The sequence below is a fragment of the Drosophila rhopaloa genome, unplaced genomic scaffold (genome assembly GCF_018152115.1).
Source record: "Drosophila rhopaloa isolate 14029-0021.01 unplaced genomic scaffold, ASM1815211v1 contig_3, whole genome shotgun sequence".
Classification (NCBI taxonomy): Eukaryota; Metazoa; Arthropoda; class Insecta; order Diptera; family Drosophilidae; genus Drosophila; species Drosophila rhopaloa.
In genome coordinates this window covers 14,658,748-14,942,260 of record NW_025335123.1, presented here as the reverse complement: position 1 = coordinate 14,942,260, position 283,513 = coordinate 14,658,748, and the positions used below count along the sequence as shown (strand labels likewise).

The 283,513-nt window shown below is 40.8% G+C and overlaps 32 protein-coding genes across 36 annotated transcripts; 16 read left to right on the top strand and 16 right to left on the bottom strand.

The window, feature by feature from the left end:
• Positions 1-11,032: 11,032 nt before the first annotated feature.
• Positions 11,033-25,529, bottom strand: LOC108047942. The gene is given in 5 exon segments (XM_017128373.2): positions 11,033-13,896; positions 14,575-16,770; positions 20,206-20,414; positions 22,801-24,552; positions 25,207-25,529. Coding segments are annotated over 4 exon segments (5,403 nt in total). The 5' UTR covers positions 24,427-24,552; positions 25,207-25,529; the 3' UTR covers positions 11,033-12,524.
• A 20,356-nt stretch (positions 25,530-45,885) lies between these two features.
• LOC108047968 lies at positions 45,886-46,674 on the top strand. The gene has a single exon (XM_017128411.2). It carries the CDS (start codon positions 45,904-45,906, stop codon positions 46,573-46,575), a length of 672 nt encoding a protein of 223 aa, XP_016983900.1. The 5' UTR covers positions 45,886-45,903; the 3' UTR covers positions 46,576-46,674.
• A 1,303-nt stretch (positions 46,675-47,977) lies between these two features.
• On the bottom strand, positions 47,978-50,441 carry LOC108047997. The gene is made up of 2 exons (XM_017128444.2): positions 49,160-50,441; positions 47,978-48,581 (listed from the first exon to the last, which is right to left on the bottom strand). The coding sequence occupies exons 1-2, from the start codon at positions 50,238-50,240 to the stop codon at positions 48,490-48,492; spliced, it is 1,173 nt and encodes a 390-aa protein (XP_016983933.1). The 5' UTR covers positions 50,241-50,441; the 3' UTR covers positions 47,978-48,489.
• A 319-nt stretch (positions 50,442-50,760) lies between these two features.
• On the top strand, positions 50,761-52,559 carry LOC108048013 (chitinase-3-like protein 1). Its single transcript, XM_017128468.2, has 2 exons — positions 50,761-51,772; positions 51,838-52,559. Exons 1-2 carry the CDS (start codon positions 50,850-50,852, stop codon positions 52,214-52,216), a joined length of 1,302 nt encoding a protein of 433 aa, XP_016983957.1. The 5' UTR covers positions 50,761-50,849; the 3' UTR covers positions 52,217-52,559.
• Positions 52,560-52,847: 288 nt separating this feature from the next.
• LOC108047950 (zinc finger protein 853) lies at positions 52,848-54,929 on the top strand. The gene has a single exon (XM_017128386.2). It carries the CDS (start codon positions 52,945-52,947, stop codon positions 54,694-54,696), a length of 1,752 nt encoding a protein of 583 aa, XP_016983875.1. The 5' UTR covers positions 52,848-52,944; the 3' UTR covers positions 54,697-54,929.
• Positions 54,930-55,710: 781 nt separating this feature from the next.
• LOC108047960 (dnaJ homolog subfamily C member 25 homolog) lies at positions 55,711-57,299 on the bottom strand. The gene has a single exon (XM_017128399.2). It carries the CDS (start codon positions 57,090-57,092, stop codon positions 56,091-56,093), a length of 1,002 nt encoding a protein of 333 aa, XP_016983888.1. The 5' UTR covers positions 57,093-57,299; the 3' UTR covers positions 55,711-56,090.
• Positions 57,300-57,561: 262 nt separating this feature from the next.
• On the top strand, positions 57,562-58,780 carry LOC108047936 (E3 SUMO-protein ligase NSE2-like). The gene is made up of 2 exons (XM_017128362.2): positions 57,562-57,732; positions 57,790-58,780. The coding sequence occupies exons 1-2, from the start codon at positions 57,654-57,656 to the stop codon at positions 58,419-58,421; spliced, it is 711 nt and encodes a 236-aa protein (XP_016983851.1). The 5' UTR covers positions 57,562-57,653; the 3' UTR covers positions 58,422-58,780.
• Positions 58,781-59,019: 239 nt separating this feature from the next.
• On the top strand, positions 59,020-61,361 carry LOC108048004 (CWF19-like protein 2 homolog). The gene is made up of 3 exons (XM_017128454.2): positions 59,020-60,298; positions 60,358-61,080; positions 61,138-61,361. The coding sequence occupies exons 1-3, from the start codon at positions 59,081-59,083 to the stop codon at positions 61,264-61,266; spliced, it is 2,070 nt and encodes a 689-aa protein (XP_016983943.1). The 5' UTR covers positions 59,020-59,080; the 3' UTR covers positions 61,267-61,361.
• A 1,398-nt stretch (positions 61,362-62,759) lies between these two features.
• Positions 62,760-64,313, top strand: LOC108040533 (SREBP regulating gene protein-like). The gene is made up of 2 exons (XM_017118034.2): positions 62,760-63,163; positions 63,370-64,313. The coding sequence occupies exons 1-2, from the start codon at positions 63,062-63,064 to the stop codon at positions 63,919-63,921; spliced, it is 654 nt and encodes a 217-aa protein (XP_016973523.1). The 5' UTR covers positions 62,760-63,061; the 3' UTR covers positions 63,922-64,313.
• A 240-nt stretch (positions 64,314-64,553) lies between these two features.
• On the bottom strand, positions 64,554-65,882 carry LOC108040534 (probable isoaspartyl peptidase/L-asparaginase CG7860). Its single transcript, XM_017118035.2, has one exon. The coding sequence runs from the start codon at positions 65,787-65,789 to the stop codon at positions 64,788-64,790; it is 1,002 nt and encodes a 333-aa protein (XP_016973524.2). The 5' UTR covers positions 65,790-65,882; the 3' UTR covers positions 64,554-64,787.
• A 3,447-nt stretch (positions 65,883-69,329) lies between these two features.
• On the top strand, positions 69,330-70,596 carry LOC108047987 (SREBP regulating gene protein-like). Its single transcript, XM_017128435.2, has 2 exons — positions 69,330-69,446; positions 69,653-70,596. The coding sequence occupies exons 1-2, from the start codon at positions 69,345-69,347 to the stop codon at positions 70,202-70,204; spliced, it is 654 nt and encodes a 217-aa protein (XP_016983924.2). The 5' UTR covers positions 69,330-69,344; the 3' UTR covers positions 70,205-70,596.
• A 240-nt stretch (positions 70,597-70,836) lies between these two features.
• Positions 70,837-72,168, bottom strand: LOC108047977 (probable isoaspartyl peptidase/L-asparaginase CG7860). The gene has a single exon (XM_017128422.2). It carries the CDS (start codon positions 72,070-72,072, stop codon positions 71,071-71,073), a length of 1,002 nt encoding a protein of 333 aa, XP_016983911.2. The 5' UTR covers positions 72,073-72,168; the 3' UTR covers positions 70,837-71,070.
• Positions 72,169-104,839: 32,671 nt separating this feature from the next.
• LOC108040495 (adenylate cyclase type 9) lies at positions 104,840-139,828 on the top strand. 2 transcript variants are annotated; one of them, XM_017117981.2, is made up of 5 exons: positions 104,840-105,252; positions 129,584-129,861; positions 133,058-134,251; positions 134,324-134,424; positions 134,489-139,828. In XM_017117981.2, exons 1-5 carry the CDS (start codon positions 105,244-105,246, stop codon positions 137,977-137,979), a joined length of 5,073 nt encoding a protein of 1,690 aa, XP_016973470.1. In that variant the 5' UTR covers positions 104,840-105,243; the 3' UTR covers positions 137,980-139,828. The 2 variants fall into 2 exon arrangements, with proteins under 2 accessions (XP_016973470.1, XP_016973471.1); XM_017117982.2 differs by lacking the exon at positions 104,840-105,252 and adding an exon at positions 125,094-125,432.
• Positions 139,829-139,916: 88 nt separating this feature from the next.
• LOC108040496 (trichohyalin) lies at positions 139,917-166,672 on the bottom strand. Of its 3 annotated transcripts, none has more exons than XM_017117983.2 (7): positions 166,285-166,672; positions 166,133-166,219; positions 144,723-147,625; positions 143,577-143,740; positions 143,314-143,517; positions 140,704-140,979; positions 139,917-140,644 (listed from the first exon to the last, which is right to left on the bottom strand). In XM_017117983.2, exons 1-7 carry the CDS (start codon positions 166,498-166,500, stop codon positions 140,301-140,303), a joined length of 4,194 nt encoding a protein of 1,397 aa, XP_016973472.1. In that variant the 5' UTR covers positions 166,501-166,672; the 3' UTR covers positions 139,917-140,300. The 3 variants fall into 3 exon arrangements, with proteins under 3 accessions (XP_016973472.1, XP_016973474.1, XP_016973475.1); XM_017117985.2 differs by having other exon boundaries at positions 144,723-147,622; XM_017117986.2 differs by lacking the exons at positions 166,133-166,219; positions 166,285-166,672 and adding exons at positions 163,197-163,261; positions 163,331-163,346.
• Positions 166,174-167,865, top strand: LOC108040498. Its single transcript, XM_017117989.1, has 2 exons — positions 166,174-166,244; positions 167,230-167,865. The coding sequence occupies exon 2, from the start codon at positions 167,265-167,267 to the stop codon at positions 167,781-167,783; it is 519 nt and encodes a 172-aa protein (XP_016973478.1). The 5' UTR covers positions 166,174-166,244; positions 167,230-167,264; the 3' UTR covers positions 167,784-167,865.
• A 75-nt stretch (positions 167,866-167,940) lies between these two features.
• Positions 167,941-172,746, bottom strand: LOC108040497 (arginine/serine-rich coiled-coil protein 2). 2 transcript variants are annotated; one of them, XM_017117987.2, is made up of 4 exons: positions 172,613-172,746; positions 172,037-172,294; positions 170,045-170,251; positions 167,941-169,233 (listed from the first exon to the last, which is right to left on the bottom strand). In XM_017117987.2, exons 1-4 carry the CDS (start codon positions 172,673-172,675, stop codon positions 168,091-168,093), a joined length of 1,671 nt encoding a protein of 556 aa, XP_016973476.1. In that variant the 5' UTR covers positions 172,676-172,746; the 3' UTR covers positions 167,941-168,090. The 2 variants fall into 2 exon arrangements, with proteins under 2 accessions (XP_016973476.1, XP_016973477.1); XM_017117988.2 differs by lacking the exons at positions 172,037-172,294; positions 172,613-172,746 and adding an exon at positions 170,469-170,734.
• A 577-nt stretch (positions 172,747-173,323) lies between these two features.
• LOC108040486 (accessory gland protein Acp29AB-like) lies at positions 173,324-174,076 on the bottom strand. Its single transcript, XM_017117972.1, has one exon. It carries the CDS (start codon positions 174,074-174,076, stop codon positions 173,324-173,326), a length of 753 nt encoding a protein of 250 aa, XP_016973461.1.
• Positions 174,077-175,008: 932 nt separating this feature from the next.
• Positions 175,009-177,185, bottom strand: LOC108040487. Its single transcript, XM_017117974.2, has 3 exons — positions 176,166-177,185; positions 175,825-175,921; positions 175,009-175,190 (listed from the first exon to the last, which is right to left on the bottom strand). The coding sequence occupies exons 1-3, from the start codon at positions 177,183-177,185 to the stop codon at positions 175,123-175,125; spliced, it is 1,185 nt and encodes a 394-aa protein (XP_016973463.2). The 3' UTR covers positions 175,009-175,122.
• Positions 177,186-177,315: 130 nt separating this feature from the next.
• LOC123037950 (bromodomain testis-specific protein-like) lies at positions 177,316-178,933 on the bottom strand. The gene is made up of 4 exons (XM_044460841.1): positions 178,734-178,933; positions 178,608-178,653; positions 177,436-177,636; positions 177,316-177,386 (listed from the first exon to the last, which is right to left on the bottom strand). Exons 1-4 carry the CDS (start codon positions 178,884-178,886, stop codon positions 177,316-177,318), a joined length of 471 nt encoding a protein of 156 aa, XP_044316776.1. The 5' UTR covers positions 178,887-178,933.
• Positions 178,934-180,457: 1,524 nt separating this feature from the next.
• On the top strand, positions 180,458-183,378 carry LOC108040531. The gene is made up of 4 exons (XM_017118032.1): positions 180,458-180,671; positions 180,724-180,864; positions 180,939-181,277; positions 181,602-183,378. Exons 1-4 carry the CDS (start codon positions 180,573-180,575, stop codon positions 183,258-183,260), a joined length of 2,238 nt encoding a protein of 745 aa, XP_016973521.1. The 5' UTR covers positions 180,458-180,572; the 3' UTR covers positions 183,261-183,378.
• On the bottom strand, positions 183,293-184,015 carry LOC108040532 (UDP-N-acetylglucosamine transferase subunit ALG14 homolog). The gene has a single exon (XM_017118033.2). The coding sequence runs from the start codon at positions 183,942-183,944 to the stop codon at positions 183,369-183,371; it is 576 nt and encodes a 191-aa protein (XP_016973522.1). The 5' UTR covers positions 183,945-184,015; the 3' UTR covers positions 183,293-183,368.
• Positions 184,016-184,098: 83 nt separating this feature from the next.
• Positions 184,099-188,085, top strand: LOC108040523. Its single transcript, XM_017118024.1, has 6 exons — positions 184,099-184,309; positions 184,378-184,863; positions 185,184-185,807; positions 185,862-186,358; positions 186,415-187,928; positions 187,990-188,085. The coding sequence occupies exons 1-6, from the start codon at positions 184,190-184,192 to the stop codon at positions 188,031-188,033; spliced, it is 3,285 nt and encodes a 1,094-aa protein (XP_016973513.1). The 5' UTR covers positions 184,099-184,189; the 3' UTR covers positions 188,034-188,085.
• A 70-nt stretch (positions 188,086-188,155) lies between these two features.
• LOC108040524 lies at positions 188,156-188,951 on the bottom strand. The gene has a single exon (XM_017118025.2). The coding sequence runs from the start codon at positions 188,510-188,512 to the stop codon at positions 188,156-188,158; it is 357 nt and encodes a 118-aa protein (XP_016973514.1). The 5' UTR covers positions 188,513-188,951.
• Positions 188,952-189,029: 78 nt separating this feature from the next.
• LOC108040529 (transmembrane protein 17B) lies at positions 189,030-189,797 on the top strand. Its single transcript, XM_017118029.2, has 2 exons — positions 189,030-189,301; positions 189,369-189,797. Exons 1-2 carry the CDS (start codon positions 189,185-189,187, stop codon positions 189,789-189,791), a joined length of 540 nt encoding a protein of 179 aa, XP_016973518.1. The 5' UTR covers positions 189,030-189,184; the 3' UTR covers positions 189,792-189,797.
• Positions 189,798-189,799: 2 nt separating this feature from the next.
• LOC108040528 (glycolipid transfer protein) lies at positions 189,800-191,387 on the bottom strand. Its single transcript, XM_017118028.2, has 4 exons — positions 191,258-191,387; positions 191,142-191,197; positions 190,172-190,429; positions 189,800-190,091 (listed from the first exon to the last, which is right to left on the bottom strand). The coding sequence occupies exons 1-4, from the start codon at positions 191,385-191,387 to the stop codon at positions 189,924-189,926; spliced, it is 612 nt and encodes a 203-aa protein (XP_016973517.1). The 3' UTR covers positions 189,800-189,923.
• A 1,872-nt stretch (positions 191,388-193,259) lies between these two features.
• LOC108040526 lies at positions 193,260-194,949 on the bottom strand. Its single transcript, XM_017118027.2, has one exon. It carries the CDS (start codon positions 194,826-194,828, stop codon positions 193,260-193,262), a length of 1,569 nt encoding a protein of 522 aa, XP_016973516.1. The 5' UTR covers positions 194,829-194,949.
• A 2,176-nt stretch (positions 194,950-197,125) lies between these two features.
• On the top strand, positions 197,126-203,793 carry LOC108040505 (anaphase-promoting complex subunit 1). Its single transcript, XM_017117999.1, has 8 exons — positions 197,126-198,283; positions 198,341-198,464; positions 198,522-198,683; positions 198,735-199,938; positions 199,998-202,042; positions 202,102-202,536; positions 202,596-203,178; positions 203,236-203,793. Exons 1-8 carry the CDS (start codon positions 197,218-197,220, stop codon positions 203,710-203,712), a joined length of 6,096 nt encoding a protein of 2,031 aa, XP_016973488.1. The 5' UTR covers positions 197,126-197,217; the 3' UTR covers positions 203,713-203,793.
• A 264-nt stretch (positions 203,794-204,057) lies between these two features.
• LOC108040506 (P3 protein) lies at positions 204,058-205,984 on the bottom strand. Its single transcript, XM_017118000.2, has 2 exons — positions 204,840-205,984; positions 204,058-204,572 (listed from the first exon to the last, which is right to left on the bottom strand). Exons 1-2 carry the CDS (start codon positions 205,875-205,877, stop codon positions 204,264-204,266), a joined length of 1,347 nt encoding a protein of 448 aa, XP_016973489.1. The 5' UTR covers positions 205,878-205,984; the 3' UTR covers positions 204,058-204,263.
• Positions 205,985-206,959: 975 nt separating this feature from the next.
• On the bottom strand, positions 206,960-209,624 carry LOC108040511 (adenosylhomocysteinase). Its single transcript, XM_017118009.2, has 3 exons — positions 209,466-209,624; positions 209,046-209,236; positions 206,960-208,202 (listed from the first exon to the last, which is right to left on the bottom strand). The coding sequence occupies exons 1-3, from the start codon at positions 209,488-209,490 to the stop codon at positions 207,120-207,122; spliced, it is 1,299 nt and encodes a 432-aa protein (XP_016973498.1). The 5' UTR covers positions 209,491-209,624; the 3' UTR covers positions 206,960-207,119.
• Positions 209,625-209,955: 331 nt separating this feature from the next.
• Positions 209,956-213,837, top strand: LOC108040512 (secretory carrier-associated membrane protein 5). Its single transcript, XM_017118011.2, has 5 exons — positions 209,956-210,169; positions 210,330-210,557; positions 211,320-211,524; positions 212,053-212,182; positions 212,259-213,837. The coding sequence occupies exons 1-5, from the start codon at positions 210,107-210,109 to the stop codon at positions 212,665-212,667; spliced, it is 1,035 nt and encodes a 344-aa protein (XP_016973500.1). The 5' UTR covers positions 209,956-210,106; the 3' UTR covers positions 212,668-213,837.
• A 5,595-nt stretch (positions 213,838-219,432) lies between these two features.
• Positions 219,433-273,257, top strand: LOC108040502 (pneumococcal serine-rich repeat protein). Its single transcript, XM_017117992.2, has 20 exons — positions 219,433-220,006; positions 239,064-240,956; positions 245,615-245,889; positions 253,263-253,307; positions 255,992-256,127; positions 256,405-256,608; positions 257,696-257,803; positions 257,867-258,007; positions 258,067-258,219; positions 258,631-258,761; positions 259,035-259,118; positions 259,874-260,027; positions 260,096-260,496; positions 261,057-261,419; positions 261,819-262,038; positions 263,380-263,502; positions 264,175-265,586; positions 265,647-266,266; positions 267,819-268,177; positions 268,548-273,257. Exons 2-20 carry the CDS (start codon positions 240,804-240,806, stop codon positions 269,421-269,423), a joined length of 5,958 nt encoding a protein of 1,985 aa, XP_016973481.1. The 5' UTR covers positions 219,433-220,006; positions 239,064-240,803; the 3' UTR covers positions 269,424-273,257.
• A 1,007-nt stretch (positions 273,258-274,264) lies between these two features.
• Positions 274,265-280,820, top strand: LOC108040488 (WSCD family member CG9164). Its single transcript, XM_017117975.2, has 5 exons — positions 274,265-274,716; positions 277,972-278,124; positions 278,773-278,899; positions 278,981-279,349; positions 279,841-280,820. The coding sequence occupies exons 2-5, from the start codon at positions 277,990-277,992 to the stop codon at positions 280,161-280,163; spliced, it is 954 nt and encodes a 317-aa protein (XP_016973464.1). The 5' UTR covers positions 274,265-274,716; positions 277,972-277,989; the 3' UTR covers positions 280,164-280,820.
• The last annotated feature ends 2,693 nt before the right edge of the window (positions 280,821-283,513 follow it).

Genomic DNA, 283,513 nt, shown 5'->3' with positions numbered 1-283,513 from the left:
AATTGTATATAGTTGCTATGGAATATTTAAACAAATGATTATCTGTAATTTAATCATGCTAGAAACAAATATGTAACGCTTGAAAACAGCTTTAAAATATTATAAACATTTTGTAAGTTTCCCAAAAAATAAAATGATGAGTGTTTAAAATATTAAAACAACCATTTTTCGTTTTCTGTGTAAAAATTAAAGCATATAAGAGATTGGGTACACTTGGTCTGTTCTTCGTTTGCTGACAAGTGTCTGGGGGTTAGAGCCACCCAGCATTCCACCCACTTCCACCCACTGTCAACCACTTTCACCCCCTGTCCTCGCTCTTTTGGCTGGGAAAACTAATGTCATAGTCACGCCGCATGACGTTGACAACAATAATGTTGATGATGCTGGGTGCCAACCTTTGAAAACCCCTTTCCAAAAAACTATTCCAAAACCCTTCCTGCACCCTTTGTTTTATGACACTGTTGCTGCTTTCGCATTTGCATCGCTTTGTGGTGTCTCTTAGTTTTTATTGTTCTCGGCTCTCGCACCTGCTGCAAAAATGTTGGCCCATAGTTTTTTTTTGCTGGTATGAGTGGACGACTTTTATTTATTTTCTCGACTACAAAACAGTTCATTAAATAGGAAAATTCTGCACATAATTGGTCGAAATCAAAACAAAAAGGGTTCCAGTTGCAGAAACACGAAGGGAAAGAGGTTAAAGGAAATGGGCTTATATTTTTGTTTAAATTAATGGGTGTTGGGTGGAAAAAAAGGTAGGTTGAGAACTGCAACTTTCACCGGCTAATGGCAACACACTTTGCGGCCTACAATTTCGTTTCATTTTCTTTAGCATGCAGTGAAAATCATGAAAGGATGGTCTATTTCAGGACGGCAAAATGGCATAAATGCACTGGTAAAAAATGTGGCAAATAAAAGTCAAGTGTGCTAGCAATTGGTCATGTGAAATTTAAAACTTCAGCTTATAATAAAAAATAACAAAATGGTATATATATAAGCTCTTATTTTTAAAACAATAATTTATTTTATGATAAAAGAGATATTTTATTTTCGGTGGACCTTTTATTTTAAGTGTACCGAATGGCCCTGCATGTGGCACATTTTCTGCGACTGCAACTCGGACACAAATGAAGTGAGTTTGTGTGGAAAAATGGAAAGGCAATGCATTTGTATCCACTTTTCAGTTCGCAGCGGAAATGTGGAGTGAAATTTTGGCCAGAAACCAATGATGAACTCTGTGTCAATTGCAAATGGTCAAAATGCCAGCCAATTTTCAGAGCAGCTTGCATTTCGCTGCCCATCCCTTTGAATTTCTGGTGGCCAGCTCAGAAATGGACCAAGAATTTGGTTGGGTAATGTGGCCGCCTACTTTTGGCCCATCCAATTGTATTGCCCGCCAAGATTAATCCGCTGCAAAGGGAACCACATGGCGTATACGTGATACGAGTGAATCCTTGAAAACTACGTTGATTTTACACAACTGCCGGTCCATAGATTATAGATTCCTTCGGTGGACGAAGTGAAACGGCTCACACACAGACACACACACACATGGTCGTTACTTTGTGCATAATTATGTAATAAATCTGATTTCCATGGAGAGCAGACGATGATGGAGCCGTAAAAGTTTCACTGGCAAAGCGTCGACAAAATGCCACGGGTCAATGGCAACACGCTCGTCAGAACTCCGGTTACACAAACACCATCCTCCATTATATATAATTTATTATTTAAAGGGCTTAATGACAAAACTTTGGCATTTTATACCAACATACAAATAACGGCAATATATGCAAGCCAAAACGAGGGTAGAAAAAAGTCAGTGGAGAAAATGTTGCCAAAATTCTCCAAAATCTGACAAATGAGCAGAATAAATTCATGGCCCAGTTTAATGAAAAACTTTTTAAAAGCTTTTTTTGTAAAGAAGTTTTCAAATATTTATTTTTAATTTTAACTGATAATGGTGCTTGACCTTATTTTGCGACTTTATTTACACGTTTGTGGCTTAAATTTTGATTAAAACATAAGCATTCGAATTATGAATTTTAATGTTTGTAGCGATTTTGGGCAATTTAAATGATATACGAAAAATATTTATTGTTAAACCCTAACTTTTCTATTCATAAACAATTTAAACACGATTTTAAAAGGCATTTAACGATGTCTAAATTAAGTGATTGATTTTTTTCTTATAACAATGTTGAGTAGATCTGACTTTTTAGCTGTGCAACAAATTATGAAAGTGCTTTGGGAAATCAAAGCACTTGAAAGCTAACTCCTTTCACAGAAGTTGTGCTCATTGAGACCAAAATTGAAAATCCCAAGCCGTTTAGATGGCGACAGTGAGCAGCGAAATTATGCAAACAAATGCGAAAATTTCAATGAGCTGAGGCGGCAGGCGTCAACGAGTATTTTTGGCTGCTGGCTGTGCGCAATTAGCGACAAAACTTCAAGTGCAAATGTTTTCCACTGGGGTTTTTTGGGAACTCTTGAGATTTCAGATTGCTGCGTGGCATAACAATTACGGGTGCTTTCTCTGTCGCCATTTGGTTGCGCTTTATCTCCACGATTATGGTTATTATTTCAGCTGCGAACGCAGGAAGCGGAAATCGCACTTATAAAACTAGGAGCAAACTTAATGGGCCGAGCCACGCCCACAAGATAAAAATTGTGTAGTAATGGTGTTGCTAATTTTGTTCATTAATATGCATATTACATTATGCCAGTTATGGTCACTGCTCACCAAACTTGATCTTAATAAACATCCTAAAATTTATTTTAATGACTAAAACCTCACTTTAAACTTGAAGTAGATCTTAATTTGTTTTTACTTAGTACATTTATCGTAATGTCTTAAGATAACTAAACCATCCTGGGTTTTATTGCCTCTTAAGACTTTTGGTTTGATTTTGAAGTTGAATTTCTAGGTTTGTGAACAACAATTGGACTTCCAGAGTCCATAACTTTACCAAATTTAATCCGATTTCAAAGTGGCATACCTCTTAAGACTTGTGACTTGATTCTCTAAAAAACTGCATTCAAAATTTTCATTTTAACGATGATCAAATTTTGGACCCATTTTCATGTCAGTTTTTTCCATGTTTCCCATGACTTGTAAAAAGGTGACCTATAATTGGACTTCCGGAGTCCATAACTTTACCAAATTTAATCTGATTTCAAAGTGGCATACCTCTTAAGACTTGTGACTTGATTCTCTAAAAAACTGCATTCAAAATTTTCAGTTTAACGATGATCAAATTTTTGACCCATTTTCATGTCAGTTTTTTCCATGTTTCCCATGACTTGTAAAAAGGTGACCTACAATTGGACTTCCGGAGTCCATAACTTTACCAAATTCAATCCGATTTCAAAGTGGCATACCTCTTAAAACTTGTGGATTTATTCTCTAAAAAACTGCATTCAAAATTTTCAGTTTAACCATGATCAAATTTTTGACCCATTTTCATGTCATTTTTTTCCATGTTTCCCATGACTTGTAAAAAGGTGACCTACAATTGGACTTCCAGAGTCCATAACTTTACCAAATTTAATCTGATTTCAAAGTGGCATACCTCTTAAGACTTGTGACTTGATTCTCTAAAAAACTGCATTCAAAATTTTCAGTTTAACGATGATCAAATTTTTGACCCATTTTCATGTCAGTTTTTTCCATGTTTCCCATGACTTGTAAAAAGGTGACCTACAATTGGACTTCCGGAGTCCATAACTTTACCAAATTCAATCCGATTTCAAAGTGGCATACCTCTTAAGACTTGTGACTTGATTCTCTAAAAAACTGCATTCAAAATTTTCATTTTAACGATGATCAAATTTTGGACCCATTTTCATGTCATTTTTTTCCATGTTTCCCATGACTTGTAAAAAGGTGACCTACAATTGAACTTCCGGAGTCTATAACTTTACCAAATTTTATCCGATTTCAAAGTGGCATACCTCTTAAGACTTGTGACTTGATTCTCTAAAAAACTGCATTCAAAATTTTCATTTTAACGATGATCAAATTTTGGACCCATTTTCATGTCATTTTTTTCCATGTTTTCCATGTCTTGTAAAAAGGTGACCTACAATTGGACTTCCAGAGTCCATAACTTTACCAAATTTAATCCGATTTCAAAGTGGCATACCTCTTAAAACTTGTGGGTTTATTCTCTAAAAAACTGCATTCAAAATTTTTATTTTAACGATGATAAAATTTTTGAATTATTTTCATGTCATTTTTTGCCATGTTTCCCATGACTTGTAAAACGGTGACCTACAATTGGACTTCCAGAGTCCATAACTTTACCAAATTTAATCGGATTTCAAAGTGGCATACCTCTTAAGACTTGTGACTTGGTTCTCTAAAAAACTGCATTCAAAATTTTCATTTTAACGATGATCAAATTTTTGACCCATTTTCATGTCATTTTTTTCCATGTTTCCCATGACTTGTAAAAAGGTGACCTACAATTGGACTTCCAGAGTCCATAACTTTACCAAATTTAATCGGATTTCAAAGTGGCATACCTCTTAAGACTTGTGACTTGATTCTCTAAAAAACTGCATTCAAAATTTTCATTTTAACGATGATCAAATTTTGGACCCATTTTCTTGTCATTTTTTTCCATGTCTTGTAAAAAGGTGACCTACAATTGGACTTCCAGAGTCCATAACTTTACCAAATTTAATCCGATTTCAAAGTGGCATACCTCTTAAAACTTGTGGGTTTATTCTCTAAAAAACTGCATTCAAAATTTTTATTTTAACGATGATAAAATTTTTGACCCATTTTCAGGTTAGTTAAAAGTTTCCGATTTTATAACCTGTAAATTGTCGTGTGTTTATAAAACCATAAGAGCTCTGAATAATGCCTCGTTTGTTGGAATTTTTGCTGTTTTCCCATTTGTTGTTCATGTCTTTGAACTTTTCATAAGTATTTTTCCCCCACCGAAGTCCTTTTTCATTCGACTCTTCTCCAATCCAGAACGAAATGGGACTGGTTGGGGTGTCCTGTCATCTTATAGTTTCAGGTATGAATTACTGCAAATTGTAATAATTTATGCAATTATTTGTGTACGAAACTGAGAAAAGTTTCTTGTGGTCGTTGCAGCGATATAAAAAGCAAACTTGTACTTCAAAGTTTCAGCATTGTTTTGCTCTTCGGCGGGGGAACTTCTGCCACGAAGGGCAAATCGGTGAGGAGTGTGGCTTTAACGATAATGTCACATGGCAGCCGCATATTAACTTGGCAAGCAAACCGCAGGGACAAGAAAGAAATTTGCAGCTAACTAGTTGCTAACTAATTACGAAAAAAGCGTTGCCGTTGCCCCAAAAACACCTTAGAGAACGGAAAAATAAGACGGCAAAGCGACGTTAGGACCAAACCGAAAAACCCCATAAAAATATATGGGTGGAGGAGGAAGAAAAAGTAAACTTTTTGGCAAGTGAGAAAGAAAATAGTTGCCACAACTCCGACTCGAGAAAGCAATGAACTGGGAAAACGGCCAGCGATCCCCGACTTTGGCCAAGACAAAGTGTAAACATTTTGGGCCACATCTTGGGGGCCCAAAGACACGAAAAAACACACAACTTCTGCCCACTCACCTAGGATGCAGACAATTGTAAAATGTTTTTTAATTTGACCAAAAATACTTTGGAATAGTCCGAATGAAGCCAAAGGCAAAAACTTTCCGGACAAACATTTCCCACGCCTTGCCACATATGAGTTCGTGGGTGTTTCACTTGTCCGTTTGTCCGTTTGTCCGTTTGTCCGTTTGTGCATTTTGTCCGTAAGTCCAAATGTCGTTTTGTCCACTTTGCAATGTCCAAGTGCCGGACAAAAGTTCTGCGTACAAGTTGGAATGCATGAAGAAAAGGTGCAAAAAGAGGATAGTCTCTTTAAGAATACCCAGTAATATTTAAGCTCGTATAATTTAAAATAATTTAGGTGCCGTTTTGATATATATTTATTCTTTTAAGCAATTTTAAATATAAATAATCTTAGAATATTTTTCTATTCTTTCAATTCAATATTAATTAATCGAAGGTGAAAACATTTTTAATATCCAAATATTTATTTTTGCCACTAAAAAAAATAATTAGAATATCGACCAAAGTCAAAGAAACGAGGTGGGGGAATAAAATCTATAAATCCTTGGTCTTATCTTAGTGGTTTCCTTTAAAAATTGCACAACAAGAAAAGTGAAAATTTTAAAAGCTTAACTGAATGGAAGGATAAAGATTTCAATTTTACAAATTAAGTTATAATAATGGACAAAAAATGTGCTAGTCGTCGAAATCGAAGGCAGACATTTTGAGGAATCTTTGTGGGGGCGTGTGGAATATCCCCGTTTTTGGTGGCCAGCAAAAGTTAACAACAGTGTCTAGGCAGCCTGACATGTAGCAAGTTCCTGGCTATAATAATAAAAATTGCACGTTACGCTTGGCTCCCAGTTTTCTTGGGGGGAGGTGGAAAATGGAACACAGCTGGACAGGGCATATCAAAAAATATTGTTCGCCGGCTAATGTTTATGTATGAAGTAGGGCTCTTCGCACTCCGTTGCTCCACTTTTCCAAAGGAGGAGAGCCTGCTGGAAAAGCCCCACTGTAGCATGAGATCCGGTTTCGGTTGCACAACTTTCGGTTGTTATTTTAAGTTAATGAAAATGTAAAACGCAACAGTGTGAGAACGGGAACGAAGAGAGTAAAATCCGAGTGGTCATTGTGGTAATGCAATGTTATGCGTACACATTGGAACGAAACAACAATATAGTAGTGGGGTGAGTTGGGGGTGGAGCACTTAAGGAAACAGTTGGCATAATGCAAGTTTCGGCAATTGTCGGGGGAAGTAAGTTAACTTTAAGCCAGAAGCGAATTCTAAAGATAAAAGTCTCGGCCAGTGTTGCCAGCATCTCACATTTTTTTGCAGCATTGTCAAGTGGAAGTTAAAAGCGTATTTCGCAGCATTGCCAACTGGGTAAAATTTCATCTTGAGTCACTATCAGTTTAAAATTTCTTTAAACAAATCTACGACTACGCTACAATTTACGACTATATTCACTTTTTAAAACGAGTCATTTAACCCAACTGGTTTTACCAAATATATCGCTCTGTCCGCTCTAAATTTATTTAATCTTTAAAACGAAAGCGCCACTAAAATCGATCCATCCGAGCAGTAAATGTATCCAATAAATTGCCGAGCTTGGCGTCTAAAATTTTTAAATAAATAAATCTGAAAGTTATCTAAGCGTGTCCAAATTCGATTTACAGCTACAAAAACTGAGCAACAACAACAGAGGCGAGGAAAAAAACAAAGGATAGACAGAACAAAATGGAGCGAGAGTGAGAAGTTTGAATTGGAAACAAAAGCAATGAAAAATGGGTAGGTAAACACGGACGATGGATAAAAAACTTTGGAAGTGCCAAATAGAATGAAAACACTTTCAACTGCCAAATTTTTTGAAACACATATAGATAAAGGTATATTTTATTTATTTAAATATTCCCCGCCATACCCCACGTAATAGATGTATAATTTTGTCAAAAAAATATTTTATAAATAAACAAATTGATTGAGTTCTAGGATTCATTTATAAGATTTTATTTTTAGCATGAAAATGTTTGTTTATTATTATTATTTTTTGTATTTCTGCTAATGTAAAACAGAGATTTGTATTGCTTTACAAAAAACATTAGGCATTGCCAGCATAAACGGTAATTTTTGCAGCATTGCCAAAATATTATATAAATAAAAGCAAATAATATCTTATTTTAGTATTTATATCCTTAATTTATATTACAATAAATAAAAAAATACCATACGATGTGGTCGACAGCAGGACTTCCCTACGACTAATGGTTTTCTTTGCTGCCGACCGCTGAACTCACCTCGCTGTGTGGTGGATAGCGGGTCGTGGTGGGTGGTGGGTTGAGGGTGCTCGGTGGTGTCCTTTTTGTGTGGGGAGTGGTGCGGTGGTGCTTCGGTTGGTGATTGTTTGTCTATTTATATGCTCATTATGTTTTCGCGCTTGTTTTACCAGCGAGCGAAGCGAAGCGGATCGCATTTGCCAGTGGGTCCTTTGAATAATGCCCGGCCATACATTGTGGTCAGCGGGTGGTTTTTTGGGGTGATGCGGTGGGCGGAGAACGGTGGTTCAGGGACAAAGGATAGGCGGGCACAAAGTTTGCCGGCGATGCAAAAACAAGGAGAGCAATTTGCTGGCTTCTTTTTTTGTCGTGACTGACTCCACTGAATGGAGAAGTGTCCGGGCATTGTCCTTACAATGAAACGGCTTGTCAATCACTTGTGTCCTTCGTTTTTTCGTTTCCAAGGGCCCACTCATCAATTAGTCAGCCTCTAATTAGACACCGAAAAAGAGAACAAAATCGAAGGGATTCTGTGGCTGAAGGTATGACTTTTTATTATAGCGCTCTTAAAGGGGAAGTTGAAAAGTTTTTTCCTATTTATTAAACGTACAGAAAATGTAAGGTTTTTGTGAATTAACAAGTGCATTATAAGATGACAAATATAATATGTGTATGTACTAATATAATAAATTAATGAAAAGATTCAAAGTAATTAAGTACTTAGTCTTCATTTCGTAATAAGTTGCGTATACGTAATTTGTAGTATTTCGATTCTGAAAAATTACGTATACGCACGGTGTACATGATTTATTTATTTTTTCACGCGTACTGAAAAGTGTTAGATATATTACTTTCCCATATTCTTAAGACGTCCATTAGACTAAGAAAAAGACTTGAGACTATGGGCCGTACCCGTATGAGCATCCTGTAATCTTAATTTCGTAATAAGTTGCGTATACGTAATTACAAGTATTCCGATTCTGAAAAATTACGTATACGCACTGTGTACATAATTTATTTATTTTTAACGCGTACTGAAAAGTGTTAGATATATTACTTTCCCATATGCTTAAGACTTCCATTAGACTTGGAAAAAGACTTGAGACTATGGCCAAATAGAACTCTAAAGGCATTTCTGCAATGATGGCCTTTGGTCATATCTGCTGACCACAAATACCAGTCCGTTTTGTCCCAAAGGAGGTGGACAGATCGGATTTCGGGGTTTCCCAGGGGTCCTGACCTGCCAACAAAATAAAACGTTTGCGGTTTTACTTCATAAACAATTTGTGTATATTTCATAAATATTTTTAAACAAATTTCTGTGCGCGATTTCTTTTTTGTAATATTTTGTTTTGCAGTTGTTTCTGTTGGTTCGCTGCTTTGTTTGCATGGCGGTTACCATGTTTTATTTGCGGGAATTACACTTTTCGCTTTTGGCAATGGGACAGGATCGGGGGAAGCAGACGAAGGCAAGCGAAAGGATCAACTTTTTTCCCCAATGCAACGAATATGGCGGAAAGTCAACTGTACATGTGTGTGTCTGTGTGTGTAAGGGGGCGGTAGAAGGGGGAGTGGCATGGGGGGCTAGGTAGATTCGAATAAATGACGTCGAGCGGGGCGTTAAAGTTACATTTTTATACTACCTGGATGGCGACCACTAGGATCCACTAGGGTCCTCAAAAAACAATGCAAGGAGCCAAAATAATCAAGATATATTTACCGAATTTGTCAAAGACCCAAAAGCATCTGTTCCTAAAATAAATATTATTTAGATATTATTATGTAGATAATTTAAAAGAAATACATTTCTAATATTTTAATGATTATGATTTTTAGACGTTGCTAATTAAGTAACTTTAAAGCATTTCTAAGACAATAAACACAAATAGCTTTAAGAACTTTCATTAGAAAACAAGTTGCAGTTAAAAATGCACTAAATATCTGTATAATTATAGGAAGGTATCCTTAATTCGGGACACCTATCAATTATTGTAGTACATCCTGTTCGGCCTGTACAGTTGTCCCTTTGCCTGGCAGCCATGTGCGTTTGTTTACTCGCACAGGACTCGCAGGACACACGCGGCACAGACTGGCGAATGGGGGAAACGGTGGGGCACAGTTGCACTGTCCACCACCCATCACCCACTTTTCCACCCAAGGGTCATGTTTATCTTGCGCTTACAGTGGAAATTCCCTTAAACTTCATTCGTGTCCGTGTTGTTGCCATTGTTTTGGTCTGTTGCAGTTTTTCCGCACAGTTTGGTCCCCAAAGTATTTTATTGCTCATGCACGCGTACACAGTTTTCATGCAATTTGTCCTGAATTTTCCCCAGGAAAGATGGAAAACTTCTCTGCCCCCACAAAATGTTGCACTTCATTTGACAACGACATCGCCGTGGGCAGATGCCTCCCATTTTAATATAACACGGCATATCTTTTGTGACGCCCTTTTTTTTACATAGATTGAAACATTTTGCTGCTTGTGTTTTTATGAATTTAATGTCCTCTTAGATTCTCAGGTTTAACGGAAATTGAATTTAAGATTTGAAAACGCTTTAAGCTCTTCATTTTTAGAGTCCTGTTAAACACAAAGCTTAAGCTGTTAAGTTATGAACCACAACACTGCATTCGTTGCCTACAAAATAGGTATATAATGTCTAAACTAAGAAGCTGCATTTAAAACAATTTAATGCTCGTATTAAAAAACAATAAATACAATTTGATTTATTTTCAAATATAAGTAAACAAATATAAATATAAGTAAAAAAAAAAATAAAAATAGTACAATCAGACTATTCAAAAGAGAAAATCGTTAAACTCTTATGAAAGCTTTTTCAGTCCATTAACATTTCAAATTGTACGATTCGCGATATGAAGTTATGTTTTGAAATAATATTTTTTAAAAACCATATGATTAGTACAAATAAAAAAGCTATCTTCATAACAAATTATAAAACCATTTTAAAAGGAATTGTGTTTATTTTAAAAGCAACACATATCCTTAAAAGCTTTTACAGTGTTTTATAACAGTGCGCTGAAAAAGCTCAGGACGAAACTTTCTGTTTGGTTAACAGTCCAAAAGTTTGGCGCCTTTTTGGTCCATCTTTTAAATCCAGTGGATCTCATTCCCCAAGTAACCGCATATAACAATAAAAACACATTTTCGAAATTGATTTTGTTTAGTTTTGCTTCATTTCTTTATTTTCCGTTATGCTTTTAGTTTCTTGCTGCACTGTCAAAAATGAAAACACACATTGATAAATACTTTGCGGCTTTTAAACCTAACAATAATAAAGATAATAATTGTAATTTTACTTAGTTTTCTCTCTGTCTGTCTGTGTCTCTGTGTGTGTGTGTGTGTGTGTTTGTATTATATTATAAATTCCTTTAAACAATTGCCCATGCTAATTTAATAACAGCACTAAACTATAATGAATTACAATGAGTGGTATGAGCGAAGGAAAAGAAATTTGTAATTTGTAGTGCAACATAAGCAACATAAAATTAAATAAATATTGTTTCCCAATACAAAAAAAAAAAAAAACTATGAATATATAAAAAAATGTTTGCTTAAATCCATAAAACGGATATTCAAGTATTTCATACACATACATATATATTTCGATATACATACACTGTATATAACATAATGATTTCTTTTCCTTTTTGTATTTATATTAATATAATCCTTTTTTGTATGTTTTTAACATAGTTTTATGGTTTTTTGTTGTTTTTGTGTGTTTCTTCCTCAGCTTATCATTTTGTTTCGTTTTTTTTTTGCTTTTTTAGTTGTAGCTTTTTATGTTATTTGTAAGATTTGGAAATTCTTCAATTATACAGTTGTCTAGGATTTATGCTTTGCTGTTCGAATGGGACACTTTTCATGATAATGTTTGACAATGATGAGACGATAATGAATATTAAATGGAATTTCTCACGATCTACGGATCTCTTCTTCTAGCTTACAAAATTGTTTGACTCACTTCTTGAATAGTTGCTTTCGTTTAGTTCTTTGCTTTTAGTTTTTAATGGTAGTTGGTAGTTTTTTTTTTGCATAGTTTTGGAACGCAAGAAATTTAATTTCTTGCTTACAATATGACGAGTTTATTGGCTCATTACTTATATATTACATATGTATAGCATATAACATGTATATCTGTTAATGTTTTTTTTTAATATTGCTAGAAAAAGGCTTGAAAACCACGAAAATATAGAAATCCGAACGAGAATAAAAACGAAAAAGAATTGTTCTCTCTGTGTGTGTTTTTAGGTTTTTTGATAATAAAATGTAATCAGTTCTTTGAGTTCTCATTTGAAAATGTTTGTTTTATGTTTGCTGTTGTTGTTTGACCAAACGAAATTCCAGCAGCTCTAGTAATCCATATATCATCGAAAAGGTTTCCCTCGACTATTGGTTAGTTGACATATAATGTCCAGAAATTTTTTTATTTAGCCTACTTACAAACTAATCATCTCCTCCAGACACGCGCGCAAAAAAAAATGTTTGGGGGCTTCCTCAATCTCTCTCTATGTTTTTCAATTTTGTTTTTTTCTTTTTGTCGTTTTAATAAATAGCTTAACTAGAAACTCGAATGTACAATGTGGGGCTTGAGTTGGTTGCCCCTTGGGATCTGATCGTTCTAGGATCTGGGATCTCTCGCTCAAAAGGCCGCATCGCCGGCATACCAGGGATGCACCCAGGGTGCCGATGGCGGCGGAGTGGGTGGATAAATGGTCGGCGACGGCTGGCCGTGTGTGTGATGGGCCGCCGCTGCTGCGGCCGCTGCCGCTGCTGCTGCTGCCGCATGATGGTGGGCCGCTGCAGCCGCCGCTGCTGCATGATGATGATGATGATGCTGATATGGTGCCGTAAATGCCGCCGCCGCCGCTGCCGCTGCACTGCCATAATAGGAGGCGGCGGCCAAGGCAGCAGCCGCCGCCGTTGTGGGCGAGGCCGTCGATGAGGAGTGCGTCGAGGAGGCGGGCGACAGGCTGGCCAGTCCTGCGGCACAAACACTATGCCTGCGATGCATTATGTGACGCTGGGGTGGCGCCACCGTCGCCTGTTTCTGCTGCTGCGGCTGCTGCTGATGATGTTGCTGCTGCTGTTGCTGCAAGTGGTGGGGCGGTGGCGCTGGTGCTGGTGGCGCCGCTGCTGCTGCTGCTGCTGCTGCTGCTGCTGCTGCTACTGCCGCCGCCTGTGTCCTTCGCTGCCTCTGCTGCTCCCAGTCGGGCAGCACATTGCTCAGAGGTGGACTCAACATGCTGGCCGCTGCCTTGCCATACAAATTGGACAAGTAGGCATGCTCGGCCTCGGCCATTTTCTGAGCAGCTGCCGCAGCCGTTCGTGGATTTTTGGCAGCGGTCTGCTCGGCATGTTGCCGCTTCTTCAGCAGACGCTGCTGCTCGTGCTGCGAATGGTGGCTCTGCGGATGGTGGTGCTGGGCTGCTTGGTGGAGCGGGTGTGGGTTGTGGGAGTACAACATTTCGTATGTGTTGCTGGTGGTGTGTGCAGGTGTTGCCGATGATGTTGCAGGTGTACCAGGAGGTGTGGCAGGAACTGGTGGAGCTGGCGGTGGTGCCAGAGCCCTCCGTCTGGTCACCACTTCACCGCCGCTCACATTTGCTGGCGGTGTGAATGCCCTCCTTCTCATCGAATGGGCTGCCACCGAAGTTGCTGATGTTGCCGCTGCTGCTGATGATGTTGCTGTTATTGCTGTTGATCTTGTGTGAACTGTTGCTGTGGTGTTGTTGCTTGTTGTGGCTGTTGTGCTTAATGGTGTTGTTGTCGGTGTGCTTGTTGTTGTGGCTGCTACTGCTGTTATTGTTGTTGTGTTTGTTGTTGATGGTGGCAAATGTTGTGCTCCCCAACTTAATTCCTAGCTCGTGCGCGTCCTTTTGGCCGGCGGCTGCTCCGGCTGGCGCGTCATAAAGGTCAGCTGCGTCATGTACTTGATGATGTCGCGCACCTGCACCAGCGGCATGTTCTCGTTGTAGCTGCGGTCGTAGTCCATCAGGATCTGCACCTGTCGCCTGCGAATAATCAAAGAGATTGCCATCAGTTGGGGTTCGCTGATACATATATGTATATCAGTAAGTACATATGTCGGATGTAATCCATCAAAATGCATTTCAAGTGACACTTTTTGGCAGTTCATTTTCGAATTTTTAACTGAACCAAATAAATTAATAATTGTTTAAAAAAAGATCAACTAAGTGTATACGCACGACATCATGTTTATTTACATGGAACATTTTTATTAAAAAGTCCTTTTAATTCAGCACTTTATTAACTTCTTTCAATTCATATGATATTTTCTTGACATTTTTGCCTGCTTTTGGTTGACGGCATTCAATAATATTTTTCCCTTTGACATATTTTTAATAAATCCCTCTCGTTATTGCAATATTAATTTTGCCCATGCAATGCAGCTCGTGTATATTACAAAAATAAAGTAAAGCAAAAACAAGTTGATAACACAACTTGTTTATTGAATAAAAAAGCATTATCTAAAATATCTTGAAGCTGCTAAATGAGGTTAATCAAATTCGCATTTGTGAATAAATATGTTGGCCATTTCTGTTTTTAAAATATTAATATTTTAAAATTTATTTTGTTCCGATCACAAAACGGTCAACTTTTTGGGCTATCGATGGCCAATGTAAAGTGTTTTTTCTGCCAAAATATGATATATTGTATATATAACTCACCGATTCGCCTTGTAGAGCTCGACGCCGAGTGCCTCAATCAATCGCTTGCAGTGATCCAGTGGCACCGAGGGGAAGAAGTTCTTCTGGAACTCGATGAGGGTCATCAGCTGCTCGGAATCGTTGTAGGCCTTCATGTTGATGCAGGGCACCAGATGCTTGTCGACGCACACCTTTTGCACCTTGTAGGGATTCAGGTTCATGTTGTTTGTGGGTATTTCGGGTATGACGCACAACCGCTGGGCACTGTCCGCCGCAGCGGCATGTGCGAGTGCCGCATGCCGTTGCAGGTGCATGGATGCGCTATTGGATGAGGCACTGCCATTGCCGGTTGATCCGTTTCCGGCGGAGCCCGAGTTACTGGTACCATTGTTGTTTCCCGAAGAATTCGCCGAATTGCCCGAGTTTCCAGAATTGGACGAACTGCGTCCATTTTGCTGGGCATGCTGGGCATGATGGGCGGCGGCGGCGGCCAAACGTTGATGCTGGGCCACCGCTGCGGCAGCCACTTGTTGCTGTTGTTGGGCGACCGCCGATGAATGTTGCTGCAAATAGGCCGCCGATGCAGCAAGTGACCTTCGGGAGGAGGACAGATCGATTACGTCAGTGGGTGTTGTTGGTGGTTGTTGTAGTTGTTGTTGTTGTGTGGTTTGTGTATTGCTGTGGTTACTACTATTTTGGCTGTGTGTCTGACGCCCATAATTACTATTGTTATTATTAGTGTTATTTATAATATTACTATTATTGTTATTATTATTATTCCGTCGTCCCCCCGAATTTGAACTAACCCCTCCTGAATTATTGCTAGCTAGCGTAAGTATGGCCATTGGTAGGTTATTGCTTTTGGTCGAACAAATCACGCTCTTCTGCCGACCACCAGTTGCCCCACCAGATGTTGCCCCACTTGCTCCACCCGCCCCCGCCCCACTTGCCCCATTTGCCCCGCCGCCACTGCTCAATGGTGATGCCGCCGTATTCGAGGCACTCGAACTGGAACACGAACTGGACGGCGAATGCAGAAAGTGTCCCGGCAACTGTGGCGTTATCGTCACATTCGGATTGGATGCCAATGTCAGGGTGGCCACATTTCCCAGGGCCATGCCCATATTTAGACCACCCACCGATGGCGACATGGGCGGCGATATATACGATGGCACCAAATGATTTTGATTTGCACCATTATTGCCACTGGAATTCGTCTGTATAAATGTGGAGAGATCCGGATTGGCCAGAACCTTTTGTATAACAGCCCGCATTTCGTCCGACATTACGGTGCACTTCTTTTCAAAATCCTCGAGAGCTTGTGTGGAGTTAAGCGGTATGGTAGTGCCACTTCCGGTCGTCGGTGGCACTCCTCCTCCTCCGCCTCCGCCCTCGCCTCCCCTTCTGCTCTTGGTCAGACTTATTTCGGCTGCCGAACCATCTGGTATCAATGGTGGCACAATCGGTTTGGTGAATGTAACACCTCCAGATTTTAGATTTTTATTTGCCTTATTGGGATTATTGTAGTCCAGCATGGTTATCAGATCCGTATCCAATGGCAGGGAGGGTAGTGCGGGAAAGTTCTGCTTTCCCGCTGGATGACTGGATGCAGTATTGCTGGGAAGACCAGCAACCGAACCACCTGGATTAGCACCTTTTAGCTGCTGACTAAAGAGCAAACGTTGGGCGGGCGTTAGTTGATTCCACAGTGCTAGATTCGTATAATCCGCTCGTGTCGAAGGCAGGTTGTAGTTGAAGGCATTGCTGTTGGCGCCAGCGCCACCAGCCACGCCCCCAGTACCGCCGCCGCCCCCTAAAAGAGCTTGCACATATCCAGCGGCAGCAGCGGCCACAGCAGCCGCCGAATTGGAGTTGTTGCTATTACTGCTATTGGTGCCATTCATGTTGCTGCTACTGCTGTTGCTGCTGTTGTTGTTATTTCTCATGTTGCTGCTGTTCATGTTGTTGCTGCTCATGTTGCTGCTGCTGTGCAAGTTGCTGCTGAGACTTTTGGCTAAGGCATGTTGTTGATGATGATGATGGTGGTGGTGGCTACTATTGTTCTGGTTGTTTGGTGAAGAGTGTTGCTGTGGTGCACGGTTGCTGTTGTTGTTGTTGTTGTTGTTAAATGTGCTGTTCTGGTGTCGTTGTTGTTGTTGCGGTTGTTGTTGTGTCTGTTGCTGTTGTTGTTGCACCAGTGACTGCTCGACATTCGACCTAGAAACATTATATACAATACATAAGTCGAGGTAACCGCCCCTTTTTTTTTTTGTTTTTTTTTTGTTATTTTGTTTTTATTTACAATTGTCATTTTGTTTATTATTAGCTCTGTTTTTAAGTACTAATATTTTATTGCATTTTTCAATCGATTTTGTTGTAATTGTCATTCCTCATCAACTAACTAAGACTTAAAAAACACTGGGCATTTCTTTGTTTGATCTTTTTGGTATGTATTTGAATTTTTGAATCTCGTTGGCGGGCGTACGCTTCTCTTTCTTCTTCTTCTCCTGCATCCGCACTTGCACTGCTTTGCCGACTTAAACATATCGGAGACATCGATATCCCGATTGCCTTGGCCTTTCCGCTCGACCGCTGCCGATGAAAACAAATGAGAAAACCAGGTGGCGATAGTCAATTATCGTTGGTTTTTATATACCCGATTTTTATTTTCTTTGGTTTAATGGAGGCATTAATGATTTTTTTTGTGCTTTACTCTCTGCTCTTTCTTTAAAAAAAAAAAGTTTGAAAATAAATTTAATAGATGTTTTTGAATTAGTTTTTAAAACGACAGTATTTTATGTTTGTACCTAAGATATTTTGTTGATTTCTCATTGCTCTTTCAAAATATATTCCTTTTCTTACTTTTTAAATAAAATAAAGAAAATGTTTCTTGCTTCAATTGTGTTGAAGAATCTCCCAAAATATATATTACTATTCATTCTCTGGAATTTAAATATTAAAAGCTTTTTTAATTTTTTAATATTTTGTGTTTTTGTTTGTCTTTTATGTAAATGTGTGCGATCATATAAATTGGCTAAGAAGAAGCTCTTTTTGCTCTTTTTTGTTTTTATTTCATTTCATTTTTTTTTTAGCCAAGTTTAAAAACTACTAATCGATTGTCATACGTTTTTCATTGATTATTATTACTTCAACTTTTGTACACGCATTATATATAATGTATCTAGGATCTTTCACTGTATTTTGTACTTTGTATCTGTATCTTTTTGTTTTAGTAGTGTGTGTGTGTGTGTGAGTGAGGGAAGGAAGGGGGTGGGTGGGGCCAAACGGGGTTAAAAAAACCTGCCACCACCAATAAAAGCTTGTTCTCGTTGTTGTTGTCGCTGCTGCTTCGTTTTTTTCCCCTTTTTTTATATAGGTATATATCTTTTTTTTAACTTTTTCGTTCGTCACAAGTCGTGAGTCATACAACGTGTATGTGTGTGTGTAGTGTTTTAATGTATGTGTGAGAGAGTTTGAGATGTTTGTGTGTGTGTGTGATAACATTAGGGGTAGTCAGTACACACAGCCATTAAATAAATGTAGATATGTTTTTTTTGTTGCATTTATATATATATAATATATATTTAATCATATTTTAAAGATAAATCATTTCGGTTTTTTCTCTTTTATTATGCGAATTTATGTTTTTCAAAAGATGTTGTAGTTCCTCTTTAACATTAAATTAATATTATATCATACAAAGAATAAAAAAAAAGGTTTTAGAGAAAAACAAGGAAAAGGTATTATTACAATAATATACAAAGTACGGTTATAACGAAATCATCATCATTCCATTGAAAAAAGAAACAAATACATGTAAGTTTTCATATAAATATACGATTATAAAGATTTTTATTCTACTTTTAATTTGTTTTAACTTAATCAAGTATGGGGAGGTCATGCAATTGCTAGGGATACCCTCAAATATGTTTTTTTATATATGCTCTGTATATAGGAGAATTCTATAACATGATGTATGTACAGATGCGTGTGTAGGTGTGTGTGTGGGCGTGTTCGTGTGTGTGTATGTGTGTTTTGGGTTTAGTTCTACTGGACTTATATATGGAGTAGTAGGTGGTAGTGGTGTGAATCGGGTAGAACCGCGAATTCCCAATGCGAGCAATAATCATATTTTCCACCTTAGTCGCGCCTCCGATACCGATAGCTTATTTATTTCACTATACTTTTTAGATAGCCTCTCATGAGCCACCCTAATGCATGCCGTAAGAGGTTAGGAATCTGGAGACCCGAAAATAAAAAAAGAGAGAACAAAAGCTCGTCAAGTATTTGCAAAAAAAGTTGTCGTTTCGAATCGGTTAGTAAGGTTTAAATTTTGTATATTTGTTTTTTTGTGGTCTTTTTGGAAATTGTTATGAGGGGGACTGGGATTTTTGTGGTATGGTTGGTTGGTGTTTGGTAATTATTTGAAAAACATAAAATCAAGTTCTGTGTGGACGCCGGCGTCCCCTGTATTGATTGTGGATCAATTACAAACACACTGAATAAAGCTGGCAAACCATTGATATTAAGCGATAGTTTTATATCAAAAAACGATACTATCGATATTACCGTCCAATATAAATTGATCAATAAGTTTAACCAATAGAACAAAAAATAATTTAGATTTAGGACCAAAATTAACAAAGATATTTGAGAACAAAGTATCAATAAGAAATCAAAGAAACAATCAATGTTTTGTCAGTTTAGCCAGAAATGTTGATAAATATACCAAGTTTATTTTTTTTGGCGTTCGGCTACAACAACGAAAATAAGAATATATTTACTTTGTCGTTTGATTTAAAATTATTTTTTTTTTAAAGAAATGACGTTCAAAACAAAGAGCAGAGAGAAGTTATGCGAGAAACGAGTATTATTTTGTATATTTATAGTATAAAAACACAGATAAAAAATTCAAATTAAGTGCGTGCACAAACGCCGATTTTGGTATGGCTCATTATTATATATCTATGTAACATTGAGAATTCGAAAAAACAATCGGTGCATTACATTTTTTTTTTGGTTTTTAAAGAGCATAAAGAAAGATCAACAAAATTATATATATTGACTGTCCTGAAGATATACAAATAAATCATGTGGCACCCTAATGGCTTTGCAATTTTGACTTAAGCAGCGATTTCTCAATGTCTAGCCTGCAATTCCCCCCACTACACCCAGCATTTTACTCAATTACTGACTACTAAGCAATATTTCAAACATTTATTATACCGCTAATTAAGCTCGCCACATCCTTCAACTTATCGATTTTCGGGGGCATCGAATTTTACATTAGTTGCATATTAGCCTAGACATTGAGAACTCAACCCTTAGAGCAACTTTGTAAATGTGTGTATTATATATGTATAATATAAACAACAACAGCGAAAAAATAGAGTATAAAGATTTTGTTTTTTTTTTTGATATTGGCAAAAACGAATTACAACAAAATTTGAAAAACACAATTTCTGCGCATTTGTATCCGAGATTTTAAATAAAATCAACGTACTAAATGTAAATAGTCATAAGGAAAGGCAAAATCAAATATAGAATCAACAAGTTCTTCTTTTTTTTTTTTTTTTTTTTTTTAAGACAGTAGTGGGGGGAAAGTTTTAAACAATCGATAGAAGGAGGGCTATAGACTGTCGTTCGACTTACATGTGGTTGGCATTTTGACCTGCCGCCGAGCGGACGAGGGGAGGTGGGGCATTGCCGCCACCCCCGCTGTGGCTGTTCACCGAGGACATGGAGATCGCGGGATTGTTGTAGGAATACGGCTGCCGGCTGCTGCCGCCCATCATCAAGCTGTTCATGTGGTCCCGGTAGCTGCCCACGCGATTCGCGTTCGCATGCGTTTGCTGGGCCTGCTAAAAAGAAATGCAACAAAAAGGTTGAGAAAAATTAGAAATTAATCATAAAAAAATAAATTATTAATTATAAAATTAAATTAAATTTTTTGTTTATAATTTAAAAGCAGTCCTACCCAACTAAAAGTTTTAAAATGATTTTTAAAACGCGTTAAAAAAATATCACTTTACCCAATAAAATAAGATAAGAAAATATGTTAAAACTTTTATCAATATAATAAGTGTTTCCAATTATTTGTGTAATATCACAAATATTTAACTCCCCATTTACACATTACATCGAAGGCAGACAAAATAAAAGCATTGAACAAAAATTAAAGTATTAGACAGCTTTTTGCTATTTATTTGATAATTAAATATAACCAATTAGATAATCGTTTGTGTGACCTACTTTTCAAGTTATGTGCAACCAAGGCAGATTGTTGTGCATAATTAACAATTATGAATTCAGATTGCAATTAGCAATGGAAAGAAGGCGGAAGCGCTTTTGCCAACACAAATTAGCTCAACAAAAAAATCGATTAATAGCCTCTATTAAACGTTTAAAGGCTTTTTGTGCTATTTTTACGATTTTATACACGATTAGAATTACGTTTTCTAAGTTTGAGATTTGATAAGATTACCATTACTCATATCAAGTAACTAGACGGCTGGTATTCTTTTGCGTGAGTCGAGGTTTTTGTGTTTACAGTTTAATTTTTGGGGGTCGAATTTGATTCTCGAGGTCGAAACAAGCTAATTGTCTTTTAATTGTATTTAAGATTTGATTAATAATTTAATGGCAATTGTATCTTTTGTTACAGCTTGTTAAGTTGTTAAGTTCTTGAGTATCTAAATCACTTAAAAAGTATTTCAATCATATACACCGTATGTAAATGCCAGAACTGATTAAATAACAAAATTGTACTGTATATTTTTAGTATTTTGTTACTTTTCTTTCTCGCGTTCTAAAAAAAAACTCTGCTAAAAAATAAACAAAAACTAAATTCCTACGATTTTATAATCATACTAAACCTAACCTTCACGATACATACATTTCAAACCCAGCTTAAACTTATAAAAATAATAATAATCGGTTTACTTTATAGAAGCTCGACTGTAGTGACAACTACAACAGCAGCAACATCAACAGGTTGTGGCTAACACACTCACTCACACACACACACAAGCAGTCACAACCAAAGAGGGAAAGAGATGGAGCCCGGGGGAAAGAGATGGGGATGGGCAAAGAGGGAGATGGAGCCACTCTCCTATGCACAATATACTCTGGCTGATGACCTAGTTTTTGATGCCGTCGAACGCTGCTGCTGCGCTGTTGCCAAACTGTGAAAAAATCTGCTAGAAAAAAAAAAACACGCTAACACAAACACCGATTTATATATATATAGTTTATGTATGTATGTATATATGGCCCAGCATATAAGTTTGTGTGTCATTACATGCGAGGCCAACTAAACATGGCCATGCACTCTCTAGAGAAAACCCTCTGTACACCAACATCTAACCCCCCAGCCCCCTTCCATTGCTGATCTTTTCCAATTCCCAAATTCTTACCGTGGCAAAAGTCGGGCTTAGCATTTCTTCATCAATGATAGCACAAAAAACTTGTTTTAAATGGGGGTTCTAAGCTGTGACCTAATTTTAAAAATACACAGTGAGCATACACCGAATAGCGAAATTGATCTTAAAGTATCATTACAGAACCTTACTTTTTTTGGTTTGGATTTGAATTGCCTACATAATAAAGAACTCTGCCAATTAACCAGCCCTTTTATGTAAATACCATTAACAAGTAAATTGTTGTATCTTTAATTTATTTTTGATTAATATAACTTGAAGAGTGTTGAAAAAATTTTTTTTCCATTGTATATTGAGGCAGTGTTAAAAAAATGTGTAACGCCTAAAAATCTTTGAGTAAGGTTGCCACCTCATAAAAAAAACCTAATGACAGTAACAAGATGTCTAGTTTGTAAGTGACAATCAAAACTTTTTACCGAATTCTATATTATTTTAACTTTTCCTCGGTAAATTTCTAAAGTGTAAAGGTACTGTGTAAATGCAAAATTACTGTAGTTCTTTTTAAAAAGCTATTTGTATATGATGCGAAAGACTTTTAATAGGAACAAGTAAGTAAATTGTTTAATTCCAAGTTGTTGGTAGATGGTCGAAATTGCACTAGATATACAAAAAAAATAATGGTTCCTAAGAAATTGATACCTTTTAGCCTTAACTAGCATAAAATGAAGATAATAGATAAATTCCAACCCATTTAAGGGATATTGATTTGTATATACAAAAACAAAACAATGAAAAACTTTGCAAAGTTACAAGTTATTCTCTTGATATTGCAGTCCCAACAAGCCGCAGGACATTCTAGAACACTCACCATCATCTGGGCGTGGAGCTGCAGATTGCTCTGGCCGGACATCCAACCGCTGCTGGCCAGCGCCTGGACGGTGGCCTGCGAGAGCATCCTGTTGTTGCCCTGCGACTGCTGGAGCATCGCCGCCGCTGCCGCCGTTTGGGAGTTGAAGGCCGCCACCGCCGCTGCCGCCCCAAAACTGTTGGCCGCATTCGCCACCCCATTGGCGCCGGCGGCTGCTGCTGCTGCGGCGGCGCGTTGTTTCATTAGATGCTGTTGCTGCGCTGTAGCAGCTGCCGCCGCCGCCGAGGCATGTTGTTGTTGTGCTTTCGAGGTCACCTGTTGGCCGCCGCCGCCTCCGCCGCCCGCCGAGTTCGAGGATGCGGATGAGTTTTGGCCCATGCCACTGCCACTACCTCCGCCACCGCCACCAGTGGAGGATGAAGATCCGGAAGATCCAGTGCCAGTTGTCGTTACTTTCGGCGGGGGCGCCGAGGGTTGACGGGTCCAATTGACCGAATTGTTGACATTCGCCCGATTGCCCATCAGCAGATTGGAGTCCACCACCTTGCTGGGCCAGTAATCCTCGAATTCGGTGCCATTGGGGAAGTAGCTCTTGATGTCCGTGAGCGATATCACCGCCACACTTTCGCTGGAGAAAAGCTCGTTGCGGATGCCCTGGACCTTGCAGCAGAACTTCAGGTAAGCCAGATCCCAGCCATTGAGCATCTCCGCCTTGGTCTTCAGATTCTCCGTCTCGCCTTCGAAGTAGAAGAGCGGCACAACCTGTTGGTTATTTCGCACAGTGTACGGCACCACAGACTCCTTGTTGATGCGAATGAAGCCGCACTTCTCCGATGGCGTTTTGCTACCCGATACCAGTTTTCTATAGCAAATGTCCAGGAACTGATAGAACTTGGAGGCGTCACTTAGTCGCACCACCAGATCCTTTTGGTTGAAGATATCACGGCCGAACTCCCCGTCGCAGTGCTTGTGATTGATCTCGATAAAGAGGCGCGCCTCGGCATCGGTGATATAGTAGCTGCGCACGCAGGTGCAACTGGAGTAGATATCCGGATGCAGGCAGTTGAGGTATTTTCCCAGCAGTTTGAGCTCTATCATCCGAACGGAGCAGTATTTCTCCGACTGCCGGAAGATGTAGGGTATGGACACCTTGCCGAACTGGGCCCAACCAAAGTGTCCATTGATTGACTCCTCGTCACAGGGTCCCGAAGAGGACTTCTTGTCCGAACCGGAATCGCTGATGGCTCCATTTGATCTACCATTGGAGGCCAAGGCGGGCACCACCTGCATAGTGCCATTGGGTAGTTTTTGATGACGGGATAGGTAGCTCATGATGTTCGTCTGGCCATTACCATTTGTTATCGGCGGTTGCATGTTGCCACCGGCTGTGGCAGGAGTATTGCCGCCTCCATTCGAGTGTTGCATGACCTGACGGGATGCCTGCTGGGCGGCATGTTGCTTCTGTTGCTCCTTCATCTTGGCGGCCAGTTCACGGATTTCGGCGTCATCGGGACGCTCCTGTTTGACGGGCGGGCCAAGTGGGCCACCCAAGCTGGTGCCGTGGAGCGGTAGAATCTGGCCATTGGCATCGATGACGCTCGTGATTTGCACATCCTCGCTGGCCATCGCTCCTCTTCTCTCTTTCCCTTGAATGCTTTCGCTCTAGGTCTCTCTCTATTTATCCTCTTTTGTATATCCTTGCTTATTTCCAGGGTATCGTTTTTCACAGTTGATTTGGGTTCATTTCAGGGGCTGTATTTACACAGAATAAAAAATAGATTTGACATGAGGACGACTAGATACCCAGCATCTTAAAAGCATATATACTTTAGGCCGCTATACACAAACCGAGCTGCCATTTGAAATTAAGTGATATTCTATAACATTATAAATATTTATATTTAGTATAGTGAGGCAAAATAGGAGAGATGAAAGCTCAGTTCTGTAAGCTGGCCTAAGGCTATCAAATTAAAAAAAAAGTCATTTGCCAGTTGTGGGTTTTGAGCCCGGTCGTTTGTTTGGGTCTAATTAAGATATTTAACTTTGTTATCACGATTTAACATTATTTTATTTGAAATGTACAAGTGCTGGGGTTTTCTGTGTGTGTTACTTATTTTTTGTCTTTAATGACTTTTGTATATTTAACCATAATTTAAAAGAACTAAAAAAAATAATAAACCGGCTCGCTTTTCTTTCTTTTTCCGACCACAAACGGTCACACTGGCCGGCACACACCCACACACACGCACGTGCTACTCGCTTTTTTGTTAGCTGTTTTCCTTTTGCTTGTATGCGTGCGCCAATGCGCGCACTTTAATTTGTTGTTGTTGTTCTAGCACATTACATATTAATTACACATATTGCACACTTAGTGTTGTTGGTTTTTTGTATTTATTATACACTTACACAAACAAACGCTGACTGCATTTTTGCAGTGTGCAAAAAAAACAAAACTATTTTATGCATTTGTTATTAGGTTTAGTTGCTGCTTTTCTCTCGCTCTCTCTTATTTTTTGGTTAATTATATTCCTTTTTGTTGTTGTCTCGCCACGACACGACGGTTGGATAGAAAAAAAAACAAGTTGTTGCTGCCTTTGGCTCTCTTTAATTTTGTATATTCGCACTTTTTCGCTTTTTCTCTTTATCGCTTTTTCCGCTTTCGACGCCGACCTGACGTACGTCCGCCCGTCTTCGCAATACACAAACGAGTGTGATCGTTGTTACGAAAATTATTTCAACGGAGTCAACTGAAAAATGTGTGCGGTACACACATACACACACTCACACATATATATATACTAGCACGGGCAGCGACGTCGGCAGAGGCAGCGGATGCAGAGCGCAAAAGAAAAACGGAAAACACGAAATACGACGAACGGAAAACACAACAAAAAAATACACATAGGCAGCGCAGTCAGCGTCGCTGCAATTCTGCCACGAAGATTTTGCCGAATTGTTGTTGTTGCTGCTCATTCCCTTTTGGCCCCCCGCGCCTTGTGCATTTTCTTCCTCCTCTCCTCGCACTCTCCTTGTCCTACTCTCTCTGTCTCTCTCCTTCCTCTCATCGACTAGCTCTAAGCTGCGACGCCGACGTCGACGTCGCTGCCACGTTACAACTTACTGTGGTACAAAATTATGCAATGCACTTCTAATGTTCGGGATCAATTTTATCTGATAAAAATATATGTATATCTTTAAAATATGTTTATTCACGGTTTAACAAACATTAAACATTTTTCAGATATTTGACCTACATTTAATCTCTAGCTATCAGGAAGTATTGGATTACAACCTCGATTACATTTCTATAGGCATGAACGGCTTGTTATGTAGGGCGCCTTGTTACAATCTGCATTGAGAATTATAGTGGCAGTGGCTTACGTAAAAATAGACTACGCTTCTAGGGTCTTTATTTTGACTGGGTGGGCTTCCTTACCAATTTAACAACGCTTTATTTTCAAAGTTTTAAAGCGTAAATGTTCTAAGGAGAGAAAAACATGGTCAAATGCAATTCCGCTGATTGCTCCAGAAAACTCTTATAACCGAACAAGCCGTTCAAATCTAACTGGTAATTAATGTAGTATTTAAAAAAGATCTACATTTCAATAATTAATTAGTTTAGAATTTTCATTTTTTAAAACTTACCCTCTGCCTTTTATAATTTTTACTTGCTACTTGAACCACGGTGCAAGGAAAGCTTAAGCTATGCTATGTACAAGGCCCACACACACTCATACAGATTCACACAGAGCTGGCTGGGTCACAGTATTGGTATTGGTATTGGTGGTGTGATGATGATGTTGTTGCTTTTGCGTGGGTGTGGGTGGGTGGTTGCTCTTTGAAGGCGGAGGCGTGGCGGGGGCGTCTCTATTTTTGGCAGGCAGCAAAAGCCCCTGCTTAGCATTCCCCTTCCCCTCTCACTCGCTACCGCTATCACTCCTCCCGTCCCTTTCGCTCCATCGTGTGCAAGAAGTTTTCGGTATTCGCGCGCTCTGCTCTGCGGCTTTTAAGACAGGCCCCGCTCCAGAAGGCAGAGAAAACCGGGAACGAACGAATACGAGCGAACACGAAGTGCCAGCTGCGCAGCTCCGAAAGGTCGGCCCCCAACTCTAAACATTTACCCAAAAATTTAATTAGCCAGGGTCTAAGAGTCCACGTCGAATTCCATTGTGCCGCTACCACACGAGACTTAACTTAACTGGCAGTTAAGTCCTGAAAAGTACAGTCAGATCAAAATCAAAACAGGTGTTTTGTGATCTTTATATTAATACCATAATTATGATCCAAAAGTACAGTTGTTTCAGAACATTTATAAACTAGATAGATAAACTAGAATGCTTATATACACAAAGCAAGTTAATCTTTTTACCGAATATTTCGAATCATAACATTATTTATTTAACTGAAATATTTATAAAATTTTTATTGTTTTTTATAAAGTTAACAAGCATGTAACAACAGTGATCACGCAACATAATTCATGATATTTAATTAAAAATAAAAACAATTTTTATTATTAAATTCTTTAAATTTATATGACTGTACCAAAACTGACTAAAACCTAAATGATATATGTACATATGTAAGGAAAGACTATAGTATATACATAAATAGTTTATTTGGAACTTACAAGTTTTATACCCTTTCAAATTAGTATTATTATATGGTCAAATCTAAACTTTATACACATAGGAACACCAAAAAAAAAAATTATTTACAATAAACTTAATTCATTATCTTATCTTTTAACCTTAATTTTATGGAAAGGTACTAGATGTTTTTTTATATACCATTTAATTTTAAAGGGTATACAAATGTCAACTCTGAATTATTTATTGCTGGGAATACAGTTTATGGCCTTTTTTTAGCTTTGGTTTTTAGGTGTCTCCCGGGCATTTTTTGTATGACCAACTCCCTAGTGCGTGTCTTTCTTACCTTCTTTCGTTCTCTGCGCTCCATACTTCGTAGCATCTCTCAATTTTGAGTGGGGGTTTTGATTTTGGGTGTTTTGCTTTGCTAATTAGTCAGTTGTGTGCATGAGTGTGTGTGGGCCTTTCCCGCATTTGGTGAGGAAGTTATTTTTGTCGATTTTGTTTTGTTTTTATTTCCTAATATGTATATGTACATATGTATGTATGTATGTAAGTAGCTTATGTAAGCCCCCGTCTAATAATGGCGTATACATACCCATATGGTACAGGTATGTACATATCTTTGCATATATGTACATATAAATCTGTATGTATTGGCTATACATATGCATCGGTTTGAGTGTGCAAAATGTGCATTTGTAGTGGTGGGCATACGCATTTAACGTCGTCATCGATGCGAACGAAGAGAGTGGGTGAGAGGGGAGGGGTGAAGAGGGGGAAAAGAGGGAGACAGCGTGAGAAGCGAGCGTTACGAGAGGCCCCGTTTCGTGCGCGCTTTGCTATGTAAACACGACTAAACATGTGCCTGCATGTGTGCGTCTGTCTGTATGTAAACCGTTCGCTTAACCAAGGCAAAATGGAGGTTGGTGTGGTGGGTGGTTCAGTAAAGGGGCGTTGGGCGTGTGTAGTGGGCGGTAGGGCAGCCCTGCCAATTGCTTTGATTTTGGCAAGCTTCACGATTGCGCAGGGAAAGGGATGGCGATATTGGTAGAGAGAAGAGAGAAAAGAGGAACTAGGACCAGAGCAAGGGATAAAAGGGGTTTTTTTAATCAGTCTTGCATTTGAAAGAATTAAGAAAAATAGATCATCTGTTGAAAAACAAAAAAGGTTTACACGATCTGGGTTTTCATCGGAGTCTCTAATTTTAAAAATTGGTAAATGGTTCCTCTCTTTTTCTAATGTTTCTGATAGTTGTACATTAACATTAACTATTTGCTTTCCCTTGCACAATCGCACATAAACCTTTACAATTAAATTGCTTAGTGCTTTTTTGCCTTTAAACGTTCAAACAACTGCTGTTATTTCCATGTTTTCTAAACTCGAATTTAAAATTATGTTAATTTTCTTCACATCTCTTTGATTCTATTAACCCCCCTTTCACGTGGGGTGTCTGGCCAATCAATGGGAACCGGACATCCGTTCGACCTAGGACCCCCCCCCCCCATTACACTCCCCTTCTCCAATCCCTTTTAAACCACCCGCAGCTCTTTTTACCGCAATCATCCCATTCACCTCGCTTTTCTTCTCCTCTCTGTTTTCCTCTCCCCTTTTCACCCTGCGTTGCACTTTGCTTTCTGCTTTGGGCTAATGCGCCCGCAGCACCTGAGTGTGTCAGTGTTTGTGTGCCGGTGTCGATGTAAGTGACTTCCCCCTACCCCAACTCCCCCGCCCTATTACCACCTTTAACCCTCTGTGTGTCAATTACAACACTTTATTTGTTAGTTTGTACTTTTTTGATGGAAAACCAATATTTATCTTGGAATGTTTGGCCGTATTATTTTTCGGCTAGAAGATCGCTAAGACTTGTTTGAAAGCTGCCGATCTGATGTTCTCGTGTTGGAAGATCAAAAATAATGAAAACATTTTCTTCCTACATATACATACATACATATGTATTTATGGAAATGTAATTTATATAAAGTGGAATGTAGGTTAAGAAAAGGTTAAAGCAAAGCATTAATATTAATAAACGACAATATGAACTCTACTGTGATAATCTATTCAACACGAAGTCTTTACCGTATAGTTACGCCTGTAGTAAGTAAGTAGTAAGTAAGGGTTTTTGAAGCCAGAACTCTGAGATGAATCACAGGTGTCATTTTAAAACTTCGATGTCTCTTCAGCTTTACTAAAACTTACCCAAAAAGGTTTTAGTTCAAAAACATGGTACCAAAAATAAAAAAAAATGTACATATTCTAATGGCTAAAACCCGTTTTGTATTTTAAAATTAAATGCTGATAAAAATAGATTTCGTATATTTTTAAGTGTTTACCACAAGTGTCGCACGAGTAAAGAGTGGGTTAAGCGTTGATTTAGTACAACTTTTCTCCAGCAAGTTTTTTGCGGTTGTTTTTTGTGGCATTTCGTTATTGCTTTTATTCGGTGGGGGGGGGGGCCTTCTGTTCCTGCATTCATTATCAGTATCCGCATCTTTTGCTTATCATTTTCTGGTTTCCTCTGTTTGACTGTTGTGGTTGTAGCTGCAGTTGCAATCTATGCAAATACAAAAAATGGCAAAAGGAGAAGAAAAGAGCTTACCAAGTTTTGCACAAAATCATACATACATACATACACATGCATTTACAATAATACAAACACCGATGCACAATTTAGTTGGCTGCCTTTTATGCACTTTCATTCGCCTGCTGCAGCTGCTGATGCTCTCTCTTTTCCTCCAGCTTTCTCTCTTTCTCCCACTGACTTCGTTTTTCAGCCCTTGGGAACTTCCCCAACCCCTCCTCTTTTCTCCTCCCTACTCCACTTTTCTTTTCCGTCGCATTTTCCCTTGCACATGTGTGTGTGTGTGTGTTATGGATTGCCATTTCTTTGTTGTAAGTTTTCATTGGATCTGTCACTTAACGAAAAAAGTGCTTTGAAGAACGCATCATACAAATTTATATGTATAATTTTGAACCTCTTCTGTACTTTATCTTTTATCCTCCTCCTTTTTCATCCTCCCGCACTTATCTCGTTCTTCGGTGACAGTTGGCAACTCTAAACGCAGGACCACCTGGTGGCCTGTTGTAACTGATATTTCTCTATGGGTCTTCATCATTATTATCATCAGTTTCCCTTCTTTTACGTTCTCTCCACATCTCGATTAAATTTAAACATACATACCTTATGTTACATGCCTACAGATGTTAGATGAAGTAAATTAAATAAAAAATTTAAATATATGTATATGTATGTATATTATACAAAAAATTGTAATAATCCATCCAATATTTTAAACTATGCACATAGTGGAAACTTTTGGAGTATTTATACAAGCATCTTGGGAATAATAATTTCTAATTTAGTAAACAATTTTGATTTGTAACATACGCACATTGATGGTATCTGTTAGATACAAATTATATTTGCCTGGGTTTAATAAAGTTGACTCAAAAACATCGTATTTTTTATTTATGGATAAAATTTTGATTAACATTTGCTCTGGAAGGAAATTCGCGTTTTTCGTTTTGCATGTGCTTTCCCAATATCACGTTGTACTCTACATTGATTACCTAAGGGCATATGATTCTCTACGCTTAAAAAAATTTGATTGGGTTAATCACAATTTAATGGTCTGAAATTTTTAAAATGTAGTTTATCCAAATAAAGAATTAAAGAAATAATTCAGGAGTTCATTTTGATCTGTTCCTAACTTGTTGAAGAGCGCAAATGATCATTACATTCTATTGTAGTGTAGTTGTAAAGTTGTAGCTAATTTTTATGAAGAAAAGCATATCTAACTTTTTTTATGTTTAATGTAGGGGATGTTGCGGGTCGGTTAGGCCGGTTCCGCGAACTTCTGACCCAAACAACAAGAACAACACAAGTACAGGCAGCACTCATCGATAAAAAGACGCGAAAAATGACAAGAAGAAAAATGCAAAGGTGGTTGGGTGGTGGGGAGAGGGAGGGCTGGAAATGTGAAGAGGGGGTGGCCAGTCTATACATGTATATATGTGTGTGTGTGCTACGAACAGTTAGACTTTGGCGGGCGACGTCATCAAACTCTGCTCAGCTGCTGCTTCTTGCTTTTGCCCCCGCTTCTTCTTCGTCTTCTTGCCGTCATCTGCTTCTTCTTCCAAATTACTTGCATTTGTGTGTGTGTGTTGGGTATTTTTTTTCCGTTTCTGTACTCCCTTCCTTTTCGTTCGGCATTCGTGTTGTTGTTCGTCGCTCGTCGGTTCGGTTGCGCATATTTAAACGTGTTGCATAGTCTCTTGCCGGGTACTCGTCCGCAGCAGCGCAGGCAAGTCCGTCAGTCTTTTTGTCTCTCCGTCTCTTTCGTCTCTCCGCCGCTGCGTCACTCATTCAAGCACGCTGCTAGACACACACACACATTACACACACACTCGCACACTTTGCCTCACACAAATTCAATTGGCCTCAATAATGAATTAACAAAAAAAAAAAGAAAACAAAAACAACAACCGAGTAGCGTGCGAAAAGCAGCGAGTGAGTAAGAGGGAGAGAAAAGAAGAGAGAGAGACCGAGATAAGCAGCCCGTGTAAAGTTGCGTTATTATGCTTGTTATATGTAAAATTAACATTTACATATTTTGGTTTATCAGAAACTTCTTAATTACCAAAAAAAAAACAGCAAAATTGGAATATCCATTGTTCTTAAAACAATTGCGATTATACATTTAGGGGGTTGGTTCTATCCGAATCGCATACAAAAGGAACGATACCACGTGGCACATAAAATAAATTGATGGATTTTCCACATGACGAAACAGAAAAATTGCTACACTGAATTATGTAACCACAATTTTTATTTATTCATAAGAACTTAAATATCACATTATGTATGTATGTACATGTATGTACAAGATTGAAATAAATAAATTATATTTTATTTATATTCATAATTTATTATTAAAAAGAGCGATTAACCGCAATAAATGCCGGAAAAGGGGAATTTTACTGAGATCGTAGGCAATCCCCTGCCCTGTTCCAATCCGTTAAATGTTTCCAATCCAAACAAAAATAACTTAAAATCAAGTCAGATAGTTCATTTTAGCCCTGATCTTATGGGTTAAGGCAACAGATTTCAGCATAGTATAGATGACTAATGTGTTATTAACCCCTTGCTATAAATAGTACCAGGGGATGATGTAAGTTTCGGAAGAACCCTGGATCGCCGATCCCACGAACGAGCCTTAACAGTGGTGGCGATCGCTTTTATCCATCGGGGATCTAGGCAAAATTTAGTCGTTTCTATTAGTTTTTTTTTGAGGGCAACCCGCAGAGACCTTAATGGGTTAACGGTTAGATATTTGTAAGTGTGTGTGTGCATTGGCATTATTTTTTGGTACGTCCATCTCGCTCTCACCTCTTCGGTTGAAAAACTTGTTGTGCTGCAAACGAAACGAAATGAAACGAAACAAAACGACGCGATGCGAAGCAGGGCCTTTTTCGTTCGCGACCGCTCGACAGTGTCTCTTTCTCTTCCCCTCTCCCTCTCTCTTCGTAAACTCTGGAGATTAAAGAGCACAGTGTGTGTGTGTGCGTGCGTGATTGTGTGTGTGTGAGCAAGCGAGCGCGTTGCGCAAGGCCAGCCCGTTTAGTGGTGCGGGTGCAAGCGGGATAGCAGCTGGCCCAGTATTTTATTTTGTGTGTTTTTTCGCTCGACCCCCGAAAGACGCCTCCTTTCCACCCCAACCCCCCTCTACCACCACGCCCCACCGCCTTTATCCAGCAGTCATATTAAATGTATGTACATATTTAACTGTTTAAATATTGACATCAAAATATATTTACCCATAGATGTTGCGAATATAATACGCTATATTAAGTATTCAAATATAACTCAAAATAAATATACTCTTCTTTATTAGAATATTTGTTTCTATATATACATATGTATATGTACAGTGGCTCACAGCTTATTTCAACCAGTGCTCAAGTAAAACTTTAAGTCGCTGTATTTGCCAAATTAAGAGAGATATTGGAACACTTTAAACGCAGATTTATAGCTCTGTATTTTAACTTTTATTTCATGAATTCCTAAATTTTTAAATATTTTTGTAATATTTATTTTGATTTTAAGACTCAAATAACAGGTAAAATGAATGCCACAGCTTATTTCAACCAGCCCTTAAAAGTATATATTTTTTAAAGATTAAGAACTAAAAATGATAAAATAATATTTTGTATGACCAGCCTTCGTGTAAACAATCATTTTAAGTCTTTTTGCGATTGATTCGACCAATTTTTAAGTCACTTGGGGACTCATTTTGGCCCCTTCTTCGAGTAATGCGTTTTTTAGGTCCGTTTGACGCTTTCGAATTTTTCTGTCCAATATAGCCCATCAATTATCAATAATATTATTATCTGGAGACCAGGCTGATGGTTTCATGATATGCGGGCAATTTTAAATGAGCCATATCGGCAGAGTTCCCGATGTGTGCTTGGGATGATTGTCCTGATAAAATCGGAATTTATCACGAATTCCCAGATTTTCTCCACTTTGCACCAAAATGGACTTCAATATGCTTAAATTAAGAGTTTTTTCATTGTTGTGTCCACCAAATCCAAAATCCCGGCTCAAGCTGCCGACATACAGGCCCAAACCATGACGATCCCACCACCATGCTTGCGGTTCAAATGCACATAGTATCAAAAGTGAAGCTTTAAGTCGCTTTGGAGCATTTGAATAAGGATTCCAGCTTCTGGAACACTGTAATACTTTCCGACGAGTCAAAATTTAATATTTTTGGATCTGATGGGGCTTCTTATGCTTGGCGAAAACCAAAGATAGAGCTGCATACAAAATATTTAAAGGCAATGGTCAAGCCTGGTGGTGGGTTTGGGCCTGTATGTCGGCAGCTTGAGCCGGGATTTTGGATTTGGTGGACACAACAATGAAAAAAACTCTTAATTTAAGCATATTGAAGTCCATTTTGGTGCAAAGTGGAGAAAATCTGGGAATTCGTGATAAATTCCGATTTTATCAGGACAATCATCCCAAGCACACATCGGGAACTCTGCCGATATGGCTCATTTAAAATTGCCCGCATATCATGAAACCATCAGCCTGGTCTCCAGATAATAATATTATTGATAATTGATGGGCTATATTGGACAGAAAAATTCGAAAGCGTCAAACGGACCTAAAAAACGCATTACTCGAAGAAGGGGCCAAAATGAGTCCCCAAGTGACTTAAAAATTGGTCGAATCAATCGCAAAAAGACTTAAAATGATTGTTTACACGAAGGCTGGTCATACAAAATATTATTTTATCATTTTTAGTTCTTAATCTTTAAAAAATATATACTTTTAAGGGCTGGTTGAAATAAGCTGTGGCATTCATTTTACCTGTTATTTGAGTCTTAAAATCAAAATAAATATTACAAAAATATTTAAAAATTTAGGAATTCATGAAATAAAAGTTAAAATACAGAGCTATAAATCTGCGTTTAAAGTGTTCCAATATCTCTCTTAATTTGGCAAATACAGCGACTTAAAGTTTTACTTGAGCACTGGTTGAAATAAGCTGTGAGCCACTGTATGTACTATTACAGAACACAAGTACTGCAGATCTGTTTACTCGTATTATTACAATTGTTTTGCATTACTTCTCGTAACGTTAAGTTCATAATTATTGGAATTAAAAACATTTCTTGATCATTTCGAAAATAAAGTTCAGGTCATTGAAGAAACCCAAATTATTAATTAATTATTCGCCGTCTTAATTTATGATCATGTTATTAGTTTTAGTCGTGTTTAAGAGTATTTCGCAACTTAAAGATGTTAAAAAAAACTAAGCTTTCTTCAGTATGAAGTGTTTTTAGTTTAGTCGACTATCTATGATCCTAACCGGTTTTTAGTAAACATCTTATAAATTCCCAAACAAAACCAAAATGTGAGTTTTCGGCATACTTAGAAAGGGCGGGGTGAAACCGACCTCCCCTCGTGTGAAACCGGCCGCTCATTTTAGCTTGGAAATTACTGTTTTTAATTTATAAATAATGTACATTCTAAAAAATTATATACATACATAGCTAGGTAGAAAACTATGAATTGATATTTAATTATTTATGATTAAATAGCAAAGCTCAAAGGGTTTTATACTTTAAGTATAAGCATTCGTGTATTTTACATTTACACATGAAAATATTTATAAACATATAATACATTTCTTATAATTTTTAGAAATCCCAGAAAAAAGGGAAAAACCGAGCGGTGTACACTTACAACATCCAAGCAAAACAGCGATTTGTCGGTTGATTGATAACTTTATCCGGGAAAAGTTCGGATTGCCCCCACTCGCTTCCTCTTTTGACCTCTCTCTTTCTCTCCATGTTCTTGGCGTAAATTTAACTCGTTTTTAGCTTTGCTTCATTGCCGCCGCTTTTCGTTTGCTTTTGCGTTCTTATTTGCTTGCGATTTCATTTTCTTTGCGTGCTCTTCCGCTCTTCTTCTTCCCCAACCGCCTCCTCCGCGCATTCATCCCCTTTCTCATTGCCATCTTCTATTTGTTTGTTTTTGCTTTTGGTTCGGTTTGATTTTTGTTTCTTCTTTTCTTGTGTTTGCTTTTTGCTAACCAACAAAAACAAAAACGGCAACAAGAACAACAACCCGTTATGACTATGACTTTCAGGTGTGCTTCCCCTCCTCCCTTTCGTCTCACCCCCCTTCTGCCAATCGCTTTCTCTTCGTCTCCTCCTCTGCTACTCGTCTCCCACTTTTTGGCTCACTCTTCGTTCATTGGCGTCGACGTTTTTGTCATCTGCTCCTTGCGTTTCTCATTCGCCTCTCTCGTTGTTGTTGTGGCATTTGTTTTTGTTTTATTATTGTTATCAATATTATAGCATTTCTAAAGTGAAGCTAATACCCTTCCAGTGAATCGGACCGCATATTGTTTTGTTAGATCTTCAGGGCCTTGTTCGTAACAATAATACTTAAATACCTTTCTAAATTTTAAAATAAGTTGTCTTTTTCAACAATACAATTGCTGACTTTAAATTTGTAAAGGTTTTCCCAAAAAAATCGATGTAGAATAAAAGTAAATATTATTTTAAGGGGTTTTCGAATTTCCATAAGACATTAAACCGTAGAGATGTACATGCATACGCATGTACATACATACATATATTAACATAATTTTCTGTAAGATGTTGACTTCAAATTAATTTTGCAGAATGTTGAATAAACATCAAATAATAAAAACTTTGGTTTATTGCTTCAAACTACAAAGTAATTTCAGTTCGAGTTACAAAGAGAGAATTATAGATTGAAGTTACTGTCATAAAGTTTCCTTCTTTTTCGAATTTATTTTTCCTTCGATGACCTTGGGATGCAGGTCAATAACGTTTCTGCCTGGCCGGCACCAAAATGCCTCCCCTTCCGCCAAGCCAAGACTAAAAGTCTAAGAGGCCCCGAGTTCCGAGAGCCGAGCTGTCTGTCGTTGCTTTTTGGTCGTCATCGTTGTCATCGCAAATGCTTTGATTCTAGCAGCATAAACAATTTCAAAATTTCAAGCATCTTTTGTAGTTGTGGTTGTATCTAATGTTTTTGTTTTGCAATTTTTCCCATTCAGACAATAATAACAAAACGAAAAAAAACCAAACACTTCCGCATGCTACGAGAACACCGTTAAATACACGACGAATGCATATGTGAGAGAACTGATAACACAAAAACATACGCATACTCCCGAAAAGACAGGTGTCAATTGATAGCGGAAAAGAGAGCTTCACAGATCTTTTAGTTGCAATTCGACCTGGCAGGGGAACACCCTGCATACGTATGTATGTATTTGAAAGATATCACCCACAAATTTTAGTAAAGTATTCCATCTAAAGCTAAAAAAAATAAATAACAATTTTGTATTTCAATTTATTAAAAATATTACAAAACTTTGTTTGTGATTCATTATGTAAATTTTTGATATCTAATGAGGGAATTTAATCATTAAAAAAATGTACAATACACTCTTTTCACAAATATGTTGTAATGTTTAAATTCTATCAAAATAATAAATTACCAAAGAATATAAAAAAAGTTATTTCTAATGTAATTATGTAAGTAATTAATGAATTACCATTTTTAATTACATACTATATGTATAAACATAACGAAATCAGACAGAATTCATATGTACATATGTATGTACATACATAGATTTAGAAAAGGATACAGTAATTAGTGATATCCCTACGAAACGGGAGGATTGGATTTCTTGGGAGATTTGCACACCAGCTGAAGTGAAAATCTCTGGAGATTTCGGCAACACACCGTTATATGTATGTACATACTTAGTTATAAATAAATCCATTTTGGTGGTGTGCGTGTGGGTGGGAGATTAGCGAAATCGGCAGAGGTAAATTCCACAGTTAAACTGTTGGCAGCGACGTCGACGCAGGCTTTTTTTCTTCATTTTTTTACATACCAATTTGATCGGTTTTGCTTTGTTTTCTGTTTCGTTGGCTTTGCGGTTTGTCTTTTTTGGTGTTTTCCTTTGCTATTTTTTCTTTCCTATTTTCTTTTACTCTTCTTTCTTTTTTGCCATTTCCCGTTGTTAATCTAGCAGGAGAAAAGGGGGGGCGATAAAAAAGGGCGGTCATATTAAAACCGAAGAATGGAAGCCGAAAAAAAGAGAAATATAAGAAAAAATGGGGTGAAGTACAGTTAGTCAGCAATTTCATAGTTTTTTTGATCAGGGTTGCCATATTATGACGTGGCAACACTGTTTTCGCTTCTCACATTTCGCAATTAAAATGGTTGATTACTTTTGCAATCCGTTTTGCTTAAATTCCACGAATACTTATAGTACTTTACATGGATTGTATAGGAATTTTTTCAATGTATGTTTGTCTGTATATTTTTGTGCTTTGTTGACACGCCATATATGTATGTATGTAAGTATATACATATTTATATATGTACTTACATTCGTCTGTACATACATATTCATTGTTGTTGGCTGGCGTGAATCATGAATTTGGAAATTTACAAACATATGTACATACATATGTATGTATGTACGTGACGACATTTCCAGATAATACAAAGCTAACATTCGCTGTCATCAGTTGCTCATGATTTCCTTTAGCTTTTGGCTCTTCTATTTTTTTTTGTGTGAATAATGCCTAGAATCGTACATAATATATACTATATCATAAAACGGAAGTGAAACTCTAAAAAAATTACAAAAAGATTAAAATAAACAACAACAAATTAATCTTTAAAACATTTTTAAGATATGAACTTTAAAGACCAAATTTTAAATTAAACACTGCATAAAATAAGTTTAATCACAGAAAATTAGAAGAAGTTTTCTATGATTCACTTTTTTTCCAGAATTTCGGCAAAATTTATTAAAATACTGGACTCTCAAGCCAAAAATTCAAATTTAAAAGATGAATAAGTTTTAGTAATTAAAAAATTAAACTAAAGACTGATAATATCTAATTAAATATTTAAATTAAAATGTAAACACTTACACATAAACAGAAAAATTACGCGCTTAAGTACTAATTCCTACTCCGAATTTTTTTGATTGTCCATCCCCTTCATCCTTTTACAATATCATTTAGCATCCTTGTCATGTGAGACTACCTGATTGAATAACAGATATATTGAGCTCGGATCCAAAGCTAGTCAAAATTCCTTTTCACCTGAGGAAGATCCTGAAAAGTTTCCAGGTAGGCGCAATTTCTCACTAATAATTAGACATGAAAATGAAGATACATACATTCATACATATAAACGTAATAATAGTTCCTGGTAATTGTTAATATAACATTTACATGTACAATTTGAATAAAGTATTTTACATTAGAAAGCATTTCATACAATTGATTACATCTATTTCAAAGATTCTTTATCCTGTTAAAAAGGAAAATATCTTGAAATTTCAATACTATTTGAAATATTTTATTAATAAATATCCCCCTTTTTCGTACTTTTCCACCCATTTTCCGACCACTTTCTCGCTCGCACTTGTCGTTTTTCGCTATCATCGAATATCGCATAAAGAAATCGAAGCGTAATAGAAAATTGGATTTTCATACGTTCGTATGTTTAAGTTGATATGTATGTAAGTATGGATGTACATATGTTTGCATGTATTGAGCTTTGGCTTTCGCCGTTCCGCTTTGTGCTGATTCGTCTTTGCTTTGGTTATATGCGTGGGCTACATATTATATACAAAGCTATGTATAATATTTTTTCTTCTTTTTATGTTGACTCATAAATAAATATGAAATATCCAACAGATATGTATGTATATCAACCTATATGCACAATCTATACATATATCTTCATCTATCAATATACATATATGTTCATATCTGTATCTGTGTGTGTGGATAGAGACATTTATAATTTATTTATTTGCACTGCAATAGCGAAGAAAGGCGAAAAAGCGAAATTGCAAATAAAAGACGAAGGTGATACAAGTACGAAAGAGACAGCAATGGCGGGCGGTGGGCGCAGAGGGTGGTGAAAGAAAAGCGAGGGAAAAATGAAGAAATAGCAGCTAATTTTTCTTTTGTATTATTATTTTTCCCCATTTATTTTTCCCCTTTCAAGTCTCACAAAACTTAGGGTATATCAGCTATAAGCACATAAAGCTTATATAAAATATGTATGTATGTTAATACATATAAAAATATTAAAACTTTTTTTTTAAATTTTACTTTTAGTTTTAATTTAAAACAATTTGCTTAGCTGATTTATACTGAAAGTATTCCGTTATTATACAGAGTATTACAAATTCTCGACCCCCCAAGGATTTTCCATTTGGTGCACTGCCAAAAGAAAAACTTAAGAAACAAACATAATAAAAGGAATAGCAGAAAGTCGAAGTTAATATACTCTATCAGTGAGTGGTATATTTAAACTCTTTTAATAAGACACACATCTTATGGCTAAATACTAACATATTAAATAAAAAAAAAGTGAAGCATGCTTTGTGATGCTCATAAGTTTATATATGCTTATAACAAACAAACTAAAATATTTATGTGAGAATTCATTAATAAATTAAATATAAATCGCTAAGGATTTTTAAGATATATGAATTTTTAAACAGGAATTCCCATTTGTCACCTCATACATTTGTACAAAATATTAAGTGACTAAGTTTTAAACTTAAACAAATCAATTACATGAATTACTCCGACAAAAGGATCGGAAGGCCAGATTCTATTTTCCCCGTTTCGCAAAAGGTAGGGTATGCCGAAAAGGCAGAGTCCATTGAACCGCAGAGGGGGTTGGCGAGCTGGGAATTTTCGGGTGAGTTCATAAAGGGGGTCTCTATAATGGTGCAAAGGGTTGGATGCGGGGGCGGTTCAATGGAGGGATACACCCAGATACATACGGCCACATGCAGATTTTTGGCTTCCACTTGTTGTATGGTTCTTTCCCCTCTCGTTCTCCACAATCGATTCCATTGAAAAATGTTGGGTGCCTAGGAACAAAGCGAAAACAATATGTATCTTATAGATACACAAGCAAAATTGGGAAAAAATTAAAAAAGAAAAAGCTTTTGCGATAAAATGAAGTCATAAAAGCCGGGAAAAAAGGATATACATAAAAATACAACCAAAAAAGCGAATAAGAGAGAATTAATATTAAGCAAATGGACAACAAAAAAAGAACACCGAAAAAAGCCGAGATACAAATCTGTGTATTCGTCAGATACATTTTTTTGTTATTGCTGTATGTGTGTGTATTTAATCTGCAATGATCTCCAGCTCACAGACTTCTTGATGGGAAAAAAAGGTCAAAGTATCTCTCTCTCGAACGACAAAAAAAAAAACATAAAATAAGCACACACACAGATAGAAAGAGCAAAAGAGACAGGGCAACAACAACAACAACTGTAAAGTTAAAGTCGCAGCTGGTTATGTTAAAAAAGAGATGGCAATATCGGGCGGCGATTGAGTGGGAGGGAGAACGGTAGATGATAGGTGGTAAACAGTTACAATCGCATAAGCCAGATACATACACAAAAGAGTCTTTCTTTATATAAAACGCCCGCAAAACATACATTCACTTCATACATATTTATGCATTTAATAGACACACTTGAATAAAATACCAGGTTTACCGGTATGAAGTGAGCGTCAAGATACAAATGTCTCGATAGGGAACAGCCTTTATTTATTTTTTTATTTTTTTGTGTTTGCTATGACATCTGTGAAACATACATATTTAGTATGCATCAAGTCATTGAACAGACATCATATTTTTCATCGTATTAAAAATGTCGAATTTTGTACCAGAAAGTGATGATTTGCGGAAAGCATTAATTTTTTGTTTTCATTTAAAGAAAAGTGCTGCAGAGTCGCATCGAATGCTTGCCGAGGCATATGGTGATCTTGCTCTATCAGTAGCAACATGCAAAAGATGGTTTCAACGGTTCAGAAATAATGATTTTGATGTGAGAAATGAAGAACGTGGAAGACCACCAAAAAAGTTTGAAGACGCCGAATTGCAAACGATATTGGATGGAGATGACACTTTGAGTCAAAAGCAAATGGCAGAAATCTTAAATGTTGCACAGCAAACAATTTCTGACCGTTTAAAAGCTATGGGAATGATCCAAAAGTGTGGAAAATGGGTGCCACATGAATTGAATGAAAGACAGATGGAAAACCGAAAAAACACTTGTGAGATTTTGCTTCAAAGACACGGAAGAAAATCGGTTTTGCATCGGATTGTTACTGGCGATGAAAAATGGATTTATTTTAAGAATCCTAAACGGAAAAAATCATGGGATAATCCAGGACAACCATCAACATTGACTGCAAAACCAGATCGATTCGGCAATAAGACAATGCTGTGTGTTTGGTAGGACCAGAAAGGTTTGGTGTACTACGAGCTCCTAAAACCTGGTGAAACCGTTAATACCGATCGCTACCGACAACAAATGATCAATTTGAACCATGCATTGATCGAGAAACGACCAGAATGGGCCAGACGACACGGCAAGGTAATTTTGCTCCATGACAATGCACCTGCACACAAAGAAAAACTGATTCAGGATACAATCAAAACACTTGGGTGGGAGGTGCTACCCCACCCGCCGTATTCACCAGACTTGGATCCTTCCGACTACCATTTGTTTTCATCGATGGGACACGCATTGGCTGAGCAGCTCTTTGATTCCTACGAGGAGGTCGAAAATTGGGTGTCTGATTGGTTTGCTTTAAAAGACGAACATTTTTATTGGCGTGGTATCCAAAAATTGCCAGAAATATGGTCAAAATGTGTAGAAAACAATGGCCAATACTTGGAATAAAATGTTTTTTACTTTCCCATTAATAATTAGTGTTTTATGTTCACAAAAAAACGTTTATTTCATACCGGTATACCTGGTATGTTTATGTATCTCAACCCATTGCGAAGTCGTAATAAAACAAACTATTGGGTTTTTAAAAAAGATTTTAGAGGTTTAAAAAAAAATTACAAAAATTGCCCTTTTTCACCGATTTAGCCTACTCTCCTTTTAATAAAAATATATCATCTACATATGTATGTAAATATTAAATTTTTCTCGGTGTATGGGTGTTTATTGGGTGTCTGAGTTTGTACATGGCCAATATACAATTTTGTGCCATCGGCCACCAAAAACTGAGGGCCACAGCAACAACAACAAAAGGCAAGAAAACACAACAACCACAACAAAAGCGACAACTACAACAACAAAAACGGTTGCAGTAGCGAAGGTCGTCGCCGTCATTTTATATTGCTGCCTCTGCCGCAGTCGCAGTCGGCGTCGCAGTCGACGTCGAGCATCGCAGAATTCCACATAGAAAATTGAGAAAACTGCATTAAATTTTGGTCTACCTCTCCCCGTCCCCTTCAGTTTTCTACCATGCATCAGCCCGTTTCTTTCTCCCTCCCACTTTTCCGCCCCACCCCCCCATTTTCCCAATCCCCCCTTTCCTCTTTTCACTCCATTTTCGCCCGCTTCTTGTTTTGGCTACGATTTTGTTGCTTTCCCATTCACTATGGCTAAAGTTTCATACATACATACATATGTACATACATACGTACATATTCAAGCCAACAATCACGGTCAACAAGATGGAAATGCATATTAGTAGGTTTTTCAAAAATGTTTTAAATTCGGTGCACTTATGGTAACTTTTTTTTTCGATTTTATTAGATAAAATGATTTTGATAATTTTATCAAAAACACACTACTCTCAGAATTTTCGTTAACAGTAACATTCTGGTTATATAAAATTTGTTTTGGTTTTATTATTTTAAGAATGTTTGATACTTTTGTTTGAATTAATTTGTATTACTTTTCTACACAGATGTGTTCAAAATTTTTTTGAATGGGATTAAAGACTTACATTATACTGTATAAAATAACTCAGACTAGTACTTTGACCTCAGCTGTGCATGTGTGTGTATGTATTTTATATCTGCAGCTATTATAGCTGTATATATATGTATGTACAAACATAGATAATAATTCCATGTTATAAGATATACATTTCCCATTTTATAAGTTTCCATGATGAATAAACGATGATAACGAAAGAAAATATATGTACATACAATATAGAGTTTCACTGGGTACAAAATATACATACATACATATGTATGCTGAAAGAAAGAGATAGCGCTCTTTCAAGTATGATCTAGTATATAAAAGTCCATAGACAGTATCAGACTTTATTTAATTTTTCTACTTCATAAAAAATGTTTAAACGGAACCGGGGAAATCAATCAAGTAAAAGAAGATGAAGAAACGACAAACAAACATGGCTAACAAATTAAAAATACATTTAAGCAGCTTCAAGCCAAAAAATGTAATAAATCATAGCAAAAGAAAAATGGGAGGGAGAAAAAAATAATGGCTGCGAAAAAAAGGGAGAAGAAAATTATAAATATCAAAAACCGCTTTCAAAAAGTGTAAAGACAATGATAAAAAAAGCTAGAAAATGATCAGAACATGAAATTGAGGGAAAGAAGAATCGCTTACAATATGTGTTTTGAAAATAATAACAAAAAAATACTAATAGAAAACCAAGATCAAGAAAAAAGTAATGAGAGAAAAATTAGAAAGGAAAAACAAATGAGAAAAGAGTAAGGGAATTAATAGATAAAAGTGATCAGGGTAAAAATAAGAAGTTGTTGGGAAGTAGAAGAAAAGGTTCATGTAGTTCAACAAAACAACTTAAAAATAAACTTGATATTAAAAGGAAAATAGAAAACATTGAGAAAAGCCCAAAATATAAAATGAAGCGATGGCGACAGAAGAAACGGAAAGAAGAAAACAAAAGACTACTCCAAGCGGTTTTGAATTTCTATTGTTCTTGTTCTTTTTCCCTCGCTTTTCTTTTCTCTTTTCTTCCTGTCTTCTTCCTTTGTCCCACTTCTCCTATCCTCATTTTTTTCTTACCCCTAGCAAAGTCTACTCGGTGGAACAGAGCAACAACAACCCCTGGGAACCCCGCCCACGCCCACTTTTTCCCGCCCTTTTCGCCACCACCCTGCACTCACACATATACAGAAGCGATATATACGGAAATAAGTACATACATACATATATATTAGTTTATGTATATACATACATATATACATAAATATATGGGTTCGTTGTGAGGCATCGTCTGTCCACCTCCTCTTCTGTTTTCCCTCCTCCCCTTTTCGTTCTCCTCCTCCTCCTCTTCTCCTCTTTATTGCTGTTCACGAAACGGGGCCTCGACAAGAGACTATTCAAGTTGTATGTTGCACGCTCACTGAATATATATGTATGTATGACATATATATGTATATACATATTTAATACATACAGACAATTTCGTAATTGACTCTTTTTTTATAATTTATATATTGTTGTTGGACTTTCTTTGTTCAAAATGAACAAAGCTATGTGCGTACATAAATACACATGTACATATGTATGTATAAGCTTATACCCTGCAATACCGTAATATGTTCCCAATTCCATCACTCATCTAACAGTCAAAGGATAATGGATAATTGTTAGCAAATATAAAAATTTGTTTTCATATATAATATTTAAAAGGAAATACCAAAATGCTTACATCATAACATCAAAAATAAACTACTAGAATTAGCCTTTCTATCCATTAATATCACACAATACCTAGCAAATTTAAGTGCACAATTTGAATTTCCCGCCTAGCAGGGAAACAATCAGCATTTTAAATTGAGCGCCAACCCGATACAGATTTTTCAGCGTTCTCAATTATCGATTTTTGTTATCCCTTTTCAAAATGACACAAAATGCTGTGTTTCAGCTGTCGTTTTTTGGAGGAGGTTTTTGGTGTATAAAAACAGGGGTGTTCTGTGCGATGATCTTCTTTTGATTTGGGGCTTATCTTGATTTTGGCCAATTCCATAGAGATTTTATCTTTAAAAAATAGCAAACTTAAATAAAATTCTGCAATTAATTTTTCTTTCGTGTTCGATAGGTTTCAAGTTATCTAAAGTTGGTCAGTGAGAACGGCGGCACTTATGTTCCTCTATAGCAAGTATCTTGTGCGGAATTCTATCGGTTATCGCCGCTATTTTGGCAAAAACAAAAGCTTACATTTACCTTTTGCAAACATGTGCGAAGCGGTTTCTCCGGCGGATCAGCGGAATGTGGAGGTGAAGGCACGCATTCCGGGCGGAGCCGAGGGCTTCGCGCAACTCCTAATCCGGGCTAGAAAACTAAGCGGCGGCCAGGATGCGCAGATAATTGAGCAGCACGATGTTTTCTTTGAATCTCCGTTGGGCGGACGCCTCAAGTTGCGCTATTTACAGGCTCCATTGCGATCCCAATTGGTCTACTACGATCGCCCGGATGTCGCCGGTCCCAAGCTCTCCAAGTTCAACAAGACGGAGGTGGACGAACCGGAGGTGCTGGAGAAGATCCTACGCCAGTCGAACGGAGTACTTGGAGTACTCGCCAAGCGGCGGCATTTATTCCTGCACGGACAAACTCGCATCCATCTGGACGAGGTGAAGGATCTGGGCCACTTCATGGAGCTGGAGGTGTGTCTAAGGCCGGAGCAAACGCTGGAGCAGGGACAAACCATCGCCGAGGAGCTGTCCAAGGAGCTGGGCATCCAGGAGGAGGACCTCATGACCGGCTCCTACTTCGATGCCCTGCGGAAGGGACAGAAAAATGTAGACAAACCGTAGTATTAATCTCTTTACCAATCATTTCCCAATATGGATTACTTGGTTGCTTCATTTTTGTAAAAAAAAAACGTGTAAAATAATAAATTTTAAAACTAAAAACTGTTTTTTTTTAAATCATTAGGGTGTCACAAAAAAAAAACTTTAAATAAAGAATCTTGCTCATTATACCCTTGCAGAGGGTATTATAATTTTGGTCAAAAGTGTGCAACGCAGTGAAGGAGACATCTCCGACCCTATAAAGTATATATATTCTTGATCAGGATCACCTCCTGAGTTGATATAGCCATGTCCGTCTGTCCGTCTGTCCGTCTGTCTGTCCGTCTGTCTGTCCGTCTGTCTGTTTCTACGCAAACTAGTCTCTCAGTTTTAAAGCTATCGAACTGAAACTTTGCACACACCCTTCTTTCCTTTGCACGCAGTATATAAGTCGGAACGGACGGGATCGGCCGACTATATCCTATAGCTGCCATATAACTGATTGATCGGAAATGCCATAACTTTGGTGTTTGTAAAGTAAGGAAGCTGGGACTTCCTATGGGTTTTATATTTGGCCAATCAATCCGACCTACCAAATTTCATAAGGATCGGCCGACTATATCCTATAGCTGCCATATAACTGAACGATTGGAAATGACATAACTTTGGTGTTTGCAAAGCTAGGAAGCTGGGACTTCCTATGGGTTTTATATTTGACCAATTAATCCGACCTACCAAATTTCATAAGGATCGGCCGACTATATCCTTTAGCTGCCATATAACTGATTGATCGGAAATGTCATAACTTTGGAGTTTGTTAAGTTAGGAAGTTGGGATTTTCTATGGGCTTTATTTTTGGCCAATCAATCCGACCTATCAAATTTCATAAGGATCGGCCGACTATATCCTATAGCTGCCATATAACTGAACGATTGGAAATGCCATAACTTAGGTGTTTTTAAAGTAAGAAAGTTGTGATTTTTTATGAGTATTAAGAATGCATCATATGAATAATTTTGGAGAATATAATTTACAGAGTACTCTGCAAGGGTATATCAACTTCGGCTTCGCCCGAAGTTAGCTTTCCTTTCTTGTTATTTCTTGTTTTTTAAATGAAATAATGTTTGGGAAAAAAAAAGTTTGGTTAATTTACACTTTATGAACCATTAAATAAATAATTTTAAAAATTTCCAAATCTTTTCTTATGGAAAACGTATATAACTAAATTTTGTGACAATAAACTAAATACGAAAATCGATTTTTGAAGTAGACTATTGATTCTGTTCAGTTAATAATAAACTGGAATCCTTGATTCACCAAATATCTAAATTGATTTTGTCATTTTTTAAAAATGTTTCTGTTAAATCGGTTCTCAGATTTAAAAGTAAAAACCTCATTTGAGAATGGAAAATTAATGCGTGTACGCTTAGTGTAATATTAGGTATCTTTTTATTTCGTGAGTTGTTGCAAAAACACAAAGTCAAACTCAAGTCTGGCATTGGTATTTACAAAATAGTTTTTCGTTTGCTACGCTAGTTGGTGTGAACGGAACTTAGAGTCGAGTTGTAAATGCAAAATGGTTAAAACGACGAACACAAGGATGAAGCGCGGCGGCCAGGAGCTTGTTAACTGTTAAACTAAACTAGGATTACGATCTAGTGCTTGAGGATTACACAGGGCGACGAATTGAGCCGGTGGCCTTAAAGTTTTAAAACTGATAGCGAAGGCAGCTTCTAGCTTCCTTCCTTTGGGGTTTATCCCTCCTTTCTTCCTTCTTTCATTTCGTTTTTGTTTTGCTTGCTTATCCAATGGAGCGGCAAAATTCGTAATTTAATTTTGGCTTGGTTAAAGTCGTGGTTGTGTGTGTGTGTATATATATGGCGCTTAAAGCTAGGAGCGAGGAAGTGGGAACAGGATCAGGATCTAAATCTGGATCCTCTAGCAGTAGGAGCCAATTTGGCTGATGGACAGCGATTCCGAGATGGGATCCGGTGCAGAGATCGGTTTCCAGTACAACCAATTGTAGCTGACTGTAAAAAAGGATGATTAGCAAGAAATTGAGCAAGTTTAACGACACACATTGGAAGGTTCTATATGCCATATATCATTTACTAAAAAAACATCATTATCAAAACTGGCGTATCACTTTATCAGAGCATATTGATAATTGCAGAATAATTTCCACTCTGGGGCAAACATTTCTTTGCAATTATCACATATTTATATTTTCAGAATAACACATATTGTTTATTATGAGCTTATCATGATTGTTATCTGGCAATCATCACGTAGATTTAACCACTTAGTTTAGAAGCTATCCACCGGAATCAATCGCTATCTACTTCTTTTTCATGCAAACGCGCATATGGATTTTAAAAGACCATAGAACTTATACAGATGGGGCCATACCTTGGTTGTTTTATAACAATCTAGCAAAGGCATTGAGATGTTCTTTGTTCAAGACTGACGAAATAAGCTAGCTTTCCATCCTATTTAGGGAATCCTAAAAATAAACTCAATACTCTTATAGTTCCCATAAATGTCCATTAAAGAGAGCCTTTCCATGTGAGGTATCACCCGAAATATGAAGGATATGGACGATACTCACGCACAAAGGACTGGGTGAGTCGCAAGGACAAGGTGCGACAGCGGTGCCGGCACTCACTGGTGGGTCGCAGGATGATGAACCGCGTGCCAACCGCCTGGTGGACGTACACATTGGGGCATTCCGTCTCTGGCAGAGTGTAGGCTGGCGCCTGGGCAGTATCGATGGCCACATAACGCTCCAATGCTACGCCCATGCTGGGCAGACGCGTTGGCCGGGCGAAAATGGGACGCAGAAGTCTGGCGGGCAGCATCCGATTGCAGCGCCAAAGATTATGCGCCTGCTGTGTCCAGCTGCTGTTGAACTGCCCGAAGAGATCCTCGAGATTGTGCACATCCTGGTTGGTGGACTGCACGCGGTATGCATCGCGCTGGAAGATCTGATGATTGCTGGCATAAATGTTGTAGAAGTGGCTCAACTCAATGGTCTCCAGCTGCTGGCTGCGAAAGGCAAAGGGCAAGCCCTCGGGCTGATGGCACTTCTGGTGGTGCTGCTCCGACGGGTGGGCACCATCTCCACACTCCTCGTTCTCCAGCCAAACACTCTCGACATCGGCGCACGGTCCACAGCTGAGATCCTCCAGCTGGAAGAACGGATTGCCCATCAGGCAGGACTCGTCGTAGAGCTCGGTGAGCTGTGGGAAGCGTTGGATCAGCGGCATGGTCATCCGCCGCCACATGCGCATCCCCGGATATACCATGGCCTGGACCACGCGCTCCTGTTGGCCACCGGTGGTGCTGGTCGTCTCATATCGGTAGGCGGCCACGCAGAGCGACACCAGCGTCAGGTAGAACAGCCAGCAGAGGATCTGGCGCCGCCGGTCCAGCAGATGATGCAGTACCTCCAATTTGAGGTACGCCATCAGGGGGGCGGTTGGCATGAGGGGCGTGATGCCCATCTGCCAGTTGCGCTGCCGGAAATACTGGAACAGCACATAGTTGTCAAAGCTCAGGGATCGCACCGCATACCGCTGTTCCGCCAAGCGGCGCAGCTGACGCACTGCACCCGAATACCGCTGCAGCACCTGCTGGCGACTCAGTTGCACAAAGTTCAGGTCATAGTCCTCCGGATCGTAGTCCTCCATGGTGCTCCTTGGATCGCATAAACAACTGGGATTTGGGATTGGGGATTCCCCTGTCTTTCTCGGGTTTATTTGTGGGAAAATAATAGTAAATCCCTGTTCTACTTCCTATTTGAACGTTGATTTTCAGCACAAAACAACATTATATTCCTTTTTTTTTGTTCAATTCAAGTAAAACAAAAAGAAAACAATAGCAATAGACGGGCTTCGATAACAATCGATATATTTGGGGGATTTAAAAATACCAGAAAAGGCTAGACAACAAAATGCATAAGTTCCGCCTCCACAAAGTGCATTTAAAAAACCTTGGATGGAATGGCAGAAAATATCATATATATATTAAAAATATTCTACATTTTGGAAACACTTTGTTTACTTTGGCAAAAGCATAATTTTAAAAATTCGGCCGTACAGGGAATACAAACTTATTACGTTTCCACTGATTACTGATTCTAAAATATATAAAAAAAATACCACACCATACCAATTATCGAAATATACTAAATCCAACAAAGGATGGCAGGCCTGTTATTGTTTTCGTTTTTTGTGGCGTGATAAGAAAACAGATTTTTTAAATTTAATGGATAATTCACCAGAAGAACAATAGAAAAGATGAGGAGCAACTATAAGCAACTGGAGGACAATGTCCAGGGGCGGATCATAAATGAGTTGTCCACCCAAGGACAACGGAAATCGGGCCTGCGAACTTTGATCTGCTGGAGTGTTTTATTGTCGCTTTTGTTGTGCCTTTCCTTGGGTTTCATTTGCCTTGGATTACTGGGTCTCCAGTCTCAAAGATTTGTGCAAGTGGGCCAGCGATTGGTGTGCTATTATGCCAGCGATGGATCACACAGTCTCAGCCTGCTGGATATTCCCGGCGATCTGTGCACCCACATCAATATCGGGCCCGCCAGCTTGGACAATGCCACCATAGTTCTGCCTGATTCCCTGATCCAGGTGCTGCAGAACGACAGCCGATCCTTTCGTGCTGCCCATCCGCAGGTGCACCTGCTCCTGTGGATCGGAGGAGCCGACAGCGGTGTGCAATTCGCCCACATGGTGGCGAATCATGCGATGCGAAAGGTGTTCCTGCGTTCCCTCCGGGAAGTACTGCGCACCTATCCCAGCTTGGATGGCATCGATCTGGACTGGGAGTTCCCGAGTGCCTACGACCGTGAGCGAATGCATCTCTCCCAGTTGCTCTACGAGATCAGGACGGAGTGGCAGCGCGAGAAGCGGTCCAACAATATACTCTCGCTGGCGGTGGCTGCTCCCGAGGGAATCGCCCTCTATGCCTACGACATCAGGGAGCTGAATCTGTACGCAGACCATGTCAACCTGATGGCCTACGATTTCCACTTTTACCGCGGGGACACGCCATTTACGGGCTTGAACGCCCCGCTCTACGCTCGTGCCCAGGAACGTTCCCTGATGGCCACGTTTAACATCAACTACACGGTTCAATGGTGGCTTAAAAGCGGTCTGGAGCCTCAGCGACTGGTGGTGGGTCTGCCCACCTACGGACACTCTTTCACGTTAGTAGCTATGATCTTTCATCAATGCAGCTCCCTTTAATTCAACTCTTAACCCAATCAAACAGCTTGGTGAATCCCTTAAATCAAAGGATAGGAGCGCCAGCCTCGGGTTTTGGCAAATGTGGCCAACTTGGGTTCACCACACTGTCGGAAACCTGCGAGTGTGCCTCCAAATACTTAAAACCCAATTTCCACTACGATGCCGAGACTTGTTCGCCCTACTTGGGCGCCCTGCAAGAGTGGATATCTTATGAAAACCAAACGAGCATTGCCTGCAAGGCGAACTATGTCAAGTCCCTCAATCTCGGTGGCGTCATGGTCTTCTCCCTGAACACCGATGACCTCAAAAATGCGTGCGGCTATTTGCCAAACTCAAAATACAACGAGAAACCAGTATTTCCTCTAACCCAGGCCATTAAAGAAATTCTAAGGGAATCACTGTGATTATTCTGTATTAAATGATATTTTATTTGTTTAGTAAAAGGCTGTTGGCCTGACGATAGCTTTATATACTTAAGTATACCTTAATTTATCACAATCGATTGATTTATAAATTAATTAGAAAATGTCAACATTGGCGAAGCTTTTTGAAAAATGGGGATGTGGATTTCCTTTAGTATAAGCCTTTATAAAAATTACCTAATATTACTAGAAATATACATGGCGTTTACAAATTGGCTTGTGCTTTATTTATTGATAATAATCTCTATTAGAATATTAAACAGAAAAACGAGGTGTCTTAAAACATTTTATCAATTCAGACTTTAATAAAAATATAAGCAACTTGTATATGTGTAATTCATTGTTATAAAAAACCCTTTACTAATTTACCTTTTTAAACTTTTTTGGGTAATTGTCCACAACTCTTACTTCACAGTTAATTTGAAAAATAAAAGAACCTGATATTTACAAAAGTCCGAAATTAAAATAACAATTGAATGCTGGTCAGTAAATTGTAATAAAATCAATTTTGAAAATTGACAACCAAACCATACCGATAGTTGTGTGACCTTCGTGAGCGTCGTGAGTGAGTATAAGGTACCAAAAAACAAGCGAGTGTCATCCCTAACGTGAATTAGCAACAGAAGTGTTTTTTTTTTGGCCGCGCGTGTGGATATTTGGCCCCAGCTTGAGGAACAGCTAGAGCCCAGCTTCTGTCCGAGATCCTAGTAATGCCCAACAACCTGGAGTCGCGGGTGGTGGACCTGGGCGTGGCCTGCCTGGTCTGCCTGATGGAAGAGCCCGAGGCGAGCTCGATCTATGGCCCCGATCCAGAGCCGCCGCACATGCTCATCCTGGAGAAGATCCGCCACTGCACCGGCCTGCAACTGGACGGCGGCCCTGAGCAGCAGCAGCGCTGGCCGGACAAGATCTGCAAGCAGTGCCAACTGGAGTTGTCCGTGTCATATCGCTTCCACGAGAAGTGCGCCGCCGTCCAGAAGCTCTTCCACTCGGCCAGCGGCGCCTCCGCCTCCTCTTCCCCCTCCGCATCCCCATCCCCATCCTCGCTGCTTGTCGACCAGCAGCAGGAGCAGCTCAAGCTGGACCTGAAACACGCCCAACTGCGGCTGCCCGCCACACTGAAGATCAAGCGGCTGGACATGGAGCCCAGCTTTTCCAACTTTGTTCGAAGTGAAATGACAACGGTAACCGAGCCGTCCTACTACCAGGATGTGGAGGAGGAGGAGGCAGACGCCCTTACCCTGCTGCCAGATGGAGCCATGGTTCTATCCCTGAACGGTTTGCAGGTGCAAGATCCCATTAAGGAGCAGCCAGGGGATGAGGACTCCGACGAGCAGCAGGAGGTAGAAGAGGAGGAGGTGGAGGAGGAGGAGGAGGAGGGAGAAGAAGAAGATGACAAGATGGTGGGCCTGGATCCCTGGGATGCCGACCACACCCCGGATCATATGTACGAGATTGAGACGCCGCTGATGGAGGAATCCGTGGTGGACAGCCCGCCGTTGCTACCGCCACCGCCACAGCCCACCAGCCAGTTGAGAAAGCGCACCTACCGACGGGTTTCACCGATTGTCAAGCGGGAAAGGCTGCCGGGTCCGGACCGAGATGAGGATTACAAGCCGGCTTCGGCGACCAAGCGCCGTCACTCCGAGCGCTCGCCAAAGATCTGCGATGTGTGCGGAAATACGTACAAGTACCAGCACGCCCTCAATGCTCACATGCGGCGGCACAACAACGAACGTCCGTATCCCTGCGAGGTGTGCCAGAAGGCATTCATATCGAACGTGGAGTTGCGCCGTCACATGCGTGTACACACCGGCCAGAAGCCGTACGGCTGTCGCTTCTGCGAGCGCCGTTTCTCGGACTTCGGGAGCAGCAAGAAGCACGAGAGGATCCACACCGGCGAGCGGCCGTATGTGTGCGAGGTGTGCCACAAGGGATTCGCCTACGCCCACGTACTGTCTGTCCATCGGCGTACGCACACCGGCAAGAAACAGTTCCAGTGCACACAGTGCGACAAGGGATTCACCAAGAAGAGCTATCTGTCGGCGCACATGGACCAGCACCGTGGCGGAGCGGGCTGCGGCGATACGGCGGGCTCATCGTCGTCCGCTGGAGGATCCGCTCGCAGCCTGCGTCTGCCCACCAGAAGGGAGCCAGTGCGCAGGGAGCCGGTGCGCAAGCAAGTCCCCGAGGCTTTTCCGATGGATTCCGTGGTACTCAAGCAGACCAAAGTTCTGGAGGAATGCATTGTCGCGAATGACTTTATGTTCAACGAGGAGGATAATGTAGAGGAGGAGCAGGTGGTCGGAGGCGACGAGGAGCTGGAGCAAGACGAGCCGTACCCGGAGCCGGACTTCGACGACGTCGATGGCTATCAGAGTGTACGCTCGGTCAAGGAGCTGGTCGGCGATCTACTCGACACCGAGCAGTTTGTCGACGAATCCAAATACATGATTGACTAGTATTTGTCCTTGGACAATACTGCACTCTACTAAGGGGCTCTTCCCCCGACATGTAATCAATTGTGCACACAAAACAATTGGTCCACAGGAGTAATCATCCCCCCATAACGATTACTAAATATATGTGGGACCCCCAAACATCCCCACCCAGTAGTTTTTAGTCCACAAAACTTAGAAACATAATTCTAAGCCCCGCAAAATCGGTGTAAATAAAATGAAAAGGTATTAAAACATACAAAATATGTTGTCGATTTAAATGGCCCAGTGCAAATTACAGTTTGCAAAAATAATATTACAATTATTATGCTAAGATCCTAGGGGGATTCCATGGAAAATATTTGATAAACTAAGTTTACAATAAATGTTATATGGATTTTATTTAAGGGAGCTAAATCAAAATATTTCCTTATGAAGGATCTCAAATTTACAACTATTCAATATAATTCGAAATAATACAAAGCCCTTCCTTATTTATTTCGAAAAGTTACATTTTTAAATCTAAAGATCCCAACTTTGAATTTGGTTTTCAAGGATGTTTACTGTTTATTAGATAAATAAAGAAATAATTTTAAGTAACTTACTAAAAACCGTATTATTATTTTGATATTTTACTAAAGTTTTAAAACGGAAATGTTTGTCTCAAGATGCTGGTTAAATCAAAAATATGATGTGTCATTATTTAAATCGCAAATCTTTTATTATTTCGAAATCAGACTGATACTGTCACATAAACACATTGCCTATTTGAAGGCTATGCCCAAAATTCAGACGTGTTTTCTTTTATATTTCACCTGTATTTGAGGCACGTACTTAAGGTTAGCTATATGTTTTGATCCCCAACCCCGCTATCCGAAAAAAATGAAATTATTTCTAAGCAAACTGTGCAAACAAAAGCGCGATAAGATGCTGTTTAGGGGGAAAGAAGTTTTAGTTTTGTGCCACGAAATCGAATTTTTGGCTACCCAGAACAACTGTGCAAACTGGACACAGTGAATACCCAGTAAGAGAAACGGATAAATTCTATCTAGTTTATTACATTACTCGGGTTAGTCAAGTTAGTTGGAAACACGCGTACGACGTGGATTTTGTGACCGACAGGGGGGTAATTGTTCTAAGGTGGTTCGTCCACGCTAGCCAGCGGCCACTGTGGCGACGAGAACCGAACTTGGCCACGTTCTTGAACCGGTTTTGGCAGATCACTCCGGCGGGGGTCAACGTTTCGCCCTTCGGCGGACGCCGGGGCATTAACATAATTCATATTTTAGTCGGTGTACAAAAAATATACATATATATATATATCAAATTTTAGATGGTAGGGATTGGCGAGGGCGAGGAATATGGATCGGTTTTACACACACAACATACTCCAGATGGAACAATAAAACTTGAACCGGCTAATCCTCAAAGGTGATGCGACCGGGTCCGTGGTTCTTCATGTACCGCCTGTAGGCCTTGTAGCGCGGATTCTCCGCCAGCTTCTTCTTCATCTCCTCATCCTGTTCCGCCTTCCAGGCGACGAAATTGTCCCGCTCCCACAGCTCCAGATGCAAATACTCCTCGATCAGCTTGTCCTCCTGCGCCTCGAACTGATGTTGACCCATGCCCAGGTGGCGGCGGATCAGGTGCAGCTTCTGCTCCCGACCGTACGGCTGCTTCATCACCGTGTAGCGCCAGAACCACTGGGCATGCCACACGATGAACGACAGTATCGTGTACGGGCAGATGATAAGCTGCACCCACAGCACATCCCACAGGGTCGGCTTCGCATAGCCGCCCTTCACGTCCATTTTCTCCTCGATCACCCGCCGGATGATCCGCTCCAGCTCCTCGCGCTGGTCGTTTTTCGACATTTTGTTTTTGCCCTTTTTCTGAATCCTCTCCTGGATCTCGTCGCGGGCTATGTCCAGGGCCTGGTTCCTATACTTGGGCACCGTGGCGAAGTACTTAATGGCCGAGTCGTAGCGCTGCCAGCCGGAATAGTACTGAATGACGGAGACAATGGTCAACACGACCACGATCACCACGCGCACATCCACCTTGGGCGCCACGCGTCGCCGGTAGTAGCGATAGTAATGCGCATAGTATGCATCCGGGTTGTCCAGCATGTAGTCGTAGTCCGTGCGCGATTCCTCGTCGCGCAGGATCTCGTAGGCGGTGGCCACCAGCTTGAATTGTGTCTCCGCCGCCGCCTTGGCCTCCGCGCCGCGATGCAGATCCGGATGATAGCGCCTGGCCAGCTGGCGGTAGGCCTTGCCGATCTCCGACTTGGACGACTCCCTGTTGACACCCAGCACATCGTAGCAGTCCTCCTTGCCGCAGTAGAGGCCCTCCAGCAGTCCGAGGGCCAGTGTGGGCAGGAGGGCCAGGAGCACCAGGTGCAATCCCTGCGCCTGCATCACCGTTATCGCTTTCTCCCGGACACGTGGAGCTGGGGGAATAGGTGGAGCACAGCTGGCACTGGTTGGGTGGGATTGGATTGGAGCAACTGGTGGCGGTCGCGTTGGCGCTGCTCGTCCGTCTGCTCGGCGTCTGTCCCGCTGCAAAGTTGGCCGCCGCTTAACCAGGTTAGCTTCAGCCGATAACGCCGATAACACTCAGGTGTTCCGGTTCTTTCGCCGGCCAGTGTGACCTTAGGGGCAGTGCAGCGGGCACACTAAATCACTATATTACTTGTACTGTTATTTTGTGTTTTTAGTTTATACTTCACAATTTTAAAACCAATGCTTACCTTTATTTTATATATTCGAATTAAATATATACTTATTAAGTGTTTTAAAAACGTGACTTGTGGCAGTAATCACTTTTTTAAAGTCGCGGTTCACTGAAACCAGTTAGTTCTTCAACTTCTGCCCATCTCTAGCTCAGCCTGCCTATCGAACAATCGATTTACGTCGTTCTCAAACATATGGCTCAAATTGTAATTCAGTTCAGGAGATCATTTATAATTTCGCTTAACAATGGAATTTAATCAGCATGTGGATGCCGCGCTCGCAACGTTTGTGGAGAATACTAAATTCTTTAGAGAAATGGCCGATGGTGAGTTTATAAATGACCCGAAGAAACACTTTTTAAGAAAATTCGATCCGCCGACAGCCATGTCCGAGTTCGATGATGGCGGGGAGATACAAAAACTGCTGGAGGAAGGCGCCAAGCGGCGCGTGGAGCACGCCGAGAATCTCATCCGTCTAAAAAGCAAGCACCAATCCCTCAATCAAGCGATGCAGCAAGTCCAAAGCGAGAGCGCCACCATCGAGGAGTTCGAGGGGACTTGGAAGGAGCGTCGCGAGGCGTTGGATAAAAAGCGCATCAATGTCAAGAACATAGGCGAGTTCAAGAACTTCACGCGAGCTGTGCAAGCTGCAGCTTCGCAGGGATCCGCACAGGATACCCAAGCCAATAGCACAAACCAAGATGACGACCTCATCATCGAGGGAGTCGAGGAGACAGGCGGCGAGATCTACTCGCTTTACGATCCCTGGTCCAAGGAGTTGATGAAGAATCCCGTGCGCAACACTAAATGCGGTCACATCTACGACCGCGACTCGGTGATGCTGATCATCAAGGACAACATCGGCATCCGGTGTCCGGTTCTCGGCTGTGCCAACAAGACTTATATCCAACCAGTGCACCTGGTCGAGGATGCCAAGGTCCGGCAGAAGGTGCGCCAGCAGATGGCCGAGGAGGCGGAGGAGGATGCCACCTCCTCGGAAGAAGAGGAGCACTAAGTTGTGGTCTGAGCAGGAGTCTGTGATTATAAATCCCTTAGCCTAAACTTGATATAAGTACTTATAAAGGAAACCACTTTTTTTTTGTTAGAATTTCCTTACAATTTATATATGAAATCATAACAATAATCTTAAAAAAAACCATTTAGATTAAGCCATATGAATTTCTAACATTATTTAATGCACGAAATCTCCTACTATTTTTTTCATGTTTACCAGCTTGCATTTGAAATTTTTTAATTATACAAATGCTAAATATGAAAAATAATGAAATATCGTTCGTATATGTTCCTTTTCTACTTGAACGATTCATTTAAAGACACAAAGAAAATAAAACTTTAGATTTGCATGATTTTGAATTTAATTCGTTTTCAATCTGTCATTATGAATTACACTTTTTTTCAACATTTTAAGAACAATAAAGAAAATTATTTCTGCAATAAAAAAAGTGACATTATGATTTTTATAAATAACTATAAGTACAAAGTGTTAGGGAAGCTTACAAATTTGAACATAGCTATGAAGTATATTTAGTTTAAAAAAATTGTATTATAATAAATCGATAATGATCGAGTATCGATATGTTTAGTTGTTATGAAGTCAACCACCTCTAATTTGAAATCATTGTTTTGGTAAAGGAGTAAACAACTAATTTAAACATGAGCTATATACAATTCGAAAGTGCCAGGGAGAAGGACAAGGCGCGGCAGGAGTTGCGGGAGGCCCGCTCCGAGATGCTGCGGCAGGCCAAGGATCGCGCGGAGCTCCGTGACCAGCGGGAACGGCAAAAGGAGCTGCGCGGCGAATCCGACTGGATGCTGCCGGCAGTGGCCAAGAAACTGGAAAAGCCCGCCAAAAAGGCCAAAAAGAAGAGCTCCAAGCACAAGTCCAGGTCGAAGTCCAAGTCCTCCAAGAAGAGCAGGAAGCACCACAGCAGCAGCGACAGCAATAGTTCCAGCTCATCCACCTCGTCTGCCTCCTCTAGTGAGGATGAAAAGGAGCGCAAGCGGCGCAAAAAGAAGTCCAAGAGGAGCCGCAAGGAGAGCGCCAGCGGGGACGAGTGGGAAGAGGCTCCACCTCCTCCCGTGGCGGAGAAGGTGACCGAAAAGGAGTCCCTGCAGCGCGACTCTTGGATGACCAGCGAGGCACTGCTGCTGAAGACCTTCTCCAAGGAACGCAAGGAACCGGCCAAGCCCAACGAGAAGGCGCAACAAATCGATGCCTACGATCCGGCCAAAAGCGGCCGGGAGCTTAATCCCTACTGGAAGAGCAATGGCACGGGTTTGCCTGGCTTTCAGAAGCCACAGGACGACGATGACCACCAGACCAGGCCGCAATCCATCAGCTCCGGGCAGGGATCCTCGCGCGGTTGGCGAAAACCTGGTGCCAAGGTTCCCAGTCCGGAAAGGAGGGGCAGATCTCGCTCTAGGAGTGCCTCCTCTCCTGAAGAAGAAGAGGAGGAGGAGGCGGAGGAGCATCCCAAGCCCACCACCTCCTGCCTCACAGACGAACAGATCAATGACCTGGCCGGCAAGGCCATCAAGGCGGAGCTTAAAGGCAAAAAGGAACTGGCGGCGGAACTAAATCAGCAGCTGGAAGCAGCACGTAAGGAACGAGCAGATTTCATTGCCTCCGGCAAGTCGGTACCAAAGTCAGCAGCCAAACCAGCCAAGTCCAAGGCCGCGGCAGAGCATGTGCTGCTCACCAAGATAGACCAGAGCGGCAACGTGCGTCCCCTGGTGCACTCCGCCGATCCCAACGAACTGTACGGCGGAAGAAGAGCACAGAAACGCAGCAGCAAGAAGGTGGACACCCACGTGGATGGTCAGCGCGTAAGATACTTTGCTGATGACGACCGCTATGATATCAAGCAAATGGTAAGCAAAGCAACATACTTACAGCAAAAGATTTATAGTAATTCTCCTTCATTCACCAGTTTGAGCGGGAGAAGCATGCCACGGCCGCAGAAGCCAACCTGCAGTATGCTGACATTGTGTCCAAACACAAGAACCCCAACGATGATTTGGAGGACATATTCGCAGACAAAGTGCGCAAGCAAATCTCTGCAGGAGATGCCGAGAGGCGGGAGATGCAGAGCGCAATACGGGAGCATGAGAAGCTGACGTCCAGTTTGGAGAACTGTGAACGTTGCTTTGACTCCGCCAAGTTAGACAAACAGCTGCTGGTGTCGCTAGGCGAGAAAATTTACCTCAGCCTGCCGTGGCACATGGGGCTACAGAGTGGGCACTGCATCCTGACGACGCTGCAACATGTGCCCTGCTGCACGCAGCTTGACGAGGATGCCTGGGAAGAGCTGGGCAACTTCCGTAAGGCCCTCACCCGCATGTTTGCCGCCCGACGCCAGGACGTGGTCTTCTACGAGATCGCCAACAAGTTGCACCGTCGTCCGCATTTTAGCGTACACTGCATCCCCATTCCCGCCAGCCAGGGCGAGATGGCACCCTTCTATTTCAAGAAGGCCATCGAAGAGTCGGAGCAGGAGTGGTGCATCAACAAGCAGCTGGTCTCGCTGCGCCAGAAGTCCCTACGGGCGGCCATTCCCAAGGGACTGCCCTACGTGTGGGTGCACTTCGGCATGGACTCCGGATTCGCTCACGTCATCGAGGATGAGAACCGCTTTCCAGCCAACTTTGCCCAGGTTTGTGGGCTATGATCGCATTGCATGATGCAAATTAAAACTGCTTCTTCATTTCAGGAAATCATTGGCGGAATGCTGGAGCTTAATCCGAACACTTGGCGCAAGCCACGAAAAGAGCCAAACTCCATCGGAAAGGTCAAATCCTTTGCCGAAAATTGGAAGAAGTTTGATTGTACACAACACTGATCCAGTTAGTTATACATATAAATAGACATCAGAAAATGTTCTAGCTAATTTATAATTTTGTTAATTAAAATCAATTTCACACTTAAAGAAAATTATATATAATTTGTATTATAATTGCTGTCGAACATTTGTACACAGTGAAGGCATATGTATTCTTGACTACGCATCACCAGGCAAGTCGATTTAATCATGACCGTCCGTCCATCTGTGTTTATGCAAATTTGTGTATCTTCTAAAAATGGCCTTGCAGAAAAGTGACCTAAAACCTGCACTTCTAAGCCCATAACTTTTCGTACAGACATCCGATTTCAAAGTGGCATATCTCTAAATGATTCTGGTTTAATTCTCTAAAAAACTGCGTTCTCAGTTTATTTTTTATTTTTTGGTCGATTTTTCGTCATTTTCAACGCTGTTTCCAAATTTTTGAAAATTGGCTTTGCTGAAAAGTTACCTAAAACCTGCACTTCTAAGCCCATAACTTTTCTTACAGACATCCGATTTCAAAGTGGCATATCTCTAAATGATTCTGGTTTAATTCTCTAAAAAACTGCGTTCTCAGTTTATTTTTTATTTTTTGGTCGATTTTTCGTCATTTTCAACGATGTTACCCCTTTCCAAATTTTCGAAAAATGGCTTTGCTGAAAAGTTACCTAAAACCTGCACTTCTAAGCCCATAACTTTTCGTACAGACATCCGATTTCAAAGTGGCATATCTCTAAATGATTCTGGTTTAATTCTCTAAAAAACTGCGTTCTCAGTTTATTTTTTATTTTTTGGTCGATTTTTCGTCATTTTCAACGATGTTTCCAAATTTTCGAAAATTGGCTTTGCTGAAAAGTTACCTAAAACCTGCACTTCTAAGCCCATAACTTTTCTTACAGACATCCGATTTCAAAGTGGCATATCTCTAAATGATTCTGGTTTAATTCTCTAAAAAACTGTGTTCTCAGTTTATTTTTTATTTTTTAGTCGATTTTTCGTAATTTTCAAATTTTTGAAAAATGGCTTTGCTGAAAAGTTACCTAAAACCTGCACTTCTAAGCCCATAACTTTTCTTACAGACATCCGATTTTAAAGTGGTATACTTCTAAATGATTGTGGTTTAATTTTTAAAAAAACTGTGTTCTCAGCTTGGTTTGTATTTTTGGGTTGATTTTACGTAATTTTTATGATGTATACCCTTTTAAAATTTTCAAAAAATGCCCTTGCATAAAAGTGACCTAAAACCTGCACTTCTAAGACCATAACTTTTCTTACAGACATCCGATTTCAAAATGGCATACTTCTAAATGATTGTGGCTAAATTCTCTAAAAACCTGGGGTTTCAACTTGTTTTGTATTTTCGGGTAGATTTTTCGTAATTTTTCTGATGAAGATAAATGAAGATTTTTAGCCTAAATAAATATATTTTAAATATTTATTTGGCATTTATTTAAACATGGAGGTGTTAATTGTCATCAACATGGAAACAAAGAAGTAATCGATAACATCGATAACAGAGTGTCACCTCTATGACCTGCAGCAAAACAAAAAGAGCAATATATTATTTTGGGAATCTGAAGATTGTTGGGACTGCGAGGGGATAAGGCGATTGGGAGAAGCAACAGGAACCACCCAAGGAGCAACTGCATCCGATGCACCAGGCACATTTGGCCCAAGGAAGTGCTGGTAGCGAGCAGCAAGTGTCCCCTTCCCGATTGAGATTCCGGTCCAGATCCAGATCCATCGCCATGCTCGCTTTTTGGAGAGATTCCAGCCGCCGGTGGCTGTGATGAAGCGCTAGGTTGTGGCCAGGATGTGGCCAGCTGTTTTGCCCCGCCTGCTGAGACGTCGCATTGTCTACATAGTGCTTGTGCTGCTGGTGCTCGTCTACGGATTCGGACACCTCTTCGATGGGGTGAGTGCAGGTGCTCCAGCGGTCAGGATCCAGGCACTAAGTTTTCCAGGAGCGGGAGCTGGGTGCCCGTCATTTTTCGACCCATTTTTACCTAACCAGGTGCCATTAAAGTCCCATAAATCTTATCTCTTCTCAGTGAATCACAAATTATTTATGAAATTTTACCCTTTATTATGCAATTCGCTGATTTACTCTTCACCACACAGGACTCCTTTTCCGGTCTACACTATGACGAGTATGTGGTGCAGCGCACCCGACCGCTGCTGTGGACGCAGCAGCTACTGGCGCCGGAGGAGCAGCTCAATCGGACGCGTGGCGATCCGGAGGCGCGTTGCCGGAACTCCGTGCAGGGTCGCCGGCTGCTGGCCGACGAGCGTGGATTCGTGTGCCGGCGCGAGGAGGTGCTGATCAGTGGTTGCTGCAATCCAGAGCTTCCCGGCATTGGCTACTACAGCTGCCGCACCTGCAACACCACTACCCATTGCTGCGGCGTGTACGAGTACTGCGTCTCCTGCTGCCTGCATCCCGGCCAGCAACCGCTGCTGGAGCGCGTCCTACAGGCGCCCAACACGCCCAAGTACATATTCGCAAGCGTGTCGGACCACTTCGAGCTGTGTCTGGTCAAGTGCCGGACGAACTCGCACTCCGTGGAGCACGAGAACAAGTACCGCGATCCGGCGGCCAAGCATTGCTACGGTCTCACCGAAGCGCACGAGTCCCAGCGGAATGTGGCGCCCCAGGGCGCAAGTCGCAGCTGACCACTGGTCACTGTCGCTCCTTCTCCGCCCCATACAATGCGATTTATTCTGTGCAAAGTTCTTAGCCGGAAAGATTGACGTTGAACGGATGAGCTTTACCTCGAACTAGAAATTAGGCAGTTATAAGTTACCATTAAGCTGGTTTGTTGGCAATATCGTAAGTAAGTCAGGGATCGCTTTAGGCTAGGAAGAAAGCGTGTTTTGTATGCTAAGATAAAAAACATTTTCTGCAATATACATCTATAGTATAGTCTAATTTTCATAGAATCAGCCAATTTTTTGTATTTAGCTACGATAAATTAAAGTTCGCAAAATGTGTATCGAATTTAGTTTGTAATTTTGTATCGTTAAAAAACCTGTTTTAAAATATTGTAAATGGTCAAAAAAATTAACGAACAGCTCTCTTTAACTGCATATTTGGCCGATATTAATGGGTTAGACTTAGTTTATTATTTAGCAACATTGTAAATATTTAAAAGCTTGCTAAAAGCATTAGAAGAAGTGCAATCTTTTGAATTTTAGTTTAGGCTCATTGATATACGTAACATTATTTATTAATGTTAAGCTGTGTAAATAAATGGGCAATGTTTTTTTTTATATAAAGAGGAACAAATTATGTGAACAAAAATCTATCTCTCTTTACTATTATTTATTGCCTATTTAATTTTGAAGCTGGTGTTTCAGACATTTTGATGTACAAAGTATAATAATTTTGTAGGTCCCTAAAATAGTTGTAAATGAACCCAAAATAGTTATAAAAGTAAATATGTAATTTTAATAGATTGCTTCATATTTGAAAAGACATTTTGTGAGACAGTTTGTGAGACATTTCCTGTAATTTAGGTATATATATTTTGTTATACACCCTAAGTGGGAACTGTGAACGGCTCCTGGTGCACGACCTGACCCTCGATGCCGTAGAAGATGGTGCCATCCTGCACGTATCCCCAGGCCATGCGGTGCGAGGTGAAACTGATGCCCAGGTCACCGGAGTGGCCAACGACGATGGCGCCGCCAGTGCCGCCCAGCCGCTTGGTCATTCCGCGACACTCCTTGTCGGCGGCGGCCTGAGCAGACAGTCCCTGGTACTCCATGGCGGCCAGGATGCGCTGCGCCAGGTTGTATCGCATGATGGTCTCGCCATGCCCGGTGGTGGAGACCCCACCGCGGCAGTTATCCGCATAGGTGCCGCTGCCCAGTATCGGTGAGTCCCCGATGCGACCCGGCCACTTGCCGGTGATGCCGCCGGTGGAAGTGCCCGCCACAATCTGACCAGCAGCATCCATGGCCACGGCGCCCACGGTCTCACCACTGGGATCCGTCTTCGGTGTGACCTTCTCCTTGTCCTCGGCCAGTTCCGTGCGCGCAAAGAAGGGATCCTTGCCCTGGGCCACCTGCTCCTGGAACTCTTTCAGCGTGTAGCGTGCACCCTCGGTGATGAGTGCTCCCGGCGGCAGCCTCTCGCTTCCGGTGGCCAGGGCCAGCTCCTGGACAGCCTCGCCGCCGAGAAAGGTGTGCCGTTGCTTCTCCATCAGCCGGCGGGCCACCGTTATCGGATGCATCACGTCCCGCAGCAGGGTTATGCAGCCGGCCCCCAGATCCCGACCCTCCATCAGGCTGGCCTCCATCTCCACCTGGCCGCTGGTGTTCAGGCAGGAGCCGTAGCCGGCGTTAAAGTTCTCGTCCAGCTCCATGCTCCGCACGGCCGCCTCCACGGCGTCCAGGGCACTCCCTTCGCTGCCATTTTCCGGACTCAGCAGTCCCCAGGCGGAGCGGAGCGCCTGCTTGATGCCCACGAACTTTCCCACGATTCTGGAGTCGGAAATATCGCCGGCTCCGCCGTGAATTAGCAGTACTGGGCGTGGCATTACGGAGTTATTACTGAAGAGAAACGAAGAAAAAAAAGACGATGTATTTGAAGGCACGAGCAGCTGAGGTCTGGAGCTCCGATTGCTGGGGACTTCTTTTATACTCCCCTTGTCTTTGTGGCTCCTTTGTTGACAGCGATAATACCCTGCGGAAAAAGTCACTTAGCTGTGGCGAAGGTCAGTATTACGTGACATGTTCGGAAATAGTATTTTAATTTTGAATTTTAAGGGCAACTTTAAATTTTGTACATATAAAGAAGTTTATCTATATCTTAAATAAGTAATTTAATGGGTATTATATGCGATATTTTAAATGTCTGATTTGTTTTGAAAACTCCCTAATTAACTTCCATTAATTAATAAAATAAAATGTTATTCATATTTGTTTGTTGAATACATTGTATTTTCGTGGCGATTGTTTTTATACCCTTGAAGAAGGTATTATAATTTTGGTCAGAAGATTGTAACGCAGTGAAGGAGACGATTCCGACCCTATAAAGTATATATATTCTTGATCAGGATCAACAGGGGAGTCGATATAGCCATGTCCGTCTGTCCGTCTGTCCTTCTGTCCGTCTGTTTCAATACCGTTTGCGAGCTCAGTTTAAAAGCTAGCGATCTGAAACTTTCACACTCGTCCTAAAACATGTGTACGCAGATCAAGTTTGAAAATCGCCCCGATCGGATGTCTATATCCTATAGCTCCCATAGGAACAATCGGATATATCTTGCAAGAATTGATGATATTTCGCGCAGTGTAAAAGCTATTGACATGAATCTTTCCAAATCGTATTTTTTTATGCATACCTTGATCAGGGTAAAAGCGCGTGCCGATCGGACGTCTATATCCTATAGCTCCCATAGGAACAATAGGGTGAAATCGGTCCAAAGTTGATGATTATCAGAATATTTCGCGCAGTGTGTAAGCTACTAACATAAATTTTTCTAATTCTTATTTATTTACGCATATGTTGATTAGGGTAAAAGCGCTTGCCGCTCGGAAGTCTATATCTTAAAGGAGATAGGAAAAATTGTTAAAGGCTGCGAAAGTATCCCTTTTTTCTATTTGTATATGACATTTTTGCAGTATAAAAGCAGTTGACTTGAAATGATGCAAATCTAGTTTACTTATGTATACCTTATTCCTTTCGCTACTTTTTCACTTTTAGCAATTTCGGCAAAGTCTGCAAGGGTATTAAAACTTCGGCTTGCCGAAGTTACCTTCCGTCCTCGTTTATTTTATTTCTAAACTTGTTTTTGTTTATGTGTGGTTTTTGTGGTTCTCTTATCTTGAAAGTGCATTTAAGAAATAAACGTTATAACAAAAAAACTAATTTCAGATATAAAGTTGCTGTCATAATTGTGTCAATCAAATTTTTGTTAATTATATTTTATTTCTGTTAATATATTTAAGTGCAATGTCTTAAAAATATCAAAGTGCAAAACCTTATTTTTTAATTATTAATTTAAGGGTACTCTTCCGTCGACCTAATTTATTTCTGTTATCGTTTTAAAAAACACAGCATGCACTTTGATAAGGCGAATAATCAGCTTGTTCGTGTGCTAGTTGTGTACTTGAATATTATAATGGGCGTGTGAACCAGAAGATATTGGTGTAGATGTGAAATAGGGATCGGATCGTGAGTCCAGGTATTTATTTTGCTGAATTCGACTCTCTCGGATCTCATTCAAAAACAGGCTTAACTTGTTGTTGGAATTGAAGAGAGTGGGTTAAACAAATATATAATAGACTGTACACTTAACGGATACACTCTAAATCTTTTCCTTATATTTATTCCTAATAGATAATTATATTTAAATGTACTATAACTTGCATTTCATTTAATGGTAAAATATGTTTTTAGTAAAATTTAAATATTTTACAATTTGTATCATTTATTTAAATAATTAAATTAATTTATTATAAAAACCAATAAAATGTAAAAGAGGTCTTAAAAAATTAATATTTAAAATATTTCATATAAGTTTTTATTAATCGTTTTAAATACGAATATTTTCTTTATTTGCCTTCCAAAATCAATCAAACACGAAAGGCTAATTTTGTGGCTAATAGTGGTCATGTCATATTCATAGCCTTCGTCATCTATTCCCATTTGCACGGCAAAGTTCAATGGTCTTTGCCCGTACGCATCACTTCACCAGCGAACCACACTCGAGCACGCACATAAAATGCACCACCGTGCGGGGCATGGCTCCAATCCACCACCCCACCACCCCACCACCCACAAAGCACCACCCACCACCGCAATGATGATGGAGCAATTAAAGCGAAACGTTTAATCAAAACACTCGACGGTTGGCTGGCACTACCAATTGCGGCTTGATTGAGTGGCGGCGCCATCTACATTCCGCCACTGGTGGTGATAGTGGCGCCTTCTAGTGGCGGTGCCATAAACAATGAAAAATGAACTCATTTCCCAAAACGAGAAAACTTATAAACGGATGTAAGTACATCTTTATTTATTATTTGCTCAAGTGTGGTAGTTAAATTATAATAAATTAATAATATAGATATATTTCTTATAAACATTTTGTTGAATATTTCTGAAAGATAATATCTAATTAGTTGGTATTAACAATAAAACGACTTGATTATTTACTATTAAAAAATTATCATTTTCTTGAGCATTTTTCAAAACCAAAAATACGTTTTCCGGCAAATTAACAGAAGAATATATATATTAAACGATTCCTAAACGTACAATTTACAAGGTATTAATTGCTAAAAAATTAAGAAATAATAAAGGAAGATTAATCTAAAATATATTTAAAGAAATCCTGTGTCCGTTTTAATAGACATTTTTTTACAAAGAAATCTTTAAAAAAGATTTACGGCAGTTATGCCATTTCCAGATTCGTTAGTAAATATTAATAGTTTTTTTCAAATAGTGAAAAAGTAAACAATGAACAAAGTGTATATTTAAAAGCAATGAGCACACATCTCAGATTGCGATTTGATTGTTTGAGATTTCAGGGATATTTGATCGGGGTTCTGGTGAACTGGTTTATTTGGATGGGGACTCCCCCGCACCAGAACATCCGAATATTCGCTTACACACTCGAGTGTATAATAACATTTTATGGCATCGAACCGAGAGCAGAGCGTTGCTTGAACCCTGGCCCATCGCGTTCCCATTTTCCCAATCTCTGGGACCTGATGGAGCAATTTTGCCAGTCTTCTCCTGCCACTTTTTTTTTGGCCAATTTCCCACCTCCAAACTCACTGTTTGGGGATCAAACGTAAATTTCACTTTGTGAAGAGGAGCTCGCAAAAAGGCGGAGAACAACAGGAGCCAGAATAGAATAGGAGGTGGACTTGGTGGGGAATTTATAAATCAAAATGTCAGAACCACCCAAGGAGCAACTGCATCCGATGCACCAGGCACATTTGGCCCAAGGAAGTGCTGGTAGCGAGCAGCAAGTGTCCCGTTCCCGATTGAGATTCCGGTCCAGATCCAGATCCATCGCCATGCTCGCTTCTCGGAGAGATTCCAGCCGCCGGTGGCTGTGATGAAGCGCTAGGTTGTGGCCAGGATGTGGCCAGCTGTTTTGCCCCGCCTGCTGAGACGTCGCATTGTCTACATTGTGCTGGTGCTGCTGCTCCTCGTCTACGGATTCGGACACCTCTTCGATGGGGTGAGTGCAGGTGCTCCAGCGGTCAGGATCCAGGCACTAAGTTTTCCAGGAGCGGGAGCTGGGTGCCCGTCATTTTTCGACCCATTTTTACCTAACCAGGTGCCATTAAAGTCCCATAAATCTTATCTCTTCTCAGTGAATCACAAATTATTTATGAAATTTTACCCTTTATTATGCAATTCGCTGATTTACTCTTCACCACACAGGACTCCTTTTCCGGTCTACACTATGACGAGTATGTGGTGCAGCGCACCCGACCGCTGCTGTGGACGCAGCAGCTACTGGCGCCGGAGGAGCAGCTCAATCGGACGCGTGGCGATCCGGAGGCGCGTTGCCGGAACTCCGTGCAGGGTCGCCGGCTGCTGGCCGACGAGCGTGGATTCGTGTGCCGGCGCGAGGAGGTGCTGATCAGTGGTTGCTGCAATCCAGAGCTTCCCGGCATTGGCTACTACAGCTGCCGCACCTGCAACACCACTACCCATTGCTGCGGCGTGTACGAGTACTGCGTCTCCTGCTGCCTGCATCCCGGCCAGCAACCGCTGCTGGAGCGCGTCCTACAGGCGCCCAACACGCCCAAGTACATATTCGCAAGCGTGTCGGACCACTTCGAGCTGTGTCTGGTCAAGTGCCGGACGAACTCGCACTCCGTGGAGCACGAGAACAAGTACCGCGATCCGGCGGCCAAGCATTGCTACGGTCTCACCGAAGCGCACGAGTCCCAGCGGAATGTGGCGCCCCAGGGCGCAAGTCGCAGCTGACCACTGGTCACTGTCGCTCCTTCTCCGCCCCATACAATGCGATTTATTCTGTGCAAAGTTCTTAGCCGGAAAGATTGACGTTGAACGGATGAGCTTTACCTCGAACTAGAAATTAGGCAGTTATAAGTTACCATTAAGCTGGTTTGTTGGCAATATCGTAAGTAAGTCAGGGATCGCTTTAGGCTAGGAAGAAAGCGTGTTTTGTATGCTAAGATAAAAAACATTTTCTGCAATATACATCTATAGTATAGTCTAATTTTCATAGAATCAGCCAATTTTTTGTATTTAGCTACGATAAATTAAAGTTCGCAAAATGTGTATCGAATTTAGTTTGTAATTTTGTATCGTTAAAAAACCTGTTTTAAAATATTGTAAATGGTCAAAAAAATTAACGAACAGCTCTCTTTAACTGCATATTTGACCGATATTAATGGGTTAGACTTAGTTTATTATTTAGCAACATTGTAAATATTTAAAAGCTTGCTAAAAGCATTAGATGAAGTGCAATCTTTTGAATTTTAGTTTAGGCTCATTGATATACGTAACATTATTTATTAATGTTAAGCTGTGTAAATAAATGGGCAATGTTTTTTTTTATATAAAGAGGAACAAATTATGTGAACAAAAATCTATCTCTCTTTACTATTATTTATTGCCTATTTAATTTTGAAGCTGGTGTTTCAGACATTTTGATGTACAAAGTATAATAATTTTGTAGGTCCGTAAAATAGTTGTAAATAAACCCAAAATAGTTATAAAAGTAAATATGTAATTTTAATAGATTGCTTCATATTTGAAAAGACATTTTGTGAGACAGTTTGTGAGACATTTCCTGTAATTTAGGTATATATATTTTGTTATACACCCTAAGTGGGAACTGTGAACGGCTCCTGGTGCACGACCTGACCCTCGATGCCGTAGAAGATGGTGCCATCCTGCACGTATCCCCAGGCCATGCGGTGCGAGGTGAAACTGATGCCCAGGTCACCGGAGTGGCCAACGACGATGGCGCCGCCAGTGCCGCCCAGCCGCTTGGTCATTCCGCGACACTCCTTGTCGGCGGCGGCCTGAGCAGACAGTCCCTGGTACTCCATGGCGGCCAGGATGCGCTGCGCCAGGTTGTATCGCATGATGGTCTCGCCATGCCCGGTGGTGGAGACCCCACCGCGGCAGTTATCCGCATAGGTGCCGCTGCCCAGTATCGGTGAGTCCCCGATGCGACCCGGCCACTTGCCGGTGATGCCGCCGGTGGAAGTGCCCGCCACAATCTGACCAGCAGCATCCATGGCCACGGCGCCCACGGTCTCACCACTGGGATCCGTCTTCGGTGGGACCTTCTCCTTGTCCTCGGCCAGTTCCGTGCGCGCAAAGAAGGGATCCTTGCCCTGGGCCACCTGCTCCTGGAACTCTTTCAGCGTGTAGCGTGCACCCTCGGTGATGAGTGCTCCCGGCGGCAGCCTCTCGCTTCCGGTGGCCAGGGCCAGCTCCTGGACAGCCTCGCCGCCGAGAAAGGTATGCCGTTGCTTCTCCATCAGCCGGCGGGCCACCGTTATCGGATGCATCACGTCCCGCAGCAGGGTTATGCAGCCGGCCTGCAGATCCCGACCCTCCATCAGGCTGGCCTCCATCTCCACCTGGCCGCTGGTGTTCAGGCAGGACCCGTAGCCGGCGTTGAAGTTCTCGTCCAGCTCCATGCTCCGCACGGCCGCCTCCACGGCGTCCAGGGCACTCCCTTCGCTGCCATTTTCCGGACTCAGCAATCCCCAGGCGGAGCGGAGCGCCTGCTTGATGCCCACGAACTTTCCCACGATTCTGGAGTCGGAAATATCGCCGGCTCCGCCGTGAATTAGCAGTACTGGGCGTGGCATTACGGAGTTATTACTGAAGAGAAACGAAGAAAAAAAAGACGATGTATTTGAAGGCACGAGCAGCTGAGGTCTGGAGCTCCGATTGCTGGGGACTTCTTTTATACTCCCCTTGTCTTTGTGGCTCCTTTGTTGACAGCGATAATACCCTGCGGAAAAAGTCACTTAGCTGTGGCGAAGGTCAGTATTACGTGACATGTTCGGAAATAGTATTTTAATTTTGAATTTTAAGGGCAACTTTAAATTTTGTACATATAAAGAAGTTTATCTATATCTTTAATAAGTAATTTAATGGGTATTATAAGCGATATTTTAAATGTCTGATTTGTTTTGAAAACTCCCTAATTAACTTCCATTAATTAATAAAATAAAATGTTATTCATATTTGTTTGTTGAATACATTGTATTTTCGTGGCGATTGTTTTTATACCCTTGAAGAGGGTGTTATAATTTTGGTCATAAGTTTGTAACGCAGTGAAGGAGACGATTCCGACCCTATAAAGTATATATATTCTTGATCAGGATCAACAGGGGAGTCGATATAGCCATGTCCGTCTGTCCGTCTGTCCTTCTGTCCGTCTGTCCGTCTGTCCTTCTGTCCGTCTGTCCGTCTGTTTCAATACCGTTTGCGAGCTCAGTTTAAAAGCTAGCGATCTGAAACTTTCACACTCGTCCTAAAACATGTGTACGCAGATCAAGTTTGAAAATCGCCCCGATCGGATGTCTATATCCTATAGCTCCCATAGGAACAATCGGATATATCTTGCAAGAATTGATGATATTTCGCGCAGTGTAAAAGCTATTGACATGAATCTTTCCAAATCGTATTTTTTTATGCATACCTTGATCAGGGTAAAAGCGCGTGCCGATCGGACGTCTATATCCTATAGCTCCCATAGGAACAATAGGGTGAAATCGGTCCAAAGTTGATGATTATCAGAATATTTCGCGCAGTGTGTAAGCTACTAACATAAATTTTTCTAATTCTTATTTATTTACGCATATCTTGATTAGGGTAAAAGCGCTTGCCGCTCGGAAGTCTATATCTTAAAGGAGATAGGAAAAATTGTTAAAGGCTGCGAAAGTATCCCTTTTTTTCTATTTGTATATGACATTTTTGCAGTATAAAAGCAATTGACTTGAAATGATGCAAATCTAGTTTACTTATGTATTCCTTATTCCTTTCGCTACTTTTTCACTTTTAGCAATTTCGGCAAAGTCTGCAAGGGTATTAAAACTTCGGCTTGCCGAAGTTACCTTCCGTCCTCGTTTATTTTATTTCTAAACTTGTTTTTGTTTATGTGTGGTTTTTGTGGTTCTCTTATCTTGAAAGTGCATTTAAGAAATAAACGTTATAACAAAAAACTAATTTCAGATATAAAGTTGCTGTCATAATTGTGTCAATCAAATTTTTGTTAATTATATTTTATTTCTGTTAATATATTTAAGTGCAATGTCTTAAAAATATCAAAGTGCAAAACCTTATTTTTTCATTATTAATTTAGAGTACTCTTCCGTCCACCTAATTTATTTCTGTTATCGTTTTAAAAAACACAGCATGCACTTTGATAAGGCGAATAATCAGCTTGTTCGTGTGCTAGTTGTGTACTTGAATATTATAATGGGCGTGTGAACCAGAAGATATTGGTGTAGATGTGAAATAGGGATCGGATCGTGAGTCCAGGTATTTATTTTGCTGAATTCGACTCTCTCGGATCTCATTCAAAAACAGGCTTAACTTGTTGTTGGAATTGAAGAGAGTGGGTTAAACAAATATATAATAGACTGTACACTTAACGGATACACTCTAAATCTTTTCCTTATATTTATTCCTAATAGATAATTATATTTAAATGTACTATAACTTGCATTTCATTTAATGGTAAAATATGTTTTTAGTAAAATTTAACTATTTTACAATTTGTATTATTTATTTGAATAATTAAATTCATTTATTATAAAAACCAATAAAATGTAAAAGAGGTCTTAAAAAATTAATATTTAAAATATTTCATATAAGTTTTTATTAATCGTTTTAAATACGAATATTTTCTTTATTTGCCTTCCAAAATCAATCAAACACGAAAGGCTAATTTTGTGGCTAATAGTGGTCATGTCATATTCATAGCCTTCGTCATCTATTCCCATTTGCACGGCAAAGTTCAATGGTCTTTGCCCGTACGCATCACTTCACCAGCGAAGCACACTCGAGCACGCACATAAAATGCACCACCGTGCGGGGCATGGCTCCAATCCACCACCCCACCACCCCACCACCCACAAAGCACCACCCACCACCGCAATGATGATGGAGCAATTAAAGCGAAACGTTTAATCAAAACACTCGACGGTTGGCTGGCACTACCAATTGCGGCTTGATTGAGTGGCGGCGCCATCTACATTCCGCCACTGGTGGTGATAGTGGCGCCTTCTAGTGGCGGTGCCATAAACAATGAAAAATGAACTCATTTCCCAAAACGAGAAAACTTATAAACGGATGTAAGTACATCTTTATTTATTATTTGCTCAAGTGTGGTAGTTAAATTATAATAAATTAATAATATAGATATATTTCTTATAAACATTTTGTTGAATATTTCTGAAAGATAATATCTAATTAGTTGGTATTAACAATAAAACGACTTGATTATTTACTATTAAAAAATTATCATTTTCTTGAGCAATTTTAAAAAAGATTTACGGCAGTTATGCCATTTCCAGATTCGTTAGTAAATATTAATAGTTTTTTCAAATAGTGAAAGAGTAAACAAAGAACAAAGTGTATATTTAAAAGCAATGAACACACATCTCAGATTGCGATTTGATTGTTTGAGATTTCAGGGATATTTGATCGGGGTTCTGGTGAACTGGTTTATTTGGATGGGGACTCCCCCGCACAAGAACATCCGAATATTCGCTACACACTCGAGTGTATAATAACATTTAATGGCATCGAACCGAGAGCAGAGCGTTGCTTGAACCCTGGCCCATCGCGTTCCCATTTTCCCATTCTCTGGGACCTGATGGAGCAATTTTGCCAGTCTTCTCCAGCCATTTTTTTTTGGCCAATTTCCCACCTCCAAACTCACTGTTTGGGGATCAAACGTAAATTTCACTTTGTGAAGAGGAGCTCGCAAAAAGGCGGAGAACAACAGGAGCCAGAATAGACGCGAATAAAATAGGAGGTGGACTTGGTGGAGAATTTATAAATCAAAATGTCAGAAATTGTTAACGATTCTAGCGACGGGAGCCGTCATTCGTTTGGCATCGTCCTCACATGACCCCCATCATCGTAATCATAGTTATTATCATCGCCATTATTACCCCCAGTGAACTCTTCTCGTCGAATGGGTTGCGATTTAATCGGTGGTGAAAGGGGGGGAGGTTGGTGAGGGGACAAGGACGAGGACGAGGACCCAGGCTAATAGTTCACGTACCTTCTGGCCTTATCAATCTAATTGGATGCGAAATGCTCATAACATAAAGGCTGCATGCACAGGTGTGCGGCATTATAGAGTGCCACTTAGGACACATATGACGAACAAAAAATGTAGTTCTAAATTTTAAACAAAAAACAAAGTAATATATATAAATTAAAATTGTGCAACCCAATCAAATTAATTACATTTAATAAGGAATTTATTGCCCACAACAAAAATATGCAAGAATGTTCATGTAAAATCAAATATTTAAATTAAAGTTTATTACAAATGAATGGAAGCCGGATACTCTGAAATTCCCATTCCTCTTTTGTTAATTGACTTTAATGAATACTTTATTGCCCACATATGTGTAACATTTGCCCGAAATTAATTTAGGTATAAATAAACCCAAGAATCGCAGATAAAAATTGTGGCTTATATTTCAATTAGAAATGGTAATCTTTATGGTCTTTAATGTTTAACACTTTGCCTATTTAGAGCCTATTTAAGTTATATGATTGTAAATAAAATATTTTTTAGCCAATTAAATATAATTAAATTTTAAAACCTTTTTTTTTGCCATCTACTTTTTTAAACTTTTTTTTCAGCAGTAATACATAAAGGAAAAGCAATTGGTTTGATAACTCTTAATGTTTCTAGTAAGGATTTCCACTTAAATCCCTATTATTGGCTTAATATTTCTTACTTATTCTTTGATCAAGTTCCGAAGAAGAACTATTTCCTGGAATTGGAGCAGCTGAATAGTATGGTACTATAATGATTGAGGTGATTGGGTGGGGGTAGGATTTAGTGCATGTAATCAGTGGATTAGGCAGGAGGTATGGACTTTGCCTTAAAACACCATTACTTCCCGCATTTTTTCCCACAAGTAAAAAATAAAAGAAAAAGGATGTTAAACAAAATTTGTATCTAAAACTCTCCACTACCAAATCCAAATCCAAATCCAACCATGTAATTACTCTGCCTGATTGAACGCCCTTCATCCGAAAGAGTATCCATCGTTTAAAAGGCGGATAATGGGGAAATTCAGGATGCGGATTCCCATCAGGGATCAAGGTCACAGCACCTGAGACCCACCTGTCGATTCCTTGGGGCAACTGCTGTGGAAATGCGCTTCGACATCAGACAAATGACAATGACAATGAACACTGAGACACCGACACAATGATGACAAAGAGGCCGGAGAACAGCTTTTGTTGCGGCTTACGGATGCCATTCATTGGGGTCCATTTCCTCACTCCGTTTTTCCCCCGCCCTTTTCCGGCTCAGTTTACCCATCAGCGGGAAACCGGATAATTTGCCGTCACCCCAAGCCGGTGGCAAGTGAATGGTGGCATCCACTTTCCCGAGGTGTCTCTCTGTTTGAAACACCTCGTCCATTTACCTTCCGGGCTCAAGTCATTTTCCAATTAAGCCCTTCTTCGACTTCGACAGGCGCAGAGCACAATGCAAAAATTGGTGTTATTTTGGTCAGTTTTCTATCTCTATATTTTCCTGAACAAAATTCACCCAGATGTTTCCCAATCAGAATTCTTTGAAAGGGGGTAAAATGTTGTGTTTTTAACATGACAAAAAATAATAAAATAAATTTTATTAATTTACAGTGTTTTACTAAAATATTGATATTGATACTCCCTTGCTTGTTATGAAGAATGTTTAACACCTAAACTTTATTTTCGGTGATTATACTTAATTCATTTTTATTTATTGCAGACGCAATAACTAATGTTATGATTTTACTGATTAATTCTAGAAGACAAATTTAATTTTTTACAATAAAAGTTCAAAATAAAATGGGAAATAAATTTTAGGGCAAACTACATTTCAGAGATTTATATTTTTTTAATATTTGCTTTTCTTGTGAGTTATGATTTTTCCCTGTGTGGCCTCAAGCAATTTCCCAATTAAACTCTTTATTGCTTGGCTTACTTTCGGCATGTTTGTGGACTCGTTGAAGGCGATCTGATTCTGGTTGGCTTTGGTTTCTAATGGATTGGGAGGGGGATTGGGAGGGGGATTGGGAAAGGGAAAGGGGAGGGACGGGCTAAGTCACCGTATCGGTTACAGCCGGACACTTGGCGAGGTCATTGTCCTGCGTCCTTTAAACACGCCCGGTTCGCAAATTAAATTGTCAGCTTCTTTTTGGCTTTCTATTTTTGTTTGTTTTTTCTACCAAAAAGTTTGTCTCCATCTCTCTTAATTTGAAATCCCCCAGCAAACTTGACTTTGATTTTCGTTGGCGTTTTTTGTCTTTCGGTCGATTTTCGTTCAAGGGGCGGCCACTTGAAAATTAATTTAGAATAAACCGCAGGCAATAGCCAACATCTAACCGCAGTGGATATATATATCTGTTTATCCACTGCCAGATAATTGAATTTATCGACGTCTCATCCTCGCTTGTTTGAGCCAAATTGCGTGTTATAATTTAATTTCCTTGCCATTGGCAAGCAACTTTCCCTTCTCACAACTTCTGCCATTTGAATACATATATTTGAATATATACATAGTTTCTGTTTAGCCAACTTGTATCGATTGTTGTGAATTGTCCTCATCTATCTGTTTATTTTGGCCAAGACGTTGCAAAATTCAATTATAGCTGGCCTACAGACCAAAAATAGTTAATGTTTTTTTTTTTAATTGAATAAATAATATTGCAAATATGTTGGGAGCTTAGTTTGTAATATAATTTTAGTTTGTAGCAAAACTAACTTAAAACATGTTAGCCTTTTTTAAATAGAAAAACAATATCTTAAAATGTATGTTTAATACCCAGTAAATGATGTAATAAACTAATGTATTTTTTAAATATTAATTTTTCATATATTTTTTTGTTATAAAACTATATTGTAGGTTCACTCTAATAAACATTATTGAACTTTTGTCCCTTTAATGGGAAACTTTTGGGCTCGACAGCAGATGGAATCTGAGACCAGTGGCTGTATTGCCAGTAATTCATATACATATAGTTAACTCGCTTCCAATTTCACTAACTAATTCAATTTAAATGTACTTAAGGGCTTGAGCTTTTGGCTAATAGAGTATGTGTATAACTCTATGGCCACAAATCGCAGGACACCCTTAGCCCCAGTACCTTTACTTTAATATTTGGGTGAGGATAGTTGTAGAAGTGACTTTAAGCCTTGAAATAGATTGTTAGCTATATTTATTTGTTGGGGATTTTGTTCAAAATCAAATATTCAAATTAAAATGTAACTTTGAGAGTTTGCAGAGCATGGGAAATGCATAAAACGTATTATCATAATTAATCCCATTTTTTATTCCCAATGATTCCATCCTTGCCCCCTTCGGTTTTTTCGTATGCAACATTTTTTAGAAAAAACTTTTCATAAAATTGAGCGGCAAATTGTTGTTTATATGTGCAAATAACATATTTCTACACAGAAAATAAAAAAATTGTAGTCACTTGATATAAATGTGCATAATCTGCAATTATATATTTACCGAATTATTTACCGTTTTTAATCAAATTCTTTGGTCCTTTTTTCACTTCTTCAACATAGAAATATTTTCAGATTAAATGAATAAGCTTATAAAACGGTTTGATATGAACATTTTTTCTGTGCACTCGTTTAATTCAAACCACACAAAGTTGTTTTCACTCAAAAATTCTGTGTTGGCTTTATATTCCCCTGTGGATTCCTCCGTAAATTGCAGGGGGTAACAAATAACTTTTGCCATTGCGATTAATTTACGTGTTACTTTGCCCGCCGGTTGTCCTTTTTTTCCGTTTCCCTTGTTATTGCAGTTGCCCTGTTTTGCCTTCTGTTTCGGACTTCATTATGGCAATGAAGAAATATGAAGCAGCAAATGACAAGCAACAGGGGCGTCGAAAGGGGGGCCTGGATGTTCAGGGGTTTTGGGATGGGGATTTTGGGATGGGAGGATGGAGGATGGGGCATGAGTTCTGGGCGGCAATGAACTCTCTCTGCCGCTGTTTACATGGTTTTCTCAGCAGGCCAAGGGGGAAAAAAAGTTGATGGAACTGTGGAAAAATGGGCGGGGAAGCTTAAATGGCAGGGGGTAATATAGTATTTTGCGACGCACACAAGCTGGACTTCGGGCTCTCTAGGCATACGTGTCCAGTTGCTCTGACCATCGTCCTTAATGAGGTTTATGCAACATAATATCCCTGAAAAAAGGGTAACCCTTCTTATTTATAGCCTCTTGATATTAGATATATTTTTTAAACTAATTAAACCAATAATAAATAATTTAAGTTACCTAATATAAATATGTAAGCAAAGGCAACATGGCGTATGATAAATAAACATTTTAAAGCTTTTATTTTGTTAAAGATGTTTTCTTAAAAATTTTGTTATGTTATAATTAATTGATGAGTGTAGTGTTATATGAATTCTTTTCAAGCAAAACCTATTGATTATGTCTTATTTCAATAGATAGTTTAATTTTCTCCTCCGCATAAACGCTACATTTTTGTGAAACTTTTTTGCTGGACTCGTTACGTTGGGTTTGGCACCCTACCTTCGCCGAAAAATAATTCAGTGAACAGGACCAACGTTCGACAAAGGACATCAAACACTTGGCTTTTTATGTGTTATGTTGCCTTGGTGGAAATTTGATTGCCCACGTCCTTGGGTCACTCCTCCTTTGTCCAGTCCCCCAAATCCCTGGATCCCCGATCCCCGATCCCTGATCCCCTGTTTTCTGTCCCTCAATTGTCCTGTCTGTTTTCGCTGTGGCTCACTCTCGTACACCGAAAGAAATAGGTTGCATTAATTCCAAACCTTTTATTAAACCAAATAAATTAAATACAAATAGGTAATAAAATGAAAACAATTTGTGGTATGTTATAAGTAATTTATAATATTGTTATTTACTTTCATATACTGATCTTAAGTATATTGATGTTATCAGGGTAAAATAATAATTTTTTTCTATGTGTACATATTTATTGGTCCCATTTCTTAAATTTGTTGCGGCTTTCTGTATCTGTGCGCGTGAATGTTTGTGTTTGTTTCAGTGTGCACACACATCGGCCCCGCCCACCATCCACCGCCCACTTTCGTGCACATTTCACTTGATTGTCAGTTTCAGTTTTTGGGCTTTTGAGTCGAGAGTTTGTGTTTCATTATCGCGGCTGTCCGCTTCACACCCCCTTCCCTTCCTTTTACATTTTTTCAGTTTACAGGGGAATATCCGTTCAGGGTATCAAATTTAGTTAAGCAGTATTGGAACAAGCAAATAATAAATAAAAGTGGACTACGCTTTCTTAAACAAATATAATCTATTATATGCTATTACTTGTTTGCAGTGGAAAAAGCGTATGTTTTGTAGTTCTTGATAGTTGAGTTTCATTTGTCACAAAAAGGAATTAATATTAACAAAAATTCTACCCTTTGTTTTATGTATATTTATATATACAGACTGCAAACTGAGATCGGTAGTATTGTATAGTAGTACAATATACAATATTTTTATAAAGTGCCATGTTATCGTTTACGTATTATTGTGTACTACTTTAAATATAAATAAAAGGTCAATATAATAAGAAAAACGTTTTAAAAGAACTTTATAAATCTTGGTTTATAATAATAATAGAATTCGGTCCCGAAACGATTTGCATTGATTTTCATATGGTGCCTTATGGTCGTTTGGGTCATGTGCATCCATCATCTGGCTGAGTGATGAGGATTAAGCAGTCGACCTTCCCTGTGGCTCCTTGCTCCCCCCTCCCTCCCCTCTCCCCCTCCCTTCATTTGCCACCCCCCCTTAGGATACATAGTCCGCCGATCCAGCACCACCCCCTGCAGTTTTGCTGCTGCTGTTGCAATAACGTGTCTGGCCGCCCTACGGCGTTGACCTTGAACTTGCAGCATGCGGCATGCGGCAGTTCCCTCCTCCTTCCCCAATCTCCAGTCCCCTCCCAAGGGGAGAAAGTTTCGCTTTCTCCTTTCTCCGATTGTAACACCCTTTTATCTACCCCCTCTTGATTTGATTCGCTTTGTTTTGTTTCGTTACGTTTCGGTTCTGTGGCGAATGTTTGTGTTTTTTTTTATGTGCGTGCACTGCGTTCCGATTGGATTTCAGAATTAATTTTTTTTCCAACCCCATCTTAATTCCCACCAAAACCCTTTACCACTTCAACCACTTCAAAAATGTACTAAAAATCTCTGTTTGGGGTTCTTGGGGAATTTTGAATTCAATCAAAAACATTAAAAGATTTTTTGTCAAAATTTGAGTGACAAGATAATGTGTTTTTCATGCTTTAGCTAATCGCTTCATGTATGATTTTAATTTAATAAAAAATCGAAGTTCGTGAAGTCCATCATAAAGAAATTTCGATTTACAAGGTAAATGACTTTTTCTGCTTTGATTGAGTGTTCCAAATTGGACTTTAATTTTTAAACCCAATTAGTTCATGACAGTGCACTGAAAAAAGCTGGTGAAGATTTTATATGAACTCAAATTTTGTTATTTATAAAAGCTAAAAGTTAATTTTTGGATGAAAAATATCAGATTTTTGCTTAAAACCTACCCTTAGCTCATTATTATATTTTTATGACTCAAATTTGTCCCCGTAAAGACCATTTATTGTGTTAGGCGGCATATTTCTCTTCAGTTCACAAATAAGCTTGATCCGCTTTCTTTATTTGCATACGAACAATCAAATGCTCAATCATTCAACAATAAGGCATTTGGAAAAATTGAGTTGCAGGCGAAAACAAAGGCCCAAGGAGTTGGGTAAATGGCGAGTTACAATAAAGAGAACTGTCCATAATAAATGTTAAGCCAACGTTTGTGGCCACGCACGCATTACGGTGCCTTCGATGGCCTTCAACCCCCCACCCCCACCCACTACTCGACGCCCCCTTTCCACCACCCCCACTATGTTTTCACCCATTGTGGTACGTGCCAGGACCTATTCAACGGCATTGTCATTGAGGGACCACAAATGGCGCCGGACTGCGACTTGGAATCCTGCGCCTATACACTTTTCCTCCATCCTTTTCGCCCTGTTTCAGTTTATTTGTTGCACTGTAAAAAAAAAATAATTGGACTATTTATTTTATTTAATTTTTTCATTTGAAAAAGGCGGAAATCCGGATGAAATACGACGTTATTTTGTATTGCATACTTTTAGACATTTTTATAAGTGATTTCAAGTCCTTGAAATTTCGTTGGTTTCTCCTTTAGTCATTTAATTAAAAAAAAAACCTTTTAAAACTATTTTGTTCACTTTTCTTAATTCAAAATTTAAATTTACCTCATTCAGTAAAGGTATCACTAAATGGTAGCAATAAATTAAATAGATTAATAGTAACATAAATAGTTACTTTTGAACTGCCAATAGTAACAAAACCTATTTTTCGCCTAGTGTAACTATGTATTTTTGTGGACCGCTTGTAGGTTAATTTTTCATGCTAATGAAGGGGCCACGTTAATTGTTTTTGTTGCATTTGCTGCCCACCAGGTGGCTAAACAAACCCAAAAAGGACCCCATGCAAGGAACAGGATACCGAGGATAATTGCCAGGCCATCAGGTGGGTTCTTATTTCCCGAGCTGTGTGGGTCAAATTTTTTGGGTTGCGCCAAACAAATCATTGGCATTAATTTCGAAGCAGGAAATTAAGAAGCGTTTTGCGTTTCGCCTTTTGACTACGCACTCAAACACACACACACAGGCACTCTCAGGGGGTCGGGGGTCAGGGGTCAAGGGGCAGGGAGTTCATGGCTGAACAGCCTTGACCCTAATGCCTTCGCCTTTGTCTTTGCCCTTGGCTTTTGGCCATCCGAATTCAGAACTTTAAGTGATTTTGGCTGTGGCCTTCGCAAAGGGAAAACAATAAAATCATTGAAAACTTATTCCGAAATTATATGTAATATAGATAGTGGCGTCAACATTCCCCCTTAATAAGTACCTACTTTTTTGAGTAAAGCTTTAATTGTGCAAAGCTATTTTCAAGAATAAGTCTGGCAATAATAAAAAATCACCTCTAATGAAAAATAAACGGGCGCCTCTGCATTTGTATATATGTATTCAATAAGTGCTTTGCCATATGAATCCTTATCTGTTTACATATGCAGCTGTAATAAAACTCTCATGGAAAGGACGATAAAATATGAATATTGTCGAGTGGAATGCAAAAACTTTCTGAATGACTGGAAAATAAAAATAAAATAAAATTTTTATGGTGAAAATGATTTCAAAACTTAAAATACAAATATTTCAATAAACACTGAAATATCTGTGTGATATTTGAACTCAGTTATTTAAATATTTTAAAGCAGTCCAAAATATATAGATTTTCAAAACATAATCTCTCTTTAAGAAGTCCAGTAATAAAACGAATATTTTGAAAGCAACCAACATTCAATAACCATTTCAAATTGCTGAGGTGAAACATGCAACAATATCAATATCTGATGATAATATATATTTATGTCCGCATAAAAAAGGCAGTCTCGTGGGAAATGTTTCGACAATCTGTTGAATATTCACTTTAATGTCTTTGTCTATTGATTTAATGTCGCCCAGAGAGTTGGGCAGCGAAATGCGGTCACATTTCTCCGTCACGCAGAGAAAAACAAGAGAAACAAGAGAGCGAGGGTGAGAGAGGGGGTGTGGGGCGGGGGGTGGGTTGTTGGGGATATAGCATATTTGCATACTGGGCTACGTGTGTGCGGATGAAAATGGAATTTAACTCATTTTGATCAAAACGATAGCTGCCACGCCCATTGTGCCACGCCCCCGTGATTTTGTTGTGCCTGCGAGCTGTGGCAGTGGGCGTACGCAAAAGGGGCGTGGCCCATAATTACTGCGAAAGGGGGTGGGGGGGGTGTATGTGCATGGGTGCTGGTGAATTTTCAAAATTTATAGCATACTTTTCGGCGCAATACGTATACGCAACGTGGCCAGAAAATTGAAGATGCCTGCTTGTGTGCTCGTGTGCGAGTGTAAGTGGCAAGTAAGTTGAATTTTTATTGAGCAAATTCACGAGTCCCTTAAATATTTGAACACGAGCCAGCGCGAGAAATTGTCAAAGGAAGAAAACCGAAGGAGAAGGCATCCTGCATCCGCGTCGCTTTATGACATACCCAATGCCGTCGTAAAAATCCAACATGCACTGCCAAGCACCTTGGGGCACCAGTCTTCCGCTTCAACCGCGCCCAAGCCAACCCATCAAGGCCAGGTGGCACCCCATCCCTAATTCCGGATATCTTTCGTCGATTTTTGGAACCGCATTAAAGCAAAGTTATGGGCCAGCACATAAATGGGGGACAGTAAAGGAAGACAGGCCACTGGATCGCTGGAAAGGGGAAAACCCCGGCCAATGCAATGGAAGTGATACAAATTTCTTGTGACCATGTTGCATGAACGGGTTTGATTTAATCCGATTAAACAAACTGCTAGTATCAACGACAAAACACTTTAAATTTCCATGGAAACCTAAAATAGAATATTTAAATAAAGGAAATTGAAATCTTTTTTTAAGCCGTCTAAATAAACTGTCTTAAAATATTTTTCACAACAAAACTTAAATACTTTTTAATTCTGTAAAGAAAACTCTTCTTCGAAAATATTTAAAACGCAAAATGTTTTTAACATAAATATTTTTTTCTTAAATGCAAAATATATATCCTATTTGATTTTATAAAGCATTACAACTTTAACATTTTTTTTTATTATATCAACATTTCAACTTATATCAAAATTTATAATTTAATAAAACTTTAACAAATAAACTCAAAGTAAGCATAAACAAATAATTGAGTGCCAAAATACACAAATAAATTTAAAGTATATAAATTTTTTTCTTAAATTTTTCGATTTTTCTATGACAGCTATATGATATAGATGTCCTATTTCAATATAATTAATACCGTAATTCTATACATTTTAAAAATGAGTAATTTCCAAAAAAACAAACAAACAAAATTAAAAACAACAAAGTTATATTTAAAAAAATTTTATTTTTCTACCTGCAATAGAAAGACAACTTTGAGCTTTCAAGCTGAGGGACTAGTTTGCGTAGAAACGGACGGACAGACGGACATGGATAGATCGACTCCCCTGGTGATGCTGATCAAGAATATATACTTTATAGGGTCGGAAATTATAATACCATCTGCAAGGGCATAATAACATACACTTTAAAGGATTTAAATTCGAATTCAGCCGCTGTTGATGCACCTGACTTTTATGGCACTCAGATAGTTAGATGCATAGTTCGTAGCATCTGCAAATGGCCGCTGCTGAGGACACTGCCACCTGAAGTGGAGTGCTGCAAGTGCGTCGTAAATAAATAAGCTGCATGATGCCAATTGATGGGGAGTGGTGCTGAGTGGCACGGTGGCTCGATGGCTCAATGGCTCGGTGGCTCGGTGGCTTGGTGGCTTGGTGGCTCAGCGAGTGGGCCAAGGACATCCGGACCGTAATTAGAATACATTTTGTTTACCAGAAGCTCCAGCTGCGAGTGCACAAGTCAGCTCCACAAAATATCAATGGGCGTGGTTGGGGAATGGGGGTGTGTAGGCGGATGGTCAGCGAGGGGGCGTGGCATAGGGCAAATTTAATTACCCATAGCACTGCTCTAGGACTCGGAAGTCAACAGGTGGGCCACCTTAGAAGTCGCAATTTTTTTTGCAATTTCAACGACCAAGAGGCTAACGATTTTAAATGGGCACACGCACGCTTTATTTTTAAATGCATGGCTTAACTGAATTAAAAGTAGTGTGCCTTCTTTTTTAAAAGTAAAAAATTGTATATTTATTTTGATTAACAGGATTATCTATATATTTAGATTTTTGTTTAGACAAACGAAACTTTTAAAACAATACTGCCTTAAATTGTTTACCACTGTTTAAAAAGTCAAAAACAAATCAAGTTTAATGCGTTTATTTAGAACAAAAAGTAACTACTGCAAACATTAAAGTAATAAATACAAATTTAATCACAGAATCTAATCGATAATTTGTTTTGCAATTCAATCCATCTTGATTACGTTAACTGGAAAATCAAGGGGAATATTCATAAAGAGATCCCGAAACGCATGTGCAACCAGCGGGAACTTGGCTTCGTATTTCGCTTTTCTAATAGGACCGGTTCCCTCTATTTATGATCTTCCGTTTCGATTTCTGCTCTTTGAAATGCTACACTCGTAAAAAAAAAGTAACAAATCTAGAAAGTCATAATAAAATTGACAATCGTTAATTCAGTTGATGTTTTCATGTAATTGTTATACATATTAATATAACACATTATTCAGTATCACTGTCACTTTTGTAAGTTAATATCTCTTTATTAGAGTTTTATAATTTTTTGTATCTTAAAATTAAATAAAATGAAACTAGAAAGGTAGTTAATTGAAAATTTTGTAACAACCTGTTGAAACTTTTTTTTCGCTGCCAAATTGTTTTTGTAGCTACCATTTTATAAGTGAAATATAGGAAAACTAGACTTGGGCGTTTCTCTCAGTGAGTAGATGCGCCGCAAATCGCCGGAAATCGAATACCGTGGTCCAAGGCCAGGGAAAACCTTCGACTGCTGCTGCTGCTCCCCCATTCGCCACTTCAGAGTCTCAATTTTCCGCATTTACCCCTTCTTTGGGCCCGTTAACATGCAGCAATTTGTCCACGCCCGCGCTGCACCCGTTTGAAATGCCAGATGCAACAGGTGTCCTTTCCACCCGCTTTTCCGGGCCACCCCCCCCGCTATTCCGAGCCACCCCACCTCCGCTTGTCCACACCTTCTGGGCTCAGGTGCCTGGGCCTGAAAGTGAAAACGGATGCCAAAACCTGTTGACGGCAAGTGGAGAGTTTTTCCCGGGATGACTGAGATTGCGGAGCAGTAATTAAGTCCACTGCATTTGTCATTTGTCAGGGGGGCTCCACAAGGACATGGCTAAAATGTCCTGGGTGTCCTTTTTGCCGCTCGTACTTCAGCTGTTGCCTGCCGTTGTTTTCTGTTTTCTGAATTATTTATGCCAGTAAGTAAGGAATATTTACACAGGGCCGTGCACACAGACGGACGGATTTTGTCTGCTCGAACTTTATATTCCTCTGAAAGTTATTTTAAATTTAACATTTTAGGTTCATAAACATATTAATTTTTATTTTATGCTGAAAATTGTTAAAACTTTTTGTTTTTAAGCTGTGCCGTTTGGTAAACGTATATTAAGTTTAATATCAAAATATAATGGTCTTAATATAACACATTTTTTAATATTCATTTTTATTCTTTCATGAACATGCCTTCCTGTTTATAATGATGTTGTTTCTGAAAATAAATAATAAACATATAAAGTGCAATTATTTTGCCTATTCAATATACTAAAGTATAAATATATGCAAATAAAATTTAAGTAAATAAAATTTTTATTTTGTGTTTTTCAGAGAGTATAAAGTGAAAAAAATGTAAATAAATTACGGAATGGTAATTAAATAACGTGATCATTATATTTGTTTATATGAGAGAGAGAAAGAGCCAAAGTCTAGCCTTTGAATGTCCTTCGATTTGACCCGATTCTCCCCTCATTTTCCTCGTTTCCCATGCACATGCAACTGCCACCGCTAAGAGTGTCCTTTAATTTACTGTGAAATGAGTTTGCCCAGTGTCAGGAAAAATGGGAGGTGGGTGGTTAACAAAAAGTGGGAGGAACAGGCGCGACATTGCGAACAAGCAGTGGCTACCGAGGGCCAGGGATAACTGCAATTGTTAACTTCTTCTAATTGACAGGATGGCAAAGTTTCCAGGAATTATGGCCAACAATATCGGTGCGAAAGGGGCAAGTCCTTAATTCGACAGCCTCGGAGATTTATAACCGACAGAGAACGCCGACGAAAGGGGTTTTTCGAAGCGAGGCAAACTCTGATGGATGAAAATCGGGGATCCAAGGTCCTTTGAATTCAGAGTCCTTGGATATTATTACATCGTTTGCAAAGAGAAAAAAATATCAAAAAACCTGAGTATATTTGAAAAGTAAAAAAAATATTATTACAAGCCAAACTTTAGCAAAATAAATATGAAAGAAAGAAAAATTATATTCCAACAACTGCTGTGAAAAATGTGATAAATAACCTTCATTTTTCAATTTTAAATTATTCGTTATAATGGAAGATTTGTCTCAAAGTGTATCTAGCCATGCAGATGGATTCGAAAATTCATCATCATTCTTATGCTAAAATCACCGAGCAGGGCTTAATAAATCATACATTTATACAAAATTAAGGACAGAGCCTTAAACCAGCGCTCAAAAGTTACGCACTCACTTTGCTACCCTTTCGCCATAATTCAATTTGCATCCATTGGGGTTTTTGCATAATGCCGGATTCTTGGATCCTGGGAACTGCTGAACAGGCAGCTAATTGGCAGTTGATTAAAATTCTCTGCTCTTTTCGAGTTCCAAATTGGATCATAACCATAATCCCAATCAACGTCGAGGGTCACGTCCTGTTGTCAGTTGATTCGGTTTGGGCCGCTAATAAGTTTGGGTTTTTGTATCACGCATTTCGCGTGGTGTGAAGTCAACAGTCAGGCGAAAATCAAGTTATATTTCGAAAATAATTAAATCGGCTTTTTGCCATTGCGTTTTCCCAGCTCTCGCATTCGATAGGATATACGTTCACCTGACAGCCACCTTACAATAGTCTATTTAAAATTTCTTTTTTTTTTTATTGTTTCAAAAAATTTTAAAGTCGGTTGTCAACAACGATGTAAAGATTACTTACGACTCTTACGATTAATCTTAAAAAAATTTTTAAAATGAAAAACAGAAATATGTTTTATATTTCAGCCAAAAGTTACAATTATAGTATAGCACATTTCGTTTTTTTAAATAAATGTATAATTAATTGAAATTAGTAAGTGTTGATTTGCTAAAATCAAAAGTATTGAGCTACGAGTAGAAACTAAAAGAGAATTTTAAACAAAAAAAGATTAGATGTTAGCATAGATCTTTTGGATTCCAAAATCATAAAAAAAATATTTTTCAAACTTAAGAGTTTTCTTAAAATATTTAAAAAACAGCATGTTGCAACTTCACTCGTCTCGAACATTTCGGTTCGAGGGCACTGCAGCGATTCAACCTACGAACTAAGTTCAAATCGCCACATCGAACCAAACTTGCTTTCGAACATGTTGTGTTTTGTTCGCAACGCTGCACAGTGAGTCGTTTTTAAACTGATAAATTGGTTTATATTTCCTGGAATTGTTCTCTCACAATTTGTGTTTCTCAAAGTTTTATAAGAAATAAAGCAATATATAATTGGTTTGGATTTTTCTTTTTTTCTATCGCAAGGGTCGCTTAAAGAAAGAACATTATAATAAACAAAAGCAGTTTTTTGATTTTTTATCTAAATAAATAACTGAATATAGGGAAACAAACGAAATAATTAAAACATTTAAAACACAATTTACACTTTGAGTGTTTTAGATGTTTTCGTATTAATACACCAAATGTATTTTTTATAATGTTTTTGTTAAATTAAAAAGTTTGAAAAGAACCTGTAGATAAAATTTCAAAAATTTGTAATCCGTTTTTCTAAAAATATTAATGAATAAATGCATAATTTATTTTTAACAGGTTTCCTTGGCAGCTTGGAAATGGTTGTGTATCTTAGAAGTTGCCAATGGTTGTGTATCTTAGAAGTTGCCAATCGTTAACCACTGTGCGCCGCTTGGTTCGCTGCCTTTTGCTGCGATGCGATTCCGTTCCAAATTTCATTCCGAACTTCGAAGTCGCGGGTGGCGGACGTTCGGCGGGAAAACTCAAAACTCAAAACCAAAAATTCCAAAAACAAAACTGAAACTACTAAAACCAATCTCAGACCAAACAAAACTAAAAAAAAAACAGAAGAACGTGTGATAAGAACAGCAGATACAACAACAACAGCCAAAGTTGACTTTTGATTTCAAGCGCGTGTGTTGGGAATTATTTCTTTGCCATAATTTATTCGTGCAATCCAAAAACCCAAAAAAAAAAAACAAAAAACCATAATAACAACAACTAAAACGTGGTTGAAAGAAAATCGTTTTTTTTTTGTTTTCACTTTTTTTTACTGTGCGTGCGTGTGTGTGTGTTAGTTTGTTTGCTTTTTAATTAGTTCGACTCTTGTTTTGATTTTTGTCTTTTTTGTGCGAGATCTTTGTTTTGTGTTTTTGGCAGAACGAAAAAAAAAAAACAAACAAGAGCAAAAACAAGTAAGTGAATAAAATAGGTTTTTACATTTGGGAAATCGAGAGTCAAGTTCATTTGTTGTCATTTGTTATTGTTATTGTTCGACTTTCAATTTAATTCGGTGCACTCTACAAGTGCGCTGCTGACGTCGACGTCGGCAGCGTTTGGGAGATACAGAAAACTGCAAGCGATCTTTGCGTTCCTCTTCGTCTCGATCTTCTTGAACCGCCGGCAAAGTTAACACAGAGAGAGAAAGAAAGAGAGAGAACGAAAGGAATGCCACACTCGGAGTTCCGACTTTGGGATACCCGCTATATCGTGCCTAAAAAAGCGTTGCCTACCCGGGGGCGTTGGCAAGAAATAAGATACTTTCAAAGAAAAACTGCGATATTGAAAACTTCAAAATTTGTTGTTCTGCGTGTTTTCAAAAATATTTTCAATACAGGCCCTGCAGTTCTTAATAGTCTCTATCCCAAAAATTGTGGTTAAAACTTTAGAAATCTCGAGATCTAGGTGTTTAAAATATGTTGATGAGGCTTTATAATTAAAGCTATTTTTTGTATAGATCTTATGATCTAAAAGCGTTCATATAACGCTTAAATTTTTACTGCTACAGGTATTTTAAATAAAGAACATTTAGACACAGAACCCAGGGATATAACTTTGCACGATTACAATATACAATACAATATACCTCTAACTCCAGATGTACGGAGTATAAAAAGAGAACGTGAGAGACCCTTGCTCTCTTTGTTTTTGTTGCTTTTATTACCTCATACCAGACTTTAAGTTAAAGATCACTTCCCCTCTCTTTCTTATCTTCTCTCCCTTTCACTCCAGCTCAAAAGACAGTTGGCTAAAAGAATGCAGCCAAAGATTTAAGTCTGAAAGACTATAAACAATTTTAGCCACCTACATTCGTTGTTCGCTCCCTTTTCCATTTCGCCACCCACTAAATGTTACCTCGCAAAATTTAAAAGTATTCTAGACAATAAACTTAAGATACTGCAAAAGGTCAGAATAATAGGACAAACACAGTACGTGAGCTTAAACAAAAAGTATATTTATTTAAATTTCTAAATATATAAATATTTCTTAGTATCTAAAGTTTTTATTTGGTTTGTGCTTTTATGAAATTAATTGCTTTAAATTCAAAGAAAACTTTGGCCATGTATTTTTGAATTTTTAGAACTCTTAAAGTACTACAATTTCACATTCCAAAATCCGATAATTAATATTTATTTGCATTAGCCAAGTACAAGATAGAATTTCATATTTATGTTAGCACCAGGAAAGCATTTTTAATGGATGTTATTTATTTGAAACTTGCTAACTGAATGCCTTTTTGCAGCTTACTCTTGTCGGCTAACAATCGCCCCCCTGTTGCCACGCCCCATAAAATTGCCAAAAGCTTAAGCCAAAACCAAAAAAAGGGGGATGATGAAGTGGGGTTCGATTTTTTGTTTGGGACTGAAGGATTAAGAGTGGTGCTTCTTCATCGATGGCAAAATTGTTTTGCTTTTGGCCTTCAGTGGGTTAACGTCCAGGAGTTGCGATGCGGAATCCTAGAAAGAAAAAAAAGGAGAAAACGCGACGGAATTTTGTGGGGAAGTGGGTTATGACCGAGGATTCCTTGTTTGTCTGCAGTGATAACGGGCCACGATTATTGCTCGAGAGCCCCCGGAACCCATGTCCCCTGACCCCCTGACCCCTTGACCTCTTGAAAATTGAATTCCATGCATGTATCTCTGAAATAAACGTAGTTGCTATTGCATTCCCTGGAGCGTAGTTCAGTTAAGCGCAATCTTGTCTAGAATTTCAATACCAAACAAAACGCTTGACGCTTTGACAGCCCATGCAGCAGTGGGGTTAAGCGGGGGCTTAGCGGGGGTTAAGGGTGTTAGGGGGTTAAGGGGCCGCCGGGCTTTTGAGAGGAGTGATGAGGGCAGTGGAAAGGTTCTTAGAAGCAATCTAGACAAGTGGAAATTGTTCTGAATGATGCAATTGCAGCAGACGTCAAACAGCAAAAGTAACAAACAAAGGCCGCTAAGAGCGGAACTGGAACTTAACATTTTTCTTGGAAAAGGGTTGATTTTTTAAATATGTCATTTCGCATTAGCTTTATAATAATAATATCTATCCCTTTATTTCAAGAGGCTCTCTCATAAACATTTCTGCAAACAGAGTTTGTTTCTATTACATAAAGAAGTTAAGATCCTATTTATTTTAAGCATAAACGTGCCAATAACGACTTTAAAAGAATATACAGATTTTTCAAATAATTAATTAAAATCCATACTATGCTAAAAAAAACATTTATAGCACTCTTAAAGATTTCTTTGCACTCAAGGTATCAAATCAAAAGAAACTCATTTAATAAACATAAAATTTCAATGAAGATTTATCAAGTGCTAATCCAATTTAAAACAATTGTGGCATTGAAAATGCAGATGCTCATTTGTTATTATCCAGATCTAATCAAATACTTTGCTTGATTTAGTAACACCACATAGATAGCGAAAGATAAACAAATCAGCTTAAAGATTTTTTTAATACAAGTTTTAGAAATGACTGTGATTATGAAAGGTATGCAACATCATACGATTTGCCGAGTTGATTTAAAATCGTATCAATCTTTTATTTGTGGAATCTCATTTGCTGTAGATATGCGGGCTTATCGTTTCTTTTTCAATATGAAGGATCGCCATATTCTCTGACATATTGTATTTACTTTATGATAGCATAAAAGTTAATACATTTTTGATTTATAGAGACAGAAATAAATGTTACAAGCCGATTGATAAACGATTTGCCATTAATGTTGGTAATACAGCTGTGCTCAAAATAATGGTGTTTTTAAGTTTAACTGCCATCTCATGTATTTGTTAGTGTATGTATATAAATCAAGTTTTTATACTGAAAAACATTTACCCTTTTTGCGATGATTTTTTATTTTGTAAAGTATACAAGCTCTACTATTATTTTGAGTAAAAGTGTGTTTTGATTAAACGTTTTCTGACTAACTCGGGATTTCCCCTGTCGCTTTGAAGCTTTTTTTTTTTTTGCATTGAGGCAAAGTAACCCACTAACTTAAAGCTAGCATCTTTTTGCTGCGCACCTGTTTTTCCACCTGCCTTGAACGAATTTTCCGTAGCCCCTCGGGGAATCCCCGACTGTGCTGTTTTCCCCTGCTGCTCCCAGCTGAGTTGCAGTCCATTTAAATGCATTTCCTTGCAGTATGTTTCTCCCCAGTTGCTTCCCCTTATGTTTACAAGAGGAAGGACTCCCTTTTTCCCCACTTTCCCCCCCCCTTTTCACTGGCTCACATCTTGCCTCGAGTTTCGTTTTTTTTTACTTTATTACCGCAGGACATTTGCTGCTGCTCGTGAGCTGAGGTCCTTGCCACAAAACAACAAGCACAAAAACAACTTGCAAAGGGAAACGCAAAAAAGGAACAACAATGGCAACAACAAAAAGAAAGGCCACCCAAACCACCCAGTTTTTGAGGTTTTTCCCCTGCAATTTCTGGGCCTTTGAAGGGTCGCTTCCATTTTGACATTCAACTTTTCGTAGCATTGTGTTGGTCGGCAACAATGGGCAACAATTTGCTGCTTTTATTTATGGAAAATTAAAATTAAAACTGATTAATTAAGCAACAGCAGTGGAGAGGCTGCGACAAAAACAACAGCAGCCAAATCAAATAAATAAAATAATATACAGCATTTTTTTTTGTTTTGTTTTTGTCGGTTGGCTTTGCTGAACTTTTGTATGAATTTTTAAATTACTCGTATAAAATTTATGTTTTTCTTTTCAACGCTCGCACACATGAGAGTGGGCTGGCGGTGGGCGAGGGGGCGGGGCCAAAGGGGGAGGGGTGGCCAGACCAGTTTCAGTTTTCAGACTTTGTCGTTGAAAATCTCTCGAACAAATTTCCGAAGCGTGAAGAGCGTCAAACAGCAATAGCGTCTCAAAAGCAGCTCTAAAAAATCAAAATCAAAACCCAAACAGCTGTTTCAGTCTTCACTCGAACATTATGCACTGGAAACAAAGAAAAATTATATTTTAATCGATTAAAACCATATGCAATAAAAAATATTATCGCGATAATATTGTACCAAAGCATAATTTTGATGACAATTTGCTTACATATATTTTTATATATATTCAAAAGAATATAATTTCAAGTAGTATGCTAATCAGAAAGATAATTTTCTTTTAATAAATAATATTCCCTTTAGGAATTTATATGAAGTAGTTTTTCTATAATACTAGGTCCAAATTGTGCTGTATTTTGTTTTCAGTAAAGATTGAATTAGGCATTAAGTGTAACTATAGAGTTTTATGTAGTTATTCAAGTTAAAATGAATAAAAAAGCAATGTGATATTAAGTATAAAGTCGAGAGTTATATTCAGTTCTTCCGAGTGCAAAGTCAATTTGATTGTGGTTGCTACTGTTGATGTTGCTGCCGTGTTTGATGTTGCTGCTGCTGCTGTCGTCGCGATCTCAACTCCCGATCAGAGTTGAGCCGAAATAGATGTCTCTTTTTGGCTTGATTGAGATTTGGTTTCGACTTTTTTCTCTGCGCGCACACTCTGTATAAGTCGGAGTCGTACGAACTTGACATCTAATAAATGCCAGCCACATTTTACTTCTTAAGTAAAGAAATAAAAACCTTTTAGACTAAGCATCCCTTTTTTTGTATAAATACTTTGAATAGGGAGTTTCACAATCAAACCATTTCAATTATAACTTTAATAATTCCAAAACTAAGACTTAATAAAATACTGAAACATGAGCAACTAATAATGTTATTTTGGAGCGTTCTTGATACATAATGTATTTCTAGGAAATTTATCTTTAAGTGTGAGTTTCTTTAGAGCATTTGAAGTGCGGTGTAAATTTCCAATTTTGATTTGTTACTGTTTGCTTGGTGTTCGTTCTCAAACTCAAACTCGAACTCGGACTCTGTCTTTCTGAATCGGAATCTGTATCTCTGTGGCTGCATCTGTATCTGTAGCTCTGGCTGTGACGCTGAAGCTAAAACTAAAACTGAATCTGAATCTGAGCCTGAGGCTGACTCAAGGTGACGTAATGGCAACGCCTAAAGTGGCTTTTATACGCTCCACCAGATCAGGTATCAATTACAAATAAGCAAAAGTGGGCACTTTGTGGGTCAGGGGAGTAGCCTCCGAAAAGAAAGGAAGTCTCTGGCTAAATTCATTTGATATTTGGGGATCGGACGGCGCTAACATCTGAGGTAAACAGACCGAGTGGCACTTGGCGATACAAAAATATCTGATTTGTGGGCAACTGCGAACTTTTCTCGCCCCGCTTCAAGTTTTGTTTGAGTATAAATTATAAGGCACTAAAAATAGCCGATCTCATTTCGTGGGCATCTGCATCGTGCAGTGAGAATCTCGAGGATTCGAGAACTTCTGGGGACAGCAGCCCTGGGATATCAGTTTACATTCAGCCACAAAAAAACCTCCTGCAACTGACGTTTCAACTTTCGTTTTGGCCAGACACTTTCGACCAGCTGTCACTCCCTAAAATCATCCTCTAAAAAAAAATCTCCCCACCAACCTTCAACTTCAACAGAAGCCCGAATTCAATGATAATCACGCAGCAGATAAAAAATACACAACCCGACTGAAAACTGAAAATTGAAAACTGAAGAGTGAAAAAAACGGTGGCAATAACAATTCGCATGGCCAGTGTAAATAAACAATAAGAGCGAGGCACAAAAAACCAGATAAATAAATCGCTATTGTTAAATGTTGACCGCAGTAGCAACAACAGAAATAACACCATTAATTGGCAGATTGGCAGAAAATTAAACAACCAGAATTTTAGCAAAAGCAACAATAAGCGCAGAAATTAACTCGCTCAAGTTTGCTATGTTTTTTAACGCCTCGTCGATTGGCGCCAACAAAAAGTTCTATATATTTTTTCATATTATCCAGCAAGAAATGCGATTTTATATCATCACAATTCTGTTTAGCACTCCAATGTTTCGAGAGAAATCTTTGAAGAAGAGCAATTATGAATTGGCACTTTAACCAAAATTCTATCACTGAAGATATTGAGTTTTTTTGACTTACAAAATATTTTTCAATAAAAAACATTAAATATATCATTTAATTGATTTTACTTGATTCCCTCAGAATTTTACACAAAATTATAAATTTTTTTTAGCTTTAATAAAAAAATCTTTTTATTACATTTAAAGTAAAAAACTACAAAATTGAACATACATATATAATATATTAATTAATTCAAATCAGCAAAAAAAATATTAATGCTCATAACTTAAACTTATTTAATATTTTAATTATACATGGGCATATGCACTCATTGACTTATAAATATATTTGAATCCATAAGTTTAATAATTATTTACTTTTTTGGGGTAAAATTTAAAAGGAGCTTTTTACGTTTTTACGTTTATTAGTTAAGTGTATTTAAAGTTCGATTTGACTTCGACTTATGTTCGTTCTGCTTTATTTCATTACCCCTTAAAGGCTGTTTTTTTTTATCTGTGTCTTTAGTTTGTGTTTATTTTTGTTAATCTGTGTCTTCGACTTTTGTTGCTGCCGCCGTTTTTTGGCTATTTGCACTTTTCCGTCGTTTATTTGTCTTTCAACTTTTCGACTTTGTGTTTAGAGTTCATGAGCGCCGAAGCCCCCATCTCGCAGAAACGAACCCCCCCCTCTTTGTAGCCAAGTAAACAAATGTTTAAAAATGAATTTTTCAATTCCCATTTAATGTGGCAGCAACATGAACAATAACAAGCTGTCCATCCCTTTCCAATTACATGTCGACCATCGCAAGGGAATTGGGCGTGTGTCGTGTGGAGGTCAAGGACGTGTCGAGGTCGGCGCAGGACGGTAGGGTACAGGGTACAGGGGAGGGGGTTTGGGGGATTCCCGAGGAACTGGCCGCTGGGAAAACTTCACACACCGTTTTATGGGACACTTGGTCCTCGTTTGAAATCCCATTTTTATGGCGCCTCCAATGGTTTATTCATCACGCATCTCTAACCTCGTTTTCTTTTTACTTAAATTTATCTTTTGTTGTTTATTTTTATTTATCAATATTTTGAAAATGCTTTCTTTTATTGGTTTTTTTTTAAATATTTCTTCCCAATTAAAATCCGATTTATTTATATGCTTAGCTGTGCGGCTTTTTATAATTTATATATATGATCACCGTGATTTTCCCCTTTATACAACTGTATCTCCTTCCGTTTTTGAATCCACTGGAATTATTCTGGGCTCTCGGCATGTGGCGGATGATTAGCATTAATCAAGCTGTTGATGGCTCCGCTTATCATTACGATGATGATGCTTTGATGGATCCGATGCCTGATGGAGAACTTTCCGCTGCGAATAAAGCAATCAACGCACCGATCCGGTCCGATCCATAAACACATTGTCTCGCCAGCCTCATAAAAAATAAAAGTGTTTCCATTCGCATTTAAGGGTAATTACCGCACGGCATGATCAGTGGATCATCTTTTTTTGGCCCCCAGTTTTTACTACTAACGGAGATCATATGCATTTATTTATTATGCGAATATCCCACGTTTGCTTAACTAACGAATTACTAGTGCTAAATTCGGAAACCCATTTGTTTGCACAGTTTTTTCTTCCATAATTAATTTTTCCACGATAATTATAGAGAGCTATTGACCGGGTACACCGTTTTTTACGCCTTACAATTGGGGGTTTACTTAGCCACAAATTACAATATGCATTGTTCTGGGTAAAGCCCCCGTGGACCACGCCCCTGGCCTCAATTAGGAAACAGCTGCACCGACATTTGTTCTTAGTCTTAGTCTTAGTCGTCTGGCTAAGTCTGGGCTTAGCAAGTGATTATACGTGAATGCAGTTTCCATACACTCGTAAATATTCTATATAGGCGCACATGTCGCTGCCAAACAAAGACAAAGAAGTGTACGTAATTCGCTTTAAATATTTATAGAGTGTTCACTGTCTGCCGCACTCATCGTGATTGTAAATTGTGATTGTGATTGTGATTGTGCCTTGAGGACTGAGGACCAGAGAGTAGGAATCGGAATCAGTTCAGTGGCAAAGTCGGCAACTCATTGTTTAGGCACAGAGATCTACACTGCCGGAAAATAGGTCAAAGCTCAGAAGCAATACAAAATAGGTCGGCTTGGCGATCAATAATTGAAAAACAAATTGTGATAAGCTTATTAATTGCAGTTAAATTATTTTTAAATTTTATTCAAAAATTTAACAATCAAATACAAATAATGTGATATTTAATAACCCTTGAAGTTAACTCTTTAACAACAAATACATTGTTTTAAATGCATAATGTTATCTTAGTTGTAAAAAAATATTTAATATTTAAGTGGCTTTGCTAAACGAAACTAATTAAGACATTTGGCTAAATGCTGCTATATGTTGATGTTTCTTAATCATTTTTCTTTGTATATGATAGCAAATTTTCTTCAATTTAAAAGAAAAGTTCTAAAGATGGACAAGATATTTTCAAAGTGTATACATACGTCTGCGTTAGGTGATTATAATGACGATGACTTTGCCTAAAACTAATGCGCCACTCATACACCGACACTTGCATCAAGCGAGTATCTTGTATCATATCAAATGTTAATGAGCAATTTGTGCATAATCACGGCGCACAAGCCGCAAAAGCCAAAAAAGCCGCACATTGCGAAATCAGAATGTGGCATGCGTTTAGCACTGCAACAGCAACAAGCTGCGGAAGCAGCAACATAACAGCAGCAACATCCCAGCGGCAACATCACAAAAGCAACAGCCACCAACAAGTGGGACAATCAGTCACAGAATCGTTTTGGGGAAGCTGTTTTATTGGTGTTTCGCTATAGTCAAATGGCATAATTAATCACATGATATCGTTGCTAAACACCAACAACTGCAATAAAATACTGGAAAATAGTTGTACAATGCAAATATTAAAGGCAAAAAAAAAATGCAGAAATATTTTGAACATTTGCATTATGAATTGTTAATAATATTTAAAGATATTTATCTTTCTACATGAAAACATTTATGCTGTTTTGACACTTAGATGACATTTTAAGTCAATAAATGTCTTCTTAAAGTTTTCTGAAGGTATCATTTTTGGTAAATCAGCATTTTCAATTGCGGACTGCAGTTTTCCGATCGATTACCTAATGGATCTTCGCGCCGATCGCTAGTGTGTTACCCCACACTTTTCTTGGTGCCAGACAAGAAGTATCAAAGTCTTTACATCGCATTTATCAAGCGTAATCGATCTGCACACAACAAATTGCGATTGCATTGTCGAACTTTGGGACCTCACACAGATACACAACTACACAGATATATGTATATATATATTCATATATATATTGGCCGTATCGGGGCGTCTGCTTCCTGCCGTTGCACTTGGCACTTAACACTCGGCACTTGCTGCAAACGAGGTTCATTCAAATGCCCGATATCGGAGCTGTAAATGAGCAAACAATTGCGCTTTGTCAAATGACATAATCCCCCCCATAAATATTGTATAAACAATATGGAATCGAGCTGTATCTGCTGCAGTTGCTGCTGTCATTTCTGTTTTGTCTATGCGTCATAAGACGGCGTTAAATGCAAGTCAATGCACTGCAAAATAAAATGACAGTTTCACTTCTTTACTGACTTTTAATCATAAAATATTTTGGTTTTATTTTGTATTAGTTTAGTTGTTTTTTTCACATTAATTAAATAGATATATTTTTTTCAAAATGTTGAGCATGTTAATTTTTTTGTGCTGTGTGCAGATAGACAAAAGAATAGATTGTGGGGGAAATACTTGAATAACTGAGCTAGTTGCACCACCGTTACAATGAGCTGTAGGCGTGATAAGTACAACAGCAACATCTACTGCAGCAACAGCAATACCGCCAGCAACAACAGCAATGCCGCCAGCAACAACAGCAATACCGCCAGCAACAACAGCAATCAGCTGCTGATACAAATTAATTACGACGCAGACACAGAGCAGACGACGGCTGCCATATATACTATATAAAATATATATATATACACATACATATATCGCGTGGGGAGATCTCGGCTTGACATTGGCATCTCGGCAAGAAGGGAAGCCCGCCAAGTGCCGGCAAACCGGCAGAGCAAGTGCCGTAATCCGAGACATCCGAGAGATACCGCCACCGATCTCGGCATCTTCGCAGCTGCACCATAAAATATATATGTTCATATACACATATATATATATATATTCATATATATATGGTAAGCAGAAAAAAAACAGGAAGTAATCGCTCTCCTTTGCATGCGAACGATATACAATAAATAATTATGATAATGCTGCTGCTGGCAATGTCAGAGATGAATCTCGGGCAATGACACAGCTAAATCGACAGGAAGGAAGTGTTTGCACTTGTTAATGCCGGCACTCCAGCTCTCCGATCCCCGATCCCCGATCCCCGATTCCCGATTCCCGATCTCCATGCCCCCCCGAGCAACATGAGCACCAGCAGCAACACAATCGCCAGCAACATCAGCAGCAGCAACATCATCATCATCATCGGCAACACCTTCGAATGAAAAAAAACGGGAGGAGGGTAGGGGCGGGCCTTTTGGAGGCGTGGCACAAGCAATATCTGTCAGTCATGAAAGTCAGAACCTAAGCTATTTGTTAAATCAGTAATGTGTCTATAGTGTAATAGGGTTTTAAGTACCTGCTGTTTGAAATAAATATAAATGCGAGTTGGCTTAAGCACTTGAAGCCAGCTATAAATTTGACTATAATTATTGCCTTCAATAGCACTATAGTTTCTAAATGAAATATAAAAAAATAAGTACTATTTTATATACAATTTATTTGTTAGGAAATCAGAATACAAATTTATGAAGTATATTTAAAAAAAGATTATTCATTTTTAGCTATAAACTGGGAAGGGAAGTCATAAAACTAGTTTGCTGTATAGAACCGAACAAAACATTAACAATCTTTTATTAATATAAAATCTAGTTATCAAGATAAAAGCGTAATAAGTTTAAAGACGAAGAAATATTGTGTAAATTGATAAAAATCAAGAAACTTAAACCACAGCCTAATGACATAACAATTTATTCAAACTTTGAGCTCAAAGCGGCAAACAAAAGGCCTAACTTTTTAGCTTAGCCACACCATTTCTGAAAACATTTTCTCCAAACCCTTGAAGTACTTTCGCCCACAAAAAGGATTTCCAAACTTTCTTTTGCAGAACACTTTCCCTTTTCTTTTTTCCATGTGATGTCACAGATGTCGTTTGGCGCTCTGTTGTTCTTTTGAATTCTTGTGTGCGAATGTCTGTCTTTATTTGACTTTTTTGTCACTCTTGTTCGGCTACAATTTCGTTGTTGGCCGGGCTTAAATTTCGTCGCAATTGGCGCAAAATAAAATAAAATGATCGGAAGGGCAGCGGAGGGGTTAAGGGACTGCTACAAGCATTTGTGACATTCAAATTTCAAGCTGGTCAGAGTGCAAAAAATTCCTGGAATTTCTGGCATTCCTCAAATATGGTTATCACTCCTCACACTTCACATTTTATATTCTACACTCTCTGTACCAGTAATTATAGCAACCAAACATTACCCCTGAGAACATATTTATCCCGAAAATGGGCACCTGAATTTTTCGTTTCGTGTATTTTATTTTCCCCGTCTGCTTTTTTATGTTGTTTAAGTTGAAGGTAAACAAATAGTAAAAATCGCACGCTAAAATTTCAGCCATTCATAAAAAGATTACCATCAAAGACCAAATTTCCAACGAGTCTTACATTTTCTGGGAATTATGGACAAGTCAATGAAAACACGTTCTACAATTTTTCCCAATTTAATTTTTCCATTTTATTTACCTAGTTTATGAAAGACAGAAACCATAACAACAAACTTTTTATTGAAATAAAATAAAAATAGTTTTGTGGAATTTTATTTTTGTGTTTTCTTTGATTAAAAGGTTTATAAAATTATAAATTTTTAAGCTACTTCATTATTGGGTGTTAAGAAATCTAAAAACTGGTGTGATTTAAATAACGATCCTTAGTGAGACTCATAAATATATATATCCCTTAATAGTTCTTACATAAAATGATACTTCAATTGATTTAAAGTTCAGCTACTTTGATAAAATTTACGAGCTTAGCGGAATTTGTCCGCAGTATCATTATATGATTATTGCCCACCCGCATGTTTTTCCCCCTCGAGCGGAAGCCACCAAACAAGCGGGATTCATGCGCACATCATCATTATCGTCGGGGCCATTATTATGCATTATGTGTGCCCCGATTACCATCTCCGTTTGTCGGCAGAGGGCTTCCCGCTGTCCAGGGGCAAAAAAAAAAAAAAAAAAAAAAAAAAAAAACACTGCGGGGGCGGGGAGTTGGTAAGGATAAGCGGACTTTACGCAACTTTGCGCTACGAGCCCGCTTACATGGCCCATCACATGATTATGCTCATGAATTGTGTGGGTGGACGCAACAAATGCGCGGCGGCAATTGATTCTATCAATTTTGAATGCTTTTTTGGGGGAGAATATGTTACAACAGTTCCTAACATGTCAATTATTCCACATTTTCTGCAAACTAAAATCGAAAAGTCGGAACTGTTACCTGTCAATAAATTAAAAAAGGAACATCTGTTTTGAACAATTTCTAAATGTTAGCATGTTTTCAATTAACTAAAATGCCAAGCTTGTTTAGTAATAAACTGCTTCGGGTAAATACTATTTATTCAAATTTAAGTCCCATGCCTTATTAAAATTTCTATTGTCAATTCCATTAAAAAGTGTCTTTGCAAAAACGAAAAGGTTTAAGAATAACAAAAATATTGAATATGAGAAACCAATTAATTTAGATAGCATTCTTTTGAAAGGTGAATAATGCACTTATTAAACTTTTCGAAAGGAGCAACTTGGCAGAGTTTTATCCAAACTATGTCACAGGAAATCTGCTTAACTTTAATAGCTCATACGCCAGATACTCTGTTTTTCTCACCCCTGACCCACGAAGTCTGAAGTTTTTCGCCGAGCCAAAGTTTGTGGAAAAGCTTGGAAAATAAGTTTTTGTTGAGCGATGATAAAAACTGACAAACAACTTGATACATGGGATGAGCACTTGGCTATGATGGAGGTTGACAACCGAGAAGAGAATTGGAGAAGTGGAGAATCGGAGAGTTGGAGAAAAAGCGACAAGATGCTAATTAAAAACGGCGACAAATGAAATCAAAGTCAAGTCAAATTGGTTAAGTCAAAGTTGGGCCTTGCACGATTTTCTCAATATCTCGAGTATCTCTATCTTTTCCACTCTCCTCCAATATATATATATATATATATATATATATATATGTATATATAATTATCTATATTTCTACCTCTCTCTAAAAGCCAGACAAACAGCCGCCAACGATTATCGACGAACACAAAGCCAGCGTAAAACAAAACTTGAAATTTATCACCGAAAGATTCTTGAACTCGTCACTAAGGTCGTCAACTGTCGCCCCCCCTCCTCCCTCCTGGTACCCCCCTCCTGGTACCCCTTGCTACCCCCTCCCCCACCCTCGATCGGAACAGGTATCTCGGAGTGTGCTGACTGATTGTTTGACTGATTGATCGCTCGATCATTGATTGATTAACTCCAGCTCTTGTTGTTCTTACACAAAGAGAAACGAATCATTTGAACAATATCAGATCATTGTTTATATCAGTTTATAAACATTTTCATTTCACCAAAAACATTCTTTGATTTGTTTATTTTATTGTATGTATAAGCATTAAAAACATTACAATTATTTAGTTTAAATACATAAATAAATATATATATAATTTAATGTTAAAGTTTAATGAAATTCAGATCGAAATTTAAGAAATATATAATGGCCAAAACCAATTGAGAAATATTTTTAAGCATACAGTAACCTAACTTATTAATTAAAATGATTAAATAGTTTGAAATAATCAAATATCTGTTAAGTTAAGTTTATTAAAACAAGAAAATAAGTAAACTTCAGCATTTATACGCTCTATTGCCAATTAAAAATGTTTGACTTTTAGAGGACTCGTGAAAGTTATACAATTCAAGCGTATTTATTTGTCTTACCGCAACACTTACTAAGTTCTCTTCTTGTATATCTTTTTAGGTGCATATGTGGCAGCCATGAAGCGGCAGCGTTCCACTCGCTGCCAGCTGTTATTATGCCCGGCCACTTGTTGCAGGCATTCATGATGCAACTGCGGCAGCAGCCAGCGGCACAACGAACTCGATTCAAGTCTTTGGTGGGCCTCAACCAAAAACACTCATACGCCATGTGGGCGCGAGGCGATCGGAGGATGTTGCATGAACAGCAGCCAACAACAACAACCGCAACGGGCGCCACACTGGCCCACGGCCAAGGCTAAGGCCAGTGCCACAGCCACGTCCACAGCCACAGCAACTCACATACCAGCAGTACCAATACAAAAACACCACAGCAACAGCAAACAGCCAACTGAAACATCAACAAAAGTTGAAGAATTCCGTTGAACTCGAACGAAACAAAACATCAACAAAATGTCTGAGGTAAGTTTAAGTTAAAGTTACAGAGAGCAAAATGTCTGGTTACAAATTCGAAAGCTAAAATTATTTAATAGGAAAGGAAACACCTCTTAAAATATAATATTTAAATTTGAAAAATGTAATTGTTGATCTGAATGATCTTTACTGTTTGGTACTTAATTAACAAAGGTTTTTAAAAAAGTTAGTTCCATAAGTTGCAATAATAAATAAATTATTGAAACAATAATAAAGAAAATGGATTATATGGATACACCATCCCACTTCTGTATATTTGTTTTCCATTCCATTATAGGTAGGTATTAACCCATATGGCCATAGTTTTGAAACTTTTTTTAGAGGTACATAAGTCAAATAATCTTCATTCAAATACAAATATTTTTGATAATGCTCATGAATAATACATCTCTTCTAACTTCTGAAATGGTTTAAACTTATCGTTATAGTTATTTCAGTGTGGCTTTAAGGAAAATTAAAAAGGGCAGGAGATGTGGCTTTTTAATGCTGCCTTTTTGAAGAGACGGGGGTCAGCATTTCCATTTTTATTGAATTAAAATCGATTTTCAGTTTATTTTATCAAAAGACTTAAGAGCATCAAACACATTAAAAGCAAAAAACCGCACACACTCTCACAAAGACAAGAAGCTGTTCGAGGGGGCAAGGGGAGGGGGAGGATGGTGTGTGTGTGTGTGTGTGTGTGTGTGTTTTCAGGGAATGAAATAAGAAGATGAAGCTAGCACACACAAAGTCTTGAACTATAAACTTATATTAAAGTGGGCGATTGACAAGGGGAATAACCTGCTATAAATGCTTGATAAAAATGAAATGGTCAATTATTATCAGAGATATGAGTAATGAAAATTTACTAACACTTTTAAAGTGTTTAAATTTTGAACGAGACTTGGCAAGACACAATAACTTTTATATAATTTAAGGGCAAAAACCACTTAAATAATAACTTTATAGTTGCTTGGATTTTTGTGGTTGATGATTGTAATATTGAGAACCCTTACAACCTTTTATAAATAATTTATTTAAATTTAAAGTTCAAATGATTTCATCTTTACGAAGCCTTTAAGAATCGGCTCTTGACCTTAAGTGAATATTCTGGTTTCAAGATTATATTAGAGCTGCTTTCCTTGGGTTTCGCATTTCTTTTGCCGCCCTTTCCACCGCTTCCTGCTGGCATTTCCCGCATAGGCATTTGAATTTTGGGTCACTGACGTCGTCATCGTCTCCGTCGCCATCGCCATCGCCTCATGTTTATGTATGCGTGGCTATATGTCGGCCATATAGCTATGTAGCCATATAGCTATATAGAACGCATACCCATTGAGTGGGAGCATCGTGAGCAACAGGCGGCAATAACGACTCAGCCAAGCAGCTGTCGCCATAAACAAGCACGGACCCACCACTCGCACACAGACATAAATATTGACCTAATTTGCACCTGTTTACAAATTCATTCGAGCCACTGCTGGAGCTCAGGAGCTGAACCACCCAACCAACCACCCAACCACCCACTCCATCCTGCCACTTCGCGTCTCGGCAGGACTTTGTGCTTTTGGCGCATGATTTATGCGGCAAAAGGAGCGCGACAACCTCGACAGCGGCTCCATCGCGAGCACTCCTAAGTGGGTCGACCATGTCCACACATCCACAGAGTCGCATCCACATCCACAGCTACAGCTCCAGGCACAGCCACATCCACATCCATATATCCACATCCACATCCACATCCACATCCTCATCCAAGCGAAGCCAAGCCCAGCCAAGTCGAGTCAAGTTGAACACAACATGCTAAGCCGAATGAACGTGTTCTTGCACGGAAAGAAAATACTAATAAAAGGGTTCAAAAGTAATTATACTGGATTTTTAACATTTGCAAATTTTATAGCTAAACACCCTTATATTTAAGTTTTCAAATCCTTTTTTATTTGTATTTTGCAAAAATAAAAGATTGCATCCAACATTTGCATTAGCAGTATGGATTTCTTTCTCTGTTTGACTTCTCGGTCAGATTGGTGGTTGCATGTTATTAAGGGGTAAATTTGCATTTTCAAACCGCTCGTTTGGGGGTAAAGTTTGCTACGGGAGCAACAAATTTGCAAATGCGAAATTCGATTTTATACTGCACTGGCTTACGCGGCGTATACTTGATCTGTGAAGGATGACAGGATAAGTCCCCGAAATAAACGAGGGCTGTAATAGGTTGAACTAAGCGAAAGCAAACTACCTTTGGTGGAGCAAAACTAAGAATTTAGAAATATTTATAAGAGCCAAGAAGAAAACTGCAATTTAACAATATGAAAATGTTGCATTTTTATTGTTTTAATTAATAGGAAGAATTCCAATTGTGATAACAAATTAACATAAAAAGAAAGATAAAATCCTTACAGTAAACATAATCTTACAAATTTGTGTATAAAGTAGAAAATAAGTACCTATGATTTAGCTACGTTAAAAATGTTTTTTGCCATATAAAGTTAGTACATTAAACCTGATGAAAGATAAGAGACACTCGCTGAGAGGACTTGAAAATCGTTTCCATTGCGGCAATTGGTGCTCCATCAGAAGTGAGTTAATCCATGGAAGAGTCTGAAATTGAGATACTTAGCTGGGTGAATGATTAACATTAATTGCCGGGTGCACCAGTTGCGGATTAGGAGCACTCGAAACGCGATTCAATCGAGGGCTTAACGAGTGTCTTGGTCATTTGCCTCGACTCGAATCGACTCGACTGACTATAATGATGATGATAATGACGATGGCGTCTGGCAATTAGGCCGATTTGCCATCAACTTGTCCTCGCCCTGACATTGCCATTGAATTATCCTCATCCTCGTCCTCATCCTCATCCTCGTGTTTGTGCTTGTGCTCATGACCATTCCTATTTCCACTCTGGTTATTTTCATCGTCATCATCGGCTGCTTGTCTTTGACAGCTCGAATCTGTTGTTGTTCGGGCATTGATTTCCCTTGATTGATGCGTTTTTAATGAAGGCGGATAGCCAGGTGCCCGGAATCATTAGCGCGATTTTCTCCACTCCTCCGCCTCTTTTTTTTATGTGTTATCCAGAAAGACAAACAGCCCGCAATAAACTAAATGAAAAATAAATAGTCAATAACAAACGGGGCAAGTGGTGGGGTGGCTTCGAAAAACCAGAAGGCGAAGAAAGTGTCGCAATGTCGTGGCCTGAAATTGACACAGCACTAAAGTTACGACGAGCAAACAAAAGTGGCCAACAAGCAGCTTCGGGCCAGATAGGCGATATGGGGGAAAATGGGAAAACGGGTCGGCTGGAAAACAGGTCAACAGGAGAGCTGGACAACTGACAAACAAACCAGGCACGAACACACGCGCAGACCTAAAGCTATAGAAACAAAGGACCGGCGCCTGCAAGTATGCCATCAAAAATATTGTAATCACAAACTATGCAAAAAAGCAAAACAGAGAGCTACATATTACCGACAAAACTGGCACGTTTCTCTGCCACCGTGTCATGTTCTACATGTACAGCGAGAGAAAAATTATCGAATATCTTATATTAATAGTGGATTAAAGTTTAAAAACTCAACCAGGTTTTTTTTTTCGGATTTAGGCCAACATATTTTCATAAGACAAAATTTTAGAAAAAAAATATTGTATACCACTTGATTGGAAATTTTATAACGAATTCAACGATGTATGGCATTCCAAGATCTGACCATTATTTCCAAGGGTTTTGATTAAAAAACTGAAAAAACAAGCTGTTTTTTCTGGATTTTGGCCATCAAAAAAATGTATTTAAAACACATTTTTTTAAGGGTTTTTTTGTTGTAACTTTGCCAAAATACGACGCACAGTCAAATGAATGACTGTTTTGTGCAGCTGACAACCTACACAATCGATTCCAGGAGGTTTTAGTAAATTTCATTTTTTGACCGATTTTCGCATTTTTGATAAGGGGTAACACTTGATTTTTTTCCAAATTTGGGCCGAAATAAAATTTTTTAGCTGAGTATACCAATCGATTGGAAATTTTGTAACGAATTCAACGAGGTATGACATTCCAAGATCTGACCATTATTTCCAAGGGTTTTGATTAAAAAACTGAAAAAACAAGCTGTTTTTTCTGGATTTTGGCCATCAAAAATATGTATTTAAAACACATTTGTTTAAGGGTTTTTTCGTTGTAGCTTTGCCAAAATAAGAGGTACAGCCAAAAGAATGACTGTTCTGTGTAGCTGACAACCTACACAATCGATTCCAGGAGGTTTTAGTAAATTTCATTTTTTACCGATTTTCGCATTTTTGATAAGGGGTAACACTTGATTTTTTTCCAAATATGGCCCAAAATAATTTTTTTTATCTGAGTATACCATTCGATTGGAAATTTTGTAACGAATTCAACGAGGTATGACATTCCAAGATCTGACCATTATTTCCAAGGGTTTTGATTAAAAAACTGAAAAAACAAGCTGTTTTTTCTGGATTTTGGCCATCAAAAAAATGTATTTAAAACACATACCAAGGGTTTTGATTAAAAAACTAAAAAAACGAGCTGTTTTTTTGGATTTTGGTCATCGAAAACATACTATAGTATAGTTGATTGTTTCGGGCTTTTGGTCATACAAAATATTTGTTGCTGTTTTTTGTTAATTAATAATTATAATTTTTTTTTGATAAATCAGTGCTCTTACAAGCCCTTTAAATCTTTCAAAGATTCCAATATTTTCTTCAAATGTATACCTAAAGCGAGGAACAAACAGACCAATTAAGTCGCATTAGCTGACTCTCAGCCCTAATTTCCAATCAAATCAATGGGAATTATGTCCCGCCAAAGACCGCAAGTTGTCGCTGGGCTGAGGTCTTTATGTTCTTGTTGCGAATTCATTACTCTGGCGTTGCCATGGAGGCCGCAAGGGGGGGGTCAAGGCGGGGCCAAGGTTATTATGAGCAGTGGTGCACCGCAACCCCCTCACCCCCCCTCGTCCCAGGCAGACCTCTAATCTGCAATCGCCAAACCTTCATTGAGCCGCAGTCTGTTTGTGTAGCCAGTCGGAAGGTCAGCAGGGGGACACTTAAACTACATCTCAGCTGATATGAATATGAAATTCTTAAATGGGTTTAATTGAATTGTTATGCCTAAATTACTTTGTAGATTGTTTATTTCGTTTTTAAATAACATTAAACATTTTTATTTTGTGGTGTATATTGGCTGACCATAACAGTTGTATTTTTTATAACCCTATAAAATGGATCCTTTTTTTCGTATTTACACATATTTAAATACAACTTCCAAACTGTCCCAAATTCAAGACCTTTCCTGTAAAGTGACATCCAGCTAAAGGACCAGGCAACAGCTGTTTCACCGGCTCCAAGCATTTGCCACTTGCCACATGCCACATGCCACATGCCACTTCCACTTGCTGCCATTCCATCCGATCTTTCCGCATCATTATGAGGCAGCTTCCGACGCCTTTGCACTCGCAGCAGCTGTCGAAATTAACATAAAACATTTATGGGAATGTCGCAGAGTCGCGGCCAGGACTAAGCCGTTCGTATCCTGATTTGCATGCATTTGCATATGAGGGGAATAAAGGGGCAGGGGATGGGGGATGCAGGATGGAGTGGGTTGTCAAGTGTCCTGGCCGCTTGAGTTGTCGTGCTGAGGCGCGTTTATCTGTGCGTATGCAGAAAGTTTTCCAATTAAAAGTTTCGCACAGGTCCAAGTCTGTCGCCGTTTCTCCGCTCCTGGGCTTTGGTTTCCCTACCTCGTCCTTTTGCGACAATTAAGTCTCATAATGAGCTATAAACTTCCACCGATGAGTGTGCCAAAGTGCGGGAGTGGGGATAAGCCATTTTTAAATGCGCACATATGGCAAATAAATACGCATACGCCAGGTGTGACAGCAGAGGTGCTCGCATCTATTCCGTTTCACCTGAACTCAGACTACATTTTAAAGTTAAAAACAAACTTAGGCCAGACAACAAGACAGGTTATATTATTTATGGCGGCGGATTTTTACGGTTGTTAAAAAAATATTACTAAGGATTTTTTAATAAGTGTAAAAAATGATTTAAACAGTGTTTTTTTACATTAGTAGGAGTTTTTTTAAACTGTTTACATGTTAATCTCATATATATAACCAATATAAATTGATATTGTCTTACAACAAATCAACTTTTAAAAAATGTAAAATCAAAATATTTTTCAAATTATACAAAAACACAATATCTTAACATATCTAGGGATTAATATATATAAAAACATAAGACTACTAAATGTTACGTAAAAGTAAATTGTGAATTGCCACAACAGTTTGATAAATAAGACTAATTAAAAAATAGGACTAGTAAATACTAAATACTAAACTAATTAAATGTCTTGTTTAACTTATTTTTATGAACCGAAATCGGCAACACTGGCTTGCAGGATTTTCGTCCCTTTTTTTGATACTTCTGTTGTTTGATGGAGCGTGACATGTGCCAGGGATTGTAAAAGCAAACAATTGTCGAAAAATTATTGCTGCCTCATTTGGTTTGGTGGCCCAATTTGGCTTTGACACCTTTGACAGATTGCTTTGCATTGTGTCTGCCTTCACCTTTCGCCTTCCACCTTTGGCATTTGGCATTTTGGCCAGCCCCACAGAGAGTTTTCCAAAAGAATTTCATAATCAGCAGTGCGATAAAAATAAACTCGACTTGGAGCTGATAAGAGGGTGGTGGCATTACGTCAGTCGCCTTTGCAACTCAAATCAAAAAATGTGGGTGGCGGAAAAGTGGGCGAGAGTCCTTGTGGGCGGAAAATGGCCTGCAGCAGCCATCGGCGAGGATTTGTCCAATGTCATTTGCAATATAGCGAGTTCGACTAGCGAATTCGTATGCCAAGTGGGTGTGCATCTCGATGCCATTCTCCCAATCCTTAAAAGGATATCCCTTCTGATGTGCTTTTTGCAGTAATGCCTTGGTAAACATATGTTTGTATTTAAAAATTAAAAGTACATAACCATTTATAGATAGTAGTATAATATATTTTTTAAGCCCTTTATATATTTTTTGACGAAATTATGAATGAAATTAATCTTAATTTTTAATTGCCAAAATAATATTGTTTGAAAATATTATTATTTTTAAGATAGTTAGAGTTAGATTTTATTTTACTTATTTGAGTTTTTAAAGTCAACAACAACAGTAAAGAAACAATTAAAGATAAATACTTAAGAGAACTCCAAAACGATCATATTTTAAACTAGTAATTAGCTTAAATGCTATTATTAATATAATTCTTAATTGGTATTAATATTTAAGAGTTTTTGAATTGTCGAAAGTCATTAAATTATGTCGGGAATGCTTTTTGATTAAATATTTAAATTTAATCAAGTTTTGATATGTCACAAATCCAAGAACCATTCTAATCCCAAACTTAATGGGTAAAATTAAAAGAGTAGCACTATTCGTATTACGTCCTACTTCATCTTTAAAGCACTCTATAAAAAATCGATGCAGTCCCTGTCATAAGCATCAATATACCTATTTAGCGGTTATTTCCGAAGTACTTTTATCCCCCCCGCCAAAAAAAAAATTCAATTTAGAATGTGTTGGCTTTCTTCTGGGACATAAACCCCAATCTGGATATCCCATTCGGGGGCTTTCAGCGATTTGCCAGCGGATATAACGCTGTCATCCGTTTGCTCGGCCTTATCATAAATTTCAAGCACGCAGCAAATAAATCCAATTAAATTAGCAACAATCTCAAGTGGCCGACGGATGATGGCTCCTCGTGTTTGCTCCTCCTCCTCCTCCACCTCCTCCTCCTCTTCCTTCTGCTCCTGATCCTGCCTGGCATATCCTGATGCCGCTCCTATTTCGCTGGTCGAGAAACATTATTTTCAATTTGCCTTTTGCGGTTGTCCAGCATTTCCTGCCATCTCCCACCATCTATCTCTTCAGACCAATCTCATCTTGCTGGCCGACCTATGGGCATCGGGTTTTTATGAGGCTTCTTTGTGTTTAATCTACTGCCCTTGCTGGGAGTACAGTCAAACCTCGATACAGTAGATTAGCTTATAAGCAAGGGAAGGCTTTAAATATGTTAAGATATTTTATTATTATTATTATTATATTATATACATATGGTAACGTTTTGGGATATTCAATAAATAAATAACATTAAATATAAATTTAATTTTTCCGCTTATATTTCTTATTTATCATTTAATTTAAATAGTTTACAAATTTCGTTTGGCAATTTATTTGGTGGCATGGAATATTTATTGCTACTCATATTGACTTTCGAGTCATAGTCAATACTTTACTTGCTCCTGCAAATAAAAGGTACTGTATATTCGATTTGTATGGCTCCCCTTTGACTTCTTTATGCCGCCTCGGATTCTATTTGTTGTTTGTTATCCAATAGAAAATTAGTTTGTTTGTTCGCAGTTGTGTGTATCTTGATATGCCATCGGATGCACTTGGTTAATGTGATTTCCCTTAGAAATTCGCAGTACTGCGATTTTATGACCACAAAGGAAAGTCAAAATCGAAGCTGAAATTAGCAGCATCTGGTGCTGAACCTAACGTCTTTTACGGCAGCTGTTTCGGCATCGGGGGATATTAAAGGGGCCCAAAAAAGGTTTATTTACCATCTGCTACATGGAAATTATGGGGGTCAGGAATGGACAAAACTATCAGGAAAATGGATGTAGAAAATTTCAAGGAAAAGCCAGTAATAAAAATGTATTAAACAGTTGTTTGCTGATTTAGGGCAGCCTCAAAATATTGTACTTTTCAAAGCTGTTCGAGTTTTACGAACTTGAATATTGCTTGTCCAGTGGGTTTTGTTTGTCGTAACAATAGGAATCGTATGGAAAAGTAGTAAACAGCACTTACAGTTGTTACGAAGCCAATCGTGAAGGAAACATTGTGATAGAAATATAACTGCTTGGAATAGGCACTTTGTGAGATATAAGTAGAATCACTCAATCAATTTGAATGTGCTTTATGAATGAGATATTGCATACTATGCAATCGGTTACCAATATTAACGATGTTACTTATCTCTCTTTGATATGATTTAATATTAAATACCTGTATTAGGTATTGTAGATATTTTTATGAATGGGTGACGCTCAATCGTTGAAATCTTTACAATATCGACTTACTATGATTATGAGTGTTCAATTTTATAAAAATAAATAATAATCATTTTTTGTTTCTTTAATGAGATAAAAACTATTACAGTTTTACACTTTTTATTACACTTTCCTCTATATTCATGGAATTCTTTTACCAAATCAACAATATTGACCATCAACATTTATGATATGTTTTATTTAACTAAATATTAACTATTTTAAATGTTGGCAAAAGTTCTAACGGCTGTTCGAATTGGTTTACATATATTTTATATATTTTTCCCAGCACGTAAACTAATGTTTAATGATGTGTCATTTTCTATAAACATATTTTCAATGTTTTTACGGGTGTTAGAAATAGATTGTCGATTTCGATGTTATTTGTTCTTTCTTTAAGAGAAGAACACATCCGCATTCCGAGAAGGGGAGTTCATCGGGCTGTCGGATGGCAGTGGATGTCTGGGATGCCACTTGCCGACCTTTGGGCAATCAATTAAGTTCTGCGGCACGCAATCTTCCCGAGTGTTGACTGTTTGCTGACCGACTGACCAGTTGACCGGTTGACCAGTCGACAACCAAACGAGCTACCTCATTAGAGCTGGAGGAGCTGCTCCTGCATTCCGAATTCCCGGGATGCGAATGGGAATGGGAATGGGAATCACCAGAGGAGGGGGAGAATCTTGGGTGCCCACGTTGCGGCTACGTGACAAACTTGGCACGTCAACGAGTCCCCTGAATTTTCAAGCCACTGCGACTGAGCCGGCGATTTAATAGAATTTAAGCAGCATTTAGGCGGTGCGATGAAAGATGACTGGGTTCGGAGGGGGGATGAGGGTTTCGAGGGACAACGGGTGATGAACGAGGGGCAGAGACCTTTGCCACATAAATCTGTCAGGTCGAAAGCAATTCTCATAAAATAATAATGGCAACAGCGAAAACGAGAACGAGAACAAGTCTACATTGCAAAATTAGGCTAAACTTAAGCATTGAAAAAGTAATCCAACAATAAACAAAAACAAACCTTTTATTTATGATGACCAAATAAAGTTAACAACATTTAAGGAGGAGTCTGTGGCTTAAACTTTTCTAAATTGCCTGCTTATAACTCCTTCTTTTAATGAATATCTTTTAAATAAAATCATTAATAATATAATAATATTATTTTATCAGCGTAATAATAATAAGAAATATATTATTTTTGTTTTTTTTTCAATTAATATTTTTTTTATTAGTTTATTTGTACAAGGACTCTTACATTTTATTAATATTTCTCTCTGTGTAGCAAAGGCGGGCAGGTAAATGCTGCAGCGATAAAAACGCGATAAAGTCGTTCAAAGTGCTTAACCGGTGAAGGGGGTGGGGGTTTGGGGGGGGGGTGATCATCTCGAGAGGTAGGCGCTTAGCTGGGCGTCTGGGCGGTACGAATCGGAGCAAACAGAGTCAAAATTTTCCACATTCGTTGGCCCAAAACGAGACACAAAAAACCTGTGCCCCCCTCTCTCTCTATCTCTCTCTCTTTCCCTTTCTCTCCTGTTCGCTGTCTCTGTTTTTGTTTGTTTGCTCGACAGTGTCATAAATTTGTTGATGTTTGCCTAACACTGAAGGGGAGTGGCTGACGGTGGGCGGTGGGTGGTGGTCGGTCTTCGGTCAATGGGGAGAGGTACGAAGCGGGGGCAAGGTCACAGTCACAGTAACAAATTTTATTGCGCCTTGCCAAACGTAGCTGAAAATTGAAAAATGCTCAATCACATTTAGTAAATGGGTTTTGAAATGAGTGCATTTTACAGGTAAAATGTATAAATCAAGGGGAGTTAAGGGGGGAGGGGGGGGGGTTATTTACCTTATGAGTGACGTGTCCACGATGCGACTGCGAAATGAACAGTCAACTCTGACAGGTGGCGACGAGTGTTGGCGCAGCATTATCGCATTATCGCATTATCTCATCTGGCCGACAGGTGATTTCAGGTAATTCTGTAATTCATCCATGCAACAGTCTTCTTTTCGTACATTATCACAGCTGCACAAATAAGCCAGATGTTAATTTATATGCATTTATTTATTTCACAGCCCAGTGAGTCAGCATTAAATGGGGGCATATGTAATGCAGACAGGAAATAGGTATTCAATGTAAAACTTTATAAATGCCTAATGTAAAATAGGGTTTTAGATAATCACAACCACACACAATATATTCAGTTTTAATTAATAATCGCATGCTTTTATAAATAGCAAGTCAATATGTCATTTGTATTTGCTATAGGTTAAATGCTATGGAATCTTTTTGTCTTACAAAAATTTTAAATATTTAATTCTTGCTTAAGTAACTTCACATCTAACTTTGTTGCAACTTCAGATTAAATGAATAGTTTTTCCAGAAAGACAGCATATGTGCTATCTAATAAAGATGTCTGTTCAGGTTAAACTTTAATCCCCCACACTTAATCTTTCATGTTCGCTCAAATTGTTTTTTCTGTGACCGAGCGACAATGGCTGCAATTTCAAGCAGTTTAAATATTTGGCAAGATTTGACGGGCTCAGTACTTTCATTATCAGACATCGTCTCTCCCGCAACAAAGACAGATAAATGTCCATGCACATGTGTTGGAATGTTAATGCACAGTAAGAAAAAATTTTATAATAATTTATATACTGAACATGTACAGAGTTAAATGGAATTATTTCTCTAAATTTCAATATTTGTATTTAATATAAGAAAAAAGTTAGGTGTGTTTATATATACTCATGCTCATATATATTATGCACAGTAAGAAAAATTCTAAAATAATTTATATACTGAAAATGTAAAGAGTTAAATGGAATTAATTCTCTAAATATCAATTTTTGTATTTAATATAGGAAAAAACTTAGGGGTGTTTATCTATTCTTATGCTTATATATATTAAGTGTATCAAAAAAGTAATGATCTATTTCTAATAAATTATTAATGTTTTTAGTTTTTAATGTGTTTTACATTTTTAGCTAAAGGGATTTGATGTCTACTTTGAGCTTAACGTGTGGAAATCATATCTTTTGCCTTTGCTTTTTGCTGTTTGAGGGAAATTTGTTTCTTATTATTTTGTGTGAATCTGTCACAGCAGCCAGCTTCAAGTGAAGATCTTATCGCTTATCTCGCCACCGTCAACAGTTCTCGTTTGCTCGTCAATTTGTTTGTCTCCTCGCTGGCCCTTCCTCCTTTTTTCGCCCTTGTTTTTCCTGCTCGCCTTGTCATAGTATTTTTTGTTGTTTTCTTTTTTGGCCATGGCGCTGATAAGAATGCCAACGCTGTCACCACTTTTGTCAGACGCCTTGAAGAGACGTCATCCAAGTGGACACACGGAGTGATGCAGGGATCACACACAGATATATACAGATTTTAAGGCCCAGCAGCCATGGATTATTCCACAGCGAGGCAGATAAATCCGGATGGCACCTGTTCATTTTCATTGTCATCCAAACACTTTAAGTTCCATCCATCCTATTGACGCACAACGTGACGTATGCTTGATATTGAACCACAATGGCTGAAATACCTTCATCTTCCTTCTCGATTTAAGTGGAATCCTATTAACTCTCAACATTGTGGACAATGGCTTGAAACTACTCAAAAGAGGATTAAGCTGTAGACAGCATTTCAAAACGAAATTTCAATGATTTTCATAATTGCAACCTATTCCCCATTTCTGCGTATACTTGATATCAGCTACAAAATGCCCAGAAATGCAACGTAATATGCAACATTCGGTTTGGCATTTCATCTTTATCGGACTGACGCACAACATGGCGTATGAGGGATTTACCGAGAACAATCAGAGTGCCACCTGATCCGGAACATTATCACGTTCATTACTGCTCCACAGTTTCGGTTTCATCTTGACTGACGCACAACGTGGCGTATGCTTGATATTGGCCAAGGGCTACAACAGCTAGAGTAACACATTGTGTTAGCCTACAATGCATGCAGTTTGGCACAACTAAGGTAGAAAAAACGGATCTAATTGCATTTTAAAACGCCCTTTTAATCTACAGAGTTTCCACAAAGAGAATTAATTAAATAAAATGATTCGATGTGTTTAAAATGTAGAAATGTGTGACCTATACTTTCGCTCATCTGTATAATTCAAGATTGGCACCACAATTATACCTTGCACCACCCCCGATTGTATCCCATAGATTGCCTGTCAGTTGTTTGGGGATCCACATGAATGCATTTGCGTGTTTCTGTCGAGGGCCTTTCCCATGTCCCATTTTCCATTTCCCATCACCCATTTCCCCCCCATCACCCATTTTCCGAGGAAGCACCTCGTTATATTCTCGCCAGCCCCCCGGAAACTACCGTCCCTTAGAGCAAATGTCGTGCAATGTTCTGTTTTAATCAAAGGAAATTCGAGCGCTTCTCTCAAATAACAAATGCAAACACATGCATAAGTATGTATTTATTTGCATATGCATTAAAGGACCTCCCAGGACTCCCTTGGGAGTCGTTTTTTGCCAGCAAATGTGGCGCTAATTGAAAGCTGTGCTCGCAACGCCATTTTGCACTTAAAATAATGGCCTTCGGATGTGCCCAAAATCGCAGTAATAGTTATAGTAAAAATAGTTTATTGCCAACTCCGAAAATGGAATACTCTGGAAGGATTTCATTTGAAAAAATATATTTTAACAAAATAAATCAAATAAGATTCACTTCTATATGGAATGAAAAAAAATATGAAAAAATGAATCTATCTCCTGTGAATTTTCTTTAGAAAATATATGCGTAAATAAAACATACATTTAACAAATCTTAAATGAAGTTCCAGCATATTTTGTTGTATAGTTTGTTCTGGTAAAAATTTAATTTTCAAGGAGAGTTAATGAATATTATTTTTAAAAACTTAACCTTGCGAATTTATTTTAATACTTACTTTTATTATAATCACAATTTATTTCAATCTTATCCCAAGTTTGGTATATTGAGAACTTCGGTTTATAGCAACTTGTGATCTCTTGTGATTTCATTCCATCCCAAATGGCATAAGATGCTTACCATTAGAAAGGGTATTTCCAGTGGTTGTCGGCAATGATGGTGGCCAAAAAAGATTTCGCTGATGAGTTCAAACGCTGTCGAGTGTCGCAGCAAACTTGTCACTTGCAATGCGGGGCGACATGATGCAAGTGGGCGTGGCAGGTGCAAAGTGCATTAAGTCTAAAATCAAAATGGAAGACGGAAAATCACAATGGACGTCAGGCTGCAAAAAACAGCACAACAATATGATGACAAAGTGGTGGGTGTTGCGGCGGTCGGGGGATAAATCGAAGCAAGTAAGCTCGGAAAATTCGCGTGGGAAAATCGTGGAAAGGGGGTGGAAAAGGGGTAGGGGGGGAGGGTGGTTCATGGGGAAACTGCATCGGAAAAGTGCCACGACTTTGAGTGCAGCAGAGCGTGAAACGGCGGAAGTGCTGTTGACTTTAGACGGAAATGCCATAATCTCATGCTCATGCCGACCCATCAACTGGCTGTATATATCCTCCTCTCTTTCAAGTACATATATATACTCGATATTCAGTATATATCCAACATCTCCATCTTTCAAATAACGCTTCATTGGAACCAATTACGATTTGAACACTTTCCGTTGCATACTTAACGGGCACAAGGGAAATGAACGACTGACAAGTTTTTATTACCCAGTTAATCAATCAATTTGAAGGCAAGTCTCGAAACATTTTTGCAGAAACAGGCAATAAGATATGTATACTCTTTACTTTTAAAATCAAATACAATTTCTTAAATGTAAGTACCAGTGAAATGCAGTTAAGTACAAATAACTTTTATCATTTAACTACATTAGAGACAAAACTATGCTGAGATCTTTCTAGGTGCAAGTATTTATTTTAAATTATGATTTTACAGAACTAAATTCAATGGCAAATACTTTACTTTATAGGGGTTATATTTTTGCAATTAATTATATTTTCTTTTAAAACAAATAGAATACGTTATTATCAATTAGGAGATTTCTACTAAAAACCTGATCTACCTTATGTACAGCATTTTGAAGAAGTGGAAGAAGTAAGCGATTATTGGAATTTATAAGTATGTGGAAAGGTCCTCTTGAATTTCGATTGAGAGCTCCCTTGAGTTCGCGATTTGTGATGGCTGCTCCTTGGAGAAGGAGAAGGAGGCTCGACACTGGGAGTGATGGTGATTGGGGCAATGATGATTGCGATTGCCATTGCGATTGCAATTACGATGGCAGGCACTGTCTGTCTCTGTTTCCCCGGAATTCCCCAACTCCGAGCCGACTTCCTTGGCGCTGCTCATTATCCTTGGCAATGTCTCTTCAAATTGATTTTTCAGCTTATTACACACAGGCACACACAAAGTAATTGTCGGTGCCTGTAACTCAGCCTCAGTGTGTGTAATACAATCTTTTATTTTATTTTACTTTATTTTATTTTATTTGCTTCGAGTTGCTCTACGTTTATGAAGGGATGTGTGTTATTAAATGAAGTATGACATCTTTTTTATTATATAATATAGGTTGAGAATTCCACATAAATTCAATTTCTACCTTGAATAGTTTGTAATCCAAATGCATTTGTTGGCGGACCCTTCAATTGTGTTTTTGATCAAAACCTAATTCTGTAGAGTACATCCATTTAGTGCTTTGCACATCCTACGGTTTTCCATTTCCACTGTTTATTGAGTTGGAGGCGAAAGGGCAAAGGTGGATTCCCCCTTTTCGAAATGAGGACCTCTCATGTTGGGACTTCCCCGCGCAATTGTTGCCAACGGATTTTCGGCTTAAGTGCGAGTGCCTCTTTATATATGCTACATGTGTTTTGTGTGTACGCCCTGTTTATGCCTTGATTATTTTTCCATTTATGCATTATACATGCCATTGGCAGTCGCATGTCTACTCTCCTCATCTTTTTTTTTTCGTACATCTTCCGTTTGTCCTTGTGTAGGCCGCTTTATTATAATCGCATTTTCAGTTATTTTCCCCTTCGCTTTTCCAGCCCACCTTCCGATCCTTGGAATGGTCTTTGTGCATTTCGAATGCGGGCAAACGAAAAATCTTGCGAGGTTCAGGTTTTCGGGCTCAAAACCCACTCATGCATATTTCAGTTGGCCATCCAACGCCCACTTTCTTTGCCTGAATAAATAGATACACAGGAAAAAAATGATGATCATTAAGTTGGATAAATGCATAACCATATTTGTAAACAAATTGTTTATGAGCAAAGAAATATAAGCTTACAGTATAAATACTCTGTTTAGAATACTAACTATTATTACTGTGCTTAAAACTGTTCGATGCTTTTTATTTTCCATATAAAGAACATATTTTATATCTAGACTAATTGCAAAGTAAATTACGAATTTGATGGAGCTTTTCCTGCGGTGTGATAAACTAAAATCAAATGGTTGTGGCATAAAGTATGAACCTCTTTTCCCATTTTCCCCCAAGTCGAAGTTTTGCGGGGACAACTTTAATGCATTTGGTTTGATTGCATTTTGGCGACGCCATTATACCAAATATCCTTACGCTCCTTTCTGGCGATACACACACTAATCCCCGGAACACTTGCCCAGTTTTTGGAGCCAGCTTCATGTGTATTCATTAAAAATTTAAGTGCTTATTTACACTTTAGATGCAGTTGGGGGGAGCCCACATTGCTCCCATGCAAGTTCCCACTTTTGTGTGGGCTTGGTGGGCTTGGTGGGCGTGGCATGGGCAGCAAGGACAACAAGTGCAGTGCACTTCAGCCACACGGAAAACCGCACCGCAACCAAGGACTCCGCACGCCACGCCCCACTTTGCCAGCGCCCTGTTTTGACAGTTAATCATATTTTGGATGCCCGGGAACGGAATGAAACTTGGACATGACACTGCCCACTGGAACTGGAGCACTCACTCGTTGGCTTTCGCTCCTTTGTGTTTTTGCCGGCGGCAAGGGGTTAAGGGATCCAGTTAAAGGGTCAGTGCACAGTGGAATAACGGCAAAGAGCTCTTGAAGCGAATGGTCACAGGACGAGAGTCCTTTCCATCGAGTAACCGCAACAATCCAATCGATTGCGTCCCATTGGTTATTGAGTTTGAATATTCCTGCCGTTCAATTTAATAGTGTCTAGAATGCAAAGGACCATGTTAATTACCGAAACTTTTCCTTTGACCTAATTGCATTTCACAGAAACGTAGCTTTCTACCTATTTTCTACTTATTTCTACTTTTTATTCGCGAGCTATTGCTTACTTTTCTTACTTTTCTTACAACTCTCCTTCATTTAGTATGCTTAATTTAAACGTTAGTATAAGATGACATCCTTAACTGTTTATATATTACAATGAAATGATTATTTTTTAGATTTTTTGGGAGTATATAATACTAAATATTTTAATATTATTCCCGGTGTGCTTCAAAAGTAGTAATTTTTTTAGTATATCGTACTTAATTTTGCATTAGTTATGCAAACGAATCTTTAAAGACTATAATGATTATTTTTTAGATATTTTAGGCGTATATAATAATATATATTTGAATTATATTGCGGGTGTGCTTCAATAGTAGTGATATCGTACTTAATTTTCCATTAGCTATGCACACGAATCTTCAAAGACTACAGCGAAGTATTGGTTTTTTTTTATACTTCTTCGGGTTTTATAATTTTGTAGTCCAGCTCATCAACACCTTTCTGCAAAACAGATCGATTTACCGATGGCAATTTCCCAGTTGGATCCGCTCTACGCCCACGGAAGACCGGCCCTGAAAAGCCCGTTGATTTATCAGTTTGGCTGATAACTCGCAGGTTTCTACTTTTGCTTTTGCCACTGCCTTTGGCTTTGCTGCTAATTAATATTCAAAAAAAAAAAAAAAATTCTTAACAGTTTGCCGCTTTTGTGGTCGTTTGCTGGAAATTGATGCGGCTGCCAAGAGAGTTTAATTAAACAAATATTTGGAATTTGATTTGCAGGCGGCTGTTGTAGTGAAGTGTAGTGGCCAAGGCAGCTTCGAACGGAATTCCAATTTCCTGTTCGCAATTGCCGAATGCATTATGCAAGCAACTCACAAAGGACCGTCACTCTGTCGGGTCTCGAATCGAATTTAAATGGGGAAGGGACCCTCGCCGGAACGAAAGCCAATCAAAGGAATAGCCATAGCCCCCCACACCCAAGACAGCAACTTAATTGACAAATCAAGTCCAGGAATATTTACATCGGTGCGTTTGGAGGGGATAGATAGGTGGGTTATCTTTGAATGTCTTCGGCACAGGCAGGAATAATAATAATATTCCTAAGATATCTGCCTTTGTCAGCGTTTCGGCATTTTATCATATCTTCGGATCCCTTATCTGTCACATATCTACAAGATCATGAGTTGTCATAAACATCTTTAAAGGTCTTCACTGGCGTTGCCGTGTGCAAACACCAAAGAATAAGTACATATGTACATACATCATTTATTTTTCAATCTGTATGTTCCAGAAAATTACTATATTGGTATATAATATAATTGGTAATTCTTTTGTTAGTACCCATTTATTATTTACATTTGTAATTATTTCTTATTATTATTATTATATTACTTATTTACTTTATTTCAGGGTAAACAGAATTTACACTGACTACATTTTTAGTTAATTTAAAATATATTAGCGTTATATTTTGAATTAAATGCAATTGCCATCGATATTATAATTGTAAATAAGGTAAATTTATTTTTCTCATTAGAAAGACCTTCATAATCGCTGAAATTTTCTATGGAATCCTAGTATTTTTGCTGAAATCATCAACTAAATAAAGATATGTTAGTGTAACATAGTATTTATAGATTCTTAAAACCTAAAATAAATTGAATGTTTGTTTTCTAAAAAGGTAAACATCCACCTTTTTATAACAATTAACACATGCTGATTTATTTGTTTACTCGTTACTTTTTTTTTTGCATAGTTATGCCACTAGCCAAATTGAGTTTAAATATGAAAGTTATAGTACATTTTCTCAGTGTAACTGTATGAATGAAGGCACGGAAGAGTGAGTGTGTAATGAGTGCACTCGCCGAAGAAGTTCAAGGCGATTTCCCTGCCAGTTCAAAGTAGAGAATCGTGTCTGAGGGCGATTCTTATCTTATCGCCCAAACTGCCGGAATAACCGAGCGCTATTTATATTAAAATTTCTATATATTTTACAGGCCCCAAAAAAAAAAAAAAAAAAAAGGGGGTCTGCGAGTATGACCTCATAGATATGCCCAGCGATTGCCGGGAGTCCTTGGCCACTTGAGACGGCAACTCGACGGCCGGCGACTGATCTCGAGTGGATCCCAATCTCTCTGGTTCTCCCGGCTCTCCAGTCCAATTCTCCCGGCTCTCCAGTCCGATTCTCCTGGTTCTCCAGTCCGATTCTCCTGGCTCTCGAGTCCAATTCTCCTGGCTCTCCAGTCCGATTCTCCTGACTCTCCAGTCCAATTCTCCTGACTCTCCAGTCCAATTCTCCCGGCTCTCCAGTCCGATTCTCCTGGCTCTCCAGTCCAATTCTCCCGACTCCAACGATTCTCCCGATTGTAGCGATTCCACCGATTCCACCGCTCACCTGGTCTTATCGGCCGGCGATAAGCCGCCTGGTTTTTGCATTCTCCGACCGCTTCTGCCTCTGTCAGCTGTTTTTTCTATTTGCTATTTGCCGCTGGCGATCGACGGCGAGACAATCGACAATCCCCAACGTTGCCGACGGACCGAAAAAAAAATTCAAATCAGTTCCCAGCGCCGCGTCAACGGAATTCGTTGAACCGAACCGAACCGCTTCGTCGCCTTTTGTTTCACATTAAATCAAATCAAATCAAATTGAATCCTAATCGAATCGTATATAGCGTACGCGAATAACGAGACTCGAGTCGCAAATATTTCCAATTGCCAATTGGCAAAAAAAAAAAAAAAAACGCGACAAAATGCTCAGACCTTAAGTGATTTTTCATCGTTTTTTATTATTTTTTTGTATTTTGTTTTGTCGCTTATTGGCCCTGCCACCCATAAATATGTGTGAAATGTTTCTCTCACGTTCATGGAATTATTGTGGATTAATTTTTGGTAGGTGCACTATGTGAAAAGCTAAAGCACAGTAATCCTACTTTTGGAAAACCGCACTCCACCAAAACCACTAAGTAATTATTAAGAGCAGTCCAAGGGTCAGCTAGCAATTTGCCAAATGAAATATTTGCTTTGGCTGTTGGCTTTGGTTTTTTGGGGCCGGGTAAAAAGGGTTTTCGGGCAGGTAAGGGAATCCCAATTTGCCCTCAGATTTGGCTTACTTTTACTTCATCCCAAAAGTCAAGGGTTGTCAAAAGAAGAGGTGAAGGAAAGTTGTGTCCTAGGAATTTGTATCAGCCCCACCCAAGAGATAAAACTTTCCTGAACCCTTTGGATACCCTTTGATGGGGTATTAAAAATCTTAAAATTCATTTAAATTCCAAATGCTTAGAAAATGTTTAGGAAAGGTTTAAAGATTAATTTGTAATTGTTTTCCATAGAAGAAAGGTACTCTGTACAAATTTTCAACCGAATTTAGTCATCATATTTTTAGGTTTTAAAAATATTGGGGGATTATTTGCTACTTTATTACTTATAATTAATTCTAAATGCATAATGTCTGTAAGTAATTAAATAAGAAAATTGTTTTTGTCAAACTTCAAATGTTTAAAATACTTTTCTAAGAACACAATTTTAGTAACAAAAGTGCCTATTTTGTGATCTTATAAACTATATGATTATAATATTTTGTTTTCCTACAACTTAAGACTCTTAATGAAATATAGTTCCCCATTTTTTGCCTAACGTTATTTATGAGACTCTGCTGTCAAGACTCAACTACTTCATATTTTTAAACTTATACAAAAGCAACTAGCTAGTCACATTAGCAAAACCAATAAATTACTAAAATGAGAACTCCCCATTTCTTACAAGATTGATTGGGTAAGGGCATTTTTAGCTTCGTTTCCCCTTTGAGTTTTTCTCCTTACTTTATTTCCCTCAGTGACTTCTATTTTTAGACCGACTTTTTAGCGGCTTCTTAATGAACGACCAAAACCAAATCGGTTTGTATGGGGAATGCTTTTTATGATTAACTTAGCAACTTTGTCCGCGTGTCCGTTTTGTGTGCGTTTCGCTCGAGTGCCGCCCACGGGTCGTATACGCGATTTGATTGGGCACCACCAATTGACATCGCTCCCTGCGATATGGTTGTTCGCTTTTGAATTCGGTTTTCGGCTGCACTTTGGCTGCTGCTTTCTTCTGGCCACCTTTCGTTCGCTTCTCCTCCGATAAGATTGCCCGAAATCGAAGGCCGTCAGAAATCGCAAATCAGCTGGCAAATATCAGAAGTCAGAAATCAGAAATGAAAGCCGTTGTCGCGTGACTTGTGTCGCGTCAATATTTTTGGTGATAATCAAAAATCAGAAATATCGCAGGCAAAGTAAATTAAAAAGCATTTAAAAGACATTTTTACAGGCCATCATTAAGCAAACGTTTAATTGGTTGTGCAGCAACACATTTTAGCAGTACAAGATTTTTTAAATTAGTGTATATATTTTCAATAGAAAATTCAATTTAAAAATTAAAATTTGGTTGTGTGGCATCCAAATTTAGCATTAAATGAATGCGGTCATATAATTATTAATGGGACATTAAATATCTAAATTAAAATATTCGATATTTTGAAATCAATTATTTTAAATATAATTTTACGTTTTAACGTACAAACAATGAAGTTGTGCAATCATAAATATCATAAGTATTTACGGATTATTTAAAAAATTTTACAATGTCCTAGATACAAATTAAATACATATACAAAACACATATATTATTTAAAAGGGCTTGTTCTGAGATATCAGTGTTATTGAGAGCCCTTCGCCCATTAAAACCAAGGAAAGCCATTGACCCATTTGCGAAATGGCAAAGATTTAAAGCCCTTCGTCCGTGACCTTTGACATCCAACCCTCCACCACCCACAATCACAAAGACAGCCGCCGTTTAATCCGACGAGAAAACATACCCGTGTAATTTTAATTTTGTTAAATTTACTGCTTTTAAAGACAATTTTATCTTTCTTGCTATTTTAATGATGCGTAATCCCAGTTTTACCCAAATCAGATGACTATATTCTACTTTTTATTCCACTTTTCAGTGTAAAATACAAAATATGTATTTTTCGGTTTATTAATCAAATTCCTGGAAAGCAGTTGTAGAATGTTGGAATGTCAGACGTCATCGAATGCGTAATACAATTGAAAATCAAGTGGAGTTCTCAGCTTAAAATAAAATCATAAGGAAATAATCAGCTCTATTTTTCGGTTTTCAATCAAAGCCCTGTGAAATAATGGTCTAAACAATCTTAATAATATTTTAAATGCCTTAAAAAATCCGGTAATGGGTATCTTCGACTAAATGATGACTAACATTCAGATGTCGGTCTCTATGGGTATTTATTTAAAAACAGGAAGTGCCCATTTCCGCATATTTTTATCATATATTTGGAGTATTGCCAGCCAAATGGTATAGTTATCCGATCCCAGCGATAGCTTTAAAACTGAGATTATTCGTTACAATAATAATTTTCGTCACGGTGGAAGCCTTGAAACAACGCTTTAAACAATAATCATATAAACACTCGGACAGATAGGGATATTTTAAATTTTATTTTAAGTACATACAGCTATTTCATTAAGTAGGATAAATGAATTGGTCAACGTATTTTGTAAATTCAAAGAAAAACTAACCGGAATTGCTTATCACTATTTTCGGCGAATTACAAAAATATGCGAAAAAAAATGTGTTTATCAGTAATGTTGGTGTTTTCTTTGTTCGTTTCACAAATAAATTATTTCAGTGTTTCAGAAACGTTCTTCTAGTGTAGTAATATTTATTAAAAATGCTATTCCAACTGATTGCCACCTGTTTACTGTGGTCCTTTTTGGTCCTGGACTCGCATGTCTCATTGGGTGATCCTCAGGATAGTGGAAGTTCTGAGTGTGTTCTCGGCGATGCACCCAGCCAGTGCGGCTCCTTTTGCCTGGCCAGGATCGAATCTAGTCAGGATGCTTTCGAGATCAAGCTGGAGAAGGAACTTTTGGCCATACGGACCAGTTTGCAGGCGAATAACATGAACAGCCCATCCAGGATCGATTCTAGGTTCGAGCTAATCGGCTCTAGATACTTCTATATTGAAGATACTACCAAAAAGTATTATGTCGACGCTGCCGATACCTGTCGAATGATGGGAGGCTATCTTGCATTCATAAAAAACGAAGAAGAATTTAATGCCATCACAGCAAAACTCAAAAAAGGAGAGAAATACTTGCTTAGCATCAACAATCTGAAAGAATTTAATACATACGTATCGAAGGCCTCCGAAAAGAGGCCACCAATTTATTATGAAGATTCATGCGTTTACATTTTAAATGGCCAAATGAAGAACTATGTGTGTCATGAAACTTTTTTCATTTGCCAGAGTGATGACCATATTTAAATATAAAAGTTTATGTGCAACAATGTTTAAAATGCTTTTACATATAAGGATAACCGGAAATATCAAACAAGACTTATTAAATATTAAACAAAAATTAGAGTCGTATTAAAACTTAAGAAATACCTTTTTGTATTATTAAACAATAATCAGTAATCAATAATCAGAAAAAATCAGCTCGATTTTTCAGTTTTGTAATCAAAATCTTGAGAAACTTTTTTCTGTTTTGTAATCAAAACCTTGGGAAATTTTGGTCGAATGTTAAAATTTCATATCTTGTTGAATTCGTTGTTGAATTCGTTGCTAAAAAATTATAGTTTTTTGAAAAAAAACATGGGGGTACCTTTTATGAAAAATATTTTGGCCAAAATCCGGAAAAAAAACCTTTCGGGTTTTTCGGTTTTTTAATCAAAACCCTGGGAAACAGTGGTCGAATGTTGGAATATCATACCTCGTTGAATTCGTTATAAAATTATGAAGCAAAAAATCATTCTAAAATAAAAAATAAATGCAAAACTTGGTAAACAAAAAAATACAATTTTTCAAATTAATTTTAAATCGATAGTTTAGGTACTCAGCAGAACAAAACCATAATTTTTATGGTTTTGTGTTGTATGTTAAACAGCCTGTTTTAATTACAAACGTCTATCTATTATTTACAAATTCTTATCTTAAATATCTGAATTAATAGGAATATGGTGCGATTTTGTACTTGCAGTCGCGCCGACAGTCGGTGAGCTCCAGGGCGATGCCGCCGGGCGTTCTGGTGAACGATAGCCGGGCGAACTCCACCGATGACATCCAGATCGCCTTGGCGCCGCACATCCAGACCTATTTGAGCCAGACCGGCCGGCGGCATTCCTGCTGCAGCGTGATGTTGCCGGTGGCCTTCGAGCGGGCGGCGGCCAAGTCCTGGCTGGATCCCAAGTTCGACTCGCCGGTTTTGGAGGAGCAGTACCAGGCCAGCGTGTTTCCCCACGTCCGCATGCGATATAGGTGAGATCCCGCAGAAAACATACACATTTCGCAGGTGATAAGGCTTTGCAATTGCTTAGAATCGTTATCCTTAAAAGCTGTTCATACAATAAATTTCATTAATGCCCATGTATATTTATATATATTTTTGAGTTCAGCGTTTCCTTGCAAAACCAAAATAACACTTTTCAAAATCATCTAGGAAATTTAAGGCTTTAAATTTAGGTTTCAGGGTAAATCAATTTTTTATACATTTCAGTTCAAAACTTGAAAATAATGAGAAAATCTAATTATTTATTTATTTACAAGAAATTAAAAAGAAACCCTTAAAGGTGAAGCTAATCAAAAAACATACCCAAGTATTAAATAAGCTAAATTTGATAAAAATTGTAAAGGATTAAAGTTTGCCCCAATGCATTTTGACATTTGAATTAGTAAATCTCTACAGGTAATTTGTATAATTTTTTCTATTAATATTAAATGATCGAACTGATTTCATGTGTGGCTACTATGCAGTGGGGGATTTTGAAATCAGATGGGGATTTAAATCCTGAGGGGTTGAACTGAAAATTAAATTAAAATTAAGTGGGGGCCATGGAGTGACCCTGTCCATCGTCGTGGCTTCCACTCAACTATGCAAATCGAGCTGTCAGCCCGCGCAATCATATGAACAAATAGGCTAGCTTCAATAATGGGGATATTTCCACACTTTAAGTATTTACAGCAGCATTTATTTCCCTTAAGTTAGCACAATTTAAACATTTGCCGTTTAAATCATAATAAAATCTTAATTACTGTCTTTGGTATTTACCAATTGGTGAACCATTTCAAACGTTTGGCAAATTACCCACTTTTAATTGAAAAATGGTTAGGAAATTGTTCATTTAGATATTCCTTAAATTGTGCAATAAAATCTGGCAATTGCTTGCCATTAATTAGGTGTAAAATTCCTTTTAGTTTTTGTCAGAAAGGCATTGAAGTTATGTGGCTGATTGGTGAAAAATGTATTGCTTTTAAAAGCTTCATTGAGGATATAAAAAATAAATAAATTTCAAAGTAGTTTACGTCTAAATTAGATTTCTTTAACTGGATAACAGTATATTTAACTTTTTGTCAATTTAAAATTAATTATTTCAACTGGACTTTTCTGCGGTTTGCGAACTAAGCAATCTATTTTAAGCCATTCCCAATTGATATTTACTACAGTTCATTTGTTAAAAAAAAAACAAAGTTCGCTGACTCCTGGCGTTGGTCCTTTTTAGCCCAGAGACCCCGAAAACTCGATTCCAGCTGAATAGACCCTTTTTTGCTAACCCTTTGCAGGTGTATATTTCAGGCATTGCAGGGGAGTCCAACTCTTGCACGTGCATGCAATCAACGTGACGCCAAAGAGCATGGCTTAGGGCGGGGTTCAGGGGTTCAGGGTTCAGGGGTCAGGGGTCAGGGGTCGGGGGTCGGCGGTGGGGTAAGCGAGGGCAAATTAGTTGGGGAAGTGCGCAGGATGGCGAAATTGCCGCCATAAATGCTCGGTTGGCGTGTGCCCCCACGGGTCAAAGGATGTGGATGTGAATGTGAATGTGGGTGGGGGGAGTGGGAGAGGATGGGGTGGTTCCATGTCCGGAGGTCAGGGGTTGGGGGTTAGGGTTCGGCGCTGCAGGTCAATGCCATTTCGGGCCATTTGGCGGCCAATTGCAGCAGTTTCGCGTGCGGCACCAGAAAAAGGCAACCAAGCAATCGATTGCTTGTTACCAGTACTGACAACCTGCAAATGCTTAACCAAAGCTAGCCGACTTTCAGTTGGATAGAAAATATAGTCACTAGCAAACATATTTTTTCTTAGTGTATTCAAGAAATTTGATATAAATATTATTTCATTTTGTATTTTTGATAGTGGTTTTTTTAATCGAAATCGAATGGGATTTTGTTAATCCCAACATAATTTTTCAAACATAAAAAACTGCTGATACTGTAACTAAACTAGTTCCAAAAAATTAATGTCTTTAGGTTTTCTCACGAGGTAGCAACACCTATTGCCACATGAAGTCAATCTCACAAGTTCCATAGATTCCTTTCTCCTTAAAAAGGTCTAGAATTTGCCTGGAGTTTTCAAAAGTACCTGTGGTTCTTAGTAATTTAAATGCATCGCTTAGTTCCGAAGTCTTAATCTCAAAAGTTTTCCAACAGGTTTTTGGCAGTTCCATTTCTAAGATGGTTCTGGTGCTGGCAACCATTAACTGAAAACCAAAGAGGTTGGCAGCCAAAGTTTCCTGAATGGCCAAGTCAAACAAAGGCGACAAGTCCTGGCATTTGGCCCATCAACAATGGCCGGAGATTAGTGGGCAGCTTGTCATCTGGGGCCTCAGTTGCATTGCCTTTCCAGTTCCGGCCTGACCTCTGCTCCTCCGAGCGGAACAAAATGTGTTATGAATGCAGTGGCAGTGGAAGTGGCAGTGGCAGTGGCAAAAGTTCCCATGGTGACAAGTTGGAAAGTGTAAGCCGCTTTCTCCTCTTGCCGCTCCAATTCCTCGCCCCTTCGCTGCAGTTAGCGTTAATTAGGATGAATGGGAATGGCTTGCAGTGAAAGTTAAATGGGTTGAGCAAAAATTAAGTGTAAGGGGGGGAGGTAATTGCAGGAGCAAGACCTTGAAGTGGTTGCCATAAACCCACCAAGGGAGCAGCCCTAAGTCCAATCCTGCTCAAGTCTTCGCTGGTGTACTGTCCTCCACTTAATCTTAATCTTGCCAAGCTTTTGATTCGTTTCGGTTTAAAATGTAGTAATGGAGACCATTTCCTGCGGCTATTGTCTAAATATTGTAAATATAATAAAGTTATTTTCTATAATTAAACCTGCAAAGTAATTCGTGTTTTGCTTTTTAGTCCTGGTTATTCACAAATTATTTGCTTGCATAACTTCGAATTCCAAAATTTGTATTTTATGTTAACTTTGCAGTTTTATTTATTTTTTCTGTTTTTTTTTTTTTTTTTTTATAAAACATTTTTTTTATTTATACGTTGATCAGCCAATTAAATGGCTATAAAGCGTAGGAATTTTTTTTTTTTTTTTTTTCTGCTAAGACAAAATGGATAATTTCATGGGAAAGTTTTATTAATCTAGTGTTTTATGTGCCAGAAACACCTTTAATATGTAAAAGGTTATAGTACCCAAGACTCCCCCAGCTTATTCCTAATGACCTACCTCTGCTTTCCTCTGCTCCAGGTTCACCCTCTCGTACATCCTGCTGTGCTCGCTGATGTGGTGCCTGTACTTTGTGGTGGATGGAGGATCGGAGGACTTCTGGCGGCCGATCTCCAGCTCCTTCTCGATGCTCTCGCTGGTGACGATCATGGCGCTCTGCTTCACGCACTGGGACCTGTACCGGGAGCATCGGACGGCGACCTCGGCGGTGACCGCCCTGCTGCTCTGCGGCGCCTCTTTGGCCTTCCTCACCTACACGGGCAGGGCCTTCAGTCCGCTGGGCCACTTCGCCATCTGCCTGGAGATCGTCCTGCTGATCTACACGGCCCTGCCAATGCCCCTGTGGCTGGGCGCCAGCACTGCGATCAGCTACTCCATCGCCTTCGAGATGGTCTCGCACATGGTCATCGGATGCAGTGCCATTCATGGTGGGGCAATGCATGGTGGAGGTGGATCAGCTGAATCTGGATCGGGAATGGCGGCCAATGGCGACCCCAGCAACAAGATCCTGATCCTGCGGATAATGGCACACCTGAGTGTGCATTTGGTGGGGGTGCATGTGCTGATCATGAATCTTGTCCGCATGCGCGGCACCTTCATGAAGGTGGGCCAGAATCTGCTGGTGCGCCGCCAATTGGAGATGGAGAAGCAGCTCAAGGAGAAGATGATCCATTCGGTGATGCCGCCCAAGGTGGCGGACATGCTGCTAAACGAGGGCGGTCCCTCGGGCCTCGACTCCGGCGGACTGCCCCCCGAATCGCATTACATGCGGCCACGCGCCTCCAACGATGTGAAGTCGCTGTTCCGACCGTTCCACATGCACAGCATGGAGAACGTGAGCATCCTGTTCGCCGACATTGTCGGCTTCACTCGCATGTCCTCCACGAAGACGGCCGAGCAGCTGGTGGAGATCCTCAACGATCTCTTCGAGCGTTTCGACGATCTGTGCTCGCTGAGCGGGTGCGAGAAGATCTCCACGCTGGGCGACTGCTACTACTGTGTGTCCGGATGTCCAGAGCCGCGGGCCGACCATGCCATTTGCTGTGTGGAAATGGGCCTGGGCATGATCGATGCCATGCGCTGCTTCGATGCCCAGAGGCATGAGGGTGTCAAGATGCGGGTGGGTGTCCACACGGGCACCGTCCTCTGCGGCATCGTGGGCACGCGGCGGGTGAAGTTCGATGTGTGGAGCAACGATGTCAGCCTGGCCAACAAGTAAGTTTCCCTTTCTTAATTGAGACTAAGTTATGTTGGGTATTAATCCTCCACCCCCATTTCATTATATAGAATGGAATCCTCGGGCAAGCCGGAGCAGGTGCACATCTCGCAGGAGACTTCGAGCTTCCTGGGCGATGCCTACTACCTGGAGGAGGGCGAGGAGGTGTTCGGTGAGTGTGCCCTCAATGGGAATGTTACAGGCAAATGTGCTAACCCCAACCTTTCAAACCCCAGGTCATCGCACCTACTTCGTGGTGGGACGCCGTCGTGACTTCACCCGGACCAACAGCCTGAGTCCCAGCATGCCGAACAATGCGGCGGGGAGCACCCTGCTCCTGCCCGGCACCCATGGCGCCTCCCTCTCCCAGAGTGCCACCAATGTGTCGGCGGTGCAGCCGAATGTGCCGCCCGCCTCGCCGGTGGGTCAGCTCTCCAGCTCGCTGAATCCCTCGCCGGTGCTCTCGATGCGACCGCGTCTCACCTCGCTGAGCATGAAGCTGCGCAAGAAGTCGCAGAGTCGCGAACGGGATGTGGAGCGCGGCATCATCCATCCGGCGGCGGCGGGCATTCCACCAGTGATTGTAGTTCGGGAGCGGCCGAAGATCATAATCACCACCAAATCCCTGCCCGGCAGCCTGGATTCGGATGAACAGCCGCCCGTCACTCCACCGCCGCCGCGACCCAATCCTCCAGCTAGCGAGGCACGATCGAAGATCAAGTTGAAGGTTTGGAAAGTGCCACGTTTCCTCAAGCGATTCGAGGATCTGGCTGGGAGGAACAGCAACTGCAGCAGCAGTGCCACCATCAGTACTCACCAGGACAAGGAGAAGGAGAGGGACAGGGAGAGGGAGAGGGAGAAGGAGGAGCTGCATCACCAGAACCAACTGAATCCCGAGGAGACCCTCGCCTTCATGGATAACCAGATGCAGAATGGCAATGGCTGCGGCTATCAGCAGCTGCCCGTTTTGGTCGAGTCCAGCCATCGCACCCAGACACTGGACATCCCACCCGCTCGACCGGTGCTCCATCATGCGGCCACGTCGACGGCCCTGGCCAGCAGTGTGCTCCGTTCGCCGGAGGCGGGAGTGAGTGGAGGCGGCTGCTGTTCCCCCGGCCAGTACTCCATGTACGATGACATCATCGATGTGCGATCCTACATCAGTCAGTCGAGGAGCGATATATCGCCATTCGGCCGATCGGGCAGCTATAGATCGCAGTGTGGGCGCCAGTCAACGGGAGGAGGAGCTGGCAACGGAGGAGGAGGAGGAGGAGGAGCCAGTACCTCCCAGGCAGCACCCACTGTGGAGCAGTCGCCAGTGCCCCGGCCACGGGCCTCGACTTTGGCCACCGGCAGACCCACACCGAACACATTGGAGCCGGGCCCATCGACCACTAGTCCCTGTTGTTTGCCCGCTCCCGGAAACTCCGGCGGCGGCGGCATCTTTCCGCCCACACACTCCCGCCAGTCGAGCATTTGTCCCTCGGCCACGTCCCGCAAGGATTCGGGGATCAAGAGCAACTCGCGGCGATCCTCCATACAGCAGCAGATCTATGCGCTCAACCAGTCGGCGATTAGTCAGCACAGGGTATCCGGCTACTTCACCAGCTCCACGTCCAGCATCTCCAATCTGGGGGAGGTGCAGGGACTGGGACTGCCGCTGGCCGTGCAGCCACCACCGCCGGCACTCCTGATGCCCGCCTGCTCCTCGCAAATGGCCGATCCATTGGCGGCCTGTTTGCAGCAGTTGCGCAAACAGTCGGACCTCCAGCTAATCCGTTGCGTGCGGGACAATGCCAGGTCGCAGAGGAGCTATCTGGTGAAGCCGCCGCTGCGGCGATTCAGTTTGTACTTCAAGTCGCGCCAACTGGAGCGGGACTTCCGGTCCAAGGCGCATCGCTTTGGGGCGGAGAACGAGACGGAGGGACCGCCGACGTTGGCCACGCCGCGATACAACACCTACATCGACATATTCGTGGGCATTGCCGTGTACCTGTGCATCTCCGTGTCGCTGTTCCTGATGACCCAGAACACGGTGACCCCGAGCTTCCGGCTGTGGGTGACCCTGTTCTCGTGCTTCACGGGCATCCAGGTGTTTGCCCTCTTCCTGTTCACCCGGCAAATGTGCCGTCGACAGAGCAGTGGCAACGTTAGCCACCGCTTCCGGTCCAAGTCGACGACCAGTGAGGATCTGGAGAGGAGTGAGGAGAGAGGAGCCGGCGCTCCAGGACCGCACTTTGAGTCCTGTGCGGATCGCATTTTCGAGGCCATCTCCAGCTGGTATCCGTGGCACATCTGCCTGGCCGTCCTGATGGCCATGCCCGTGCTGCTAATTATCGCCAATTTCCTGCTCCTGGACCTCGAGCAACTGGAGGCCTTTGAGTATCATTACGGCTTCCTGATCTTCGTGTGCATCGTGCACTTCTGCAACTTCACGCAACTCAACTGCTGGGTGCGGAATGTGCTGGCCTTTTTGGCGGCCCTCTGTTTCATCGGCATTGCGGTGTCGCAATTGATGGTGTACAGTCACAATCGCGGTGATCAGCAGGATCAGGAGGCGTCGAACTTCATTCAGGAGATCAAGTGGTTCCAGGACTATCACGTGGAGATCTATCTGGATCTGCTGCTCATCCTGGTGCTGGTGTGGTTCCTCAATCGCGAATTCGAGATCGGCTATCGGTTGACCTTCTACGGCAATGCGGTGGCCAATCAGGACAAGGTCCGGGTGCAGAACATGAAGAACCAGGCGGACATGCTGCTGCACAACATCATACCCAAGCATGTGGCCGAGCATCTGAAGAACACGGCCAAGTACTCGGAGAACCATCACAACATCGCCATCATCTTCGCCTCCATTGTCAACTTCAATGAGATGTACGACGAGAGCTATCTGGGTGGCAAGGAGTTCCTGCGTGTCCTCAACGAACTGATTGGCGACTTTGACGAGTTGCTGTCGCGTCCGGAGTTCCGGGCTGTGGAGAAGATCAAGACCATTGGGTCCACCTTCATGGCGGCCAGTGGACTGGATCCATCGCATCGCGGCACCGGGGATGAGCACATTCACACGCTGATGGAGTTCTCCATTGCCATGCAGGAGGTGGTGGATGCTTTTAACAAGGATCTGCTGGAGTTCAATCTCATCCTGAGGATTGGCATGAACATTGGCGATGTGACGGCAGGCGTTATTGGCACCAGTAAGCTGTACTACGACATCTGGGGCGATGCGGTCAATGTGGCCTCCAGAATGGACTCCACGGGTCTACCCAATCGCATCCAGGTGGGCAAGGATTGCCTGCCCTTCTTCACCAATCGCTATGAGTTCGAGCCACGCGGCAGTGTCTATGTGAAGGGCAAGGATCACATGGAGGTGTTCCTCTACACGGGACGCAGGGAGAAGCCATTGGAGTCCATGGAGCAGCAGCAGTTGCTGCTGGACGAAGATAAGCTGGATCCGTTGGAGCAGCCAGGCAAGCTGGAGTACGAGGAGCAGGACGAGGACGAAGAGGAAGACGAGGAGGAGGAGGAGGAGGAGGAGGAGGATGACTTGCACTCCAGTGAGACCACCACGCTCTTCAAGTCGCACGAGTCGCTGCAGGCGAATGGTGGCAACCACTTGACACCGGCCAATGGCATCGCTACCACCATTACCCTTACCAACAACAACAACAACAACCACAACATGGCCACCACCACAAACAACAACAACGCAATGCCAGTGGAAACTTAGGAAATTCTTTGGATTCTGGGATTCTGGCTAGAAGAAGCCCTTGATAAATGGTTTCAAAATTGCAATTAATGGCTCTAACGGTGGAGCAGGTTTTCCAACAAATGGCTAAGAGCCGTTGTTGTGGGTCAAAATAATCAAGCAGAGGGCAGGGAGGGGAGATGGGGAGGGAGAGGGAGAGGGGGGGTTGAGAGAAAAACCAACCGTGTTTTTTTGTGATATAATTGAATATGAATAGATAGAAACGTTAGAAAACGATAGAATCGGGTTAAAGTTGCTACTGATTGGTTGATTGATCCATTGATCAATTAATTGATTGATTGTTGTTATAGCGTTTGGGTGGATTAGGTTGATACAGTGCGATGTTTATGAATATCCAAAACTCGCAGACTCATAAAAAATATTCTTCATATTGATGTGTGTATTTAATTGTACTAGCCAGTTGATTCATCTCAAAACCAAACGAAATGCTTTCTTTCCTTTCTACCACTGTTTTTTTTTTTTTTAATAGCTCTAACTAAACTAAATTAAACTAATGGAAATACGTGGCTTTAAATGGTAGTAGCGAAATATAGATGTGGATTGTATGTAAATTCAATGTAACATAGAGTTAACCAATATATGTATAAGTAACTAAATAACAATTTTTTTTGAGGCAACGAATGGATATTACCTGTATGTATTTGCTGTTGTTCGATGTTGATCAATATGTGTATATAAATGTACGTAGCTAAAGAAAAATGAATGTGTCTCGCAGACTATGGTCTGCTGCCATATAAAAGAGTTTGGTCTGCAGGGGTTAATACAATTTCAAAAAAAAAAAAAACAGTTTTGATTTAAACCAGTTTTGATCATTTTCTCATCCGATTTTGCCTATGATATTGCAGTTAATAGGGTCGAAATTGACTCTGGAACCTAGCTTAAGTTTTGTAACGTTTTTTTTATAAAATTTGAAAGAATACAAAAGGTCTTGTTAAACGATCTACATCGTTATTACATGCAGCTTTTACAAGAATTGTACCCCAGCTAAGAACCGAAAAGTATGCACCAAAATGCTTGCCATACTCACACAAAGACACGCACACACCCACCAAAAAAAGCTTTCACCACACTCACACAACTTCAACTACACACATACACCCACACACACAGCCAAACCAACACCCTCACACTGAGAAAATCATTTTGTAAGCCTTTTGTATAATTTTTTTTATACAAACGAACACACCTTTTGTGCAATAAAACTTTGCCACTTTCTAATGGTAAGCTTACGCAAATCTCTATTTCCGCCACAAAAAAAGGATATCCCAAAATCAATAAAAAATATATAACAATGTAAACGTGTATGTGTATCGAAACCTATGGACCCTATTGTATTTTTATATAAACAAAAGAAGTATTTTCTACTAATTTATTGAACAAAACTAAACACAAAGACGTACATTTTTTCTTGTCTTTTTGAAATATCTAAATGTACATACTACATGATATATATATATACGTATATATATATATTTATATTTATAATTGTATATTTTTATAAAACAAAAACGAATCAAAAAACAAAAATATGGAAAGCAAAAAGGCGAATGATATTTATGAAAAGTCTAGATCCTGTTTACGATGTGTAGAAATGTTTAAATGTTGTTAACGCTGAGATACAGCCAGCCATAACCAATGTAAGTGGATCGTGTCCTAAGTGTGTTTTAGCAAACGATTTCAAAGAGTTTATCGAAATGTTATAGGCAAACCTACTAAGCGAGATGTGTAGAAATAAAAATAAACAAAAGGCAGCAGTCTTATATTGTATGTACTTAAAAGCGTTGTGTTATCTCATTTTTATTGGTTGGACTTGGGTAATTTAAAGGGTCTTCTTCAAGGATTTAAAAGGTTTTCAACGGTTTCGATTCCCTGTGGAATTCAAATAAAAACATCACATGTTTATTGTATTATTTAATTGTTTATTATTTGGCGGCTAGTCATTAGCAAGGCCGCTGTGAAGGCGTGTCACAGGCAGGCAAAGCGGGAAAAAACATTGTGTTTTAATCCTCCTGCTGCTGTTGACATGTTCAAATTGCAGATTACATATTTACAAATTGCTAGCGTTGCACATATACACACACAGACATTGTACATTATTGGGGGACCCGTTCAGGTATATATGTTTATATAGCGAGATATATGTGGGACACACATTTGGGAATACAGGTGCCGATTGCACTTTTACAAATTTCATAAAAATATGTTAAAATTACTGAAAAAAACACACGCGACGACAGAAACAAATTGGAAGTGAAGTATGTCATCTGACTTTTCTACAACAATCAGGAGTCACTGAGAATGTCCTTCAATATCGAGCTGGAGTTGCGTGTCGGTGCGAATTCATTGGAGCCCATGGCCAGGGACTGCGGTGATCCGCCCGCTGGCGGTGTTCCCGGTGCCGCTGGTTCGAAGCTCGCTGTCACCGCCGACGCTACTTGTGCATTCGTCGACAGGGGAAGCGTGGAGGAGGATGTGGAGGCGGTGGAGGAGGTGGCCGCCTCCATTTGACCCGTCATGCTGAGCAGTGTGGGTCGCGATTGCACCTGCGCCTGGGGCTGCGACTCCTGCTCCAGAAACTGGACAAAGGCCTGCACCAGGTTGTCGTTGCCACGCGAGGATCCTGGTCCTGATAATGGAAACATGTTAAATACTTTTAAGCTAGAAAAGATTGCAATGTAGGCTCACCTGCTCCCGCCGCCGCGTTAGAACCTCCACCCAGGATGGCGCCCAGCCAGCTGCCCTGCTGCTTGTTGAGCCCCACCTTGTCCGACTCCTGGGCATTGAAGTCCAGCACGGAGGAGATCATGCGCAGCACCTGCTGCTTGTCGCCGGCATGTCCACTGACCACATACCCGATTAGCAGGCTCTTGATCAGGCTCTTGTCAATCTTGTCCGTCTGACTGCTCTCGCTGCTGCTGAGACTCTGCTCCAGCTGGACGTTCGCCTCCTTCAGGCTCTCCACTGGTCAAAAAAGAGGATCATACGGATGGGGATTAGTATCCAAAATGGCCAATGCAGCAAGCTATTAATGTGGGTGGTGTGTGAAATCAGGGATGCACATCCGTGTGGGAGAAGCGCGCGCGTGGGTTTTTTTTTTTGGTTTTTGGCATGCGGTTAGTGCGATCGGTGCACGGCGTAGTATGACATAAGTACTGGTTGTTAAGTTTAAGGCACACCAGTACCTGATGTAATACTCAACCGTACAGACGCTGCTCCTTGGGCTCCTTCACGTCGCGAGGGATGGCGATGACGGCTCTCTGCTCATTGGATAGCTCTACTCCGGTGGCTGGACTGGACTTCACCAGTCAGTGATTCAATCTGCTGGCTGTGTGGTTGGTCGATTGGGGCGAGGGGAAGGCGACTTCTCCCAAATGCAAATGCAAAGATCAAAAATCAAAATAACAAACTCAAAAGAAAAAAAAATTTGGGGAGGGGGGGGTAAACGAAAATACGAGGACGGAAACAGATCAGATTCAGAACGAGATTCAAATTCGGAACTCAGCTAGCGGGCAACAACAGAGAGCAACAGGATAGGTAGACAGCATATCCATACGATATTTAGAGGCATAGGGGATAGATACATACAGATATATGCATAATGTAGACATGCAGAGTAGATATAGGCAGATATATAGGCTATATAGGGTGTGTACATAATAATGTGGCATATGCCGCAGTCTCGAGCAATCTCCAATTGCAAAGTGAGTGCGTCAAATGGCTCAAACCGCTCACATTTACAAATTGAGATTATTCAATGCTGCAGATACAATTGGTATTGTTTTTTTGTTTTTTGGTTTTTTTTTCTTTTTTTTTTTTTTGTTTTTGTACGGATTACGGGTTACGAATTACGGATAACGGATGGTACGGTTTACGGTTTATACGGTTTATAGAGGTTCTCGTGTCTGGGTGTCGTGTTTTCAAACGCTCATTTTTATAGCTTGTACATAAGATAATCAAATCAAATAATAATCAAATAATTCATCTCAAACAAAATAATAAATGTAAAAAATTACATAAATAGTTAAGCAACAACGCAGCGGGCAACAACATATAAGGGATTAAATTAAAGGACAATTTTGGAAGGGGTAACAAGGGGTTAAAGCTTTAGATATTCTACGTGTCTTTATTGTGCGGGTTTCAAAAATACAAAGCCAGAAAAATACAAAATCCAGTACTAAAATTTTGCTTCAATAATTATTTTTAAATCGAATTAAACATAGATTTAAAAAATATTCGATGTTCTTAGTATTTTAATTTAAACATATAAAAACACTTTTATTTCAAATGTTTTGTTCCAGTAATTTAACAGATATTTTTAACAACATTTTTTTACGAATTTCCTTGTATTTTTCTGACATGGTTTTGATTGTTTTGTGTGTATTTCGCACAACATCTAAACAACACTAATAACTAAAGCTACAAATCACAGTTTCTTACAGAATATTTTCTAATTAATTCACAACATTTAGGGCACCTGGTTTTGATCGGTTTCTTGTGGTTGGACTAGGTGTGTTTATCTGTTTTGTGGTGCAACATTAATGGGTTATTAAAAGTGACTACTTTACTTTGTTGTGGTGTGTGGGGGGGTTTTCTACAGCTTTTAACGGACACACAAGCGGACAAATTAGTCGTTTACCTGTTGTGAGGTGAGCAGTTAACAGCCAATACAGTTTTTATTTGCCACGTGCCGTAGGTGCGATCTAACGAGTATTTTCATTGGTTTTCTTATTTTTCGTTTTTTTTTGTGGTACTTTTTATGTGTGTGTGTTTTTTTTTTTTCATTTTTATTGAATATTGCTTAAGTTTTTTTTTGGTGTTTGGTTTCGGTTTTTGCGCTTTGGTGATAAAATGCAATTCAAAAAAGTCGATACCAACTGAAATTCCGAGTGTTTCATATTTAGGCTTAGCTCCCAGAATTACCAGCTGATATTTACCTTTGAGAATCGTGTGAGGTGACACTTTTCTCCTTTAAACTCTTACTTTCCCTCTAGCACTCACTCTCGCTTTTTCACTGGCATACTCTCTCACTCACTCTCAAACAAAAAATAATAATTATTTTCTAAACTTTTCCTTTTTTTTTTTTTTTTTTTTGCGTTTCTTGTTTGGGGACGGGGGGTTTGGTCTTTTAAATGCGTGATTTTTAGTTGGGAATACTGAGGGTGCAACACCGTGGGTTACGAACATGCCGGGAATGCCGGGTTACGCTTTAACAGGTTTTGGGTTAGTCATAAAAGTCTGGAGGATTCACACAGCGGGGTGAACTCCCTGTGGCCTCTCCACGATCCGCTGACTCACCTTCATCCCGGAGCACTGCGATGGTCTGCTGGCCGGCCTCCAGTTGGTCGGAGAGCCGGGCGGCAGCCCGCAATCCCTGGTTGGCCTCCGCCAGCTGCTGCTGCAGGCCACCCATCTCCAGCTGGAGCTGACCCTGCCGGTCCAACTGGGCCTGCATCTCGCGCCGGATGCGCTGCGTGGCCATCTCGATGTCGTGGTCTTTGTCTGGAATGGATAAGGTCTTAATCGCTGTTCGGTGGCAAATGATATATAGGGATATTTACCATTTTGGAACTGCTCCAAGGCACACTGGAGATTGGTGAGCGCCGCCTGCTGCTTCAGCTCGCGATCCTCGTACTGGCCCAGTTTGGCCAGCAGCTCATCCCGCTGCTGTTGGAGCAGAGCGAACTGCGCCTGGAGCGTTTCCGCCTGCTGATTTGCCCGGATACTAAGGGATAAATGAAAAACAGAATAGATTATGATGGAACTTAAAAATTTTATATTTATATATTATATATATTTTGCTTTTTTCTACGTATTTTAGTTATTAAAGCATTAAAATGATTAAGTTATTACTCCCATGTACAAGTTTAACTTCAGTGGAAATCTGTATTTTCGTATGAACTTATATAATTGTTTGGCAATAGTAAACTACTCACAATAGACATCAAATAGATACAAAATTGATGGTTCATTTTGAAAGCTATAATTTAACCTACACTTTTCCCAAGCTCAATTCTATTATATTTTGTAAGGCATAGAAAACAATATGGCAATATCTCATATAATAACTACAATTGGTAAATATGTTGTAACATTATAGTTCAATCTTTAAAACATTCAATATATTCTCTATATATATTTTTGTTAGTCACTAAATCATTACTTTACCTTAGTTTTTAGTTTCTCAAAATATACAAATTAAATTGATTGAATGAATAAGACAAAGTTGAAGCACTCAAAAAAAAATAGTTCACTTTTTAAACTCAAAACTATTTCCCTTTTGTATATGATAACCCCGTTTTCGAGCTTTTTACAAAATGTTCAAAAATGTTAGAACCCAATACTCGATCAATCTAAACTTTAAGCCGTGTCCGCCGATATCTCAATCGCAGTTCCACTGAACCGGGGAAGGACTCTTATATAAGAGCAGCTAGTGACGATATCCAAGCGACTCGAAATTGATTTTCCAGCTGGCGATAACACAAGCTGCCAAGCATGCGGAAATATGGCCGGCAATTTGCATGGTCCGATTTCACCGGCGGGATGCAGTCGGCGGAATCGTGTGGGAACATGTGGCGAATGCAATTAGCCAGCTTCGATCGCTTATCGCTTATCGCTTATCGCCTATCGCCTGTGTGACGAATAGCCCCCGCCAGCCCAAAACCAAGGTGACCCCCGCGCCCTGCCCCCGGGGTAATTAGCCCTACCTGGCTGAGGTGTAGGCCGTACTGGACTTGGACACCTGCTGCTCGAGGACCGCTTGACGGGACCGGGACTCCTCGAGATCGCGCTGCAGCTCCACGGACTCCTGGGTGTGCAGCTCCTCCACCTCCAGGAGATGTGCCCTCAATCGTTCCAGATCGCGCTGCACGCTGGCCTGCTGCTCCTGGGATTCCGACTGCTGTTGCTGCAGCAGGCGTTGGTTCGTCTGTTCCGTCAGCAGATTCGTGGTGAGTATGTCGGACTTCTCCTTGAGGAATCCGACCTGATCCTGCAGCTTCTCGCGCTCCTTGGCCAGATCCTTCAGTTGCTGCTCGAAGGGCTGCAGGCGCTGGATCTCCGCATAGTACTGGGTGTTCTCCTGGTGCTTCTGTTGGATAGCCTTGATCAGCTCGTTCTTCTCCTTGCCCAGTCCCTCGATGGTCTGCTGGAGGTGCTGACTTTGGTCGGCAGCCTGGTGGCTCTGGAGTTGCTCTTCCATGGCCAGGAGCTGTGATTCCTTCGCCTGAAGTTGCTCTTCCTTCGTCGCAAGCTGTTCTTCATAGGCTTGGACTGCTTCTTGTAGTTTTCCCAGCTCGGCTTGGTATTTCTCTATTTCCTGATTCTGGGCTAGCAACTGATCCCGAAGCTCTTGGATTTGGTTAGCGTGTTCAGGGTCCGTGCCGGATTCCTGCTCCTTATTTTGAAGTTGCTCCTGTAACTGTGTCTTCTCCTCGCTGATCTCTTGCAACTGCTGTTGGATCTCCGCCAGCTGAGCTTCCCGAGCGATAAGCTTCTCCTGACACTCATCCAGTTGGTTGTTTGTCTCGGCCAACTCCTTTTTGATGGTGGTCAGTTGCTGGTTCTGATCCACTTCCATCAACTCCTTTTGCTGCTCCAACTTGTCCTGCAGTTGGAGCAGTTCCCTCAGCTTCTCCTGATCCGCTTGCAACTGGTTTTGGGCCTTGGCCAATTGGATTTTATGCTGATCTTGGTTGACCTTTGACTGCATGGACTTTTCTTCCATTTCCTGCTTAGCAGAAGTTAGCTGCTCCTCTAGACTCTGTAGATCTTGTTCTTTTTGGAGTAAAGTTTCGCGCAGCTGTGACAGTTCTAACAATTTTTCTTGATCTGCTTGGTTTTGCTGCTGGAGTTTCGTTAGCTGTTCTTCATTCCTCGCTAGCAATTTAGTTTTCTCGATCAGTTCCTTTTTGACGGACGTCATCTGCTCTTGCAACTCAAATTGTTCCTGTACCTTCTGCTCCATTTTGGTTAGCAACTCGCTTTCGTGCGAAGTGTTTTCCAGGTTGGACTTGAGCTTAGATTCCATCTGCCTTTGGCTGGACAGAGACAGCTCCAAATGCTGCCTGGCCTCCTCCAACTGGGCCTCCAATTGCATGATGGTCTCCTCGTGATGCTCCTCGATGGTCTCCAGTTTGTTTCGCTTGAATTTGTCCAGTTCGTTGAGCAGCAGCTCGTTGTTCTTCATCAGCTCATCGCACTGGAGGATATACTGCGAGATGTCCGCCTCGAGCGTTTTCTTCTCGTGCTCGCTGATTAGCTGTTGGTTTTGCACGTCCACCAGTCGCTGCTCCGCAATGTCCAGACGATGCCAGCGTTCGGTCAGCGCACTCCAGGCACGCTCCAGTTTCTGCTGGGGATAGGAGCTACCCAGACGATTCTCGACCTCCGCCTGGAGCAGAGCACGCAGCTTGTCCAGTTCGTAGGTGCCAGCGCCATATTCCGTGTCCGTTTCGTCCAAGTCCGTGATCTCCTGCTTCTCCTCAGCAATGGCCTGCCGGAATTTGGCCTGCGCTATGCTGGTATCCAGCTCCTGGCGCAGTCGTTGGTTCTCCTCCCGCAGGGCGCCCAGTTGCTCCTCGAGATCCTGGGCGTGTCCCTCTTGTTCGGCCTCGGCATGGAGTTTCAGCTCCTGATTTTGCACCGTCAACTGCTGCAATCGGAGCTGCAAGTCCAGCTGCAGTTGCTCTTTCTCCGCCTCGCTGAGCCGCAAACGTTTCTCCAATTCCGCGAGCTGTTCACCCATCAAATTGATGGCCAGCTGCTTCTCCAGCTGGGCATCCTGCATTTGTGTATTGGTCAGGGTCAGCTCAGAGATTTGCGATTCCAGGGAGACGAGGCGATCGCGCAGCTTCTCCTTGGAGGGTGGGGCCGTGACCTCGGCATCCGGATCGGGATCCGAGCCAGAAGCGGAGCCGGAACCCGTGGCATCTGCCTGGCGCACCACTATAAACTCGTCCTCGCTGTGCTTGCCCGTGGAGGAGCTGTTCGACGAGGACTCCGAGGTTTTCTTCTCCTTGACCTGTCGCGACTCCTCCAGATCCTTGACCAGTCTATCGCGCTCTGCTTCCGCCAGGCGAACGCGTTCGATGAGCTCGGCATTATCGTGGCCACGTTTGTCGAGCAGCTCCTGCATCTCAGCTAGTTCCATAACACTGCGCTTCAGTTCCGCCGCCTGCTGCTCCACTCTTTGCTGCAGTTGCTCCTGCAGCTCCTTGGCGACTGAAGCCGCCTGGCCCAGTTCATCCAACTGCTTTTGCTGCCTGGCACTGGCCAATTCGTGCTCCACCAGGCGATCGGCCTGCAACTGCTTGAGATTCGCCACCTGGCCCACCAGCTGCGTCTTGTGCTCCAGCACATCCTGCATGGCCAGCTCGTGCTGCGAGTCCAGTTCCTCCAGCGAGGCATTTAGCTGTGTGTTGAGTCGCTCCAGCTCGGCAATGCGATTGTTCAGCCGAGTCACATCATTGGCGCCCAGGGCGATGTCCACAAGTCCCGACTCCTTGTTCCAGGCCGAGTCGCCCGATCCGGCGGCTGTGGCTCCCTTCTCATCGCCTCCATCGGGCTCCCAGCACCAGCTGTCTTCCACATTGTGCTCCTCGTTCTGCTGCTGCGGAGAAAAAGATGGAAAACAAAAAGAGTAGGTAATCAAATCAAACTAGTCACTGTAATTATGCCCACATAGAATATTTTTAGATTCCAATTGTTTATTAGTTCAATTAGAATTAGTCCTACCCGCAACTATTCAAAGCTTAAACATCGATTTAGGTATTGAAATGTATATCCTTTGAATATTTTTATTTACATTTTTTAGCTCTCAGATAACTTGGCAAAATGAGACACAACTGTACTTGAAAGTCGAGTGGGTTTGGATTGGTTAGATGGATGGATTTCGCACCCAGTTTATTATATCCCAGCCGCCAATCCGAATCTTCTGGCACCTGCTGCGCATGCGTCGCCCACTTGGCCACACACCCACCTCCTCCTCCTCCTCTCCACCTCCTCCCCCTCACCGCCTCCTCCTCTCCACCTCCTCCCCCCTCACCTCCTCCCCCTCACCGCCTCCTCCTCCTCCTCTTTCTCCGCCTGGCCCACCGGCAAACCAGGTCAATTCGCATTAGGAGGCGCTAATGGCAGGCGGAGGAGGAGGGGGAGGGGCTCAGGTGGGGCGACAGGTGCAAGTACCGGTGGCAGCGGCAGGGGCAGGGGCAGAGGCAGGGGCAGAGGCAGAGGCAGGGGCAGGGGGTAGTGGCAGAGGCAGAGGCAGCGCGTGAGACATGCGCGCGTTAATGAGTTTATGGATGAGTTGAGCAAAGATGGCCGCCGCTGCCGCTGTCGACTGCGCTGCCGACTGCGAAGCCGACGGCCCCAACGATAAGGTCCCAGCAACGAAATCCCCATAAAACCCATGACGGGGCCGCTTTTGCAAGCGCCAACAAAATGGCAAGGGCCGTAAAAAAAATGGGCTAAATAAAATTAACAACGAGCAGCAAACGGCAAACGGGCCACGAAATAAATATTTGAAAAAATGGCAAGTTAATTAAAATTAGCTCAAACGACATGCATGTGTCTATGCACACTTCTCTGTACTTACGGGTATGAATCACAAAGCTCAACGTGCAAGGCATTTAAATAAATGAAATCGTTTTGAAATGAAATTAGCTTATGGAAACTAAAAAACTGATAAAAACTGGGATTATCTACTCCGGAAATAGTTTCTAAGAAACCATTTATGCTCTAAGTTGTTACTATTTAAATAAAAGCGGGCTTACTTTTTGTATATTATACAAAAATATTTTAAATTCACATATAACTCAAACAAAAAATATTAAAATGTATTATGACAGTCCTTAAACAATGTCTATTATTTTTCCACTGCAAAAATGATTACCATTTTGGATAATAACACCTGTACAACTAAAGACTTTAAGAAATAACGAGAATAACTGCCTAAACTAAGTGTTTGGATTAATATAGGAGGATTAATATAAAGGAATAATATAAAACGATTCAAGATAAACCCAGCAAATCCTGAGGGGAAACTGCCAGAAATACCATTCCCACACTCGGATCTTAGAGCAGACAGACTCGTAATATACATATAGACATTTGTGTATATATAACCGCTTCGTTTGTTTGTTCGGCCGGCATTCCGCTTTCCCGTTTCCAGTTCATGAGTGTGTAATTATACCCTCTCGGCCCGGTTAGGGTATCGAAAAGCCGAAAAGACACTTGTGCAAACTGGGTTATCAACATTAACAGCTCGCGGAGAATGGAGAATGGAGAATGGAGACCCAAGACCAAAGACCGGCGACCAAAGACCGGAGAACGACTTGCAACATGGCTGCCATGTAGTTTGGGTGTGAAAAACACTTGTGTTTCGTTAACAAATATTGGTAATATTATTCACGCTCCGGTCTGGGATCTTAGGAGCCACAGCGCAATCGATCATTTCAAACCGTGCCACATATGATATATATATTATATATAATCTGTTCATGAACTTTTGGGCAATATGGGCAGGTCAAACATATATTGTACGTACATGGAAAGATATATGGCACTGAGTAACCATAAACGCGAGCGAACCCACCAAAATTCCCTCTGCGATAAGATAAAATGGAAATGTTGTCACAGGGGTTAAGCAACAGGTTGTCATGGTTTTCGGGGGTTGACGAGGTTTCTTGTAGGGTGCGGAATGGTTCGGCTATGGCCGCCTAGCAACCGGAAGTTCGCTAGAAACAACTTCACAAACTATTTCCTCAAAACCAAAATGTGTTACTCGAGTAATTAAAGAAATACAGCTGAAACTTGATAACAACTTGATAGCAAATCCTAGTTTCTAAATAAAATTATCTGGGTATAGAAATATGTAGAGTGGGAGTTTTGATTTGACTCTTCTTAGAACTTTTAGTCTACTGATTTTTTTCACATTTCTTATAAATACTTATAAAAAAAACAATTTGTGTTCAAATTATAATCTCAATATAAACATTCTTTAAACAAACTAATAAACACTTAATACACGCTATTTGAATTGAAATTCCTGCAAAACTATAAATATGGAATTTAAAATGTACTTGATAAGAAAAATAGTCAAGTAATTTCTAAGAAATATGCCATACAAATCTGAATGTTATTGGTACAAATAAATTCTTTTTAATTTTTCAGCCTTATTGTAACTTAGAAAATCTTGACTGTTAGAGGAAAACCTTAGTTCAAGTTGTATTGAAGCGGAAAAAGGGTGGATGGCAAGAGCGGATATGGTGCAATTATCGGAAAATATAAACAAAAATGAGTGGAGCATTGCTCGATCAATATTAATTTCGATTGCTTTCGCTTTAGTCATGCCACCCGCTGACGTCTTTTCCAAAAGCCCGGCTCCTTATCTTATCGGTGCCATGCCACAAAAGATATCCGCAGTTCCCCCTTTTCTCCTGAATGTGGGATTTCGTATTTTGTTTATAAATAAACATTAACCGATTGCTGGGAAAGAGCTGCGTGTTCTTTTTTTTTTATGAGGCACGGTTCTTGGATTTGGTTGAATCACCCCAACCCGATCGAAAGCGATCTGATTCCAGCATGTACTTAACCCAACTCCTGATCTGCTCTAGGTTTTCGTAACGCGACCCGGTGGATGCGGAATTCGAATCGGAATTGGAATCGGAATCGGAATCGGAATAGGAATCGGAGCTTATCAGAATGTGCTCCACTTTTGGCCGTTTAGCTGGATTTATTTCTGGTGTTTGGTTTTCTTCATTCCGCAGCGAAATTCAAACACTGGCGATACCGGGAATTTTGTGTCAGCAAATCGGAGATTCGCAAGGGTCCAAGAAATCACTGGGAACAATGCCGAGCTAAGTTCTTCGTTATGTGCCCATAAAATCGCTTTAAAGGGGCACTAAACAATGGGTAATGGGATTGGAGACATGTACCCAGACTGCCTGGTAATAAACCGCACTAAATAAACATACATATCAATTTCTGTTCATAATAAATAGAACAGAATTCAATGAAGATCGACAACATTTGTTTAAATATTAAACATTCAAATATCTCACAATAAACACAATTATTAAACATTAATATAAAAAAAAATTAGGTACATATTTTTCTTATTTATCTTTATTTATCCATTAAAAATAGTCAAAAAGTTAAACCTATAAGTAAACTTCGTGGAAATTTGAAGTAAACTGCATTACAACAATAAACAAATTAGAACCCAAGAATTCCCTATACGAAAAAATGATTTGTTAACTGATTGGAATATAAGCGAAAGTGACAAATTATTGGATGGCCAAAACAACGGCGATAAGAACTAACTCAATTAGGGTGGTGCTTCACCTTGATACGTAGCCCGTGGAAAATTTCAAATCCTTATCTGAGGAATTCCGATCCCCATTCCGACTCCAAATCGGTTGTCTGGCAGCTTTTAGCCAGACTCTAATATATATCATTCTGAACCAAAGATTGTAAAAAACGTGCTCTTCTCTTGATGACACAATCTCAAGTGGTTTTTCGGAACACGCTATATAGGACAATATATGGCTTTTCTAACATATAACATTTAGAGCACTAACTATTATTTATGGAAATACAATTTTAAAGACCTATCTTTCTTACACTATATTTTTTCAATTAAGAAATACAATACACATAAAGCACAAGTTTTATCACTACCAAAATGAACAAACTCTTAGTTCCCCATAAAACTCATAATTCGAATGTTAAATCTTAATTTTAATAGGTACTTTAGAACACACATATTTCCGCCATCGTTTTGCAATTCGAGTTGAGCAAATAAGTATATAATAAAAATAATAATTTAGTGTATGCAGTGCAATAAAACGAAGAGGAAATTACATAGTTAATAAGAGGAGATGTCAAGACGCGACAAAAGTCGAAAGTCAAGGCGGGCTTAAACGGAAAAAAGATGAGGCAAAAAGCGAGGAATAACTCAAGTTTAAGCCAAGTCACTCTCTAGCAGCTCTGTCTCTTTCTCGCAGCCCCTTGCACTTCGTCCCTTCCCCTTGAACCCCAGTAAATGGGCATTATTATTAACTGCAAGCAACAACTACATTTAGCAACAACTTACAGTTTTTACTCGTCAGCTGAGCGGCGATTTTCAGTTTCGATTTGGCAGCTAGGCAGAATTTATGCCTCGTTTTTTCCGTTTTTTTGGTAATTCAGTTTTTTTTTTGTTTTTCAATTATTCAGTAATTTCCGTTGTTCACAAGCGAAAACAAAAAAAAAAAAAGTTGTTCAAAAAAATACAGAGTCGTTATACCGTTTGATTTTTCACTTGATTACGCGTCGCGTTTTTTAAGCAATAAAAACAAAAGCAGTGACAGAAAAAAAAAATAATAGTTAAACGTTAGGAATGATAGTGTTATATATATTTTTTTAACTTTTTGATGAGGCGGTATCGAGGGGGCGGCAAAGCCGGCGCGGTAGCGGTGAAGTGGTAATGCCGAGCGGAGCGATAATACCGGCACGTCCAATCCGCTGCGCGACCGATCGACGAGTGATCGCTGCGTGCAGTGCGCCGCCGGGAAATAGCGACGCCGACCGCACGCGACGGAGCTGCAGCCGAAGCCGAAGCCGAAGTAGAAAAAACACGAAGCCCGGCACGAAGCTTAGTCGGTGAGGGAGGGAGATGGGGAGAGAGAGAGAGGAGAGAAGGAGACGCAAAAATGGCGCAAGGCGAGAAAGGATCACTATTTTCAAAATGAAGCATTATAACTATAATAATAAGTGATATATTCTAACACACTCTAAAAATAAATAAATTAATGATATTTAATTTAAGTAATTGAAATGATAGAAGGAAACGCAAAGTAGCGAAAGGTAAGAGAGGACTTATATAAAAACATTTTCAAAATAAAGCATTAAAATAGCTTTATTTTACACAGGTAAGGCGAGGATTTGTTCTCCACCAAGCAGAAAGGCTTGGTCCCAACTGACCTCCATATGGAGAAATCCCCCCCTTTTGGACGTTGATGCACTAGAATCAGTACAAACAAGTGGCCCAAAGAACACCAAGCAGTGCTTGTTACGCGACGAGCCTTTTTCCCCATTAGGCGTAAAGAACGATATGGTTTAAAATGAAAAAAAACAAGAACAATACTAAATACTAATACAAATTTCGTGTTAAAAAATGTAAGGTTAAATAAACATTAAATCTTTAAAAACGAATATTTGTATTTATTGCATCCGTAAAGATAATATAAACATTTTCAAAGGAGAAGTCTTCAAAGACACACTTATAGTTTCCATTTGGAATTAAGATATGATACTATGGAATGCAGAAATATTGTTGTGCAGTATTTTAATACACACTTATTTATTTATTTATTTACAGCAATTGCATTAGTTTTGTATTTTTTTAATGTTCCTCTAGGACGTCGATGTACTAAAATCAGCACAAGCAAGTGGTCCTTACTACAAGCATTGCTTGTTAATCAACCAAATAAGAAAGGTTATATTTACCTAAAATATGAAGTTGTTAAATTATACTGCAATCAAGTGAATATAGTAATAGGCAAAGTGAAAACTTTGACATCATTATTTGATAAAAATAAATGGCTACTAACCATGATTTTACAATTAAAGCACTCATGCTTGTTAAATTCATCAAAGTGAAATTCGAGGAAATGAAATTTGAATTTAATACATTTTTAAGCAGTTCACTTTCAGATTTCAGGTTTTAAAAGAGGCTCAAAGGATATCAGCCAATTAGGACTGACATTTAATGAACCTGGTTTATCTCAACTGTGTGATTCACAACGCTGATTCACATGAACGGTATAGAACCAGAGATAAAGACCGAAACAAGGTGGGGAGATAGCACCGACGGGGTTAATGGATAAAATGGAAAGACATCCATCATGGGAGCTGCTCCGTGGCGTACATAACCTCACTAGACAACGGACGGGTATATGTGGATATATAGCGATATGCACACGTAGCCAAGCAACTTCGACTTGCTCTCCATTTCAAAACTCAAATAATGCGCGTCGGCTATTTAACTTGAAATTAAGCGACGTTTGTTGTTGTTTTTATTTATTTTTCGTTTTTTTTTTTTTTTTTTGTTGTTTTAAGAATTGTTAATGTATGTGTGATGGTGTAGTTGTCGTTGTCGTTGTCGCTATTGTTGTTGTACCGCTGGAGACGGCTTTATTTGCTTATTTTGCTCATTTTGTTTGTTCTCAGCGCTGAGCGCTGTGTGCTCTCCGCTCTCCGGTCTCCCCAGTCGTCTGTACCGCCCCTGCCTCTGCCGCCCCTACCGCCGCTGTTGTTGCACCGCTGCACCGCCCGTCAAATTTACCTACAGTCCAACAACTCTATCACGATCTTGTAAAACCCCAGTTTCGATATTTGCATCATCTGCATCTATTTAATATGAATTTAATTATTCAATGAATAATTAGAAGTTCACCAACTTAGCTTAAAGAATTATCTCAAAAACTTAAAGTCAGCGGTTGGTTTTGAACTCGGGGTGTGCCCCTCAAAGCTCATGGAATTTTAAAGATATGTGTGACTAGTTCTTATTTGAAATATGTATGTTTCTCTACAGTATTTCGATTGAAACTAGTTCGACTTATAAAGGCTGTAAGTAAGATCGAATGGTTTTTAAAAAATCTAAAAATTTTTTCCAATTACCGACGTTGGACTGTATATGTGTTGGGCCCTTTTTGTACCTTTTCCCTGTTGGGAGAGCTAGGAGATAGCAAGTTGTTAAAAGAAAGCAAATAACCAAGATATCCACGCACTCACACAGTCTCGGAAAAGGTTTGGCTTAGAAAGGGATGGCAGGATAAGACCACATAAGTTATCATATTGATATTACGTGCCATGTAGATAACATCTAGAGCTTCTTTGCTTTTATTTTCCGTCGTTGTTGGGGAAAAACGAAACCGTAATTTCGTCTTTTTGCTGTGCAAGCACAATTAGAAATTGTACCGCAGTAATTTTTGACTGTATTTTCGGCTATATAATATACATATACTAAATATGAGATTCTGGTGGAATGAGCGAGCGTTCCATATGGCCACGTCGTTGACTTTAAGCGGGCTGTTATTACTGGTGCTTTTGTTTTTGTTGTTGCTGGCGCAATCGAGCGTCTGTGTTTAATTAGCAGATAAAAATACAGTCAACCCATGAAGGTAGAAATACACAGGCGCACACACTCGGCTAGAACCCATACCCATAGTGGCCATCTCTGTCGCACCTTTTTGGTTTGGGGCCACTATCAGCGTTTGGAAAAAAGAAAAAAAAAAAGACACACATATACCTATGTACATATAATACTGGCAGCAAACACGTTGCAGGCGTTAATTAGTTTTGGGGCTTTTCTTTTATCAGCAATAGCGGGGTAGAACAACTGTAACAACAATACGGCAGCGGCAGCGGCAGCAATGGCAACACTAACGAACACAAGCGCTTTTCAAATGCATTTCGTTCTGTTGCGAATGCAAAGCGAATCGGCGAAGGGAGAGACCCTTGTACTTGCCTTCCTTGTTCCACATCCATATCAATCGGGCGTGCAAGTTAACAGCGGCGTTAACATGCGTTAAGTACCCCCACGTACTGGGTACAGTGGCTCCATTTCAGGTCCCCCCCCTTCCCTTTTACTCACCCCCTCATAAGTCGTCGTCTCTGTGGCGCCAATTGTTCAAATCGATTGTATAATAAATTCTTTCTCATCCACTTTTCAAGCTTAATCTTCCGTTTTTGTGTGACTACTCGTTTTCACGGCGGGGAAATTTGTCCAAGAAAACCCCTTTCAGAGGCGGAAAAAAACTAGAGAACCTTATGGGGGTGGGGGGGTGTTGCAGGCCCCATTCCGAATTGAGGCCACACAAACCAAGACAAGCCAGGGACGTACTTGAAAGGGGGGTTTCACATTCTAATAATACTAGTATTATCAAAACCAAAGATCAGTGCTATAGGAAAAGTAAGTTTCAAAAAGGGAGCAGAAAAACAGAAACTCAAGTTTTTAATAAATTCCTTAGAATGTGAATTTAAAACCTACTAGTACAATAAGTTACTATTAATATAACTTCAATTTGAAAACATTCAGTTAAGTTTAGTGTCTAAGCTAAACTTTAAAACATATATGTTTCCTTTATAAAGTCATTTGTTTTATAGGTAGAATTGAATTTTAAAGAAAGCTTGTCAAAAGATACAGATCCTTCTGATCTCCACAAAAAGAGACAGATTGGTAAACCTTTACTTCTACTTATCCACCTCCAAACCACTGTAATGTTATCTAGGTTAAGTCCCCTATTACAACTACACCACTGTCTTAAACAGATACAAGATGCTAACGAACTGCAAAGATAATAAATATTTAAATTGTATTTTATTTGCACACGTTCGATCAATATGTGGAAAACACGGTACCAGCACACAAAGGCGGTACGTGCATAAGTTAAAGAAAGCGGTCACCGAAGGGGAAATAGAGAAAGATACAGCTGGAGATGTGGACTTTTGGAGACCTAAATTTCGGATGCGGATGCGGATACGGATGCCCAAATGCATGGCTGGATCAATGACGAAACGTGGAGCTCTGACGTCGCCACTCAAACTCGATCTGGAGCAGATCGGATCTGATCGGATCTGATCGGATCGGGAAGAAGTCGCCGAAGAACGGATCCGAACGGAATGGAACGCAATGTTAAGGAGAATGGAGATAAATGGGCTGGCGGTACTACATAGCACTTGGAGAGCGGTATAGGCTAGGTGCGAGTATCTGTATCTCTGGATGGGTAGATACTAGTTACCTGGCAACGGATGCGATGGAAACGGACATAGATACAGAGATAGAGACTCAGATACAGATACAGAGAAGATGAAGACCGAACCGCCGGCTCTCGGGGCACGGCTCTTGTGTTGGCATTCATTTAACACGTTGCTGTTAAAATTCAGACAAGAAATCAAATTCAAATAACGCGCTTCAATTCGGTCGCACAGACGGTTCGTTACCGTTCCATTTAAGATGCAAAGATGCACACCTCGAGCATAGACGCAAATATACATGGGTTCAGATGAACATTCAGATACAGTTCCGAACAGGATTTCAAATGCAACGATAAACGATCCCTTAATAGATATCTAGTTAGTTATCTATGCGGTCGTCAACCTTTATTTGAATCGCTTTTATATTTATTTTTATTACTTGAGCTATTTTTCCACACTTCATATATCCTTTTCCTTCTTTTATTATATACTTTGTGTATACCTTTCCGTATATTGTAATTCCAAAATATTTCTGGATTTCACTTCATTAATTATGTTGCAATGTTTCAATATTTTTTTTTTTGTTATCTCTGAGATCTTCTCACTTCCCATTTACCTGTATCTCCCGTATTTGTAGCCTCGTTGCAATTGTTCTCGTTTGGGACAACCAAGATCCGTTTAACGATAACTAAATGAAAAGGCAAACATGAAGACGGGGAAAATAAATTTTCTTGTAGGCAAACAAATCCCATTTCCATTTAAGCTAGAGCAAATAAACTCAAATTTGTTGGGAAAATTAATGCACATTTTTGTTGGAAATATACACTGAAACTGTTTAGTTTAATCATTCAAAACCACAGCACGTTTTAGAAGTTTTATACTTGGATCATTTTGATCCCAAAGATTTTTTGGGCTTATTTTCGAGTTAAGCTTAGAAATACGTGTACAACCTTTACGCTTGTATGTATTTTTTTTTTTGACCCACTTTTGACTTCCTGTGCTTAACCTTCAAATATACGAAAGACTTTCAAACGAGTTTAGTTTTCTGCATTGTTTTTTGGAGGCTGTTGGAGAACACGGCAGTGAAAATGGCTAATTGGAAAATGCCAAGAGTGGCGGGGAAATCGCGACGTTCGTTCAATTTGTTAGGCTTTTTTATGGACCATGGGCCATTTGGGCGTTCTTCTTTTTTTTTTGGTCGGTTTTTAGTTTGCAGTTTTTAGTTTTGTTGTTTGAAATTTATACATTTTTTTTCTGTATTTTGTGGCTTCTGCCTTGGCGTACAGGTTAACATATTTCCATTTGCTGTCGTCGCCGACTGGTGTTTATGCAACTGCGCGACTTGCCAATAAAATTGCCGAAACGCAGCTGCCCCCTTCCACCCCCCCTTTTTGTTTTGCCGCAGTAGTTTTCCAGTGCAAAAACTCTGGGCCATAAATATATGGATGCTTAAATTTCGTCATTTACGGCCCGACTGGCCTGCAAACGAAAAATCTTTTCATAATTTAATGCTTATTAGCATTTGTTCGCCAGTCAGCCAGATTAAAGGTAGTTGGTGGTTGGTGGGTGGGAGGTGGGGGGTGGGCACTGCGTAATTGCCAAAGGGGGGTTGTGAGTCTGAGAGGGAGAGAGAGGGAGACACCTGACCTAGAGCCACAAGCGGTTGACAACGTGGCCAAGAGGAAGGCTATGTGAATTGAGCCAAAGAAAAAAGGCTAACACAATCCACAAACAAAGCGAAACGTTTGCAGCTTTGGAGGCCCCACTAATCCGTCAATCTTCGATATAAATCAGCCAAAAGAATGCCACAAATCTGCCAGCACACATGGAGCTTGCGTGACAAATGCATTTTGGTCAATTTCGATAACCGAACTGCAGGGCACAGGCGTTGTCAGGAATCCCGGGGACTTCGAATATAAATAATATTAATATACATATTCTGTATAATACAAATGGTGGTGATTCATTTTCGATCATACCTTAAAGCCAGAATAGTTTTCACTTTGTCTTAAAAACAAATGATAATGATATTAAATATAGTTAAAGATAAAAATAATTATGTTTATGTGAAATATACAATAGACGAATAATATGTATATAATGAAATTATAATGGTTAAAAAAGTCGACGAAATACTTATTATAAAATGATGATTAGTTGCATTAAGAAATTCAAATCAAAAATGCTTAATTTAGTATTTTATAAACATATAAATAATACATTTTACAAAAATGCCCTAAATGCTTCGAGATTTAATCCAGATTTCTAACATATGCAAGACAACCCTTTCTAGGGTTCCCTTTCTCTATTTAATTTACACTCTCAATCGGATCCCCCCAAAACGCGCCCCTGATCTTAGAGCCTGGGTTCTGCATGTGCATCTGATGACTGAAATCTCGGGAGGTGGCTCCAAACACATGCAATTACATGAGAAGGTTAAACGCGACGCAAATTGAGCAACTCACTGGTGGCCATGGCAACTCTGGCAAATGAATAGCGACCCCCTTTGGGGCTCTACGCCCCTCGACAACGACATTTAGGCCTCAAAAGCTGGCGCAGCTCGTTAGAAGCACGCGAAGCTAAATGGAAACGGAAATGGACGTGGTTTGTGAATGTGGATATGGAAGTGGAAGTGACTGAGAATGGGTTGGAAGCTGAAGCTGAAGCTGAAGCTATAGTCCCCATTCACAGGCAGCAAATTGATTTGGACCAAGATTTTAGTTCTGTAATGGTCCCCCGCATTGTTTCAAAGTGCCAGCTTTTCATTTTCTACGACAATGCTCTTTTCTAAAGGTATTTTAATTGACAAATTCAATCGCTAAATAAAAAATATCGAAACTGATGGAAAAGGTGTTCTTTTTTTTTAGGCAAGTTTCAATGGGTAAGTCGGCAATGGAAACTTATAAAAAAAGTTGCCTACTTCTTGAAACAATTGTCCTTAACTAAAACTGACAAAAAGTTAGCTTTTTGTTAAAACCATACCTCTTTTGAAAGATTATCACAAAAAAAAACCAGATATTACATTACAGATTCGTACATACAAGTTGGTTCAGTTTTGATATCTAGTGTCAGCTTTTTGGAAGGGCATTTTCAACTGCGGTGCCGAAAATGCAAGCCAACCGTATTTTGTAGTTCATTTTCCATTTTCCACGTTTTGCCGCTGCTGTTGGAGTTGTTGAAGTTGTCGGTGGCAGTTAGTGAAAATTGGCCGCTCGCTTCGTTGATTGTTTATAGGAACCCACGGGCAGCCGAACAATGTCAGTCATCAGCAACAACAAATGTTATTAAATAATTGCAGCTCTCATCTGACAGCAACAACAACAAAAGCAGCAGCAGCAGCAGCAACTTAAACTGCAACTGCAACTGCACTTAGCGACATGCAACGTTTGACATCTCATTGGCCGTGGGTCAGTTGCCGGGAACTGGGGGCGTGATGGTGGGTGGTGGGTTGGATAGTGGGTGGTTGGGCGGTTGGGCGACGACAACAACTGCACAAAAAATACCAGGCACTCCGACGAAAAGTTGTCATTTTTGTTCGTACCTTGGTGAATTCAAATACAACGACAGCAGCCATTTGATGATTGCATTATCATCATCATCGTCATCATCATAGCTGAATGATTTCGCTGACCATAAGTGCAGGTCCCAACAATAGTTACTACGATTATCAAATATAGTATTAAAAAACATGCACAAGAAATTTATGCAGATAACTATGGGCAAAGAGTTACCGTGTAAAAGGCTTGCGATTTGATTTTTACGAATTTTTGAACACAAAAATAGTTTTATGATCATTCCATTGCAAGGATCTTTTACGAAGATCTTACTAAATTTTGTATATTCAGTGTAAATTTTTAAATTAAAATTGTTCCTTTCAATCAATCATTTTTAAGAGTCATCTTCAGTTCGAATTTCAATCTGAATAGTGCCACATTCCACAAATTGTGAATCGTTGGGCTCTAAAGAGTATGTAGATCACCAGCACGACACATAGAGGTAATCTAAAGCTAAATAAGCAGAAACTTTAATTTAAACATTTAAATCAATTGAAAAGCAACAGAAAAGTTAGAAAACTTTTGCACTTTCATGATTTATTTTTATATAAGTTTCTTTCAGGAAGTATACTCATTAGCAATCAGGAAGCTATGGTTCACCTAAAAACACAGCTTTTCTCATTAGTCGATTTGAGCCCATGACAAATTGGAACAGCATATAAGAAAGGAATGAAAACGTTTAGAATGATTAAATATCGCATATGGAGACATCGCGATCCGTGGCAAATGGGGAAATGTCGACCACAGTCCCCCGGATATTGGGAATGCGAGGAGGGGGGTTTTTAGTGGCAGGTGAAGTGAGGTAGCAACCAGTGCAGCTGGGACACATTTGACACAGTTTGGCCGAGCGTAACAAACCGCGTTTATCAAATGAAACTCGATTCGGTTTCGCTCTGGCTCTTGACGGTTGACGTGTCCAAAAAAAAACAAGAGAGAACGCTATAGTCGGGTGCCCCGACTATCAGATACCCGTTACTCAGGTAAAGGGAGTGCGAGGGAGATGGAGATAGAAACTTTGATCACGCATAACTTTTTAACGAATGGTCCGATTTGAAAAATTTCTTCTACATTTCGATAGGTATTGATAAACACAATAAAACTGCATTTTTACTTTTCCGAAATATTTAAATTTTTAAAATCGTATATAAGTGATTGTGGGCGTTAAAGGGGGCGTGGCACCATTTTGAAACAAACTTGCGCTGCGTAGGAACTCCTAAAATCTACATGCAAAATGCCAATCTTCTAGCTTTTATAGTTCCCGAGATCTCAGCGTTCATACGGACAGACAGACAGACAGACGGACAGACAGACGGACAGACGGACAGACGGACAGACGGACAGACGGACAGACGGACAGACGGACATGGCTAGATCGACTCGGCTAGTGACCCTGATCAAGAATATATATACTTTATAGGGTCGGAAACGCTTCCTTCTAGCTGTTACATACTTTTGCACGAATACAATATACCCTTTTACTCTACGAGTAACGGGTATAAAAAAGAAAAATATATACAAAAAATGGAGTAACCACCTGCCGACCATCCCCACCCACCGGTTAGAATCCCAACCCACCACCCTACCATCCCACCACCCACTGACCCTAACGAGTGAGCCATCCAAGCGACCAATCAGCATTTCCGCTCTAATGAAATCCGTGCAAGATAAACGCCATCAGGGGAGTTCTATGATATGTTCGATAATTATGATTATGCATATGGCAAGGTGCTCATTTGATCTACATAAATATATGTAATACATTAGATATATGAAGCTTATGTGCGATAGACACAGAAAAGTAGGCCTTAGTCAGTCAATGCCTAATCCCATTTAATGGCGCCATCTGGTGCTCAGGTTTTGCCCAAAATTGGGAACATAAAGCTCGAGTGTTAGGTATTATAATAGATCATGCTACGGAATATTTTTCAAATACTTATCTCGCTTACTTAACTATTGTATTGTTTAATTTTTAATGTAAACAAAAAATGGCAGTTAAGTTCCGAATTTAGGTTATATAATAGAGCATTTTGGCAGCTATTTTCATTTGAACATTTAAAAGTACATACTATGGATAGGCACTATTACCTTAACAAAACATTTTGCTTATGTATATAATATAATACCTTCTTTGCGATAAGTATAAAAAAAAAGAGAACAACATTTTAGAAACTGAATTAAAAGGTTATATACATATATATATAACTAATTATTAATTTCATGGCAACGCATAAATGTTACTTTAAGGATTATTAGGTTTTCTATCCTACTAATCCCCGATTTCTCGTTTCAATGGTAAGCGAAAAGTAGGATTTATTGGCTGTAAAAAGCTGGCAGGATTTTTGGATTTATCAAAATGTGCACAGGAAACAAAGGTATCTTAATTATTTTAAACAAGTTACGTTTCACAAATTCTATTTTATTCAGACCCGTTTTTTCGTATTAATAGTAAACTTAATAAGAATTATTAGGAGAAAACAGGCACAAGTAAGATATTTTTAGTGAAACGAACCTTTTGTATAAAAATTAAAACCAACTGCCTGTTTTCCTGTACATTTTTGTTAAGCCTTAAAATCCTGCCAGCAATTTGCAGTCAAAAATCAGAAACATAAACATTCTGACACACGTATTTTCCTATTTAAACTGTCTCTTCAACAGAGAACTTTAGCTAAAATATCTACTCTAATTTATTTATTTTTGTTGTTTTTTGTACCTCATTATCAACGCCAGGTGCGTGTTCGCTGCCTCGTGTCGAGGGTTCTCGGTTTTTAATTCCTGACCGTAAGTGCTACTCACCAACTCATTGCGTTTTAAAATTTGGCAATTAGACTAATTCGCCGTTGCTGGCTGTTGCATATGAGAATGTATAAAAACTAGGTTTCAACTCACCCAAAATAAATACCAAATAAGTACACACGTGAACACACGAACAAAAAATTGCAGTCGTCGAGAAACTTCCGGCAATGAAAAAAAAAAAATATAGTAAATGCAAAGAACAAACAAAACAAAAATAAATGCCTTACAATTGGCCTTCTTTTTAGGAAATTTCACACGATTTTCAAATGCAAATCGCGTTTTGTACTTCGTTTTTCTTTTGTAGCTTAACGGTTTTTTTAGGCCAAAACTGAACACACCGAATGAAAAGGAATAAAAAAAACTGAGTGGAAATTAACACTTTATGCGGGCCTTTGTGGGCCCTACGTGGATCGATCACACGAAACCGAATGAATGACAGCCAGCAGGTGAACCGGACTTTTATAGGCCCCCAGATCCAGCCAGCAACCAACCCCCTTCGATCCTGGCCAGCTTGGCCCCGGATAAGATAACCCGAACATGGTGCGATCCAGATGTCCCAAATGCCCGCCTAATGGGGATGATAATGGCTGGCAGGAGCAGATTGCCACATCCATGGAATGGGGGTGGAGATGGGGATGGGGATGGGGATGAGGGCACACTTATCACCGACCGCCGGCCGCCTGGCGCAATTATGCAAAACAATATGGTGACCCAACTATCGATCCAATAGATAACCAGAGATAGTCACCGCGGATAACACAGAAGGCAAAATCGGGGTAAACATATTACAACATTAATGGAACGGCACTGAAAAACTAATCAATGGGTGAAATTAAAAAAACCAACTTGGGGATTACTACTTTAAAATTATAAATCCCAAACAACAGATCGAAAAATTAAATTAATAGCGACTAGAGATATTTAGTAAGACTGGAGGAAGGAAAATCGAACATTGAAAATCCAAGAAATCGATTTAAATAAAAAAAAAAATTAAAAGAAAGTCCCCTACAAAAGATCCAAATAGTTTACTAAGAGAAACTAGTGATAACCATTTGCAATATCGATTTCTCAAATCGCTGAAAGCTCAGATTTCGCCTGTCCCGATAAGGAAAGTGTATAAATTTCATCAACAAATATTAAATGATGCAATTTTCTCGCATGATTTATGTTCCTAGTAATATGGTAGAAAATCATTTTTACATTTTCGATTAGCTAGTCGGGATATAAATTATGAGAAACAATGTGCGAGGGTTTAAAGATCAATATATCAATTTAAACTGAGAGATTTAAAGGCACAAAAACGAGGATTATTTACAATAAGTCATGGTATTACAAATAAACAAGTTTAAATGGTTAATAGACGATGTAAACCATTTAGCAATTGTTAAATATAAAAGCAAATAAAATAATTTTATACTCCAAATTACATACATATGATGTACATAGTTTGAGATGATTACTAAATTAAATTTTGTGTGGTTGTAACTTGGTGATCACCAAATAACACATTAAGCTGATCATAGCTAAACAAAGCTAAGCCAAGGAAGGGTAACTGCGCGAATACCACATATGACATCAACAAGATATAGTCCATTCAAGGGATGGATACGAAAGGATATACAAGTAAAACCATAATTTTAGAGATTTATATGCTTAATTTCTTGAAAACAATCAACTTTTAACAGATTTTTCTTATGGCAGCTAAAGAATATAGTCGTCTGATTTTAAAAAAAAGTCAGACTCGAAAAACACTGACAAACAGACAGATGCTGATCAAGAATTTAAATACTTTATGGGTCTTTAAACTGAAATTATAATGCCTTCTGCCAGGGTGTACAAATTGTGATGGGGCGACTATATAACTTTTTCTATTGTTCTTGATTGTCTTACATTTTTAAATATTAATGCTATACATTCATCAATGTTTTTCGCCATTTTTAATTTGGGCCGGCCCCTGGGACTTAATCAAAACGGAATGACCATTTACTATAGCTGTCCATATATCACACGTCAGTCTATACATTCCTTTATAATATTACTTATATTCTTTGGGGAAGCTTTAGAAAAGTGTTTTTTTATTTAGTTAAGTACAGGCCAATCCATTGGGACTAGAGCTCTGTGCTTTTTGTGGGATGGAGATTGGTTTTTTCGCCGCAAGTACAGTTGTGTGTGGGAGCCCTCGAATAACACCATAACGAACCACCCCGCCGCGTCATCGGGAATCGCAGGCACTTAGGGTTGAGTTTTGGCGACTTGCCTAATCAGAAATAATTCGGTAAATTAAACAAGCAGTCGTCAAATGGGGGGCAGCGATAGGGTTAGCCGCTCGCCTAGATAAGGTCAATAGGCATATGGGACGATCGAAAAGGAGACCGGGGATTTATGACAGCCAGGCAAATACAACCGAATGTGAAATCAAATAGAAATTTCATAATTTCGTTTTCTAACAGCTAGCGGATGTGCTGCACAGAAAAAAAAAGCAGCTACATGTATGGATCGTTACACTTTGTATATCATTTTGACTTTACATTGAATGCGGAAAAATAAGCATGTATATAAACTCTTTGCCTATTTGAAACTCCACCTGGCAACTGGCTCTGAATAACTCTTGCTTTCTGAGTTTTTGTTGGGATAGTCATACATACATACATTACACAACATTAAAATTAGCCGGGAAATGAACACCTACTGTACATTTGAATATTATCAGATCCTGTCATATCGTGTCAATTTTTCTTTCTGTGTCGCACACATATTGTGTGGCATCAGGTAAAAAACAGAAACAGAACTGCAGATAAAAGTCGAGTAGTGCCGGCTCCTAGCTTATCACAGTTTAAATATTAATTCAGGGATATGTGGCCAAAAGAGAGCTGGGCTTATCGCGTTTGGGTTGGCAGATAAAGCCGGTCAAACACTCGAGTGCAATGGTTCCAGGAAGGAGTGGGCACCGGCACCAACACCGGCACAAGCACCGGAAATGGCTTGAGTGCCAGCTGCAGGTCAGCAGTGGCACCACTGCCATCACTTACCAACTGGGTTTCCTTCGGCGACGAGGTGCCGGCCGCTGGCTTGGATTCCTGCTTGCATTTGGCCACTTCCCGGCGCAGGGCGGCAATCTGAAAAGGGGAGAGGGGAATTCGCGTGAGTGGGGAAGCCTGAAAAGTGCCGGGGGCAGAGTTACCTCACGATCCTTCTCCTCGCACCGCCTGTCCAGCTGCTCCTTCTGCTCCTGCGTCTCTGCCAGCAGCTGCAGCGCTGTCTTGGCCTGCTGCTCGGCCTCCTGGCCATGTCCCTCGTACTCCAGATCGCCGGGTCCTGCCGTTTCGGCCAGAACTTCCTGGGCCAGGTTGGTAAGCTGGCCCTTCAGCGTGCTGAGACTGCTGTTCAGCCACGACATCTTCGCTGCTTCGCTCTTTTGGGCGGCGGGGTCGGACGGGGGCGTGGCTCTTCTGCTCGATCACTCTTCTTTTTTGGACAGCTGGAGGGCGATTCTGGGCGAATTTTGCTTAGTTTTTTTGAATACTTTTTTGCGTGGCACAAACTGCAGCTGATTTTGTTATTGTTATTGTTATTGGCCACAGTTATCGATTGGCGATAGGCCAACTGGCCGCAACGCAAGGCGACAAACAACTGGCTGCTGCGACACCCAGTGCAAAAAGTTTAAATTTCAAAGTTGAAGTACACCATTATTTTGAATTTAATTATTTAATCCCATGCAAAACCAAACAAAAGTGCTCGAGGTCCTTTCTAAAAGGCAAACAAGCCAGCTTTATTTGAAATAGCTTCCAAAAAATATATTACAACTGGATCTCAAATATTTATTTGAAACAATTTTTTTGTTCCTAGCAGAGCTATTAGCAGAAAAATTTGAACTTTGACTAAGTAACTTTTTAGGATCTTTATTGCTTGCTGATAACTCCGCTAAAACTATTATAAATGTATACTTTTATTTCGATTCATTTTTGGTCTTACAAAGTGTAATAAAGTCCTTTGATAAATGTATTTTAAAGCAGTGTTATTTTAACTACAACATTTTCAACACTCCAGTAGTTATACGGATTTGTCAAAGCTGTCAAGTTTACTTTTTTTCGCTTTTCGCATGTCATCTCTCTTTTCCGACTAGCAGCCGAGATAACGAGACGTCCTCTTAACATTAAAATCATGGATTATATCGCCAAGTTTAATAAGGTAGCCAGTTCTCCTGAGATGCAAGCCCGATTCAAGAAGGTGGACGAAAATGTCCAGAAACAAGAAATCAAACTGGTCATGCGCAGATGTACCGGCAAGAATTTGGATATCCCCACCATTCTGGCCAATTGGAAGGACACGTGCCGCTTGGAGCAGAAGATTATTGACCAGTTGCGCTCCATTGGGCTGCAGCCAAGGGCTAACGACGCGCCGTTGACCCGAATCCATCTGCCCGGTCACCCAGAAATGGAGATAGTTGTGATCAACGAAGCTAAGTTATCAACCAATGGAGATCCGGAGCCGGAGATCCCAACCAATCAAGATCTGGAGCCGGAGATCCCGACCAACGGATATCCGGAGCCGGAGATCCCGACCAACGGAGATCCAGAGCCGGAGATCCCGACCAACGGAGATCCGGAATCGGAGAGCCTAAGGAAACAGGTGAAACGTCGCAAGCTGGACAGCTGGAAGAAGAAGGGAGGAAAACACTAAGCCGGATGTGGCATCACCCAATCTACTTGTATACTGCCATAAAATATAAAATAAATATATTATTAATTGAGTGAAATCTAGACAAGACGACTTATTTACTTATATTCCTATAGGTCAGTGCCTAAGTGATAAAAATAAAGGTACTCCACTTCATAAATTCGGTTGCAACGTTTATTTGAAATCAAAAAACATTTGCTCAACACAAACAAAAAGTGGTTGAGAGGAAACTTCTTGACATGACTAATGAGTTGAGTGAGTGGCATGGTATTTACAGCCTGGTTGGGAGCCAGTCCTCCGCCGATCCCCTCTAGAAAGTACGTGGCTGGGAGCCGAAACCAAGGCCCACGCCTCGCATCGTGTGTGTTGCGGCTCGCGCCATCTCGTACTGCTGCTCCATGTTGGAGAACATGCGCTGGCGCTGCTGCACATCCGTCGGAACCTTCGCTCCGCCCGGAGCTGCTGATGCGGCAGCTCCTCCTGATCCTGCTCCACCTCCTCCGGTTCCCTCGCCGGCTGCACTCCCGTTGCTGGCCTCCACCTGATCAGCGCCACCACTGGCCTCACCATCGCCGGACGAACCGGCGTTCTTGATGCCCATAAGGCGCATAAATTTGGAGGCCACCTTGCCGTCCGAGTCCTGCGAGAAGTGGGCGTTGCCCCACTTGTTCGCCGAGTCCTCGCTCTTCTTGGACCCCCACAGCAGCTTGCGCTTCTGCTGCTGCTCCGCATAGCGGTTGGCATTGATGATGCCCGGGTTGTAGTAGCTGGGCAGCTGGATGGGTTCCAGTGCGGGAGCCGCCACCGCTGGCGTGCTCAGCTCCAGGGACATCAGCGAGGGTATCTTGGGTGCGTAATTGGGCGTCGGCAGAAGGCCACCGCCGCCTCCTGCTCCACCGGACGAGGCTGCCGCCATGGCTGCCGCGGCGGCTGCTGCATTGGCGGCTGCCAGAGCGGCGGCTGCTGCAGCCGCTGCTGCTGCTGTTGCTGCCGAGGATCCTCCTAATCCTCCTCCACCGCCGGACTTCCTGAGCAGCACGTGAGCTCCGGCCACTGCTCCAGCGCGGAGTGGCTGGGCTTGCTCTTCTTTCGGAGATCTGGAGCGACTGCTAGAGTCGCGTTCGCGGTACTTGCGCGACTGCTGCGACTGGTGGCGCCGACGGGTGGGCGGTGTGCCCGTGGGAGTGCGGGAGCGGGATCGGGAATCCCGACGACGACGAGTCCGGTCGTCATAGGACCGACGCCCTGCTGCATTGGCCGCTGCTGCGCCGGCTATCGAGGAGGATGAGGAGTTATTGTGATGATGGTGGCGCTCCTTGCCGCCGTGGTGGCGACTGCTCTTCTCCGAACGCCTGCGGTCGCGGTCCTTGTCGCGATCTCGCTCCCTTTCCCGCTCCCTCTCTCGCTCCCTGTGGCTATTGCCGTCTTTGGTACGATGGTGGCGATGGTCGCCCTGGAAGAGGCAAAGAAAATAAGAAGGTGTTGTTAGTTACATGGGGAAGTAGGGTTGGCGATTCTTAAAAACTACACCTTATTTACGAGTCGGAAAAAAAACCCTTTACTCTTGGGGAGTTTCCACAAAGACAATATGTTTTATTCATATTCCTTTTTAAGGGTTTCCTTGAGCATAGATTTCAATAACCCATTTTATAAAGGATTTTCTAGTATTAATTATCGCAACAAAAATATACTAATGTATAGGTACTGCTAAGATTGTATAAAATTACCATATTTTGAATTTGAATTTTAAGTAGTAATCGATGTTACGCCAATTTGGTGAATTTTGATAAAAAAAATTTTAATTGTTGCTGCTACCACACAAAACAAAGATATTTAAAAACATTTTCAGAAAGAGTGGGTCGAATAATATTTTTAATATTTTATCCCAGCGCTATAAATAAAATAGTATAGAACATGGACCAAGTCGAATTTAATGTATTTATTTATTTGGTTTATTTTTTATATCTTGTTCTATGTAATTTTGTAAACAAAAATCTTTCGTACAAATTTTAGTTATTATTATAGCAACAAAACAAATAATTTTATTTGTAATGCAATCTGCAAGAGTATACAAATTATTACTCATCCGCCTGGTTGGTTGAATTGTCGATAATAGAGGATCAATGCAATCGGAATAAAGTGTTGGATATTTTTAGATATATGACTATAGTCTTAGCTCTATATTTTTAATGGCTAAATGGTATCTTCTTTGATACCTTCAGGATACCTAACCCACATGGACGTAGGGTTGAAGACTCACTCACCTTGCTGTGATCCTTGTCGCGTCCTTTGTCGCGACTTCGTTCTGGGTCGCGCTTCTCCCGCTCCCTCTCCCGTTCTCGCTCGCGGTCTTTGTCCCGGTCCCGCTCACGCTCCCTGTCCTTGTCCTTGTCCTTGTCCCTGTCCCGCTCGCGATCCCTTTCCCTGTCCTTGTCCCGCTCCTGGCGGTGGCGACTACTGGGCTGCGGGTCCTGCAACGGGAAGAAGCAACCCAGCAAGGAGAATTACATTAGAGCGAATCAACGAAACGGCGCTGGCGGCTAAGTATCTAGGTCTAGATGCTAGCTGCTAGAAATGAAAATGGATGGGCTGTGGCCACCAGCTGGGGCCGAAGGTCCTTTCCAGGGTATCCTAGATTGCTTAGAGAGTTGTTAAGTTCTATTTGATCGCTTTTTTTTGTATACTCACTTTCATGCGGCTCGAGCTTTCTCTCTCTCTCTCGCTCTCTCTCTCTTTCTCTCTCTCTCGCTTTCACGCCACCAGTGAGTGAGTGTGTGTGCGGGCGTGTGTGTGGTGAGTGTGTCCTGAAAATTGTTTTTCTTTTTCTTTCGGTGTGTCACACACACACCCACCACCACAGCCACCGAGTCGCACACAAGCCTAGTCTCTACAAATCTGATCGATTGTCGCATTTTCGAAGTGGCTATTGGTAATCGAGCGATTACTACGATCGGGGTATCGTCAATGGTCGTAGGTCAGGTTTTTGTTCTTTTTGGTTTTTTGAGAATGGTTTTTCATTTTGGTTTGGTTTGGTTTGGTTTCGTTTACGTAACAACAACAACAATGATAATAAAATGGTAGAGTTTAGTCATTTAAATATTAATTGGCATATATAGTTTTAAAACTTAACTAAGCGGGCCAAACAACAACAAAGTGTGTAATCGCAAGCGGACCGACAGAAATAAAATTTTTATTTTTTTTGGTTCATAACGAGCTGGCAGTGGCTAAATTTACACATTTTTTTTGGGGGGGGGAGGGTTGGAGCGCATGTCCCTGATCGCGCAGATCGATATACTTAGACATAGAACAAATTTTATGAGCGTGCAGCTGCCGACAAAATAATAGCACCACAAAGTTATGCCTAAATAAAAAAATGTATATTTGTTTGAATCTACATTTCTTTTAGAACTCGGAATTTAAAATTTGAGACAATGAAATAATTGATCATTTGATTAGGTCATTTTGTAATTACCTATAATATAAATTGTAAAGATGGCTAGTCGAAAATAGAAAAGACCAACAATCTTTTGAACATAAAAAATGTATCTTCTGGCAGTTTAAAGCGAATTGTTTTTTTTTTTTGGATTTTAATTACATAGTAAATACACAATCACAAGTGATGATATAGGCTTGCTTCTACTAAACATAATAACGCTTTTTATCATAAATTTATTATAAGGGCTAATTTACACCGAGCAATGGAATTTCAACTGCCTAGCTATATCACATATGTACATGAATGTAATCATTTTATGTGTAAATAAAACGTATAGTTTTCTGACTAATATAACAAACTGTTAGTATGAAATATTACTATAGAACATTTTCAAACAATCAATAAAGCTTATCAATGGTTATCTACGTTGGTTTGATTAAAAAGATAAAACAAATATTTTGTCATTCTTCTAATATTTTTTTAGCACACCTGTTTGCTATTTTCGAAAACAAAAGATTCTTTGCTTTGTATATAAAACAATGCATAATTCAATGTGAACTTCACAACGATTCCTTGACTATCGTAAATGAGAACAAGGCTGCGTTATTGATTTAATGCGGTGTGGCGTGCTATTATTCTGCCCGCCACTATAAGTGCTGATGGCAGTGCTATTCTGCCCGCCACTGTGTGGAAGTGGAAGGAAATGGCACATGTAGGGTTTACATCCGCATCCGCTCCAACCCAGACACATACACACGTATTGTACATAATATATAGTTATGTGGAGATTATATCGATTGGTGCCACGGCAATTCTTTACCTCATCAATCCTGTGATTTTGCTGCTGCGACGTCAACAGAGGAGGAGTGTGATGGCGTCGCTTCTTCTCCTTATCCTTCTCCTTTTCCCGCGGACTATTGTTGTTGCCGCTGCCGCTGCGACTGTCTCTGCCGGCGTCAACGTCGCCGTCGCTACTGCCATTGTTGTTTTTGTTGTTGTTATATCTCTGCTGTAGGAAACTAGTTGTTGTTGCTGATTTCACATGCGGCTGCGGCTGCAAATGTTGTTGTTGTGGTGCCTAGGGGAATTTTGCAACTATTCAGAAACAGCAAATTCGCATTATTTTACTAAAGCACTAGGATACTTGAACTAAATTAGAGGGGGGTAAGGGAAGCGGGTTGTATATTTTGGGGTGGTGGGATCGGGTCAGGATCAGTTAACTATATTTCAACGCCTTGCACACACGCAAATGCACACACACAAACACACACAGAGGGGCCAAATGAAGAAGAAGAAACAAAAAAATTATAGAATGTGTACACAAAATGCGCTCTGACAGTGAGTACGATTTTGGTTTTTTCAGCTGCTTCCGGCCTTGCGGCGTGGCTATATTTACCCGGATCTGGTAGCTAGCATCCTCCTGGTCGTCCTCGCTGCTGTAATTTACCAGGGCCTCCATCTTTTCACGCCGAAAAATGCTTTTAGCGCCCTAGTGCGTCAAAAAAAAGTAATCAATTGCCAGTAGAGGTGGAAGAGCATCGATGTTTTCAGAACATCAGTGTTATCGATGTTTGGCAATGCGTCATCGGTGTTTTTCCATCTCTAAAATGCAAATAAAATGGTGGTGGTACTCGCTAGTTTCGTATTAGGTATCTCGTTACTAATGGATCATGTATCCGCTAACTGCGGTGTAAGTCCGCGCTAACAATCGATAACGTTGGTGGCTCCGACAAATATGCTAATTTCGATGTGTTTCAATCTTTTAACTAAAATCACTGTAACCCCACACAAAATGCACTTTGATTAATGCACTGCAAAAAAAGGGTTGCTAATCTGCCGAAATATATAAAATATACATTACGAAAATTTTATTTTTATTTATTTATTTATTATTTAACTCTACAAGCATTACTGATTTACCTAACTCTTCCAATCGAACAATTAAAGTGAATTAAATAACCATTCTTTCAATTAATTTTTTTTTAACTTGCTTTAAAAAACTACAAAAACCATGTTACTCATTTAACATGTGAACGTTTTCAGTTGGTTATTATTCTTTAAAAAAATACTTTTTACGCATTATTAATTTAACCTTTTCTATTTAAATTCACTCTAAATCACTCTGGCAAATGAAAAAACTTTTACCACAAAACGATTCAAGCATATAGTTCGATGTAAGGTAAATGCAGTCCGGACTTTCGACTCGAAACCTTTTAAAGTTTGTAAATTTTAAAAATGTTGCCGTCTTTCCGGAGGCCTCCGATACGTATGCCTTTAAATCATCCCTATATTTGATGCCAAGCAAGTATTCCTCTCCTTTTTTGAGTTTTGCTGTGATGGCATTCAATTCTTCTTCGTCTTTTATAGATGCAAGATAGCTTCCCATCTTTCGACAGGTGTCTGCAGCGTCGGTATGATTCTTTCTAGTAGTATCTTCAATATAGAAGTATCTAGAGCCAATCAGCTCGAACCTAGAATCGATCCTGGGTGGGCTCTTCACGTTATCCAGAATCGCCTGCAAACTGGTCCGTATGGCCAAAAGTTCCTCCTCCAGCTTTGTTTCAAGAGCTTCCAGCTTGGTATTAAGAGCTTCCTGCTTGGTATTGAGAGCTTCCTGCTTGGTATCGAGCGCATCCTGACTAGCTTCGATCCTGGCCAGCTTGTTCTGGGTTTCAGCACTCTCATCGAACAGCGGATGCAGTGCGGCCAGGCAAAAGGAGCCGCACTGGCTGGGTGCATCGCGGAGAACACACCCTGGACTTCCACTATGAGGATCCACCTGAGGATCACCCAATGAGACATGCGAGTCCAGGACCAAAAAGGACCACAGTAAGCAGGTGGCAATCAGTTGGAGTAGCATTTTTAATAAATGTTACTACACTAGAAGAACGTTTCTGAAACACTGAAATAATTTATTTGTGGAATGAACAAAGAAAGCACCAACATTGCTGATAAACGCATTATTTTCGCATATTTTTAGTTCGCTGAAAGCAGTGATAAGCAATTCCGGTTGGTGGTTGCCAATTCTGGTTTTAAAAATTTGGAAACGACTAATCTCCAATTATATGACAAAAATATGCGTTTTTAAATAAGTACCCATAGAAACCGACATCTAAATGTTGGTCATCATATAGTCGATCTACAAACTATTATCTGCTTTTCCTGTTAAGGTAATTAAAATAGTATTATTTATTGTGGTCCTTTGTTTTAAACAAAGCTGAACCAATTTTGATTTTCGTTTATTTACAATCATGCTTTTTGTTGGGCAAACATTTGGTTCTTTGGTTTATTAAACTTTAAATTCTTTTTTTCTATCTATCTTACTAAAATAATCGCTTATTTATATTATTGTCCTATTAAAATGTATATTTTATAATTTTATTTCTATTTATCACACATTAATCAATACTGAATTAATGTCAAGAATATTTTTTTGGCATTTAATTCGTTTGGGAAGTGGACGGCAAATAATAGCCATGCATTAATAAAAGATAATGGTAAAACTAAATAAATATGGTTAGCTACTTGTACAACAACTACTACAAATACGATATCGGGTTAGTGTTCAATATTAGTGCGTTTATTTGATATCATGTGGAAAACATGTGTGGAAATGCCATTGAAATGAAATCAGGCGCTGTGTTAGTGACATTCTGGTGTTAGGAATAAAGTGGTATTCAAAAAAAATATCATGCATCGTCGAATGTGAATGTGAATGTTTAGAGTAATGATGCATATAGTGGTTTTGAAATCTTCCCTTTGCCAATCAATGTTTAGTTCCTGCGCTTTTTCGGAGGCACTGGAAGCGGTGGGAAGTTGGTAATGTTTAAATTGAGAACATCAACGGTCGGAAGGACATCGCTCGATCCACTGATGCGACCAGAACCACTGGAACCGCTAGCACCACTAGCACCTCTGGCCATTCGAGTTGAAACTGGTGCTTCCATTTCCACGATACCTCTGTTTCCGATTTTCTGCGAAAAAAAGGGATGAAATTAATTTGATAAACAAGTAAAATTTTGAACAACGTTTTATATTCCCTAAGAAATACTTTTCGCAGCCTAAAGATATACGAATCTAATGATTGTGCAACTATCATAATATCAGCATAAATATAATTAAACATTAAATGTGTTTAAACTTTTGGTTTGATTATAAATTTGTCATTTGAACGATCAATTAGAAATTTCTAAGATTCCGATGACTGGTAAAAAGGTGACCCAAAATTGAACTTATAGAGTGGATAAGTTAATTAAATCAAAGCTGATTTCAAAGTGGGATACCTCTTAAGAACATTGTGTAATTGTTGTGTAATTAAACACAATTGTTATACACAAGATGATTTTTATAATTTTAGAATAATTTCTCATCAATTACAAATGTATTTGGTTGGACATAAAAAATAAAAATAAATCTGGTAAGATTTAAGCAGACATTAAAACATGACATCTTATCAAAAGATATACTTAAATAAGGTAATATTATAAGTACTAATCAGTTTTGGGTTTATTATTTGTTCATTTAATTAGGAGGAGGATATCAAATTCGATTTTAAAATCAGTTTAAAATTTCTTTTGAGGGAATTATCACTCAAATTGCTAGTCTTACTTGAACCTCTTCCACCAGCACTTGCCTTGCTTGTGCCGACTGCTCCTCCTGCACCACATCCTTTTCCTGGGATTCCTGCCCCTGAGACTCGAACTGGCTGAGGAAGAAGTGAAAGTAGAGGTTTAGGCAGTTGGCTAATGGTACAAACACAATGGTTATTAAGGCTACATTCCGACTTTTGGATATATTTTTGTAGTATTCTCATAATAGCAGTGTTACATAATGATTAACGTTGTAAGTTCACTCAAGTTACTCCGCTTGAAGCTATTTTTGAGGTACATAAATATATTGAAAGTCTTGCAATGAAAGCCATTATTCATTTGAACAGTCAGCCGACTCACCTGGTGGTTTGGATGCGATCCGGCCATTTGATGGGCAATCGGTGGATAGAAGATCGGCTGCTGGACCTGGTAATACAGGACATAGGGCGGTGGAGCATAGAGATAATACGGAGCCAGCGGATAGGAGGGCTGGGGAATGGGGATGCCGCCCTTGTAGCCCATGCCCATGGGCATGTCGAAGAACTGCTCGCCGTGGATGGCGTACATCTGGGCTGCCTGCAGCTCCTCTGGCGAGAGATTCACCGGGAACAGCTCCATCTGGGCCATGCACTGCACGTAGATGGGATTGTCCCACCAGTTGGGGACTGTCTGGTGCCAGGATGGATACCAGTAGCCCATCTGCTGGTGGTACAAGTTGAGCCCTTGATTTCCAATCCAGGGATGGGGGACGCAGAGATTCCAAACAGCCGATGGCACCAGAAACGGATTGGCAGTGGCGTACGGAACGGGGGGCTTCGGTTCCTCCTGCTGTTGACTTAGCTTCTGCTGCTTCTCCTTTTCCTTTTCCAGTTGCTGCTCCTGTTCCAACTGCTGCTGTCGTTGCTCCACCTGCCGCTTCACAACATAAGTGCCTCGATTCGGCGGTTCCTTTAGCTGGTGGCGCCCCACGCTCCAGATCGTTTTGTGCCACGGAATCACTGGATCATATTCGCAGTTTTGCCAAATATACTTGCAGCTCTCAACCAGTTTCTTGAGCACCGCCACCTGGTCGTCGATCGACTTCTGGACCAGATTGGCCATCCGTTTCTGCTTCCTGGCCAGCAACATCTCGTAGCCAATGGGCTTCAGCTTGTGCCCCGCAAATGTATCCTCATCATCGCGTTCATCTGGCAGCTTGAGGGGATTGCTCCACATCGGCGGCAATGGGAGCCCATCATCCCCCACTTTGGTGGCCGTCAATGGCCCAAAATCCGCCTTATCGCAGAGGACGGAGGTGCGCGGTATGGCTGCCTGACTAGAGATCCACAAATCGGGATCCTCTCCGAAATCGTTCGTCAATGGGATCCAGCCACCGAGCATATACCATCCCAGGGGCTGGTCAAATCGGATCTGGGTGAATGTTTTGGGGGCGGTGGCGGCGGCGGCGGGGGAGGAGGCGGCGGCGGCGGCGGCGGGGGAGGGGGAGGAGGCGGCGGTGACGGCGGCGGTGTCAGTGGCTTGTCCGGAGACTTGAGGCATTTGCCTCCGCCTGTCCGCTTGAGCAGATCCGGATCAATGAAGCTGGCCAGGGTGAGGGCCTGGACGTTGTGCTTATGGTGTCCCTGGGAACGCTCCAAGCTCTCCCGCTCCAGATCGCCGCTGCCGCTGCTCTGCCTCGTGTCCTTCGCATTCCCGATGGCCAGGCTGCTCTCCTGGCTGCTGGAGCTGCTGCTGCTGCCCCCTTCGGAGTGGGAGGACTGGTCGGGGGGTGGTGGTGGTGGTGGCGGTAGCAGTGGCGTGGGCAACAGGGCCTTACGGGGGCGGCGAGGTGCTGCGGAGGGGGAAATGCAAGTGAGAAAAACATATCAAAGTGGTCAGTTGGGAAAACAGGACATTCCCGCAGTAGTTTTTAAACACTATCCGATTAAAACGTTTTTTCTTTTTTGGCAATCTTATAGCGTTTCCGACTTTCATACGAGGATTTAAATACAAAAAAGTTGTTTCTTTTAGGGAAAAACAAATAAAGCAGCTTGCTTAAGTTAATACTAAGTAGGCAATCCCCAAGGCACTGTACGTTATTGCAAAAAAGTAAGTTAAAAGATAGAGTAATCTATAGCAATAATGAAGCAAAGGAAAATAACTGTAAATGAATGTAACTGTAATTAGGGAGAAAGTTTTTTGTTCCCAAATCAGGAATAAATTGGGAAAAAGGCAGACTATTTTTACATTTTCTTATGCTTGTATCCTCTTTTTTTGAATTAAAAGCCCGATCAATCGGATAAGAAATACCTTTTACTTCCATACTCTTGCAAGGAAAAATCCGAATAATCTTCGCAAATGCTCAAATGTCAAAATGAGAATGATATGCTGTCGCATTCTTCGACAAACTTTCCTAACCAACACTAACACAAAGCAAGAGTGAGAGTGAGAGGGCTATAGAATGACAGAAACAAATAACAGGATGACAGCTAAAAGAAACAAAAAAGAAAATGGAAGAAATTCATCAAGAGTTTGGGGAAGAATTCAGACTACTGGGTTTCAGAGTTTTCCACCCGGAAGATTCGGAAAATGTATGGCAAGAGAAACAATCCAATGAATGATTTGTGATTTTGGACAGAATTTGTTGTGTTTTGGCTAGCATTTCATATTCACGGTCAGCAAAAACAAAAAAAAACAAGCGTCTCGCGAATTGTTTATATTTACGGTGGTTCGTGGGCTTTGTTTATGACGCCGGACAGACGATCTTAATGGATGAGAGGAGTGGAGGGGAGGGGAGAGGAAGGGAGATGGATTAGGGCTTACCGGCGGTATGGTTTGGAGTCAGAGCGAAGTTTTTTGTAGTGGCCATCTGAAGATTAGCAGCGAAATGAAATTATCACGCAAACTTGAGAGGGGGCAGTCCCCCCTCCGCAAATCTACACTACTCACAATTTGTGCCGGATTCTTCTGGCTACGCTTCACTTTGGTTTTCTTAGTGATACGCTTAGGTTTCCCCGATTGAGCATTGTCATCGCTTTCGAGCACATTTGCCGAATCATAGAAGTGCTTTCGCTTTCTTTGGCGCTTGCTAACGTACTTCATCTCTAAGCAGCTGCAGTAAAAAATCACTTCGCTCCTTTATTCACTTAAATCACTCCGCTTAGCCGGGCCGGCTCGACTTTTCCGGAAACGGAAATGGATGCGGAAACTGATTAGATAGGTGATGTGCGCTTAAATGACAATGGCGACTCGCAGCATCGATACGTAGGATATCCCGATATCGATGCCATGTTTGGGACTCTTCTCCCCTCCCTAAATCCACTCTAGATTTGAATAATGCACATATGCAGGAGTAACTCAGGAGCATTTCAAAGATGTTCTGCCATCCTCAAGAATTAATGGCAAGCTGTGTAATGCAAATGTCCTGAAAAGTCGCGCATGCGCAGAATTAATGTAATTCCAAGAATTTAAAAAAAGCGCTTTAACTAGAGATGGACATTTTGCGATAACCCTTTATTCGTTGTTTTCCTTTAAATTATAAGAACCTCGTTTAATATATGTAATTAAATATTTCCTTAAGTAATTAAGTTCAAAATTAGCTATTTTGTAAGGACACCAATCTGCAAGCCTTATTTACTATCGTAAACTTTCATTTGGGAATCCCCTTAATGATTGAATTGCTGAATTGCTTCATTTGGTTCCACATGAATTCGGCTTTTAGAAGTTTTAGCAATTGGGCTGTCTTTTTTATTACAATTCCATTCCAATACCTTGAAAATCTAATTTTTAATCAAATGTAGTGCATAACTATTATAAAAATGAAAATATTTAAGATGTTCACCTATTGCTTCAATAAAACTACTATAAAAATAAAAATCATTTTAAATTTTTCACCGTTATCTTGGATGAAAATTATTATTTTTGATAAAAAGTAGTTGATAACTATTATAAAAAAAACCATTGAAGTCTGTTTCCTTTTTCTTCAATGAAAATCATTATATTTGATAAAATGAGTTTATATTTAATTTAAGTTTTTTACCGTTTTCTTCAATGAAAATCATTATTTTTGGTCAAATGTACTTTATAACTATTATTTGCAAGCACTTAAAACAATATTGATGTGAGATCTAACACAGAATTCGGAAAGTTTTGAACAAATTGCAAAAAAAAACAAATCTTTAATCATTATTTTGAAATAAATACAATTAATTAAAAAAAAATAATAATAATTTTAAAATACGTTTGAAAAAATGGGACAAAAAAGCCATTATTCCAAAATCATGGAAGGAATGATTTTGGTGCTTTTCATTATTTTGTGTGTCTTTTATAGGTGAAGGATTTCTTTTGTTAAAAAATGAAGTTTATCATTATTTAAGGTATGGGCATTTTTTTAGTATATTAGTTTTGGATCACGTATTATTTACTATGGAACCAAATTAGGGAGTGATACGGTTAGTTCATAGTTTTGAGCTCATAATAATAAAATATGTTTCAGGTTAGGTCCCAGTAATTTAACAGAAAAAGTTCGATTTCTCTAATGGTGAAAATGTTTATTCAATTTTCAACAATTTAGTCGTTTGGGAATACCCTATTTATTTATCTGAAGCATCGATTCGATATACCGAAGTATCGATATATTATCCTCTAGGTATTTTCCACACAAGAATGCTTGGTCTCATAGCGATCGAAAAGCGCGAACCCAATTCATTTTTTGATAATTGATCAATAGACATCTCTGGAAGCCACAAATTCGGTCGAGATTGAGCCACAGTCAACGAGACGTCCATCATGTCGCAGGGGGACGACTATCGGTTCGCCCTGATGCTGCAGGAGCAGCTGAACTCCGAGCCCGAGCAGGGAAACTCCGCAGCCAGTGCCGAAAACAAAGTACGTAGTAGAAAATGTGCAAAGAACTGATTAATCGTAATCCTTACTCCAGAATGTGCATGACTCGGACTACCAGATGGCCCTGAAGCTGCAGGCCCTCATGGATTCAGAGAATGAGCGCGAAGAAGAGGGCCTGGCCAGTGAGTTGGACACCGACATTCAGTTCGTCTACCCTAAAAGTCGGGCAAAATCTGTAAGTGTTCCCAGCATGCCTTTGCTGGATTCCCCATTCATCCAAGACCCTTGTCAATGTCGAATCTCAACCAGAATACACAGAACCACAAAAATACTTCAATGGAGAGGCCACCAGTGCGCGCCATTCAGAGTAGCCATGATGACTATCTCAACCAGACGATGAACCTGGTGCATCCGGAGTGGGAGCTGGTCGATCCCTCTCCGGACATCTTCTCCATGTTCGTGCGCTTCGACGAGAAGTTCTTCCAGAAGCGCCTGGGTGCCGTCGCCCTCGAGTGGAGCAAGCGAATGTACTCGTGCGCGGGCATCTGCTACCAGCGGGGCAATCGATACGTTAAGGAGATCATCATTCGGCTGAGCGAGCCACTGCTTAAGTTGCGTCCGCGCAAGGACCTCGTGGAGACACTACTGGTAAGGATTCGCAGATTGTTGTGCTACAGTATGCCCCTTGTTCTGCCATCTTGAAATCTGTTGAAAACATACTTTCCTACCTGTATTTGGTACATATATCCCTTTTAAATAGTAATAATAACATTTGAACCGATTAGATCTAGCAACATTCGCATTTTAGCATGCATTTCACCTACGTACACTTCTTGTGGTGTATATTACTCGATAAACAGTACATTTCCGTCTCTATAAAACTTCAATTTTATATGTCTAAACTGCAAAAATATATCGTTTACTAAATGCCTAGAATCGCCAAGTAATCTCAAACAATTCCCGTTTACCCAGCACGAGATGATCCACGCCTACTTCTTCATACTCAACGTACGCGAAGGCAATGGAGGTCATGGGCCCAACTTCAAGCGCATGATGGAGATGATCAACAAGGTGGCGGGTACCAACATCTCTGTTTATCACACCTTCCACGACGAGGTGGCCGCCTATCGCACCCACATCTGGCGCTGCACGGGCATTTGCCAGGAGCGTACGCCCTTCCGGGGCTATGTGAAGCGCACCAGCAACCGGGCACCCGGGCCCAGTGACCAGTGGTGGGAGAAGCACCAGCGCGACTGTGGCGGCACCTTCATGAAGGTGGGTGAGCCGCCCAAGCCCCCCAAGCCCGAGGTGAAGCCGAGGGCAAAGAAGACTATACCGCCAGTGGCTGAGCCCAAAGGGAACATACGTAACTGGCTGGCCAAGCCGGCTTCCAAGAAACCAGCAATCGAGTCAGCTATGCTTGGCGATCTGGTCAGCGCCGTGCCACCGACCTCATACCCAGGACTCTCCTCCGACCCCTTTGTGATGCCCAAGCCACCAGCTGCATCTAAACCCCGTGGCGCAAACATTGTAAGCTTCGGCGATCTCAATAGCAGTGGCGAGGAGGATGAACGTCCGGGAGCACGCCAGCCTTCAAAGGCAGCCACTGAGATGACTGGACAGGGCTACAGCGTGGGTGGAGCTGGCGCCGGAGCAGTCATCGATATTACCGGCAATGATAGTCCCAATACTTCTCAACTCCGAAATAAACGTCTAGAGCGGTTCGGTCAGGCTAATTCCACTAAAGAGCCAAAGAAATCCCAATTGGATACAGGCAAAAAGCGTCGCCGGGTGTCCAGTGATGAAGATATAGTCAGCTGGGAGTCCTACGACGATGATATAATGGTCAAAAATGTGGAAGTGCCCGTGATAGAACTGGTCGACAGCGAAAGCGATGAGGAGCAGCCGGCGGAGGAGAAGTCCATGGTGCCAGTTGCTAGGAACACAATGAGCAGTCATGAGCGCAGCCAGATCATCAAACGCGAGGTAATGGAGGACGAATCTGTATATTCCGAGGACGATATCCTCTTCATCGATGACGAATACGATGATGAGGAGGCGGCGGCCAGCGATGCCAGTCTCACAGCGGCCACGGAACTGGCCGATCAGTCCATCATCGATGATCTCTTCGGGGAGGATACCCTGCTGCAGGAGTTCCAGCGCGAGAACGCCGTGCAGCCAAGCTGCTCGAACTACTCAAGCAATGTGAACAACGACATCGTCTCCTGTCCCATTTGCTTTGAGAAGATGAAGCGAACGCAGCTGGAAAATCACTTCGAGGGCTGCAGCATCACAGTGCGCGTGGACTATAAGTCAAAGGGGGGCCTACCAATATCCAACAGGTCATCCACCTCGAGGCCTTCGACTTCACGCGCCTCCAAGTCAAAGCGCACTGATTCGAAACAAATTCTTCGCAATGCTGGATACACTGAAAAGGAGATCGACGAGCTAAACCTTAGCTCCTCCAGCGATTCGACCACCGTGCTGTCCAGTGAGGATGAGCTAACTCCCCGCCAGCGCCGCCAGCGCAATTTGTTCAAAACGACCGTGAATTGCCCCAAATGCGGCCAGGAGCTGATGGGCCACCAGCTGGAGGCGCATCGCTCCCTCTGCAAGGCCAAAAAGCGCTAGGTTTTCACTCTCTACTCCGCAAAGGAGGCTTGTTTATGTTTAAAGTTTTTGTACCGTATGAGTACCATTTTCATTTTCGTCTGTTGAACCTTTTTGAATAAATTTATGTTACAAGATACGACCGAAATATCGCAGGTTCTTTTTATCCGCGTAGCGGGTGGCTAGGGCCGGCCAGTGGACTACGAAGAGATCCGTCAGTGGCAGGAGCAGGCGTCCGCTCAAGGAGAGCGTCTCCACGCGGCAGAAGCTCTCAACAAAGACGATCCTGGAGTGCGAGGGCAGGCGTCCGAGGAGGCGCCACAAATAGGCTGCGTAGCAGAAGGGCACACAGGTGCCGGGTCCGTTGCAGAGAATTAGCTGCGGCCGGTCTCGCCACACCAGGTAGCAGCTCCAGATTAGCGCCCACAGGCTGGTGAAGATGGTGCTCAGCCAGGATTGGCCCACGCTGCGGCTACGCGGCACCTTGACCGATTCCGCCGACCGGGATGCCTGCGGCAGGGCCTGCCTGAACTGGTGCTCGGAGGTGGAGTCACTGCTGGCCAGGATCAGGCGCATGGGCTGGTATTTCTTCGCCTGCTTGACGTCGGCCTGCTGCAGCAGAGCCTGGGTCAGTCGGCACATCTCCGCCGTGTGGCCGCCGGAGCCCAGAATCACGTAGGTGGGGTGGGACACGCGGTCGGTCATGATTCCCTCCAGAAATGCAATTTAAATGACAACAAGTTGATAATAAACAGCTTTGTTTATACTTTATTTTGATATCGAGTTATCGATTAAGGCTTTGATATATTATTGGAACTACCTCACAAATGAACCGTTAGTTCCAGTTTATCGATGGCACCACCGCTGGAATACCGATGAACGGTTCTTGTTGCTCGCAATTAAATTTAAAATTAATACTCAAGAATTAATTTAGAATTAATTTAGGCGAAATGACGCCTCCCGCGGGTAAAGGCAAATGGTTGACACCCAAAGGCATGACCAGAGCGGAGCGCAAGGCCGCCATTGCGGACAATGTGGAGAAACTGGTCAGGAAGCTGTCGGGTAGGAAGGTAAGCTAAACAGATGAGAATAAACAGATCGATTTCCACTCCAATTAATCCATGGATTACAAACACAGGCCAGCGAGCAGGATCTGCGCAAGAACGAGCTGCGGGCGTGGAAGCTGATCCGCAAGTACCGTTACTGGAGCACCATCTGCAGCAAGGCGAGCCGCACCCTGGACCTTCTGGTGGAGCGATTCCGGGAGGAACCGGGCATGTCCACGTTCGGGGACGCCGTCGGGGAGCTGGTCACCAAGCTGCTGCCGCTACCTGAACTGGAAGACATAGGTGAGCCGGACGTGGAGTTGTCGTTGCTGGACTTCCTGCTCAGCATGACCAACGAGCCCGTGCAGAACATCCGGCGGCACCGGGAGCTGATCAACGAGCTACGGCGGTCCCTAGTCGTCGTCATAGAGGCAGCCGAGCGGCAGGAGCAGGAGGAGAAGGCCGCCCTCCACCCACCGCCCAATCCCGCCGAAACGGAGGTGGACTGGACGGCGTTGCTCAGCGAGGACTTCCTCGATCCACCGGGGGATGACGATAACAGCTCGGACAGTTTGAGTGTGAGCATTTTAGGAACCCTATAATTAGCCCTATCATTCTTATAACATTACAATGGACGGCAGTTTGAAACAAAGTAATTTTAAATACTTCTTTAAGGTTACCTTACTAACCTAGTAAGATCGTTTTAGGTGACTAAACATCATTAAAACTTGTAGCTGTGAACGTCTTTAGTTAAAACTTAATTCTTCAGCTATAGATACTGAAGAGCTCCAGCTTGTCAGTTATTTATACTATCATTTAAGCATTGCTTACTTACTTATTACCTATAGTAGATTTCCGATAATGCAGGATAATAATACACATCTCTTCTTCCCAAAAGGACTGGTCAGATGTTTCGGATTGTGACACGTCGAGTACGCTTCGGCCCGATGAAAATATGGGCACCACACTGGAGCTCCCGGACATGGCCAGTGTTTATGAGCGGGCCATGCAAGTGGCCGCAGCGACTGAAAGTGGCACTACCAGCTTTCTGCCGGCTGCTCCCCACGAACGTGGCGTCCGGAGTAGCGTCTTCCGGATCGGCTTGCCACTGGTGCTAACCCTAAACAATCAGAGCCCTCATCTAAGGCTGAGTAGGTTGCCTCAGTTGGAGGCACCACAGCCGCCGGCCACAGCCACCGAATACGAAACCAGTGACCGAAATTCGGACCTGCTGCCGCGGACAATCCACGCCCACTGGTGGCGCCATGATATTAAAGTATTTGCCCTGCCCCCGGATGCCGATCCATTGGCCAACTTTGCCGTGAGCTATGTACAGTTTCTGAACCGAAACGCCCGTGGGTTGATAAAACTGCCGCTGCCGAACACCACCACGGAGCCGTGCCTGCTGCGGGAGATCCTCCTAATGTTCGTGCGACCGGCCAGTTGTTGCTTCTTCGAATTTAACGAGCAGACGCGGCGCATTGTTGCCCGTTCAAATGTCAGCATCTGCACTGTGGCAGCGGTAAGTGTGTGTGTTTATAAAGGGAATCTCCCCATAATCCTAAATTTTGTCCAGGGCACAATGCAAGATTTCCTGCAAGGTAATGTGGTTCCTGCACTAGAGGACATGTTGGAGCTGCGCCGCATCATCGATGAGCACACGTTAGCCTTTGATGACTCAACTACGGGTACCTTGGAATGCTTTGCCTACGGCTTGAGGGATCTTGTCCGGCCAATTTCCCAGCTGCTCATCGCCTACGAGCAGCTTGTCTATGATGATCCCGCAAAAACTACGCTGATCATGTTTGTGTTTCAGTTTAGAAAACACTTTAAACAGCTGCGTTTGTTGCGCCACCTGGCCGAAGATGTCATCCTGAAAAAAGGACCTCCGCATCTGCGGAGCGCCTATTTGCTATCTAGACTTTCTAGGCACACGAATCCGCAGGTGCCGCACCAGAAGCTGGCAACTGCCCTGCTGTTAGTTTCCCTTGAGCGGTACTGCAACATCATCGACTCCTGGTGGCGCAGGGCCACGCTTGAGGATCGGCGGAACGAGTTCATCGTGGAGAGATGGTGATAGAAACCTCATTATTTCTGTTATTCAAATTTATAACTGTTTTGTTTTGAAGGGTCGAGGAGGACTCGGAGCGACGTAGCTATGTGCGCAAGCGTTGTGTGCATCCGGATGAAGGTCCTCAGGCCGTAGAGATCTTCAAAAAGCTGCACTCCTGCCCTTTTTACCAGCTAATGCTGGACCACGCCCTGGAGTCTGGAGACACACAGGATTTGCTGGCCAACGTAAATCTGCTGGGCGAAATGTTGACCACCAGCAACAAAAAACAGCCGCTGTTTCTCTACGATGAGCTGGCCGCACAGCTGTTCACTCAGATAGAAACCTATTGTGGTCCCGTGCCAGCGGATGAGGAAGATGCCCAGGAGCCGGAAAAAGAAATGGGTCAGGCGGCCGACGAGCTGTTGGTGAAGAATGCACAGGGCATTCAGAATCGTGATCTAATGGCCATACTAACCCGACCGGCGCAGGTGCGTCTTTTGGAGCGACAACGCTGCCGTGAGACCAAAAAGCCGATGCAATTTACTAACATTCTAAAGCGCTTGGAGCGCTCCAATACGCTTGCGCTGAGGGACGAGCTCCCGGAGGCATTGCGCGAGATCCTGCGGAGAAGGCAGTGCCTGGCGAATGAGTACGCTATGCGAGCGTACCGCGTGGATTTGCAGCTGGCCGAGCATGTGCGATTCTTGCGGCACACGATGTTGCTGGAGGCGTACTTCCTACACCTACCCTACTACACCGCACTCTTCTCGCAAATTGAGAACGGCGATCACTGGGCCAGGAGTTCGGTGCTCAGTGCCACACTATATGAGGTGCTATTGCCGCACTACCCGCAACTGGCCGACAACATCCATGTAAAGGTGATATCCAAGATCGCCAGTACTTCCTATAAACCTTACGAGGCCCTGGAGGCCCTCAAACTGGTCTACGACATGGAAGTGGGCCTGCAGCGTATCCTCACGGAAAAACACATGCAAGGCTACAACTCGGTGTGGCGGCTGATGCTGAAAGTGAAGTGGGCCGCATGGAAGCTGGAGAATCTCGCATTTTTGCGTCGTAAAGACAGAAGTCCTTCTGCGCCTTTGGATCTGGTCGGTCTGACGATACGCCGCCTGGAGATCTTGCGCTTCTGGTTGATTTACCTCATCAACAGCCTCCACACACACATTATGCAGGCCGTGGGCCAGCAGTTTGAGCTCCGGATCGGTCAGTGCAAGAACATCCGACAGTTGAGCACCCTGCACGACGAGTATATGGCGCTGCTGTTGACCCATTGCATGCTGACAGACGAATTTGCCACCTTTCGCGTGGCCCTCGAGCAGCTCTTCCATCTGGTCTACGTGCTGGACATGGAGTGGGCCAGCTGCGCCTGTTACCTTGGCGATAACGACGCCCTCAGCTTGGATCTTACTACTTCGGAGTACGGCGATGCGGACAGCGAGTCGGATGGCCGGACCTTGGAGTATTTGGCCCTAAACCAGGTGGTGGAGATCGAGGTGACGTACATACGGTGCCATCAGACGCTGGCCGAGATTATCAACACGCTGGTGTACAAGCACGATCACGGATTCCGTAAGTTATTTGCAGCCCACTGCTGATTCCGGTTCTTATTCTCCTTTTTTTTATCTCGCAGTAACTGCCTTGGAAGTGGCCATCAACACCAGTGTGCCCCACTGAACCCGAATCTCCTCATGGCATTACTTCACTCACCATCATCGCCATAACATAATCATCCTATACAAAATCATTCCCATAAGAACACCCAAATGAATTAAAAGAAGCCTGTTTTTGTTGAAGCCTCACTGGAATTCCTCGTCGCTGTCTAAGTAGGGCTCTATGACGGGTGCCACCGGGGTGGTGAACTCGTGGAGCGTGGGTCGCTGGATGTACGGCTGGCAGATGATCTCGCACAGACGGGCTGTGGCGAAGACGGTCCGCTGTGGATAGCACCGCCCGTTGACGTGCTCGCACCGCCGGTAGCCGGAAGTCCGGTTGAAGACGTACAGCTCGGCGCACGGCGAACAGTTGGTCTGGCCGAGCATCCGAGACTGCAGGCACTGGAAACGGCGCTCGTTTGAGTTAATGCCCAGGGACACCTGCCGAATGACGGTGGCCAGGACGATGACCAGCAGACTGCACCACTGGACCAACTGCATGTTCAGTTTCAGTCAATCTCTAATTCCGCTGTGTTTATTTTTATTTGTTTAGTTTCGCCCTTTTAATGGTTGATGTCATGGTAACTTTGGCAATTAATGTGCTGTGAAAAGGTGTTGGCAAACTTTTAAGCCTCTGGTAGTTGAATATTTTTCCCGTTAAAAGTCTTCAAAAATGCGTTTTAGAGTATGCTCTATTCATTTTAAATAAATCGTATTAAGAATGTTGATTAATAGAAGTTGTATCACGGCTTTGTTAATTTTTTGTTTTTAATTTTGACCGCAGATAGATGGAATAGGAATTGTCATCAAAGCTTTTGCAAAATATGTAGTCAGATCATGCTTAGATAGCATTTGTGAACCCCAATCCAATTATTTGTAAAACAAAATGTTTTACAAATGCATTTCAATCTAGTTATTTTGTAATGCTTTAAAAAACGTCAAAAATAAATTGAATTACAATCTCAATTTTAGTGGGAAGGGCAACATTCGCATCAAATTAATTTTCTTAAGGACTATTTGAGTGCGATAGCATTTAGCTAAAGTCCAGCGGCCGACAGGATTTCCCAGCTGATTTCGTTACCCTGACAACCAACGAAAAATACAATAGGCGAAGTACAACATTAAGTCGCAAAACAAGCGAAACACTCAGGAGAAAAAGAAACCTAGTTCCAAATGGCGTATTCAGTGTCGCCACATCGGGCGAATCTGGTGCTCCAGATGCTGCTCCAGGCCAATACCTATGTGTCCATGGTGTGGGCCATGAGCTACATTGTCCATATGCTCATCCGCGTGAGTCCACATCGAAGTGTTCCCCTAACGTATTCCGCAAAAACCCTTTTTTCGATTGACCCTTTAGTTTAATCACTTGTGGAACTTGGAGGGCCTGTCCATGCTGGTAGCCTACATCCTGGCCGTGTCCGCCGAATCCGTACGCTTGTGGGCCGGCTACTCCGTCAACCTGTGCTCTGGGGCTACCGCCATGTGGTTGCTGCTCACGGTAACGCCCTGCATCCTGCTGCCCGCTATGGTATTCCTGCGCCTTTCCACCGCCGGACGCAGTCTATGGCTTCGCATTATCACGAATGCCGTGTTTGGAATGATAGCCCTGGAGGTAATCGTATCCCTGGTCCACTTTGTGATCTGTAAGCCAGCTCAGAAGATGCCGATCTCCCTAGAACTGGAGGAGGAGGTGCTGCCGGAAGAGCACCTATCCGCCGTAGGATCGCCCACCTCCAGCGAACTAAAACGCCGCGTGCGACGCTCCCCGGAATCGAAGTGAAGTGGAGATCGAGTGTAGAGTAAGGCTCTGAGGTTTACTTGGACATAGGCATAAATAATAAAGTAGGATAAGCTATTTAGGCTAGGCTAAGCTAAGGAACGGCATGGCATGGCATGGCATGTTTCCCGCAGATCACACCTTCCGCGCATCGTCCAGGTTGTGCGCCTTCAGCAGGGCATCGATCGAGTCCAGATGGGCACGCATCGTGGGCAGAAAACTGGCCAGCACCTCGATATTCTCCGCCTGGGCGGCGCCCTGGCCAAGTAACTGGCTGCGAGTGGGTACCCAGCTGTAGATGATCTGCAAGATGGGATAGATTGTCTATATTGAATAACCACAGAATGAAAAGGAGAAGATACCCCGAATGGGGCGGAACCCACCTTTATTGTGCTCTGGACAATGAAGCCGTGGTAGGGCTTCAGGGTGCGCTCGTAGGCGTCCTGCAGGTGCTGCTTCAGTGCCTCCTTGGCCTGCGCATCGTTGTAGATGTTCTCGAAGAAGGCGCAAATAAGCTGGAGGCCACGCTTTAGCCAGAGCAGCGCGTTCGCTGCAAAGTCATCCACGTTCACATTCAGCACAATCAGATCCTCCAGATACTGGTACTTCAACACGTCCGATCCGTAGGCTTTAGTTAGTTTCTACAACAAAAAATGGAGAGAGTGGTGTAAGCAACGCAATTGGGAGGCAATGTTCTTAATAAGGTATCTCAATTTATTTTTAAGCCTTTTTAACCCTAAAGCTATTGCTTTAAAATCAATATTTTCTAACAAATAAAAAATTCCATTGAACACAACTTAAACATATGTGTAATATTTTCCCTATCCATAATCTGATCTGAACTAATTGATGAAGTCAGTAAAATTTTAAATTATAATGAGAACAAAAAAATTCAAACTGAGTTAACCAAGGTATAATAATAAAGTCATTTAGCTCTCGGAAATGGAATTTCATTAAAAGCTTTAACAAATGTTTAAGCATGAATGAAATGGAAGTTCCATTTTCAGATACGGAAGCAAGTTTTCTTTTTAAACATTTGTTTTAAAAAAATAAAAATAAAAAATAAATGATACAATTAACACTTTTATAAATGCAATCTGCATTTGATTAAAATAATGCTTTGATTAAATAATTTCGGAGATCAAGTTTTAAATTATTCCATGGAAATTTAAACCTTAAATTTTATAGAAAATGAAAGCTTGCTGATAAGTTTTAATCTACTTTGATAGTAAGAAATAAATTAAACAAACTATAAAGTAATTTGCATAGGAAAAGTTTGATTTTAGCACTATGCACAAACCTATCCAAAACCTATAAACTATAACTACTAGCTCAGTTCGCAGATAATCTTACGTTTATGTTTCCGTTCATGTCGTTAATCACGGGTGTGAAGAGTTTGCCGAAGGTCTCTGAAAAAATGTGGAATAAATAGGTATATGTTGGTGGATCGATTGGGCGTGTGTTATCACCTATTACGGTCACTATCTCCTTGGAGGCGGCGAGGAAGGCCTGTGTCTCCAACTTATCAGTGGTATTTGGCGGAAACCCCTTCAGCGCCTTGAACTGAACTCGCGCGGATCCTTCGCTGGCTGCCATCATGTGCTCCTATTCCTGTTCCAATTCCTAATTCGACTGCTGGCAAAGCGTTCCGAACGAAGACTGACCAAAAATCTGCAAATGGATGTGCGAGAATTGGTGAATCAATGCGGTGGCACTGGTTTCCGAACATGAATTTTCGGTGTTTATCTTATCGCGCGTTGAATATTATTATTTACGTATTTCCAATTGCCACTACCATCGAACGCCGTTCGCCGACGCAACTGCGATAATGGAGAGTGAAGCACAAGTGGAATGCGAGTGTGCTCGGCTCCCTAGATTCGTGGATAAGGGGCCAGGGAATGCCAGGGAATGCCAGGCCAGGCCAGACCAGAGCTTTAACCCATTCGACGCAACGCAACACGAGCTGGTGACTTAGCTTCGAGAGCGACTGAGCGAAAGAGCGCTCGATCCGATCCAATCCGATCCGATAGAACCAACGCAACAGCAGTTGGCACAAAACCTGATTGGATCGCAGCTCTATCGTGCACAATGGGCAAAAACTCAATTTGGTTGGCATTAAACTCAGAGATACTCCGCATATGGCACTGTGTTTATTGCCTTATGTATACAGAAAATCGTATTTCTTAAACCAAAATATTGGTTTTAACCTAATTATTAAATTTATTTCTCAAGTCTAAATAAATTTTAAATTTAATTAATTTAAATTTTTAACAGGAACAACAGAAAACAGATGCAAAGTGAAAAGCTGTTCAGGCATTTATTTTTATGAGCAAGAGATCTTCAATTATTAATTTGATAGTATAAGCCTGTTGTAAATGAATGATATTAAGAGTTCTTTTTTGTAGAAGCAAGAAAATGTTGTCTATAATAAACGTATTAATTATTATTAATTGTTTGTAAGAATATAGAAAATGTATATAATACAAATAAACTAACTGAAAGTAATGTAATTCATGTACATGCTTAAAAAAGTGTTTTTACACAGTAAAGCTATTTCTGCCAATACAAAATAAAACTTGAAAACACTTATTAATCTATTAGGTCATTCGTTGAAGAAAATATATTTCAAGTGTTAGATAATTATTAATAGAAAACTACACATTTTTTTTAAATGGAAAACACTGCTTAAAGAATTAAAAATTGGCAATTAAGAAAAATATGTAAATAAAAACACATAAAAAGGTTAATCAAAAAAAATAAAAACATTGAATAACAAACTAGAAATCATATAATTTTATGAAATGGAATAACCAACTGATAGCGTTGGAAACGTTATCGCCTTCCAAAAATTCCATAAATTTATGGCATTACTTTTTCACTATTCTAATTCAAATGGCACCACAGTAGAGTTCACACAGGTTGGTTTTTGGAAAACTAACAGCTGAACTGCACTAACAAGTTGGTAATAAAGGAATGACTCAGCGATGACAGGTGGGGTTATCAGGTAATTTGTTTTGGGTGGCGGGGAATCAATTCCCCAGAGTGTTTATCACCTTAATTGATTGCCTCTAAATGGAATTGGCTTCAAACAAACCCACACACTTGAGCAGTTTAGGTGCTCCCACAAATGTTTGCTCCCTTCCGCGAGTTTAAAATTATGGTTGAGGGGCTGCAGTTCAAGAGTAACTGATAATTTCGAGTAGAATACCCTTTTATATACCCTTGGGCAGAGAATTTTTAAATAGCGACATTTACCGAATACGAATTTACTTTAAACCAAAGCTTCCCATTCCATTATTCTTTTATATGTTAAAAATATGTGTTTTTAAAAACTTTTAAATTGGCATTGGAAGTCAGTGATCCACAGACATCTTTAATATTTAAACGCCAAGGAATGGTGACTCACCTGGCTGGATTACTTCTACTAATGCTCCTGCTCCTCCAACTGCTCCACTTCCAATGCTTCTAGTCTTAGAGATCACAGGAAAGCCGCTTGGTGTCGCCACTGGTGGTCAGTACAAAAACGTAGTGGGTGCGCTGCTCCGCGAGGAGATGCCACAGCGAAGCGGGCAGCTGGAAGCGGTGCACAGGCGCCTCCTCACCGCCCCTCGCTTCGAACTCCTCGTAGTGGGCCACCAGGCTGTTCTGATTGCAGCGCAGCTCTACCAACCGGATGGGCCTGCTGGACACGATCTCCTTGGTGGCCCAGTTCAGCTGGATATCGGCGGGTTCAAAGCTGGCAGCGGTCTCCTCCAGTTCCAGGTTGAGCCAGCGATGGTTGGCCAAAATGACGGCGCAATTGCGGCCAAAGTAGAAGCTGTCGTGGCGCCTTTGGTTGTGATAGTTGTCCAGCAGTTGGCTGCTGCTCTGCAGCTTCAGCTTGGTGAAGCGAGGCCGCTGGGCAGCGGATCCCTCCGATGGGCCAGCAGATGCGGCTGCGGCTGTCCTCCTGGCTGCTCCCGCTGCCGTCACGATCCTCTGCGGTAAATGCTCCGTGGGCTGATCCACAGTCAACACACGATTGAGATAGTCGAAGCCCTGGCCCATCACCCCCTCGGTGGTGTGGCCCAGGTCGAAGCAGTGGCCCAGCTCGTGGCACACGGCGCCCAAGGTGCTGGCGTACACGCCGCCGTACGTCCGCCTGTAGTTGCTCTCGTCCGGCAGCCGCGCGATGTCCACCCGTTCCGTGCTCCGCACACAGTCCCCGATCTCCGAGAAGGTCCTGGGCCAGGCGTAGAAGTGGGCGCTGCCGAACAGGGCCAGTCCGCCGCCTCCCAGGGCGGCGTGTCCCTTCAAATGCCGCCGTATGCTCGCGTACGAGGAGTCGCCACTGGCCGCCACTCCGTCGCCGTCGTAGTGTGTGCAGGCCACGAAGGCCACGAACTTGAGGAGGATCTGGTGACCCCACTGCGGGCAGGCGATGATCTCGCCGGCGAAGTGCTGCCACAGCTCGTCCTCGCTTTTGGCCAGCGCCTGTTCACGGGTCAACTGGCTGCGGAAGGAGCAGCACTCGCCGTTCAAAGTGAAGGTGCGGTTGGCAAAGCCAGCTGCCTGTAGCTTGTGGGCGTAGATGGATTGCACGAGGCGCAGATTGAGATCGATGAGGGATTGCACCTGGCGCTGCTGCTCCACCGGCTTCTCCTCGTCCTGGCAGAGCAGGTAGAGCGGCTGCACCCGGTAGGAGCTCTGCCGGGGCTTGTACTTGAACCGAATCAGGCGGGCGGCAGTGCAGGAGCGCAACTCCAGCAGGCAGACGCTCTCGTCTGAATCCCCACACTCTGGTTTCGGTTCTGGACCCGTTTCCGGCTGCTCCAAGTCGAAGAGCAGCTTGAACTCGCCGGTGGCCGACAGCTGGGTCAACTGCTCGCGGGGCGGATTCTCGGGCAGATCGAGGGTGGCCTTCAGTTGCCGCGCCGTGGAGCACTTGGGCTGCAGACGCCCCTTGACCAGCAAAAGGCCGTGCTGCACGCGCTCCGCCTCCAGCGGCTGCTCAACCTCGATGCTGTGCACGCGCTTGCAGCCGGCGGTGCCGCTGCTCATCGCCGATCCACTCCAGAATTTCCGCTGCCGGGTTTCCTCGACCAAATCCCGAAATCCTGAAATTCCAATGTCGCGAAAAAAAAGCACAACAAAATACGGTCCAGTGCTGCCACACGTTTCAAGTAACCACTGGCGTGGGCGGAACGAAGCTGATTGCTGCAAATAACCGCTTGGGCGGAGGGGAACTGAAAGGTGATTGCTATGAAACAAAATGCAAGGCTGGACAAAATTGTTTAGCTGTGAATGCAACTTGATTGGAAATTGTATAACAAATTCCAATGTATTATATTCCAGCATTGGACCTTTATTTCCCAGGACTTTGATAAAACAACCGAAATAAAGGTGATCGTTTTTTTTAGGCAACTAAAAAATCTTAAGAGTTTATTCGGGTCGAAAAACAGCTGTTTGGAAGACACCAAAACCAACCTTGTGTTTTACTCGTCATCAAAAAAAATGACATGAAAATGTGTCAAAAATTTGATCAACGTTAAAATGAAAATTTGAATGCAGTTTTTTAGATTATCAAGCCACAAGTCTTAAGAGGTATGCCATTTTGAAATCGGATTAAATTTGGTAAAGTTATGGACTCTAGAAGTCCAATTTTGGGTCACTCTATTACAACACGTCGGAAAATTAGAAATAACCAACATGAAAATGGGTCAAAATATTGATAAACGCTAAATTGAAAATTTTGAATGCAGATTTTCAGAGAATCGAATCACAAGTCTTTAGAGGTATGCCACTTTGGAATCGGATTAAATTTGGTAAAGTTATGGACTCTAGAAGTCCAATTTTGGGTCACTCTATTACAACACATCGGAAAATTAGAAAAAACCAACATGAAAATGGGTCAAAATATTGATAAACGCTAAATTGAAAATTTTGAATGCAGATTTTCTGAGAATCGAATCACAAGTCTTTAGAGGTATGCCGCATTGGAATCGGATTAAATTTGGTAAAGTTATGGACTCTAGAAGTCCAATTTTGGGTCACTCTATTACAACACATCGGAAAATTAGAAATAACCAACATGAAAATGGGTCAAAATATTGATAAACGCTAAATTGAAAATTTTTAATGCAGATTTTCAGAGAATCGAATCACAAGTCTTTAGAGGTATGCCGCATTGGAATCGGATTAAATTTGGTAAAGTTATGGACTCTAGAAGTCCAATTTTGGGTCACTCTATTACAACACATCGGAAAATTAGAAATAACCAACATGAAAATGGGTCAAAATATTGATAAACGCTAAATTGAAAATTTTGAATGCAGATTTTCAGAGAATCGAATCACAAGTCTTTAGAGGTATGCCGCATTGGAATCGGATTAAATTTGGTAAAGTTATGGACTCTAGAAGTCCAAATTTGGGTCACTCTATTACAACACATCGGAAAATTAGAAAAAACCAACATGAAAATGGGTCAAAATATTGATAAACGCTAAATTGAAAATTTTGAATGCAGATTTTCTGAGAATCGAATCACAAGTCTTTAGAGGTATGCCGCATTGGAATCGGATTAAATTTGGTAAAGTTATGGACTCTAGAAGTCCAATTTTGGGTCACTCTATTACAACACATCGGAAAATTAGAAATAACCAACATGAAAATGGGTCAAAATATTGATAAACGCTAAATTGAAAATTTTGAATGCAGATTTTCAGAGAATCGAATCACAAGTCTTTAGAGGTATGCCGCATTGGAATCGGATTAAATTTGGTAAAGTTATGGACTCTAGAAGTCCAATTTTGGGTCACTCTATTACAACACATCGGAAAATTAGAAAAAACCAACATGAAAATGGGTCAAAATATTGATAAACGCTAAATTGAAAATTTTGAATGCAGATTTTCTGAGAATCGAATCACAAGTCTTTAGAGGTATGCCGCATTGGAATCGGATTAAATTTGGTAAAGTTATGGACTCTAGAAGTCCAATTTTGGGTCACTCTATTACAACACATCGGAAAATTAGAAAAAACCAACATGAAAATGGGTCAAAATATTGATAAACGCTAAATTGAAAATTTTGAATGCAGATTTTCAGAGAATCGAATCACAAGTCTTTAGAGGTATGCCACTTTGGAATCGGAATAAATTTGGTAAGGTTATGGACACTGAAAGTCCAATTGTCAAGGACAAGGAATAAGGTTTTCAAAACAATGTACCCAAGAACAAATATCCTGGCATTTCTATCCAATACTAGTTAACGGAGTGTGACCAGTTGGCGTCGCAACCAAAACGTCAGGCGTTGATGGCCATTTTGGCGTGGTGTTTCGGTATTTTGGAATTGCCGAATCGCAGCTTTAATCGGAGCGCGGGACGGGACCGAATAATTTGTAATTAATTAATCTTTAATCGCAACTCTGGATGCACCTGGCGATGCGGACATGATCGCCGTCGCAGAACCGCCGCTGGAGTTTGTGCCGCGCGGCCGTCAGTCGGCCGCGGAGCACCCGGGTCCGCACGACCAGCCGCTGGCGCGCCACCAGCTGCCCACCACGGAGCACCTGCTGCTGCAGCGCATGCAGAACGTGAACATCTCGTCGGCCGGCGAGGATGCCGGTCCGAACGGCGGCCAGGAGTCGTGGACGATCCGGGAGCTGTACGACGACTACGAGGCGGCCGAGGAGCGGGCTGCCCGGCGGCGCCAGCTGATCGAGCGGACCAAGCGGTGCGGTCCCAAGGCGGCGGCGGCCACGCAGCTCACCTCGCTGCCCCAGAGTCTGTTGCATCCGCCGCTGGAGTGGCGCGAGGAGCCCATGTGCGACTACATGGTGAACAACGAGGAGGAGCTGTATGTCCACCGGAACACGGTCGTCTGGACGCAGGGCTTCAATGACGACAGCGACGAAGGGGTGTATCGGCGCATGTGCTTCACCAGCGATTCGCCGGTGCGCTTCGCCTGCTTCCTTAATCGCAGCTTTGTCCGCGGACGATTGGCCCAGCTAAAGGCGGCTGTCCAATCAGAGGATGACGGACTCACTGCCATTTGTGTGATGGACCAGGACGCTTTGAGGGTCTACTGCAACGATGGCGAGGACTACCTGGCCAACCTGGACTTCCCCGTCTCGCAGGTATGGCAGACCATGCACGGCCTGCTGCTGGAGAAGGACTCCAGCAATGCTTTGATATCACACCTCTCCATTCCGATGCCGCGGCTCTTCTCCATGTCCCATCCGCTGCACGAAGCCTGTCCAGTCGTCCTGAAGACGGCCACCAGCTCCACGGGCTACATGACCGAGCCCGAGTACAGTGTGGTCTTCACCACCGACGATTCGGATTTGGTGCTGCTGTACGACGCCAAGTTCTTCAAGCACTTTGTGGCCCGCCTGAGGAAGGTCACGCCCGACGAGGTCAACTATGTGGGACAGCAGCAGGAGCTGGGCCAGACGCTGCTGGGATCCAGATCGCAGGCGGGGGGCAATAGCTTCAGCTCCACCAAGCACACCGGCGGTGAGTGGGTTCAGTGGAAAGCAGGGACTACAGAGACTGACTATCTTTCATTGCCAGCCATGCCAAAAGCTCCGAATGCCTCGTTTCTGGGCAGGACTAACACCATCTCGGGTCTGGGCAATCTGTCCAAGTTCGGGCTCAGCCAGTCGCAGTCTTTCAGCGGAGTGCTCGGCCAGTCGAAGTAGGTTTGACTGCCTCGGATTAACTGTTGGCTAATTGGTTCCCATTTCTCCTGCAGTCGCGCCTCTTTGGGCACGCCACTGAGCCAACTGCAGAGCAGCATCAGCCAGCAGTCCATGTCCGTGAAGGATATGCGCAAGATGACGCACGTGAAGCCGGCGAAGCCCATTGAACCGGAAATGTGTCTGGAGCACATATGGACAGAGAACACCTATGGAACGTAAGTAATTCCAAAAAGATGTGACGCAATGATTAGTGTTGTTCCTTTCAGGCAACGCGAGTTCTGCGAGATGGCCACCCGAGCATTTATCCACACGGATCTGGTGGGTCAGACGTTTATGTGCTACCTGCTGGCCCGCTCATGCCGCCTCCAAATGGTCCGGCTCACTGGCTACGGGAGCAGCGAGGTGCAGCTCTCGACACTCGCATCCACGCTGGCCGCCAAGGATGCCGTGGGCCTCAACAGACTGCACATGATTGCGGTCCTCGATCCGGGCGGCAGTTTGATCCTATACACTGGCACTGTGCTCATTTCCAAGGTGCACATTACCCCGTTGCTAGCGCCAAGCTCCATTCCCACACCTTTGGTCACGCCCACGGCTGCTGCGACTCCTCCGCCCACTCCGTCTCTGTTGAAAACCCCAGTGACAGCTGGTTGTGCTGGTGGAAATCCTGCCAACAGCAGTTCCTTTGTGGAGGTGCGAAGAAGCAGCCTACTGCCCACGAAAGCTCCGGGGGATTTGGCTGCCTTCGATGAGGAGCTGCACATGTTGTCGCCCATCCAACCGCAGCCGGTTTCTTACACGCAAAGGCAGGCGCATAATGTCTGCAAGTCCCTGAGAGATCCGGCCGGAAATCGATTGACTTTGGTCTATGCCACGGGTAGGATGCTTAGAATAGCGCTGCCCCTTTTGAACGATACACGACTGCTCACCAGATGTGTGGCCACGTTGCGGCAGATTCTGAGTCCCGCACAGTTCCTGCATTTTGTGATCCGTTGGTACAGCGCCAGAAATCCGCCGGGATCCAGGGACTACTCAATCGAGCAGGAATGGCTGCTCTTCCGGTGCACTCTGCTCTCCCTAATGGGTCTGACTGCAGCTCCGGATGTAGAGACGGGCGAGAGCTACGGCAGATGTGCCACGCCATCTCTGCATACTCATTTTGGAGGAGTTACTGCCACGGGTTCGGGTGACGGTTCCAATTGCAGTTCCAATTCCACGCTGGGCGCCCAGGATGAGCCGAAAAAACGAAGAAAATACAATGACTGCGAGGATTTCACGGACGATGACTGGGAGTTCCTGCTGCTCCAGACGACACTGGCTCCCTGTGGAGCGGATGGGCATAGCTATAGCGTGGACATCAACGCGCCGCTCTTCCAGATGATCCCCGCTATCTTCTTTAGTCTGCATTTACTGTACGAGGATCTCAAACTGGACGCTGTCTTCTATGCAGCGCTCCCATACCTTGCAACGGTGGGTGGACAATGTAATCCCTATTTTGGAAGTCACTTGATTTTTTCTTCTTCTCGTAGTTCCTTCACCAACTGGCCATTGATATGCAGCTGGACAGCTATGTGCTGCACTACATCCTAGACTTCCCGGAACTTTCCAATCGCACCGGTAAGCTCTCGCTGCTGGGATCGGAGCACGGGGCAATGATGCTGCACCAGGAGCTTCTGAGGGTTCCGGCCCCCAGCGTATTTGCCCAACTGGAGCACATAGTTGTGGGCGAAGAGGAGGTGCTGCCCTACAGCTTCGTGGACTGTGTGAACGAGAGGAGTCGCAATTTACTGCAACTCGTATCCCTGGTGGTCCACGGGCAGGAACGTCTCAAGCACTGGTGGCAGCTCCTTGAGATCCCCGAAGCCGTCCAGGCCAACTATCCGAGGCGGGTTAAGCGAAGCATCACGGCGGATGCACCACGGAGCCACCAAATGCTAGAGTTGATCCTGGCCATGCGATTGACAAGGCGGGATATTGAGAGATTCCCGGCAGCGGTGCATCTGATCGTAGCTGAGGCTTTGGAGGAGGCTCGCCTATCGCCGCCCATGGGCTGTAGCATGGCCACTTATGAGCTTATCCTGCGACCGGAACTGGCGGCACACGCCCAGCTGCCGTTCCTGGAAACGAGCATTGGACAACCGCATTGCGGCAGAGTCTACAGGGAGGACTCGCTGTCAGCCAGGTGTCCCCCGACCGGAGGGGCAGAGCCTGAGTCTTCGGAGCAATTGCGGCACGACGACATGGACAACATGGACACGAAACTGCTGCGGTTGCGCTTCCCCGACGACATGCGCGTGGAGGAGGTGCGACGTCTGCTTAACAGCTCGGAGCCAGTGGTCATCGAAGTGCAGCAGTCGCCGGGAACCAGCGACCATGAGTTCATCGAGGAGCAGGAGAAGCAGCTATTTGCTTTGTGTGCCAGGACGATGACTTTACCTCTGGGCAGAGGCATGTTCACCCTGAGAACGATGATGCCCAGACCCAGCGATAGCTTGTCCATGCCCAAACTGTGCCTGGTGGGCAGGGAGCCGCTGAAGGGGACCACCATCGAAATGCAGCAGATCGAGTTCCCCGCCAACATGCAGATGTGGCCTTCGTTCCACAATGGCGTGGCCACGGGCCTGAAGATCTCGCCCCAGGCCCAGGACATAGACTCCACTTGGATTGTTTACAACAAGCCCAAGGCGCAGGCGAACAATGCCGTGGAGCACGCCGGCTTCCTCATGGCGTTGGGCTTGAATGGCCACCTGAAAACGCTGTCCTTCATGAGTGTTTACAAGTATTTGGTTAAGTGCGATGAGATGACCAACGTGGGCCTGCTGCTGGGCATTTCCGCCGCCCATCGAGGCTCAATGGATACGAAAACGACGAAGTTGTTGAGTGTTCACTTGGAGGCACTGCTTCCAGCCACCGCCATGGAGCTGGATATACCGCAAAGCACACAGGTGGCTGCGCTGATGGGCATTGGTTTGCTGTATCAGGGATCAGCCAAGCGGCACATAGCCGAGGTGCTGCTGCAGGAGATCGGCAGACCTCCGGGTCCCGAGATGGAGAACAGCGTGGAGCGTGAATCGTATGCCATGACAGCTGGCTTGTCGCTCGGATTGGTCACCCTGGGCCAAGGGGAATCGCCAGCTGGACTGCGGGATCTACAACTGCCGGACACTCTGCACTACTACATGGTGGGCGGAGTCAAGCGACCCATCAGTGGATCCCAGAAGGAGAAGTACCGACTGGCCTCCTTCCAAGTTCGCGAGGGCGACAGCGTCAATATAGATGTCACCGCTCCGGGTGCGACACTCGCACTGGGACTCATGTTCTTCAACTCCGGGAACGCGGCGATTGCTGAGTGGATGCAGCCGCCGGATTCGCGGTATCTGCTGGACATGGTGCGGCCGGACTTCCTGCTGCTCCGCACCATAGCCAGGGGCCTAATCCTGTGGCAGGACATCCGACCGGACAACGAGTGGTTCCAGGCGCAGTTTCCGCAGACCCTCCGGGTTCACCTGAGGCTTCCTTCGCGCGATGACGAGCCGGCTGCCGACGACGGCGATGTGGACTTCGAGGCCATCACGTAAGTACCTTAAGCTCAATATTAAATGAAGGAATATGAGTCAAATATCCTGGTTTTAGGCAAGCCTACTGCAATATCATGGCCGGAGCTGCTTTTTGCATTGGCCTTAAGTACGCGGGCACGGAAGACATGGTGGCCTTCGCCACGCTGCGGGCAGTGATCAAGGAGTTTCTGGGCTTCCCCGGCACACCAATGGGCGAATGTGCCGGCCGTACTACAGTGGAGAGTTGCCTGATGGTGTTGCTCATCTCGATCTCGCTGGTCTTCGCCGGGTCCGGAAACTGCGAGATCCTTCGCATCATTCGGTATCTAAGATCGCGGGTGGGACCGCAGTACCCGCACATAACCTACGGCTCCCACATGGCCATTCACATGTCGCTGGGCCTGCTATTCCTGGGAGCTGGTCGCTTCACCATTGCCAAGACACCAGAATCGATTGCAGCGCTGGTCTGCGCCTTCTTCCCCAAGTTTCCCATACACAGCAACGACAATCGGTAAGGATTGGGGTTCCAGAGTAGATGGAGCCAACCTAAATCTTTGTTTCCCCTTTTAGTTATCACCTCCAGGCGCTGAGACACCTATATGTATTGGCAGTGGAACCACGCTTGTTCCTTCCACGGGATATTGACACCAACCAGCTCTGTCTGGCCAACATATCCGTGCTGGAGGTGGGTGCCACCGAGATGCGCCGCCTGCCCATCGCTCCCTGCATCCTGCCCGTGCTGAGCAGTCTGCAACAGGTGGTTGTGGACGACGAGAACTATTGGCCAGTGTGCTTCGAGCGTTCCCGCAATTGGCATCAGTTGGAAAAAGCGCTGGAGATGAGTGCACCGATCGATATCAAGAAGCGAACGGGCTGCCTCTCCCACTTGGAGGATCCCGACAGACTGAAGAGCATGCTGGCGCAGACCTTGACGATGGAGCAGAGCATCTGCTGGCAGATCGATATGAACGACCTGCAGCAGTTTGCCAGCGAACGGATGGTCAAGCCCTTCTTGAGCCGCTGCCTGGCCACCAAGGGCACGGATTTGAGTTATCCGGAGCTGGTAAAGCGCCACCAGATGATGCTGCTCTTCTACAATGCCGTGGTCAAGGATCGGATGCATTTGCTACCCGTCTATCTAACGCTATACGATGTGAGTGGATCGATTTTTAAGGTGAACGATTGAAAATGTAATTCTTTTTTTTTCCAGCACGTGACCAAGTCCATGCTGACCAACATCGATGTGTGGCAGCTAAAGCTGATCGATGCCTACTTGAGTCGCAACCAGGAGTCGGAGCATCCGCTTATCTCCGTGGAGCTCATCCAGATGATGCAGGAGCTCTTCAAACAGGAAATGGAGGATTCGACGCGCGAGTTGTGTGTGCCGCTGAGGGAGTTCCTCAGCCGGAAGCGCCTGGATCCGAGCTATGTGACAACCGTCAGTGGACCGGATTTGCAGCGAGCTTTTTGCGTGATCAACTACTATAACCTATTGCCGAATATGTTGAATGGCGTGGATTTGAGTACAGGCACGGTCAACTACATGCGCATACTCTTCGAATTCCGGCAACTGAATCTCGGCGCGCAAACCATCTTCGGTCTGCTGAAGATCCTTCAGGCACTTTCCACCGAGGTGGTGACCCTGGATGAGGCAGCCCTTTTGGCGTACACCATGGCCACCCAATGATCCTCGAGCGACCTTTTCTTTTGTTTGGCTTAGAATATATGTTGTGATATCTGCTTGGAATGCGGATATGTATGCGCTCGATATACATTGTACATTTATTTTTGAAAGGTTGGTACTGAACTTTTCCTAAAAGTTTGCCACATTCAAAATCTAGCTATTACATAAGAAAAAACGGTTGTACGTTTTCAGTTTTGCAAAGAAAGATATATAATCCTTGAGAGATCCACGAGAGGGCATTAATACTTTATATACAAATGCATAAGTTTGCAAGACAAACTTTCTAATGAAAATCACACAACCGAAGTTGTATAAAATCAACTTGAAAGAAAAGCATTTACGTTCGAATACAGGTATAAATATGACTTTATTGTAAAATAATTACAAATGATTATCCCAAAATATTTGGGTGTGACTTAAGTGTAGAAAATTTTGGAATAGCCTTGTCCACAAACTTTACGTTGTATAAGTTATCAAAAACCAATATGTACAAACACTATACAATGATAATATTGCAGCAGCTATCAAAAACTGTAAAATTCAGCAACTACAGCTTAAACAATCCGCTCCGATTCGGCAGCGTTAGCTTCGATCGTTTTGGGTGCACAGCATCGTTTGTAAAGATATATTCCCAGCAGTGGGAATGGCGTCATCACGGCCACCGAAACCGGCACTACCGTGGTGAGGTCCGCCTCCGGCGATTCCAGCGTGGTTGTGAGCAGGAAGATGGCGATGCCCGTGTTCTGTATGCCCGTCTCAATGGCAATGGTCAACGCGTCGGCGGCATTTTGATGGAGTAACTTGGCTGCCAGCCAGGCGAAGATGTAGCCTAGGCCCGGGAGAGCCATGCCAGCTACGGCAATCTGAAAAAGAGCGTTAAAGTTCACAATAAGTTAATATTTTTTATAGTATTCAAATCTTAATAAACAAAGTTTTGTTTAATTCCACATTTACCCATGGTTTTGTTCAACTACATATATTTAAATTTGATGTTGGTTTAAATGCATTCTTCTTGACATCAGGTTTAACTGTTTTTTTGAATCTTAATTTTAAATAATTAAACATCAATATACATTTATGAAAAACCTCAGATGGGAACTAAGGATTAAAGTATATGAAGTACAGCTCACCTGCCAGGAGAACAAATAGAACAGATAGAAGTTCGTGATGATGGCGAATATGACGATGAACATGATTAGGCAGGCGGAGATGGGCTTAAGCAGACGGACCAGGACCCGGGTGACCCGGGGCAGTCGCTTCTGGATGAGTAGCCCGATCAGCAGCGGGAAAATCAGAGAGCCGCAGTAGGTAGCGATTTTTTGGTAGGGCACCTGCATGCCTACGCGCTCGAAGATCAGTTGCCCAAGAGTGAAAATCCAAAGGGGCATGGTGGCGAAGGCAGCCACATTGCACACCGTGGTCATAAGCACGGATAGGTGTATATTCCCGCCCAGCACAGCGCTCCAGGTGTTCGATGCCCCACCGCTGGGCGAGATGCCGGTGAAGAAGAGTCCCAGCTGCATGGCCGGTGCCTGGGGGAAGATGAACACCCCCAAGGCGTAGCTCAGCAGAGGCATGCCCACCACCTGCATCACGAATCCGATGCAGGGAGCTGTGGGCCGGGTGATCAGACCTCTCAGCACGTCCAGATTGAGTGCGGCACCAAAGTTAATGTACAGCAGAGACATCAGCAGTATGATGGAGCCGATGAACACATGATCGACCACCCGAATCGGACGCAGAATCTTAACCTCCAGCGAGCTGTCGTTGCTCCAATTCGTGGGCAACTCACTTTTGTTCAGCTGGGTATCGTACAACCTCACTTGGATCTTGGTCTGCCCCAGAAAGAGGGCATTGACGAGGATTTCGCCTGTCCAATCGCGTGTTTCCGTGTTGAAGAGGCTAAGGGGAATGGTCGCGTTCTCCCCGGGAATACTGGCCAGATCCTTGTCAGCACTTTCCAGGCGGAAATGGAAGCGCTCCGGTTGCTGCAGCGTGGAAGGTGCTAGGTTTTCCAGGGTAAGCTGCACCTTATCCCCCCGCTCCATATGCAGCTTCAGGGTAGCCGGGCGAAAGTGGACCATCCATCCGAATGTGGGTGCATATCCGAGTCCCAGAACGAACAGCAGGAAAGTCGAAAAGGAAACATGACATCTCTGCGGAGACATTATCTCCGCCTATGAGTGATGTAATTTGCCAGACGGAATGTTTTGATTTGGCTTCACCCCTTTCGCACGCAACAAGTGCTCCAAGCGGAATAAACGTGAAATCACACACTACAGTTTACAATTGCAATTGCAAGCGGGAGCGAGATAGCTGTATGCACTCGCCCCACCGCACACAGCGTTGGAGAGAGTGAGAAGGGTGACCAGCTGGGAAACCGGCCGCAATCAACGGAATCTGTGTGAGAAGGTCAGGCCATCTCAAATCCCCAATACCCTACAGCGGTGGTGGAAAGAAGAGGGAGATAACGATAAGCACTTCACGCAGATGTCAGAGAGGGATCGTGGGCGTAGGCTGTATTTTCACAAGGGGGATAGGCCTAAAGGGGGGTTTACAAATTTGGTAAAAGAACAATACCGTTTTTTGACATTTACATATGTAACTATAAATATACAGTGGCTCACAGCTTAAAACTGAACTAAACATGTTATCAAGTAATATTTTGTTACAAATAAGCTGTGAGCCACTGAATATTTTCTCCAAGTTAGTTACCATTTAATTTAAAGATTTCGAAACTCATTATATGTACGCCACTGAGCTACTCCAACTTAAGAGGTTTATTCATGAATAGTTAAAGATAAGATATTAGGCATTGTTCCCTATATAAAACCATATAATTTAGCAAGTATAATTTGGTTATGCAAATGTCTTTTTGGTACATATGTAGATGTATTAGGCTCATTGTTAATCGGAAAAAAAATTAATTTCATTTCTTAAAGAGCTCTGCACGTGTTTGACCACTTAAAATATGTTCTTCTAGAGAATTCTGTTTGCCCTTGATTTTATTTATTTAAAAACACCAAAATTTGTTAAGTCACTGTTATTTTCATTTTCTAGTAGCTAAATCTGATTGCTTTTACAAAATCGTATTTTTTTATAACACGTGTTTTAAATCAAAAACAAATCTTTAAACTAACTCAGCTAATTCACTAATACATGTACACAACTGTTTCACCATATAGAGAAACCAATCCACCAAACGAATGTGCACCATCTTTTGAGGTGTAGGAGAAAAACATTGGAGCAATTGTTGGGTTTTCTCTAGCTGAGAGTACGTGAGATGGGATTTTATTGGAGCTTAGGTGAACAGTGAAATGTACAAACAATAGATAACTAGTGGGACCGTCGTCTACGGCGCCGAGGCCCGATTCGATTTCGGGTTCGGAACCGGTTGCCGGGTAGGGTGCTCAGTATCGGTAGTGGTCGGGCTTGAAGGGACCGGTCTGCGGGACGCCCAGGTAGCTGGCCTGCTTGTCCGACAGTTTGGTGAGCTTCACACCCAGCTTTTCCAGATGCAGACTGGCCACCTCCTCGTCGAGGATCTTAGGCAGGACGTGCACGCCCACAGCGTACTGGTCGGACTTGGTCCACAGCTCGATCTGGGCGAGCACCTGGTTGGTGAAGGAGTTCGACATCACGAAGCTGGGGTGTCCGTGGGCACAGCCAAGATTCACTAGACGTCCCTCGGCCAGCAGGATGATGTGCTTGCCGTTCTTCATTGTATACCGGTCTACTTGGGGCTTCACGTTCACCTTCTCCTTAGCATTCGCGTTTAGCCAGTCCACGTCGATCTCGATATCGAAGTGGCCAATGTTGCAGACGATGGCATCGTCGGGCATCTGGAGCAGGTGCTCGCTGGTGATAATGTCCCGGCAGCCGGTGGTGGTCACAAAGATCGAGGCCTCCTTGCTGGCCTCCTCCATGGTGGTCACCTCGTAGCCTTCCATCGCCGCCTGCAGGGCGTTGATCGGATCGATCTCGGTGACAATCACTCGGCCACCGAATCCCTTCAACGCCTGGGCGCAGCCCTTGCCCACATCGCCGTATCCGGCCACGCAGCACACCTTGCCGGCAATCATCACATCCGTGGCCCGCTTGATGCCATCGATCAGCGACTCCCGGCAGCCGTAGAGATTGTCGAACTTGCTCTTGGTAACCGAATCGTTGACATTGATGGCCGGAATGCCCAGGCGACCGTCCTTGAACATCTTGTACAGGTTGTGGACGCCAGTGGTCGTCTCCTCGCTCAATCCCTTGATGTTCTTCAGGTACTCGGGGAACTTCTCGTGCACCAGGTTGGTCAGATCACCGCCGTCGTCCAGGATCATGTTCAGGGGCTGGCCGTCGGGAAAGACCAGGGTTTGCTCGATGCACCACAAGTACTCCTCGTCCGTCTCTCCTTTCCAGGCGTACACGGGCACTCCCGTGGCAGCGATGGCCGCCGCAGCATTATCTTGGGTGCTGAAGATGTTGCAACTGGACCATTGGACCTGGGGAGATGGATGTAAATATGATCTATTAGATCGAAATAGGACTGAAAGGCTTTTGATGGTAAGCAAGGATTTTCTATTTGATATAACCATTGCGACAGCATCATGAAAATGTGAAATGTTTTTTTTAAAACAATACATAACAAATATAATACTTTAGCTCAAAATAAGAGAAGAGAATTTTATAGAATTATTTTAAATTTTAAACAATGTTTTAAACATTCATTTTTATAAATCTATTTTCGTTTTAATAATCATTATCAATTATTTATTTTAAAAATAAAATATGGTTCGCAATTGTATTATCTCTTTGATATACTTTATAAAAAGAAACAAATAAAATGTTCAGATGTTCCAGATGTACCTATTGAAAAAGGTTAAGGGTTATAGCAGTTCAAAATAGTTGCCATGTGTGAGGATCAAAAAACAAAACGTGCTGCGTCAGAGGAAATAACAATCTGATGGTCTTATCTTGGGCGCCTTGAACTTGCCCCCTTGTTAAACGAAAGTTTTGTTATTTAAATTGGTGCGTAAACAAAAGACGATAACGGATCAGCCCTTGTGAACAGTGATTGGAGGTACCTATCTGTCCACCTATCTCGCATAAATAATAAGTGACCTTACGGACTACAATGTACAATTTTTGAAATGTTTTCTATCATAATTTAGGCAATATTATTATATTATTATAGAATATACCAATTTTTGAAATTTTATAAATATACAATTTATGTTGATATTTACGTGAGAGATATTATTTAAACTTAAATGAAAGTGGTATGTATATACGAAATGATACTGTCTGATAATCTACTCGAGTGGAATTGCAAGATAGAAACCCACCTGGGCGCCCAATTCGACGAGGGTTTCGATGAGCACGGCCGTCTGGACGGTCATGTGCAGGCAGCCGGTGATGCGGGCTCCCTTGAGGATCTTGGAGGGTCCGTACTTCTTCCGGCAGGCCATCAGACCGGGCATCTCGTTCTCCGCGATGATGATCGCCTTGCGTCCCCATTCTGCCAGACTGATATCGGCTGTGGGGCGGTAAAAAAGGGAGATAGGGTCAGATAAGCGGCCACTATTGATTTATATACCCCTTTCGGTTCTGGTTATCCAGCCCGGCAACAACGTGCTTTCTTTTTTTTATTAGGCTCTATTTTAACCTCAGAAACATGTGCTCATGAATCCACCACCACACATGTCGCCTGTTGCCGGCCTGGCCGGAGATTCGGAGTTCCACCGTTGGGTTTATTTATAACTCACCGACTTTGTAGCTGGGCTTCGACATTCTTGCAAGGATTGGAAACTGAACTTGGACGCGGAGCAGACAGAATCGAGCACAACCAAATGGGATTGGAGGCGCAGCGGTGAATGAGAAACTCAGCCAAAACACTAGATTTTAACCGGTGAGAAATGGCGGGACCAGGGATGGCGGGATGTCAGGTGAACCGGTTCAGCTGAGCCAGTTCGGCTTGGAACCGGATCATCCGAGCCAGTTCGTTCTTATTGGTGATGATAAATGAGTGATTCTGTTTGAAATGTATAACATATCATGGTCTTAAAATTTGTCTTGACAGTCAAAATTGTGTGCCACTTAATCAATATATCGCTGGTTTGTCCCTCAAACAATATTTTATTTTGGAATGTTCTCATATATTTTGTAAATTGAACAACAATACTTTTGACGATAGTTGTACTTCCCAAACATAAAAAAAAAAACTTTTACTTTAGCGGTAGCCGGCAGGCTCATTGCAATTTTGACATTCGGCCACACTGCACTTGTGTCGTTCGGCCACACTGTCGGCTAAAAGAAGAGTCATAGGGAAAATATACACAGAAAAAAGTAAAGTGCGTTTCAGTACGTTTTCCTGGTCATCGAACAGCCAAACCCCAAAGTAGAACCCATGTCCGGCTCCGGTCTCGACGAGAATCCCTTCGGGGAGCCCAACCTGGACAATCCGTTTGCGGTGAGGCGATAAAAGAGCGAAAGCCGAAGAAAAAACTCAACACACACACGTATGCAAGGGTGGGGGTGCGCGTGTGTGATGTGTTTGCGTGTGTGTGTGTGTTGGGTGCATTCGTCACATATGTTGAATGAATTGGTTTCTGATCGGGATTTCTCCGCAGGATCCCGCCATCCAACAGGCACGGACGTTTCGGGGCGGCGCCGCCCTCGTCTCTCTGGAGGATTACAACCCCTTCGAGGAGCAGGCCAAGCCGCAGCTGCAAATCAACTCGACCAACACGGCGGCGGTGGTGCAGCCGCTGTCGCAAAACATTCCGCCCCCGCAGACCAGTTCGCTGGGCGCCTCGGCGCCGAGCACCAGCATACAGATCACCTCGGAGGAGCTGCAGGTAACCCACTTGGCCGGCCAGCTCGCGTTACCGCCCACTAGTACAGTGAACTCTCGTCGGGTTGCCGTAATGTAACGAACACATCATCACATCTCACTGCCCATAAAGTTTGTACAGTGAACACCGGTCTGAGTACCGGATTAAAGCATACATATCACATAGCACTGCCCATAAAAAACACAGAGATAACCAGGCTTATCTAGCCCGGCACATGATAAATCTGCTTGGAGGCAGTTGTTTAGCCAATACTAGAGACCATTGCGCCCAGTCTTCACTGTACAATCTGCGGTTTCTCTTGATTTACTTGGCTTCAGCAGCCCTACACATAAGTACAAGAAAAACTAGACCTAAATAAATACGATTCAATAGTTTGAGTGTGTACATCATACATGCATAAAGGCCCACAATCGGGCTCTTTATCAAAATGATACATTTTGACGAATACAAAGAAGACTGATACATTACTAGGATTATACATCGTTGAAAAGTCGAAATTTATAATGTTTCCCAATTTGTGAAATGGAATATGACATCATTCGGTTTTAAAGCACTTAATCCTTAAAAAGAAAATTTATTTGAATAATGCTTTTCAATTAGGATTCATTATAAAGAATTTTTGTTTGTTACCTAGGCAGGCATCTTTTTCAAAATAATCAAACTCTTAATTAACCTGTCTTTAAACTATTCATGTCTTGTAGCTTTGTGTATAATTAAAATATAATTTTAATCTGTTGATAATTGTATCATTCTCTTGACATCTAGCGCCGGCAGGAGGAACTGGACCGCAAGGCCGCTGAGCTGGACCGCCGCGAGCAGCAGCTGCAGGGAGGCAACGTGCCCCAACTGAACAACTGGCCACCGCTGCCGGACAACTTCTGTGTGAAGCCGTGCTTCTACCAGGACTTCGAAGTGGAGATTCCGCCCGAGTTCCAGAAACTGGTCAAGCGATTGTACTACATTTGGATCTGTGAGTATCGGTGTTCTATGGCAGTAGTATAACGCTGATAAGCGTGGGCACAAGTTGGGATTAGTCATCGCATGGCGTTCATAGTCTGGTGGTACGATTAGTCAGATGTGGCTATGGCCAATGGTTAAATCTTTGGGTGGTTGTGCGCAGAAAATACAGCCAAAGAAGGGCCAAATTACACGGTATTTAATATGTATGACTTATATTTTTAACGTAATCTATAAATTCACTTCAAATAAGCTAACTTAAGTATGTCCTTAGCTTATATTTTGCTTATTTTCAAGTGTTATATATCAACGTAAGCGTAAAAAGAAAAAGTCATAAAAAAGGATAGGTTTACATATGGGTTACATATTTATTACATACTTTATAAATAAATTCCTGGCAAATAATAATTTATCGTGTTTTTTAATGGCCCATACTATTACGTTAAAGTTGCCATATTTATTTATTTACTTATGATTGTTTGCCTTTTCTCATAATTTAAAGAATTCCATTAAATAAATACGCTTTCTCTTCTCCCGACAGTTTACACCATGACGTTGTTGGCCAACGTGATCGGAGGTCTAATTTTGCTGTTCCATGCTGGCGAATTTGAGACCTTCTTCCTGGCTATCTTCTACACGATGCTCTTCTCACCCGCCTCGTATGTCTGCTGGTGAGTTAATCCTTTGGATGTCAATAAATAACCTAATATTGACCCCTTAATATCGTGATCTTTGCTTCCTTACCAGGTTCCGACCGGCGTACAAGGCATTCCGCAACGACTCGAGCTTCAACTTCATGGTCTTCTTCTTCATCTACTTCTTTCAAACGTTGTACACTATTGTGCAGACGGTGGGCTTCAGCAAGATGGGCTATTGCGGCTTCATCACGGCCATCGGGCAGTTCGATGGCAAAGCGTCGGGCATTATCGTCGGCATTCTGCTGCTGTGCGTTTCCTTCTGCTTCGCAGCGGTGGCCGTGGCCAATGTGCTGATGATCACCAAGATTCACTCCATCTACCGCAGCACAGGGGCCAGCATGGCCAAGGCCCAGGCGGAGTTCACCACCGAGTTTCTGCGCAATCAGCATGTCCAGGAGGCGGCCTCCTCGGCCGTTAACACGGCCATCAACTCGCAGTTCAACAACAGCAGGTACTAAGGAGACTGTGCCTCCCGAGGATCTGATCAAATCAAAAGGAAAATCAATCAATCAACCACGAACTCAAGCACTCATCCTGCTAAACTCGGACAAAAAGAGATGGGTAACCGCGCCAGAGAGAGGGAGATGGAAAAGGAACATTTAATAAACATTGAATTAGCTTGAAAATATAAGCAAAGAAAAACACGAAACTAAAGCAAGCATTGGAGCATGGAACTAATAACTATTTGCTTTTGTGCATAAACAATTCCTAGAATGCCGTCGTCTTTATTACAAATAATTAATGTAATGATAACACACAAAAACACACAATGCATTAACAATATTTATAAACAGACCGAAACTGAACTTAGAACTTAAACTGAAACTAAAAAAAAAAAGAAAAGTGAAAAAATGAGAACTAAAACGGCCCCCGATGCCTTCGACACACAGCTGCAGCGGATTGGGAAGATAGGATATCTTAATCGTATAATCTACATGCCTCCAAATACAATATTTAGAGTAAATTATTGTGTGGGTGCCCTGTGAAATAATTGGATTCTGAAATAACCCTTGAGAATCCAGACGAAAGGGATGAGTCTGATGAAGCTGCTGCTGATGATGATGTTTTCTAGTTCTTTAAGTCATTAAAACGATATAAGAATATTCCCCACTCCCAAACACACGCAACACACACATACATATATACGATCTTACATATATATATATATATATATACAAACATAATATAAATAATATATTTAACGCTTACATTATAGAACTTTATCTCTTGTCGCCTTGGCCGAGACAACAAGAAAGCGAAATTCATTTTTCATCCAAGCTGTGGTCCTCCGCCCCCTCTCCTCATCCCCTCACTCACACGCCCATGCCCTAAACCCCTCTTCCCCGCCTCTGTCCCGCACTCACATGAAATGTCGTGTTTTTTTGTAATCGTAATTGTTATATATTATCTATGTACATGAAGACAGCATATAAAATATTGATTCACTTAAGTATTCACATTTTTAGATACATTTTTTCGTTTCTGTTTGCTTGCATATTAAAGTTATGTTACGAACTATTTAAAACTAAATTGAAAATGGATAACGACGATCTATAGATGTGTATTTGAAATTCAAGCAAAACTTATGATAAATTCAAAAATAAATATAAAATACTTATAGATGTAAACGAAGTATTACTTTGTTATGTTATTGGAAAATCACTGGGGTTGGAAAACAATTTTTGGGAATTTAAGCCGCTTATTATAATTTTCGGAATATGGAATATGGAATATGTTTTATGTTTCCCAGTTTTGGATGGTGACAGATTATAGTTCCGGCTGGTAATAAATTCCACGATCTGACTGTGGTTATCCGAGCTACAGATCGGGGTTGATGACCCCCATCTATTAGTATTAATTCGTATATAATGGTGACATAATCGTACCAACTTTGGACCGTTTGGTCGCCTTCACTTTATTTGGGCACAGTTCAGAAATTAAAGTTTTCCTATTCTTTGTTATTTTATATTTACATTTAAAAAAAAATAGTTTTTTTTTGATATTATGAAATTTCTTTTAATCTTAAGTCAAAATTTTATATTCTGCAGATGATAGAATTAACTGAAATGTAAAATATATTGAACTGTATAACCATACAGCATACAAATTTAACTTTGGAATTTATTTGCTAAAGATTTAAATACAATTGAATGCGCTTTAATACAAAGAGGATTCCTGGAAATCAGCTTTTACGTTTGATTTGTTTTATAAATATTTAAGATACTTAATATCTTTGGAAATAACAAATAACCTTTGCTATCAACAAAATATTATACATGTGGCAATTTTAGGTGGTAATTAAGACTATTGAAGACGTTTGTCAATGCAAGATGAAAATTTCATTTGGTAAATGTTGAATTAAATCAACAACAGCAAATGGTCCTGTCCACACATTTAGACGCATCAAATATTTGTGCTAAACAGATACAGATGTATAAAAATGAATATATACACTGTATACATTAGGGTGGTCCAAATTAGAAAAAAATGTTAAGGTTCTGCTGTCACCAGTTTATAGTATGCTATTTGTTGCATTTAAGACATAAGAAAGTGAATTTTGTAAATAAAATACGTTTTGGGTTCAGATTTATCACTCATACGCACAGGTGCCTATGATTAAAAAATGTATTCTAACTGAGTAATTTTTAACGGAATCTTTGAAACCATTTGCAAAGCCCAAAACTTAAAATAAAATTTCAAATACATTTATTGCTTACCAAACTCTATCTTTTTGGACCACCCTTATGTACATACATACATGTGTCCCATTCTTAGTTTGGACAAAAATTGCGCATACGCCACGTCGAGGAAATATTTGCAACGATTTGTTTGCCATTTTGCTGGCAATCGAGAGAGCCGCAGAGCAGTCTATGAATAGAATTGTTGAATCGAGAGGGGAACGGTGGGGCATTGGGGCGGAGCAGTAAAAAGCGAGAATGATGAGCAAATATGCTCGAGAGTGCTGCAGATGCAGATGCACTGCTGCCATCGTTAGTGGCAAATCCTTTTTGGCACACTTCAGTCGAAAGCCTGCATCACTCACGTGTTGCAGCTGGATGTCCACCTGGCTGGCTGGCTGACTGGCTGACAGACAGGCTGGGTGTGGGCGTTTCTGGGCGGGATCGGGTTTCAGCGCTTGGGCCGGACGCTAATTGCTGACAACGATTTGCTATTGATTGCATTTTCACGCTGCTTGCGTGCCAAGAGCTCACGGAGCGAAGTCAAAGGACACGCCGTGACAAGGTAACCATATTGATTTTATGTCGCGCCAAGAATATCCAAGTAATGCCACGTAATGCAGCTGACTTTCCAGCCGAAAGTCAAAACTTCATCCCGGCTATAAATGGCGGAGGTTTGTCCTCGATGCACTGAGAAATCCATCAATGTAGTTGCTGATCTTGAAGGCTTTCAACTTAACATAGTTAAATCCTAAAAATATGTGATTAAAAATTATAAAGATATATACAGATATATATTTATTTATATTTTGATATGTATATATATCTAGAATTTCTAAGGCTTGGCAAGTTACATTTATTCTCGTAAGTTAAATAGAAACATAGAAAACATTTGAAAAGTGAATATTAAAAATTCACATACATTTCAATTGTCCTTTATTTTTAAATTTTATAAGCTAAGAGGATAATCTTTCTGTTTTATTTTAACATTTTATTGTTTAATATGTATAAAACTTTGATATTTAAAGAAATTATAAATGTTTAAACATTTTTAATATTTAAATTATTATTTGTTAAATTTGCATACTTGAATATTTGGGGTACAGATATTAAGGAAGCTCTCGACAAATTGTTACAAAAATCGTTGTTTCATTTGGAAATATCATTTTGGTGTCATTTTTGGAATAACTCTTTACTTGTAAAATAAACACACATTTTTCCTGTGTCATTTTCCACTCGAGTGATAAACGTTTTCCGCTCGCTTGTCAGTAGCCAGCTTAGAAATCACTTAAATAATATTTTCCTCGCCCGCCGGCAGCTAAACGTTGGCCCTGCGGGCGGTCCTACGACAAATTAGGCAGCCACTGTGGGGGGAGGTGCCCCAGCCCCCAGCCCCCCTCCCCCCTATTCCTATTCGGGGAGGTGTACGTTAGGCAGGAGCAAATGGCAATAGCATTTGCCAAGTCGGGCCAATTTTTCACACTATACGGAAGTATTATTTGGGTCACATTTCCTGCTGCTTTTAATTAAAATCTTCCACTGGCGGAAGTACAAATTTCTTGATGTTACAAAGCGCAGAAAATGTTCCATGGGCGTGGGGCTACAGGGGGTGCTTAGAGGGTGTTAAGGCTAAGGGCGGGGGGATGCAGATAGTGGGGTTGACTGGCTTAGTGACTTGGTCAGAGCTAAGTCGCAGCCGAAGGCGTTTGTCGACCCGACAACCCGAACTTTATCCCAACACCGACGACGACCCGAGTCCACAAAGTCTCACACAACCTATTGCCCTTCATAATGCCACAGGGGCGTGGGCCAAAGGGGATCCTTTTTTTGCTTTTGGATGGGAGGAAGGGGGTTGGGTGGAGGCTTTTCAGGGGGGGGTTGGCGGCCAGGCCAGATGATTTCAGCTGAGATTGAAGATAAAACACATGCGCTCATCACGTTTGCTGTTTGTGCCGTTTCTGTTTGTGCTCTCGTCGTGGCTCTGGCTGCTGCCTCTCGTCCTTAGACCCCCTTTCCCCTCCACCCCTCCGTTCCCAAGACCCTCTCACAGGACCCTCACACACACACACACACACACACACACGAGGACACCGCAAGGCCGCACTCACACAGACGCAGACACAAAGCGCCGCACATGGCACTTGGCGCTTCCTTCATCCCAACACGCAGAGAAAAGTGCATTGCATTTGATAAACTTAAACAAAACCATATGCGATAGAATGATAAAAACCAATTAAAAAGATTTAATACGTACCAAAAAGATTCCAAGAATTCCAAATTAATTTCAATTAATCCAAATCAATTTTATATAGTCACATTTGTCAGTTTCTGTAAAATTTAGAAAATTTAAATTTATTTACATTGCAACTTTTTATTGAATTAAGTCCATCGAATCTCAACATCAATTTTATTGTGTTACGTGATAAAAAACATAAAGATATGGTGCCTTAAATATATTTTTTGCAGTCCCTATTTATTATCAAGTAAATATTCTTGATGACTTTAAGTTACAAACTTTTTAACTGCTAGTCAGGACTTGTTTTAATTAGATATTAAAATATGCTTGAAATGGAATCACATTTAAAATTCATTTTAACTTTATAGTTCATAGCTAAATGTAATATCAATGCACTTTCTGCTCAGCAAAGGATCAAACATGAACTCAAATGTAGTTAATGAAACCTCATTTTATTTCAGTGCACAGATTCTGTTTCTATCTGTGGTGCTGCCGCTGTTGTTTTTGTTGGAGCTGTGGTGTCTTCTGTTGGCTTTGTCCCCGCTGGGAAATGCGCATCGCCCGCGGCAGACAAATATTTTTTTATCTTTATTCAATTCAATTCCACCAGCGACCACTTCAGTTTTTCTTTGCCGTCCCCGAATATGATTCTCTTATTGTCTTAATTGGAAATCCGGACAAGTTTCATCTGCCAAATGGAGCTGGGAGCTGCCAGCGACTAAAATATATGCAGGTGGGCGGAGTGAAAAGTTGCGAATCCCAGCAGGCCTGACATTTTCCAAAGCATTTTCCATGCAACTATTCTAAGCGGAACTTCTTGGGGAATATTTTTTGGATAAACAAAAATTTACATTAATAAAAAAATAAATAATAAATTTATTTTTAATTAAATGAGCACAATAGAAACTTTTATAGGTTTCTTAAAAAAATAAATTAAATTACTTACATTCATTTTGTTTAGTGGGTTTTCGAATTGATTATTATTGACTAAGCCAAGATACAAGTTATGTTTTTTGGATAAACACATTTTTTTTTGCAGGATTTAACATTAAATCTGTGTAAGCATAACATAAGGCCAAAGGCAAATTTATCAAAAACATCCCGCATGCATATTACAAGCTAAATGTCTTATTTATTTATTTTCCGCAAACTTACAAAAGGGTTTAATAGAAAGGTACTTTGATGATTTTCATTGAGAATATAGACAACTTTTTATTTCGTTCATTATATAATATTATAAATATAAATAATGAATATATGATTGAAAGTCCCACAATTTATTGCATTGCTTACATATCATAACAAACCAGAAAGAAAGCAAACCTCGAAAAGTCGAAGCTATGCCCATTTGTCCATTGTATTGTAATTTACTAATTGATAATATGTATTTTATATTACTTAAAATATCAACGCAAATTAATTTGAGCATAGATTATTTTTTCACGGACGTACATATCCCATAGCATCATGAAAATACTTTTTTATATGCTATTGAACAATTGTACACAGAAAATTGAAAATGTACATAATTGCTGCATTTATTTTCTTGAAATTGTATTGTATTTTAATAAATGATAACTTGTATATTATATTCCTATTGAAAAATGTACTTATGTTATACTACTAATCTTCATCTCCCGACTGTCTTATTGCTCTATTTATTATCTTTAAATATTATGGTTCTTTAATAAGTGATAATATGTTAATTATCTATTGAGTTGAAATTATAACGACCTTTTGTATAATTTGCTTATATAATACTACTAATCTTCATCTCCCGAAATTCCCCAGGATATCACTGCTCCATTTCCCAACGGGCTGTTCCGCCTGAGGGCTCTCGGCTCGGTGGTGTTCGGACTCGGATTCGGATTCGGATTCGGATTCTGTTCGGTTCGGTTCGGTTCGTTGGGTCTCGCTTCGCTTCGCCTGGAGTCCTGCTGCTGATGCTGGGCTTTCCTCAATGAACATACATGTGAGTGGGTGGTGGCAGGGGGGAGGGGGGTAGTGGGAGTGGGTCGGTGAGGCAAGGATGTGCGGCAGGCGGCAGGCGGCGATGCGAAGGCGACAGGGCTGGCTTTGGGCTTGGCTACAAATTTTTTTGTAACAGTCGCGCATATCCTCGCAGCGACACGCTCCTCCCCCCGCTCCCCCACTCCCCCTCACTGCCCCACCAAACACGGTCGCGCACAAGGACTCTCGGGTCTTCGGGGCATTCGGGCCTTCAGTCGCCCCTTCGGCTCGCCTGATAAGCTCCGGCATAGTCCTGCTCCTGGTCGTGGTCCTGCTCCTGCTCAGTGCCAAACTGTCAATCGTGTAGTGCGGTCATGTGGTGCGGAGCCAGCGTGCGCTCGCCTCCCATCATTATCGCCCTCTGAGTGGTCTTCAGTCCTCTCGAACCACAGCCACAGCCAGAACCAAACCAAACCAAACCAAACCGAATCCAAATCCGAAACGAACTAAAGGATTCCAGCGTCCAGGACCCCAGAATTTTTTGTTCTTGTTTCCGAATTTCCCTTTGCAACATTTAGCAAACAAAAAAAAAAATTTTTTTAAATAAGAAGTGCTCAAGTGCCAAAAAGAAAGAAGGAAAAGAAAAACACCGGAACCCATCCAGCTAAGCTGAAGAAAATATTTAATAAATGTGCCTCCGCCAAATTAGAGGAATAAATATTATATGTGCAATTGTTAATTTTTTTCGAGATTTTTTGTTTTTGTGCGGTTTGAACACGAGTGCGAACAGAACCACAAAAATAATAAAAAGCCAAGCCAACAATAACAGCATCAACAACAACAACAAAAACAAAAACAACAACAACAAAAAACAACAACAACAGATACAACTACAACTACAACCCACAACAAGGATGAAGGACTGCTGCAAATGTGCGTGAAATGTGACCAAAAAGCAGATGTAACTAACCAAAATCGTATATATTTTTAAGTATTTTTCTTTTTTTTTACACATTTTTGGTCGCTTCTCTTGTCCTCGTTTTTTTTTTATTTGCAGTTTGTGTACTATTTGCTAAGTGGGAATTATGCAGTCTTCTTCTAATCCAATTTGTGGCCCCAAAGTCAAGGCAACTACTATGTGTATGTTTCTGTGCCAATTAGTTGACAGATTACGCAAAACTAATGCCAACATTTAATTGCCAGTTGTTCCTTAGCCGCATTTCAGCATTTTTATTTATATAACACGACACATCCAGAGCCAATCTCCACCAGAAACCCCAAGAATCGCCGTATTCATCTCCCTTTCGACCCTAATAATATTGTGTGGCTGAGCTGGGTGAGGGGGGGAGAGGGGGTGAGAGAGGGAGGGGGAAAAATTACTCAATCGTTTTTGGTGTGTGTGTGGTGTGTGCGAGTGTGCGAGTGTGCCAGTGTGTGTCTGTCTGTGTGACAGTCCTTGTGCCACCCTCGATTTAGGCCTTTTGCCACTGCCGCCTCTTGTCTGCGCCTTGTTATTTTTACAGCTCCTTGAGCCACTGACCAAATTTCCTTTTCATTTTGCTTTTTTTTTTGCCCTGTAATTTCTTTGCTTATTTATTTTTTTTTGGGGGGGGGGGGCAGGCCCTCAAAACTCTATTAGCTTCATTATTAATAAAGTTTTCCCTTTTCTGCTCTGCCCTAATGATATTTTCTTGTATGGGAATTTTCAAAGTCGAGAATTTGCTGCCCGAGGGGTCGTCGGGAATTTGATGAGGGGTTGGCTTGAAAATTGAGTGATTATGGGTGTTGTGTTGGAATGCGGGCAATAATTTTGCCGATTTTTAGACCCTCATGTGTGCCTTTGTTGTATTTGGTAGATCATATATCTTAGCTTCACAACTTTTCCATTTTATGTGGCGCTTAGATGGAAAGATATATGTACTTCCGAACAAATTATTTAAATTATTATAACTTTATTTGTAAGTTCATGAAACAACTAAATTTTAAGCTAAAATTGTTTGCTAAAAAAAATGACTTTTTATATTCATTTGTTTGCCTAAAAGTCAGTTTTGTGTTGTAAAAGCTTTATGAAAATTATGACTACATTTTGCAGTATTTAATAAAATATTTGTATATCCAAAAGCTCAATGATTTTCATGACCAATGTGTCGAGAGCTCCAATTGTGCTACCAATTAACACCTTTTTGCGGTGGGTTAATGATATAGCTATGAGTAATGATGCGGTTAAGTCTACATGCTGCACTTTAATCGATGAATTTTGCTTTGCTTTTCAAACCTATAATTGGCAATCAAAAGAATTTGTCAGTATTCTGGAGAGGTAAAGTTACCAATTAAGTGGCATTTGTCTGCAGCACGATGGTTGCATTTTAATTAACGAAAATACGAAACCAAGTTTAATTTAATTGCCACATCGCTGTAAATTTTGGCGTTGCAAAATGGCCGGAATGAAACATTCGCACTGGTGCTTCCAACATTTTGCCATTTGTCGCTTGTGGAATATAAATTTGCCTGTCCCAACAGCAAAAACCTACATGTGAAATGGGAATAAACAGTGGTGGACAAAAAATAAGAAACGGTGTTTGTTGATTTCAATGGCATAAACCAATTTGACTTTTACCTTGTTCTGTATTATTAAATATTAAGTTAAATTTGCATATTAACAAAACAAATATTCTACAAATTAATATTGTTGTTTTTCTTTTATGAAAATTAATTTAAATTAATTTTATCTCAATTCTTATTACGTATTATTATTATATTTGAAATTAAAAATACGTGACTATTTAAATAACTATTTGAATTTTTTAGAGATAATCAATAATAGTGACATGTAAATAATTGTGTGTTATTTTTGTTTTTCGTATATTGCAATTTTGAAACTTGAGAATTTAAGGAGAAGACGGGCATTCAATTAAGTGTGGAGTTTGATATTCCCTGATTATTCAAAATTAATTATCTCAAGCGTTCCATCTTATGTGTAACTTATAGCCCAAATTACATTTAGGCCTAGAGTATCTTTTAATGGATTAAATGTATTAAGATGTAAATACCTTACAGTTTAATACATCTATTGTTGGTCTCCCTAAGAAGTAAATACAATAAAAGCGTTTGCTGATTGGCTTGCATACTTTAATCAACTAATAATAAAATTAAATTATAAAATTCTTTTAGAAACCAAATTTAACCGAAATTTTATTAAGTTAAGCATTAGTTTTGATTTATTTTTTAAAAGAATGATAGCTTATCAATTAAGCAAATATGTATTTCAGTTTTAAGTCGATGATTAAGAGACTTTAAATAGATAGTTTTTATTGACAGAAAATTAATTCCGAACAGAATTGTTTTTGAGATTAAGCTGGCTGTAGCCTATTATTGTGTCCAATACTTTACACACTCAGCGGACGTGGGGAAGCCCCATTGACGCGGTGTTCCACTGACGTTGACGTTGCCCATACGCCGTGTATGCCCGCCTGAAAAACGTTGGCCTGTTTGTTTGCAGCGCCGCTGGTCGTTTTGTGACTTTGATGGGCAAAAACTCAATGCGGGCGGCTCTTTGGTGGAAGCTTTTTAGCCAGATTGGCTGCTGATTTTGCTGTTGATGCTATTTTCGTTCGGGGCTGTGAATGAATGTCATAATCGATAATTTAATGTGCAAAGTGGCTGCTAGCCTGCCGGGCTTTTATTTTAGGTCGTGTTTTCCTTATTTCCTCCTTTTTTTTTTTGCTCTCTAGCCCATTTTATTTATATTTTTCGCCGCTTATTTTTTTTAGCCTAGTCCGGCCATAAACGTGTTTAATTAATGGCAATGACACAAGCACTCGCACACTCACACACACACACAGGGATTAAGAAGAAGAAGGGGAGAGAAGGGCAGAGAAAGAGAGACTGGATAAAGCGGGGGAAGAGGGAGGGGGGGAAAGGAGAAGGAGAAGGAGAGAGAATAAAATGACACTCGGCCAGTCACATTCAAAATGTTCACAAAATAAACACTAAAGCAGAAGCGGCAAAAGTAAGACACACACACACTCGCATTTGCAGGATGCTTGAGTAGAAGTAGAAGAATAAGAATAAGAGGAAGCAGGGGGACGGGGGACGGGAGAGGGGAGAGGGGGTGGTAGAGAGCGTGGAGAAAGCGCGAAGAAAGAGACACTGAGAGAGAGTCGAAGAAAAATGCCAACGATGCCGACTATGTGGAAGGACAATGGCAAGCAGACGACATCTTTGCCAGTAAGTGTGAATGTATCTGTGTAAAGGACTCTCTTCCCCCGCGTATGTGTGTGAGTGTGTGCTGGTGTGTTTGTGTGACAGCTATAATAATAAAATCCTAGAAGACCATGTGTGTGCTTCTCTCCGTCTCTCCGTCTCTCCGTCTCTCTTTATGCGAATGCCAAAAGGAAATGCCAAGAAATGAAGTGCTTCTCCCCCACACAAGCACACAACTCACACAGGACTCACACTCTGTGACTGAGTGTGTGTGTGTGTGTGTGTGTGTGAGCCCTACAATTACATAATATGGTACGCGCATAAGACGAAAAGTATTGTTAAAGCCTTTTTTGATTTCATCGTGCATTCGCAGCTGGCATGGAAAACTATGCCACGCCGGGCGGAGATTTCCCTTTTTATTGATTGAATGGCACTCGCTGAAGTGGGTGGGGCTTTGGGGGTGGGGGTGTGGGTGTGGGCGGTGGTGTGATTCCGCCCGCTTGAGCCCCAAGTGAAAGTGAACTGAATTTCAGCTCAGCTCCTTAACACGTCCTTACTTTGTTCGTGTGTGTACGCTCAACTTAAATGCATTTGTGCACAGGGCAAAAAGCAAACATTTTCTATTCTCATGTGGCTTACTTTCAGTTGTAATGTAATAAATAATATTAACACATTTTTACAATAACAATCATAAATTGGGATGATAAAAAAAAAGTTTATGACATTTGAGCTTGTAAAAATGATCATAACCTTTTACATATTTTATTATTTTGTGAGTTTAATTTAAGAATGAGTCACTTAATTTTCGGGGTTATGAAAAATTAGTAAAACTCTTTAAAAATAACAGACAAATTTTATTTAATATTTTATCATAAGCTCCTTTTCACGTATTCACAATTACTTACAATTTGTTTACTTTTGGACTACAAGCTTATCGAAATAAGGTTAACAATTTGGTCATTTCTATATTGGAAGTAGTTCAAAAAATATTACAAATGTATATTTAATATAACAAAAAGGACTAGAAGTTCTTGAAAACAACCAAGTATACAAAAATGATTTGTTTTTAATGATTGGAATTAATTTAAATGATTCGAAAATCGCCATTGTTTTTTTGTAGATCCTCCGAATGTCCATAGATTGCAGGTGTGTCATATTTTTTTTATGGGGTAAAAACAATGTATGGAAAAACTTAAGATTACCAATTTTCTACTGTATTTTTTCTCCTCTGTCTGCGTGTGTGTGTGTGTGTGTTTCAGCTGTGGCTGTGTACGTTTGTCCTACTGCCCTAATGAAATTACAGAGTCCAACGATGAGCTGCCAACGCAGAAAATGCACTCAGAGCGGACACATACACATTCAAAAAATACACACAGACAGCCAAGGAGCGACTGCATTGCAATGCATTGTAACCCTGTCACACACACACTGGCACACACACACTCGCACGCACACACACACTGATAGTGGTCGACACCGATAGTGTGTGCTTTTTCATAAATTGCATTTAGTTGGCCAAGTTTTTTGTTACTTTTCAGTTGATTTGATTTTATGGTCTGCCAGGACCTGTGTCCTCGTGCGAACGAGTTTGGTGTGCAGACTGCGTACTGCGGACTCCGGACTCCGGAGTCCTGAGTCCGGGCAAATGTGTCCGTAATGGATGCCAAGTTGAAAAAGGTTTTATAGAGATTATTTATAAATGTTATTACGCTGCCGAGAATGTAAAAGAGCCCGCCGGGACTGTGAGAAAAGAGGAGATTTGATCGTTTAAAAAGAGTTGAGCACTGCATATTTTTACAATGCGATTTTTTCGCTTTGTTTCGGCTGCCAAATGAGAATAATAGGAAAGTGAATGGTTGAAAATAAAGAAAGAATTAAATAAATAAATGGGATAAATGTTCTGATATATGTATGTAGATGATATACAGAGGCTTTTGGGAGAAATATACTTTTAAATTTATACAATTTGTTATTATACTTTTTCACATTCATTGAATTTTTCGCTTTTAATTAATATTGAATATTCAATTGTTGTTAATAATATTTTTCAATTACCCTTTATTTATTGAGCCAAGTTTGGCAAATGTTCTTAACTACCTTTTTAACAAATATAGTTAATAACTAACATTTATTATTTAAAATTGTTGTAGAACTTAAAAGGAACCCAAATTTAAACAGGAAATTGTAATGTTAGTTCATTCATTTCCATCCATTTTAATATTTTTTTTGCTCTTATGTGTCTGTTTAATATAAAACCTTTAACAAGCTCTTTCCATCCCCTAAAACCACCCACTTAAGCTCCACTTTTTTTACCCAGTTACTTGAATTTTACTTCCAGCATTTTTTTTTTGGGGTCCCTGTTTACCTTAACTTTCGATTACCCGTGAAGCCAAAATACCGAGAACCATAAAAATCGTTGTTACCTTCGTTAAGCTGGAGGGAAGCGTCTTCATTTGGTCTCCTTTTGCTGCTATGCTGCTTTGGTCCTTTGGATCCTTTGGTTGACTTGGTGGCTGAATGGCTGAATGGCTGGGGGACTCGAGAACTGACTTCTGGCCACCATTTCCGTGTGCTGTCCTAACAAAACCGGCAACTAACTCATTTGCCAGTCAGCTTTATCGCCGCATCTTGGCTACTGCGTGGTACGTGCCTATTAGCCGGGACGTGTTTCATTCGAATGCCGGGTTCGCCGTGTAACAGACACTCCTTACCATTAATTTCCATTTTGATTGGTACCCATACACACACACACACACAAACACACACACACTCACTCCCACAATCGACCTTTTTTGTTTCATCTCGGACGGCGAATCAATCAAACATAATTTACTGCGTTATGCAAAAATGAATCTTGATGGTTTCTGCTTTTTTGTACAATTTTTATTTAATTATGCTGCCCGCCGAGAAATTGATTGTATGCCTCAGTCGGCGCAGCTGCAATCAATCACGGTATTCGCCTTAAAAGGGTTGCAGACCCTTCCTTGCACACACATTCCGCACTCGGGTCAAAGGCTATAATAAGATGACCCATCTCCCCACTACTTCCCCCTTCGTTTGAAGAAACATTGCCTGCCATTGCGATATTTTTAGAAGGTTAATTGGACCAACGTCGGCCAAGTAAATAAATTATCTTTGGGCCTTTAGTCACTTTTTTAAAGTTTTTTGAATCGGTTTATAGTGGCATTTCGGTAGTGCTGAAACCATTCACAATGTAAAAGATAAAGTCAAGTGCTTCCCTTAGCCACTATTATCAATTAAAATAATAATTATTAAATAATTATAATAATTTTTAAATGTAACGGTGATATTTTTTAAAATCACATGAAATAATATAATATTTTCTGTACCCTTAAATCACTATATAAAAGCTTTAGTTTGCCTTGAAAAAACGTAGAAAAAACTTGAAAATACGGAAGCATTAATCAATTAGCTTCCAATGAAACATCTTATTTATACATATCCAAAAGGTGGGCCACTTCAGGGTATGGATTGGGGTATACCCCCCCTCTCCACTTGAAGGCAGCCAAATGACTTGAAGAAGCCCCTGTAAATGCACACCAGGGACCCTGCGGCGTCCATGAAAAAAAGCACACATGAAAACACCCACTAAACCCCCCCCGGCCCCTCTCCCCCCTCCCTTCTTTTTGGGGGGTGTTTGCATGGCCTTTTGCGTGTGTGCGGACATGAGGCATGTCAAATAGTTGTCAATTATTTTTATTACAATTTCCCTTTTTGTGTTTGCGCCTCGACTTGACTTGAGTTGGCTTGTTTTCAAACCCCCCCCCTGTTTGCTGCCACACCAGCACCCCCTCCCCCTCCTCCATCGGCCTGCGAGGCACCTTCAGTCGCACTTCGTCACGCCCCTGCACTGTGTCCTTTTATTTTACACAAAACCAACACATGTAAGCTTGTCAGGATGCCTGTACACGGAAAGAATCGGTCTTCAAAAATGATCGATGGGCTCTAAATTCACTTGAATACAAGACATTATCTTGGGTTCTTTAAGTGGGTGTGGAATTCAACACAAAATATATGCCTTAAATGAATCAAATAAGATGACAAAATATATTTAAAATATCCTTTAAAATCTATAAGTAGTTTGTTATCCTCAAAAAATTGGGCCCAGCTTTTAAGGACATTTTATGTTTCCTTATAATTCTATAGCACCCCTGATTAATTGCTCAGCTTATGGTATTGAAATAAATAACTGAATTCTCTTTAAGAACTTACAAAATTGTTTAAGATGTATACAGATTTTTGTGGATCAACAATGTTTTTATTTAAAGCATAAATTACATTTTTGTAGCTCAAATATAGGGGGGTGCCCCAGAAATCAGTAAAAAATATATACTCTCGAACTCAAAATATATTGTGGCAAACTCTCAGACAAATTTATATGTGATTTCATACCGCAAGTGAGTTTCTTTTATCTTTTCCAATTGGTTGTAATATTTTCTTTGTGTGCACAAATAAGTATAAGTGTATGCATACGTGTGGTACTATATGTTTTGGTGTGTTTCTGTGTGTTTTGCCTTTTTTAACGCATTTATTATTTCGACGAGCGTCTTTTGTTGATTGCCAGTGAGGACGGTGCGCGGCATTTCGCCTTTCATTCGGCGTCCTTCGTCCTTCGTCCTTCGACGGAGCTGGGGTTCAAGTGTAGGCTTAATTGGCATTCATCTCCCAGTCGCGCGAGTGTGCGAGTGTGTGTGTGCGAGTGTGTGTGTGTGTGTGGGTCCGTATTTTATAATTTTTCCATTTCTCTCCGCCTCGCTCATTGCATACACATTTCAGCTTCCTGCTGCGGCACTTTGCCTTCTTCTCTGTTGCTTTTTACGCTTTCGTGCGCATTGTGCTCACTTTTCCTGCCATTCGCGTAATTGTGTGTGTGTGAGTGCGTGCGCGGCTGTGTGTGTGCGTGCGCCATTTGATGGAAACAAGCTCAGCCAGCTGAGTCCTTTTCTGAGCTGGTTACCTTTTTTCTCTCACTGCACGGGGAAAAACCAGTCCACAAAGCTATGTTTTACATAATAATCAAATATTTCTTACCGTTTATGGTACAATATATATACATGGTAGTATATACAATATATTATTGTACCATATGCCTGGTAGTGTTATAATCTAATCAAAATTTCCAAGTTCTTAAGGAGTAAACTAAAAAATTTTCTAAAATATAAGTCATACAAATTAAACTAACAAATACAAATTTGACTAACATTAGTTTCAATACCTATTTATTTATTTTTCAATCAATAAAAAAGTCAATCAATATTCAAACTATTTCGGAACGTAATTTGGCTTACTAAAGGTTATTTGAATATAACTAAATAAAAATTAAAATCTGCTTTTAACTTACCATAAAGACAGAAACACACAATCACCCTTACTTTGTAGCCAAGTACTAAAGAACATTTGCAATATTCTATAAGCCACCATTACTTTTCCAAAAAATCTTAAAAGGAAATTATCTAAAGGTTATTAGAGCATCATTATCTTGACATATTTTTCATTCATTTGGTTGATGTGCATATCGAAGTGGCTTTTTTCTCTTTGTGCATGTTGTGTCGCCAGTCTTAACAACAAATTCAAATCCAGCGGAAGTAATTTGACGCACATGCGGGGGTCCTGACTGACTAACTGCGACCTAGCCCCGCCCACCGCCCACCGCCCACCGCCCACCGTTCGCCGTTCAACGTTCATCATTTGAATTTGAATTGACAGGCGGAGGACGAGTTGGGAAATGGGAAACGGGAAAGCGGGGTTTGGGGGTATGGGGATTGGGCCACCGAACGAGTTGATGCCAATTATGTGTGTGCGTGCCGCTCTCTGTGGGTGCGAAAATATGCTCCTTGCATACCTTCCACCCCACGCCAGATTTTATTTGCCCCAATTAAATATTTAAGCTAATTAGCCCACACTTCACGGCCAGACAAAAGTTGATTGATGCGAGGCGTTAAATAATTATGCCGCCTTTCGCCTCCTTTTTGGCTGAGCGGTGCAATTAAGTGCAAAGGCATTAAGGGGCCAATCCAATGAAGTGTGTCGGTGTGAATGAAAGTGGATATGGAAATGGAAATGTAAATCAAAATGGAGGACAGGAAACGGGCTGTCATGTGTGTGTGTGTGTGTGTTTGAGTGAAAGTGAAGGGCGGATGTGTTAGAACGCCATTGTACTTCGGATTGGATTATCAAATTCTCAATGAAAAGACGGCATTCGCAGCATTTGATGTTCGAGCCAATCGAGTCGGCACTTGTCAATAACTTATTTATGCGTTTGTTTTGTTGGTCGAACAGGATGAAAAATCAATTGGCTTAAAATACATTTTGATAAAGATAGACGAGCAGTTTCATGCATGCATATTTTATAGGACATTTTTTGTAAACGTCCTTGATTTCCCATTTTTCCCACATTTCGTTTTATTCTTTTAGACATTTTGCACAGGGCTCCGGAATATTTAATAAAGCTGTTAAATAAATAAATATAGGCTGTTCAATGGATTTAAAATTGTATTTTATGCATTGTAAGCAAACTTTCATTTCGACTTTTGTACATTTATTTGGAATAATTGATAAAGTTTTAAATATATTTTCAATTTCAATTTTTCAATTATTCAATTATATGAATTAAATCATAGCGATTTGCAAGCCTTCAAGATGTTTACATAGGATAGTCATTAACTCTTTGATATAACTTTTTAGCTTTATTATATTTATTTTTTGAGAGTTATTTCTACTTAAGTTGCGAGGAAATTTAACTGGAAAATATTGAGATTGGTACACATAGTATTTTTTTCTAGTAATATTTATTTGCTTCGGGACATATTTTGCAAGTAGCCGAATATTTGACAAGTATATAAAACAGTTAAAAAGCTCAAGCGATTGTGGCTTAGAAAACTAAATGCTTTATTGGCTTTATTATAATAAAAAACGGAATATGTTTAATAGTGCAAACAAATAAACCACTTGTTGGTTGAATAAATAAATAAATCTGTATATTATGTGTATATTTTTGTACCTTTATTAAAGCTATAATCCAGTGTAGTTGAGTGAAACGATTGCAATTCCCTTTCGTAATTTATCGTTATCGAAGCGACAGGTCCAGTGGGAATGCTTTATTATCCCGGCCTCTGGCTGTGTTAAGCCAATTCAGGCTAATCTTGCCCCGCCCGCCAATTGCATTAAATCGCCCCGGACACGCGGCGTATGCGTAATGTGGCGCTTGGATGCGATTGAGCAAAATTAAGCGCCCGCCAACTGGCAGCCACCAACAGCAGTACGGCCATTAATTTCCATTGCCGCTGCCATTAAAACGTTTTTCAATTTTTCAAACCGTGGCAAGGTGGAAAGGAGCAGGATCAGCAGCCGGAGCAGGAGCAGGAGCAGGAGCAGGAGCAGGAGAGCCAGAAAAAGTTGCGACATTGAAAAATTGTTGAGCCAGCCGGGGATAAGCAGTCGACAAGCCAGCGCACATTTAGAGCAAGGCCTGTGGGTGGAAGTCCTTAATTCAGCACCACCCACTCGAAGATGGGTAATTACAGCGATTGCCACCATTGCCTATCGAACGGTTGCCGGCGCAAAACGGGGTTAAATCGATCCCATCCATTCCAACTCGATAGAAAACTTTCAGTCGGTGCATTTGGCGGAAGGAATCAGTGAAGGATTCCTGATTGAAACCATTATCACTTGCAGCGGGACGACTTGAGCCAGGAATACCCTTAAATCCAATGGTACACGTTAAAGGCATTAGGGAATTTATGAAAAAAAAAAGAAAATTGACTAATCAAAAATTTTATAAAATAAATTGTTTCGTAAAAAATCATGAGATTTTTATGTTGGCCAAAATGCGGTTTTTTAATCAAAGACCTGGGAAATAATTGTCCAATGCTGGAATGTCATACATCGTTGAATTCGTTATATAATTTCCAATTAAGTAGCATTCACATTTAAAAAATTGCATAAAAAAAATTTGTTCCTAAAAAATCATAAGGGGACCCATTATGACTAATATTTGGGCTAAAATCCATCATAACAATGAAGAAAAATCTAATCAAAAATACAAACCAAATTGAAAAATCATGTCTGTAAGAAAAATTATGGGCCAAGAAGTGCAGGTTTTTTGACTCACCATGCAAGGTTACAAAAATACTACCAATTTATATAAAATAAATAAAGTTTCGCTGCAAGGGCAAATCATCAAATTCCCAGCTCGTAGTTTTACCGAGATCTCGACGTGCATTTTGACAAACAGACGGACTTGATTAGATCGACTTGGCTACATGGTTGTTCTTGCCTTTAAATGGTTTTTGTGAAATATATTGCTAGACATTTTGTTGTGAAAATACCAGGCCACCACTTCCAAAGATAATGCTTTCAAATTTCTGTTAAAGGCCGACTTTGTGCAGTGCAAACGTAGTCGTCGCAGGCGGAGACATTGATTATAGTTCTGGTGCAATATACCATTGGCTGAGTGCCCAGTTCTCCCCCTAATAATTACATTTCTCTATGAAAGACAGGCATTGAGAGCGAACAAATGAATTCCATGAAAATCTCGTAGGTGATTGAAATCATTTGCAGAAAATAGACTTAATCCTGGCTACTTGCTCGGAGTTGTACGTAGCCTTGAAATGGTTCTGGTGAAGTGAATTACTGGTCATGTTCCTGTGAAAATGGCAGGCCATCACCTTCAAAGAGAAAGCCTTCATATTTCTGTTGAAATCAAAATTTGTGCAGTGTGACGTTTCGAAAAAAATTTTCGCAAACGAATGACTTGATTATAGTTCTGCCGTAGTGCCTGTCGAAAATGCAATCATTTGAGCTCCATTAAAGACAGGCATTGAGAGCGAACAAATGAATTCCATGAAAATGTCGTAGACCAAGCAAATTTAAAGGACCTTCATACGGTTCGTGTGAAATTTATGCCTGGCAATTTGGTTCCTTATATGTTTCATACACACGCACGGCAATTTACAGAGAGAATGCGCCGCATTACGTATACGCCTGGTGGAGCCATTCGAATGCTAACTAGCTAAGCATCCAGCAGCACAGGTGGCCAAAATAATGCGAACTCGGAGGAGTTTCGGTCTGATTACGTAAGCAACTGGCGCACTCAAAGTGCCATCGCAGAGCCAGTCATCCGAGTCGGCCACAAAAATCGAGAGCCAAAGTGCATTAAAAATTCAACGTCTCTGCGAATGATTTTTCACTTTGCCAGGAGGGGGGTGTGTGTGTGTGGATGTGCTTGTGTGTGATGTGATAATGCATGGTGATTGCGTTCATTGCATCATGTTTCATGCAAGAGGATCCCGAACCCGTGATGTGTGCCCTCATTTCCCCAGAGTTCACTTTATTCACTCTTTCTCCGTGTGTTCCTCTGTGTATGTGTGTGTGTGTGGCTTAATAATTTTATTGCTTTTGGTTACGGTTTATGCTGGATGTGAAGGCTGCAGGATGAGCTCCTCCCGTCGTAATTGCGTTATGTCTTTCCCAGGGAAAACAGTTTTCTTTTAATTGAATTTCACGCAGCTCCTCTCGGCTTATTTGCATAGTCTCCAAAGGGTTTTTGAATGGGGGGGGTTCCCCCTCCACACTTGGTGTCGATATAAATCACCGGCAGGCAATCCCCGATTCGAATCGAAGACAAACAGGAAGACGTCTTCCCGGCATGCCTGATATATGACCTTTATTATTGTGAGTGTTTCTGCCGCCTGGCAAGGGTTTTGGTTTTGGCATTGGCTTTTAGCTATGGCCGGGCGATAAATAAACCGGTTTAAGAGGTGCCACATCTCCCAAAGAATTTATTACGCACGCCGGCTTACGCGGCGTATGAGCAATTCCCCTGTGGCAGCCACCACCAATTGATACAAAATCACGGAGGCACAAATTGCTTCATCCCGGGAATGGTGATGGTGATGGTGCTGGTGAAGGGCTTGAATGGGGATGGGTTTGATGCTGAGGTTGAGGTTGAAGGCAGACGCTTCGCTGGCGTTGACTGAGTGTCATGTTTATGCATGAGGCAATCCTCGTAACGAGCTGCCTGAAAGCCAAAACGTATAACCAAAAGCCCACCTCAAACGGCCCGATTATCGGGGTAGCCTCGATTCAGCGGCGATTATGCTATCAGTGAATTTCCCGCTCAATAATCTAGGTAGTAAATTATATTTTAAAGCTTTTTGTGCCTTTCCTTGACAAACCTTAACTTTATATACAATTGTGAGCATAATTTGCATTTATAGTCAGCAAATAATGAATGCCAAATTTAAATAATCGAACTTGCTTTTAATTATTTTAAAGTTGTTTATATCTACTTCACCTATACAACATTCTATTATCGAACAACATATCTTGACGGACTAAAACAAAGTGGAGCTCTTAAAGGATTTAATTTATTTTTTATCTTGAGTTTCAATTCAATTTGAAACAATCAAAAGCTTTTTATTGATCCCAATCTTATGCATTTTCTATCAACTATATTAAATTATTTCAAACTCTGCTGCTACCATTATGCTTTTTGCAGTTTTTTATTGAGAGTTTCTATAAATTTATTTACATTTTCTTTTCAAGTTTTCTTTTGTTGCACATCTTATTTAGTCATTTTTGTCTGCATTTGATATTCTTGCCTTGAATATTTTTCTGTCTCGAACTCTACAAAAAAGCACATTAATGTTGTTATTCAATCTGGCAACAAATGCTGGAAATGCTACAAAAAAAACATAAATTGCCCATTAGTTCTGCATTCTGGCTGGCATATCCTGCATTATTATTACCAACTTAAACAAATGCAAACTGAGCACATTGTATTGTAAATACAAAAATACACATTGGCTTTTATTAGTTCAGTAAGAGTAATTGCATATTATTCTGGACTTAAATCTATACTTTATTTTTGTGCATTCAGGTTTCCCAATTTGCACAAAAAGCTAACAAAAAAATAAGTTGGCTGTGTATTTCGTTAAAAAATAACGTCTGTTATTGGTCATTTTTTGTCCGGCAAAGTAAATTGCGAAATAATATTGATATTTGATATCACAAACAATAACTTAGTGGGCATTATGTTTTGTACTTTTTGTTTGCATACTCTTATCGAGAATCGCTTTATGTTTGCCAGCTGTGTGTGTGCTGCATTTCGTAATTGGTGTTGTGTTGGGCAAACACAATCGATATTAATCACATTATCAGGTGGGTAGCACGTAGTCGTCACGCCATGGGGAATTTCCCCCGGAAGGCTGAGATGGCGAAATGTTATTGGAGAGGACTCATCCATGGCACTGCGGTGATGCTCTGATGCTGTGATGCTGTGATGCGGTGATGCTCTTTCATGCAAATCCGGTCTCATCCTAATTTATGCTGCGGCTCAGTTTACAAAATTTACATGAGCCAGCTTTTCGGGGGACGGAAGGGAAAGGAAAAGGAAAAGGAAAAGGAAGGGAAAGGAAAGGAACGAGCAGCAGCTGCTTGACCTACTCCAAATCCAAATCCCAATCCCCGACATTCCCCCGGAATCACTTAAGTCCGGCTATATGCATGGCAATGGCAACATTTGGCTTCACCCACACAAAACTTCATATTCATAACATACACGGCCCCTGTTTGCTCCTTGTTGTGGTCTTAAGACAGAGCCATGGAAAAACCCCTGGAAAAAAAAGGACAAGCGACAAAGGACGAGCCTGCTGGACATCAGTTTGGCTACTTAGTGGCCAAACATTTGACATAATCGTTGATAAGGGATTGCTTAACAAAACGAAAAGAAAACTGCGAAAAGGACCACGCACCAACCAAACCAAAACAAAACAAAACAAAAAAAAAAAAGAAAAACTTAGACGAAGGAAAATGTAAGATAAATAAAAGGACAAAGCACAATCTGGGCGAGTTTCTTACCTAACTGAAATCGCTATTGGCACTAGTAAAGAAAAATAAAACAAGTTTCAAGCGAAATGTGGGTCAAGCGAACACAGAGGATTTTCGGGGAGATTTATCGTTGCTCTATTTAGATACACATCTAACTACGAGTATCGCGTATACGTTGTTGCCCATCATTAATATTTTTCTCTCCCACTTTTTTGTTTGACTATTAAATACGAACACAAACTGCTGCTAGAAAAGCACTAAAACACATATTTCGTATTTTTCTATACTGTTTATAAAAAAGTAATTAATACAAATATATTTTTTTCTTAATGAAATGCCAAATAACATCACTTGTTGTGAGTATAAACCTAGAGATTTCAAATTTTAACTATTAAAAGGATATTCTATTTGCTAAACAATTTTTTTTATAAGATTTGTATATAATAAAACACTCCGATTAAAATAAAACAATTGCCCTAAAATATTTTTTATTTTCTTTTTTTGCACTATTTTACTGGCCGCAACTGTGCCTATGTAAATACCCGCATTTGTCTATCTAACAACCATCGCTCATAATTTAAATTCCCCAGTCGGCGCCTGACAAAAAAAAAAAAATAGATAGAAAAAACAGAAATAGAAACTGTCATGCATTTTAATGTCGGATCGGGACACGTGTCCTTTAATTAACCACCGAAAAACCAATCAAAATGCGTTGACTGTTTTTTGTTGATTTTTCGCCGGGGCCTTAAACATGAATTTTACATAACGCATACGCCGCGTGACCCCGCTGCGATAGCAAGGCTTCCTCGATAAGTTTTTGATAAATATTCCCATGGTCCCCCCCCCATTCGCTCTTTTGCTCCTTCGGCCTGACAAGTGGCTACCATTTTTTAATGTCACTTTTTGTGTGTGCTTGTGGCCACAAGGGGAGGGGGTTGGGGATGAGGGTGATCCGTGGAGGGGGTGGGGTGTCTTCACTGCCCAATGGAGCGTACATTTTGAAATTGAAATCGGCAGGGGCGCCGAAAGGGAAGGAGCCACATCAGCAGCAGCCGCTGCCAGTTCCTTCTTTTTTTATCTCCCCGACAGTCAGTGGATGCTTCATTGAGTTTTATGTAGAAAAATGCGCAAATATATATATATATAGCTGCTATAGCTGCTGTATACATATTTGTATGTATAGTATAGGCCAGGGGGGCGGAGGGAGTTGTGTTGTTGGTTGCCTGACCAGGCAAAAACTCATAAAACTTGCAGCGGCTCCTTTGCTTTCCTGGGGCTCCTTAAGCTGGTTAGGCGTTCGCACAAAGTGTTAAGTCTCTTACTTTGTTTTCACCTCCCCAACCTCCGACCCCCGACCCCCGACCTCTGCCCTCTATTATGTCCAACCCAACACCCCCCCTCCCCCTCCCCATCTCCATCAAGTCCTTTACGTCCCTTTGCGGATGTTTGAATGCTTTATAATTACATTTTATGTGCCATCGTTGTGTATATAAGATGCCAACAGGTGCAATCCATCGACTCTTCGAGATGAATTAAAAGCCTGCGAGGCACTGCTAAAAACATGGCATACAAATTAGATGTTTAAATGAACAAAAATTATTTAATATTAAATTATTAAATATTAATTATAAAAAGTTTGTAAATTATTTTAATAAAAATATATTTACTTGGCAAGACATAAATGACAATTTGCTGTTACTAAATTAGATAACAATGCGTCTTTTGAGTAGAAATGTCATTTGTATTCAACATAAATTATTTTGCCAATAATGTACACTCAAATATTTATTCAATTTAATTTAATTTCCTTTATTTATGTGTGCTTAATTAATTAATATTCTAAAGGATAAACATCATTATACAAGATTGTATAAATAAGAATTTATAAAAATATGTTAAGACTCTCTTTTCTAATGTAACCATCTGAAAAAAATTTAATATTCATTTTTTTCAGTGTAAAAGCCCACGTCAAGTTAAAAGCCCGTGCCTCCATCTTCGTTTATTTAGTTTACAGTCTTTATTGAATGTTTGCCTTTGGCTCCATGGTTTCAGCGATGTAATTGCTCGAGTTTAATGGCCAATCGCCGTATCCTGTCGGTAAAACCAGTTTCTGGCTTTAGGTTACTTGTCCAACCTTCACTCCCCCCTCCCCCCTCTCCCCTTCACCATGCTAAAAAATGTAAATCCGCGGAAATCGAGCGACAATATCTTGGTCCCACGGCGATGCCACTCATACTTTTGACTTACATTTGCGACATGTTTACAGTCATTCGGAGACATGAAATTCCCTGTTCGCCAAAAACTCGGTCTTTGCTTTAATAAAAAAAATAAAAAAACTCATTGATCCATTGGCGGACGTAATAAATCCATTTCCGAGGGGCATAAATGAATGCCAAGTGAATGTTGAGTGTTTGAGTTTGAGTTTCAGTTTGAGTTTGGCGAATGAATGAACAAGTGCGTCTGTGAGTGGGCGATGATGTCCGATTGATGGCCTAATGATGGCGATGCGCCTGATTTGGATCGGGATTTCTGCGTTTTCGGGGGCGATTCAACAGCTGAATAATGAATGCCGATTACTTTGCGCTCGATTTGGCCAAAGATTGTAGCTCATTAGAAAATTGTGGCAAAACAAGTGCCGTGCGTATAAATATTGAACGGTTTCGGATTGAAATCTTGGTTGAATATTTTATTGATTGCTTATTTGTTTGTTTAAAGTGTTTTTTAATCAATTACGTTTAGTACTTTTTTATAGCCTAATAATTAGCCTTTTTGTATTAAGTGCCAGACTTAATACTTGTAATTTTATTTAATTTAATATTTAATTTAAAGCATTACCGATTGATAACCTTTAGCTAAATTATAGCATCACCCAGGGATTGCAACCAAAACTGACTCGTAATTGAAATGGATCTGAAGCTAATCAGCATGATGGATTGGGGTCAAGTTGCTATCACTAATTAGGTAATTCCTGGACTCTGTCGACTGACCCGAACCCCATTATCCCCGTCAATCATTGGCCATCAATCACGGTGGCCGATAGTTAAACAACTTGTCCGTGCGAAAAGGTTCAATTACGCACAAGTCAAACTTGCCGCAAAGTTAATGAACTCTGATCTGACCCACACAAACTCACCTGCGCTGCCATTACCTTTTTTTTTTTTTGATTTTTACCACCCACCTTTGGCACCACCCTCTCTGCTGGCCACCCACTTTCGGCACCCAGCACCCTTGACTACTATTTATTGCGGATGACTTTGGGCACAAAGTTTTGTATTTAATTGCAATTGGGGCAGGGTGTTCGTGTGTTTGCGCAGCTTCAACAATATTAATTTGAATTGCAATCCAAACAAGACAGTGCAGAGTGTGAGAAAAGGAAGGAAGTACGAGTACACTGACAAAAATACTTATTTGGGACAACAAATCTATATCGATAGTGATTGATTGTCTACGAGAAGAGAGCCTTCTAAACTCAAGTTCACAAATAACTTGACTAGGATATAGCTATACCGATAAAATAGTTCTTATTCTTTTATTATTTTTAAAAAATATATTTTTATTTTGTTATTATATATTATATATTTTTTAAATTAGGTGTTCATTATTTAGGAATTAACACTTGTCAATAGATAAAAGTGAGAGGATTTTTGAAGTTATAAAAACGCTTTGCTTAAACAACTTCTTAAGTATTTTTCTCAGTGCAACTGTGTACTGTTGCAAATAGCGATGGGAATGCTGTGGTTGCCCTTTAAACGACTTTTGGTTCTTGGAATTCGGTGAAAACTAAATCGTTTCGGTGTGAAACACTTAATGATGTGCATGTGCGTGTGTGTGTGTGTGCGCTGTACAGTGTTGTTGTTTTGCAACTAAATTGTTAGACATTTTAATTAATTCCCACTGTAATGTTTACTTACCTAAATGTTTTCCTCCTTGCCTGCAGGCAACAACAGCAGCGACTACGAGCGGATACGACAGCGGCAGCTACATATACTTGTAACTAAAGTGACATGAGGCCTTAACAACAATAACAAGCAAAGCAACTACAGCAGCAACAGCAACTACAACAACAATAAGAACAAAGGATACAGCAACGGCAACAACAACAAGCATACAAACATACATACAAACAAACAAACAAAAACAAGCCACCGTGGAGCACTAAAAACCAAATTACAAACAATTAAAAGCGAGCACAGGAAAGGATCCTTCGGAGAGCTTGAGAACGGTACTGCGGCCACGCCCCCTGGAAAAACCCACAAACACAGACAGTGAGAAAGGACCCAAAAAGGAGGTGGCATACGCACACACACACACACAAACACACACAACGCACTTAGACAGGGTCACAAAAAGCCAGCTACATGCCTCAATGGCATCTCCATCGTTTATGGCCAACTAAAACTGAGCAGCGGTCCCCCCCAAGGACCCCCGAATTCCAGGGATCCTGGGATCCACCAGTCCATCATCGCCGGGACCTTTGTCTTTGTCTCGCATCACGAACAGAAACTGAAACTGAAACTGAAACAGAAAAGGCAACGGCAACGGCAACGGCAATAGCAACGCCACCGAAGGCGGCAATAAAAAGTTTGCTTTGTGTTTCGGTGTCGACACTGCCCGACTTGCCCCCATCCTCAGTTGCAGACCCTCCTCCTGCCACGCCCACGCAAAACGGTGTCGCCCTCGTTGTCGTGCTTGTCGTCATCGTCAGACGACGCCTGTGGGCACTCAATTAAGCCCAATTCAACGCAACTTGAAAGCGACAACGGCAACAAAAGCAGCTGCCAAAGTAACAAAAACAGCGGAAGGAGCGGAACAACAATAGCTGGCGAGCAGCAACAGCAGAAGCATTAAAAGTAGTAACAATAGTGGATGGAATACCAGCGACGACAGCAACGCGTGGCAGCAATTGCAACAGCAGCAACAGCAGCAACATCAATAGTTGGCACCAAAATAGCAGAAGTTGCAGCAACTGCAGCAGAGGAAACAACAGGAATACCTTCAGAAGCTTCTACACAAATCTTGAATAGAAACGGAAAGAAAGGCGAAGCAAGAGCAGGGAAAACAACAGCAGCAGTAGTAGCAACATCAATAGTAGTAGCAACATCAATAGGAGAAGAATAGACGACAGCAACATCAGAAGCCACAAGCAACAACAGCAGTTACACCAAGATCAAGAGAAGTAAAAACCAAAGAAACAGCAGCAACAACTGAAGTAGAAACAACAGCAGCAACAACTGAAGTAGGAACAACACCAGCAACAACTGAACTAAAAACAACAGCTATAGTTGCAAGAGTGCCAACAACAGCAGAGGCTACAACAACTATTAAATAAGTAGCAGCAGCAGCAGCAGCTGCAGCAGCAACAGCTGGATAAACAGCGGCAACATCTGCAGCTGCAACAGCCATTAAAGTTGCTGCCACAACAGCAATACAAGTGGCAAATACAGCAGGAGAAGCAATACAAGCTGCAACATCAGCAGCAACATCATCAGTGGTAAACTGAAGCAGCCACGCCCACAGAAACACCTCCGCCCACTCACACGTACACAGACATAGAAACAGAGGCAGACAGGAGTCGAAACAGAGAGAGATAGGAGCAGGGGCAACACCCACTGGGACAGGACCACGCCCACGTATCGCAGGCGTGGGCGGCGGGCGGACTGGTTGAGTGAATGTCAGGATGAAACTGAGCGTGAGCGCGTATCGGGCGCATGCATCCGCACACAAGAAGATCCTCTCCAGCGGCTATCACTCACAGCTCAACTACGGCAGCACTGGAGCGGCAGCGGCATCCTCCTCCTCGTCGGGGGCCACTGCAACGGGTCTATATACGGTGAGTCTCGACCCAACCCTCCTCCTCCCAGAGTACCACCCCCCTCCCCTCAGAGTACCACCCCCACCCCACAACCACACATTCACTTTCACGTCCGCTCCGATTGCGATGTCATTTCCCAAAAGGACAATCTATGTCACTCTTTTGCTGGCCGTGTTTCGGTCGTATATCGTATTCCTCATTACACTGCGAAAATGCCACTCTGATTATATCATCCTTCATATATATACATATATTTTTATACCCACTCATTTTTAAATTTGTTATTCCAATTAAATAGATTATTTACAAAATGATATATTGGTGTATTGTATCATTTGGTATTATTTTAAATCAAGAGTTTTACCTATTAGCTGTTTAAATAATTTTGTATAATATTTAAATGCATTGATTGACAATTATATATTCAAATTTCTAAAACTAGACTCATTAAGAAATTGATAACATTTTGTCAATGACAATATATATAATAAAAACATTACGAATATTTTACTCATGATTTGGGAATATTGTTTTGGACCTTTTTATACCTACTATTCTAATTAAATAGATTATTTAAACGTTATAAATTGGTATATTGCATCATTTGGTATTATTTTAAATCAAGAGTTTTACCCATTAGCTGTTTAAACAATTTTGTATAATATTTAAATGCATTAATTGACAATCATATTCAAATTTCTAAAACTAGGCTCATTAAGAAATTGATAACATTTTGTTAATGACAATATGGTTTGATCCAATAAAAGCATTACGTATATTTTACTCATGATTTGGGAATATTGTTTTGGACCTAGTGAATACTTAAAACATTATTGCACTGTAGCCCTTCTATTGTTTCTCTGTTACTATTTGTTTGGCTGGCATCCTTAGTCCTACTAGTATAAAACTTATTATTATTGCAGTAGTCTCCTCTTTTGCCCTTCAGTTTTCTTTATTTCCAGCAATCTTCTTCCCTTTATGCTCATTAATGTTGTGTGACAAACAAAGGCATAAAATTTAAACATTTTTGATTATGAGTTTTACTGTTATGTCCGGCCATGGCAGTTACATTTTAATGATATTGCTGGCGAAGGGCAGCGAAATCATGGGCATATCAAAAGGAATGAAGGCTGTAGCTATTGCTCGAAATAGTAAATTGGTAGCCAGAAGCAGCTTGCAAGTAAATATCGGAAATCCATTTGAGCAAAAATGCCATAAAATGCAGCCAGAATTTTATTTAATGACCAAGGACGGCCAAAAAAGAATAAATGATTTGCAGTTCTTAACTTTAATTTTGGGTGCAGATTTTTTCATGGTCCATATGCAGCCTTTTCGCCTCATTAGTAATTATGGAAAGAAACAAACGAGTAAAGCTAAAAAGTCATCAAATAATTTAAGTATTTTCAGCTTTCATAAACTAATCTCCCTGAAACAATGTTATTAAATCCTTTTGGACAGAAAACATTAAATCGTTTTCCTAAATAAGTTTTAATATAGTTTAAAATTGAAACCCCCTTAAACTCTTTAACCAAATTCCATCAGCATTGTCCACATAATATTGAACAACTTACTAATGGCAACTTCGTTAAACTAGTTACCTGAATTAACAAAAAAAAAAACATTAAAGTGAGAGCCCTAGTTCAGAATGAATATTCATTAAAATTTCCAAACTGGCTAAAAGTTATTAAATTAGTTTTGAAAGCGCCGCCCGGATAGTTTTGCGGCGCATCCCTTAAGTGAGCCAACAGCCATGGGTAAAATTATGTAAAATCCATTGAAGAATATCAAGGCTCAATCATAAAAAGTAGATTTGAGCACTCAGTACTATATGTATGTACAAATGTGCAGAGCATCGGAAATACATCCGATTTGTCATTGGCTAATTAAAACGGAGGCCTCTTCACTTTTTAGCCCATCATAGTTTACGGATGGGGGCTTAACAGCTCGACTCTGAAACCAACAGAAGCCCCAAAGCCCCGAACCACAATAAATTCCAATCAAGTTTTGTGGCGCACTTAATTGCCATGTCCGCGGGCGGCAGCTGCTGGTGGCGCGGATCGGAATCGGAATCAGAATCGGAACTCTATATATACAGCTGGGGTCATCAATAATAGTGCTGCCCCAAAGTCATTATTTAAAGAGCTTCTCATTGCGTTTGGCAACTGCCACATACGTGTTTAACTATTGCATAGGTTTCTTCCATTGCGAAATAGAAAGTAATTGCTTGTGACCAAAGTGAAGGAATGGTCACTAGACCTGTCTATTAAATTGATTAATAAGAACTTGTTCTTTAATATTGATTTAAATAAATCTAATAAATCTATGCCTAAAGCATAGGCAGCATTTTTAAAATATAAAAGAATTAAGTGTTTGTTAAAATTGTATTAAAAAATAGTAAATTGCAAATAATAAACCTAGTAAGCTTCATGAAATAATCACGGTAAATTGGCATCACACAATTATGCCACTATTATTTCTGCGCTATTGACATTTCAGTGCTGAAAATGACGTATGGCAAAGTTTGCTGTTTGATTTGACACAAGCGAGCAAGTACCACTATTATTTTGACCGCAGATGTAGTATATGTGGGTGATCCGGTGGGCGGGGGGTCACAAGTGAAGCTTATTCTGGCAGTGAACCGATTTGTCAACTAATTGGTGGGAACGGCGAACAAATCCCGATAGATATATGTTATGCGGTTTCCCCTATTTAGACCGGCGGCCAAATTGAAACCCTCCAATGGATTTAGCCAGTTTTGTCACGGACACACAAGTCCGGGATGAACACGGATACGGATACCCATGCGGACATGGACATGGCCAGGGATGTCATGGATGCGGAGTACACGGACACGGACACGGACACGAACACCGTCAATCTGTCCCAATGGTCAAATCGAAGCTTTCAAGTTTGCGGCACTCGAGTGCTTATATAAGTACTTTGTGCCCCGGCTCCCCAATGAAGCTTGCCCCAACTTGCTTTTGGCCATTGGCGTTAAATTAATAATGGTTTTGGCTAACAAGTGGTCTCACACCGAGGGGTTTTGATTTTATTGCGGTGGCGGCACTTCTGGTGCAATTCTAATGTCCTGATTAGTCTCGGCTAATTCCTATTGATTTTCGAGCAAGATTTTGCGCACTGACATGATTTTACTCCTTTAATTCCTATTGATTTTCAAAAAATATCACCCGCATAGATTTTAATAATTGCTGTTGTTAGGCAAGTAATCGGCTTTCGTTTAATTTAATGCTCATCAGTTTTATGATTAATTTAACTCACTGAATAATTTAATTTTTAGTTAATTTAAAAAAAAATAAATGTATAAAACTAATTAATTATATTTAATGTGATTTAAATAAATATTTTGAGTAGTCTTAAAATATTTAAAACCGCTAATGATTTATATTTTTTCTAGACGATGTTAAGCTTAGCTTTAAAACGTTTTGGTTTAGCAAAGTTGTTGTGATAAATTAATGTTCTTAAATTTTCTGCAACTATATAAGTAAGAATCTGTTTAAGAAACAATTATTTGTCTTTAAAAGCTATTGATTACATAGAGCCCTTTATAAAAGTAATCCTTTGTTCCAAGGTTATATTGTGCTGCATTTCCATTTTTTTTCCATTTTCCGTAGCCGTATAATGAAAAGCCATTCTGCGTGAAAAGGTGACTTTAAGTAAATTTCTGTTGTCAACGAATTCCGACAGGAATCAATAATGCAATGCTTCGAATTTAAAATGCCTCGACAAAAGTTCTCAGAACTCAGTGCTGTTTTTCTGCCTCCCCATTTCCCGGCAACCCCTGGCTCACCTGAATGCTCTGAGTTGGCCAAGTTTTCGTGTGACAGGCAATCAAATCAAAGTTTAATTATTATCGTCAACATCATCCGATTTAAAATTCACCGTGGGGCAAAATGGCAAGGCTCAGTGCCAGATGCAGTTTCAGATACGAATGTCGATGCCGTTGCAGATACACATGCACAGTTGTGGTCGTAATAATAGGCTTAATTCTTCAATCTTAAATCAGGGAAAATTGCTATCGTTTGGATAAATGTCTTTGCGTTTTCTACGCTTCTATAGGAGAATATAATTCTGCCACTTTCTATCATGGCATATTTCTTATTTTCTTACATTTTCGTTTATAGTTACCATCCAACTTTCTTATTATTACAAATTCATCTTTTCTTAGTTTAATTTGGCAGATAATCATTTTCATTGGTTTGAGAATGCTTCTTATTAAATGTTCTTTCATTTTAATAGAAAAGAAGATTAGTCTTAAGTTTAAGCTAATTTAAATAAAATTTATTTAAACAATTAAAATCATTTTCATTGGTTTTAGAATGCTTCTTATTAAATGTTCCTTTATTTTAATAGAAAAGAAGATTTGTCTTAAGTTTAAACTAATTTAAATAAAATTTATTTAAACAATTAAAATTACATTTTCTTGTATATACCCTTAATTTATTGAAACTTAATTAAATTCAGAAAAGAGCATGTTTAGTTGCCCGGCTCTGTACAACAGCATTGGCATTTGGCCCTGTTTCGGGTAGAATTTGCATAATTAGTAATTAAGATGCGCTCAATTGCGATTGATGAGACGCCCGGTTGGGTGTCGGGTATAAGCCCAATTAATATTTCCGACTTACCCCCCGCATACTTGCATCCCTGTGTCCTTGCAGATGGAAGCGCACGAGCACGAGGCGGGCCAATTTGTCAAGGATGTGGCCCGTCAGGTGCACGACTGCAACAGCGACACGGACGTCATCAGTCCAACGGGCACCAGTAGTTCCGGCGGCGGCGGTGGGGGCGGTCCCGGCGGCGGCGGCGGCGGATCCGGCGGTCAGGGATCCGGGCCCAGCGACGGTGGCTATCACAAGCGGCACCACAAGATGGTCCGCGACGACCACAACAACAGTGCGGCCCACTCCTCGGACAGCAAAAGTCCCAGCCAGCGGTAAGTTCGATTCGCACACCCACACACAGTCCAACAAAATGAACACCCACACCTGCACTGAGCGAAACAATGCAATATGAATCCAGGAATAGTATTTTTTAAATTAGTAACTTTTAAAACGAGTGCTGATCTAAATTTAATCATTTCTAGATTACTAGATTTTGGTAAAATGTTGACTTTTAAAAATATATGTTCTCAGAAATTATTTGACAATAGAAATATTGTTTAAAACTTTTTATTAGCAGAAACTATGATCATATGTCAACGCCTTCTAACTAATATGGAGTATATAAATATTTTTATTTTAGAAAATACAGAGATTGTTCTATAAACTTTTTGTAAGCTCATCAAATAACCTACATTGGTTTTTAAAATACAAAAAAAAAATGGTACAATACTAATAAATTCAAGGTCAATACTGTAGTACTTGGGAGTTTTAAAATACTTGGCTTTAAGTGCATTTTTTCGCTCAGTGCAAACACCCCGACACGTGTAAAATAAAAGTTGAAAGCGGAGTAAAAAATGAAAAGGAGCATAGCAAAGATGATTTATTCAAATCGTGCCAAGTTGTTACCAAATACATAAACATAATTCGGCTCTGCTTGTCCTGCAGTCCGCCCACACACACACACATAAACACACTGTCAGACACACACACACGATACACACATACTTGTGCAGTAACTACATATACATAGACACGTGCCGTAAGCGTAATTGATAAATGTGTAGCATACTTTGTTGGGCTTCGCTCGCCTTGACAGCTTTTTTGTACTCTGTATTTGATCAACCGTAAGCGACATCACATCCGTACTCGCATCCGTATCCGTAAGACAAGGACCAGAAAAACCAACAAGCTCGATTCAATTAAATAAAATTAGCAATTAGCAAGTCCCTACCCCACCCCCCCGTCCTCTCTCCACCATGCGAATCCTTGCGGTCGGAACTGGAGTCTTGCGAAATGGGAATTGAAATGAAATCTGAATGGGAATGTGAATGCGAATGCGAATGGGACATCAAAAGTTTCCAGTTTGGGTTTTGGTTAATCAAATCAGGAGACTTAAATCCGACTGGAAAAGCTCGATACAGGGACAGTGCGGTTCACAGCAGTAGGGCTAAAAGTTTGGTTAATAATTAAGACCTCCATTGGATTACATTTAATTGACTTTTATTTCATTTTCAATTGTTGTAACAATAAACATAACATTTATCATAATATTTTTAATATTTATTTTATCAATAGCTTTAATTTGTATAAATTAAATATTGATATTTAGATTTTAAATTGATATTTAAGCAATGTCATAAATCTAAAGCTTGCCTTACTGCTATTAAACGCGACGTCCAGGGAGTCAATTTCTAGTAGATGTTGAGATTGTGGTTTCATTTTTTTTCTTTTGCAGTTGAATGGAGCTGTCACTCAGGCAGACACACTCGCACACACACACACACACACACACACTCGCACAGGGGCAACTTTTGTTTGTGTTTATTGTGCCTTTGTGGTGGCAAAAAGGAAATTAGCAATGACAATTAGCCGGGATTGCCCATGTCCGTGCTGTGTGTGTGATTGTGTGTGTGAGTGTGCCGGGGTGTCACAGTGTCAGACTGTCAGGGTGTGTGTGTGTACATGATTTCATTAATTAACTCGACCCAGGCAAACAAAGGCGGCGAAAGAGGAAGGAAGAACCGCCTCCCGGGGGACAGGATTTGACAACTCTTTGGCCTAATGCGCCCTTGCCGGGCTAATCTTCGGGCACACGAATCCACTCAGCTCCACTTCAGAATGAAACCATGAAACCATGAAACCATGAACAACCACAACCACACTGAGCCACGGCTGCCACTTCCAGAATGCTAATGTGCCAGGGCAAACAATTTAATCAAGAGCAAAACAAAAAAAGACATTGCCCCGAAAGAAGATCCAAAGTAATCAAAACATGCATCTATTTTTGCCTAGCTTCGAAATTTATACTTTGTCTTCTTACATAATGTCTTTTGCATAATAATTAAAAAGATTACAAATAGTTAAGCCTTTATTTTGTTTTAAACTCTTGCAAAATAATTTACTACATTTTTATATTCATTTTTAGATATTAGATATTTAGAAATTTTATAAATTAGGGATTTTACAAATATTTACATATTTTATAAATTTTTAAATTATATAAAAGATTTCAAATATAATATTTAAAGCTTATGAAAATCAAGTTTAATTTATAATGAGTCAATTAATTGAATACAAAGTCTAATGTATCCTTTACCTATTTGAGCTTTACTTTATTTTGAGGTTGTTGCAATTTTGTTTGCTATAAAAAATGAAAGCACAGATTTGCATTAAAACATATTGCGAATCCAAGTATAAATAACTTATCATTTAAGTGGCAGCCGGTGGTCTGAACCTCTCGCATATCGCATGTTATAATCAGAGTATCCACTTCTCGCATCGCTCGATCGGATCTTGACCATGTCATGTATATAGATCCGGCAGCTCGTCGCTGGCCAGTGCGCAGCTGCACCCATGTGGCTGCTCCACCACTAGTTTAAGGTACACAGAGAGGGATAGACTTATACTGACGCCGGCACAACCGCATTCGCACCAGGCTCGGCAGCGGCGGCAGGTGCGCCTCCATGTGAACAGTCCGTCCTCCGACCAGAGCGCCAGCACGCCGGCGGGTGAAAGGCCACTGACTGCCCTGAAGACCCTCTCCTCGTTCATCAGCGAGCATCCCGAGGAGCTGGCCGCGGTGGAGCAGGACCAGGATCAGGATCAGGATCGGGATCAGGGTCATGGCCAGGTGCGGAGTGGCACCGCCAATGGCCAGCAGCAGACAACGAAGTGGAAGAGCCTGCGGGCCGTGATGGCCTACTACTGCTCGCTGCGGCGCATCAAGAGGAACGTTGCCACCCATACCCACCCACAAGTCCCGTTTTCAGTGTTTCCGTATTGCGTTCTCGCGTTTTGCTAGCGTTAATCAACTAATCACTGCACAGAGAAAAAATATCACCGAAATTGGCCATCCATTTGGTTGCATTTTGTAGCGCCATTCAAGGGATTAACTATATCCCTCTAGAGGGACTTTTCCATTCAAATATTCAACACTGGCATAGTTTTACATTCTAGTTATGCTAAATGTTTAAATAGTTTAATGTTAGCTCGAATATCAAATTCATATTTTTAGCCGTCTTATACATTTTTTGACTTATTATTTTAGAAATCTTTTACGTAAGATTTATGAACAATAGTTTTGGTACCTTAAATTATTATAAAAAATATTTTAAACAGTCAACTCCTACCACATTTCAGTTTTAGGAACCTAAGCTGATCTTTAGGCAATTAGTTTCGAAACTAGTTATAGTTGAAGAACAATGGAAAATATTCCAAAAATGTGTTCAGGCATCCAAACTATTATTTTTAAATCTCTATGTTAACATAGCCCAACTCTGATATTGTCGTAATGCAAATTATATGAAGGAAATGGATTTGGCCAAGTGTAATGTTTTTTCTCTGTGCACCCATATATATATGTGTGTAAACTCTCTTTGCGTGCGTGTGCGTGTGTGCGAGAGAGAATCCTGGCTCATGCTATCCTCACAACCACCACCACCACCACCGAAAAGTGATGTCCTTGATCTGCCCCTCGATAATCGATATGTACTAACCCATTCACTAACGCTCATCGATCGCTCGCCCTCTCTCTCTCTCTCTTTCTCATGCTCTCTCTCTCTCGCTCTAACAACGTACTAATCCGAAAACGTAGTGTATGAACCTATGTGTAATCTAATATATAACCCATATATCATTGATGTGTAAGCGAATGCCAGTCCTCTCTCAACTCAACTCTCTCAACTTAAACTCAACTCAAAAATCGCCTGCTCGCCCGTTCGCTAACTCTATCCCGCTCCCACACTCTGCTCCAGATCTGTGTCTATCGATGCCCCCCCACCCCCCACCAAAAAAAAAAAAAACTCCTCCCACTTATTTTCTCTACAGTTACGCCTCGTTGAGTTTTCTTGAAAAACTTTTCCAAGACTTTCGCCCCAACCCCCCCTCCCTCTTCCACGACTTTACTCATTTAACAAGTGTTGGAAAGCGTTTGCATTTATTAGCCATATGCATAAGATATGTATGCGTGTTCGTCGGGGGGGAGGTAACACTGTACTGTACCCCCGAAATGGGGGAAGAGGTGTCTTGGCTGGGTATACATTTACCACTTTCTGTTCTAGTTTCGGTTCATTTTTGGCAAAGGGCAACTTAAAAAGTTTGCCCCAGCTAAACAAGTTGATGCCAACAAACATACGCACACACGTACACTAACTCACACACACACACACACACACACATGCTTAAAAGTAAGGGTGTAAGAGGAACTTTTGGTTGAAAAATCTCAGCAAACAGCCAAAGTTAAAGTGGCTTTTGTGAGTGTGCGTTTAAATCGATATGTTTAAGCTGCTGACTGCAATGTAAGCGAACTTTTGACACAAATACACTAGTACACACTCACACACACACACACACATACACACATACAGAAAGAAAAGCGCTGACACAGTGACGTACACAGAGGTTCATAACCCTCCTCAAGAAGCATACGCAAATTAAGTTATATGGAAACAATAAGAACATTTGCATATGATTCATCGAAATTATAGAATATCAAAGAAAAAGCTAATATCAATTAATGTTTAAAATATATATTTGAAATCCAAATAAATACGAATAATGAAGACATTTTTATAATTTTAACAAGTCCAGTTATTAATACGATATTTAGAAATCGATATTATTTGCCATAATAATAAAATATATTTATATCACACAACATTTACTTTCTAGCACCATCGATATTTCATAATTTCTGCCATCCCTAATATGGAATGTAGGGGATAATTGTAAAATACCTCCGATTGAAGGGATCCCAGCGTACGCCACTGGCATAGACATACCACATTGCGCCTATGCATATGCCAATGCCACAATGCTGGCCAAACCACCCACCACCCCACCGCCCAACGCCCACCGCCCAGCTTCTCGTTGGCATTGTGCATGCAAAATGGGAAATTGCCTTCTGACTGACAACTTACAAAGAATTTGAATTTAGAAAATTGCAAATTTATGTAGAAGCCAAGTGAACACAATACACTCAATGGTAACCTAGAATTTATGCACCCTCTTGGACCGATTGGATGTCACCATCTAATTTTTTATTTTTGGCCAGCGAAAAGGGCTGCAGTAAGGCCTCCTATATATATATATATATATATATTGCACGTCCCTAGTGCCACCTCTACCCTAGTCCTTGCGGTGAGGTAATTCCCTTACAAGCAACTCTGATTCGCAATCAAATTCATTTGTTCGATCCGGCAATTGTGTTTTGATTTGCAAGCACTTGAAATGCGACTCACATCCGGTGTCGTCCGGTATTTTCGGCTTTATTGCATTGTCAGCAGCTCAAGTTGCTCATTAACTAGGATGACCCAAATAATTGGGGTATTAGTTACGGCTAATAAGCCACATACACGCTCGTAGGGTGTCGCAAAAAACCGCAGTCGGGGAGTTTACGAGCAGGAGTCTGGTTTAAGTGTCACCAAAAATGTCTTAGGGTGGCCTTAAAATTTTTGTCGAGCACTTCTATGTGGCAATCGTATTTAACCAACAGAAAACCTTTTTTTTCATAAAACTTACGATACAAATTATTGTATTTATATTTAGATAAACTTACATTTTTAATCATAGTTGTTTAAAATTACTGGTAATGAAAAAGACAATGAAATTTCTTAAATAAAGGAACATTTTTTGTCGCCACAATTACTTAAAGCGCATCCGTAGATTTTCGTGACATCCTGACACGTTTCAAAATCAGCCTAGCAGAAAGTGTAGCATACTTTGCCGGGTGTGAAATGTCCCCAGGCGGTTATAAATTTATCCCCATTGTGGTGGTGGTGGCGATGGTAAAGTGGGGCTGGAGAACGTTGTCCAAATGACTCGGCGGAATTTTTCAATTGTTATTTCATCTGCCATGTGCGGCCAGTCAGTCAAGTGGCGAACCGAGCGATGGTTTAGCATTCTGGCCGGTCATTCACGGCCTGCGGGCCTGATGGCCACAAAAACCGAAAAACGAATACCAAAAACAGGGGACCGAGATCCGAGAATCAGGCAGAGGCGTTAATTGAAATCCGGCTTAGGAACCGAATCGACGGTTAACCCGGGGCGCCCCAAATCGGACATCATGCAGCCATTAAACAATAACACTTTTAGCCGACCACACATGTGCCAACAAACACACACACACACTAGTTCGCTGGACAAACAGGAGAGTCCTTTAACATTTCGCCTGATGATTTGTGGTGCAATAAAGAATGCCATTTAATACTGGGCCCAGCTCTTTAACCTTTTCGAACCCGATTCGAATCGAATCGAATCGCATCGACAAACAAGAAACAAGAAACGAAAAACGGGGAATTGGCAAGCGCCAAAACTAACAAGCTCATTCTCAATTTATATTAAATCGAAAGTCCACAAATGGTTCAGCTGACCCCAAAACAACAATGGGGTCATCCACATATACGCACACGTACGCGCATTTATAAACAAACATATATTCAGTGGCGTGTGCAGGGGGTTTTAATACTAATTTTTATTTTGGTTTTAAGTCAAAATACACTGGGGATTGGATTTAGCTAGATATTTGTGTATTTAATTATAATTTTAAATCCAGGTTTTAGGGTGTATTTCAGGGTGATATTTCATTAAAATGAATATGGTCGAAGAGACCATTCAAAATAAATTAAAATTTTATAATGCTTTATTTACAATATTAAAAGAACAACTTTCACAGACATAAAAGAAATTATATTCAAAGTATATATATTCAAAATAAAATAAATTAAACCTACTCATACCAAAATTTATTGAAACCCCCCACATGATAAAGTCCAGCTTGTGACACTGAATATATATGTAGAATATATAGACTGTATAGCGGGGTAATCTTATCGTGCAGCAAGCCTTTTTCCGCTTGACTTGGGAACAGGATGGGCATTGATGGGTTAAAGGGGGCCCAAATCACCCGGTTGTGTATGTGTGTGTGTCCCTTTCTAGCTGTGCGTGTGTGCGTTCCCCTCACTTTAGCCCTCTTCGCCCCTCTCTCTATCTCTCTCTAAATATATATTTCCCCCTCTTTCTCTTGGTCACTTTGCCAATCTATTTCTATCGAAGTCTCTTACTATTTTGCCTCCTTGAAAACAAATTACAAAACAAATTAAATCAACCAAAATGAATACAAAACAAAAATATGTTAAACAACAAAATAAATAAAAAAAAGTAAAAAAAAACAGCCACAAAAAATGAAATACTTTCGAAACTCGTTTAGGAAATCGCGTATCGGAGATGGAGCTTCAGATCCAGATTCCGATTGGTAAGTTTATTCTCTTGTGTTCCTTATGATTTCTCGGTTTTGTCTCTGCACACACACACACACACTTACACATACACGAAACAGACACAAAATCAGATAATATTTACACACACACGCATAGCTTTGTTCTGCTTTTGATTTGATTATGATTGTGATTATGATGATGATGATATGATGATGGTCTGTTGCTGTTAATGATGATGCATAATGACGATGATCGGCATGTGCGCGCTTTGCATTTGAATAGGCCGCAAAACAGCAGAATTATATATATAAACCATATATACATACTTAAATATATATATAGTACATATATAGAGTAGGGTTTTACGTTGCGAAGAGCCGAGGTCCAAAACCGCAGCTCCACCACACTCCAGTCACACCCTGTAAAAAGCCACAAAGTAGGGGGGCTTCACCCTATAAACACCCAACCACACACCCTACACCCAACACCCAACACCAACAGCCACACCCACACCCACACTGACGGCAACCACACCTATAGCTATCATTGTTTTCCTTTGATTTGTCTTTCGTTTAGCTAACTGCATTGCTACCAAATCGCTTTCGTTTTTCGTACCTCATCGTGTACCACACGACGTATGCGTAATAATTTAGCCACCGCTGTAAATAGACCAATGAAAACTAGATAAATCAAAATAAACAAAACAAAAAAAAAAAAAAAACAATTAAAACAAAAAGAAAATGCAAAACCGAAATTAAAACAAAGCAAACCCTAAAACGTAAAATAAAACAAAACATTTATTCCGTAGCCTGGCATTTGATATGCTGAATGCGAATAATAATTGTGCATAAATTAAGACCAACCAAAAAATCAAAATCAATTAACGCATCAGCAACACCCCCAAATCGAACTGTACATAAGCAATGTATATATATATATATATAAAAATAGACATCATGCAAATAAACACCTAGTACTAGATGCTATAGCAGAACAGACGATTGAATGGCGACCCTGAGCGGCTTGAGCAAAAGTTTAAAGTGGTAAAACCTGATTCCCCTCCCCGGATTCCACGTCCCAAAACTCCCCATCCTCGTAGTCGTACGATAGTCCTAGATCGAGTTCGTATATACTCGTAGTGCGTAGCTATACTCTGGGCAAACGTGGGAGTGCTAAAAAAATAATAGCAATTGCAAATTATATGTATGTACGTCCGCTTTTGTATTTTTAAAGTACATAAATAACAATCCTTATTGATTGATGACGGTTTAGTTTACCGAATTCAGCTCTTTAAGCTTTATAAATGATTTCAAGACATTAAATGTGATTAATGTGTGCTTTCGGGGAAATGCAAACACACAAATGCCTCCGGCTGATTTCAGATCACTAAGAGTGTGCAATGATATATATTATTTCGATTGTCCGTTTAAATTTGTGGCACACCTTTATACACCTGACATCCAACTGAGATCATTTTTCAAAACAATTCAATGGATATATGTACCCATTTGTTATACTGGATTGAATGTTTTAAAATAATTGGAGATTTATTTAAAGATATTAAACGGCTTATTAGGCCACCATGAAATATTTATTGAAATGAAGAGTAGAATAATATTTACTGAGGAAGTGCCTAAGATGGTTTCTTAACCGATTAAAGAAATTATAAATTCCAGTACGTTTGCGAGAGTACCTTATGCTTTGGATTGCAGAAGAAAGTCTAACTTTTCGTTTGTTTTAATTTCTTTTTAATTGTGAGCAAAGTTTTCAGTTTCAACGAAACGAGAAAAGCTCACCTGGCAGACAATTTAACACTTTTCGCCTGAGGCCAAGAGCTATTTATATCGATGGCGGAAAATTCTTGGCCACTCGAACGCCGCTTCCACTCTTCCCCCCACTCTCTCACTCAATCTCTCTATCTCTCTCTGTCTTTCGCTCTGTCTGTCTCTGTCTCGCTGCGCTGCTCTTCTGCTGCTGCTCAAATTGTTTTCCAATTGCAATTTTCCTCATTTTCCTTGTCGATTGCATAACGCCTATGATTGTTATTTCGTTTGATTACATTTGATTCAATTCGATACGATACGATTTGAGTTGACTTCGTTTGCGACCCGAACACATCTTGCGTTTGTAGCCAGTAATAAATGGAGATATCCATGACTATAACTATATCTATAAAACCATATATTCAGCATGCACAAAGACCTCATCTATTCTCTCTCTCTCTCTTTTTTTCTTTCCCCTCGTATTTCGTTGTGCGTTTACGTTTCCGTTTCCGTTTCACCTTAATGTTAGCGTTACAGTTACCGTTACCGTTACCGTTGCGTGCGTTTGCGTTACGGTCTTTTGGGTTCTCCTTTGAATGTTTGTCTTGCCACCAAGTATGCGTAACTATAGCCGTAATCCGTAATATGTAACCCGTAACCTATAACCCGTAACCAGTAGCCCGTAGCCATACTTCTCCGTCATAACCAACTAGCGTAAGTGTTTGATGTTTCGTGTTACGTAAGTGATTACGTTTTAAAAAAAAGCACCACCCAAGTAACGTGAGCGCACGCTTAGTTGTACTGATCTTTTCAGTTGCGCCCCAACACCCCTTAAATCCCCTTTAAATAGCCATAGTTAGCTACCGTAGTTCGTTGTGTGAGACAATCCCCTGCGATATCCCTGCCCAGGATAGCCCCAACTTATTGATTTTGTATCTCCCACGTGCGTAAAACAGGACACGATCGAACCAGCGCTGGATGAAGCTGCGCACCACCGTGCAGATCTCGTCGGCGATACAGAAGAAACCACCGCTCAAGCGCGAAGACTCCTTCCTGAAGCGTTTCTCGACTAGACAGATACCCGAAACACAGGTAAGTGGTTTATTACTAGTTTTATTTAAATACATTTGTTTTTTGTATATTTGTAAAATATTTGGGATTTGAAAACAACTTCTTTGAAGATTTTAAAAACGGAAATCCGAAAAATATCTTTAATAATCTTATTTTAAAAATTCTTTTGAATATTTAAAAACCATTTTGTCTATTCTTTAAGCAGAAATAATATTTTTAGTCCTCGGAAAGGCTTTGAAAAACTAAAAATTTTAAATATAAGATTATTTAATGCCATTTTGGATTGATTTTGTTATAGGAAACTGTTGAAGATACGGGTTCAGAAAGTGCCTCTGGTGACGTCGACAAGAGTGTTAAACGACGACGACGCTATCTGCAGAAACGACGATCCGTTGTTAATCCAGATGAAAATTTTTACTTCTATTGGTTAATGATGTTAACTGTATGTGTTCTATATAATCTATGGACCCTAATTGTGAGGCAGAGCTTTCCTGAACTGCAGGTGAGTTTTCCGCTGCGTTTCTTTATCAGCAGTCCATTTTTGCACCTTCCTTTTTTTCCGTTTTACCATTCACCGTTCACCATTTACCACTTGCCCATTTGCCCTTCAAAGGCGGCGGTGGGTCCTTTGTTCGTCCTTTGTGTAGGGCAACACCCTTTTGTCATTACGCTCAAAGAGTTGCTTGTAATGAAAGTTGGGTCCCCTGCCCATCGTAATGGCCACCTTTTACCTGGGCACATTGACTGGCATAGCTGGAATAGCTCCGTTTGTCGTGGGACTGAATAAAGGGAAATGGGGATAGAGCATCCATGGGTCACCTGGCGGATGTCCCGAAAATTATCCGTTTTTTATCTGTTTGCTCCCGTTCTTTGCCTTGTAATGACTCAATTATAAGACACGCAGCCAGGCCTGGGCAAATGTTTGTTTATGGCCCAGTTAGCTGGTGTTTGTCATCAGATTAGAGCTGGCTACGGTTGGGCAAACAAAAGTCGACTGTGTTGACCTTTAACCCGGCCACAAAAGACTGTAGTTGAGGCCGTCATTCCCGTCCTGTTTTAAGCCCGCACATTTGCAATTGTCAACTGCATTCCCCATTTAATTGCCCTTGACCTGGCCATAAAAATAGGTTGCCTTTGCAAAGGCCTTTTTACTTTACGTGACTTTTGGTTTTACACCGAGATTAAATGCAGCTTAACAGCAATAAAAAATCTTAAAGGGTTTAACTCCAACCGCATTCATTTGGCTCAGAAATCACTTAAAAAGTGTCTGGAAGTATGCATACAAAACTAAAAAGTTATCTTTTGATGAACAGTCTAGCGGACTCTTAATATAATATTATATATTTTTGGGTACCTTATTAAGTACCTATTAAGGATTTTAAAAACCCTAACGATTTCTGATATATATATTTAATTTTCGTTAGTTTATTAACAAATTGTTATATTAGTTTTTATATTTTCAATAAAATATTAAATTGGTAAAGCCACCAATCTGTTCTAATATAAATGAAAATGTGTTAATTTTTTTCTCATCACGTTATATGTATGCTTTTTTCTTTCGGTGTAACTTGTGTACTATTTTCGGACAGCAATCTGTGCCCACGTTTTGGCTCATCTGCGATTCGATGACAGATGTTGTATTTATCTTAGATATAATAGTTCAATTACGCACAGGCTATCTGGAGCAGGGCCTAATGGTGAGTGCTGAATATCGGATTACTTGGTCTATATATACAGTATATTCAATTTGAATCCCTTAGGTATACGATGACAGGAAGCTGGCCTGCCACTACGTTCACTCGCGCGACTTTATCTTCGATATGATAGCGCTGATACCATTGGATCTGCTGCAGCTCAAGATGGGCACACATCCGCTCTTGCGTTTTACGCGCTTTTTTAAAGTCAGTCATTTGCTGGAGCTTACCAATATGGGTATTAATTTGCCGGCCTTTCATTGCAGGTTTATCGATCTGTGAGATTTTATTACATCGTAGAGAGTAGAACGGTTTGGCCAAATTTATGGCGCGTTGTTAACCTAATTCATATCCTGTTAATACTGGCACACTGGTTCGGTTGTTTCTATTTTTTACTCTCCGAGGCGGAGGGTTTTCAGGTGGGTCAACCGTAAAAGCTTTTTAATTCTTTTAATAAATAAATAAATTTTTTAATTTAAAAAACATTAAATTATACGTTTTATATGTAATATAACATCTTACAAGTATTTGTTTAATATCAAAATAAGAAATATCTTTTTTTTTTGAACAAATTTTATGGATATTTATTTGAGAATTAAAAAAAAATTATTGCAGAAAAATACTCATGACTAAGAATATTCTTATCTTATTATACTTTTGCTTGCATTTATATTGACTTAAACTGATACAAAAAGTAATGTCGCGAAGAAATTGAAAAAATATAATTATATTTTAGATTGTTTATTTGTTGTATTTTAAAACATATTTAAAAATAAAAGAATCTACATAATTAGTGAGATAATTCTCTATTTACCCCCTTTAACGTATAGGGCGATTGGGTGTATCCTTATCGACCCGGGGACTATGCCACCCTGACGAGAAAGTACCTGGGCAGCCTGTACTGGTCGACCTTGACACTGACGACCATTGGGGACCTGCCCACGCCCGAGACGAATGCAGAGTGAGTAAGAATTAATATATGTGAATGTGGTATATGGGGGGGAGCTATAGAAATCCCAAGAGTTTTAAAATCATTTGTAAAAGTGCCTAAAAGTATGCAACAATATGTTTAGAATCTATGTGGTCCAAAGGGATAAATTGATGTTACTGCTTACTTTTAGACACCTTCAGAAGTGATTTTGAAACCCTAATGGTTTCGGCTGCACTCCCCCTATATATGCATTTCTTAAAATCTGGGGTCTTCTTGTCTTTAATTACCATGTTTACCAATCAGACCGAACTTTTCGGTGGACGGCCCACGATCAATACCGAGGCGAGGCATTAAGTCGCGCCTGCTTCAATTCGGCTCCAGCTATGGGTACGATCATTACATATATCCCACGATTACTATGCAAGGTCAATCAAATCCAGCGAATATCATGCAATTTGTTTGGGGGCTGTCCACCGATTCGTCTGCCTTGGTGTTCTAGTTTTTTAATTATTTATCTATCTGTTGCATTCGGCCAACCATGAAAAACGTTTGGCATCAAAGTTTTCGAAAGCGTGCGACAGCCTTGAACAGTTCCATTGATATTTGTGTATTTACCAAAAGAAAATTGCAAAGGATCCAAATTAAATTTGTAACTCACCTTCTGCTTTCGAAAACTTTGATTGAGCTTGCAAAAACTGTTTTGGAGAGGGAAAAAGAGTGGAAAAATAATAATGACATTTTCTGAAATAATAAAGCAATATGTTTTTTTTTAATTTATTCGGTAAATACCTTTTTTTTTTTTGTAAACCTTTTTCATTATATTCAAATTAAATAAGTGCATACTAAATAAAGAATTTAAAGTCAGACTATTAGACTAGATATCTTTCTAAGGTCAGTTTTCTCGTCTTTAAGGTTAAGTAAAAATAGGTCTTAAACTTAGAAAACGTATGGAATTTGGTAGCTGAAAGCCTACTTTTGGCTTACCAACAGCACGAGAAAACGGGTCTAAAAGTAATTTAACGAAAACGGTCTCTAATTGAAACTGACATCATTGAACCACCCTCTTTCGCTCCGGCACTTTTGGTCGATTTGGTGCCCTGCTAATTGAATGCCACTCCCTGCACACATTTCTCCTTCGCCAGATATATTTTTACGATCGTCAGCTATTTGATTGGCGTTTTTATCTTCGCCACCATTGTGGGCCAAGTGGGCAATGTGATAACGAACCGAAACGCGAATCGCCTGGAGTTCGAGCGCCTGCTGGACGGGGCGAAGACGTACATGCGGCACCACAAGGTGAGTGCTGGTGTTTCACTGTACTCGATACAGAGTATATCCTGGCATATATCCATATCCATAACCAGGTGCCCGGAGGGATGAAGCGTCGCGTGCTGCGGTGGTACGACTACAGCTGGTCCCGCGGAAGGATTCAGGGTGGCGGTGACATCAATACCGCACTGGGCCTGCTGCCCGATAAGCTGAAAACCGAATTGGCCTTACACGTCAACCTCAGTGTGCTGAAGAAGGTGACCATATTCCAAGAGTGCCAGCCCGAGTTCCTCCACGACCTCGTGCTCAAGATGAAGGCCTACATCTTCACGCCAGGCGACTCCATTTGCCGGAAGGGCGAGGTGGCCCGCGAGATGTTCATCATCGCCGATGGCATCCTGGAGGTCCTTAGCGAGACGGGCAAGGTCCTCACCACCATGAAGGCCGGCGATTTTTTTGGCGAAATTGGGATCCTCAATCTGGATGGGCTGAACAAGTGGGTGTAGTCATGCAAAAATGAAAATCTCACATTAATTATGTGGCTATAGTTTTACTTCCTAATTTTTTGTTTATATCATTTTTTGTTCGTAGCTTCACTACTCTCACAAAAAAATGGTATTGTTTTTATAGCAAAAAAGTAATTTATTTCTCAACTAGTCTTAATATTTAAGCTGCAATATTTAATCTTCATTTAATATGATATTTATGACACAAAAACACAACTTTTGATTTTCAATTAATGACTTGTTAGGGTGTTAATAAGTATGCAATAACTTATTTTATTGTTGCAATCTGATGATATCTAATTTCATCTTTAATAAAGCTTTTATTTAATTTAATTGCAAGTCAAGTATTGACGGCAAGATTTATATTAAATTCTAAATGTGTGTTGCGTACTATAATGTTTGATAGTGATTTCATTGGGTCATTGATTTTATTAAATTTAATTTAAATTTGTCTTATTTGCAACCCTTGATAAGGTAGCTTGAAATAATTATTATAATATATTGGCACCTGGTTTAAGTAGTAATCTAAATGTGTTCTTCTTGAAACCAGACGCACGGCGGATGTGCGGTCCGTGGGCTATTCGGAGCTGTTCTCCCTCTCCCGCGAGGACGTCCTGGCCGCCATGAAGGACTACCCGGACGCCCAGGAGATCCTGCAGACCCTGGGTCGCAAGCGCCTGATGGAGGTGCGCTGCGTGAACAAGAAGTACGCGAAGGCGCAGAGCGATAAGGAGGCGGCGGCCTATGCGGCGGCCCATCCGGGTCACCACCATCCGGGCCACCAGGGCCACCAGGGTCACCACCAGGGCCAGGTGCACCAGAGCGACAGCAGCGAGAACAGTGCCTCCAAGAAGATCGTGGACAAGCTGAAGCACGACGTCAAGGGCTTTCGGAATGTGCTTAAGAAGTCCAGGTGAAATGAATGGGATAGCTTTCAAATTTAGATCATATATCGAAACAACCTTTACCAGTTTTTGATTTTTTTTTTTTTTTATTGTGAAATAATAACGAAATGGTAACAAAGATAGGTGCAGTTTTTGATTGCTTTTAAATCTTTTAGTGCCTCTGGAGTTTACTTAAATAAAAATAGACTATAGTTGTTTCAAAAAAATAAGCTACATATATTTAATTTAATACTCATACTCATACTCAGGAAAATATAAATGGGTTTAAGTTACTTTCGAAGAGTACTTTTTCATAAATTCAAAGTCAATTTGAAGGTTACACTCAAAAAGCCCTGCACACTGTAGTTTTTTACTTCAATTGGCCGGGGACAAAACTTTAATCTTAAATTCCTTGTGCTTTCCGGCAGGACCTCGCGGAAAAGCGACGAATCCCTGGAGATGCAGCCGCTGCACAACACCTCGCCCCGCGGCAGCAAGATCCTGCTGAAGCGCATGTCGCGGGTGAGATCGGACGAGAAGGACGCGGACAGTGCGGAGGCCAAGGACGAGTTGCACGACAAGACGCCCAGCCCCATTGGGGCGGGGCTGCCGCTGCTGCAGCGCCTCCGGCTGCTCAAGGAGAAGCAGGTGAGTGGGCCACGTCGGCGGGGAAGCCATCGCATCACCCACCCGCGGCAGTCACAGTCACAATCACAGTCACAATCACAGTCACGGCCACAGTTACCGCCGCCACCGAGTCACACCGTTTTCCTTTTCGTTTTCTTTTGTTTTCCTTCAACCCACGACCCACTCACCACTCACCACTCACCTTTGCTCGACTTTCGTTTCCACGGTCTCAGTCACACCTACGCCCACATTCCACCCACAAGGCTTTAAATGGTTTTTCACCACAGGCAAACAAACAGAGCATTGAATGCACAGCTTGACAAATGGAAAAACAAACCCACACGCCCACACACACACACAAATAAACAAACAAACAAACTGACAAACAGACAGACAAACATTCTGTTTAATGGAAAACAGCCTGAAGCCTGCTGTATCCAAGATGCTGATTAAAGCCACAATCACACTCCCACCCACACTTGCATTTGTGTATATTGTTTCGACTCCATTGTATTGCAGTTTGTACAAGTTGTTAGTGCACCTTCAGATCCACCTAAGATAAATGTGCTAGTTTCAAAGATCTCCATCATTGCAATCAAGCACGTTTTTCAATTAAAGCTTTTGCTGGCAGTAAAAACAAAAAAAAAACAAAGCAGGAAAATGTGTTTTCAATTAATAGAAATTGCCACTTAATATTGTATTTCTATTTATGCTTTAAATATGAGACCTTAATCTATTTCAAATTAAGTACTTATCACTATCAAATTCGCGACAGAATTTATCAAAAGTCCGTCAAGGCTTGAATTAAAGTTACCTTTTGTTTTCCAAATTTTAAAATCATGTCTTAGCTGAAAGAACCAATTTGAAACACGCTTTCAAAAATTAAAATTGTAAAGAAATATTTATTATACTTACTAATCTCTTAAATATTTGTAGGGAAAGATATGTCATATAAATTTGAGCTTATCTAGATGCTTTCAATAGTTACCTGCTTCCGCTTAGTAAACAAATTGTCTTCCGTTTTAATTTACAAACGACACATATATATTTATATATACGAAAACAGCAAGAGGAACAAATACAGATTCAGAGTACAGAGTACAGAGGACACTATCGCTGACATTGCCCACTTATATCATGATTTATTTTGCATTTATCGTTTTACTTTGGTTTAGCTTCCGAAATGATTAACGCCCGATCCAGAAATTCGTGTTGTATGTAATTATCCCCAGCTCCTAAACAGTAGTTTTGTATGTGTCTTTATGTGTCTTGCACTAGGATCGCGAAGAGCGAGCTGTTAAGTCCACACCACCACAGAAATCTCCACCTCACTCACATGTAACGTGTACGTTATCGCCGCAGGAATCGATCCAGGAGGAGCCCGAACGCGAGTTCAGCGAAGGCTTTCCCCTGATTCAGCGACTGCAGCAGTTGAAAATTAAGAACGAGCCGCAGGCAAGCGCCGCCGAACCCGGCGTCGTCATGGTAAAGCAAAAACAAAAAACTATAAAAAGAATTAACCAGAATTATATGTAGATACCGATACCCATAACTCTAGTGCATTAGAACAAGCTGACCTTTAACCTTTGGGGGAAAGCCCACTTTAAACTAGCCCAAAGTATAGTTCACAAGTTTAGCTTGAAAAATGAAACACTTCTGTTAGCTTAAAAAACCCAAAAAAGGCTATTTTATGTTTTAATACTGTTTCACAGAAATCACTTATGTTTTCAAATCTTTTATACTTGTGTCTAAAAGTATGCAACAATATATTTGAAGTCCAGAAGTCCGATAGATTCATTAAAAACTACAACTTTATTTTTTCACTGCATACTTTTGGACACTTTCATAAGTGATTTCAAACCTCTAGTGATTTCTGTAACACCCAACTTAGGTGTAGGTCCCACAACCTCCTTAATATCCCTGATATAGTGTTAGAAGACATTCTTCCCGGCTGATTTCTCATTCTCCAGTTAACATAAGTGTGGCGGTTAGACTAAGGACTACAGAGTACATATGTGTTTAACCGGCAAAGTGATGAAACATTTTGTTTAACAGGAGTATGGGAAAAAGACTCATTGGCCCTTGATCTTCCATTAATACAGCCAATCCTCTTCTTTTTTCCAAACTTGCACTTAACCCGATGATCCGATCACCCAGGTCAACACGCCGCCCAACATCAGCAGCAAGATAGACTCCATTTCGATTCCAGGGACAAACGGCGGTGGTGGTGGCATCTCGGCACCAGGACAATCGCTGACGGTGGCCCAGATCAAGCCCATCATGAAGGTGTCCTTCAAGCAGAAGATCCAGCAGTTGCAAGGAGGCGGCGGCGGCGGAGGAGTTGCCATCGGAATGGGCATGGGCATGGGCAGTTCACCGGGTCCGAGTACCGGAGCCATAGCCAAAAAGGAGCCACCCAAGTCACTGGCCCTGGTGGCCAAACACGGTGCGGCCCCATCCGAGGATGCGGTGGCCACTGCGGCACTGGGATTGGGACTGGGATTGGGTGTGGGAGCCGGCTCTGGGATAGCCACCATATCGAAGCGGGTGGTCAGGCCCGGCCACCGGTTGGCTACGCCCCTGCAGTCCGACACGGACACCGACGGCACGCCCATCAAGCCCTGGTCCAAGCTGAAGCTGGCCACCCTGATGTCCTCCAGCTACACGAGCCTGACCAACTGCTCGCCGGACGACCTGGGTTCGCCGCTGAAGAACTACTCGCTGAGCAACATACCGCAGCAGATGGAGACGCATGCGCGACCACGTCACCACAGTGCCAGGAGCAGCTCCAGATCGTCGCGGCAGGGACATGCACATGGACAGGGCCATCACCATGGTCATGGGAATGGTCAGGGTCAGGGTCATGGGCCGAGCTCCACGAGCACCACCTGCTCGTCGGCCAGCCAGGCGGGCAACCAGGTGGCCACCGCCAGCAGCAAGAGGGACTGCCTGCGCCTCCAGAAACCGGAGCAGCATCTGCCCGACGGCGAACTGACCGAACTGGGCGGCAATGGACGAAGGAAGCTCTACCAGAGCGTGTTCGATCTGTCGCCGGAATACTGCGGCCTGCCGTTCGTCAAGCGGCTGAAGATCCTCAACGAGCGCCAGAAGCTGGCCGAACTGGAGCGGGCCCTCCAAACGCGCAGCTTCAGCCTGGACTGCTCCAAGTCGGGGCCGGATAGCAAGGTGCCCATCACGGAGTCACTGTATCGCTGCTACAGCGACACATCCGGCATCTATTCGCAGTTCCTCAGTACGTACGAGTCGACCACCAGCTCCACATCGATATCCACCAATACGTCGGCATCCGCATCGGCATCGGCATCCGCATCGGCATCCGCATCCGCATCGGATAGCAACTCCCGGCAGCTGCAGTATGTGCCCCTGCCACTCAGTCCCGAGTCAAACGAGACCATGGAGCGTCGCAAGCTGAAGAGCATACTCAAGAAGCTGCAGATGGGCGGGGGGCAGCAGGAGGAGAAGGAGAAGGCCTCGGCGGGGTCAAAGGTCATGCTGGGACAGGGTCAGGGTCAGGGCCAGGGCCTGCCGGCGGAGCCCACCTTGGAAGGGTACGTGGCTAGGCACAGTAAGCTCTTGAAGAGTGTAACCTTCCATTCCACTCTTTCCAGCCCGCCCGCCAGTGCCAAGGAGGAATCTCCCTTCGGCGGCGCTGCGGCGATCGGAATAGTAGCGGTGAATAATGGTTGCGGTAACGGTAACGGTAACGGTAACGGTAATAGTGGCGGTACCGGTACCGGTAATGATACGATCAATAGTGCCAATTCGAGTTCGCGTCCGAACAACAGTGCGTATGCGTGTTCACCGTCGGCGGCGTTTCCGTTTCCGGTTGCGCCAATTCCGCCGCTTCCGTTGGGAACCGAGGCGAATGTCTGGTCGCCGACGTTGACGTTGGTAACGCCCACGAATTCGCCGCAGGAGAGCTTCGCGTTTCCCGCCCAACTGAGGGAGCAGGGGGAGTTGGCGGTGGGCGGACTCGTTGGTGGCGTTGGCACCGTCTCAGCGTCGTCGTCGCCAGCTGGATCAGCTTTATCCGGCTCCGCAGCCGCATCCGCATCCGCTTCCGCCTCGGCATCCGCATCCGCATCCGCCTCGTATGTCGTGGAGTGCTCATCGTCGTCGAATCAGATCCTCCATGCCCAGTCAACCACTGATTTGAATTTGAATTTGCAGCTCAGGCAGAATACGACCAGTGCGATGGGCGGACCGGGTTCAGGGCCCCGGCTCGAAGGTAAATATATCAGCTTCAGATCGAGTTTATGTAGCAACCAGAACAAGAGCAACGCTTGTCACACCCCCCAGTAAACCAGTAAAAAACTAAATATATATTATATAAAAAACACTTTATGTAACTCTATGTCTTTCTCTCTTTGCGCAACTTTCTATAAACACAGACACTTGCGCATGTTTGCGAGTCACCCATACTCGCACACTACGAACTTTCTCTCTCGCTTTGCCCTGCTTTCTCCAACTGTCCTTTAACTTATCTGTCTGACCGTCTTTTTTCCGCCACCGCTTTGATCTAAACCTAACTTAAGTCCTTGCATGATAGAAACGCCTAATAAAAGCTGTACAAATGTCCTTGAAAACACCTAAACTTTGTAGTACTTTACCAAACTACGAGAATAATAACTAAATTAATCAATTACAAGTCCCCCTTTGACTTATAACCTTTGACATTTAACTTATTTAATAATAATTATTTTATTATAGAAGATATTAATCCCAAACTGTTTTGAGATAGAGACATGCTACTGTTAAATTGGAATAGTTTTTAAATATTTTAAAAAGCCTTTTTGAACACTTCCTTAAAATTACAGCCGTATTCCACTAACTCATTTACTTTTATTTAACGAGTTTTTGATAGGTATATATCTGCTATAAAAAACCTTTTTACAATCCCATACTATTCCAAAAGTTCTCCACAAAACCTTTCTTCAAGACTCCAAAACCTGTTTAAAAGAAAATCAAATATTATTTTTAATTCACACCTTCCCAAGAATAAATTAGTGTCCCCAAGTCCACCAAAGTAAATAATGATAACCATTGTTAAGAACACGGAATGTGAATAGAGCGGAAAAGCTTTTCAGTTGATGTGCTTTGGGATCGAAATGGAATGAAACGCCGTCATGATGGATGCTTAAGTCCTTGAGAGCATGTAACTAAATCAGCACAAAACACACATACACACTTTGCCCATGCTTTTGTATATATATATTTATATATATATAATACATAATACACCCACAAAGAACACGATCGTGTATATATATACCACATATAGATCTGAGCTTTTGACGGAGCCGGTGCAACACTTGTATGGTAATGGGAATGAGAATGTAAATAATTGTCGACGATATGCGTATGTATTGCAGCCAGTGCAGATGGAACTATATATAATATTATATATTTCTGATCATTACTTTCTGTCTGTCTGTTCTTGTAAAAAAAAAACTAATCACCTTCACCCAAAAAACAATACATCTGCATTGGTATTTAGAGCTTCGTCCCTCGGAGTCAACTGTACTTCTTAAATAAAACCGACACACCTGACCGAATCAGAGTGCGTTAACCCAAGTATGTAGTGCTAAAAACGCTTTAACACCCACAGCATAATTTGATGTAGTTAAACTCTGGAAAATACAATTGAATGTCAAGTATCACCCAAAATGCAAGACTCACTTTCGCATACGTCAGACACAAAGTACCCATATTCTCTGTCCTTTTTGGTCCACCTTAAATGTTCCATGTACTCACAACGATGTGTGATCTTGCACTTAAAGGCTTCCCGGAGGCACAGGACTACTTCAATCAGATCCTGAGCGGCATCAATCACGTGATCAAGACGCACATGAACGAGATGCACTCCAAGTTCGAGACGCAGTTCTCCAGCATGGCCGGCGAGGTGCGACGCCGCGATGCGATCATTGCCCAGCTGCAGCTCAAGCTGCGCTCCATCGAGGGCAGGTCCAGCTCGATTCCCGTGGCGTCCGCATCCGCCTCCTCCTCCGGCGCCCTGGTCCTGCCCCTCAGTCGGCGCCAGAAGCGCGAGAAGATGTCCCAGCTGTCGGTGGACGACGATGAACCGCCCGAGGAGGAGGACAACAGCAGTTCGGGATCGTCAGCGGAGCTTCTGTTCATGGTGGGTTCATACTAGAGATGTCTATCGAAAAGCATTAGTATATCGAACATATCGATTGGTTAAATATCGAACGTATCGATTGGTTAAATATCGAAAATATCGAATGGTTAAATATCGAAAATATCGAATGGTTAAATATCGAAAATATCAAATGGTTAAATATCGAAAATATCGAATGGGTTAATATCACTTTTATCGTTTTGGTTGATATAAATTTATATTTCTTTTTGTATCACTTATCTGTTTCGAGAATGAAAAGAGTGATTGTATTGTTCAACGATCAGATATTTAAATATTGATTATTTGTGCCATATTTAATATTTTTTTGGATTTCGAAATAAATTAAATCCTATCCCTTAACTCATTGCAGCGCGGTGACTCCCTGGACACGGTCTTCACCTCTTCACCGCCCATCCAGGGCGGCAGACGCAGCATATCGCCGGGTCCGAGTCGCCATCATGCGGCCTCGGCGAACGCCCTCAATTGTCCCAGTAGCTACTACGGCGGACCCGGCTCCCTGAGCTCCCGTCATGCCCAAAGCCATCCCGGCTTCCACTCCGGCCAGGGCAACGGACGCAGTGGTCGCAGTGGCAGCAGTGGCTACCATCGGGAGTGGAGCGGCGGGGCGGACAGCATGGGCGGCCTGGGCATGGTGGCGGATGTCACCGGCAATCTGGCCCGCTTGTCGGACAGCGTCATCCTGGACATTGGCGAGAGCTCCAGCTCGAGCTCCTCGTCCAGCAAGATCAATATTGTCCAGGTGGATGACGATGAGGAGGAGGAGGAGGATCCATCGGCACGGCATCCACGAGAGGATGAGGACCTGGATGAGGACGGCGGCGGTACGGCGGGCCACAACGACTGGGAGGTGCAGATGCTGGCCGCCGAAATGGAGCGGCAGGAGCGGCGCAAGCGTGGTCACTCCCTGTCCGACAATCTGGGCGAGCTGAAGCACTGCAGCACGTTCCTGCGGCGACGACGGAAGTTCAGCGACACGGAAACGGAGTTCAGTGAGACGGATATGGAGGAGCAGCTGCAGGCCAGGTCGGGGGGCGGAGGTGGCTCCATGGATCCTGCTGCATCGGGAGCATCTGGATCTGGAGGCGGCGGATCCACATCCGCCGGACACCAAAGCGGCAGCCAGCGACCGCGGGCCTCCAGTTTGGATCAGTTCAATCTGCGTTACGGAATTGGGCGCGGAATCTTTAAAGCAATGAGCATCGACCGTGATAAAGACAAGCTTTGAGAACTATAATCACGACCAAATCTAACCCGATCCAGATCCTGTTCCCGTTCCCGATCACGAACCCCATCCCCATCACCATCCCAACCAGAAGCAAGTTCAACGGCGGACAACCAATAAGCAATGGAATTCGGACAGTATTACCATGGTACAAGAACTAGGTATATGTATATGATATACAAAACTAAGGAGATGTAAGGACATATAGATCTATATTCTATATATGTTTAGCCCTAACGAACCCCCCCAGCAAAAACTCGTTATATACAGATATACACATATAAAGTAAAACCCGAATGAGATATATATACATATATATATATATATACATAAAACAAATGTAGAATTAACGGAAACAACTACTACTAAAAACCGAGAAACAACACACAAATAGACAGAGAGTGTTCCCACCCCTCTTCCAATTATGATTCATTTAGCTTTCTTAAATGGCGTCCTCATTGTTATGGGTTTCCTAATTACATGCCCTTGCAAAGATGAATACACTTTAATCGAAGGTTGTCTTTGTCCGCTTAAGGAAATTATTGCTTTTGAAATTCGCTTATCTTCTAGAAACATTTTAATTATTTAACTCGTTTCTGTTTATAAATCGTTATTACTGTTCGGGTTTTATTTTTCTTAACATACAAATTATTATTTAGTCTTTCATTTGTCCGTTAGCTGTCCGCTTAATAGAATTTCTCCTTGTAGAACTTAAAACTTTTATGGTAATGAGTAACAACTTTCGAATCTGATTACCTTAAGTTGTGTTTAAAGTTATTCTTTTATATGTAATCGATATGAAAATTAAAAGTTTTGTTTCTTTAAAGAAGACCCTAAGCCGTCCGTAGTAATTTATTGACCAATACATTTTGCAAGGGTACTTAACGACTCGGACTGCTAATTCCAAACATCTGTTCGTTCTTTCTTTTCCAAATTGCCAAAATTTGCATAGAGGAGTGTGTGTTTGTGTGACCCTGTGAGAGAGTGTATGTGTGCGAGCAAGAAAGCACGAGAGAGGATAATTCCCACATTAAACCGTCCTGAAAAACGTCCATGCCACGATGCGCATGTTTGTTCATTTTGGATATATCTGTATCTGCAACCAAATCTGCATTTGTATCCCAATCAACTCGGTCTGAACCTAAATCGGAATAGTTAGGCGTATTGCTAAGTTGCTCGTTTAATTCGTGGACAGCGGGGGCGTGGGTCTCTCTACAGATGTATATACCTCTTATTGTTAGAGACTATGGAACATATATATACATATATATTTTAAGTACGTACATATATACACAGAAATATACATAGTTATATATCTATATATGAACTAGTGTAATGAAAACCGAAAGCTTTAATAACTTATATAGAGAACTATTTAAGAAACGTTTTAAATAATAATCGATTCGGACAAATGTTTTGAAATAGAACAGGCCAACACACCCATTTCCAAAACGACAAGCCAACACAAAAGACACACATTAAACATACACCTGCATATGAATATCTAAATATAGAGCCTATAATATGCATAGATTAGCGATTTTCTTGTTGAACACCCTCAGTTCGAGCTGTTAGGCCAATCTAAGATTTAGTCGAACCTATCGAAAAACATAGACTAGCCATCCCAACCCCCAATTCCCAACTCCCGACGACCCTGCATTCGTTCGGTTTCGTTCACCCAATCTCACGCTTGACCTTTGACCTCAAACCCCCCCACTAACTAGAGACACTATCTCGCTATAAGAAAGGCAACTCTAGCACTTAAGTAGTTTAGTGCATTTCAAGATCAATTTCGAATCGAGTATGTCGCACCGCCTGAAAACAAATTCTGAAGACTAGGCGAGTAACACGATTGTTAATTGTGTTGTTTTTGTTTATCGTTGCTCTGAACTAATTGCTTCACTAAAGACAGCTACTAGCCAGGCCCTAGACGCACTCACTAATCAGCCGGTAGAGTCCGTAGAGAAAAGTTAGACGCCCAACTCTAGAGTTTCGTAGTTTCTACTAGCCGCTAAAAGGATGTTACTTACTATCGCTCTGGCTATCTTGGCTATCGATTACTATCGTACTGTACTTAGCGCACTAAGGCACACACACACACACACACACAGCTACACAGACACACACAAGCGAACAAAATGAAGAAAGCTGAGGAAGTCAACCTCACAGATACTTTATCTATTCAAGTATGTAACTATTTCACAGATAGAGAAACATTAAAATTTGAGATGAGCTTAAGAAGTAATCAATCTTTATCGATGGTCTTACAGAAAAACATTGATAAATACCGATTATTATTTATAGCCATGACCATTTCAAAGGAAAAACGATTTTTTAATGAGGTTTCATATTAACTTGTATTGTTTAGATATTTCTTTAAAAACATTGTTAATTTACCATTTTAAAATTTCTAAATTTAAGGTTTTCTTTTAAAAGAAACAAAGTAATATATCTTGATCGCTGTTTGTTTACCTCTGTTCTTAATAAATACGATGATTTCAAATAACCTTTAAACAATTTGTGAAACTTTGACGAAACATCGTATTTCCCTTAAAAGTTGATTTCTCTACCACTAGTCCACGTGCACAGCAAGAAACAAAATCTGAAATTCAAGGAACAAATTCTCCAATGGGTTCAATACAAAAAAACGACCTAAACTACAAAAAAAAAGTACACAAATATGCAACAACTTAAATGGGTCACAGCCAGCTAAGCAGTCCAACTAAATGTAATAAGACAAACGACAAGCACAAAACACTTATGTAATTCAAAACACAGCCTAAAGATGATGGGGCAGAAGTAACTCTATAAGGATTTTGATTTACTCGTTTATATTGGGTTCCTTTGTTAAAGGCCACGTTTGAATGGCAAGGAAACCCATTTAAATTGAATTACATACGCCAGGGACCACAAAATGTTTTTTTTTTGTCTCTTTTTTATAAAACGTGTAGACACAAAAGGAAAACCTAGCAAATTTAATGATAATAAATGCCATAACAAGCAAGTGTTATTGACCAGGAGGTAGCCGTCATATAATCATCGATATACCCTTAGCCAGGCACCCATTATCGACCCATCCCCGATATATTATATAATGAATATGTATGTCTAACTGATTTCGTACGTACCACTCACTCTCGGTTCAATTGTTGTTAGCCAACGAAAATCTCTGTGAGTCAATTATGTATATGGATCATTTTAAATCGATTGTTTTTAAACGAGAAGCCAGACCGATTATGACCTACTCTGTATTGTACTATATTGCATTGAATACCGCGGATTGTTGTCGTTGTTGATTTTAAATTTTAAATTGCTCGTCTTTAAGTTACCGATATTTTTGTACATTAGTTTAAGGTAGCGCATAACGAGTCCCACGAGTCTAGAGTAAATTCCTAAATAAATGTATAAATACATATATTTTTTTTTCTCCTAATTGCTAATTTCGCAATGTTGATCGATTACTAAACAGAATGTACTTATAGTAAAATTATACGCAAAGATAATTTAAACTAAACTAAACGGAAACTAATCCCCAAAAGCAAAACAAAACAAAGAACAAAGAAGTTAGCACATGTTAAAGAAGCGCAAATAAAAGTGAAATAAGACAAAAAATATGACAACAAACTTGCCTTCGGTTGCGAGTTACTTTGTAGTGTGCCAAATCTACATCATATCAACTTTTAATCACCACAAGGTATGATGTTGCTGCAAAATAATACGAACCTAGATACGAACACTAAATGAAACCAAGAAATGAAACCGATGCAAGTGAATTAAAACCCCGTGCAACCAAGGTGAAATATGAAAGAAAAAACGAAGCAAACAAAACTTATTTGAATAAAAGAGAAAAATACAAAAAAAAAGGGTTTTTTATTTGGATATTTGTTATTTATGTTTTTCCAGCTACAGATTTTTTAAGTACTTTGTTGTTTCAACATTTCTCACAGTTTTTATTAAAAAACCGAAAAATGTAGCAGATTTTCTCCAAGTTTTGGCCAATCTTATTTTGATAAGGGGTAACATCATGATTTTTTTTGAAAAATAAAATTTTTTAACTGTGAATGCCACTTTGTTGGAAATTTTGTAACGAATTCAACGAGGTATGACATTCCAACATTCAACCACTATTTCCCAGGGTTTTGATTAAAAACCGATAAACTGAATTTATTTTTCCTAACATGATTTTTTTCGAACAAATTTTTTTATGATATTTTTTTTCTCTAAATGCCATTTTGTCAACGAGGTATGACATTCCAGCATTCAACCACCATTTCCCAGGAATTTGAATAAAAACCCGAAAAATAAAGAAGATTTGTTTAAGAATATTTCCCGGAGTTCCATTTAAAAATCCGAAATTGGTGTAGAATAACATTGTTAAGCTGGGAATGCCAATCGTTGGAAACTTTTATAACGAATTCTATCATACCTCGTTACAGGGGTTACATTTTTGGCAAAAATTAGTCTTAAATATTAGTTTTAAATATGTTCGAAGGGTGAGAATACTTTAATTAATATGCGTTTTTGAAGTTACATATTTTATTGCATTTCCGTTTAAGAAATATGGCAAGCTTTTCCAGGCATTGGTTTGAAACCAGTTGTGCCACTCTCTCCTGTCGATCCATCTTAGGTAGTTGTGGCCACCTATGGAGCGTTGTGGGAAACTCTGGGCAAGATTGGGGCCTGCGCAGAGGCCACAAGTGTTGGCCAGCTGATGAAAAAGGGGTGGCTGGCGGAGCTTGCCGCGTGCGGTGGCAACGCCGCACTAAAAAAAGCTTTCGTTCATCCCCCAAAACTCGATGTTGATGCTGCTGTGCTGGGGATTCCGCTTCTTCTGCCGCTCAGAGGGCAGAAATTCTCGGACACGGAACACACAGCACACAGCACGCTTCGGATTCGGATACAGCGAGCAACATTGCGCATACGACGTGTGGGCCGAGTGGCATAAATAAATAGTTCACATTTGTTTTGCTGCTGCCCGATTCTTTGTTTGTTTGTTTGTTTGGCCCTGTTGGCGATTGTTGTTGTTGCTGCTGCTGTCGGATTTTGTGTGTTTTTTCTGTGATTTTTTTTTTGTTGCAGTGTGTGTGCGTGTGTGTTTGGTGTTTTTGAAAGCGAATCGCGAATATGGGAGTATGGTGATTCCGCATTCATCAGCAGGTCATAGATTGCGAATTTTCGGTTGACATGTAGCTGGGTTTTTGGGATTCTGGGCGTGTGTGTGTGTGAGAGGTTGTGTGTGTGCGGGAGCCAAAGGAGTGGTGAAAGGGGCAAGGATCCGGAATCGGAATCGGTATCGGTAAGTTTTTCACAAAACATTCATACAGAAAATCACGAAAATTATTTGTTTACATCTCCACCGACCCGAAAAGTGAAAAAAATAAATATACATGTTGAAGAGCAAAATCTGAAAAATGGGAAAAATTGCGGAATGTACCATCAGCGATTCGTTCGCAGAGCTATTGTTTATTTGATCCCATGCATTGTTTCATGCCACATTCCCCCCGATGTGCTTATTTTTGATTATTCAGCTCATTTGTTTGGCTTTGGTCTCGCAATCAAAATGCATATTAATGGGTGCTGTGGAAAAGGGGGGGAACTCCCCCTTTTCATGGCTTGGGAACCGCCTGTTCGCATTATGTAAACCTGTGGGCTGGGTCGTTCCACCTGCGATGGTTCCGCTCTTCTGATGACTGCGCTAATGTGCGTGGCTTTTGTCTGATTTATGCCGCAAAACAATCAAATTATTGCCAGCCAACCCCTTCTGACCACCGCGTAGCCCATTTTTTATGATATTTCTCTATTTCCCTTTTGCGGCTGCCGAGCCATTTCATTACATAGCCGGTTGCATGCACTGAGAAAAACTGACACACAATTATAAACACCATCAAGTATTTTAGTTGCACAAAAATACTTCATTTATTTTATAAATGGAGGTTCAATGCTAAAAAAAACTTACTCAAAATAATATTACATCCCATCAAATGATTGACTTGTACAATCCAATATACTTTTATTATTATATTAAGACCTGATAATAAGACGTATTATTATTTTTCTTAGAAGTTTAAAACGAAGTAATGAAGACATTTCCGACCTTATAATGCATATATATATATCTTAATCAGCAACACTAGTCGAGTTGATATGCCCGTCTATTTCTATACCATTTGCATCAACATATTATGAGAATAAAGACAGATACCACATGGGCTTAGTTTACATATATAAATAGCTTCACTTCGAGACTTTCAACAATTTAAGCAGATAAACTGTTTTGTCCATTTTACAGAGCACATTTTCTCGACTGCTGGCGATCGCAAGGGAATTCTGTTGTACTGAGTAAATGTAAAATATAAATTTAGTTCGCCCCAAGGGAGGTCATGTGTTCGCCTTTGATATATCAATATCAATCGAACGTGCGAATAGAAAATTAATATTATTTTCTCGTTACTCTTCAGCAATTTAGGACTTGAAATGAATATTAAGGGTATTAAAAACTTCGGCTTGTCGAAATAGCCATATTATATCATATCTGATTATAGCGTACCTGTAATCTATATAATTATTGATTATTTTAATAATTTCTTAATATCTTTGAAATATTTAAATGAGATAAATTACATCTAATTTTCGAAATTTTTAAAGTGGCAGAACTGAGTCATAAAAGCTTGAATATTTTACTAAAGGTCCCCATTTTCCCCAGTGTACGTTCAGCTTTCCTGTTTTTTATACCGCTCTCCTTTTATTCGCCTTGGGTTTTCTTTTTGTTTGCGTCTTGTTTCAGCGTTGAACTAGTTTTTGGGCCACCACCATTCAGCACCGCCATCGTGGTGGGGTGGGTGGTTCAAGAAGTTCCGGGTTGGTGTTTCGCGGTCTTCCAGGGTGGAGTGCCGTATCTTATATAATCATCCAGCGGCTTTTTCAACGCTGCTATCCGCTGAGTTTTGGGCCGGGGCAAAGTGTATCGGTGCCCCAAGGATCCCTCAGGCCAAGGACGAGGACTCTTTAAACACCCCTCGCCGTCTCTGCTCAGCTGTTGCATAAATTTTCGCATTTAACTACTTGTCTTCCTCATGTGTGTGTGTGGGCCATGCATGTGTGTGTGTGGGCCATGCATATGTGTGTGTGTGTGGGCCATGCATGTGTGTGTGCGTTTGGGCTATGCACATGTGTGTGTTCAAGGGTGTGTGTGTGATGGGGTGTCCTTTTGCGGATTTCGTGAGCGTTTTATGCAGCTCAAGGAATTCCGTTGAAGGCATGACAAGGCTTTTATTCTCTTGTTCTCTTACCCCACCAACCACCCCCCCTCCCCCGCGATGCCCTTTTCCAAGGGGTATTTAAGGCTTTATTAAGAAGTGTTCTCCAGGACAAGTCTTTTCTCATCCGAACAAGCCCAGATTATCTTTCATCATAGTCTGAAAGGTGGCTTTTGTTGCCTTCACTTTTTAATGAAGATCTTAAGTGTATTTATAATGCTTATATGAATCCCATTATTATACGTTAACTACAATTATTCTTAATCGTTTTCAACCGTTTTATTGAATAATTAAAACTATTAACCAAAAAAAATTGTATAGGTTCTGCAGTTTATACAGCTTTCATGTTGTTAACGTAGAAACAACATAATAACCCTTGTAATTATAACTTCATTACAATAATTACTCCATTACAATTATTTCTTTATTACATAATTACTTTATGTAATAATATTTCCTATTCATTTTCTGTCTTTTCTTTGTACGCAATTCATATAGGTTTTTTCCTGATGATAATAGAAATGTTAAATGGTATTAAACCCAAAAAAAGAAGTTTACAACCCAACAGGTTTTGGTTGAATAGTATTGAATTTGCATTAACTTAATGGTGTTTCTTTTAGGCATTTTTTTAACTATGGCCGATATAGCTGTGTGCATATGTACATTTAATTTCTTATAAATTTACAAAATTGCTTATTGGTCTTGGCCTCCACTATAAAATAAGCCTAATGATTTGGGGCCGTGCAATTATTGGCAATCAGTCACCTGGGACCTTTCTCAATATGGCTGACAAGCCATCAATCATTTAAGCCCCGCAAACATTAAGTAAGAGTATCCTGTTTTCGTTTTCCCAGGCTGAAAAACCGTCTGCTAATGGTTTTTTTTTGCAATATTTATTTGCAAGCGAAACTCAAGTGTATTTCCGCTGTTGTCACTACTGGCATTGCCGGGTTGTCCGGGTTACCAAGTCGGTAATTCCGGGCCCATTTGGCCAAGTTAGTCAAGTTGGCCAAGTTAACCAAGTGAGAGCACGCGGAAATGCAAATGGCTTCTGCTTCTCTGCCTCTCTGCTCCTTTGCGCATTTGTTTCGTTGTCATAACAAAATCAACAAAACAGGAAAATACGAATATCCAAATTGATTCCGCTTCTGTCTTTCGGCAATTCGACCAGATAATTGGCTTCATTAATGCGAACATGTTCATTTGAATTAATTTTACATAAACGAGCGCATAGCACTCGACAATGCCAATGCCAATGATACCGTGGCCAATAAAACCGATTATCTCGCTTTCAGTAATGCAAAGACGGCGATATGGCACTACAAGGCTGGCGCTTTTTCGGTGTCTCGGCAACCATCATCATCTACATAGGCGGCGTTCTGTTCCTCTCCATGAACAACATTCCCGGATCGCATCCCAAAAGACCGCGCATCGAACGCTTCGCCGAGGTGAGTCACGAATTTTACAATTTTACGCTTTGCAAATTCGAGTGGAATTACAAACAAAAAAATCTACGAAAATAGCTAGGAAATCTATAATGTACACTGGCCGACAGATAAACGAAGTTCAATTTTCCCAAGCACTTCCATTTTTCTTTAAATTATTTATTTTGTACTTATCAAAAATACAAGGCAATAGAAAGCATGCAATTAATTATCAACTTACTTTTACGCTTTCTTAAGGCTCAAAAAATTATTCGGTTGGAAAAATTTAAAATTGTCAACAAAGCTTCAGAGGTTTTAAAACTAAGCTAGACTTACTCAAAATAATAGTCTAGTTTCTAGTTCATTATTAATTATTTTATAAGAAAAATCGAATAAAGTAATTGTATCTTAAAAGTCAAAGAGTTCCCAAATGATTTAAAATAAATTGCTAAAGTGACTAAAAGCATATTGTTTTGTAGTTTATTTTGAAAGTAAAAGATTGTAAATATATATAACATAAATCAGCAGAACTTAGGTAAAGAACAATGTCCCTAGAGATATTTAAGCCACGATTGGTAAATTATTGCTATATAAAAGAAAGAAGCCAACAAGTTTTTTGTATTAAATAAAACCCCATTTGAGTGTAATGTTTATCCGATTAAATATTTGCAGTTTCCCAGCTTTCATAGTCCTCGGTTTCCGATGCCCAGCCGCAAGATGACGATTCGCTGGTGTCGCGACCTAAAGTATATAAATCGAGATCTTCCAATCTACGCGGACTACAAGGCCGACTTCTACAGTGAGTGGAGATGACCCTTTGACCTTTTGTGACCCTTAACCTTTAACCCTTAACCCTTAACCCTTCACCTAATCCATCCAGCGGCCCTGCCCAGCGACGTCAGCGCCGCCCTGCAATCCCTGCCAGCACTGACCGCTTTGGCCAGTTTCCCGGGCAGCGGGAACACCTGGCTGCGCTACTTGCTCCAGCAGTCCACCGGCATCCTCACCGGCAGCATCTACAAGGACTACGGCCTGCTGAAGACCGGCTTCCCCGCGGAGAACGTCTGCAACAGCTCAGTATTACTGGTGAAGACCCACGAGTGGGGCAGCAAGGCGTGGGCGCCCTTCTCCAAGGCCATCCTCCTGGTCCGCGATCCGGAGAAGGCCATCATCGCCGAGTTCAATCGCCAGAGTGGCGGTCACATCGGCTTCGCATCGCCGGATCGCTACAAACGCACCAAGGGAAAATGTACGTTATGCTTCTACACAGATATGTATTCCTGCCATGGGGTCACTCACCAATTAAATCCAATTGTGCCCATTAAGCATTGGAAACTAAAAGACCAGGACTTGTTAATTTTATTCGTTTCTAAAGCACACAGAAGACCAGATCACAAAAATAATTGGTTATTAGGGCCATCATAGTACCCTTCAAAAACATTTAATTAGAAGTTATAATGCTACATAAGTATATAAACGTTTTAAAGCTTCAATTGTTCAAAATATTAGTAAATATAACAGGCAAATAAATTTACAAATTGATAACTTTAATCTAAAATACGCAGGTTTTACCATCCATATATATAAAAAGTTAAGTACAATATTTTTTTTTAATTATAAAGGTATTTTTTGTCAATGTTATAACATGTAGACTTTAGTATTTTTTAGAAAGGCCCTTTTTTCAATAATTTATAATCCAGAATACATCGCTCATATACCTAATAGTTACTCCCATTACAGATTGGCAGCAATTCGTGAGCAATAAACTGAAGGGCTGGGAGGTGATGAACCTCAGCTGGGCGCGCAACTTCACGGGCAGCATCAAGGTGGTGTTCTACGACGACCTGGTCCACCACACGGAGCGGGAGCTGCGCTCCATCCTGGAGTTCCTGCAGTTCCCGGTCAGCGAGCAGCTGATGCGGTGCGCCATCATGCGGAAGGAGGGCATCTTCCGGCGGAAGAAGCGCCTGCTGTCCTTCGATCCCTACACGGTGTCCATGAGGGCGGAGGTGCAGAACCGTCGGCGGATCGTCTACGGAATGCTGGGACGCCAGGAGCCGTAGGAGAAACACATGTGCACTTTTAGGAACTCCGGGCAACGAGATGGGAAATCGAATTCGTACCACCAACAAAAAAAAACAACACAAAGAAAACGCAATCGAAAATCACAATCGCAACGACCGGAATTGCAAAATCGAGGAATAACCACCCCCCTCCCCAATTCATGACGATATATATCGTAGGACCATAGATCTCACTTGGGGGTCGGCAATAGGTGGTAAATGCCCCCGAAAAGCCCTGTTTTTCCCCCAAAATCCAGATCGTTCCCAATCGTTTGCTGCTCGCTTGGCGCATTAGTTCAAATTTTTGTTCAAACTTTAGGCATGATAAATATTATTATATAGGCGCATAACTTTAGGTTGAATATATATGTACGTATTTGGTATAGGCTATACAACAAGGTATTATGATTCCTGAACGAATTTATGAAATTCATTATAGGCCATGTTGTGCTTCATCGCTCACCCAAACTCAACTCATCCGCAACTTATCCTTTGGTCACGTTGAGGTCCCATATTAGACTATCCTTGTAAAAAGTTTTATACACGACTCTACAATAACTTGTGAAATATTAACGATGGATCGTATTAGATAATTGTACAAAAACGAAAACCAAGAAATCGAATGAGAAACAATGAAGTGGATTTAAAAACTAAGAATACATGCTTGTTTTATTTTGGGAATGGATTTTTAATCGGTTTTCAGGAATTGGTGTTTGGAAAAGCCAACTTCTTTTCACAGCTTTGTTAAGAAATTAAAAAAAAAATCAAAAAGGTAAGTAGGTTTTTTTTTTTAAAATAGCTATCATAAATTCAGTTTTTAAAAAGTCCTTACAGAGATGTTTTTAAATGGAGTCCATAACTTTACCAAATTTAATCCGATTCCAAAGTGGCATACCTCTAAAGAATTGTGACTCGATTCTCTGAAAATCTGCATTCAAAATTTTTAATTTAGCGTTTATCAATATTTTGACCCATTTTCATGTTGGTTTTTTCTAATTTTCCGATGTGTTGTAATAGAGTGACACAAAATTGGACTTCTAGGGTCCATAACTTTACCAAATTTAATCCGATTCCAAAGTGGCATACCTCTAAAGACTTGTGATTCGATTCTCTGAAAATCTGCATTCAAAATTTTTAATTCAGCGTTTATCAATATTTTGACCCATTTTCATGTTGGTTTTTTCTAATTTTCCGATGTGTTGTAATAGAGTGACCCAAAATTGGACTTCTAGAGTCCATAACTTTACCAAATTTAATCCGATTCCAATGCGGCATACCTCTAAAGACTTGTGATTCGATTCTCTGAAAATCTGCATTCAAAATTTTCAATTGAGCGTTTATCAATATTTTGACCCATTTTCATGTTGGTTATTTCTAATTTTCCGATGTGCTGTAATAGAGTGACCCAAAATTGGACTCTAGAGTCCATAACTTTACCAAATTTAATCCGATTCCAAAGTGGCATATCTCTAAAGACTTGTGATTGGATTCTCTGAAAATCTGCATTCAAAATTTTCAATTTAGAGTTTATCAATATTTTGACCCATTTTCATGTTGGTTATTTCTAATTTTCCGATGTGCTGTAATAGAGTGACCCAAAATTGGACTCTAGAGTCCATAACTTTACCAAATTTAATCCGATTCCAAAGTGGCATATCTCTAAAGACTTGTGATTGGATTCTCTGAAAATCTGCATTCAAAATTTTCAATTTAGCGTTTATCAATATTTTGACCCATTTTCATGTTTATTATTTTTAAGTTTCCGATGACTTGTAATAGAGTGACTCAAAATTGGATTGAATTGTATTAGCTTCCAGGGCTTTCAAAAAGCTTTTAGACTGTGCCCCAACCTGTGGTTTCATTCAAGCTTAAAATGTATAACATCCTTTTAAAGATAAAGCTTTAAGGAAAATATAAAGCTATGGTGGCTTTTTTATAAAAGCGATACTAACTTAGGATTGTTGAAAGTCCTTATAAAACCAACCTTTTTAGCTTTTAGATTTTTCCTTTTACTGAGACTTTTGAAAAGCTTTTTTTGTGTAATATCCTTTAAAAGATAAAGCTCCAAGGATGTAGATAAAAAGCCATTCGTGGTGTTCATCGCTTTAAATAAAGGTTTCACACATAGATGGCACCAGGATTACGAAATCAAAAATTAGAAAACTCAATTTTTAATTGTTGAAGAAACAAAATTTAATTAATAAAAGAGAGGACCAGCAAAGTATGTAAATAAGTAATACAAACGAAATTCAAGAATAGAATTTAAAAACATTAAAGAAATACATTTTTAGCATGAAGAATGTTTTATCCTAAAGGTACTTACATTGTTTTTATAAAAGATTGTAAGATTATTAAAATTTAAATTAGTTTATTAAAATATAAATTAGTTTATTTATTATTTAATGATTATGTAGAAGGAAAGGTTTTTTAATTCACATATAACCTAAGCTCTTTGCATGGTGATTGCCGTTACAAGGAATTCGTTCTCCATAACGATCAGATTATGAACATATCCCTAACAATTTTCTTCAGAAAAACAACAAAATGTTATAGTTTTAAAATTAACTCAAAAATCAGCTAAGCACATATATTTTGGTAAAAATGTTGAAAAAAAGGCGCAATAATTTAAAAATCGATAATTTACTACTTATGTAGTAGTTCAGGATCATTATTTTTATTAAGTCTATTAAATTTAAATACTATTTAATCAACTTATATTATGTATTACTACTGTCCTTAATAATGCAAATATTTGAAATCTTTCTTTAAAAACGATAAAAAGAATTGTATGATTAATAAACCACGATGGACAACATTTTTGTATTTTGTTTCTGAGACGAGTCACCCTGTTAGTCCTTTCGTCCTGTCGAAGGGTTACTAAGATCGGGACACCCTCTATGTGATTTGCCATGCTGCATGCTTTTAACAGTAGCAGTGCAACTAGGCCTGCTCCACCACCACCCTTCCCCTCCCCCTGTCGAACTGACCCACCTGCTGGCTATCCCTCCAAACCCCCTACCCACTGATACCACCCCCCCACCCCCCTTTCCCCAGCCCCACTGACATGTACGCCCATTTCTGTTTTGGCATTGTTGCCCCGCCGCGTTGGCGTTTTGTGCCTTTTTGTTTTGAGGCTCGGCTCGGCTGAAGCGACCCACCGAAAAAAGAGGCGGAAAATGCGGAGAAAAATTGTGCCATATGCTGGACGCGGGGCATTGCGATGTTAGGGTTTTCCAAGGGGGGGAGGTGGGAGGAATGGGGGTGGTGCCAGTGGTACTGCCACTGCCACTGCCACAGCCACATCCACCACCCAAAACTCGATGACCCACTGCGCAGACGCCGCACCACTC

Bases quoted from the DNA above. Each gene is read 5' to 3' on its own strand.
- LOC108047987 (XM_017128435.2), top strand. From the start codon at position 69,345: ATGTGGCCAGCTGTTTTGCCCCGCCTGCTGAGACGTCGCATTGTCTAC. The intron at 69,447-69,652 runs GTGAGTGCAGGT...TTCACCACACAG, and splicing joins TCGGACACCTCTTCGATGGG to GACTCCTTTTCCGGTCTACA.
- LOC108040524 (XM_017118025.2), bottom strand. From the start codon at position 188,512: ATGCAGTTGGTCCAGTGGTGCAGTCTGCTGGTCATCGTCCTGGCCACC.
- LOC108040487 (XM_017117974.2), bottom strand. From the start codon at position 177,185: ATGCTCGGTGGCTGGATCCCATTGACGAACGATTTCGGAGAGGATCCC. The intron at 175,922-176,165 runs GTGAGTCGGCTG...CTTCTTCCTCAG, and splicing joins GATCGCATCCAAACCACCAG to CCAGTTCGAGTCTCAGGGGC. The intron at 175,191-175,824 runs GTAAGACTAGCA...TTTTTTTCGCAG, and splicing joins TGCTGGTGGAAGAGGTTCAA to AAAATCGGAAACAGAGGTAT.
- LOC108040502 (XM_017117992.2), top strand. From the start codon at position 240,804: ATGAAACTGAGCGTGAGCGCGTATCGGGCGCATGCATCCGCACACAAG. The intron at 258,762-259,034 runs GTGAGTAAGAAT...TTTACCAATCAG, and splicing joins ACGCCCGAGACGAATGCAGA to ACCGAACTTTTCGGTGGACG. The intron at 259,119-259,873 runs GTACGATCATTA...CTCCTTCGCCAG, and splicing joins CAATTCGGCTCCAGCTATGG to ATATATTTTTACGATCGTCA.
- LOC108047960 (XM_017128399.2), bottom strand. From the start codon at position 57,092: ATGCAGGCGCAGGGATTGCACCTGGTGCTCCTGGCCCTCCTGCCCACA.
- LOC108040531 (XM_017118032.1), top strand. From the start codon at position 180,573: ATGTCGCAGGGGGACGACTATCGGTTCGCCCTGATGCTGCAGGAGCAG. The intron at 180,672-180,723 runs GTACGTAGTAGA...TCCTTACTCCAG, and splicing joins CAGCCAGTGCCGAAAACAAA to AATGTGCATGACTCGGACTA. The intron at 181,278-181,601 runs GTAAGGATTCGC...CCGTTTACCCAG, and splicing joins ACCTCGTGGAGACACTACTG to CACGAGATGATCCACGCCTA.
- LOC108047950 (XM_017128386.2), top strand. From the start codon at position 52,945: ATGCCCAACAACCTGGAGTCGCGGGTGGTGGACCTGGGCGTGGCCTGC.
- LOC108040496 (XM_017117983.2), bottom strand. From the start codon at position 166,500: ATGTCGTGGCTGAACAGCAGTCTCAGCACGCTGAAGGGCCAGCTTACC. The intron at 143,741-144,722 runs GTAGGGCTAATT...TTTATCCCTTAG, and splicing joins ACGGCCTACACCTCAGCCAG to TATCCGGGCAAATCAGCAGG. The intron at 143,518-143,576 runs GTAAATATCCCT...TATCCATTCCAG, and splicing joins CTTGGAGCAGTTCCAAAATG to ACAAAGACCACGACATCGAG.
- LOC108040511 (XM_017118009.2), bottom strand. From the start codon at position 209,490: ATGTCGAAGCCCAGCTACAAAGTCG. The intron at 209,237-209,465 runs GTGAGTTATAAA...ACCGCCCCACAG, and splicing joins GAAGCCCAGCTACAAAGTCG to CCGATATCAGTCTGGCAGAA. The intron at 208,203-209,045 runs GTGGGTTTCTAT...CCATCTCCCCAG, and splicing joins TCGTCGAATTGGGCGCCCAG to GTCCAATGGTCCAGTTGCAA.
- LOC108040512 (XM_017118011.2), top strand. From the start codon at position 210,107: ATGTCCGGCTCCGGTCTCGACGAGAATCCCTTCGGGGAGCCCAACCTG. The intron at 210,558-211,319 runs GTAACCCACTTG...CTTGACATCTAG, and splicing joins TCACCTCGGAGGAGCTGCAG to CGCCGGCAGGAGGAACTGGA. The intron at 211,525-212,052 runs GTGAGTATCGGT...TTCTCCCGACAG, and splicing joins ATTGTACTACATTTGGATCT to TTTACACCATGACGTTGTTG.
- LOC108040495 (XM_017117981.2), top strand. The intron at 129,862-133,057 runs GTGAGATCCCGC...CCTCTGCTCCAG, and splicing joins CACGTCCGCATGCGATATAG to GTTCACCCTCTCGTACATCC. The intron at 134,252-134,323 runs GTAAGTTTCCCT...TTCATTATATAG, and splicing joins GATGTCAGCCTGGCCAACAA to AATGGAATCCTCGGGCAAGC.
- LOC108040534 (XM_017118035.2), bottom strand. From the start codon at position 65,789: ATGCCACGCCCAGTACTGCTAATTCACGGCGGAGCCGGCGATATTTCC.
- LOC108040533 (XM_017118034.2), top strand. From the start codon at position 63,062: ATGTGGCCAGCTGTTTTGCCCCGCCTGCTGAGACGTCGCATTGTCTAC. The intron at 63,164-63,369 runs GTGAGTGCAGGT...TTCACCACACAG, and splicing joins TCGGACACCTCTTCGATGGG to GACTCCTTTTCCGGTCTACA.
- LOC108040498 (XM_017117989.1), top strand. From the start codon at position 167,265: ATGGATTATATCGCCAAGTTTAATAAGGTAGCCAGTTCTCCTGAGATG.
- LOC108040505 (XM_017117999.1), top strand. From the start codon at position 197,218: ATGATCGCCGTCGCAGAACCGCCGCTGGAGTTTGTGCCGCGCGGCCGT. The intron at 198,284-198,340 runs GTGAGTGGGTTC...TTTCATTGCCAG, and splicing joins CTCCACCAAGCACACCGGCG to CCATGCCAAAAGCTCCGAAT. The intron at 198,465-198,521 runs GTAGGTTTGACT...TTTCTCCTGCAG, and splicing joins GGAGTGCTCGGCCAGTCGAA to TCGCGCCTCTTTGGGCACGC.
- LOC108040532 (XM_017118033.2), bottom strand. From the start codon at position 183,944: ATGACCGACCGCGTGTCCCACCCCACCTACGTGATTCTGGGCTCCGGC.
- LOC108040523 (XM_017118024.1), top strand. From the start codon at position 184,190: ATGACGCCTCCCGCGGGTAAAGGCAAATGGTTGACACCCAAAGGCATG. The intron at 185,808-185,861 runs GTAAGTGTGTGT...AATTTTGTCCAG, and splicing joins GCATCTGCACTGTGGCAGCG to GGCACAATGCAAGATTTCCT. The intron at 186,359-186,414 runs GTGATAGAAACC...TTTGTTTTGAAG, and splicing joins GAGTTCATCGTGGAGAGATG to GGTCGAGGAGGACTCGGAGC.
- LOC108048004 (XM_017128454.2), top strand. From the start codon at position 59,081: ATGAGCTATATACAATTCGAAAGTGCCAGGGAGAAGGACAAGGCGCGG. The intron at 60,299-60,357 runs GTAAGCAAAGCA...TTCATTCACCAG, and splicing joins GCTATGATATCAAGCAAATG to TTTGAGCGGGAGAAGCATGC. The intron at 61,081-61,137 runs GTTTGTGGGCTA...TCTTCATTTCAG, and splicing joins TTCCAGCCAACTTTGCCCAG to GAAATCATTGGCGGAATGCT.
- LOC108047968 (XM_017128411.2), top strand. From the start codon at position 45,904: ATGTTCCTCTATAGCAAGTATCTTGTGCGGAATTCTATCGGTTATCGC.
- LOC108047936 (XM_017128362.2), top strand. From the start codon at position 57,654: ATGGAATTTAATCAGCATGTGGATGCCGCGCTCGCAACGTTTGTGGAG. The intron at 57,733-57,789 runs GTGAGTTTATAA...ATCCGCCGACAG, and splicing joins CTTTAGAGAAATGGCCGATG to CCATGTCCGAGTTCGATGAT.
- LOC108040506 (XM_017118000.2), bottom strand. From the start codon at position 205,877: ATGTCTCCGCAGAGATGTCATGTTTCCTTTTCGACTTTCCTGCTGTTC. The intron at 204,573-204,839 runs GTGAGCTGTACT...GCTCTTTTTCAG, and splicing joins TCTATTTGTTCTCCTGGCAG to ATTGCCGTAGCTGGCATGGC.
- LOC108040488 (XM_017117975.2), top strand. From the start codon at position 277,990: ATGGCACTACAAGGCTGGCGCTTTTTCGGTGTCTCGGCAACCATCATC. The intron at 278,900-278,980 runs GTGAGTGGAGAT...TAATCCATCCAG, and splicing joins CTACAAGGCCGACTTCTACA to CGGCCCTGCCCAGCGACGTC. The intron at 279,350-279,840 runs GTACGTTATGCT...CTCCCATTACAG, and splicing joins CAAACGCACCAAGGGAAAAT to ATTGGCAGCAATTCGTGAGC.
- LOC108047997 (XM_017128444.2), bottom strand. From the start codon at position 50,240: ATGGAGGACTACGATCCGGAGGACTATGACCTGAACTTTGTGCAACTG. The intron at 48,582-49,159 runs GTGAGTATCGTC...CCTTTTTTACAG, and splicing joins ACTCACCCAGTCCTTTGTGC to TCAGCTACAATTGGTTGTAC.
- LOC108040497 (XM_017117987.2), bottom strand. From the start codon at position 172,675: ATGGAGGCCCTGGTAAATTACAGCAGCGAGGACGACCAGGAGGATGCT. The intron at 172,295-172,612 runs GTAAATATAGCC...AAATTCCCCTAG, and splicing joins ATGCTAGCTACCAGATCCGG to GCACCACAACAACAACATTT. The intron at 170,252-172,036 runs GTAAAGAATTGC...TTCCCGTTGCAG, and splicing joins AAAATCACAGGATTGATGAG to GACCCGCAGCCCAGTAGTCG.
- LOC108047977 (XM_017128422.2), bottom strand. From the start codon at position 72,072: ATGCCACGCCCAGTACTGCTAATTCACGGCGGAGCCGGCGATATTTCC.
- LOC108040526 (XM_017118027.2), bottom strand. From the start codon at position 194,828: ATGAGCAGCGGCACCGCCGGCTGCAAGCGCGTGCACAGCATCGAGGTT.
- LOC108048013 (XM_017128468.2), top strand. From the start codon at position 50,850: ATGAGGAGCAACTATAAGCAACTGGAGGACAATGTCCAGGGGCGGATC. The intron at 51,773-51,837 runs GTTAGTAGCTAT...CCAATCAAACAG, and splicing joins ACCTACGGACACTCTTTCAC to CTTGGTGAATCCCTTAAATC.
- LOC123037950 (XM_044460841.1), bottom strand. From the start codon at position 178,886: ATGAAGTACGTTAGCAAGCGCCAAAGAAAGCGAAAGCACTTCTATGAT. The intron at 177,637-178,607 runs GTAAGCCCTAAT...CCCCCTCCGCAG, and splicing joins GACTCCAAACCATACCGCCG to CACCTCGCCGCCCCCGTAAG. The intron at 177,387-177,435 runs GTTCCCAGGGAC...CACCCTGGCCAG, and splicing joins GGAGCGGGAGAGCTTGGAGC to CTTCATTGATCCGGATCTGC.
- LOC108040486 (XM_017117972.1), bottom strand. From the start codon at position 174,076: ATGCTACTCCAACTGATTGCCACCTGCTTACTGTGGTCCTTTTTGGTC.
- LOC108040528 (XM_017118028.2), bottom strand. From the start codon at position 191,387: ATGATGGCAGCCAGCGAAGGATCCGCGCGAGTTCAGTTCAAGGCGCTG. The intron at 191,198-191,257 runs GTGATAACACAC...ACATTTTTTCAG, and splicing joins GGAGATAGTGACCGTAATAG to AGACCTTCGGCAAACTCTTC. The intron at 190,092-190,171 runs GTGGGTTCCGCC...CCCATCTTGCAG, and splicing joins TTGTCCAGAGCACAATAAAG to ATCATCTACAGCTGGGTACC.
- LOC108040529 (XM_017118029.2), top strand. From the start codon at position 189,185: ATGGCGTATTCAGTGTCGCCACATCGGGCGAATCTGGTGCTCCAGATG. The intron at 189,302-189,368 runs GTGAGTCCACAT...TTGACCCTTTAG, and splicing joins TTGTCCATATGCTCATCCGC to TTTAATCACTTGTGGAACTT.